The 288358-nt window shown below is 44.3% G+C and overlaps 1 long non-coding RNA gene across 2 annotated transcripts; it reads right to left on the bottom strand.

The window, feature by feature from the left end:
• Nucleotides 1-85751: 85751 nt before the first annotated feature.
• LOC138515533 (uncharacterized) lies at nucleotides 85752-223606 on the bottom strand. 2 transcript variants are annotated; one of them, XR_011282055.1, is made up of 3 exons: nucleotides 223549-223606; nucleotides 87782-87910; nucleotides 85752-86078 (listed from the first exon to the last, which is right to left on the bottom strand). It is a non-coding gene; the product is annotated as an uncharacterized lncRNA (long non-coding RNA). The 2 variants fall into 2 exon arrangements; XR_011282056.1 differs by lacking the exon at nucleotides 223549-223606 and adding an exon at nucleotides 223272-223404.
• Between the last annotated feature and the right edge of the window lie 64752 nt (nucleotides 223607-288358).

Below are 288358 nucleotides of genomic sequence, written 5' to 3'. Positions count from 1 at the left end.
CCTGACCACACCCGTGTGGTTAAGTAGTTCCAAAGATAAAGGAGTCCCATTCCGGCCTCAGAAGGCCTGGATGTTGCAGCATGGTCTGCATCAGGTAAGTTAACACTAAGCACCTTTAACACAAAGTCCCCTTTTATGAGCCTGGCGCCTATGGCGCCAGGACTGTGGCCCGATATGAGCCTGGCGCCAAAGGTGCCAGGACTGAGTCCAAAGAGCCCCTACTTGAGGCTGTTGTGACTTCCCTTGAAGACATGATGTCTGCCTCTGGGGTAGCTGGGTCTTGTCTGGCACCTTGGAGGTAGGCATCATGACAGTACCCCCTCCCAAAGCCCCTCCCAAGGTCGTCCTTTCCGGGGGTTTCGGCTTGCTTGGGAATTTTCGGTGGAATCTTTGCACTAATCACGGGGCGTGTACATGGTCACTTGGCTCCCAAGATCTTTCCTGAGGTCCGTACCCCTTCCAATCAACTAGATAGAAGAGTTTTGATTTTAACATTTTGGAATCCAATATGTCCTTAACTTCAAATTCTAATTCCCCATCGATTTGAATTGGTTCAGGTGGTTTGCTTAGCCTGGTTCCAGGCTGCACCGGTTTTAACAGTGATGCATGAAAAACGGGATGAAATCGCATGTTGGCTGGTAGATCGAGTTTAAAGGCCACCGGGTTAATTATAGCTTTGATGGGATAGGGTCCAATGTATCTGGGATTAAAAGTCTGCGGTCCTTTGAGAGGCAAATGCTTGGTTGCCAGCCACACCTGGTCTCCAATCTGGTACAAAGGTGCTTCACTCCGATATAGATCAGCATTTTCTTTGTATTTTTTCTTGGCTTGTTGCAAATGAGTTGTAGCTTCCTTGAAGGCTCGGGTTATAGTAGAATGCAAATGATCAACTGCAGGCATTTCCAGGTTTTGAGGAGGGTCTAGGTCTGAGGTTCTAGGATGATGACCATACAAGGTGTAAAAAGGGGTTTGTCCTGTTCCAGAATGTACAGAATTGTTATATGCATACTCTGCGATCCATAGAATATATTTCCAGCTGTTTTCAGATTGATGCAACATGCACCGAAGATATTGTTCAAGGGTTTGGTTAGTCCTCTCGGTTTGACCATCGGTCTGGGGGTGGTGACTAGTGGATAAGCGTACATCAATTTGTGCCAGTTGGCAACATTTCCTCCAAAAATGGGAAATAAATTGGCTTCCTCGGTCTGAGATTAATATGGATGGAAAACCATGCATACGAACTATGTTTTCCAGAAATTCCTTGGCCAAGATGGAGGCTGAAGGTACCCCTTTTAAAGAGATAAAGTGGGCCATCTTGGAGAACAGATCCACGATTACCAAGATAGTGTTATATCCATAGCAAGGAGGCAGGTCGGTAATAAAGTCCATTGACAAGGTGTGCCAAGGGGCCGGTGGAATATCCAAGGGTTGTAGGAGACCGGCTGTTCTCTTCTTTTGACCTTTATTTTGGGCGCAAACTCCGCAAGACATCACAAAAGATTTTATGTCTTTTCTCCAGGATGGCCACCAGAATTGTCGTTTGATCTTTTCCTCAGTTTTTGCGATACCAGGATGTCCTTCCATTAATGTATCATGATAGTGAGCAATGACCAATTCTTGCAGTTCTTTGTTGGGCAGAAATAACCGCCCCTGGAAATACGGTAAATCGTTATTAACGGAAAAGTGTGACCCCTTTTGAGTCCATTCTTGCAAGGCTATGGAATTTAAAAGTTGTTTAACTCGAGTTTGAACGTCCTCTGTAGTTTGTAAAGAGGTCAAGCCTAAAATTCTTTGTTCGGGTATAATTGGTACTGGTTCTAAGTTTGAATCTGTTTCATCCATTCCAATCCGGGATAAAGCGTCCGCTTTGCCATTCTTGCAACCAGGGCGGTAGGTGATTATGAAATCAAATTCTGCAAAGAATAAAGCCCATCGGAGTTGGCGGGATGATTGGGCTTTGGCCGTTTTTAGATATTGCAAATTCCTGTGATCTGTAATCACCGTAATGGTGTGTCTTGCGCCGAGGAGGTAATGACGCCAAGCCTTGAAGGCGGACTTAATAGCTAGTAATTCTTTGTCGGTGATTGAATAATTGATTTCAGGGGCCGTGAATTTCCTGGACCAAAAGGCTACAGGGTGCATCTGGTTAGTTTCTGGATCCCTTTGAGACAAGACAGCACCCATGGCCAAACTGGAAGCGTCGGTTTCAACAATGTAAGGGAGATCTGGGCGCGGATGCTTCAATACAGGGGCGGAGGTGAATTTGGTCTTTAGGTCTTGAAAGGCCTGTTCTGCCTCAGGAGTCCATTCGAAACGTTTATTCTTCTTTAAGAGGGCTGTTATGGGTTGAACCACTCGAGAAAATTCCGGGATGAATCTTCGATAGAAATTGGCAAAGCCAAGCATACTCTGAACCCCCCTTAACAGAGTTAGGAGATGGCCATTTGAGGATGACGTCCACCTTTCGTGAGTCCATTCGGACTCCTTTAGGTGTCAGGATGAATCCGAGAAACTCGACCTCTGTGGTATGAAAAACGCATTTTTCGAGTTTCGCAAACAGGTTGTGCTGGCGCAATTTCTCAAGAACTGCCCTGACATGTTTTTTGTGTTCGGATTCCGAGGAGGAGTATACCAGGATGTCATCGATATATACGATATGACACAAACATCGATAAGTTCCCGAAGAACATCATTCATAAAGAATTAAAAGGCGGCAGGTGCGTTGCATAATCCGAAGGGTATCACCTGATATTCAAAGAGCCCATATTTGGTGCGGAATGCAGTCTTCCATTCGTCGCCTTCTTTTATACATACCAGGTGATAAGCTCCTCGGAGATCTAACTTGGTGTATGTACAAGCATCTTTTACCTGGTCAAGAAGTTCAGGGATCAGAGGCAGAGGATAACGATTCTTAATCGTTATTTGATTTAGGGCGTCGTAGTCAATACATGTTCTAAGGTTGCTTTCTTTTTTTCGGCACGAAGAACAGAGCTGAGGAAACAGGAGACTTTGACGGGCCAATAAAACCGTTGGCAAGATACTGATCTAAATACTGACGCAAATGAACGTTCTCAGGTTCAGTAAGAGCATAAATCCTACTACAGGGCGGTTGAGCCTTGGGTACCAGGTCGATTTGACAATCGTATGACCGGTGGGGAGGTAACGTGTTCGCCTGTTCTTTTTGAAAAACGTCTTGGAACTCTTGGTATTCAACCGGTAGTTGTATCGTGATGGAAGTTACTGTGGCCAGACCCCTATCTGGATTTCTTGGATAACAAGTCAGTTCACAATCAGGAAAGGTTATTCTCTTTGCTCGCCAGTCAATTCGAGGATTATGTGTTTCTAACCAAGGGATTCCTAGAATTACTTGAAATTGTGCGGCCTTGATTACATCGAACACAATTGCTTCCCGATGTCCATCCTGTCCCACTAGTGTCATTTCTGTAGTGGAATGTGTTACCGGCCCTGAGGCTATTTTGGTTCCATCTACTGTAGTAATGACATCCTTGTTAACTTTCGGACGGAGAGGAAGATTAATCCCGGAGGCCAATTCACGATCTACGTAGTTTCCAATAGCTCCACTGTCGATGTATGCTTTTATAGCATGCAACCGCTGAGGCTGTTTCGGGTCCACGAGCACCATTGGCATGACAAAATGCGAGGTCAAAGAGTCTGTTTTCAAGCTCGGCAAGCGGACCTCTACGCTTGTCGGGCTTGACCATTTCTCGAATCAGGTTCTATTAAATTGTTGTCCGTGGCTCCAACCACCTTCTTAGGTGGCTTTACCGGGCAGTCTCGTAGAAAGTGACCAGAAGCCCCGCAATAGAGACATAGTTGCTTTTGCCGTCTTCTCTCTCGTTCCTTCTGCGTCAATGGTCCTTTAACACCGCCGATCTGCATAGGTTCTGAAATGTCGGTACTCTTAGGGTTAGCGTGAGTTTTGATCAGCACTCGAGTTTCGAACTTGGACCGGTCTGCTTTTCTAGTTTGCAGTCTGTGGTCAAGTTGGACCACTAAGTCTATGTATTCTGCGCAGGCTTGAGGTGGATTTACTATTTGAGCTAGAACATGCTTAAGTTCTCCGCGCAGGCCTCGATGAAATAGTGTGATCCTTTTATTTTCGTGCCACCCCGTTTCTACAACCAGCCTATTAAAGGTGGCAATATAAGATAAGGGATCTTGGTTACCTTGTCGTAAGGATAGTAGTTTGTTGTCAAGGGCCTGTCCGTGAGAGTGTTGAGCGAATAATCTTTCCATGCTCGCCTGGAAGCTTTGAAAATCCTGGAGAATTGGGTCATCCTGATTTACCAACGGAACAGACCAATCGGCAGCACAGCCACTGAGATAAGATAATACAAAGGCTACCTTGGTTTGATCATTAGGGAAGGCCCCAGGTCTGCATAGAAAGTGTAGGCGACATTAGTTCATAAAAACGGCATATTTCTTGGGGTCCCCCGCAAAATGTTCAGGCGGGGCCAAAGGCATGTTTCCAGGTAGATTGATTTGTACCGGGTTATTCGAAACCATTGACGAGGCATTACCCCCAGAACTAGGTAAAGGAGTTTGTCCTGCTTGACCCTGCAACAATCGTTTGGCCAGGTCATCAGTTCTTTCCTTGGATAAGATTAATTCTCTTTTGCGAGCATTAGTTTCCTGGCGGGTGGAGTGTACTTCTGCCCTTAATTCCCCCAAAAGCTGAGCCAGCTGGTCTGTCTTGGAAGTTTCCATAGCGCCCGGGTGGGAAATTGTAGGTAGGCTTCACGTTCTGTTACGCTCACCTGACTACCACAGAGGTGCAGGTCTGGTTTGGAGTGTTGTTGCTTCTTCTATGGTGAAGCGCAGGACCCAGAAGATGGACTGGACCGGACCTTCGAATCTGGCTTGTCTGGCTCGCAGGAATATCTTTCTGTATGTGAAAAGGGAGTATTAACAATTTGCGGGAGAAAGTATAAGCCTCACGCTCCCTTCTCACTCCTCTACGAAACCCTCCTGCGACCCCCACGTGAAGTCTCACCTTAGGGTTTGAAAGGTTGAGCTCTCCATCCTGCTTCTCATGCAGGGGCGCGTTGTATCCAGTTACTTCACTGGGATTTTGATTGTAGAGGGTTCAAGTTCTGTTTTCCCGGTATAGTACCGTAATGATTCTGTTAATGAGTATGATTCCGCAATAATAATTGTTCGTTGTCTCTTTTTCAGGTGCGGAAACTGTTCCGAGAAGAGCTGTGGAACCGAAGAATGAGACTCTGGTGAGCTTGATGAGAGTTCTCTCAATGTCCTTGTATCAATGCGCTCACTAACGCTGATGTCTTTTTCCCCATAGGGGCCGGGGTCCGGAAATGCCTGGATGCGGCAGCGACCCGAAACAAAGATCATGCCAGAAGAAATCAGGTAAGTCTTTAATGGGCGTTAGGTAATGTCTTTTCATGCGCCCACTAACGCTGATGTCTCTTTTTCCCCTTAGGGGCCGGGGTCCGTAAATGCCAGGATGCGGCACCGACCCGAAATGAAGTTGGAATAACCCAACAGGTAAGCTTTGTAATGGAAATTAAGGTTTCCTTGTTTTCTTTCCCCTCTCACCTTTATTCTTGTCTTTTTCTCCCTAGGCGCAGTGATGTGGCTGCGAGGTCAGATGTCGCTGTAGAACGTGGTGGTACCTTGTACAGGTGAGTGAGATGCGGCGCTGCAGCGATCGATGCGATGTGCTTTTAAATGGATGCCTTCCTTTTCAGGACCGTCGGCGAGATGTCTCCGGAATGCGGATTTAGCAGGTAAGGACTCTTCTTTACCCTTTTCTCTTCTCTCTTTGCAGGTGTTCCAGGATGCTGGCAGGAGTGGCAGAAGACAGAATGCAGGAGCAAACACGGTGAGCGTCCAGCTGCTAGATGCAGAACAACGCGAAGCGTGAGTTGCTGCTTGGGCGTGGCTTAAATAGCCTTCAAAGTAGTTCCAGGTATGTATCCTTCCTCTCAGGTATGTATTCCTCCCCTGACCACACCCGTGTGGTTAAGTAGTTCCAAAGATAAAGTAGTCCCATTCAGGCCTCAGAAGGCCTGGATGTTGCAACATGGTCTGCATCAGGTAAGTTAACACTAAGCACCTTTAACACAAAGTCCCCTTTTATGAGCCTGGCGCCTATAGTGCCGAGACTGTGGCCCGATATGAGCCTGGCGCCAAAGGCGCCAGGACTGAGTCCAAAGAGCCCCTACTTGAGGCTGTTGTGACTTCCCTTGAAGACATGATGTCTGCCTCTGGGGTAGCTGGGTCTTGTCTGGCACCTTGGAGGTAGGCATCATGACACAATTTTGCATTGGAGCGAGGACATTTTGTTGGCAAGGGCGTCTTGTATATTTGTGCACCAAACTTTATTTTTAGGGGCATTGTCTATTGGTTGAATAGGGGATTCCAGTTCGCGGAGGATGGCGGAGAGCTCTTTAGTATTAGAGTTGGCTTTTGCGATCCTGTCATTGAAGGTGTTCCTCTTGGTTTTGATGATTTCTTTTTTGTAAGATTTGGCAAATTCGGTTAGGTTGTTTTTGTTGTATTCAGTGGGTGAGTGGCGCCAGATGGATTGGAGCTTTCTTTTTTGTAGTCTTAGGGATTTAAGGTGGGGCGTAAACCAGGTATTTGAGTGGGCTTCCTGTTTCACTTTACGTAATTTGGCTGGAGCAACTGCATCTAATACTTTGGTCATAGCATCATTAAAAGTATTTACCAAGGTGTCCGGGTTGTTACTTTCCAATCCCGATATGGCTGGAAGGAGGAGAGAGATAACATTTTCAGCAGTCATGTTCTACTTACTTCTAGTTGGGAGTGCCGGAACCATGTTGTTGATTTTGGGGCTAAGGAGATCTAGAGTGGCAGAGAAGGTTATTAGATAGTGATCAGTCCATGCTTGTGGAAGAATGTCGGTGATGTTGATGCTGCAAGTCAGTTCCGATACCCAATCAAGGGTCCTACCTCTAATGTGAGTGGGGGAGGGGACTTTTTGATCAAGGCCATGGTCCTTGAGCAGGGCTGCAACTGACTCTGCGTGTTTATTGTCAGTTTCATTAAAGCCAAGGTTAAAGTCTCCCAGTAGTAGGGTTTGGGAGTGGTCTTTAGTGTTATTGGCTATAAGGCTAGTTAAATCATCTTCAAATGTGCCTAGTGACCCTGGTGGTCTATATATCAAGTGGATTGAGAGCGTGTGGTTGTTAGAGAGGGTCATTTTGGCTGTGAGTACTTCACAGGATGAGTAGGAGACTGATGTGGCAAGTCTGATGGGAAGGGTAGATTTGAAGATGATGGCTAGTCCTCCGCCTCTGGCATTTGGCCTGTCAGCTCTGAGAATTTGGTATTCATCGGGCACTGCTAGCATTAGTGTTGGTCCTGCCGCCTCGTGTAGCCAAGTCTCAGTTATGGCCAATAGGTCCAAATTGTCATTATTTAGGATGTCAGCAATTTCAGTGGCATGTGCCACCACTGATCTCGCATTAATGAGGGATCCTAGTAGCATTAGAGAACTATTAGGTTTGCTAGTTTGACAGGTTTTAAATGGTAGGGTACCTATAGTTGTGCTAGTTATAGTAGAAGTTTGATCGCCGGTGTAGGTGGATTGCTTGATTGGGCGGTATATGTTTATCGGTTGGGTGGTAGTACGCCTGTTAGCGTTATTCTTGTGGTTTCCTACAGGTTCATAGATACTGGGTAGTCTGGACCTGAGTCTCACGTTTTTATCCTTGGGAGGGCTAGTTTTGGGAGTAAAGGCCATTATACTGGATATGGCGGTGAACAGTAATAGGGTCAAGGTGACTTTAGTGAGGCAGGTGGGGGACATTTCTGACTGTTCCAGGAGCAAACTGAGAGCTGGAGTCTGGATAGGCGTCTAGATATTAAGTTTGGTAGCAGATATTTCAGTAACATGCTTGAGTCGTTAATGACTGGGAGGTATGGTGAACTAACCAACTAACCAACTAAACTAACATTTAATACCTTTACAATGTAGAGATGCAGTAGGGGTGTTCGAACATACTGACATCTAGATTTGATTTTAGTACAGAGTCTTAAAACACCAGTGACTGGAAAGAAAGCACAGGAGATGCCTGAGACACTGATGACAGGGAGGTACCGTAAGCTAACATTTAGTATTGTGCAGAGATGCATTGGGGATATTTAGGCAGATTGACATCTAGGTTCGATTTTAGCACAGAGACCTAAAACACAAATAGCTGGAGAGCACTGATTAGGAGTGCTGTGAGCTAACATTTAGTACATTTTAGTGCATTTAGGTTGTAGAGATGCAGTGGGGATATTCAGGCAAAATGACATCTAGGTTTGACTTTTGCACAAAAGGCCTAAAACACTAGTGACTGTAAAGCATGAGAAAGGCCTACGACACTGGTGACATTGGGGGAGAAACCATGTACAGCACAAAAACAAAATTAAATTCAGTAGTAGGAATGCAGTGACATGCAGGATCTGAGAGTGAGGTGAATTGCAATATGCGTGAGCAATGGGTCATCTAGAATCAATTTTGAGCAGTCAAGACACCTAGGTGTTAAATATGCGGCTGAGAGGTAGTAGTCAGGCAAGTTACAACAGTCTAGATGCAGTTACTAAGTATTGGACAGAAAGACATGAGTCATGCGCCTCAGTGATAGTGTTATGAAAGGCTTAGAGGTTGCCTAGCGTGGCGTGCGGCAGACAGGGGGTCTGGCAGGCAGCAGGCACAAACAGGCATGAAACTGGCTCCAGCCTTGTCTCTGTAGGCCTTAGATGAAGTGGGCCGGCTGTGTGAGTTATCTGACACAGCAGCTTATGTGCACTTGCATATATTGCATTCCAAGGTCTATATATATGCTAGGCGAGTTAGTTCAGTTTAAGCATTGCAATGCACAGCAGTGGGAATTGCAAGTCACTGTAAGGAATGCACTTTTAAGAGGTGGGATGCCAATGTGCAGTTAACGTGATCTTGCAGTTCTGTTAAGGAAGTAGCAGGCAATGTTTACAAAGAGAGAGGCGTGCAGTGATGAAGCAGCGACCAGAAAGGTAAAAGTGTTGTTGACTAGTTTGGTTGGTAGGTGGCTTACCTTGAGCAGAACGGAGGGCAGCGGTCTGGGCCCCAGGCTCCTAGGCTCCGGACAGGCTCAAGAGAGGGGGTGATCAAGGGAGTGCAGTAAGAAAGTGGGAAATGCAAGGAATGTTTTACTGTGGAACGTTTGTGACATGGCACATGTATGCAGATACTAGCAAATAAACTGTTGTGGGTAGTGTATTGCAGATGGTATAGGGATTGTTGTAATTGGTGTGCCATGTTGTATTGGGAGTGGCAAGCATGTACTGCCATGTATGGATGGCTACGGACGTTTGACATAACAATGTGGACATTGTTCGGAAGTAGGTTTAAGAATGTTTCCTTCTTTGGGTCAGTTCTTACACTGATATGTAAGTCCAGCGTACAGGGCTGGAAATATGTGTCTCCTGTGGGTGCTCACTGTCACAGCATGGTTGTGAAGGAAATTTTGCAGGTGCCATACCAGTAGAGTTGGTGTGAAGTGACAGCAAGTGAATATGGTGACCGTTATTGGCCTTGTTGCCATTCATGTACTGATATGACACAATTAATGTACAGTATGGTACACCTCTCATAATACCTTGTACGTTGATAGAGAAGTAAGGCAGTGCGACATGACACAAGTTAATAAGTATTACCCATGAAAAATATGGAGAATGTAAAGTCCAACACACATACATTTGCAGCCGGCAACATCATGAATGCTGTTAAGTGGAGCTATATACAGGATGGCAGGACATCTGACTGTTACCTTTTTTTGGCGTACTTATTCAGATGGCGAAAGGAATCCAGTGGAGCTTTAAGTGTGTGCAAATGTAATCTGTGCATCACTTCCGTTAGACATTTCTGTGTGCCGCCTATACCATTGCAGCAGGCCCTGGAGTTAGTGACTTCACTTGTGGATAGTCATTCCTCATGGCTTGCCCTCCAGGTATTTATTTTATGTGCGTGCCAAGCATAGTGCACTCTGTCATGTGAGCACCCAGGTCTGGAAAGGAACAACATAAACAAAAGCAATAGCGGACGTGCGCAGACAGAGTGTACGGTTCCGGATCATTCCATACTAATAATACAGTGAGTGGTTGGAAGTGCTTTATTTTGCCACAGAATTTAAACACAGTTGGTGGATTCACCGCTCTTTTATTTCCAAAACAAAATCCAGTGACCAATGTTGTCTGTGTAATGTTCTTCTGTTCTCGTGTAGCACAGTGGATAAAGGAGTACCTAGTGGTGCTTGGTGGCCCATGTGGGAGAATACATTTTCTTTGAAAGGTAGCAAAGGTAGCATCTGGTGCCTCTGGGGTGGCTTATAGTATAAAGGCTTGCAGGTTGGTCCATATAGCAGGAACCGCAAGTGGACATACTGGGCCATAGCGGTTGGTCCGGATAATAACGATGGAAAACACATTGTTTATGGTACTCTTCCAATGGTTGGTCCACCAGCCGTCTATTGGAATGTGGAAGTTGTGGAACAGAAAGTAGGGTGCAAGATATCTGAGTAGAAAGAGGAATAATACTAGATGTAAGTATTGGGTATTAGTTGCAGAGTACAGGACAAAACCTTGCGGGAAGAATAATGTAGTAATAGATGAATGCCTGATGAACCATGAAGTGTGTGTTAGTGCATAGTGCCATATCTGAACTCACTGCCTTGGTGCCTGGTTTGTAGGTAATACAGTGATTGTACGGGTGCACAGAAGAAAATGTGTTGGAACTTTGGGACAAGATGATGTTTTCATGGGTTGCTTTTTTACAAAAGTTGACAGGGGTAGCTAGTCTAGTTGGACCCATGGCACAATGTGTCAGTGTTTTTACAAAGAAAGTAATACAATAAGAAAGGTAATGGGGGTCACGTCAGATTGCTGGAGAATGAAGGAGCTGGTAAGAAGCGCATGAATGAAGTGTGAGCTCTACATATTTGTGTGCCGGTTGACCGCTGCGTGCACATGTGTCCATTATAACGTATGGTACACTGAGGGTGCGTAGACATAGTAATTGTGTGAAAGGGAATACAGAGGGGATAACAGGGAATGTAGCAGTGTACGAGTGCATAGAAGTTGAGGTGCTTTAGAGTATGACTTGCGTTCCATGCTCGTCGAGCCTTGTACATCTGCATTTGGAGGGGGTGGGGAAGAATGGAATCTAAAGAAAGTACAATGACAGTTGCAATTTACGGGGAATGGTGGGGACACGGCAGTGTAACTGTGTTTTTTTACTGCCGTCACAAAGGTCTGTGTAATGTACGGAGAGAAAGTGAGCGATAGAGCAAGTTCATAAATATGCATACTGAGGAGCACGTAAACGACTGTTAATCGTAATGCACATGTGCTCTAAAGGTGTACTTACATAATTTCAGCAAATTCCATGCTTCTATTGAGACAGTGTGAAATTGCAGTGTACAGCGTATGAGATTGTTGCAGATTACTTTTGGGGCACATGGACAGATGAACTGGAGTGCAAGCTATGTATCTTTTTTTGCTAGACTTTTATACAATATCTGACCTTGGAGCTAAACATTCTTCCCCCTCAAGGCTGTTTTACAATGAGTGTGTTTCCTGTTTAAGGAGAGGTATGTTAGGTTTTGATTTCCAGAGATGATGCAGGAAAAAAAGGAAGGAATTAGCCGGGAACGTGGTTCGAGTATAGCATGTATTTACGAATGTTGGTAGTGTCATTACGGTGAAGGTAGTGCAACGTACAAGTAGATATGATGGTGCTGTACAAATGGTCACGTGAATGCACAGATGGCAAAATACATAACATGTGCTTTTACAGTGGGTAAAGACAAGTTTGATGTGCACTGTGTTACGAGGCAACAGTGGGTAATGTGAGATTATGTTTGCTGTTTGAGAACATGTGGGTGGGTGGTCTATAGTATTCAGTTTGGTGTCGTACTGCATGACCTTTTTGGGACTACTGTTTAGGAAAGGAAAGCAGCTCGTGTGAACGTTTGTCTAACATTGTAAGGCAGTTATGGGCTGTAAATGGTGTTTTCTTTACACAAGAAAAAAGGCTAACAGAAGTTTAAAATGTTAAGAAGTAAGGCAGTGGTTGCAATGTGGCTGGGGAGCTATGATGTAGGCGCTGTAATGAAATATAGGTTGGCTACGTGTTTTGGAGCTGGTGTACATAACAATGAAAGTTACCTAGTGGGCTAAATGGCGGCAGTGTAAAGGATGGAGCCAAATGTTGCCAAAATTAGGTGAGTTACGTAAGATGTATTGATACATGCATGAAGTGGTATTGTTGTAATTGTGCAGATTGCAGGTTAGGTTACTGTAGTGTTGTTAATTCAGTGTGTGCGCTTACGATAGGGTTAGGTGACCAGTGTACATAGGAAACATGTTATGTATTATGTGGAAGAAATAGTAGGCAGTGTACACCGCAGTGGCTAAGGGGTAGGTGGCTGTGTTATGTGTGGGGTTAGTCGTACGTGCATAGATGTTTCTATGTATAGTTCCGTAGTACAGCAATAATAATGGGCATGGTGTATATTGTTTAGCGTATGGCTGGAGGCCCTACAATGTAGAGGGTCTAGTGAAGCATGTAGGGCGTTGCCACAAGCTTCATAGTGTAATATAAGTGTGCATTGTCAGTGGTGGTATTGCTATGTGTATAGCAGAAATAAGTGCACTCATTGCACTGTGGATATTGTACACAAGTATAACAGCAATCGTTGAAGACTTACTGTTTGAATTGAGCAAGCCCTGCACTGTGTTTTGTGTATGGAGTGTAACATGTTGTTATACTGGTTGCTACATTATCTGTGGGAAAAGAGAATACAATATGTTAGCACATGTATTTCGTTAGTTTGAAGTACACTACATAGCATACATTTCTTTATTTTGTGGACTCTCATGACTAGCACTTCGTAAGTACTATGCTTTGAATCAGTGTACTGTGCAATCGCTGCAGTTACTGTGGTTCTTTGCATAATCATTGGGTCTGTGGGAAAAATAAATTCATGCTGGATTAAAATAAAACCTCTGAAATTTAGTTGCTAATATGGTGCACAATGAATGATAGTGACATTTGGAGTGGTTACAGCACTTTTTAAGGTGTACTCTTGAAGTAGGAGGAAATGCAACGATGTGTGCACTATACATGTTGGTAGGATGGGTGGTGTTCTATAGCAGGTGGTGATTTGTAAATATTTTACTGCTTACTTTTTGTACTATTGTTTCTTTATGCGGTTGGTTTCTACTGGTGGTTTGCAAGTACTATGACATTGTTCTGTGCTAATGCAGTATTATGACTGTAGTTACGTAGCTGTGGGCGTATTGTAACTGCTTATACTTTGGAAGTGTTTGAGCTATGTTTGTAGCACAGTAGTTGTTGAAGGTTGAGTTGGGCAGTTATGATGCTGCAAATAACATCGTAATATTCAGGTTGCAGTTAGATACCAGTTGGCATATTCTAACTGTTTACAGTGTCCTGTTTGTGAAGGGTACATAGAGAAGCTTGTGAATTCTTGTGGTTATTTGTACATCTGTGTACTTTTGGAACTGGTACAGCCATATTAGGGATTTATGTGGTGCTACGTCCGTATGTGTTGGAGTTGTATGACTATTGTCGGAGAGCTGGTGACTGATTTGCATTAGTGGTGATTTTAGAGGTTACAGAGGATAGTTTTGAACCCTCACACTTAGCACATTCTCTTCCACGTGTCCAGTGGAAAATACTGATATTGTGCTTTGTGTAGACGTACTTTTTGCGTGACTGTACTCCTTGGGTTTATTGGGGATAAAATTGTCCAGCACACACTGTAGTGCATTTCGTCAATGTTTGCACTATGGTACTTTGCTTTAGGTCGATAATGTGGAAGGAAAAATATTTGTTGTCCACTTGTGAAGGTTGTTGCTGGGGAGTAAGGTATAGTAGGTTTGTACATCAATGAGTAAGGTTTTGCCTCCAAAATATTAAGTAGGCATTTCCAAGATTTGCAGGTAGTATGTGCTTTGGACTGATGGAAGTTTCATTGCATTCTCACCATGACCACTATTTTCTAATGTATGCATTATAGTGGACTCCATTGGTGGGGTCTCTGCTAGTGCAGAATTTGGACAGTAGTTACATACCTGTTGGCGTACTGTAACTGCTGAGACTTTGTAAGTGTCTGATGCTATGTTTGTAGCACAGTAGTTGTTGAAGGTTGAGTTGGGTAGTTGTAATGCTGTAAATAACATTGTCGAATTCTTGTGGTTATTTGTACATCTGTGTACATTTGGAACTGGTACTGCCAAATTACGGATTTATGTGGTGCTACGTCCATATGTGTTGGAGTTGTAGGACTATTCTCGGAGAGCTGGTGACTGATTTGCGTTAGCGGTGATTTTAGAGGTTACAGAGGATAGTTTTGAACCCTCACACTTAGCACATTCTCTTCCACGTGTCCAGTGGAAAATACTGGTACTGTGTTTTGTGAACACGTACTGTTTGTGTGACTTTACTCCTTGGAATCATTGGGGATGAAATTGTCAAACACACAATGTAGTGCATTTCGCAATGCTTCATGTATGGTACATTGCTGTAGGTCAATAGTGTGGAAGGAAACATTTTTTGTCCACTTACGAAGGTACTGGTTGGTGCTGGGGAGTAAGGTGTAGTAGGTTTGTAAATCATTGAGTACATTTTAGCTTTAAGAATATTAAGTAGGCATTTGCAAGATTTGCAGGTAGTCTGTGCTTTGGACTAATGGAAGCATCATTGCATTCCTACCATGACGATTGCTTTCGAATGTATGCAGTATAGTGGCCTCCATTGGTGGAGTCCCCTGTTTGGTAGATTATGGCTACAGTTATGAGGGTTTTTCTGCCAATTGATATCTGTCCGTGTGTGAAGACAGTAAGTTTGCAGTTGTTTTTAGTACCATCAGCATTGTATCTTAAGAGCATTAATATCAAATATTGACTATGTGAGGGTATATGTAGCATCAAACGATTATCAGAATTACATGACAAACAGAACCTGCTATGGTTTTCATGTTACACCAGTTGCTGAAATGGAATGGAGTCACAGTTGGGTATTGGTATATACACAAAGGATTCGTTAGGGACTTGCTCCTGAATGACATGGTTGCAAAGAGTGCATGTATGTCTCCACATTTAGGAAATGTGAAAGATTTCTATTGTAAGTATGTTTTTTCTTTCCATTATTAGACATTAGACATTCTTGTGGATATTCTTGTCGGTTTAAAGTGAATTTCACCATTTAGGCACTGTAGTCCAATTCTTGCCTTATTCCTGAGACACTATAAATGGTGTCACGATTGCTTACAGCATTTATGTGAAGGATGAGCATTTGCAAATACAACTGGTCTGCGCCATTTAAATAAATGTTTTCAACAAATGCTGTTATTTGGAATAGAACATTTATTGTTACATTTGCATAGCTATTAACACCGGTTGTAATGGAAAATTTGAATGGGTCAAGTCCTTCTGTGACTGAGCCCTTTGATGGAAGGGTACATGGTTTCTTAGCAGAAGATATTTTTTGTAGGTGGAGTCGGGTTTTGTTTGTCTATTTTACTCCTTTTTTTATGTGCTTTTTGTAGTTGCTTTAGTATGACTTTCTTTAAATTTCTTTGACGGTACTCTGGCCCAATCATTTAGTACTTCTGATGGAATAAGCCTTCTTTTCAAAGCTTTTGGTTTTTGAGGAATAGGGTACATTTTTAGATAGGGTGTGTACATTGCACGTAGTCTATTGTACTCTATGATGCAAGGAATGTCTGCACTGACTGCATTTGCATCAAAATTAACTAGATACAGTCCTTCCAGTGTATGTAGACGTGACAGTGCTACATAACTCATGACTTCTCTGAAGACTGTGTTGCCAATATCAATCAATGCTTGATTTAAGGTGAGAGAGACCTTGTGAATTATGAATAGTTACTGCATAAGCTAGCAACAGAGAAAACTGATCTCTGCGTACATACATGTCTTTGAAAAGAAGGTATTGTGCCGTTGTGCGTCCTATATTTTTGACTTCTGAAAGTTTGTCAAACTTGATGTTTACAAACTGAATACTGCTTTCCCATGGGTATGTCTGGAAGGCAACAACTGTACCAAGTGCTCCATTAACTAAACCTTGCTCTATGTTGTTAGGGAGATTTCTCCAGAATGGCTAATTTCCCTTACCTACTGAGTCCCTCAGCAGCTTTGCTGGATTGCTAGGATTTTGTTTTTTCACCTGGTAAGAGTGTGAGCCTTTTTTCCCACTCTTACATGTGTTTTGCTGTGTGTTTAACATGTTTGTGTTCATAGCCTGTGGAGTTTCTCCTACTCCATAGGCATCATCTTTTTACTGTGTGTGACAGAGCAACTTTAGTGCAGTGACACAGGGTTGTCTTTTTAAGACTTCCCATTTTAAACTCCATTTTCTGGGACTGACTACTGTCTCCCAGAACATGTAAAGTTGCCATTGACGTTATTAGTCTTTTTAAATGCACAGACCCAGTACAAACTATCTTACATAGAGTACTGGAAAGGGTTAATTATTATCCCTGGTTGTCTGTTTCTCATGGAACATTAATTTGTTCCCCTTTCTTTAATATTTGGCTGGTGGCAGTGGTATCTACCATATTTTTCCTACCGCGGTCTATGAAAATAGACCTGGTACGGTTTTAGGTTAAGTTAGTAGCCTCGAACTTTAATCTGCTGGACCCATTTACTTTTATTTGGTTCCGGCTGGATTTATTTGCCATTTCTTTTTGTAAAGGTTTTTCTTGTGTTTTACTCTGCGTGCTAAACCAGGTTTGGTTCCTTTGTTCACTGTCCTTTGGCGGGCTTCTGCACAGAAGCCCTCCTTAGGCGCCTCAGAGTCTGGGTAGACAGGATGTGAGGGAGGGGTTTTAGGACCCCTGCACAGGGTTCTTTTGGAAACCCAAGTTGCACTCTTGTTTGATTGGCTAGGTGACTGTCCTGCCAGGACAGCCACCCTGCTGTGTGATTGACAGTCAGGCTGTGTGAATGGGGAAAAACTGCATAAAAAGCAGGTCTCTGGGACTAGGAAGGCAGAGTCGCCACTGGATCGAGAGAACCAAAGAGAATATGAAAGAAGTGGACCACTACCACGACTGAACCTCCTGGTAAAGACCTGCTGCGGGTCCGAATCTCCAAACTTTGATGACAGAGAAGATCTGCCAGGAATCTTCTTCTCTTGAGCTCTTCTATTGAGCTGGTGGGACCAACCAGTTCGCCAAACACCAAGCAGGCCTCCCTCCCCTGGTTGAATTTGCTGTGCACAGCTGAAGTAAACCAGATAGCCAGGAGGACCGGACCATGTTTTGGTTTTAAGAAGTGCACCTGTTTTGTTGCTTTGCTCCGCTGCTGGTTTCTTCCCTGGGCAGTGCAGGACCCTCCAGTCTTCCTCTCTCATGTCAGTCGGACAGTCACTTCAGGAACTGTGAGCCTGCAGGATCTGCCAGGAACTTCTGCCTCAGCTACAACATTCTTCTTCTTCTAAGGTACTGTTCAAACCCGGATGTTCATTCCGTCCGACCGCTGTGAAAGTATTTTAAATGTTTTGCCAATCCGAGGGCTTGTCCTCCTCTACTCTTTTAAATAACTTTTCCTTCAACCAACTTCATTTTGAACCATTAACATTGGCACAGGCCTATTGATTTGAATCCTTATATTAGCAAGCCTTTTCTAGATTGCCCTGCCTACTTACTTGTTGGTGTTGCTTAATTTTGTATAACCTTGTCTTTCCCTCCCTTTTTAATTGCTGGAGTGCCATTTTACTCACACTTCATTTTGAGCTTAACTTTTCCAGAATTGATTGGGTGTTGTGTAGTATATTAAGAGTGTGATTTTTCTGCTGCTTCATTTAGTGAACTGTTTTACAAATGAATGTGTAAATAAATGTATATTCTTTTACTCTGAAACCTCGAGTCAGTGTTTGTTTGAACCATAGTAATTGCTGTCTTTTGTGTAACTTCTGATACTGCTCACTTTACTCTTGAGATAAGTCTGGCTGCTCAGCCATCGCTACCACTTTACTGTGTAGTACAGGCTTGTACCAAAGGAAAGTGGAAAGTTGTGAAGGCAGCCTCGTGAGACTAACTAAACGCAGCCTAATTACTCATATCAAGTTGTCCTTAAAAACGCATCAAAACAAAGAACTGTACTACATGGCTCTACCGCAACTTTTTAAACCATGGAGAAAAGAAGAAGATATTTTAGCCACCTACATGTGCTATGAATATGCTTTAAAAGTCACTATGAGTACTTTCCGGAGGGATTTCGCAAGTGACATATTTGTGAATGAACTGCAAAATAGTTTCATCACTCTCCTCACAAAATTTAGGAGAATTTTTAATCCACAAAAGAATGTGGATGTATGGTGCTCCTGTGGCTTGATATTATTTACTTCAAAAGAAGTGTTTTACTTCTCTGAGCTTTGCAAGGAAGCGATGATGAAAGTAGCGTGAAACATTTACTGGATCGAGAGAGCACAGCTTTCCTGGTGTTTTCATGTCTAAACCTGTTTTGTTTTTGTTTGCTATGCATAGGAAAGTGTGTAATTCTTCCCATGCATACTCAGCACAACTTAAAGTGACAAACCATGTGGATGGGCCAAGGTTGCTTAGCATGCACTGTACATCTGCGTGCCATCGGAACCAGTACTCTTTCATGCCACCCATTTTTGCCAAGACATTTGTAACACTACTTTGTAAAACTTTGTCAATTTCTTGCACCTTTTGAAGTAGTTGTGTAGCAGACATTTTCCAGTGGGGAAGAGTAGAGGAAAGACTTCTGCGTCCACACTTTTTTTTCCCAAATACTGATTGGGGCTCCTTTGTCTTGCCACATTTGGTATGTTTCTTATCCATCGTCTATGGTGTCTCTGGAGCACAGTGGGTGCATTGGACAGTGATCTAAAATACTGGAGGCTGCACTAGGATCTAGGCATTCAAATTGGCCACTTGTTGAGGAGTCCTGAAATATTTTGGTTGTTTCTCTCAGGTTTTCTTGAATGTTTATTTCCTTGTAGTATTCATTGTTTTATTTAAGGTACTGCAACACCTCTCTAACTTTGGTTAAGTCCACTAAGTCTTGCCAATTTTTTTTGTCTTTTGTAGGCACACCATTTACCAGGATAATCAAAGATTTGTGTGTTGGCCTTTGCACTCATAGAGTGTCTACATTTTCTTTCAGATCTAACAGTAAATAAACGAGTTTACCATGAATACCTTTCAGTAATTCGGTTGGAGGTAATTTTGCAGATTTTGGTTGAAGATGTATTATTGCTTGAAATGGGTATACTGTTTGTATTATAATGCTCTCATACAATTTAAGCTACTGCAATGCATTTGACAGTTAGAAATTATTACTAATTGCCTGTGAAGGCCTTTGGATATTGTCAAGTTTTGCAGTGCAGCATGTGCACAGTATGGAGGTGTTGGCAATGTCGTACTTGTTTTCTGCTAGAAGGTATAGAGCTAATTGAACCCATTGGGATTCCTCATTGCCTTTTTCTGAATTATATTGAGAGTTTTGGTGCTCTTTTTATAGAAAGTTCTACGACAACACACACATACTTGGTTTGGCATTTCAGCAGAAGTGCCTTTGAATGTTGTCTTTCTTTTGTGTATGTGTGATGTAAAAAGTTGATAGTTGTACTGTTGTCAGTATTGTTGGCTGACAGCGTTGGAGTGGGTAAGTGCTCTTCAGTTTCACAGTATTTCCATAGGATGTGCTCAATTTCATTGTGCACTTGTTTGGCTGCACCGTGTAGAGGAATATCATTTAAATGTTGGAGTGCTAAAGCTGGAGTTTTTGCATAGTACAATTTGTACACTAGATTTCTGATTGTTGAATGGTGGGTTGCTAACATTTTAACACGGTGGAAGGTGCTTTTGCAAGCTGCTCCAGAAATGTAGGCTAAGGAATGTCTGTGTATTCCAGTGTACTTGTGCACTGGACAGGAGTCCATACTTTGTAGTATTTTCCTTTTTCTTTTGTTGGTGCCTTTGACATACTGATTGAGGAATTTCTCCAAATTTTTGATTAGGCATGGGCAAACATTGACATTGATGTGCAAGTCCATTTCTAGGTGAGGGATGTTGGTTTGGTGCATTGGAGAGTGCCATCTAAGTTGATGGGTTTTTGGAAAAAAGTGTTTCCTCTTCTATTATGGTATTGGCTATCTTTTCTTACCCTCTCCCACTCTGATGTAAGGCAATTTGGTTAGTTAGTTGTTGTTTTTAGGATTCTTCATGGAAGTATGGCTCTGTGTTGGTGGTGTGACTACACTCAACGGTACAGATGTGGCCAAAGGTATTTATGGTGACGTGTTTGTTTTGTAGTAGTGCTTGCAATTTACCAATTAAACTTGTTAGTGGTTTCATTCTCTTCAAAGTTACTATAAACAATTTCCGCTTCACATTTATAGCAGTGTCTAGAAGAGATTCTAGGATGACTTTTCTGCGTAGGTTTTGAGGGTTGAGCGTGATTTCTGTCCTCTACTTGTAAGGTTCTGAAGGACTCTGGTGGAATTTCTTTTGTAAAATGTGTTTTTTTGAATGCTTGCCTATGATTACACTACCATTTGGATGTGCTCTTTTAGGAGTAGTCAGTGTTGGACTGTATTTTGTGGTTTCCTGTACATTCTCACATTTTGCCAGATCACCTACACTGTCTTTACTAGTAGATTGTTTTCCTTAATGAATGAATTAACTCTTCTCCTGCACCTTTCTGTTTACATTCACATTGTAGTGGATGGCTACTTTCTGTGTTTGTAGGTTGCGTGGCTCTCTTTCTGCATTGCTTTCTATGGAATTGCCATTTGGTAGGCCTTGTTTAGTAGCTCTTGGTGAAGAAAGGGAAGTGTGGCTGCGCAAATTTTGACAATTTGGTAGGCATTGTGTAGTAACTGTTGGCGAAGAAAGGGAAGTGTGGCAGTGCAAATTTTGACATGCATATGTGTACAATGTGTGTCAGTGGGTGAATGGGAGGGTAGGCAGTTATTTCAAGTGTGTGGCTGCGCAGTGGTGTGTAAGGTTAGGTTGGGGACACTATGTTAGTATGTGAGTAGTATTGTAATGGTGGCGACATAAGAAACACTTAGCACCTGTAGTGGTGTGATCAGCAACAATTAAGTACAAACTGCTGGATAGGCACACATGAATTATGCTACAGTAGAACATTAGTGCACTGGTTTAGTAAGACATACACGAGTATGCTGGTGTTGTACTTACTTTGTTGATTGCAGAGTGTAGTTGTCTTCTAGGCTGTATTTTGAAGTGTACACTCCAGTAGCTTCCCAGAGACAGGTGGGTACTGCTCCTGTATAAGAAGACGGTAAGAAAATATGTTGACTAGTGACATAATGCTTACATTTGTAAATTACATTCTTGAGAACTGTAGGGGGATGTCTTGACAGGAAGATGAAGTGTGTTTGTTTAAATTGAAGGTGTACAATATGAAGGGCGGTTGGGAGTATAAGCATGTTTGTTAAGGGAATAGGTGGGCTACTTGGGAGTTTAGTGTGTCACAGGTTATGAAAAACATGTGTGTATTAGTGTAGGCCTATTTACTTGACACATGCAGTACTGTGCAGTGTGGGAGGATGAGACAAAGGTGCTAAAAGATGCACAGAGTGGAAAGTACAATGTTTTTTGGCATCCATTTGCATGCAGTTCTGTGCCTATGTATGCTTAGTACCTGAGTGCAAGCATTGTTTAGGGGTTTTCATTTGATTATGTGCATTTATGTATGTTACTGTTTTGAACGTGGCGATAACTTTTTTTATTGCTTAACTGCTGTTGTTATGTGTGACGTATGGTGGAAACTGTTGTTATGCTTGAAATGTATGCACTTTGTATAGTTTGGTAGGAAAGGCTGCCTGATAGTTGTGTTTGCGATTTGTACAAATTTGCCAGGAGGTGGTGTAAAGGGGGAAACAATAGTAAAAAAAGGACAGAACAAAAGAACACAATAACCTTTTTCATCTACCAATGCGTGTTGTGACCAAATGGAACCTTTGACACCACCTACCACTGTAGGAACAATTTAATGGTATGTGATGGGAGGCACAACAGTAAAAATGTTGAGAATGTTATGGAGATTTACACCTAGGTACTCTGTTGCTATTCATCGTGCATAGTTCTCAACCTTTCATGGCCCTTGGGCTGGTGAAAACAACTGATTTCATAATTGCCGTGTTTAAGCCCATTGATTGTTATGGGCGTTTAGGGAGCTTGGTGGGTGAGACAGCTGCATAAGTGGCTGGTGACACCCGCCAAAAGCGTGTGATTCGAAAGGTATGCGGACGTATAACACCGTTGGCACTGTACTGTAGAAAAAATAGTTATACCTACTGGGTGTGCTGATGGGTTGTGATGCTGATGTTTGTGGGTGCATAATGCGTAGATTATTGACTCGTACTTTCTCAGGGAGGTGCTTTTGATTTAGAAGATATGTCACCTCTGTATGAGAAATGGCTGATATGCACTGTTCATTAAATGTGATAGAATGAAATGCACAGTTCTTGGTTGTAATTGGTGGATGTGTATGTAATACTTTAACAGTAGCCAATCAGGGAGTGCTGCTGAAACACTACTTGAAACGGAATAAGGACTGGCCCTGCTCTACTACCTAGTAGGTGAAATTGCACGTGCTAAATGCTGTTCTTCGTAATGTACATGGGACTACAGTTGAGTGATTGACTTGTATCTATGCTTTTGTGTTCCATGGTAGGATGTTCTTTTGTAGCCATGCTAACGTTAGTGCTTGTAGTGTGACGTTTGTTAGTGGCAGTGCATTTCATTTTCCACTATTGGAATTAGTAATCTTTTGCTGTATATACTATGTACACTGCAGACACACATGTAGTAATATACAGAGCACAAGCTGAGAGCAACCCATAGCAAGGAGCACAGAAGAAGGTGTTTCTTGGCACGTCCCTGTAGCAAAATTAGAAATAAAGACTTTGCATAACTTTTACGAAGAGGCCTATTTTTTTATTACACTTAAATTGTGTTTGTGTAGCCCTGTAAACAGGACAATATGCTGGCGAAAGCCATGCCTTTTGGGGAGGTAACCTGCTACATCTGGGTATTGCGAGGGTGGGTGCAATGGAAATGGGACTATGCAGGAGTTGGGATTGGTCAATATGAATTTGTGGGTGTGGTGCGTAGGAACAGATTATGGCAGAACGTTTGTTTGCCAATAGGAGTGGGCATGGCTACGGGAATGGGTGTGCCGTTAAGTAGGCGGGCTATATGGCTGTTGGGCGACTCGTGGATACATTGGGTACAACTTTACTCAGAGAGTTGTGCACTAGCAGCACACCTTGGTTTTGTTAATGTTGCTGTACACTGGTACGGAATACGTGGAATGCAGTAGGTCCATGTGGGTCCTTTTGTGCTAGTTTCGTGACACTTCCTCATCCAGACATTATTATTGCTCATTGTGGAGGGAACAGTTTAGGGAATGTTATCGGTATTTCACTGCAGTTTGCAATGAAGGAGATATTTCGGCAACTAATGGAAATGTTTCCAAATTCACACATAATCTTTTTGCCCAGAGGCAGATGTGGCTGCGTTCTTCCTTCTTTGGTCCACAAATGGAGAAAGCGAGGTGCAATGTGAACAAGGCTGTGTGCACTTTTCTGCTCAACGTTGGCATGTTCTCCTTCCATAATGAAAACATTACCTTTCGTAGTAGGAACATTTTTCGTTCAGATTGAGTTCATCTGACTGATGCTGGCAATGAGATCTTTCTGCGTAATATCCAAAATGCCGTACAGTGCTTCCTGCAAGTGTAGAATGCATTTTCCCAGTGGTAGTTCACCAATTGTAACATTTAAAATACAAATAGTACTACTACTTTTTTGTGGAAATGTGTACAATGCTTTTGGTGGCGTCCCGCCGGTAATTGTTGCCATCTCCGTATGCAGCGCTTATAGGCAGCGTCACCGCCTGCATGCTAGAATTGACGTTCTATTTTTAAACACTGCAAGGTGGCTCTCAAAAAAGCCTTTTTGTTCTCACCACTTTCTGGCTGTGCAGCTTTTTACCTGTTGTTCTAAGAGACAGCAATGGATGGGAGATTTGACAAAGCGGTCCAACCACAGGGATAAGAAATGGTATGTGGAGAGCAGAAGATGTAAGGTGCACCTTACTTGGGTAGGCGGCAGTGTTTGCCATGGTTCAGGAACACAGACTCAAAAGCACTTCACAAATAATCTCCCCTACACAGTACCGATTCGCATTATATGCACAAAACAGTGACCTTTGAAAGGTAGGGGTCTGTTTTATCGTGTATGTCCTCCAAGGTTGCTTGTGGAACGCGGTGGCCCACTGGAGTGTCCCTAGTGGTGGTAGGAGCAGATGCGGAGGATGCTGTAGTGGACAATAACCTACTGCCTGCTTGGAAGGGGACAACCCTCCAAATAGCTGCCTGGTGGCTCGCTTTAAGGTGCCGCCGCATGGAAGTGGTGCCATAGCTGTACGAGCCAGGTTTCCTGCAACTGAGTAGTACTCAGTGCACTGCACCTGGTTAGAACAAGCTTTTGGCCCATTTCCAATGGTCCTAAAGAGTTCCCACACCCAGGATTGCCGCTGGCTGTAGTCAATGGGGATTCCTTCTACTTTACTCTTGTTTCCTTTTCGATGTCTCTCCCCAATATGATGCCTGTCCATTTGCTCAGGACTTTAAGAAGGAGGTGTTGGTGGTGCTTCTGAGTCAGAGGGAGTAGCAGAAGTTCTAGTGGTCATTACTTGAAGAAGTAGTTTGCAGGCACAGAATTGGTGATAACACAATTTCTGCCCCAAGCAATGTGCACTGGTGCTCTTCTATGGAAAGCCAAACAGAGCAATTGTAGGGTGTGTCTTTTATAGGGCTAATGCGGAGCATGTGACATCACAAAGTGGCATTAATTAATTCCCTACAATATCGAAATGTAGAAGGAAGAGTGGTGGATGGCTGTAAGCGTGCACTATCACAGTAACACTCCTTACATTACAGAGAAATGTCCTCTTTCGATGTGTACGGATCTCTTCTTGTATCCGCCAAATATGGGACAACGCGCAACATCGATACATTAGCATGGTGACGTCACCATTGTTTTCCATTTGCAAGCTCTGCCGGATGTATATTGCACATTACACTTTGTGGCACGTGCATAGTTCTACTACCGATATGTTTGCCACCCCCGGCCTACTTAAACATATGGTTCACGTACATTGCACATTTCTACCTATGCTTGCTGTGAGCACTATAGAGTAGGTGGGATGTTTACGTGGAAATATACTCACAGAACGTGGGTGCACGCTTCCAGCTAGTACAACTATACCACACGTTTATTTGGTTATGTTCACCAGGGAAAGTGTTACCAGGTGTCACAGCACAATATATGTATGTGCACAGTTGTGCCACCAATAAACGGATGATACTGGTACTATTTCCAGACAGATGTGTGCATGCAAACATGCGGCCCATAGTGGCGTTCTACAGATGATTGTGTTGTGATTGCGCATAGGGCAGCCAGGTGGGGCGGTTATTTTTTCTCACTTGCATCCATCCCCAGTACGGCTGTGCCTTCTCACTTACAATGGCCTTGTTAAACAGAAAAAAGGGAAATACACAATCTGAACAAATTAACATTGCAATCTTTATTAGCGCACATTCATAGCGACTATTCAGAAAGGGGACGGAGACAAGAAACAGATACATATATTGGGGATGTTTCCATTTCAACAAGCTGCTGCTGAGTGGAAGAAGGGATTGAGCTCTCATCGAAGCATCTTTCATGACACTGATTTTTCTCAGATGGGGGGCTGGAAATTGGGGAAGGCAGACATGTCCAAGTTGGGCAGTCATATCTTATTTGGCCCCTTATATGTTCTTCTACAAACGTTCTCAAGGCAGCAAATTGGAGGAGCAACTGCTCGATTTTGGTCTCCAGGCGGTCAACTTTCATATGCTCAGTGTTCAGTTCAGTTTCGGTGTCCATATGTTCCTGTGGAAAAGTTGCTGCTTCTGGTGTACAGCTTTCGTCCCAGTATGTTCTGTTAAAAGACAACAAATGTGGTTACTTGAAATGAAGTTTTACATTGCGATTGTGTTCTTTTTGCCACCTCGTTCCCTACCTATGGGATTACTCTGCTCACCCATTTTGTCGTTCGGAAAATTTTCCTCCAGCCATTCCAGGGTGCTTGCCCTTCCAGTAACTCTTTCCCTTTTCACAGTGCGGCGTGTAACAATGGGCCTATCGTCATCACTCATTTCTTCATGCAGAAAATTCTCCTCCAGCCACTCTAGGGCGGAAGCAATTGCTGTGCACAAACCGAAAACATCATGCTTTTCTACTATTGTATACTAACACACCTGCACAATTACAATAAAAACGTTGCTCTGACGTTCTGTTCTCAGTAATTGCTGTTTGCTCCTCTGCACCTTCCTTCTTTGCTTGATTATGCAGCAGGTGTGTGGTAAGATTGATGAAGGCAAACGTCACTTATGTTGGTGCTTTCCTTTATGCTGCATACCTTATGCCTTTGTGCACTTTGATGAGAATGTACAGATTGTGTATAGGTACAGCATTTTCCCTTCTAATTGACGCGCTTGAAGTTGTTTGTATATATTTTTTGTCTTTGCTGAATGTTACAACTTTTTATGACCCACCTCCCTTTCTGGGCACTTTGGACTCAACCCATTCTCAGCAAACGGACACAGTGTTCCCAACCTTTGTGCATATTACTATACAGTCTCCGGCTTCAGTATGTTGCACAGTACATCTTTACAAACTAAGCGTATCCTGTACACATCTAATGCAATTCAGTGAAAGACACATTATTACAGGGATACTATGGTTCACTTGTGCACCTTAAACCCTATCATCTTTCCTGCAAAAACTATAACATACCAACATTATGGTTAAAGTGCCGTAGTAAAAACCTATGAAAGTCACTAACAAAAATGTTGTTAAAGGGGCGTTATGGTTAAGTTGCGCTACTAAAAACATTTCCACTTTATTGCAAAAAACTAGCCTAAAGCATCGTTATGGTTACAGTGCACTATTAAAAACCTATAAAATTCACTAACAAAAAACGTTGTTAAACGGACGTTATGGTTAAGTTGCACCCCTACAAAACCTATGACATTTAATGGGAAAATGTTGCTCCAGGGACGTTATGGTAACAGGTAAAACCTAAAAACTCCACAAATTCACAAGTTATGGTACGCTACTCAATCACAACTCGCGTTACCACTGTGCACTGCAAGCGCTAAGACCCATGACATCAAAGATGTCATCACAAATGTAGCGGCCGTGTATGGTTAAGTTGCTAAACCCATAGGAAGAGCACTTTTTGGGTGGCTTATAACTGCCCCTGGAGGAATCCTCACAAAACTTTGCAAAAAAAGTATATGGGCCGCTCTGAATTTTTGTTGCCAAGTTTGGTGAGGTTTCGTCAAGGGTGGGCAAGTTTATAGGGCGGTCCCAAAATGTTTTTTTGTCCATTGACATAATGGAAAAACGTTGCTCATGCCAACAACCCAATCCACTGGATGGATTTTCACCGAATTTGCGGCAGGAGCGGCGGCTTGGTCCCCAAAGTATGCTTTTGTACATTTGATGTAAATCCGTCCAGTAGTTTTATTTTTTAAATGACCAAAATGTAGGTAAAATAATTAGTGATATCTAGGTTCGGTCTGCGGACAGTCATCTGATTGGACTATCGGGAGACATGAAGTCCGCGAACATTGGGCGCGGCCGCTGATTGGATGGGGAAAAGCGTGAAATGTGTCTGTTTTCTTGAAACGTCCGCCATGTTGTATTCACAGACTTTGGCGGTGTCCGCGGACACCAAGGTAGAAACCTAACAAAAAACTCAACATCGCACTTGTCAACCCAACAAACAATCTCTGGAGAAGTGGGGGTGATGAGGATGGGATGGGAAATGGCCATAAGAAGCCAAAAAGCAGGTGATTCCAATCCCTGAAGTCTGCAAACACTCCAGATGTCCTTGGACAGTCCTGTGGTGTCGTGGACACTTCTGGTGTCCTAGGACATCTGCGGCTTTTTCTGCATTACAGGGTTGGTAAAAGCAGTTTTTGGATGGCTTATAACTTTGGCACCACTCAATGAAACTGCATGTAATTTTGGAATTTCATTATAGACCTAATTAATGGTTTGAATAGTTTGGTGGGATTCTTTGAAAAGAGGGTACAATTAGAGGGGGTGTCACAACATAAATTAAAGGGGAACACGGAAGGGAGAGCCCAGAATAGGAGCAGGACTATGGGCTGGTAAAGGCTACAAACAAAGAGGGGGGTCCTGCCTATACAATTGCTATTCCTTTGCACTTCATTCAAATGCAGTTATTACTTCGTGTAAGGCTGTCTACCAGCATATCATTTACTGGCATGCACTGCCTAGCTGTGTACAAAACATGCAGTGAAAAACTCAATAAAGTTGGTGCTCCGTTTATTACTGATAACTGACCCACTTTTCTTGAGACATATTCATGTTTAAAACATATGCACTATGCAACATGTGAGAAAAAGCACAACTTGAAATTCATAGAGTGCAGTACATATCATCTCCAGAATCGAGGCATTTTACAAATAATGTGTAGGGTAAAGCTAATGAACATCAGACATTTACTTCATGCTAATCCTCATAACAGTACTCGACGTAGGCATTGCCTCATGCCTTTGCAGCTTATCTCATAATTTGAGAAACATATAAATATCAATGTAGTCACAAAAGTGTTCATTACTTTCACATGTGAACATGGAGTTTCCAAACAAAACCAAGTGTATTATTTCATGCGGATTTGACATACAGAAGCTCCAAACGTAGAGAGGTGTTCTAGTGTCTCCCTCATCTTCTTGGTCCTCTTCATTGTCTTTGGAAACACTGTGCTTTTTTTGTTCTGTGGACCCTCCAGCTGGTGTTGGTGGTGGCTCTTGGGGAGGAGGGATGGCAATAGCTGATGCCATTTTTACGATAAATAGCAGTTTTGCTACTATTCTTCCAAGTTTGTGCTTTGTACTAGATTGTTAATGAGTAGATGAGTGAGAATAGGTGTAGGAGCTGTGCAAGGGTACATTTTGATCTTGAAAGTTCCCAGATCAGTAGAAAGTACAGTTCTGAACTGTCCTCGAAGCAAAGACCCAAGGGCGAAGTGCAAACGCGTTCATGGACACTTAATCATGCTGCGCACAAGTGCTTAGTAACGTGGCACTGTCCAGAAGTTCCACAATCACATCAGAGGTTCGCGGACGTTGATGGAAGCAAAAACAGTGGAAAAACTATAGAAGTGTTAAAAATGATGCTAGAAGGTGGAACGTTGTAAACTGGAAAAAAAAAACTTTGCTATATTGGGGTAAGTATGATGCACTGGTAAAAACCTATAACATTATCTGAAAAAAACTTTGTTAAGGAGATGTTATGGTCAAGTTGCACCAATAAAATCCTATACAATTCATTAAAATGTGTTGTTAAAGGGACGTTATGGTTACGTTGCACTAATAAAAACCTATGACATTCAATGAAAAAACTTTGCTAAAGGGACGTTATGGCTAAGTTGCACTAATAAAAACCTATGACATTCAATGAAAAGAACATTGGTAAAGGGACGTTATTGTTAAGTTGCACTAATAAAAACCTATGAAATTCAATAAAAAACTTTGTTTAAAGGGATGTTATGGTTACAAGTAAAACCAAATAACCTCATAAATTCACCAGTTATGGTAAGCTAAGCAACCATAACTTATGCCACCACAGTGCACTGCTGAGACTAACACCCATGACATCAAGGATGACATCACAAATGTCATTGATGACATCAGTAGTTTTTTTTTTAAACAGGCAAAATATAGGACCAAAAAATGTGTGATATCTGGGTCCACTTCACGACCAGGACTACAATTGGTTTGGAAGTCTGCGTGTTGTCCGCTGCCAACCAACGTGCCCGCTGATTGGCTGGACGGAAGTGTGATGTGCATCACATTTTCCAGAAACACCCGCCATGTTGTATCTTCGGATATCCACAGATAGTGCAGCAGCAAACAGGGCTGGGAAATATGTTTTGGGGCATTTGGTGCTGTGAAGAGGAGCTGGAAACAGTGGGGCAGTGAAAGATGGTTCATATTAAGTATTTGTTTAGGTGGAAGTAGACTATGTTATGTCCGCGGCAGTTCACGTACACCGCAGCAGTTTGTGGGTAGGTACTCAGGCAAGCAGTTTATCTGGTGACTGCAGGCAGGCTTCATTCGTGTAGGGGAGTGTAATGAAGATGATATGAGTATGTTTATTTAGGCTGTATTATGCTCTGGTGGTTGTGGCAAGCCCCTGCCATGCACCCAAAAGACTGCCCACTGATTCCAAGTACTGTAATAGTATGTGTACAGGAGTAGCCAGGGCCTCAGGCGCCTGGTTTATGTGTGCGGGTTGTGGCCACTGGGCAGATTCTTGGATGCATGGCTGTGTTATGCTCTGGTGGTTGTGGCCAGCACCTAAGAGTCTGCCCACTGCCTGCAAATACTGTAACAGTATGGCCGTATGCCATACTATTACATGGCCATAGGGTGTAGGCCGTATGCCATGCACCCAAGAGACTAGGGGCTGACCACAACCACTACAGCATAATACGGCCTTGAACCCAAGAATGTGGACACTGGCACACACATTCCACAAACGTGTATAGAAATGCAATTTGCCCATTACAAAGAAGCATGGCAGCAATAAGCATATATACTCACTGTACATATTTTTGCAACACAGTGACAGAATACCATTGAAGCGGCAATAGCGTATTTGAATATTGTGGCACTGCGGGCACATATTTTCTTTGTTGCATGTGCAAACGCAGGAGAAATCTTCATAATTAGGTCATTACACGTACTATGCTTCAAACAAGTGTACTGTAAAATGTGCTCAGTTCCTGTGTTTGTTTGCATAATCATTGGATCTGTGGGAAAAAATAAATCCATGCAGGATTAAAAAATAAAACCTTCTACATTCATTTGATGTTAAGTGTCACACTCTGTTTCACTGACGTGTGCAGTACTTATAGGAATGTTTAAGTTGCACATCTCTGTGGTCTTGCTGTTATAAGTACTGTTGCAGTAGCAGGAATTGAAATGGTGTATGTGTTTTGCTTTGTGGAAGTGGTGGTGCTATGGTTGCAGTTAGATACTAGTTGCCGTATTATAACTGTTTATCTGTTTTCTCTTTTTAACAGTATTCCTTTATTCTGTTTGTTGTTGGTGTTTTCTAAGTAGGGGGCAGTTGAATACCTGTTGGCATATTCTAACTGTTGTTAGTTTGACAGTTGGTGAGGGTATGATTTGTATCAGCTTGATTGCTGAAGTTCGATTTTAGCAGTTTGCCCACTGTAAGTAACATTGTAGTACTGTGGGTGTACTAAGGGTAGACACGCATTTCGTCGAATGATTTTACATCGTGGGACTTTTCATCGCGAACCCTTTCATCACCAAAACTTTTAAAACTTTTTTATGGGGGGGGCTTTTGGTGCGGTTTGGGTAGGATTATTTAAGTAAGGGGGGGTTTGGGGTGGCGATGAAAAGTCCCACGATGTAAAATCATTTGGCGAAATAACGTAGAACCGTACTAAGATACCAGTTGGCATATTCTGGTTGTTGATACTTAATAAGTCTTGAAGGGCTTCCTCAGAAGAACTTTTATTTTTGCTGGTGGATCTTAAATTGTGTAATAATGGGAAGCAATATTGCAGTATTATGGTTGCAGTTAGATACCAGTTGGCACATTCTAACTGTTTACAGTTGCACAGTTTTGCAGGGTATGTTTTCAAGCACCTTCCTTCTTGTTGGCGGATTTCCATTTTTCACTATTGTCAAGTGCTATTGCAGTATTATGGGTGCAGTAGTATGGGCATAGTTAGACAGCCGTTGCCTTATTTTAACAGTTGGTAGTTTTACAGGTCAGTGAGGACAGTTTGTAGACCCTCAAACTCAGTACTTTTCTTTTTAAGTTCTATGGGTGAAACAATATTAGTGTGTGTTTACCACAGTTGTTGCTTCTGTGACTATAATCATTGGGTCATTGGAGAAAAAAACTCTATAGCAGCACATCTCTTGTACTCAGGGGCCAGTTGGCGTATGCTAAGCTTTTCCAGTTTCACAGGGAAGAAGGTTATTTTACATTTGCAGTTACATACCTGTTGGTGGCTATTGCGCAGTAGGATATGATATTTTGTAGGTCAGTGAGTATGTTTCGGTTTCAGGAATATTAAGTAGGCATTTGTAAGATTTGCTGGTAATCTCTGCTTTATAGTTATGGAAGTATCATTGCATTCAAACCACCCACATTTCTTTTTAATGTATGCAGAATAGTGACCTTTAGTGGTTAAGGCACCTGTGTGGTAGATTATGCCTACTTTTGTGACGGTTTGCTTGCCAAGTCATACTTGCTCATGTGTGAAGCTGGTAAGCTTGCAGTTGTTTTTGGTACCATCTGTGTTGCATCATGAAAGCATTACTATTATGCATTAGCTATGTGAGTTTATCTGAGGTGCAACAATTGCCTGAATTGCAAAAAGTACATAATAGGCCAAGATTAGCATCTTCCACCAGCTGCTGAAATGGAATGGATTCACTGTTAGGTATAGATACATACATAAATAGCTCATTAGGGACTTGTTCCTGTGCCACATGGCTGCAGAGAGTGCATGTATGTTTCCACATGTCTGAAATCTTTATGATTTCATTTATATGTATGTTTTTGCTTTCCAGCACTTGCAGTACGTACATTAGACATTCTTGTGGATCTTCTTGTGTGTTTATAGTGAATCTCACCGTTCCAGCACAGTAGTCTAATTCCTGACTTATTGGTGAGACACTGTAAGAGTTTCAGGATTGTTTGTTGCATTTCTATGAAGGACTAACATTTGCAAACACAACTGATCTGTGCCGTTCAAGCAAATGTTTTGAACAATTGGTGGCAATTGGAATAGAACATTGATTGCTACATTTGCATAGCAATTTACAACAATTGTGTTGGAAAATTTGAATGGACCAGACAGTTCTGTGTTTGAGTCATTTGATAGAATTGCAATTGCTTTTTTTGAAGAGGCACTTCTCTTTGTTTGGGCAGTTGGATATGTACTTGCCTTTTCACTACATCCTTTCTGTGGTTGTGCTAATTGATGGAGTAGCAGCTGCTTTCAATTTTTTTTAGTGGTACTGTTCGGAGATCACTTATAAATTGTGTCAGCCTTTACTTTGTTTGAAATGAAATTGACTAGAAATAGTCCTTCAAGTATACGTAGACATGACAGTGCTACGTAACTCATGCCTTCATGCCGTCCATAAAGACTGTGCTGCCAATGTCAATCACTGCCTGATCTAGGGTTAGACCTTGTGATTTATGAATAATGACTGCATATGCAAGATACAGAGAAAACTGTTTGCTGAGTATGTACATGTCTTTAAATAGAAGGAAGCGGGCTGTTGAACATCCTATCATTCTAACTTCTAAAAGTTTGTCAAAGTGGATGTTGACAAACTGAATTGTGTTCTCACGTGGGTATGTCTGTAAGTCAACAACTGTACCAAGTGCTCCATTTACTAAACCTTGCTCCACGTCAAGACTACACTTTAGCATTACTCTACAGTTTAAACACAATGCTAACATTTTCTCCAAACCAGCTGTGTTGGAGACAGAGTTTTCTAAACTATATAGTCGTGCTGTGGCTTGTTGACACATAGGCACTATCATACCGTGCACTTCCATTTTGTCTGTGGAGTTAATGTGTACTATTGTTTGAATTTATTTGTTCAACATTGTTTCATTGAATTGTGCACAGCTTGCTAGGGTTGGCTTTAAGAACATACATTTCACATTTTTGTGTGCTAATTGTTCTATGACATCAGTAACAGATGTCTTATGCCCGTATAGCTCATGGATGATTCTGCTATTTAAGAAAGACTGTGATTCCTTAGAAAGCACACCAATCTGAATACTTTTCAAAATGTTAGCATCAGTGAGGTCTGCAGACTGACGCATGCTTTGACTTAGATCTCTGTATTGGAAATGTTGCCAGAGATTTACATTTCAAATGCTGCCAAGCGTGTTACAGCAACATTTGTGTCCTAATGTTTTAAAAATAGGTTCACCTTTCACTGGTGTTAATTGAAGAAAATCTCCAAAAAACAATAACATGTTTTCCTCCAAAGAGTTCTTGGTAGTTCATTTTAGGGACATCTTGCAATCTGAGGTGAATCAAAGCCAACATTAGGTTAGAGACCATGCTCACCTCATCTAGTAGGAGCATTTTCATTTCTTTCAGAATTCTGCGTTGCTCCATAACAGCTTCTGCTGAAAGTTTAGAGTAGTCTTATTTGTTTTGGTTTTCTACTGGAAGGAGTTTTAATTGGTGTAAAGTAACACCACTTATGTTGTAGACACCTAAACCTGTGGGGGCAGTTACAACAGCTGAAAGCTAGTTGTTTGTCAATTGTTTGCGGAACTTGCTGATGATTTTTATTAAGAATGTTTTGCCTGAACCAGCTTCACCACTTACATGCAGGAGTACAGGTTTATAGTTTTGAAAGGTACAAGTTTTAGTTACGTGGTGCACACCATGTTCAATTTCTTTAGTTACTTCCAGGAAAACGCTACGCTGTTCAACATACATTTGTGATTTCAGTAGAGCAACGTTTTCTTCAGATTCCTCATACTGACACATGGTGTTTGCTCCTTCAGTCATGGCTAATTCTGCCTCATTTTCTATGAGTGGCTCTCCAAGTGGTTCCTGGCTTCCTCAGAGGTTGGCTGCTCTCAGGAGTGTCTACATGTAGTTGTGCTTGAAGGTCTTCCTCTTGTTGACATTCATTATCCAACATGTTTTGTACTGCTTGAAATGTATATCTGTTATAGTACTTTCACTTGCATTGAAAGCATCTTCATAGTAGGCAACAGTGTCCAATAAATCTTCTTCCTGTCTCCATGCTTTAAACAGTGGCAGTAGGGATATGTAGTAAAGTTATCTATGTTGAGGAGTTTTAAATGATAGCTTCATATGATTAATCAGACTGTATTTGGTAAGTTAAACCAAGCTGCCCTCACAACATTTGACTATGTATTTACCTTTGTTCTCATCTGGATTCATATTTATGTATGAGAAATGTTGGGCTATGGGGTATAGACACATGTTTTCCAAAGCAGTACTCCTGTTTGGGTAATATGTATCCAATACATTGTTTTACGAAATGTCCTGGCTGTTGGGATTGTTTTTTGCTATGATTTCTATGTTTTGGTATGATTTGAGAACTTAGGATGCAACAGGACCAAGGCTTAGCCAGACTATGTTTTCAGATCTAAGGCTGTTCTGGTTAAACGGTCTGTGGCTTCATAGCAACCACTTTCTCTATGGGAGGGCATTTTTATGTCAAAGCTGTATCATTTCTGTGACATTGTTTTGTCAGATGATATGTCATCCCAGAGGTCTTTCAGCTCTGTTTTCACAGCTTTGGTTGAGTAGGCTGTGACATATTGTGCAACTGCAGTGGCACTGTCTGCAATGTACTGCACATCTATGTTTGCATTCCACACAAGGGCAATGATTGTATTCTAATTGTTGATGTACTTTGATGCTTTGCTTTTTTTAATGGGAGTATGTGTTCTTAGACAATTTGCCTTTCACACTATGTCTAGCAGAAGACATGAAGCTGTTTACTTGTCCTTTTACTGAAACTGGTCTAGGGAAATCAAAGCAGCATTTGGTGTATTATTTGCCTTTGTTTTTATATCTTCGTCGACAATACTTGCCACATTTATGTCTTTGAAACCACATATTTGTGAATGAACTGAAAAACAGTGGCACCAAATTTAGGAGCATCTTTAATCCTCAAAAGCATTTGGTTATGTGGTGCTTCTCTGGATTGATATTCTTTTCCCCAAAATAAGTGTTTCACTTCTCTAAGGGAAGGAATTGTTTTATTACAGATGAAGTGCAGCATGGCAATAAAACAGTGATGGAAGTACCTTGACACATTTACAGGGTCAAATGAGCACAGTGTCTTTGGTGTTTTCATGTCTATCCCTGCTTTGTTTTTGTTTGCTATGCGTAGAAAATCATGCAAGTCTTCCTATGCATACACTGCACAATTTAAAGTGACAAACCATGTGGGTGGGCCAAGGTTACATAGCATACACCATACATCTGTGTGACGTCGGAACCAGTATTCTTTCATACCACGCATGTTTGCCAAGAGATTTATAATACTTGACTGTACAACTTCATCTTTCTCTTGCACCTTTTGAAGTAGCTGCGTAGCGGACATGTTTAAAACATTGGAACCTGGTTTCAATGTGTGTACAACTCCATTACATAGAGTTGCTATTTCACTTTCAAACTGGTATTCTGATGCTGTTATCTTTCTTCATACCTTCCACCTTTTGCAGTAGGAAAGAGTAGAGGAAGGACTTGTGCTTCTACACTTTTTTCCCATATGCTGATTGGAGATCCTTGGGCTTGCCACATTTGATATGTTTCGATTGCATTGTCTATGATGTCTTTGGAGTGCAGTGGGTGAATTATATACTGGTCTAAAATATTGGATGCTGTAGTAGGATCTAGATGTTCAAATTGGCCATCCTATATTATTTCGGTGGTTTCTCTCAGGTTTTCTTCATTGTTTATTTCTTTGTAGTATTCATTGTTCTCTTATAGATATTGTAGGGCTTCTCTAACTTTGTTTAAGTCTACTAGTTGCTGCCACTTTTTTTGTCTTTTGTAGGTACACCATTCACTTGGATAATCAAACATTCATCTATTGGGTGTTGCACTCCCAGAGTGTCTACATGTTATTTAAGATCTAATGGTAGCATACTGTCACTTTGGATGAAAAAACAGTAATGACATTCTTTTTTTGAATTTACATGCAATTCTCATTTTCACTTCAGCTGCTTGGAGCACAATTCTGGTATCCCTTTGAAGATACTGTGCACTGTTGTTTCTGGACGTGTAAGTGCAGCTCTCCATGGATTGAACTCAAACATCATTGCCACATGTCTTTCTTTTCCTTTCAGAAAGGCATTGCACACATCTTTGTACTTTTTAGAGTCACAGCCACTTTCTATAGCTTAGATTTTAGGCCTGTCTTTGGTTCCACAGGCCTCAGGTCTGACACCATTTATGTGCTGGCCTTATGTTTCGGTGTGTATGCACAAATTACTCTGGCATCTTTCTTTCTGGCCTTTAGGGGCTATATTTCACCCCACAGATCCCCCCCTGACCCTACACGAGGTGTAGCTGTGCCAGCACATGTAAACTTACCTGCTCTGACTCTTATATGCTGATGTCTGTAGCCCCCTGCAACTTGAGTCAGGACCACATGTCATGATCCATGCCTTGCCCCCCTCAGGTTTAACAGCCCCTGGCAACAGTGGGGCTAAAGCCCTTCACACTGGCCCCAAGGGCCTTAAAATTCCATCAGAAACATACATGGAGTCAGTCCTGGCACCTTTGGCGCCAGGCTAATTATCTGGAATAAAGCAATACCAGTTTTGGACCTTAATCCAACATAGCACAGCTCAGTTCTTTAGAACCAAGCCATGCGGTCTAGTGTTTTGGGTGTTGCTGAGCCTAGAACTACTTGGCCTGGAACTACTTTACCTGGGCTATTTAAACCACACCCAAACAGCAGAACACGCTTTGCGTTATTCTGCACTCCTGCAGCGTAAGGCTCACCGTGTCCAGCTCCTGCTCATCTGCTTCTCCGGCAGGCCGATCCTGAAGCCCTAGGTCTGGATTCCATTAATAACAGGGAAGAACAAGAACAGCATTAGCAAGCAAGAACACTTACCTGTGAAGTAACCGGTCTTGAATCCATCCTGCGCTTCACTTACCTCGCCTATCTCCGGAGTTCACCACAACCTGCAAAGGTAAAGAAACAAGGACAGCATTAATAACAATTCTTACCTGGGCAAGCAGGGAGTCCTGGCAGCACCCTCCGCTTCTCTTACCTCACGATCTCTGGGTTTCACTGCAACCTGCAAGGGAGAAGGAACAAGGTCAGCATTAACAAAGCAATTACCTGGGCAAGCAGCGATTCGATCGCACATTACACCGGAACATCACTGCAACCTATTTTGACCTGTTTGCTGATGTATGCAGCATTTTGTAACATGAGGTATGGCTTCGCCAGCACATGTAAACTTACCTGGTCTGAATCTTATATGCAGTCTGTAGCCCCCCCACAACTTAAGGAGAGGCCATGCCAGTATATGCTACCCACCTATTTTGACCTGTTTGCTGATGTATGCAGCCTCCTGTAACATGAGGTGGGCTGCTCTAGCACATGTAAATTTACCTGCTCTGACTTTTGTATGCTGATATCTACATCCCCCCTCAGCATGAGGTGAGGCCGTAACCTACCTATTCCGACTTGTTTACTGATGTACTTAGCCCCCTGTAACATGAGCTGTGACTGCACCATTATATGTAACCCATACCTTTCTTGATCAGTATACTGATAATTCAAGCTAGCAGGCTCCTAGCACCCAAAGAAAAATGCTAGCTTTCAATCAGCGTTTCTTCTGCGATAATGGTACTGTCTCCATTTGCATACCCTCGGCCACTGCTGTGTATGGCAATTGGGTTTGTTTGCTCTTGTTTGTATGCCTCGTCATTGAAATATGGTTCTGTACTTGTGTGAAGCCACTCACCTACACAGAAGTTTGCAAAGGTATGTCTGTTGATATTGCGTATGTTGCGAAGTACTTTTTCTAGTATACTGATTCATTTTTCTAGTGGTTTCATTCTGTTTCATTTTGTTTAAAATGAATATAAACAATTTCCTTTTGAGGAGCATTGCACTGTCTATGAGAGCTTCCAGGATCAGTGTTCTGTGGTAAGTTTTAAGGTTTGAGCGTGATGTCTCCCGTTTTTATAAGGTTCCGAAGGACTCTATGGTGGAACATTTTTTGTAAAATTAATGTTATGGAATGCTTACTAGTGGCTACCTTGGTAGATGCAGTGTTTGCACTACTGGTTCTGCATTCTTCTTAATACATTTCTTTTTAGTTTTACATTTTGAATGAGGGGTCACACTTTTGTCCTGCTATCTGGTTCCATTTTGCTCAGTGACTGTATTAGCTGTTTGAACTTTTCATACAAAGTCTGCTAGAGGTGGATGGCTATGGTGCATGCTTTGAGTTCTATCTGCTCTATTTCTGTGTTGTTTTCTACAAAGTTGCTTTTTGGTAGGTATTCTCTTGTGTCTGTTGGAGAGAAAAGGAAAGTGTGGGTTTGGAAGTTGTCTAATGTATTTGTGTGCACTGTGCATGAGTGTCTGAATATGAGGGTAGGCGTATATAGACGGCTACGTGCATGTGGAAAGAGCTGTTACTTTTGGTTGGGAAGTTTGTAATGGTATGTGTGTGCGTTCCTGTGGGAAAGGTTTGCTTGAGTGTGTATGACAGTGTACTGTGCTTGAAGAAGTAATGACATTATGATGTTTTCACAAAACTATTGGGTGTTACCATACTGGTGTTCAGATGACAATACAAAAAGTCGACCTGCTAAGGTGCAATGAGTAAGAGTGAAGCAAGTGCTGTGGGGTTGGATAGAATTGTCTAGGCTACAATACAACACTACACTGTCTGTGTAACAGGCAGAACACTATTACAGTACTGCACTTACATTGTTGGATGTGAAGAGTAGGTTTCTTCTGGGTTTTATCTTCCAGCAGAGACGTCACTGGCTTTTAGGAGGCTGGTCTTCACTGCAATTGCAAAAGATGAAAGTGAGCGGGTATGTGTGTTAATGGCACATTAATAGCACTAGGAGAACACATTATATTAGAATGTAGCAGGATTTGTTGGCAGGAAGAGTTTGTGTGTGTGTCCAATTATACAGCATTGCACGAGAGTGGGGATTTGGGCGCATCAGCAATCTTTCTATAGATGCCAGTGCTGCAGTGATAACTGTGCCTTATGGGGTTGCACTTTTGCAAGCATTGGACCTGCCGTTGCACTGCTCGCTTCGGAAATCGATTAGTGCAAGTCCTAGTAGGATGAGAAAAAGGGCAGAAAGATGTACAGATTGGAAAAGGAGAATGTTACAGTGTGTGGAATTTTGTTAAGTTTCCCACACATAGATGCTTGCTACATGAGTGCATAAATGCTTTCCTGTTCTTGCATTTATTTATTAAAATTTACAGATAGCACTGTTGCCAATGTACACATGCATTTCTTTGCTTTCCTTGCAATGGTGCATTGTGGTAATTTTGGAATGTACGTACTTGCCATGCATTGCTAAAATACATGCCATTTCCCTTTTCTGTGTACATTCTGGGCATTTAACATAGGATCTGCCACTTGAATTTGCTGTGCAAATGTTCCCAATGTGGTTTTCTTTTTTTGTTTTACAACAACAGAGAGAGTGGTCATAAAATTGAAATATATGGTTTGCAGCTGTTCTTCAGGTGGGCATTAAAAGAAAAAAAAGAAAAGCACACAGCATTGTAAGTAACTGCCACTTGATGTCAGGAGATGAGACACATGAGAGTACAATTATTCAGTAGGTTAGGTAGGGTAAGTGGCAGGCAGCCTGTTCATATGCATTTGTGACAGAGTTGCAAATGTACTCTACAAAAAATATGCATACTTGTAGTTTGTGCTGATGGATGCAGAGGTGGATGAATCTGAAAGCAGAAGCCTTGGAGAATTTTGCAGTACTTTTTGATGAAGGTGCTTTTCAATTACAAGAGCTATGTCCTCTGAGTGTTCAACGATACATCTAAAGTGTTGAACTTTGATGACAGAGTTTTTTATTTTTGTTAATAAGTATTGGATAATAAAATCATCCTTTCAAATTATTTACATAACATATCATAACAGAAAAAAACAAATCCAACACTTTTTTTTAAATCACAAATGAATCCTTTGAACATTAAAACATAATCAAACAGATTTTTACAAAGCGAGCAAACAGAGTTAGATGTAGAGTTCTTGCCTGTGATTGGTGGATGGTTGTGTGACTGCTTCACAGTAGCTATGTAGCATAGAAAGCGATGATGGACATATCTTGATATATTCAAAGGATCTAGAGAGCAGAGTAATCCTGGTGTTTTTATATCTGTTTTTATATCTATGTTTGTTTTGTTTTTGTTTGCTATGTGTAGGAAATCATGTAAATCTTCCCATGCATATTCTACACAACTTAATGTCACATACCAAGTGGGTGGGGCAAGGTTGCATATCATACAGCGTACATCACTGTGTCATCGGAACCAGTGTTCTTTTGTACCACACATGTTTGCAAAAAGATTTGTAATGCTTGACTGTAAAATCTCATCTTTTTCTTGCACTTTTTGTAGTAATTCCGTAGCTGACATATTTTGAAAATGGGTACCTGATTTGTTTGTGCAACTCCATAGCTAGTTCACTTTCAAAGAGAAGGTGGAATATGTATTCTACGTTTTGTCTGGATCTGGGGTCTTTAGAATACATTTGTAAAGAGCAGTATTCTGATGATGTTATTTGTGTGGTTCTATCATTGTACCTTCCTCCTTTTCCAGTAGGAAAGAGTAGAGGAAATGCACGTGCTTCTATACTTTTTCTCCATATGTAGATTGGAGATCCTTTGGCTTGTCGCACTTGGTACGTTTCCAGTGCATCATCTATGGTGTCTTTAGAGTGTAATGGTTGATTTGTATTATGGTCTAATATATTGGATTCTGTAGCAGGATCTAGAAGTTGAAATTGACCAGTTTCTGATGACTCTTGAATTATTTCTGTGGTTTCCCACAGGTTTTCTTCAATATTAATTTCTCTGTAGTATTCATTGTTGTCCTTTAGATATTGCAGGGCTTGTCTTATTTTATGTAAGTCCACGAGTTGTTGCCACATTTTTACATTTTTGGGTCTTTTGTAGGTATGCCATTTACTAAGATCATTAAAGATTGATCTATTGGACGTTTGGACTCCTAGAGTGTGTACATTTCCTTTGAGATCTAATGGCAAATAATCTACTTTGCCACAAATGCCTTTCACTAATTGAGAGGGAGGTAATTTTTCTGTTTTCGGATGAAGGTGTATTATTGCTTGAAATGGGTGCACTGTTTGAATTATGATGCTCTCATATAAGTTGAGGTGTTGCAGGGGTTTTGTTAATGGGAATAATTCCAAGTTATTTATGATAACACGTGAAGGTGTTTGGTTGTTGTCAAGTTCTGCAGTGTAGTAACTGCAAAGTATTAAGGGGTCAGTAATCTCGTATGTGTTTTGCTAATTGGAACCATTGTCTTCTATTTTGTACATTATTTCTATAGTTTTTGTATTATTTTTATAAAATGTCCTGCAGCAAAACACACACACATGGTTTGGTACTTCAGCAGATTTACTTTTAAACTTTAATATTTCTTTTTTGTATGTGTGTAAAATAAGGTTGCCATCTGTACAGTTGTTGCTAGTCTGTTGTAAATCTATTGCATTTTGTAAGTGGCTTTCAATTCCAAAATATTTTCTCTGGACATGCTCTATTTCTTCAAGTAGTTGTTTGGCTGTACCATGTAGAAGTTTGTTGTTCAAATTAGCTAGTGTTAAAGCAGAACCTTTGGCATAGTACAATTTATGGACCAGATTTCTTATAGTTGAATGATGTGTTGCCATCATTTTGATATGATGGAAGGTGCTTTTGCAAATTAGGTCCACAAATGCAGGCTAATGAATGTCCTTGTAGTCCTGTGTATTTGCGCACTGGATAGGGGTCCATATTTTGTAGTAGTTTAATTTTGAATTTGTCTTTGCCTTTCACATACTGATTGAGGAACTGGCATAAAGATTAGAACGATTTTTTGGCACTGTTACTCATTGATGTGCACGGCCATTTGTAGGCTGGACATATTGGTTTAGTGGAATGGACAGGTGATACTAAGTTTTCTGGGGATATTTTTATGAGCAGCGTTTCTTGTTCCATAATGGTATTATTCTCTTTTTCACACCCTCATCCACTGCTATGTATGGCAATCAGGTTTGTTTGCTTTGGTTTGTATGCTTCTTCATTGAAATATGGTTCTGTGCTCGTGGTGTGACTCCATTCACCTCCACAGATGTTTGTGAAGTTATCTTTGTTGTTATTCCGTTTATTGAGAAGTCTTTTTTGTAGTTTAGTACTTAGTTTTGTTAGTGGTTTTATTCTAATTAAAACTAAAATAAATAATTTCCTTTTGAGAAGGATTTCACTGTCTATAAGAGCTTCTATGATACATTTTCTTTGGTAGGTTTTAAGGTTTGTGCATGATTTGTTTCCTGTTTTTATAAGGTTCTGAAGGACGCTGTGGCAGAACGTTTTTTGTAAAAGAATTTTTTGGTATGCTTACTTGCCGCTACATCAAGAGGTTGCATGATGTATAAGGCGGGGACTCTGCTATTGGGCTCCTGGTGCATTATTGTATTTGTGATACGGCCTGTGATGTTGATGTGAACCTGTTAATTAAGCTAATAAAGAGATGTTAAAAAAAAAAGATTTATAGGTGCAGTGTTAGCACTACTGGTAGAAGACATCTTGTTAATCACTTTCTGTTTCGTTTTACATTTTGCAAAGAAGAGGCAAAGTTTCTATACAAGAAGCTTGTTTTGTTTCGCTTAATGACTGTATTAGCTGTTTTGTTTGAACTTTTTGTACACATTCTGCTAGAGATGGATGCTTATTTTGGAGACTTTTAGTTTGATTTTGTTTACATCTGTATTGCTTTCTACGGAGTTGCTTTTTGGTAGGCATTCTTTAGGGTCTGTTGGAAAAAAGAAGAAAGTGTGGGTTGGGATTTTGTGCAGTGTATTGTTGCTTTGTGCATGTGTGTCTGAGTATGATGGTAAGGATGTATGTAGAGGTGTGTGATTGTGCAATGGGCTGCTACATCAGGTTGTGAATGCTCATCTTGTATTTGTGTGTTACTATACCGGGGTTCAGATTGAAATAGAAAGTATGGAGCTGGTGAGGGGAAGCACTAAAATTGAATCTAATGTTGCTGGGCTAATACAATTGTTGTTCTGTTTGTTCTAGAATACACAAATTCTACAGCATTTGAGTAACAGTTAGAAATCAATATATGTATTTGTGAAGGTGTGGGAAATAAATCAGAAGGATTGATGGGGTCAGCAGCTTATTACTCAGTAGGTGATTACTAAAATACTGGGTGATTCTGTGGTGCTTGGAGATGGGATAGTCTCAAATAAAGTAAGGGTTGCAAGAAAGGATCTGGTGCTTGTGTTGCAGACTGAAGGGAAGGGGGGAGATGTTGTATGTCTTGCTTTACAACACTGTACATAGTTGTAGATGGTATAATAGATATGACTACACCTGTGCATAGTTGAATGCTGTTGTGAAATCCAGAACGGAATGGGCAACCTGTAACGCTCACCTGATTCCCACGCAGGCGCTGGTCTTGGCAGGGTGGTAACTGTATCTTGAAAAGTGAAGTGCAGGACTCGATTGGCTTCCGGGGCTGGGCCTCTTCGCACTGTGTGTCTAACTCGAAGAGTAAGATGTCTGCAGGTGAAAGAATATGGGGTTAATGACCTGGGATTGTCGGGTGTCTCTCTCTCTCTCCCCCTCTCACTTTTCCGTGGAGCCCCAAGGTCAACGTGCCCACCTTAGATAGGTGAATGCTGGACTCTCCACCTGCGTCTGGTGCAGGGTGCCGTTACCAGTTCCTTCACTGGGTTGAAACGTAGGCCTCTTGACTTCAGAGGATTGCTAACCGTCGTTAACTGCACGAACGGTGAGTTTCCGGGCCCCTTTAATGTCCTTACAGTCTTTAGGTGCGTGGGCACGTTAGTATGGAATAGGGCTCTGTATAATGTTCTTTTCAAATGGTGCCTTTTGTCTTGCAGGGCTCTTGAGGCGGAAGATGGTGGTTTGAAGAGAGCCGGAGTTCGAGCCAGCGCATAGGAATGAAGCGCTTGGGAGTGCGTAAGTAAGTGCCTGTTGCCTGCTTTCGAAATGCACTCCAACTGTCTCTTTTCTTTTGCAGGTATGAGTTCGGATGCTGAAGAGACTCTGGAAAACGCCGGAGTATTTGCAGGCGCCTAATTGTGGAGGGCGCGATGGCGCGTGAGTAAATAGCCTGCTTAATGTCTCTCCTTTTCTCTTTCAGGTGCAGGAATGCAGCGTTGAAGAAAACCGGAATTCGAGGGGTGCCGGTGAGTAAATTCCCCACAGGAATAATTATGCTTTTGTCTTCACAGGCTTTTATAATGGCGGAGGAGCAGCGCGAAGAGTTGGTAACTGCCGATGGATCAGGTGAGGAAAGCCCTGCGAGTGAAGGTTGCTGTGCTAACCTGTTGTTTCTTTGTCTTTGCAGGTGCTTCTGAAGGCTGGATACAAGAAAGGTAAGCTTTTGTTCTCACAGGTTCAGGATCGGAAGAAAGAAGACTGGAACCGACACGGTGAGCGTTCTGCTGCAGATGCAGAATAACGCGAAGCACGTTGCATCAATCGGGTGTGATTTAAATAGCCTTGGAGTGATGAGGCGTCTTCCTCCACTGCCTCGCCCAGGAAAGAAAAGAGTTCCTGTTCTAGAAGAGTTCCAGTGTTGTATCCAGGGAGTGGAGCCTGCCCCACCCAGGTAAGAAACTAGTCCCGGCTCGTAGAGGATTCCCATATGGCTGGTAAGTAAGCAGCATGGTCTGCTGCAGGTAAGTCCACCCAAGCATCTTTATACATGTTATGAGCCCGGCGCTTCCAGTGCCGGGACCAGTGATTTTGATGAGCCTGGTGCCACCGGCGCCAGGACAAGGTCCAAAAGGTCCCAATGGGGACCGGCTGGTGCCTAGGATGAAGGTTAGAGGCCTGTTTCCAAGGACGTTGGGCTGGTCCTAGCCCCTTGGAAGCAGTGATCATGACACAACCAGCTGGAATGAGAGAGCTGTGTAGATTGGAAGAAGAGTTGTATAGGCAGTGGTGTTGTTTCAGCTGGGGGCCTTTCAAATGATATTGGCTATCTGTGTGCATTAATAAATATGCATGAAGTCACCCTGGCTGTGTGTAATTTTATAACACACTAGAAAGCCTTTTTCCATAATTATGCTGTTATTTCTCCCATCTTTTAACATGAAATGGCACTGTGTTACATTGCTTGTGTGTTGTGTCTGATTACTAATATAGTCATTTGTAAAGGAAGAAATGATGGATTGTATGTGAAGTGTGCAGAATGTATAGAATGGATATTGTATCTCCGTCTTCTGCACTATAATCCATTAAATACCATGATGTTTGAAATGTGGTTAAATACGTGGCAGTGGTTACAGAAATGATAGAATGAATGAAGAAAATAACCTTTTGCCCATTGCAGTTAATAATATGTGTAAATAGCAATTTGGAGAGCAGACAACTTTGCAAGTGACACTTGATCAAAGCAGAAGGGAGAAATGATAGTAAGCTTCTTTTACAGATTACACAGGGTAAGTGGCATTTACTCTGTTTATATGCATTTATACAAGAGATGTACATGTACCATACATGCCAATCATCCCGATTACGTCGGGAGACTCTGCCGTTTTTCCATGAAAAATATTATTTTCACCTTCTCCCGCTGAAAATACATCTTTGCCCAATGCATTCTTATGACACAATTTTCGGAGGAAATGTGCCTCCCATGTGGGTCGGAATGTTGGCATGTATGATGTACCGTGCAAAAAATATTCATACATCTACTTTGTGTTCATGCATATGGATGTGCATGAATCTGCAAGTAGAAATGTTGGAGAGATTACTAGTAGTTGCTGTGGTGCTTTGCAGTCACAGCGCAATTGTACTCAGAGAAATCAACAAATCAACAGTACATCTAAAGTGCTGAATTGTGATGATCGAGTTAGATGTAGAGGTCTTGCATGTGATTGGTGGATGGTTGTGTGACTGCTTAACAGTAGCCAATGAGGGAATGGTTCAGAGCGAAGTGGAAACAGTAGAAGGGCTGCCCCAGTGTTATTTACGTGCTCTGCGGACAGCGTGGCTGTTCGCAGACAAGACATGTCACATCTGGGGCTTCCGAGCATGAAATGGGAGTGTATTTTGAGGAATAGCCAATCAGGTGTTGAGGTTCTGCTTCGTATTGGGAGAGGCTGTGGGTAGTGAAGATGGCAGAGGTGGAGAAAGTCAGGGTGGTAGTGCTTGGAGATATGGTTGTGAATGGCTTGGAGCAGTATGCGAAATGTAGGAATGTGGGAATGAATTTTGATGTAAACGGAGTGAAGGTGGTGTGGAGCACTGTGCCTGGTTTGAATTTACAGGCAATGATAGACGTTTTCCAAGATATGGCTAGGGTTAACAGTCCACATGTGGTTGTTCTGCACTGTGGTGCTTTGCATTTGGGTTATGTCAGTGCCCCTTTGTTAAAAGATCTAAAGAATTTGGTTCAGGCAGTAATGAAACTACTTTCAAATGCCAAGGTATTTTTTTCTGGTTTGGTAACTAGGGCAATATGGGACAATAGTTCTATTTTTTGACCTCAGCAAAATATTGGCAGGTGTTTAATCAACCGAGGCATGGTTGCTTTTATGCTTAAAGCTGGCATGTTCATTTGCAACAATGACAACATTGGATCTGGTAATGTTGATTACTTTAAAGATGGCATGTCTTTATCTTTTGTGGGAAATGCCATGCTGTTTTGGAACATAAGGATTGCTTTGGAGAAGCTAGTGTGAAGATTTTTGTAGGAAAATAAGGAAATAAAAATACAAAATAAAAGGTGTTTCTGAAGCATCTGCAAAGAAAAACAAAAAAGGCTCTTTTCAGAGCCAACTTTAAAGGGGAAATGGGTTACACTATTTACATTTTAATTCCACACGCTCAGACTTTTCGATATGTCCGCGGACACCTGCGCTGTCCCCGAACATTTTGAACACCAAGAGAGGGCTCCAAAAATTCCCAAAAGTATGCAGATCGCCAGAGACATAGTGTGGGACATGTGCAAGGCTGAACTTTTGCAGGAAAATACCTTGGATTTTTGAAAAAAATACTTTTTAGGTGTCCAGGGGCCCGGACAGTATTTGTTACGCTTATCACTGGTGCGGTCACATGATGACATCAAGGACACTTTGGCAAATGGGACATCTGTCCATAGGACCCAAAATGCATGGGGTCATGTCTACGCATGCGTGTGGGTGTTCTACGAACAGTGTTGCAGTCCCTGAACTAATTAAAAGTGCCACACATGTGTGGTGGACAGTTGTGGACAGGCACGATGTTCGTAGGGGCAAGGGTGTGCTACGCATGCATGTAGGTGTTCTACAGACAGTGTTCATGTTCCCAAACAATACAAATGTGTGTCACAACTTTGTGCACAGGCGGACGGTCTATGCGTTCTACGGACATATTTATTCTGGTTACAGACTATGCAAACAGGGGAAATGTTCTTAGGACACTTTATTTTGCATAGCTACTAACATGCGGACGTCTTTAGTGTTTTGCGGATGCCCCCAATTTGACTACGGCCAATTGAAACAGGTATAGTATCTTGGGCCTCATTCCGAACCTGGCGTTAAGCAAGGCGCTATTAGGGCTCAATGGGAATGGGGAAGGCGCTAATAACGGCACCGTAAATTACAGTGCCGTAATTAGCTCCTAGGTCCCTTTGCGGGTTGGTTTTTTAACGCCTGCAAAAAGCAGGCGTTAAGTACCAACCCGCAAAGGGAACTCGGAATAGGGCGGTAAGGGTTTAACGGCACCGGTCTCGTTACCGGTGACCGTTAACCCTTACCGCCATGCTCGGAATGACCCCCCTTGTGTGTCCTAAGGACACCTCCATTTGGATTGCCAATAATACAAACAGGTATAGTGTCCTTAGGAGACCCCCATTTTGATTATTTGAGGACATCCTGGACAGCGGCGCTGTCCCCAGACACCCTAACTGCCTTTTTAAAAATAATAAGACACAGAGGAATATACTAACAACACACTTAATATTTTATTATTGTATAACATTCAAAAATTACGAAAGAGAGGGGGAAGCAAAAAATGAAACAAATAGGGGTTTGGATATGATGGAAGGGAGGGGAGGAAGGGATGGAAGTATCATTGTAATGTTTTTCTTGCTGGGGAGGGTTTGTGGATAGATGGATGGGACATGGAGAGGGGGAACAGGTACATGTGGGACAGTGATATTTAATTTTGTCTTTTATATGGTCCTCCACAAAGTTTTTTTATAAGAATGACATTTTTCATTAACATATCCATTTTTAGCTCCATTCGCTGCAGAGGATTTTCTAACGTCTCTCTTGGTATATTATTTTTAATGTCTGTATGGTCTCTTAGAAAACATTTTTTTTGTTGTTAAGTACACATAAAGTAATGGTTATTAATTGACTTATATAGAGAAGTGTAGTGTCTACCATTAGTATCACTGTCTTCACTCATTTGATCCTGAGGAAAATGTGCTTCCAGCCATTCCAAAGTACTGGACATTTCTGTGTAAAAAAAATAATATTAGTTTTAGTGTACCTAATACAGAAAGTTTATAAATATATACAATAAATGTAGTGTACTCACTAGTTTCTTGCTAAATTTTGTTATTGCTGCGTAGGTGTCCTGTTGATTTTTGCTGTACAATTTCTGTGAGGTAATTCTGTTGGACGCACATTTATTGTGTTTTGGTATATTCCATCATGTTGCATATGCTATGCAATTGGACTGTTAGTGTCTGACATGCACAGTTTCACTTCTTATTTAGTATTGAATGTAATTTATGTGCTGTTTTTTGAACATGTTTAGTGTTTATTTTTGGATGATATAACAATGTAAGATACCCCCTGAGTTTTTGGATAGTGTTGATGTTGTCCGAGTCCGTCCACAGATATCAGACCCACTAGCGTATGTAGGGGGTTCAGTATGTTCAATGTTATATGTATATAAACTAAGGGCATCCTAGTAAATATTTATCAAATTTACATTATCTATATATCTATATTCAGTGAAAAAACTTTGTTACAGGAATGTTATAGTTAAGTTGTGCTACTAAAAACCTATGAAATTCAGTAAAGAAACTTTGTTAAAGGGACGTTATGGTTAAGTATTTAAGTAAATACCTCCCCTCTCGAGCCCTTCACTCCTCTACCTCTAACTCCCTCAGGGTCAGTCGTTTTTCGAAGAATCGTGTTGGGGGTAGATCTCTTTCTTCGGTTGGGGACTCCCTTTGGAACAGCCTCCCTGCCACCTTGAAACTAGAGCAGAACCACCTCCGGTTCCGGAAGCACCTCAAGACCTTCCTCTTTGCTTCTGCCTTTTCCACTCTTCTCCCCTGCTGATATGTTTTCTCTCTCGACACCGTTCACCTGGCCACACTCTGTCCTTTGGGCACAGGTACCTGCTCACCCTACCACCCTCCTGCACTGCCTCCTGTCCACCCCCTGCACTGAGGTCTGTATCTGTATCCAACCCCTGCTACCCAAAGCACTTTAGCGTCCATGCCCTTTCTAGGCTCTTCCCGCCTCATTCGGCTATCCAACAGAACACATATACCACACCCACGCATTAAACCCATGCCAAGTGCCCTAAGAAATTGCAGTCTATCCACCCGCACAACCAAACCACCCTTCCACCACCAGTCACTCAGAACCACTCCTAGCACTCAAATTCTCGAGGCACAAAACATTATCACTAAAAATGCCCAGAAACAGACTAACCACAATTCCAAATTTCAAACCATCCAGCGCCACACCCCTTGTACAACCCCCCATACACCCTCACCCCAAACACCACCCTACAACACTCCACCTAGCACTAAACCACTGACAGGAGCCCTACTAAACGCTAGATCCCTAGGCGCACATGCCATTGACATCCATGACCTCATTCTAGAATACAAACTAGATTTCATCGCTATAACTGAAACCTGGCTAAATTGCTTATACCCAAGTCCAGTCCCACCTCGAAGACAACAAACTACTAGGTGATAGACAATCAGGTTTCTGCCCTGGTCACAGTACTGAATCAGCATTACTGGACCTAAAAAACCAAATGAATGCGGTCAGGGAATCAGGAAACCTATGCATTCTGATCCTGCTTGACCTTTCCGCTGCGTTTGACTTAGTAGACCATACCAAACTATGCTAAACCCTTTCAAATAACTTTCATTTCTCCAAGGAAGCAACGTCTTGGATTAAATCTTTTCTCTCAGACCACACCTCAAGAGTAGGCATAGGAGATACAGCAGCTGACCCCATTTCAGTCTCGCTAGGAGTCCCCCAAGTGTCCTGCCTCTCTCCCACGCTTTACAACACTTTCACCAAACTACTCTTCGCAGCACTAGACGCTTTGGGAGTAATTTACACGAATTTTGCATATGACACACAAAGACTTATTCACATCTCAGGCAATTTATAACAGGACACTATCTGTGTCAATGAAATTTATGCCATCATCCAAAACTGGATGGCTGCAAATAGTTTATGCCTCAATGGAGAAAAAACAGAGATCCTCATAGTAGGCTCTCCAGCCCGCCTAGATAAGCTCCACCCACTTTACACTTCCATAGTCATCGATAAGACACCTATTCCCATTTCTAACCAAGTGAAAACTCTAGGAGTATACTTGGACTCTAGCCTCACCTTGTGCAAGCACATCAGCGCACTTGACTCAACCTCAGCATACACCACCAAAGTTATCTCACAAAGCCGCCCATTCCTCACGCAACAAAACTGCATCACACTAGCAAGAACCCTCATCTTAACCAAATTAGACTACTGCAACATACTCCTCCTATGCACCCCAAAAAAAAACATTAATAAAATGCAGCTACTACAGAACAAAGCAATAAGATCAGCACTAGGCATAAGCAAAAGAGATCACATTTCACACCACAGGAGAGATGCACATTGGCTACCCATCCAAGCCAGGATACTCCACAAAACACTCATAGTCACCCACAAATGTGTCTCTGGCAAGGCCTCAACCTACCTCAACAACTGTCTCAACCGCAAAGCTATAGTCAGATGCCTTTGATCTAACGCAAACCTACAGCTACACATCCCACGCTTCAACAACGTAAGAACAGGCAGATCCAGCTTCACTGTAGCAGCCCCTTAAATTTGGAACTCTCTCCCTGCTAACATTAGTAACAAACCCTCACTGAATAAATTCAAGAAACTCCTCAAAACGTGTGTCTTTAATAGATACTGAGCACCACAATCTTCTCTGTAAAGCCACACTGCATGACTTATGTAAATGTTGTATAGTAAACGTAAACTCTGTATATAACTCATGTAACCACTGTATATGTAACAACCAAGAAGAAGTGTTCCTAGCTTTTATCATGTAACCTTTAAACCAAGCTTTCTCTGTAACTACGCCGTGATACCTTTGGGTTTGGGCGCACAACAAATGCAATAAATAAATAAATAAATACAGTCCCCCACCCACTTCGCTTCTGCACTTATCAGATACACTCTATCTGTCTAACCTAGCACATGCCACTTGCTGGCTGCACTACCACATTTATTTATTTATTTTTATTTATTTATTGTGTTCTCTCCTCTGTTCCACGCTTTCCTCGTTCCCTTCCATGCACTTGCGCGTTCTCAATGTCATTGGGCATAGTAAGATCATTGTTTTTGTTCTCCCCTGTTCCCCTCCCTTTGCCTGGTCGCGCTCTGAAACACTTGTGTACGAGCGCGATATAAATAAAATGTCATTTCATTTAATTTCATTCAGTTCAAGCCTGCGTTGCTACCCACCTGATTGGCTGGCTCTCCCACCCACCGTGTTAATGTACAATTGTATATCACAGAAAAATATAAAATGACAGAAACAATGTTCTGCCCCAAATACTTTTCCCTAGCATACAATAAGGACCATTTTCGATGGATATTTATAACAATCTATGGTTTCCACAGTCCCCTTCCCATGATCCGGATGGCATGTACACAACCATCGCACAGGGCAGCCTTTCTACTCTTTTTTATTTTATATTAGTAACACTGCCTCAATGCCTCTTTTCAAACAGTCACACATCCATCCACCAATCACTTCCAAAAACTGTACACATAACCCTATGACCATATTAAGGTTCCTCACAAGAACTGCCACTTAACAATCTTTTACAAATCTTTTGCATTTACATTTCCATTATTTGTACAAAATAAATGTACAGAATGCTCCTATACATGCACATATGCATTGAACAGTGAGAGAAATGCATAAATAGACCAGCAGTATGGATAGGCAAATAAATAAATAAATAGATAAAATAAAAATAAATAAAATAAATAAATGCTCATGAGAACCCACGAGGGAAATGTCAAGGTATGTCAAGGTGGGACACCACTGGGTAACTACTGGAGCATAGGAGTCCTAAGGCTGGGATGCATCTTAACCATAACAACCATTTAACAAAGTTGGTTTCTGTCAATTTAATAGGTTTTTATATGGGGAAATATTTCATGGTGTTACATCACCATATACAAGTTATTACTAATTCCTCTTTTTATATATATGAATGAACCATAAACCTTCTTTAAGAAATATATTTTTTGCAACACATACTTATGTCTGTCATTATCAGCAGCACATGCTGTGGATGGAAATCATTCAATTGCCTAAGGCATAATGCTCCACCATGACCCCAGCCAAACCAAACCACCCCTATTATTCACTGCACCTATCCTAGCTCAAAGTCCACTATACCCTTACAATGTAACCAATTGCCAGTGCTCATGGCTTACAACCATGACCAATCTCCAAATTTATAGGCTTTGGCAATGCCACATTCCCAATGATCAAATCAGAGTACACCTTTGCATTTGTCGAGCACCATATCAACTACCCAGACACCAAATGTATATCAGTAGTTTCTGTACTCACATTCTCATGATTTTCAAAAATAAAACACAATGGGACTCATCACGAGTCTGGCGGTAACCCTTAAATGCAGCGGTAGCGCTATTACCGCCGCATTTAAGGGTCCGCTTAATCATGGCCCTGGCGGATTTCCCCCAGCTCTGAGCTGGCGGAAATCCACTGCAATAGCGTGAAATTTCCCCATTGGGCTCAATGGGGAATGAGGAATTCCTGAATGGGCCCAATGGGGAATGGGCACTAACTGTTCCGCCAAACCTGTGCGCTGGCGCTAATAGCACCGGAGGGGGTTGGCGGAAGGGTTAATAGCGCCGGTGGTATTACCGCCGGCATTACTGCCCAACTCGTGATGAGGCCCAATATATATTTACAAAAACGTGCTTTTAGGTCCTTGCTAATGCTCATTGTGCACGTTTATTGTAGTCTAGTCCACCACTTCCGGCTAAAATTGCATGTAGAACATGTTTTCCCATTCAAACCTACCACTTTGTCCATGCTGCATGTCCCAATAATCAAATACAGAACACATTTCTCCTTATTGATGGCCAGGCCCATTGCCCAGACACCAATGTTATATCACTGTGTTGTGTACTTACATTTTACCAGAGCTCAAGTCGAGGGTACACACGGGTGCATAGAGTCCACTGAATTTTTTCAGAGGGTGGACTCAGTCCCCCCGAGCTAAAATGAGACACCTTGAATGTCCTTTCTGAATTCTTGAATTAAAGCCGACTTCAGGTTTCGAACGGCAGCAGTAGTCAGGTTTGTAGCCTGGACACTTCACCACTGCACTAAATTACCTGATGGAAAATAGCAAACAATTTAGGGCCCGATTAATAGAATTAAATTGCGTCGAAAATGGGACGCTTGTGTGTAATACACATGCAAGCGCCCATTCGGTGATTCATGGAACACAATGCGTGGGGTTAACCCGCGACTTGCGCCGAATCCCTGCGGATCCAACATGTCACTGCAACACCATGAATGCCTTGCGCTAGACTCCCAGCAAAGGCACATACCGTCTTGCGCAGTCACCTAAAAAGTGGCCGGAACACATGGAATGGGGAACAATAAGCGTAAATGTGAGCATTACGTGGGAAGTACCACAGTACAATAGGCGCAACGCTCACATGTACGCTAACAACACGTATTCATGGAATCGAACAGGGCTCACCGGCACGGAAAAAGACACGCAAATCCGAAAACACGTCCGCCACATAAAAGCAGGCATAAGCGTCACTGCGCACTAAAAGCAATGCATAAAAAAGGCACGCTAAAAACCTACGCTCGTTTCCAGCTATGATGAATTTACCATTTTTCGCAAAAGTGATCTTGGGACAGTGCAGGAGGAGGATAGTCAGGGCACAACTTTTTTTACCCAGGACCAGCCTTTTTATCGTATTAGACCTGATCATGGAGTGGGAAGATGACCTCACATCACCCACCCTGTGCTCCCAAGCACTGAGCCCCTTGGAAAAGGCACTCAATGTACTGAATTTATTTGCCACTGGGTCATTTCAGCGGACAACTGCCATAGTTGGGAGCATTTCACAGCCCACGCAGCCATGCTGCCTACACCAGGTGTAGGCAATCATGACTGCACACCCCTCAGTCCCCAGGCATATATACATGGCCAGAACACCCACAGAAAGGCAGGCCACGGTCCAGGACTTTTACAGGGTGGCATACTTCCCTAAAGTGCTTGGTGCCATCAATTGCACCCATGTGGCCCTACGTCCACCTAGGGCCACAGAGCGCATCTATCACAATCGCAAGCACTAGCATTCCATCAACATGCAGGTTGTATGTGATGCCAAGGGAATCATTACCTACGTATATGCTAACTATGCAGGGTCCACCCATGATAGTTTCATATTCAGAATGTCACCCCTACACCAGGCCCTGGAAGCTGAGAGGCATGGCACCACATGGCTCATTGGTGAGTACAAATGGCCCAGCAAATACATGCATGTCTCACACAGACAAAACCACACCACTGACAACCCATGTCACCTCCACAGGGGTCAATGCCTACCTTCTGAGCACCTACATCATGACGCCAATACGAAACCCCACCACATCACTCCCGGTAAGATACAACACAGCCCATATTGCAACTGAGGCCATAGTGGAGCACTCATTCGGATTGCTAAAGTCACGTTTCCGCTCCATTAACCACTCTCATGGTGAGATACTATATGCACCACCAGCAGTGTGCAAGATCATTGTGGCAGCATGTGTCCTGCACAACGTTGCAACATGGCGTGGCATACCGATGGACATGTAATTGAGAATGTAGTGTAATTAAGTTTCTGTAGTTCCAGAGCTGGGCATTAAGCATTGTACAATCTATACACAAGGTTTCACATTGTAGAATGGTGTATTGCTAACATGTATATGTGCTGAAAGGTGTTTTTACAAGTTGTTCCTGAAATGCTGCCTATTAAAGGTCCTTATAGGCCAGTGTGGATGCGCACTGGACAGGAGTCCATGTTTTGTAAAATTGTGATTCTACTTTTGTCTTTTATTTTCACATTTTGAGGAATTGACATGAACAATAGAATGGCTGTTGGCACACATTGCATATTGAGCTGCAAGACTATTTGTACACTTGGACTGCCTTTGTGGACATGAGGAATATTTTATTGAAAGTTTGTTGCAGAAGAATATTCAATCACGGTTTCTTTTGCCATATTGGTGTCTCCTACTTTTTCATAGCCTCTTCCGTTAGTATCTACGGCAATTGGGATTGTGTGTTGTTGTTTGCATGCTTCTTCGTTGACATGTTCTTGTAGTTTGTTAATTAATTTCATTGTATTTCTGTTTAACACAAATACAAATAGATTTCTATTTAGATTAAATGCACCGTCAATCAGTTCTTCTTGGGGAATTTTGAAGTGATCTTTTCATCCGATTGTTAAGAACTGTGCAATGGAATATTGTTTGTAAAATAGATTTTTTAAATTTTGTATTCTGACTACATTGACATTGCAGGATTAAGTTTGCGGTTTCTTTTCAGTTGTACATGTTTTACTATATATCTGGTTACTATTCATTTTTGATGCAGGAGCAATATTTCCGCTATTGGTGACTTTTGCTGTACTCTGCAAGGGCAGAGTTACTTGTTCTCTTGTTTGTACATGTTCTATACATTGTTTAATAGAGGGTGAGCATATGACCTTCCCTTGTTTCTGCTCGGTCTTTTTTATATTTCTATAAAGGTGGGTTTTAGTAGGCATTCTATTGTATCTGTTGGACAAAAGAAAGTGTGTACTTTAATGTTGTAGAAGTGTTGTATGGGTAAATATATATGTTTAATATTACTATAATTAGGTTTATAGATGTTGAGATACTGATGTGGATTTCTATAGAGTAATCGGATGATGAAGATGAATGTGCAAGCAATATTTTGGATTGGTGTTATTCTACTGTTATTGGTGTATTGATAAGGATATGGATTAACATTCAGTACTGGGACAAGGAAGAATGGTGTTGGAGTCATAGATTACAATTATGAAGCGGGATGTGGAAAAGGAACGTATTGCTAATTAGAACTGTGGACTAATATATTTGTAGAGTAAGTGCTTGGAGACCTCTGGTGTAGTCGTATGAGGAAGAGGGATGTAGGGATAATGCATAATAGTGTAATTTCAGTAATGCTATAAGGAAAGGAACATACAGCAATTAATTAATTGTTGTTAGTGAAGTCACATGAGGGACCATTTTTTAAGCGTAATAATATAGATTAATGTTGGGTACTGGGATGAGGAAGAAGGCTTTTGTGGAAAGGATGTACATTCAATGTACAGTAACATGAGGTAGCGAGATGTATAGACTATAGGAGGTGTGGTCGAAAAGATATGTAGAAGCAGAGGTTGGAGAACTGTGGTACGTTGGGTAAATGATATAGATTGTAGTTGAAAATTGGTTTGTGGAAGACATATGTATAGATGATGGAGGTTGTGTGATAAAATATGTGTGGTGTTAGGGGTTGCAGAGTGCTATAGAAGGGGCGTTGCTAGGGGGGGGCTAAGGGGGCTATAGCCCTTGATCTTTTGGTTGTAGCCCCGGATAGAATCTCAGGAGCTACAGCCAAAAGACTAGCTAGCCCCCAGTCCCAACAGTTCCTACATCAGCTTAGCCCCATGTCTTTTCCAGACCTAGCAACTCCCCTGTGCTATAGGATGAGGAAGAATCGTGTGCTGTAAAGGAAACGCTTGTGATTTCAGCAATGGAATGAGGAAGTGAGCAATATCCTAGAGTATAGTATGATTGGATGGTTTAGGAGAATACACACGAGTTGTTGTTACATACATGCCACATTGACATTTCATTTCATTTATTTAATATACTTATAGCAATAAGCTTTGTATATACAACATGACACAATACAACTAGGTAAAACAGATATAAACAGCAGTGAAAAGACATATAACAACACAACATCAAAACAACCATTCCATAAAATACACAGTGTCAAATAAAATCACTATTCATAATATGTTTAAAATCTCTTTACACTTCCAATACAATTTTACAATAAAATATAGACGGTTTGGGTCATTTCCCTCCATAAATGTAGGCCATATCAGACATAGATCAGTACAATCAACTTGATTAGGTATGCAGTGATAAAATCATGGCAAAAATGTTGCCTGGACAAAAAATCGCGGCAAAGGTTTGACCCGTTAAAGGTGTACCCCATTACACCATTTAAGGGGAGCATGGGTTGCAGGTGTGTCCCCTGCTCCCCATAAATGGTATTATGGGTCCAGGGGTTGCGTGGGTGTCCCCCGCATCCTTTACATGGATTGCGGCAGCAAAACCACAGCCTTTTTGCAGTGATATGTTGTGTCCACTGCCATTTTTGCTGCGATTTTAACACATGGAACCCTTGATTATTGTACGATTCCATGTACTTTCATCTTAAAGAAGCAAGACTGTTACATCTTATCATAATGTGTTCAAGAGTTTCTATTACATTATCACTACATAATCTACACATACGTGCAGCACGTGGAATACCTATTTTCCCACCCTTTATCTCCAATACTTCACAGATGTTACATTTCAGAAGATACTGTCCAATGACACAGCTGCTAAGAAAATACGTTATATGAGATGGTCGAATGTTAGCTAATAAAGAGGCCACTGTTGGACTTTGTGGCTAGCTGTACAGTGTGATTTTCATAACTGTAGATAATTTGCTTAATTCTCAGCCATTGTTTTATTGCCGTGATAGAGCGGGATGTAACATTGAAATTCAGACCAGTCTGCCATTTATTACAGAAATTCATTATCTTACCCATTGTCCCTATCTTGGTACAATTCTCAAGGCAAAGAAAGGCCTGAACGTAATTCACTGTCATCTTGCCATTATTAAGTTCACAGAGGTTTACCCAGCACATACATGTTTGTGAGATATATGTGGCTATTATGCCAAAAATCAAACTATATATATATAAGAATTCAATAGACAAATCTGGCGGCATTCTAAATAAGTTATGCAATATTTTCGCCTCAGATCTGTTTAATTACACATAGGCATGGCCCCAGATTTCAATCCCGTAAATCAGCACAGGCAGAATTTTCAAAGTATATAGCAACACAATAGTGTGGACACAACATCCACCATTCTTACCAATGAATGCACTAATTGTATTCACCATTTCCATACATTTGGTTTTAGTTTCCTGCCAATTTTAAGGAGTCATCAATAGAAATCCTGAGATATTTATAGGTAGTGATACACTAAAATTCGACTCCATCCAATACCCATATGGGTAAGGTCAGAATCTTACTGTTGGCTATATTATTGTTTAGCCCATTCTGAGATTCATATACACCAAGTGCCCCAATCATTGATTGTAGACCTTTAGGGGTGTGAGCCAGTGGTATAAGATCATCTGCATAGGCTAGCCAAGTTTTGAATTCGGTGCCTACTTTGACTGGGCAGTGGTTTATATCATTGAAAGCCGCATTTAAATCAGCTAGATAAAAATTAAATAGTGTGGCAGCCACAATGCAGCCCTGCTTCACACCTCTACTAGTGGGAGTGGCAGTTGACAGTTTCAAGACGAAGCCCAACCCTTGTGTCTTTATGGAACACAATAATCATTTTAGTACACTGTATCGAAAGTGTAACTAAAGTCCATAAATGCACAGTGTACCTCTGTCTCTCTTCTCCACTCTCCAAATTCAACCGCAGACACCAAGGTGAGAATGTTATGAAATGTCCAGGATTGGGGTCGAAACCCAGTCTGGTTCAGGCTCAAAATACATTTGTAATTACTCCACTATGTCAATTCAGCCAGTATCACTCTAGCAAAATCTTAGCTCGAATATCGAAAACTTCCCGAACTGGTTAATGGGTGATTTTAATGCAGACATTTATATTGGCGAAAGTGACCTTAATGTGAGGTTGGTTTCCTCCCCAGTGAGACAGATTGTACCCAAACAGCAAGCCAGGATATGGGCCACCCTCTATGGTTGTTTTCCACCGCACACACCTAATCTTTTATTTTGTTGTTTTGTCATCCTTTTTACTGGGTTTGTAATCGGATGGATCCTCTTATTGAACGGTAATTGGTTGCATGGAAAATGTTTTACTTTATGAAATGTTCTTTTAAATCCAATGATATGGCATTATGTAATACACATTTCAATTTTTTTTTCTTTTTTGGCTAATCCCCTTGTAACCCCTTGATGTTTGCTACATTGGTATGTTGTAAATTTATTTATGAATGTATTATTGGTTGTATATTTGCTATTATGTACAGCCTTTGAAAAAGAGCCTTGCTCGAAACACGTGTCAGGCTGTGGAAGGGAATTAAAAATATAACCCAACTGTTACTGTATCACTGATAATTGGCACAGTTCACTGATTACATCTAATTTACTGCTTACTGAGGGTTCTTGGTCCTGGCACCCTCACACTTTCATGTTGAACGCTGCCTTTTTTAAATTTCTAATATTGAGCAATTGCGCTGGTTGTTCACATAGGCCTTTGGACCACATTGCTCTACCGTATTTCAGAATGTAGCCAAGCGTGTCATCAAATTTGAACCATATATCCGAAATGCTAGTAGCAATCTGTTCAATCTGGTCAACTAGTTTAATATCTAGAGCGACTACAGCGTGGAAGATGCTAATCACAGCTGATCTCTTTAATGTGGGAGGTAATCTTCTTGGGAGACTGATTGGAGTTGTAGAGCTTTCATCTGTAGAACCTCTGAAAGGTTAGAGTGAGAAGTGGCTACCAGGAGCAGCTGGGACAGCGATGACCAAAGACCTAGTAGTGTAGATTGTCCCACTTTCTCAGCAGAAGGAGTAAAGCCATTAGTGGGAGCTCCTTGAGGCACTGCAGTGCTGACTTTAGTAGCGATTCCGCAGAGCAAGCATGAACCATTATTATCGACATTGGAGGAAGTCAACACTGATCCTGCAATATTGGTAGTTCTATGGACACTTTTGGCTACCACAGGAGTAACCGGAGCTGGTTCGACAAAAAGATTCATATTATGGTCACCAGTTGAGACAATAGGAAGGGAAGTAATTGCGGGCATGCTATGGGCACTAACAATGCATGCGTTTTTCTGTGTTTTTACTCTTTTAGCATACATAAAATCTTATGAAACAGCCAGCTTTCTGTTTAGCAGCTGAGTTAGTTCGCCATTTTCTCACACTTCTCAATAAGAGGTGTTAACAAACATTCCAAGGACAAGAGCATGTAATTCGAAGACATGTGTGTTGAGCTCAAGTCATTCACACCTTCTTCCTCAGTTACATCAGTAATAGCTTCAGTTGATAATCTATTACCGACACCACTATCCATGTATGACATAGGCAGATCGTTTGAACTTAAATTACCAGCCTGAGGGATATGTGCATTAAGTGATGTGGAAGCACATGTGTCAAAAAGAGAATGGGGATCGATCATTGAGATACTAAAAGAGGGTATAATGTCCATTAGAAGGGGGGCGTGGCTTGGCGCCGATGGCGAGCGGTAGCTGATCCGCCGAGCTCCGGCCGAGACGCCGTTTCCTGATCCTTTTTCTCCGGCTCGCGTGCGACCCCGACTTCTGAAAAGGAACGAGCGGTTGGGCGAAGCAGCCCTGCACCTGAATAGTTGCTGGGCCCACCAAATTGGACCCCCCTGAGACTCCGGTGGCCCTGAATCGGTTCTCCCCCCCTCCCGTTCTTACTGGATCCAAGATGGCGCCCCGCACAGCATAGCGGTGCCTGCGAGGGGTACCCCCTCCCCCAACGGATTCCAGGGCCCGGCGGGGAGAGGCAGCAGCAAAAGAGAGGCTCCGCTCTTCTAGAGACCACCTCTACGGACCACACCATCACACACGGGGGCAGACCACAGCTCACGGCCCGATATTTGGCCAGGTGAAGGGCCCCACCAGTGATCTCACAAGTGAACTAACTTTTGAGGCCTAAAACACCCGCAACCATCGCCCCAAGATGGCCGCCAAGAACAAGACCAGAGCCGCCACCATGGACTCCTTTGTTTCCACCAGGGCGAAGACCCCCACTCAATCCAAGGCCAGCTCCTCTGAAGTTGCCCAGTCGAGCGAAGAGGTGGCGGCCGATAACCACTCTCAGATACTTGATGCTATAGCCTCGCTAAAGACGCATATAGACTCCAAGATCGACGAATTCAAAGTCGATATTCAACTGATCCGCCAAGACGCTCGCAACTTAACGGAGAGGGTCGCGACCGTTGAACAGTCGGCAGAGGAAGCCTCCACGGCCATCACAGCCATAAAGTCCGAAGTTGTCCTCCTGAAGAGGAAAGTCACCTTTTTGGAGGAAAAGGCGGAGGAGGCCGAAGGTCGGGCCAGACGGAGCAACATCAGGATCCTGGGGGTCCCGGAGGGGAACGAGGGAGTAAATACCACATCCTTCGTCGAAACCCTTCTGCTACAAGAAATAGGGGCCGGCAAATTGACCCAGGGATTCTCTGTCGAAAGGGCCCACAGATCCCTTCAGAGGCGCCCTCCCCCCGGATCGCACCCCAGACCCATAATCGCTAAGATACTGAACTTTCAGGACAGAGAAACTATCTTACGGCGATCCAGGGAGGGGGGCCCCATCGAGCGAGGAGACTCCAAAATCTCCATTTATCCGGACTACACGCAGAAGGTACAAAGAGAGCGGAACTCATTTGTCCCGATAAAAGCCCGGCTCCGACAACTGAACCTAAAATATAGACTACTTTATCCATCGCGCCTAAGGGTTGTCTACAAGGAGAGAGTGGTATTTCTCGAGAACCCAGATGCGGCCAACATGTGGCTTGAGGATAATAACCTGGCGGATGGCAAGGACAACTCACAGACTGAGACCTAACCCCCCAGCGACCCCCATGTAAGAAACATCGCACGTGAGACCGGAATACAGAAGATAATCCAACTACAGTTTTTTCACTTGGAAACGGCCTCGTTCGGCTCTGCCGCCAGGCCCTTGCCCCACCCCCAGCGTAGTATTTACCCGGTCTGGGCACCCGCCTGACCCAGCTCGCGCCCGACTCCCGGATGGGCTCCGACGGCTCGAGAGCGCCTGAGCACCGCGACAATGTTGTAGTTGCTGGGCGCACCAGTTTAAGTTTTGTTGTTAGTTTTATTAGTTGTACAGTCTTCATGCCTCTTTTGCCAACGCAGACCGAGATGGGTCTGGGACATGACACCGATGAACGAGATGCAGTGGTATCCCCCCTGCAGCCCACCCGAACAAGACTAAAGTGGAGTCGGACCCCAGAGTCCCACACCAAATCTGAAACTCGAACCGGATGGCGGCACAGCTTACTGTAATGACCTGGAATGTGCGGGGCATGGGCTCATACCTCAGGCGCAATCGTATACAGTCCTACCTCAGGAGGAAGAAAATCTCCATTGCACTCCTTCAAGAGACTCACCTCACGACGGAGGCCATGTCTAAAATTGCAGACCGATGGGCTGGGACTGTTAGAGGGTCCCCCTACTCTAAATACGCCAGAGGGGTGCTAATATGGATAAGCCCGGACGTCCCCTTCCAGATGGAGGGAAGTGAACAAGATAAAGAAGGGAGATTCACAGCGATTTGGGGCACATTGGAACAAACCCCAGTCTGCTTCATCAACTCTTACTTCCCTCATCACGGGATATCGGCGTACCTCGCCACATTGATAACGAAGCTGACTCGGTACCGGGACCGCACCTTCATATGGGGAGGGGACTTCAACTGTGTTGCTGACACGAGTGCAGACAGATCGCTGCCCCCCCCACGCCCGAGCAGCCTCACATCCGGTGCCTTGAGGGAAACTCTGGAGCAACTCAACTTAGTGGACATCTGGAGGGAACACCATCCGACCGACAGGTCCTACTCCCACTACTCAGCTCCACACGGAGTTCACACAAGAATTGACTATCTGTTCATCAATAAGGAACTTACCCCACACATAGCAACCACAGAATACCTGGGGCGGACGATCTCCGACCACTCCCCACTGACCATGTTATGGCAAATGAGAGGCCCCAGACCCCCGATCCCCATGTGGAGGATGCCGACCGCGGCACTTGCGGACCTCGAGTTCAGGGAAACCCTTGCCGAAAAATTGGAAGAATACTTGGAGAACAACATCGGTTCGGTCCCCTCCTGGGGCACATTATGGGAAGCAATGAAGGTGGTGACCAGAGGCGAAATCATATCGAGAGCCGGCGGAACTCGCAGGCAGTTGCGGAGAACCCTGGAAGCACAGGAAGCTGAGATCTCCCGACTGGAGTCCACATGCGACAACTCTATGGAGACAGAGACCAAGCTGAAGGAAGCCCGCACAGAATGTCAGCAGGCATGGGAAAGACTGGAAAAATTTGATTTCGCCACGCACACCGCCAGATCTCATAAAGAATCGGACAAACCGGGAAGACTACTAGCATGGCTCTGCAAACGGGAACACCCCAAACATCTCCCAGTGGAGATACGGGACGCTAATGGGTCATCCCACTCGACTCAGCTAGGGATCAATGAAGCCTTTGCTAAATTCTACACAGAACTGTATACCCACAAGACCCAGATTCCTGCTGCAGACATCATAGACACACTCGAGGAGATAGAACTTCCCCACATTTCGCTCGAGCAGAGAGAGGAGCTGGAAACCGAGATCACTCTTGAGGACGTTCAAGGGGCAATCAGGTCCCTCTCCAACAACAAAGCCCCTGGCAGTGACGGCCTCCCACCTGAGTTCTATAAAGCGTATGAGTCCATCCTTGCCCCAATTCTCCACGAGGTCTACCAGGAGGCACACACGGATGGGATTCTCCCCAACACCATGAAGGAAACCATAATAGTCCCCATGCTCAAGCCACACAAATCGCCCACCGACTGTGAGTCCTATCGCCCTCTGGCTATGCTAAACTACGATGCCAAGATCCTCACATCCATATTGGCCCGCAAGCTAGCCAGGGTGGTGGGTTCCATCGTTCACGAAGATCAGAACGGATTCGTTCCTGGGCGCAACACCACTGCTAACCTCCGGAGGTTGCAGCATGTAATGGCCGAAACATATGACAGGGACGAGGACCTGGCGGTGTTGTCGCTCGACGCCATCAAGGCCTTCGACTCCATATACTGGGAGTGGATCAGGGAGGTCCTGAGAAGATTTGGCTTTGGAGGGGGCTTCATCAGGTGGGTTGAGGTCCTCTACAATTCCCCGACGGCGAGAGTAAGAACGGGAAGAGTGGTTTCAGCGGCTTGGGATATACAAAGGGGAACAAGGCAGGGCTGCCCGTTATCACCCATGCTGTACATACTGGGCCTGGAACCGATTGCATTATACTTCAGGCAGCAGCTTTTCGATGCTGGCATTAAGGTGGGCAATGCACACCACATAATATCCTTGTATGCAGACGACGTCCTTCTTTACCTAAGCTCCCCCGAAGTTAACGCGCCAACCGCGTTGGAGATACTGGACAACTATGCGAAGTACTCAGGGATCCGCTTTAGTAGGAATAAGTCCTCTGCCTTCCCCTTGGCGGGCTTACGCAACATTCCGGAAAACAATCTCCCAGAGATAGGAATAAGCTGGCAACTGGTCCAGTTCCGTTATTTGGGGATCAACATAAGCCACACCCCGCTACTCATGCATGAACACAACACCGAGGCCGCCATCACGAGTCTCCGAAGTTCTATAAAGTTTTGGTCCAAGCTCCCATTGGCCATGGTGGGCAGGGCAGCGATTGTCAAGATGATCGTACTCCCCCGATTCCTGTATTTCTTCGTAAACATTTGCCATTACATTAGACCGTCCTTCTTCAAGAAGCTGGAGGCCATCATCAGGGACTTCCTTTGGGGCCCACACAGGCATAAACTGTCGCTGTCCGTCCTCTCTCTCCCACACAAAGAAGGCGGAATAAAGTTGCCGGATCTCCAGTTGTACTACCTGGCTGCCCAGCTGAGTCACATAACGAGATGGCTCTCGGATGAGCCTTCAGCAGAGACCGAACTGCTGAGGCAACCCTTGGACAATGTGATCCCCAAGGAGATCCTATGGCACCCTACATGGCAACCCCCGGTCCCCTCCATGGTGATTGACCTGGGAAGAAAGATATGGGCCAGGTCCTGCTGCATCAGGCGAATACGACACCCATACTCTCCGGACAATCCCATCCTAGCAGACACCTGTCGAACGGCTGCAGACATCTCTACGGCAAGGAGGTGGGAAGAGGCCGGCATTTACACATGGAGCGACATGTATGAGGAGGGAGAATTCAGGGATTTCGAATCTCTTAAGGCTGCCGATGGAATTCCCCCGGGCCAGTTCCTCTGGTACCATCGCCTCAAACAAACTGCTAAGAAACAATGGACCGGATGGCCGGAGGAGCCCTCCCCTGACCCTCTGCTACAAGAGATGCATGACCTCTCGGACGGCTGGAGACCTGTCTCCAGGCTTTACAGCAGACTATGTGATAAAACCAACCCTAAATGCGAAGATCTGAGGACAAAATGGGAGGCGGACCTTGAGACCCCGATTTCAGATAAAGAATGGGAAAGAGCGCTGATATTTCCCAAAAAAGTATCCAGGAACACCAGGTTTGGCCAGATCCAATTGAACGTTCTCTACAGGACATACATGACCCCACATAGGGTTGCCTCCTTCAATAAGACATCCTCCCCTGCATGCCCCTGGTGCGGGAATGATAAAGCAGATGTGATTCACATGTTCTGGACCTGCACCAAGGCGATGGCACTGTGGTCCAAGGCCAAACAGACCTGCATGGACGCCGGAATGACAAGATACGAATGGACTCCTGGCGAGTGCCTCCTGGGGACCTACCCCAGACCTAGCAAATCCAAGCACGCTGTTAAATTAATGGACATATCATGTATCCTGGCTAAAAGAACAATAGCGATGGCCTGGAAGACGCCGTCGGGCCCCAGGCAAGAGAGATGGCTCAAAGAACTCGAGAGATGGACAACAGCTGAAACCAGGGCCTGGCAGGAAGGAATCACGAACAGTGGCGAAACCGAAGGTGGCACTTTGGAATCATGGAAGGCCCTCCTCAGAGACATACGCTTCAGCGCTGACTACAAACCCCCCTGAAGTCCCACACCACTGCATTGACACTGCTCGGATGCCGGCATTGGTGGAACCACCCCTGTGTTTGACCCCTCTTGCTTCCTGAAACTTTGGGTCATTGCCCCTAACCCACCCGTCCACTGTAAGTTTGCTACAACATGAAGACTGTTGTTGATTTGCTCGTTCCCCCCCCCTTGTTTCCCCCTCACCGTCTCCTCCCCAGTTCAAACCAATGTTGATTTCTTGTTGTATTGCACGTTTTCTTTTTCTTTTTTCTATCAAAACCAATAAAATACGTTTAAAAAAAAAAAAATGTCCATTAGATCACCTGTATGTTCAACGTCCAGAACCTCTGTATCAATATCAAGATCAAAATTAGAGCTGACAGAGCAGACTACACCATCCAGTGCAGTGTTTCGCACCAGTGCAGTAATTATCACATTGGGAAGCAGCAACATCATCTCACCCAACCTAGTCACATTTATCATTGGATCGACATTATTGACACTGTTGACATCATTTACATCACAACATTGCCGTTGCTGACACCATCCTGAGTATCAACATGGTGAAACGTATTTGGTATAGTAGAACTAGACCCATCATTAACAGTAGAATGTATCACCTCCACCCTTTCCACTACCACAGGCGTTGATTGAGCAGGTCCAGAAAACACACATTCAATTAGTTTTGTGCACAGACATCCTAGCAACATATTTAGCTCTGCCACAATTTCGACGCAGTAGAAACTCCGGCTCTGATTTGAGGAGGACAGATACATCTTCCTCGCTTCAAGGATTTTAACTTCAACAGAGCAGCCAAAGAAGGACTAGATACGTCCTTCTCATCTAATGTGGCCAAGCAGCCATCGTCAGGCTCTTCCCGCACTGGGCATGATTGTAACAAACACGTAGCCACCGTCAGCCAACGTGAAAACACACACTATCAAAGCAACTACGGGGAAAAGATTATGCATCAGGTATTAATTTGGGAATTACAGAGAAAGCGCTAACGCGATTGGACCAGGCATTGACTCACCTTAAACAGCGAACAAGGTCGCAATAATAAATAACAAGTATAAGAAATAACATGTAGCGCCGAGTTAAGGGGCTCTCGCAACGCTCCACTAAGCAGGCTTACCGGAAACCATCGGGAAGGTTCAACACGACACCAGACAAGACTCAGCGGAGGAAACATATCCAGGAAGAAATACCTGGAGTGCTTGGACACAGATGCAGACGCAGACGGTGACAATGTCAACAGCACCTAATTACTGGTTCCGAGTATAAGGGGGCAGGGATTCCTGGCACAACAATCTGAAAATAAACGTGAAGAACATGGTATATACGTATATGAGATAACAAATAGCAACAATACTATTATGATAAGGCAGATTGAATATGCAGCCTTAAGGGACCTTTGTGAGAAAATGGTTATTGCACAAGTGTAGTACAAATGAGATACAAGTTGTAGAGTCCTTGGCAGGTACGGCAGCCAACAACACTTCTAAAGGGCACTTCTAAATGCGTGCATGCAAATGCGTGGACACTCCTATCTAAGTACTGGTTCTGGGCAGAAGTGGACAGGGCTTCCTGACACAACAATCTTCGTGAGAAAATAGTTATTGCACAAAAGTAGTCTAAATGAGATCCAAGTTTTAGAGTCCTCAGCAGGTAACGGCAGCCAACAGCACTTGGAAAGGGCACTTCCAAATGTGCATACATATAGTTCATGTGTATAAATTGAAGATTGTTTTTTGTTTGCATGTTTCTCTGGTAATCTTCTTTCTCATGCAAAGTGGTAGGATATGGCATTGACTATGGAAGTGGTAGGATATGGCATTGACTCAGGGCAGTCAGATGGGAAGTTCAGTTGTGGCAATGCATAGAGGTGTTGCCAAAGGAGTAATGCCCTTTCTGACCATGGGGGTCATTACGAGGTTGGAGGTAGCCATGGCGCTATTAGCTGCCTCCAAACCCGGGTCTGGGTCCAGTCTGGCTGAATGGGGACTTACGGGACATTCCGACCTATGCGGACCCAGTAAATCCCCATTCAGATGACCATTCCCCATTCCCATTTGAGCCGCATAGGGCTCAATGGGAATGGGGAAGGCGCTAATAACAGGCCCGCAAATTGCGGGCCCGTTTTTAGCACCAAGGTCCCTTAATGGGACCCGCAGAGAACGGCTGGTCAGACCAGCCGTTCCTGCTGGGACCCACTAAGGGACCTCGGAATAGGGTGGTAAGGGTTTACCAGCACTGGCATCATTACCGGTGACCGAACCCTTACCGCCCAACTCGTAATGACCCCCCATGACTGAGCATGACACCATACTCAGTGCAGCACAAATGGGCACCCTGCGACTTTGGCACTCCACCAACAGTGGTAAAGGAACCACCACAGACAGTATTCTATCTGTCCACCCAACGTTCAAGGTACCTCTTCTACTGCATCATCCTCTTTCGCTTCCTCCAGTGTTCATCTGCTCCTCTGCCCCTGTTCCCTTCTTCAGGTCCTCGAGGGGGTGCTTGTGATCACTGAGTGGGAGGGATAAGCATGACTGATGCAATTTCTACCGTTTTGTTCAGCTCCCAAATTGTCAGCTCTCCCATGGTCTTTCAGATTGAGAATGAATGTAAGAAAGTGGTGGGAACTGTCTGCTGTCTTCCGCACTGTCTGGAATCTTCAGAGGCCAGAAAAGGGAATTAAAAGTTGTACAAAGTTAAGAGAACAACGATGAATGTTAGAAGCAATTGTGGAAGGGTATGTTTCAACTTGTGAGATGGTAGGGTGGGCGCCAATTGGATTTTAAAATGCCTGGAAAGCATGGACATCACCCACGGATGACGGGCGCATCATGATGTTCATGGCTGTCTGCTGCCATGTCACTGCATTTGCAAATGTTAGCGCACCCGCATGACGTCACCTAGGTGCACTGCGAAGATCATGACCACTCTGAAGTTCACAAACTGATTCATGTATTGTGTACACCATTGTTGTTCACGTACGTCCACGCAGCCTGGTGATGTCAGTCTGGCATGCTGCAACAACCACGCCAATGTTCCCATGCTCCCATGCTCCAAAGTTCCCTAACTAATTAAAAGTGCTTCATTGTCTGTTCATGAACTTTAGCGCACCGTGAATACAGTCCGCAGACTTCAAGTTGTGGTTTAAACTTTAAACAAAAACACTGTCACATATTTACATTACATTTAAATTATAATAGATTATGATGGGGGAGATTCACTCTGTGAAACAAAAATAGGGGAATTTTGTAGTTGTACATGTTCATGATTAGTTTATATATATATGTTACAGAATAGATTTTTCTACGTCAATTATATCTTCATTATGAAAAAATAAATCTAGCCATTGCAGAGAGCTTGCATTTTCTATTACAATATACAATGTTTATATTTAGTTACATTCCATTTCCAGACACGTATTACATTTACATATCGATAACAACTGTAAAAGACACTCTAGCACTATGCACTAATTCAAGGGATGAACTGGCAGTGAATTTGGTTGTGAACTATTTGACGAGCGTATGGAGGGTTAGATTCCGTTTCTCTGCTTATGACAACTAGGGGTGAACATTGAGTGTTTAATTTGTGTACAGGTCTCTTCTGCTTTTGAGAAAACGATGACCTTCACTTATCTTTATTATCAATTTTTACTGTTCTTTGTATATTTATGTTGCAGATAAGTAATGCTCAAAAACTCTTTTGTATTTTGAACACCAATATGACAAAGAGATTGATTTATCTTTGGTTTATTCACATTTGTCAAAGTTATGCTGTAGCTATGTGAACTGAAGAATGAAGCAACACTCCTTATGACTAATTATGCAATTACGTTTTACATTTTTGTATTTTATAATTCTATTCAATTGTTATGTATTATGTAATTTGTTATGATGGTGTACCAAGGATTCACTCTGCCAGCCGTTGCGACTTTAAATGTTTTTTTTCTGTTGTTGCTCTTATGATTCAAGGATCGAAATGAAGTTAAATTGGCAGACTGACTGACAATTACATATTGCCTATGTATACATTAAATGAAAGGGTGTTTAGTTACTAAAGTTTTGAAATTATATTCCTCACTGCAGCACATGTTTTGCTTCAGTGACTGTCAGGTGTTGTAGTGAATTGTTTATACAGGGTATGCAGTTTTCTTCAAAACATGGTAGAATCCATGAAATTGTGTTATAATCTTTAAAACACCGTTTTTTTTGTTTTTTTTATTGTTGCATATATAGTTTACAAGAAACCTTACACAACATAAATAACATTTCTTAACAGTTTCCATAAACAGAGAAGAAAAAAAATAATCATAAAAATTAAAAAAAGTGCACAGATTACACATTGAATACAAAGCAAATGTCATTCTAATAATTTCAAGATATTTGAACAAAAAACATTCCCTTTAGTACAAATCTATTTAGCAGAATCTAATCACATTAAAGTAACAACACCCAATTCTACATGTTTTATCCAATTCAGAATTGAGAAAAGTAAGAAAGAAATTCAGAGGTAAGACCAAAGAAATACTAGTACCCCACATACACTAACACCAGAACAAGTTCCTGGACACTTCTGAAATGTCAGCGATCTTATCATTGAAGCACTTCGCACATTTTTTGTCAAAAAAAGGGCAGACGCCAACCAAGTGCTTCAGGGTTTCTCGAGAATCAATTACTCCGGAGAACCTACATTTGCTATCAGAAGTATACATAGCAACCAAGATAGTGGGCTCTCTCGAATGCCTGATCTTCTCGTAAACAGGCAATTGGTTTAGCCTAAAGCACATGTAGTTCATGTGTTTGTTGGAACAGGGAAATGGCTGAAGATACCACGGTAAACATTCTCTTGCATGGATGAACTGGGAATATTCCTCATAGCTGGCATAGGAAGAAATGCATTCCAATCTCTCAGCCCAGTCTGTCCTAAACAAAATCTTTTTAATCTGCCCCAGTCTTAGCACCAAATCTTCATGAGAAACATTGTTGCAAGCCAATAGTGAGCTCATCCTTTCTCTGAACTATCCTATGGACAGGACAGTACTAGCTGCATTGCTAAATTTAAGTTCCCATAAAGGGAATTCTTGGGGGGACAATCATTCTTCTATAAAAGGAAAGCTGTCTCCAAACATACCTGGCCTTCAAGGACACTAGGCACAACTCTTGTCTAATGATCACATTAGCAATAGCCATTGAGAGGCCCAGTACGTCCTTCCAGAGCTTTCCTTGGAGAATGTTTAAGATGTTTCCTATATTGTGGGAACATAGGTCAAGACTGTACAGAATAATAGATTCAAATTTGGCTAGATAATAGTGCCCCAAAGGCAGCAAAGAAAATGTACAAACATTCTGCTTCAAGAACTTCATTTGAGCAGTACATTTTTTAGCTTTATCGGCCAAGATGTTTTTCCAATAGTCAATACTAACCATATTAGACAAATGATAGCCCAAGTAAATGACGGTCTTTACCTGTTCCACACTATCAGGTCCCATATTCCAGACATAGGGCTTCATCACGAGTTGGGCGGTAATGCCGGAACTATTAACGCCGGCGTTAATATAGCCCTAACGCCAAACCCCCCCGGCGCTAATAGCGCAGGATCACGGGTTTGGCGGAACGGGTATTGCCCATTCCCCACTGAGCCCATTCGGGAATTCCCCATTCCCCATTGGGCTAAATGGGGAATTTTCGCGCTCTCGCGAATGGCGGATTTCCCGCCGGCAGTAATAGCGCACATTTTCGGCGGATTTACACCCAGCTTAGAGCTGGGGAGAAATCCACCGAAGCCCTGATTTGTCGGACCCTTAAATCCGGCGGTAATAGCACTACTGCCGGATTTAAGGCTTACAGCCAAACTCTTGATGAGGCCCATAATGCCGGAACTTAGTTCTACGAATTAGAACCAAGACCTTGGACTTGGAGGTGTTTGGCAAAAAAATGTTGTCCCGGGCATATTTGAAAAAAAAATGCATCTTAGCTCTAAGACCTCGCAGAGTTCTATCAAGGAGTATGAAGTTGTCCGTAAAGGCCATCCACTCCAGCCTAACACTCCCCAACCTAAGCAGCGTGATGGATGGACCCTACCACAGTCCCTCCACATTGCACACATATAGGTTGAAGAGCGTAGGTTCCAGGGTGCACGCCTGTTTCATCCCAATGAAAGTAAGTATCTCCAGTGACAAAGCCCCATCCTCAGACAGGCAAACTCGTATGGTGGAATGCAAGTGAAGTAGGGCAATCAATCAAACCAATTTATGTGGGATGTTCAAAGAAAGCATTTTGTGCCAGAGCCTAGACCTTATAACGCCATCAAAGGCGCTAGTCATATCTAGAGAAGCTAGATAGACTTCCCCCACCTGGGAATGATGGACAAAATGTCTGAGATGTGACAAAATGGACGCATTGAGTGAGGTGCCCAGCTCTTCTCGAAACACCACCTGAAACCAACTCAGAAGATTATGTTCCCTAATATCACAGCTGAGGTACCTTAGAAGGAGGATGGAAAAGACCTTACTAGTGGCATCAAACAGTGCTATAGGTTGGTAGTTGGTCAAGTCCAATTTGTCCCCCTTTTCATAAATCGGTACAATAATGGACTGTACCCAAGAAGCAGGGACAGTATGGGACAAAAAGATGTAGTCGAACATGGGTTTTAAGAGCTCATCTCATAGGCCCGGGTCTTCTTTTAGAATGAACGGAGGTATACTGTCTGGACCGGGTGCCCTCGATGGCTTGAGCCGACCAATAGCCCACACAATTTAATCCCTTTTCCAAGTACATAAGCCCTTAACAGGAGTGCCCAGATCTAAATCATCAGAGACCCTAAAATCCTCAGGTAGAGCATATTAGTTGGTGTAGAACAACACCCAGTTAGCAGATTCTATAGGGCAATCCATACTACCCTTAGCATTCCCCAATAACATGTTAACGGACGACCAAAATTGCCCATCTTTGCCCTGACACAAGTTCTCTAGCATATTCTGATGACGTATGAGATAAGCATCCGTCTTGAGAGATTTTACATAGTTCTTATGTCTCAGAAGAAGTTTACGCTTACACACAACATCCTCAGAAACTGTCAAACCCAGTCTTCTCAGCACAGCAAGTTCCTTTCTTTTAGGAAACTTAGATTAAAGAATTCTGTCATTGCTCACATACACTCTTTTACTTATACTCGCTGAGCTGTATTGATCTCTAATTTGATCGGTTGAGGCAAGGATAGTATTATATACGGAATCCTTACATCCTTCCCTTAGCTCACAACCAGAGGCAACAGAAGCGGACTCCTTCAGGGACATAAGCAATAACTGATTGAATTTGTAAATAATTTTCCTATTCCACACTACTTTTGTTCCCTTATTGTTAGAATACAGACTCGGCAGGTCCGGTCTGATAACAGGGGTAGGCATGGGAATAAACAAGGAAAACGATAAGGGCAGGTGATCCCCCAAGTCCGAGGGAATATGGCTCAGGTGACGGCAATTATGCCTAATGCAGTTGGAGACATAGATGTAATCAATCCTGGAGGTCAGCTCCCCACTATGCCAGGTGTGTTTAGGGGCAAGTGAGGAGGGTGGATGATCCAATAAAGACATGTCTCAATCTCCCAGAAGGAAGTCCCACTGAATACCTTGTTTGATGTTAACATGTTGAGAGGTAGGGGAGGCCCCCATAGTATTCCACCATGCACCATCTGCACAGAAAGAATTGGAATCACCTCCCAAAATCACTAGGTTGCCATATCCCCTCTGAATCCAATCATACAAAATATCACCCAGCCCATCCTCAATGGTTTCAAAGGTTACTCTAATGGGATTCCAATAAAGGTTAAGTATCAAAATTGGTGGAAAGCCAGGCCCCAAATTTAACCCAATTGCCAGAAGCCATTACGTACTACATATGGTTTCCTATGTAAACCCCAAATTGGAGTCTATAGAGATTGTAAGGACCCCTGTAGGATGCCCCCCATTCCCCCTAACAGCTGGACATGAGATGGTATCGAAACCTTTCATCAATGGATTGGCCATGAGCACAGACTCTTGAAACAGATGGATTCTCGGAAATCTGTTGCCTGCAGAATTGAGCATGAATTTATACAAATTAGAGCTGCCACATGTATTCCAAGAGATAATGTCAATCTCAATTCTTTCATGCATGTTCCGGACCTTGCCTCAAGCTCTCTAAGGTCTTAAGGGCTGGCTGAATCCAGGACCAATCCTGACCATTACCCAGGAGGTTAGAGATAAGAGACAACACAGTGCCAGAATCACACAGCAGTACAAAAGGGGACCTTGCCACTACAGCTGGAGTAGATGTAATAGATTCCTTAAAAGTAAGAAATGTATGGGCTTCAACGGCATTTTGTAATTCCACAAGATCAAATCCCATTGATTTAAGATTATTCTGTTGATCCCACTCCATGTTGCAGCCATGGACGAGGAATGGAAATCACTAACCATTCTACCGTTATCAATTCTGAGCAGGGATATAGCATTTATATCATCAGTAGTTATTGTTCTCAGAAGCGGAACCTTCTTAAAAATGGCAAGTAATCCTGTCCTATTAAGTTTGGTCCCTTCTACAAATTTAGCATTAGGCACCCAGCCCATGATTTTACTACCAGAACGGGCAGCTAATCTTCAGCCGGCTCTGTGACCCCAATTTGTACCAATTTGTACCTGCTCCTAATGGAGCTGTGGGGCAGACCAGCTCTTTGGTAGAGGGGGTGGTTGTGGCTGCTCAGGAGCAATACGAGGTCAGTCTTGCTAACAGTGAAGTTTCGAGAGAGGCCATACTCCCTAGTGATGGGCCAGTCTGGGTCTAATATAGAATTGCTGGAGCTAATATAGAATTGGAAACCCTGAAAGCAAATCCAAATCGATGTTCTGAGCAAGGATATTTGTTCAGGTATTTCGGTAGGACATTAACTGGTCTTACGTTTTGATTTAGGTTAGCACATAACCTATATTGGGATTTTCCCAGCTCTGTCTCTATCCAGTCCCATTCCGATGATTTTTGTTTTGCTGTGTCTGGATTTGCTTTCAGGGTTTCCAATTCTATATTAGCTCCAGCAAGGTTCGCTTTGCAATGTCACAAACACTGTTTGTGCACACACTGTCCATTTGATTGTTCTCCTTGCATGTAAACAGGTAAAATTGGATTGGCTGTCATGTACAATACATTTTTGGAATAGAGACAAGAACTTCCATGCAACCACAGAGTAGATTGAAACTAACCCCAGCTCATGTCTTATTGTGCTGATGGGCACGCACCCCAGTAAATTTAAGATTGTTCACCAAAACATCCCTTACAGTACCGCCCATTCCCTCCAGGGGAAGCAAAGAGCGGTTTCAGCACCACACATGAGGATTGGGATGACCTCTGTCTGTAGAATTTTATGACCGGTACAAGAGAATATTTCCCATATCTTCTCTGTATTATAGCTCCTTGGGTTGCTAAATTCTTCATTTTGGATCTTAATTTTCGATGCATGGTTTGTTGCATATGCTTTGATTTATATCTACTCCATGATATCGCATATTGTGAACCTGAGCTATAGGTTTCTTTCCTAAATACCAATTGAACAATGCTTTTCTTCTTTGACCTCTTATTCGTTCTAAGACCATAATCCCAGATTTCGGGATGTTTAATTTTTGCCCATTTCTTTCGGTGTATAGATTGAGGGCAATCAGTTTTCTTTGCATGCCAATAGGTGGCTGGACTATTATGACAAGATTGTCCGCATAAAGCATCCTGCTCACACTGTTGCCATTTATTTTGGGAGGGAAGGCATAAACTTCATCTAGTGCTTCTTCCATGTCAGATATGAATAGTTTCAATAGTTTCTGCTGCTAGTGGTCAACCTTGTGTCAGTCCACAGAAGGTTGGTGGGTTTTTACTTAGTAAGCCTTTGTTGTTTAATCTGATTTTAATTGAGGTATTTGAGTACAGGGCTTTTATTGGACACAGAATGTAATTTGGACATTTCCATTTGCTAACTTTTCCCATAAAAGGTCTCAGTCTACACTATCAAAGGCCTATGCTACGTCTATGGATGCAATGTATGTTTTTGTGTTTTCTTTGAGCGATCTTACCTTAAGGCGATTCAGTATGAACATATTTAAACTGCATCCATTGCCTTTAACAAAACCTGTCTGTCTTGTGTCCAATCGACCTGAGTTCAGTACCCACTCCTTAAGTCTTAGTAGGATGAGCAAGGCAAATATTTTCCCCAATTCGTCCAGTAACGCAATTGGTCGGTAGTTCGTGGGCTCCGATCTTAGGCTTTTCTTAAAGATGGGAATCACAATTGCTGTATTCCAGGATTCTGGTGTTTTACTTTTGGAAACATCAAATTGTACCATACAATATCTGGCCATTCTTCGATGGCTTCTTTTAGCATGGAATTCGATAATCCATCTGGTCCAGATGCGCGGGAATTACTGGCTTTGTTAATTAGCATGGCCATCTCTTGCCTATCATAATCTAGTTCCCATTTACCTTGCCATGATGGGGTTTCATAGATGGCACCAGTTGTAGTTTCCACAAATAGCGTGCCAAAAAATTGTATCCAGACTTCCTCTTCTACTGCATTTTATTGCAAGGCTCTTTGATTTCCGCCTGTTTCATTTAGAACTAACCACAATGATCTAGGATCATTTTATGCTAGAAATGTTTAACATGTGTTCTGCATCATTTTGAGTGGTGATCCATTTGTGGTTCCGTAGCAGGTTTTTATGTTTCTGTTTGCATTTTTTAATCTGGCTTTTAATTAGGGTTCCTTGTTGTGTTTTTAAATTTCTTGGATCTTGGTTCAATTCTCTGCTTTTTCTGCAATTTCCTTATTGCATGCTTGTCTCGGATTAAATAGCATTTTTAAACCAGGTTTGATTGTCATTTGAAATTCACTGAATAGAGGCAGGTCGTTGGGGCCCATTAGGTTTTCTTGTGTGGCTTGTTGGTAGTACCTGGTCACCAGCTGGATCTTGTGTGCCTTCATACGGAGACTTGTTCTACCTGGTTCTACTTCAATGGGTTTTTTCCAGCTTTGTCTTTTTAACTGGGTTGGCATGCAAGCACAATTTCACCAGATCATGATCGCTAAAAGTTGTTCTGATTATTTTACGTGATTTTATCAGCTGATGCATGTTATTAGACACAGAGAAGTAGTCTAAGGTTGACTGCGTCCCTCTTCACCATGTCAGGACTGCTGGTATGTCTCCTGAGGTATGACCATTGAAGAAATGCAGATCCCATTGTTTAGTTTCTATCATCCATTTGTCCACTCTTGATAGGTTTTGCACATATTCTTATTGTACTCTTTATTTTATGGTGAGTTAACATGGTGCAAGATTGATGTTTGAGACAATTCATGTTTAGATTGCTGCACAAAACCAGCATGGCATTGTGATATTGGATTGTGCAGTTGTCTATTATCGACATAGCTTCATTAACAAAGCATTCCTCTTGCCATGCCATCGGGTTCCAATAGAGGTTAAGAATTGTAATGAACTGTGATACCTAATCTTTTGGTGTTTGTTCCTGCAGCACTGCCAGTTGCATGAAATTGTTTGGATTCCTTTTCTCAATGATCTTAAAACCTATCTTTGCTTTTATCAATATTTTAAGACCAGAGGATGGTCTACCTTGTCTGTTTTTCTTTGCAGAGTGTATCAATAGTGTGTAGAGGTGGTGATGTCATTCATGTTTCTTGGAGACATAGAATATCAATTGATTTCAAATTTACAAATTCATTATTGAAAAGATGCTTAAAGCCTTTTGTGTTCCAGCTTCTGATTATAATCGTTTCTGTGATCTTTGGTTCCGTGCGCTATTGCGTATTACTGGAGTTTAGGCATTTGGATAACCATTCCCAGTTAGTCTCAGTTAGTTGTTGCTTGTTCCTCTCAGTCTGGAGGCTTATTTCTCTTTGCTCTCATTGAAATTCTTGAAAGTAATTTGCATAGTGGTTGGGGGAGCTACACTCTGAGCTTGACATTTCATAGGGCCTGACAAAATCGGTCTATATGCCATTGAGTTGGTGGTAAATTGGACAGTCTTCTCAAGGGCTCTTGTGGGAGAACTTAGTGTTTTCTTGGTTGTTTGCAGTGTTCATTCATTGGCTCTTCGGAACATCAATCATTCAGAGCTTGGTTCTTTTATGTCAAAACCCAGTGGCCAGAGTAATTTGGCTTTTCGAAGAGCAGTGCTCTTATAATTCTTGAGTCGATACGCAGACCAGAACAATTGAACTCACCAGGAATTGGAAACTCTATTGCCGCTATGTCATGAGACTCTAGACTATGTAGTCTAGGTATAAGTTTGAACAGTCTGAAAACATTTGAGCAATTAAGCATCAGTCCATCATTTAACGGTTGGAGCCATTCCAAATAGACACATGTTTTTTTACTGCCATATGAAGTTCCAGAATCTCTTTTGTCTTGGTTATTTCTCTCTATATTTCTGTATTCGAGTAGATTTGTATTCTGAACTGTCAGATAGTTTCATGTTCTTAGGTACTTGTTTGCTTGGTGTGGTTTTTGAGGCTGTTTGTATGCTTACATTATTTTGAAATAGTGAGCAGTCCTCGTGAGGATTCATATTTGATTAGGTCTAGAAGAGGTTTGTTTTTTCCAATTTCTTGGTTACACACCACTTTTTTGCGCCTTTCTTCCAGAGTAAAACACATTATTCTCAGCTGGTTCAGTAGAAGTGTCATCTTTCAGATTTGTCACTACTGTTTGACCATTTTGACATCTATTCAAAGGTGCAGAATTTGTAGATGCTACAGGGATCATTGAGCATATCATTTTGCCATTATCAGTCCTTTTTCATAGAACAAGATTTCTTCAATTTCTACATCACTGTTGGATTGGTCAAAGATCTCAGTAATTACCAGTTTTCTGCTATACTGCTAGCGTTCTTTGAAGATGCCTAGTTTTGGCACTCCATAGTTTTACTCTTTTCTTGGGGTCTGTTCTTCAATGAGGCAGCTTTTGTTCTGGGAGGGTGGACTTTAAATGTTGAACAATGCCGCAGACTCTACCTGTTCTCGTCACTTGTTTTGCTGCTATTTTTTTTTTTGTGGGCGAGTGTTGTTTCTCGCCATTTGTTTCTTTTTCTTGCATGAGTAGAACATCTTGTTTAGTTTACTTTAGTTTATTATTTGTAACGCGCACCAAACCCTGAGGTAACTGGCAGCTTGAACTTGAGACAAAGTTACACAAGCATACATATAGTACACTGGACATCAGTGCTTATCGACCACTGGTTACAGGATGGTTGACTTGAAAAATGTATACAGATAAGTGCATAGGAATGTCCCCAGCGGTTACATTTTGGTCAATGGTGCAAGGGAAACAGTATGATTTTGTCTTAAGATAAATAGTGACATAAGTACAAAGACTACAACAGCGGAGGATCGTGGTTGAACCTAGGTCTATTAGTGTTGTTTGTCAGAGAGCCAGAACTTCACTTAAGCTCTGAAGGGCCAGAAGGAGGGTTCAGCTCTGATCGTGAGAGGGGGAGAATTCCAACATTTGGTGGCCAGTACTGCCGTATTTAGCCTCAGTGTTGTCCTCCTCAACCGTTATCTGTTCAATGCTTGGTTGAATGTTTGTTGGTGATAATCTTAGTGCTACCGGTTTGCAGTAACCACTTTGGTCAGAACATCTTTTGTTTCGCATTCACTCTCAGCATGACTTGAGTCTGAGACAGTGACTGGTTTATCTTGATCTCTGAACTGATCTTTGTGTTCCACATCAGTCACTAAGGATGTTAACCCTGTGTTGGCAAGAGAGGATGTTGCTCTTTTATCTGGCTGGTCATGAAGCATTACAGGGGATGTTATGGCTCCCATTATGTTAGATATTCCTTCAATCTCACCGGAAAAGATATTTGGATTGATTGTGGGCGTGGAAAAAAGACAAGTCGCGCCGAGACAAGGGAGGGGGAACAGAGGGAAGACAGACAACGATCATTCTAGGCCAGGTGTCATTCAGATTGTGCAAGTGCATGGCAAGGGGAAGGAGGAGAAGTGCAAGAAGGGAAGGGGGAGAGGACAGTGCAATATATGGGATAAGACAATAATAAACAGTAAGTAAAAGTATGGGCAGCAGGTGGCAAGTGAAAGGCTAAGTGCAGACGTCCGCTGTCAAGTGCTGGAAGTGGGACTGTAGGGATAAAGAAACAGTCACCAAGTGCGGGGGTTGCCAGGAAGGCAGTGTAGGGGTGCAACTGCAGGGGAGTGGTACAGGGCCTGAGATCAGAGGGTGGCCAGGTAACCAGTGTAGTTTCAGTGTCAGCCAGGAAATCAGCAAGGGAGCCGAGGAGAAAAAGCAGATGCAAAGAGAAAGGTTTTGAGGTGCTTCCGGAACTGAAGATGATACGCCTCAAGTTTCAGGGAGGTAGGGAGGCTGTTCCAGAGGGAGGCCCCAGCCGAAGAAAGAGATCTACCACCAACTCATTGCTTGGAGAAGCAACTGAATCTGAGGTAATTGGAGGCAGATGAGCGAAGAGCTCGAGAAGGAAGGTATTTAGGAAGAGAGAATTGAAGGTATTGAGGCCCCAGGCCCTAGAAGGCCTTGTGGATGATGCAGAGGGTTTTGAACTTAATCCTCGCAGCCACTGGGAGCCAATGCAGAGATTTCAGTCCTGGAGAGATACGATCCCTGGGCTTGAGGCCAAGGACAAGTCTCAAAGTCCTGTTCTGCATAAATTGCAGAGGGCGGAGAGTAGAAGCAGGCAGATTTAGAAAGAGGCTGTTGCAATAGTCCAGCCCAGAGAGAACCAGACAGTGAGCTTCTGGGGGAAGGAGAAAAAAGGAAGAATACTCTGAGGAGGTGTAGCTGGAAGTGTGATTTCTTAGAGATGTCAGAGATGTGAGGAGAGAATGAGAGTGTGGAATCGAAGATGACCCTGAGATTTTTTGCCTTTCAGGTGGGAGCAGGAAGGGGGCCAAGAGAGGCCGGCTAGAGAGCTACAAGAAAGGAGGGAGAGCGTGTGCAGATGAGGAGAATCTGATTCTTAATGGCATTAAGGCAGAGGTCATTGGCGGCACACCACTCCTGGATAGCAGACTGACAGTCAGAGATGAGGGAAGTAGAGTAGGAGGCCGAGGGTAGCCTGAAGATGATCTGTGTGTCATCTGCGTAGCACTGGAAGAAGGGGCAGAGAGCAGCTATGCAGTGGGCCAGGAGTGCCAGGTATTGGTTGAACAGCCAGGGAGAGAGGTTAGACCCCTTGGGGACAACACAGGTTTAGAAAAAGATAGCAGAGAGGAAGCACCCAAGTTGAACCTGGGAGGTTCAGTCGGAGAGGAAAGAAGTCAGCCACGCCAGACCCTGACCAGTGATACCCAGGTTATCACGGAGACGGTTGAGCAGGATGGCATGGTTGACAGTATCAAAGACTGAAAAGAGGGCAAGCAGGATGAGGACACAAGGGGTGTTAGAGTCAAGGTTGGAGAACAGGTGTTAGGCGGAAACCTGTGCAGTTCCCTCTGGGACCACTGCAAAAGATTTAGGACTACAGGTGTTTGGTAGTAAACCCACTTGGAAGCAGTCTGTACCACACAGATTCACTTGGTAGCTGTGGCTGAGCAGTCAGACTTCCCTCAAGAAGAGTTAGGCAGTATGTGGAGTATACAATACAGGGCAATCTACACAGTAGAACAAGCAAACACAGAACAAGGCTTCGGTGTAAAGATATAAAGGTATTTATTTATAACAACACATCTATAGAAAACACTCTGGCACTAATACGGCAAACAACTTCAATCACAATTACTATACGAAGAAAAAAAAGATCAATCCCCCTAACAATAGTTCGACAAGTCTAGGTTTACCGGCATCACTTATTTGCAGACAGAGGTGTATGCTTTAACCTAGATGGCACTCTAGTATTCGTTAGGACGGGAGAGAAAAATAAGGCAGGTTATGAAGTCAACTCGGTACCAATACTTTACGGACAAATGCAAGGCAAGTAAGGCAGGGTCTACTGCATATCACAAAGTTCAGAGGCCAGGCCCACTCGGAGAGATGCAAGGCGATATGTCCCAAAAAAGTGTCTCAGTGGAAATGCGCTTCGAGTCTTTATCGCAAAATTGTTATGGAAAGATTGGACCAGTTCAGAACAACACGTTAAAGAAAGCTTGGAGGCGATCCAATGGAAAGGCGAGGATTAAGACACCTCACTCTATCCGGCAGAAAGGGAAGCCAGGCGGACACGGTACCTTGTTTGTGGAGAAACAGTTCCGGCGGGGGCAGTTGTTCCTGGTGGTGGATGCACGTCGGGTCTTTGCCAAGAGTAGAGATGATCTCGTCGTCGAAGAAAAGTGAAGTCCGGTGCACCACCAGGGAAGAGACCAGCCGTGGAGTGCTCCGTCACAAGGCACCACCTTTTGGTCGTGGTACAGGGGTAGTGGCTATCCGGTTGCCAAGGTGCTCTGCACGGGCTATTCGACCACTGCATCCTGGAGCGAAGAAAAAGCAAAGGGGACTGGTTGTTCCCACCAGTCAGGGGAAGAGACTCTCCGGCAGGGAGATCCCCTCTGTGGCGACTTCTGAAGATCCAGTCCCAAAAGCCCTGCTTTTATGCAGAAAACCCCCATTCATTCAGCCTAGCTATCAATCAAAACACGCTAAGTGGTGAGCGGGGTGGCTCACCACTTGGGCCAATCACGCCAGAGTGCGGCTGGAGTTGGCAAGGCAACTCAGTCCTGGGTGCCTAAACCCCCTCCCACACCCCTGTGGTAACCCAGACAGAATGGCACTACTTTGGAGGGTCTCTGTACAGAAGCCCGCCAAAAGTGGAACAAAGGGCTCAAACTTTGGTTTAGGAGTCACAGAGACGAACACAGACACCATTTTAAAAACCAAGTTCTGGCAGAAAATACCATCCGATAGACTTATTTAAGATAAGTAAACCGGTGGTATGTTAGAGATTAACGAGGAAAAGTATCAATCTCCAACAATGGGAAGAATCCCATAGGGTTATATTCGGGTCGAACATAACAAGTAGTTTCCACTGCCACCAGCCAAAACTCAAAGAGGGGGGACGGGACAGTGCCCCCTCGAATAACAGACCCAGGAGTAATCGAATTACCCCTACTAGTACGTCCACAATAGGATGGTTTGTACTAGTTCTGTTAGTAAATTTAGGTCTAGTAAAGCCAATGGTGACATTACATGCCCGGGGAGACAGTAGTCAGTCCCCGGGTATGGAGTCTATGATGGAGGTCCGCTAGGACGCCCTAGTGCTACGGCACGGAGAGTGCGTTGTAACACACATAGTAAAACATATGAGACCCTCTGGAGTAAAAGACCCCATAGCCCATAGAACACATTGACATTCAAAGGAATTACACACATTCATGTCCAAGAGTGGGAGAAAAAGAGTCTGACTCTTGGCAGGATGGAAAAACAAACTCCAGAAATCCAGCAAAGCTGCTGGGGACTCACTAGGTTAGGAAATTCAGCCTAAACAGAGAATTCTCCCTAACAGCAGGTCTTCACGGATGTTCAGGAGAGCAGTTTTCGTGCTTCTGGCAGCTCTGAAGCCAGGCTGATGGTCATGAAGACAACCAACAGATTCAGTGTGGAGATTAAGCAGGGAGATGGCTAGTTTCTCCAGGAGCTAACCCAGGAAGGGAGTGATGGAGATGGGCCAATAGTAAGCCGGGCAGGAGGGGTCGGCAGAGGGTTTCTTAAGAAGGGGGTGCACAAGCGAGTGCTTCAGGGCAGATGGGAAGACTTCAGTGATGAAGGGGTGATTGCAGAAATCAGCCAGGGCAGGAGCCAGGGAGTCAATGTGGTCCTTTATGGTTTTGGAGGAACAGGGGTGAACCTGTTTTGACAAGACTTTCATAGATCAGACTTGGCTAGAAACCTTGTCAGCAGAGAACAGGGGAAAGGCAGAGAAGGAGGGAGGAGGCTGCAGAAAGGCCAAAGGAAGAGCAGGGAGTGGGGGTAGGGATGGGATAGGAGGAGAGAGAGGACAGGATGTCCTGAGTTCTAGAGATGAAGTGAGAAGCCAGTGCCGTACAGAGGGCCCTGGGGGGGGGGGGCAGGAGAGGTAGAGACTGTGGCAGGATTGGCCAGTTCCTTGCAGATTCTAAAGAGTTCAGCCAAGTTGTTAGAAGCTGCAGAGACACAGGTTTTGATATGCACTCTCTTCTTGGTTAGGACAAACGGTTTTGCCTATATATATATATATATATATATATATATGGGTACATTTATGCAACCATTTATCCATTGAAGAGTAGACAGAGTAGATAATCAAACTTGCAACTTACCCAAAAAACAAATTTCACCAAGGCGATAACCATGATAATAGTTTATTTGTAAGGGCAGCATTGCTTTCTGTGATAGAGTCAGGGTTCTCAGACTTTAGGGGGGCAGAGATGCCTCCCAATCTGGATCAGAGGCCTAACAGGATTTTCACCAGTGCCTTTTGTGACCCACAGGCAGACTGAGGGATTTGTGAGGGGGTAGACATTGCCTTCTTGTATATACTTGTTTATAAGTGCAAAGTCCCACGGTCAGTCTCACAATGCCTGCCGTACCCCATGCTGGCCAGGGTTCTCCATTTTAATTCTCCAAACTCTAACCTCCAGAAACAGCTGTGGTGGAAAGCAAACCACCTGACCTGTGAGAGAGAAATAAAATGGTGAACTCAGAGTCTTCAGAAACTTGCTTACCATGCACCCGCAAGAAAGATGCTTCACTACAGAAAAATAATAACTTTGAAACCAATGATTCCTGTATCAAGCAGACAGGAATCACTGGCTTCAAAGGATGGAACAGGAGCCCAGTGGGAGTAAGGATGGTGGAGTGCAGCATGAATGAGACTGAAGGGGAGATTGTTGCAGGTGAGTTATTAGCTGTGAGTAAAAGTGCTACTTGTGGGTAAGATTGCACGCATTGTTTTTGGAAGGTATGAGTGAGAGATAGAGAAAGAGTAGGAAAATAAGTGAGAGCTGGTGAGCAGAGTATATGAGATAGTGAAAGGGGTGAATATATGTGGGAGGAGAAGATGGGTGGAGAGTGGAGGAGCAGGGAGAGTTGAAAGGACAGTAGAGGGGACAGGGGAGAATAGAAGGGAGAGGAGAGAGACTAGAGGAAACAAGAGAATAGTAGGGTGGGACAACCAGAAGCAGAGAGAGTAGGCAGGAGTTGTGTGATCATCAGAACGGCAGAACAAAGGGAGCGAGAGCAGACAGTGAGAGAAAAAGGAGAGAAAATAGTAGTAGGAGTGTAAGAAAAAAAGCAACATCAGGGACTGCGATGCAAGACATAAAAGGGAATGTATTCAATGAAACTGAGCATTTAAAGGGGCACCAGATTCCATTTTGAAAACTAGAAATCCTGCACAATATTAGGATAGGTTCCAGCTAGAAGAAGCCTGGAGGGTGTGAGATAGAAATGGCTGAGGTCTTTCTGTCATCACTCCAGTCACCATACTAGGCAGTTTTTTTTACTAATCTCTAGTTACCAATTTATGGGATAGGGATGCTTAGGGTAGGGTGGGAAGAACCAGACAGCAGGAGACAGAGGGATGGCATTTACAGGGTCCTACTTATGTCACATGCAATCAAACTCCAGGGTTATTTGTGTTCTGTAAAATAAAACCCTTGAATCTATTTTTGAAGTATTGGAATTCTAAAGGCCATATGTGACATGTGCCTGATTCACCTCTTAAATGTGAAATTTGACTGATGTACCTCTTATATATGGCTAGCAGGGCAGCATGTATTTCTTGGCAGTCATCACTCTTCCCAAAGTGTGCCATGGCCAATAAATGATCCTTGCTGAATTCCTTGAACCAGAATTGGATGGAGAGGATTTGGTGCTTCATCTGAAAATGTAAACTGTTGGGAGGTAGAAAGGAATACAGAGGCTGTACAGATTCTATGAAGCCACCTTAGTTATAATGAACAGGGTCACTCTGAAAGGCTAGCCAAAACCCATTCAAGGTAGCAGAGGAGAGCAGTCAACGCTATTCTCAGGAGAGTGTGAGTAGGGTCGTGGGTCCACAATGAGTCCACGCAGTGAAGCACACAATAAGTGCAAAAATATTATATTTGTTCTAGGCCCAAATCACACACTAGAAAATGAAACAAGTAGGTGATAATATTACACAACACTCAATTATAAACATTCTAGTGTACACGGGCTAATGTGCGTAAAGGAAAACATGTTCAGAGTGTAAATATATTATGTGATGTATTTTAACATAATTTATTGTAATAGAAAAAAAAAGTTTAAAGGATCTTGCTCCTTTTACATGGAGGAGTAGTAACCTCAAGCAAAATCTCACAGAATCCGTTGAAAGTTCAACATAGTACATACGTCCAATTGTTGTATCTGCTCCACATTGTCTTGGATTCCATTTATGGGTTCTGGACTCAAATATATAATGTTGAGGGATGCCAAAGTAGTACAATTCACATGCACCATGATTCGAAGTAGACATGAGATCTTAAAATAAAGTAAATTGAAGTCAAATAAAGTTTAAAACGTACATGAGGAATATTATTGATATAACAATACATATCAATAAATATTGCAATTAATAATTACATAATACATAAATACATCCACAAAAAGTAATTTACTTTGTTAGAGAAATAGCGCTTAATCAAATGAATTTCTGTTTATATGTTTTTTATTTAAATGTATATATTTTCTTAGTGTATGCAACTTGAAGTATGCTGTTAAAGTGGTATCCCTGTCTTGGGCCTTTTATGCAGCTAATTGTATGTTATTATTTCGAAATACACTTTTTGTTTACATGGAAGATGAACTTGAAGTCTTATTGTTCTATGTGTAAGGCACCAGCTCCCTCTATTGGTGATAACATGAAATATACATTGTGTTTGCCTGGAGGAAGAACTTGAAAGCTTATTGTTGTATACATAAGGCAACAACTCCCTCTAGCAGTGATAACAGGGGGAGCGGCAGGATGGCTTTGGCCAAACATACATCTAGCCTTTTATTATTTAGTACGATATAAAGACCCCTTAGTTTCTTAGGATTGCATTCAATGACTTATTCAACAAAATGGAAGGTAAGTAATGATGCAGTAGAGTGGAAAAATATCACGAGAAATATACCCAAAATATAGAAGTGCAATCGTTGTGAAGAGTGGGGCCTTGTGCCCAAGAGTCACAGAGCTTCTTTGCAGAAGAAGGGGGTTTGGAGTAGGAAGAGTTCCTCTTTTGGTGAAATGTTCCAGAGAAGAGATTCAACAATGTTACTGGTAAGTAAAATAATGTTCATATCATTCAGGGACAGCTGCTTCTAGAACTGGTGATCAAAAAACGATGGAATTGACTAACCAATATTTATTCTAAGGTTTATTCAAAGGTAAACAGGGGGAGACAAATGCATTATGATTTCTTTTCACCCTGACTCCTATTGTCCCAATTGACTCGATGGTTTCGACTGGTGATTGCTGCAGGTAGGCTTTCCCGCTGTTGCTTCCAATGCGAAGTGCCCAGGAGCTGTGGGTGAAAGGATTCTTATGGACGGTTCCAGGAGCAGAGTGCAACCCTTGGCAATGAAGAACTGGAAAAGGCACTGATGCAAAACTATTCATTACACTTAACCAGACAGTGGAAGGTGAGTTCCAGCGACGGCCACCACACACAGACGATGGCAGGCATCCTTCCAGTCGTGGTTGACAAAGGTCTTCCAGAGCAGGATCCCTGAAGCTGGGAGGCTGAAATTTGCCAGAATGGCAACTTACACCACAAACTGGCAACTACCAACATTCCAGAAACAAACTCAGAATGGCAATGGTTCTAGCAAGGTACCCCACTGGAGAGTTGGTCAGTCCAGCGGGTGGTCCAGGGACACTTCCAAAAGTCTCTGAATGGTTGGATATTCAAGAAAGCATCAAGATTGGTTAATACCACCAGTCCAAGGGTTGAAGCACTGCTCACGGTCTTCGCAGGTCAGGTAGACCTACATGGCTTCTCTGGGACAAAAGCAGGAAGGGAAGCTGGGCCTCTTTGGGAACTGTCCACAGATCTTCAGTTGGCTGCTCTTCTACAGAGGATACTTGGCTGCAAAGTTGATCTGAAGAAATGGATGCAGGAGTCCTCTTCTTATCCAAGATTCTGCCTGAAAGCAAGTACAAGCCCACTAATGGTAAGTATCTGCACCAATTAAACAGCCAGCAGTGGTCCATTCAGAGACCACTGTGGGTTTCACTCATGCCACACACCTAGACTTTCAGGCACCATGGATGTGGAATGGGACCTGACAGTCCAACCCACTTCCTGGGCCACACACACACAAAGGCATCACTAGCCCGTGGAATCAGAAGCTTTCCTGGGGAAATGCATGACCTTACATGGGATTTCCGACCTGGCAAGTCAGGCAAGGCAAGGCAGTAAGAAGGCCAAACAACAATATGACAAAGAACAAGTAAAAGTTTTGCGGCCTGGCCATTTTAGGGAACTGGCCACATTTAATAGATATATGTGTTGAACCCAACTGTGCACACTAGAAATAACACAAACATTGTAAAAATATATCTGATGCCACTAGCTTGTCTTTAGACACATATAATAGTAACCTAACTTCCCAAATGTAAAAGGCTATGGTGATACAGAAGTATTCCCAATGTACTGGATTTTAAGATGTGTACAATGTTAAACATTTTGAATAAGTCAAAAAAGTTAAAAGGGAAACAGTTTCCCAGTACTGCTAGTCTGAAGCACTGATCATTTCTGCATAACAAATGAGCATAAGGTAGCAGAAGTGAATGTGAAGGCTTTACTCCCCCCCCCAAAAAGGTCAGAACATGTTCAACAGCCAAAGCAAAAAAAAATAAAATGCTGGTCCATAGAAAATATAGAGGGAAAATTGCCAAAGGAGAAATATTACCTAACCGAGTCAAAGATGATACGTTTTTAATATTTCAATCTGTGCTCAATTTAATCTATGTAAAAGTTTAAACAATGCTCAACTTAACTTAAAGAAGCCTTCATGAAATGAATAATGGATTTGCTCACCAAGCCCTCAACTCCAAATGTAGAGTTGCACTTAACCTATTCTCAATTTGATCTAATATGTGTAAGCCCTCAATCCAAAGCACAAATACAGCTTTAAAAAATCTGGTCATGTGTAAGAATAACATGTTCATATTCAACATGTACTCAAGTGTGCAAATTGAGTGTTTGCTGAGTATTGGTTTAGCGAAAGTGCTCCTCTCTGAGTGCTGAAGTAGTTTGACCATTTCAATGGGATCGTAGATGATGTTCAACTTGTCTTGAATAAGTGGCTGGTGAGTGTTCTTTTTTTATTCGGGAAATTAAATTTCAATTGGTACCTTGGCACTAGAGTATGTTCAGTGGTAGCCCACACAAATTAGATTTGACCCCTGATTTATTTAAATAGACTAATAAGCGAGACTGTGAAATACATATCAACCACCTCGCATCTGGCTGCCAATAAGCATTTTTCTAAGGAAATAAACGTCTGGTCTACATTTGATGGTAAAAGACAGTGGCATGCATGCACTGCCGAAAACGTCATAAAGGCACATTTGCAGAATAAGGCATGGTGCGTAAAAGTGGATGTGATTAAACCGCCATTTCATTTCAGTATAACCTTTTGCAAGAAAACGTTGCAAAAATAAATAGGTACATTTTATTATGAGTAGCAAGTGTGTTTTAAAGTTGATACATACTCATTCCTGAGAACTCGGTTTATTAAAAACTGGTTTCACAGTAGTAATTGCTTTTCAAACAAGGCATAGATTACCTGTTTATTTAAATGGCTTGTTTCCAAAACCACAGAAAAAAACGTATATGCCATTTAGTGAACACACTTTAAATTATTCTACGCTGTGATAATGAAAAATACCTTTGCCAATCTAATAAGGTAATATTCAACTGAATTACTAGCTTCATATGTGTGCTCATCTTTTTTTCCAAACACGTGGACAATCCATTAGGCAACAGGGCTTGTGCATTGTGCTCTATTACCCAGAAACATAATTGACATTTTTAAAGCATGTATTTATGAAATGTGCTTTCATAAACAGATTTTTTTTGCATTGTTTTCACACAAAAAAAAACATCCTTTGAATAGCAGATGGTCAATGCCATTTTGGTGCCTCATTACATGTAATACGTGGTTGTTAATTTAGTAGAAAAACATATGGCAATCTTACAAGACATATGTTTGTAAAACCAAGATCCAGTTCTACGTTTGAGAAAAGGTCACTCTCTAATTGCTCCAACGTTCCCTTACTCATGTGAAACTATAAATAAAGATACTCAAAATACGAGCACACAATAATAGCAAAGAATGTATGCCTTTGCCGTATTGTCTATTTTGTAATCAATACATGATCTCACCTAAAAATAATTGCCTGTCAATTGCGGCAAAAGCAAATCAGATGTATTTCAAGTCTGCACCAGATAGAGGCCCGTGTTTCGAACTATGTTAGGTTGTGCTACGCTATTGGAATTTATACCACGCTATTTATGCCATTTCAATGCTCTGTATGTGCTCCGATGTATCTGAAAAGGAGGGGGCGGGTGAGATTAGTGGGGGTGGAGGGGACCAGGCAAGACAGTTTTGCTGTTGTTTTGATGCATCCAGACAGGAAGTACCATGAGCTCTGTGGGGGTCCGTTTCTAGATATCCTGTGTCAAGCGCATAGAGGCATTTGCGTCCAAAGGGGAATGTTGTACTCCATGGTGCTAGGATGCATTGGCTTGGGGTGTGGCATGTAAGATAGCTGCAGAGGTGTAGTTTTCCAATGTTTGATGTCTGTTGTGAGGGCTCTTCTGTCGCCACGTGTGGGTATGCTTATTTGGTGTGCATATTTTGTGATGGACAGCAGAATATGAACAGGTTAATTCAGGGGTCAATCTGAGACCTGGATGGGCAGACCAACCTGAAAGTACATATTGCAGATCATAACTTGGCATACAGCATGCAGAACGGCATAGATGGCATCACAATGCATTGGAAGTCACAGAAACATCTTGAAAAGACCTAACAACCAGGTGTCCTGGCCATGCTCCCACCTGCAGACAGGTCCCATTTCACTTTCTCACTTGTTCACTGTCAGACACTATCTGCTTGTTTTTCTGTCTCTCATTCCCCATCTATCCCTGTATCTCTCTCATCCCTCTCTCTCTCTATCTCCCTCTCTCTCTCTCTCTCTCTCTCTCTGTCTCTCTGTCTCTCTCTCTGTCTCTCTCACTCTCTCTCTTTGTCCCTTCTATGTCACAAGGAACTGGGAATCAGTAGATACAGGAAGAGAGCAGTCTGGAGACTCTACTTATTTTACCAAAAGCTGGCTGCTAATGTTTACGGGGGGAGGGGGGTGAGGGTGGAGGGGCAAGACCTTTTTTCTCAGTGAAACAGCTGCTTGACATATGAATACACAATGCACCCATTTCAACTTTCTTAGTAAATAGCTGGGCCATCTGAGTGCCATCTCAAGCCTTACTATACTGGGACCAGTTAAGGCAAGCGTCACAAATTACAGTATTTTCTTATCTTTTTGAAAATGCCAAGACATCATTCTTCAAACGATGTAAAAGGTAAGGTCTAGGCATTTTGGACATCACAATGTTTTTGGAAACTAGAGAGATTCACAAAATAAATTGCAAGGAAGAAAAGGTGAGCATCAATGAAATGTCCTTAGGCAAATTGGTAGCGTCTCTGGTGATTGTTCAGAAGCTTGCCTTCCTCACACTATTGTGTATAAATCCAGTTCAATTGTTGAATTCAGAGAGCCATTTGAACATAGCATGTCTACAGTGCATCTGGTCAATGTAGGGTACCAAGTGCCCTTAAAAAGTAGCAGACCAAAATAGAATAAGGGAATGCTTTATCTGTATGTCCTAAGTTGAAGTGTTACATTGTGGGCACATCCACCCTTTGAAGAACTAACAGTATAAACCATAATCCAACTGTCAAATGCAACAGTAATCCACTCCTGTCTGGCCCATGAAGCTAATGTAACTCCTGAAGCACCACAGTTCTCCTCCCTAGGTACAACGGGGAGTCTCTATCTTGGCTGTGGAACTCACTATTAACCGGGAAAAAATGCACATCCAGGTCCTTCAAGAGGTGTGGTCGCCAGGGTCACCATAAGCAAAAAGCACAACAGGTTCCTTCTTCAGATATGGATGTCATTGCTCATCATGAGTACAGGGTGCCATTCCCAAGAGGATTCATCTTGGAATTGAGTGGTAGAATGCAGTCCCCAGGGTATCCCTACATATTATCCCCACCAAAAATATTGCCATACATATGGTCGTTTGTCTCGCCATAGGGGATATTTTTGGGGGGGATAATTTGTGGGAGCAGGGTTTGCGGGGTGTCCCCCAGCACATTTAAAAATAATGCGGGAGTTGCGGGGGTGTCCCCCGCAGGGTCCATGTCTCAATATTGCTGCAAAAATATGGCGATATGTTTGTATTGCAATATTTTTGTGGGGATATTAACACATGGAACCGTCCCCAGACCAGATACATTAATTGATAAATGAAAACTAGGACAGCTAGGGGGGGGGGATAGGGTGTTTTCGTTCCTAATGGTGTTTATCCTTCAGACTATTCTGTTCTCTGTTCCCTATGATATCAGAACCTGCTCATGTCATTATTATTCATTATTTTTCTTTTAGCAGATTATGGTAGGTGAAACCCTTTCCCATTCTGGCCGTGGACAAGAAGTGTCCTATATGTGCATCAAGAATGGCTAACTAGGTACAAGGCTGCTGAACTGAGGCCAGTGGATCATGCCAGTATAGACCGGATTGGACAATGGGCAGGTCAGTAGAACAGAAAGCTATCATGGGGTTGCATACCCTATGAACCTCTGCTGAAGTTGTGAGACCGGAGTTCTACATCAACAGCAATGCTGAACCGTAAGTGTTATTATCATACATCATTATACAACACTGATAGAGAGAAAGGACTAGTCTGTTTATGTGTGCACACTTTTTATATGTCTGGAGGTAGTAATATCATGCTGGAAAGCTTAGCCCAAACCACCTCAAACATGTGGTGGTCATAGGGTCGGCCATGTATAAAATATACTGCTCTGGAGGGTGTGGCGGGTTAATCAGGTTAGATTGGTTTAACATGTGTGATGCTGTCTGCTTGTCTTCCAATCAAATTAGATGCATCAATCTTTGTTCCTACCATCACTGAAAAGTGAGATGAGTGCCTGATTACTCAAACAGTTGGGACTGTGACGCAGACCTGTCACGCAATGTAGATGAATCACCATTCTTGCGGGTTACCTCCACTGAAATTCCCCACATGCAATATTGAAGGAGGTAAGGAGTACTAGCTAAGCTCCAGGGGGTAATCGGGAAGAGGAAGCCCGTAAGGAATGTGCTCATGTGTGCTACTCAGGAGAGGCAAGGGTTTATAAGGATGGTGAGACAAGTAAATTGGTTTGAGGTTATGCCAGTATGGGGTGGCAGTTCTGTGTTGGGTATACCCTAAAGATAGTTCTGTAGTCTTTCTGGTATATTCTGGTTTTGGTTTTAATGTATTCTGTTTCTTTTTTTTAATGTGATCTGGTTTGGGCTTGGCTGAAAGGGCCAATTGTATTTATTGATATTCTGTTGTAGATAGGGAATAAAAAGGACAAAAAACAGGGAAAAGGCATGAGGGAGAAACAGACAGCCCAATGAGAGTGAGTGTGGAGTGTTTGCCCTATAGCCCCTATAGCCCCTTACAGGACCACTAGAACGAGGAGAGTCAAAGAACATATGGCACAGGGGCAGTTGTCACAGGGCAAGTGTTCAAAGAACAATTGTTAAGAAAAGAAGGGACAGAGAAGGTGAAAGAGCAGCCAAAGCAGGTATAGACTCCTCTCACGGGCAGCTCCGTTCAATGTATGTATTCCAAATTCAAAAACGCAATGTTTCAGTTCCTCGAACTATGGCACGTACTGACACAGGTTAATAGGCATACTCAGTTTTGATTAGGAGGGACTTTTAATTTGGACAAACTATCGACATTGAGATGGGCTTTGGAGAATCAGATGTGTAACATATGTCCCAGGCAATGGGGAGCTTATACTATGTGGCTGGAGGAAGCAGCAGCTAGGCAGAACAGGTCTAAAATAAGGGGACTGAACGACACAAATTACAGATTGCAGTGTGGACCAAGCGGGTAGACGGGCTGCCTACACTTCTATGGCCCCAGATGTTAGAAAGTGAAAAATCGCACACTGGACAGGAAGACTAAGACAAAGAGACAGCAGAGGATATCATATGTTTCTTTTCAGGGGCGTAGGAGACCCATCAAATCTGGGGGGGGGGGACCTTGGGACCTTGCTTTTTTATTTATTTATTGTGTTTTAGTCAAAGAACTCGACTTTTCACAAAAATAATATAGCAGTACGGAAACAAGTGGGGCCTGGAGCTAATGTGGTAGGGCCTACATTAAGAATAGCCTGTGGAAGGAAGGGCACTTGTTCTGCCCCCAGCCAAATGCATAGGAGTGACAGAGTAGTGAGGAAGGGTTTGTCCCCTTGAGAAAAGGTTTTAAATATTGGGTTAAAATAGTGCATTTTACAGGTTTTGTAGGGTAAGACATAACAAGTATGTTAGATACCAAGCCACCAACAATGCAGAGGAGATTTTCAAACGCTTTTTCATAATGCCTTTAAACCCCTGGGGTCTGCTCGAGCCCACGTCCCCCCACTGAGGGCCTCACAACCTGCCTGTTCTCTCCCAGTCTGACTCTTACCTGTCAAATGTTTTTTTCTTCTTTTCGTTCATGCTCTCTCCACGGCCCAGACCATTCCTTGAGGATGAGAGAGCTGTCACTGGTCTTTATTCATTCAACATTCCATCAAGCCACAGGGTGGAGCTGGATGGCTCAGTACAAGGTAAAGCAAGTAAGTTCACAAAGAAAAACGCATAAACACACAAACACTGTCCCTACCCTGGCATATGTGTCATTTATTTATTCATTTCTGTTAGGGGATATGCAATGTCTAGGTGGGCCCTAATTGGGCCAGGGGCTACATACATACCCATTAACTTTTATTAAACATTTTTAATCATAGCGTTAATTTGAATTGTCCCTTTAATGATTCTGATCATATTTTTACGGTAGTTAGATATTAATGTTTCCTTACCTTCATGAGGTTGGCTTGGACTTTATAGGTCTGAACATAGAAACCTGTAGTCATTAAAAAGTATGACTAATAAATTGGTGAATGTGTTTGAGAGTCCAGAAAATATTCCCTTAACAAGTGATTAGCGAATAGAGGAATGCAGAATCCCATGCGATTAAGCAGTAGTCACTACACATCCTCATTTCCAGAATCTTATAATCCAGTGACCACCATCGCATCACCAGATCCATGTTAATGGTGTTGATGCTGTTCACTCTGCATGTGACACCTAATAAATCCCTCAAATCAAATACAAATCAAATCACCCCCACAATCAAAAGCAACTTTACGAATCATGCAAATGCAACACACGCTAACAATGCAAAATCGGAATGTTGCATCCCTCATAGTGCAGACCCAAATCCCAACGTATATACATACAGCACGTGTGTTAAATGCACGCTCAGAGAAACACGCACCCAGCATGCGAAGACAACACGCACAACTCACTAAATAAACACACAACTCACCAAATAAACAGAACACACCAGGAACATAGAGGGCATATACTTATTCCAAGATGAACTACATGCAAGCATCAATGCATCAGTCAGAACTAGGAAATACATTGGCATGTAGACGGAAATATGCTATGCACATCACTGATTAGCACAGAACATTAGCAGAACACACAGAAACACATTTAGCAAAACGTAGATACGCGAGGGACATGAAACCGTAACTTTGACCACTGCCCAAATGTGAACACAACAATGCACATTCTTACACTTATGGTAACGAGAACCACATGACCTGGTGCACTTTGTAGGGAAACACCTGCTAGAAAGGAGATTTCCACAATTTAACATAGGGGCATCTTTACAGTATCCAGGTTAGCACAAGCAGGGTGCACCTGGACAAACTATAGAAAAAGCCCTATTTTCAGTTTTCGCTTGGAGGGAGATGACATGTGAGGTGGGACACACAGTTTGTAGTGGTTGTTTGGGAACATGTATCCACCCAATGACTGCCTATGAACATGCTAATCCGTACGGCCATTGCCACAAACTGCTTGCCCCTCCCTGCCCAAAACACATCCCCCTGGGATTATTTGAGCTAGGTCTATGGAGCAGTTTCATCAAATTGCCAGTGTGATACGTAAACAGTCTGCTGATAATTAATGGCTTAATTACAGCTGTACTACTGGTGTAATAAAATATCATAACCAGCTGTTCCTTCAGCCACTTGATATAGTGCTGTTCCTTGCACTGAATCCCAGCTAAAAACAAGCATTGATAAGACCAGCAGTTTTGTCTTGGGCTTAGGTTTTAGATGGGCATGTGCCAGGCGCTGCTGTCTATGCTCACCAACCCTCGACCCATTCCTTCCCTCCAGCTACCATCCAATTTCTCATCTTCCTTTCCTCTAAAAACTGTTAGAGCGCATCATCTATTATCAAGTCTCTGACTTTCTGCATTCTCACTCCTCGCTTCCTCTCTATCGTGATTACTTGCAGGCGATTACTTTGCACTATACAGGACCCAAGGAAAGGTAGTTGCTAAGTTGCGTATATTCCCAACTGAACGCCCCCTATTTTAACAAGCAAAGAGCCTCCAGCAGTGGGCCACTACTTTTGACTTAGCTACCTTGTAAGATGTCTCGCTGTCGAAGTCTCTGCCTCTCAGGGGTTGAGTCAACACAGGAGTCCAGTCGGAGATGACGAGTCACACTCTCAGCATGCGTTGCTGCGCTGCCTGGCATCTGAAGGTGAGGGGGAGGAGGAGGCTGTGCAGCTGTGCACTGCGCACTCAGGGCTGGGCTGGTACCTTCTGTATGTTCCCCGGGCTGGCCTGGCCACACATGATGATGCTCCAATGCACAGGTACGGGGGGAGGTGGAGGGATGATGCACAAGTTCTTGTTGTTGTCTTGTTAAGGATCTTCAATACCCACGGGAGAGGGGGACGCACCGTGCACGACACAAGTTCTTGTTGTTCGACAATACCCATTACCCGCTGCTGCTCAAGCAGCTGAACTGGTGCAATCTAAGTCTTAGTCAAGTTTGCATGCAGGCATCTGATCACTCTGCACATGATGCTGCACTCCGGCATAGCTCTCAACCTTTTGCAACTGCTTGGAGGTTGAGAGCCTTTTTTGGACATAGGAGGCGGCGTCTGGCATTAGAAGAAGTGACATCACAGGAACGTGTATTGGCTTTGACCACTAATGTTCCATTGTAAGCTTTAAAAACACCTGCTAGTTGGGCAGACATTTCTATTTTTGGATGTGAAGTGTGCTATGAAATGTGCACAACCCGTAAACTGGTGATTCATAGAATTCTTCATAAAAAGTATGGTACCCTGCCTCTGATGCCACTCACTAGGCTATGTTGTTGTCCTGTTTAGAAGCTGAAGCCGCTCTGCATCTTGTTGGTTATCAGCTCTGGTGCACACTCCCTCTATGTTCTCACAGGCCTCAGCCCTGCTTCCTCCACTGGTTGGGGACTAGAATATGGTCTGTACAGTGCTATTTGCGCCCCTCAAAAAATTGATATTCTTGTTAACGTATGGCACTTATATTTTGAGACTTGCTTTGTTTCTTACTAATGTAGAATTTAGCTGGACTGACATTGTTGGTCAGTTCAAACGTATCTTGAGTTCTTAGGATCACACACAAACTCACACTTTAGTTAAGCAGTGAAGCTGGGATTTTAACCCACTCTTCCATTTAGCCACTTAACCGCATTCTGTTTGAGCTTTATGTGGTACACATATTGGCTATCTGGGTCTTCAATAATACTATCTTACAGTGATTACTTGCAAAACATACAATTCACATAGTAAAGCAACCTGGCAACATGTAAATCCTTATAGAAACATGCATTTGTTCAATTGTGAAGTGCTTCAAAGTGCTTCAAGGCGGGAAGGGAACAAGTGAATACAGTCGTCCTTCTTTGGCCTTGAAGATTCCAAGTGATCAAACAACAATAGCTAGAATACTAGGCCAGAGGCAAATCTCCTAGTGACATGCTTAATAAAGAGTGAGGAGAGAAACAGGGGGGAGAGGGAGAGGAACATACAAATCAATAAACTACAATCCTGGCCTGGCGACATTTCAGATTGCTTGGTGGTTGCTCATCCAATGCATCTATGCATGAGTATTTCAAGCTCAACCAAGCTAGGGAGGAGAGACAGTGGGAGGACCGGACAGACAGACTTGCAAGGCCTAGAACATTCAGGTCAAGGTCATGCAAGTGCGCAGAATGGGAGGTGCGAGGGAGGTGGAGGGAGACAAATGCGCCACGTTCAGCATGTGAAGCCAACAAATATTATTGCTTTATTTCCACAACCTGAATGGAAAACTACAAGCTGGGAATGCAAAAACAATGCAAGTGTTTAACACACACTAAAAGAAATTGTAGTAAGGTACCTTGTGCATAGTTTCTCACAACTTTGAAAGGTGATTTATCACTGCTACAAAGAAAGGAATTCACTGTGTAAGAGTGTGCTGAAGCAGTGGACATAGAGAATTTTTGCCACTAATAGCAATGGGGATGGAAATTGTAATGTTATGCAAGCAGCACTTGGGATCTATGGAATAATCAGGTTCTCTATGGCCAACACGGAACAGGAGGCCTGTGGCAGGTGTTGTATAGTGCGGTGTCACCAGTGGTGTACCGAGGGGTGGCAAGCGGCCCACGCACAGGCTCTTTTGAAAGCCTGTCAGCGGGTCACTTCTCCCATTCAGCACCTCAATGAGGGTGCCCAATGGGAAAGGTGTCCCGCTGGGAGGACAATGTGTGCTGAGCAATTCCTGCTCAGCACGCTCATTGTCCTGGCAGCAGGACACCTTACCCTTTCGAAAAGGAAGAGGTGTCCTGCTGCCAGGACAATGCCCCAGGGAGCTCTGGGCAGCAGAGGAGCTCTCATGTTGCTCTGTGTCAACAGATCATTTCAATGTGAGCCATTAGGCACTGATGCGAGGGAGGGGGCATACTATTAGCAGGGACTTTGGTCCCTTTAGAAATGTGCATGGGAGGGAGTGATCAGCAGTGAGAAGGAAAGGGTGCATAATGTTGCATGCTTATTTGTTTTTTTTTAACAGTGCACTTAATACCCGTGTGAAATAATGACTATGGCTTTACCCAAGGGGGGGTTTGTTTGGCACACATTACCCTGAATGATGCTATTGTGACTTTGCATGCAGGATCGGGAGAATGAAACTAAAGCCATACTCTTATTGCTCAACATATTTCTATGATGATGTAAATAATGTAAAGCTAATTATGAAAGGCATTTTTGTACAAATAATGTATTATTGACGCACATGAAAGGCAAAGGGAAACCTTAATAAATATCTATATCAACTAAACTTGGGACTTAGATGTGGTCTGTGGCTTAAATTGTCAACATCCCAGTTCCACCATTTAACTAAAGTGTGTGATCCTGGGCAGATCTGCAGCTCTGTGTTTTACTCTGACGTGTTTGACTGCAGAGCGTATGTTATCTTATTGCCCGAGAGCATGTAATATTTACTATCATTTTTGGCATGATATACTCCAACGGAGGTCACTGCCTGCAAAACAGAAGTACTGATTTTGGCAGAGGGTTATAACTTAATGGTACTGTACTCCTACTAAGATGCTCTCACGTACTAGTAAACAGATTCAACAATTATATTATTAAAAGCTGAGGAAGGCAGTCACGGGTGGGCAATAAAAAAGAAACATTACGGTAAATTACCATTGTTCAGTTACAGTAAAGCAATTACAAGTCCTGGATTCAAATAATGTCAAACACCGAATTCAGTGACAATACACAGTATGGAGCGTCGGTTGTGACTCTGGATCACCATCTCACCATTATTCCGTGCCACAGAGAAGGGATACACGATACCGGAAAGCAATGAGGAAAGGAAATAACTTCAAAATGACAAGTGTACAAAATAATAAAAGGTAGCCAGGTGGACAGTAATTCTTCTTCGGGTTACTAGGGAAGGGAAGTGTCTAATTCCCAGTCCCAGTACAGTTATGCTCAAATGCCATTCACTGAGTGAATTATTTACCTTACCCTGAAGTAATCTTCCACGTCTTGGGATGCCGGAATTCAAAGGTGGCAGTAGCAGCCTCAGGGCTGGCAGTGGTGCAGAGTCCTGCACAGCCTAGTTCGGTGGATCCGAGGCACTCAACAGTGTGGCCGAAGCATCATGCAAAATGCTTGCAGCAGGATGCAGCACTGCACACTTGCCTGGAATGGCAGAGAACTGTCACTTTCCCGCCGCGCTGGCTCATTTAGTGTGCCTGTGCCCAGAGCCAGCTCCTGTGCAGTTCTATGCAAGTCTTGTGAGGTGGGGGAGGTGGGTGAAACAAAGGAGCTGGCGGGTGGGTGGGTGTGTGGATGCTTTTGGTAGTTGACACCCGCCAAAAGCGGGTGAGTTGAGAGCTATGCTCCAGAGACACACACACATGGGGGAACTGAGGGGGATAAATGCCATTGTATCCCCCCCACTTGAAATTGTAGGGGTATGTGTTACCCTCATACCCCCCCATGTCCTAAGCCCATGTTTCTTTTATAACATATGCACGATAGCACTGGCAGGACAAACAGACGGACAGGGTGCTACCGCACAGTCACAAATCCAAGGGCAACAAGTGCACCCTGGGCCTAGTTTTCTGGGTATTCTTGGTACCACCTACATGCCTGATGTGCCTCCCCCATGTACCCGTCAGTTAGAAGGGGGTATGCAATATGGGAGAGATATTGTGATCCTCCAGGCGGCACTCAGACAGATGCCAGAAAGGTCAATAGAAGAGGTAGAAGAGCAGCCCCAGCAGCTTACTGTCAATGTTCCCTGGGACACATGTGAATTTACGAAGCATAGCTTAAGAATTTCCCAGTATCAGATATTAACCACATCAATTCATTGAGGTGATGCTCACTTTAATAAAGAGTTATAATCCAGCTTCAACCCGCTCATGAGAATAGTGATGCTGCCTGAGGTGGGGCACTGGCTTACACAGCATGATAATTGGCCAACCATAGATCCCAGAATGAGAGACACCCTCAGGGAGGCTAGATATAGTTTTATTGTGGTGATTCCGGCAATCCGACCCAGGAAGACTCACTGGGCAGAGATAGGGAATGTAAGCAGAATAAAGGGGAATAGCCAGCACAGTATTTAGACTGACTGTAAATAGTGTTTATTCAGCACTCAGAGATCATTAAACATGACGTGACCATTCACGTTGTGAATCAATTCAATGCTTTATTCCGACATCAGAATTATATTAAATTAGGCTGATGGCCTTACAACTGCAGAGCCGCAAAGAATAGGTGCAGAACACCGGTCAAAGGGTGGAATTTAGGAGTAGGATTTGGGGAAGAGGATGCATGGCACCACAAGGTGGGCAAGATGGACAACAAGGATTGAGGGACAGCAAGATCTTTAGAGACAGTTTGGGTATCAGAGTACACTGGGAGTACACAGAGATCCCTTCACTAACTAATCTAACTATTGTAAGCAGGTTGGTCATTGGAAGATTGAGTGCCCCTACACACCTCAGTGACCCAGAATATTCAAATACAGAGCCCCTTCCATGAGCACTCCTAAAGGGATGTTGATTCAGTTCCCCAATGCAAATGAGTAGGCTCCCCCAACCTATCCAAAGCATAGTGCCCCAGCCTACATTTCTGATCTGTCTTTGATTCCTTAAATTGAACCAGACCCACTCTGAGTAAAATCTGCAGATGAAGTCCTCATCACGAAGTACACTAGGAAGATATGTATGTGCAAATGAGGGAACATCTATAGACTGCTAGTGAATTCAGGTGTCTACAAACCATCTGTAAGTGTGGACAGTTTAGTTTCCCCAATGCACCATTGTCTACAGATATGCTGAGGGTGATAGGAATATCAACCGCCCTGGTATTGTACCCTTTCATGGAAACAATCACAATCATGTTTGGTCCTATTACTGATACATTTGCCTTCTTATTCAGTCCCTCAGTGTACCATCGTACCTGGTGGGCAGCTTCCGGGAGCATATGGATATTTATGCCTGAAGCCCGCGCTGGCCTCCCAGCATGGAACGCTCTGCACTAGACTAATTAGATGGTGCAGAACTAGAAGCAAGTGTCCAATGGAGGGAGGATGGCTTGGGATGCCTCTCCTGTAGTCTCCTAATATCAGTGCCTTGATGTGTGTGCACTAGGACCCTCATACCATCATTGTAGTTCATCTTCTGGGATGATACATTAGACAGAGTGAGAATCCATTTGCAAACCAGCAAGTCACTATACCCCCCCCCACCCATCAACCAATCCCTGTCCCCTAACATGTCATGTACCTGCTCTTACAGATGTTTTATTCTTCCTCTCTGTGGGGGGAGAATCGTCAGCAAGGACGCCACGCACCATCCATCAATGACCTGGAAATAGTTCAAGGGGTATTGGAGATATTGCAGAGTCAGACCGCACTATGTTGGGGAAGACTTGAGTCTCACGGGGGATAAAGGCAACACAATCCATGCAAACACGTCAAGTGGATGTGGCTGGTGAAATGGCTCAGTGTCTCTGACTAGGAGATTCCTCACTCCTACTATTAATGCTCAATGCTTTCTTTCCTTAGGTTTGAACAAAAGAGTGCCCTGGTGGAGTTCCATTGGCAATGAGTGCTCGCCAAGTTGTGTCCTGAGGCAAGTGTCAATGAGAGCGTGGGAGGGATCCAGAGAGAATCCAGACAAGGCCGCTCTGACCTAATCCCTTCTTCTTGTTAATGCAGGAGTTTCAGCAGTAGTGCAGAGCACAGAGACTAACTGGTACTTTATTTTATTCCTCCTGCCTCTTCTTGCTATCCTCTTCCTGTCCTTCTTTATTTAGACTTTCTTCTTCTTCTTCTTCTTCTTCTTCTTCTTCTTCTTCTTCTTCTTCTTCTTCTTCTTCTTCTTCTTCTTCTTCTTCTTCTTCCTGGATTTCTGCAGGATCGTCATAGTCTTCATCGACTTCTTCTTCGTCTTTTCTTTCTTCGGGGTCTTCTTCCTTCAGCTTAGGATGGGTCCAGACCAGGTTTGAAGCGATGGATGGTTCTAGACAGGCTTCATGGAACATCTGCAAGTGGTGCTGGGTGTGGGGACCTTAAATAGGCTCCCACACGCTATCATGTGAGATTTCTGAAATCTCACACGATTTCCTTCCGAGATAAAGGACGTCTCCACAGAGGCAATCAGAGTTGCCTGACCCCTGCCTGACCTCTATTGCCTGATTACAAACAACCAGATGCCCCTTTCCAGCCCCATCCCTAAATGCGCCATGCTCCCCATGCCCCCTGTCCTCCCCATGGTAGCCACAATAAGTCCCTGTTAATCTGTTGAGTAGTGGTTTACCGTGTAAGCTTTGATGCACTGTATATTGCAGCCCAGGCTGTGTGCATTTGAGCATTCCCCATAAGAATTCTGAGGAAGTTCTAGAAGCCCTTCCAATTTCCCCAGAAAATGTTTCATCAAGAGAGGGGAAGTGGACAGAAGATTTGAATGTATTGATTGATTACATACCAGCTTCTTTGTTGTCTTTGCATGATAATGAGGTGGGTTACATTTGCACTGCTGAACGTGTCAGGATCATGTTTGATCTGTTTAAAAATATTCCCCAATACTTGCTGAAACCAGAAGCAGAGCAAGCAATTTCCCTTTTCTTTGAATCACTCCTCAAGCAAGGCATAATTCTCCCTACTACTAGCCTTTGAAACTCTACTATATTACCTGTCAAAAAGCCAGGCAAGGGTACATACCGTTTTGGTAAAGACCTGCGAGCCGTTAATGTAGTGGTTGTGCCCTCCTTCCCAGTCATGCTAAAATCTGCTACCATATTGTCTTGTGTTACCTCAAATGCCACTGTATTAAATTTATGCTCAGCATTTTTCTCATTCTGTATACATGAAGGCAGTCAGTATCTTTTGCATGATGATATGATATGCTATGATATAGCATTTATAACGCGCCTATACACAGGTGTTTCAAGGCGCGACGAGGCAAGGAAGGGGGAACAGAAGGGAGGACAGACAGTGATCCTACTAGGCCAGGTTTCATTCAGATCGCGCAAGTGCATGGTAATGGGGGAAGGGGAAAGTGCACGGGGAAAGGGGTAGGGATAGTGCAGTACATATGCATGGAATAATCACAATAAGTGAAGTAATGGCCCTATGGTGGCAAGTGCAAAGGTAAGTGCAGACAACAGGTGTCAAGTGCTGGTAATGGTAATGTAGGAATCCAGAAACAGTCACCAAGTGCAGGGGCTGACAGACAGGCAGAGCACATATGTGCTACTGGCGGGGGAGGCACCTGGGTCCGAGAAACAGAGGGTGGCCAGGTAACCAGTGCCGATTCGGATGGGAGGTCAGCAGAGGAGAGGAGGAGAAAAGGCAGAAGCGAAGAGAAAGGTTTTGAGGTGCTTCCAGAACCAGAGATGGGTCTCCTCAAGTTTCAGGGATGCATGAAGGCTGTTCCAGAGAGAGGCCCCAGTTGAGGAAAGCGATCTATCACCCACTCATTGCTTGGAGAAGCGACTGACCCTGAGAGAGTTGGAGGTGGAGGAGCAAAGAGATCGAGAAGGCAGATATTTAGGAAGAGAGAGTTGAAGTTATTGAGGCCCAGGCCCCAGTAGGCCTTGTGGACAATGCAGAGGGTTTTGAACTTGATCCTCGCAGCTACTGGGATCCAGTGCAGAGACTTCAGTCCTGGAGAGATACGATCCCTGGGCTTGAGGCCGAGGGCAAATCTCGCAGTCCTGTTCTGGATGAGTTGCAGATGGCAAAGAGTAGAGGCAGGCAGATTTAGAAAGAGGCTGTTGCAGTAGTCCAGCCTAGAGAGGACCAGTGCTCTGGAGACAGTGTGCTTCTGGGGGAAGGAGAGGAAAGGAAGAATACCTCTAAGGAGGTGCAGCTGGCAGTTTGACTTCTTAGAGACGTCAGAGATGTGAGGAGAGAAGTAGGGTGTGGAGTCGAACATGACACCAAGGTTTTTAGCCTTGTAAGTAGGAACAGGAGGAGGGCCAAGAGAGGCCGGCCAGAGAGTGACAGGAAAAGAGGGAGTGGTTGTGCCGATGAGGAGAATCTCAGTATTACTGGCACAAAGGCCGAGGTCATTGGTGGCACACCACTCCTGGATAGCTGACATAGAAGAAAAGGTAGCGGAGAGGAAGGACCCAAGTTGCATGTTTACTTAGAGGAATTTAATACACCGGGACTTAACTGTCCCATGAGGATGCTAAGTCACATACCCCATTTTTCCAGCAGTTCAAAGATTTAGACACTGTCATGTTCCCTGGATATTCAATGTTAGTTCAGTACGTTGATGATGTGTTGATTACCTGACCTTTTTATAAAGCATGTCAGCTGAACATCCAAGAGTTACTAACAGCCCTAGCCAGCAACGATCATAAAACATCCAAACTGAAACTGCAATTGTGTAGACAGAGAGTACACTATTGGGAGCATGACATTACAATGGGACCCAAAACGATAGTACCCTCTCACAAAGAAGTAGTGTACAAGATCCAAAAAACCCAGGCCGTTACTCATATGATGGAATTTTTGGAGATGGTGTGATAGTGTTGGCAGGGGATTCTTGCTTATGCCAAAATTGTTAAACCCTTACAACACTAAACTAGAACCAACATTACAGAACCACTATAATGAACTACTGAATAAGAGGCATTTGTATTTATATTGTAGTGTGTTGTACAGCATCATTTTAGCATTATTATAGTCTCAATGCACTGTTAGTGGGAACACCCTCGGAGGACCTGAGTCTAAAGTGTTGGAGGTCATGGAGTATTAATAGGATGTGTGTGTGTGCATTTGACCAAAACAAGTCTTTGCAGTGCTGGCCAGGCTCTGGTACAGAACCAAATGAGGCGGTCAGGCATGTGGGTGGGTGTTGAGAGGGGTGGGGCTGTGTCAGTGCTAGAGACTTTCTATGTGTTTAGCCTGCCCAAATTTGTTGTAGGTCTGCACTGCATTCTGCTGTCAGAGTTGTTGAGGCATAGTCTGGTGTAAGTAGGTGGAGAATGTATGTGAACAGATGACTGAATTTTGTCATAGTCCTTGTTGTATACTGATGTGTGACGATAGCCATGCATGTGGTATATTATATGTAACTGGCCTCCATTGATTTCACTTTGTTGTCAGGGCACACACTCATGTACTGGGCTTCTTCTGTTAGTTCTTGCAACTGTGATAAAATGGGTACGCTATGCTCCGACTATTCGCCACGTGAGGCACACTTTTTGTGCCTCCAGATTCTACTAGGCAGGTCAGGTGACGAGTCTACCCATATATCAAATGCTTACTGGTCATTTTAAGGAGGTACCTTTACAAAGGGCTCCCCACCATATGGTTCATAATTGCGCAAATACCTGCCCCACCCATTCCTTCCAGAGCAATGCTGAGATGGTTCTTGATTGGCCCCTCTGGTATTTATTGGGGGACAACAACCTAGCCAGCTGGTCCTGGATATGGCAAAGGTGGCCCGACTTCCCATGAAGTCCCCACAGTGCATCGCAACCTGTGCAATTGCAGTGGTGGCAGTGGTGGGGGCTCTATCACACCACTGTACCTCTACCACTATTTTTGCAATTTGCCAGATTTCCATACATCACTGTTGCAGCCATTCATCAATTTTGTAACACTGTATATATGAGAGCTGCGAGTCAGCTAGTGGCACTTGAGGGGGAGCAGGGTGATGATGCATGTATGATAGTGTGAATTCTCTGGGCTGCTGCAAAAACAGCCCCCACCATTAGGAGTTTGGAGGTCGGTGACACCGCGAGCATAGCTGGTGCCCGTTTAGAGACTGTTCATATACTTGGGAATTGAAGAAGTTATTGAGGATTTTCACAATAATGTGGTAAATAGCCTGGTTGTGAGGGCTTTTTTGAAGGAGAGGTAATTTTCGGTGCAGTGGATGTGCAGAGGAATATAATGAAAAGATTGATAGAGGCACCAGCCCTTGGACTGCCCCTCCAAAAAAGGGTGTCACAAAGTACTGTCATGAGAATAACTTATTCACCTTATGTGGCTTAGCCCAAAGACATGGGTTTCATCAAAAACCGATAGCTTACTGCAAAGTACTATACCCAGTTGTTTTGCGGATGACACCTTGCCCTCGGTTCATTACAGCTGTCACACTTGCAGTACATCAGTGTGAGTACATAGTCCAGAATTACCCTTTGAAGGTTGCTGTCCCACATTCTGTAGTCTCTTTACTGTTGTAAACTAAGATTCAATATATTTCTGAATCTAAAGCTAGTAAATATGAAATATTGCCTCTAGACTCTTCCAACATTATTTTGACTAGATTCCTAGTGTTGAATACAGCGGCTCTGCTTCCCATTTCACAGGATGGTGAACTGCATGATATAGAACCCCATGATTATTTTGATGTTACTGATTTCTTGCAACCCCTTAAAGTGATTTATCAGATACCCCTATGTCTAAAGCTGATCTGACTTATTTTGTGGATGGGCCGTGTTACCAGGATCTAAAGGGGAAGTTGCTATCTGGGTATGTGGTGTGTGCTCCTGGGGAGGTGGTGAAGAGCAGCATGCTGTCTCTGGTTACCGGAACACAAATCACAGAACTGGTGGCACTCACATAGGCATGGGAGCAATCTGCTCAACAATTTGTTAATATCTATCATGATTCTAGGTATGTTTTGGGGTAGCCCACAACCTTTGATTATTGGCATCTACTCATTTCCCTCTCAAATGCAGTCAGCATGTAAAGGCACTTTTGGATGCTACTATACTCCCAGAAAAGATTGCCAAAATGAAATGTGTATCTCATCAGTCCCTTGATAATAAAATAAGTAACAATGACTTTGCAGACTCTAGAGAAAAGCTAGAGGCAGTCACTGAATGAGAAGACGAGTACACTGTTCCAGTGTATTTTAGCTCTGAATCATACCCACATAACAATTTAGAGGAATTGGCTCACATATCAGAGAATTTACCCTGCAGTGAAAAGGATAACTGGTTGAAAAAGGGGTGTAAATTATATAAAAACTCCCATTGGAGAGATGACCAAGGTTGGTTGGTTGCCCCAAAGATATTACTCTCTTACCTTAGTTAGGATATATCATGGACCGGCCCATGTGGGACACGACGGAATGATTATGACCCTGAATAAATATTGGTTTGCCTCAGAGCTCTCTGGAGTGGCACAAGAATATTGCATGTGTTTTTTGTCTTTAGGAAGAATGTCGGAAGGGGGGTCCCCATCTTCCAAGGCACACATCCAACCCCTTATGGTGCCTTTGTCAACCTACAAAGTGCATTCTTCCAGGTTGCATATTGCAATATTTGTCAATATCTTCTGTTTGTATTAGATGTATTTTGAAGATGGATAGAGACCTACCCTTGTAGGAGAGCTGAGGCTATTACTGATGTTAAGTGCCTAGTTAGGCAATTTGTAGCAGGATTTTGGATCCCTGTTAGTACCCATAGCAATCAAGGTTCAGTTCCATTTCATCAATAATGTGACATCAATAATGTGATGAAGGAGGTTTGGACAGACCTGAATGTATGTAAGTATGAAATACTTTGAGTGTATGTCTGGTAAGGAAAGGAGTTACGTTGTGGAGTGCTTTCAGTATATGTCTGGTAAAGAAGGGAGATATGTTGTGAAGTGCTTTTATATACTGAGGACTTCGGTATGCCCATGGTGACAAGTAGCAGACTCGGGCATGGGAAATACAGAACCAAAAAGGAGGTAGAACTGCTACTGCCAAGGTTTGTTACCAATTTTTGTCAATAAATGAAGCAAAACATGTAATTTGAATTGGGGAACCTGGTATGCTAGTACTAATGGATTGAATCCCTAAGTTCATAACCCATGAGATTGTCCAGAAGGGAAAAAGAAAACTCACACACATCAAAGACTGTGTATATGCATAGTTTGTATTGAGACAAAAACATCAAAAAGCAATTGTGAAAACATACATATAGCAGAATTCAATATTCTAAACACAGACAAATGGTGAATTCAAAATTTAAAATAATCTTCAGTACATAATTAGTTTGAAGTACAGAACATAACCCATGAGGGAAAGGTACATGTTTAACTTGAAGTGCAAAACATAACCCATGAATGAAACATGTGGAGATCGGAGGCGTCAGTAACTTGGCGCTCTTGTGGACCTGTAACCATCTAGGTCCTAAAGTAGCTTATATACGGAAAGCATCTAATATTGCAGGTGCCAATGTGGCAGGGGGAACGTGGCCAGGATTAGGTGTTGAATTCTAGCCAGCAAAAATGGTTGAAATTATATAGACAATATATAATAGCGGAACCCCAAAGAAATGGGTTTATACAACCCCTCTTGCACATAGTACACGTTTCGGCGGCAAAATCATCCAACTTGAGAATACATCAGAGGGATATGTATTATTGTACGAGAACCGCCTTCATCAGGGCAAGTAGGTGCCCCCACTGTCGCCTTGTAATGAATCTCACTGTGGGACAGGCTCCCTGGACAGGCCCAACCAGTCAACCTGCATAATTGTTGTGGGCAAGGAGAATGTGCAGCTGTGCCAAGACCCCAAAGTGGGCGGCATGGGAACAACGTGCTCTGGGCTTGGCTTTGGTGGGTCCCTGAATCTTGTGGTAGGTGAAAAGCTAAGAGGTCTGGGTGTGCCTCCGCTGATAGCATCACTGTAATTGGAGTAGAACTCTGGCAGCTAGAGCACTGGTGTCTGGATGCTCCTGGGGAGTAGTTCAATGGCATGTGCCGTACAGACGCTGATTCAAAATGGACTTAACGTTGCTCGTGTGTGCTCATGAGGGCACGTTTATTAGTCTGCTCTGCAGGAAGTAAATCCGGGCTCTGGTATCGAGTCCCAGTCAGACGCGCTGCTGCAGGCTGAGAGTGAAGTGCTTTTATGGCTGTATGGAATGCATGATGTCAGACAGAATGCTGTGAGGTTAGAGTGTTGATGTAGGAGGGAGGTTCCAACCGAGGCAGTTGGGGGATTTAAGCATGGGTGATGTTTGCCAGTGGGTTCCTATTAAGCAACTTGATGGGCGAGCAATAAAGGAACTTATGTAGTAACTTAGTGTATGCAGTATCCTTTATAACAGTATGCTACAATGTCCACTGCACTATCAACAAAGAAATGGAGTGATTAAGCATAAGTTATCTAATAAGTGTCAGGAACTGGGTCGAAGTGGCTGGATGACCTTCCCCTTGTATTACTTGGTATCAGACGCAACCTGTGGCGGAAGACAGGTCTTAGTCCTCATGAAGTGTTATATGGGTGCAGTCTGAGGCTCCCTTCATCCCCACCTGTTAGATGTATTTATACTAATACATGCCTTAATTATTTCTGTCAGCTCTATCCAGGCAAAGTCTGCGCTGCCTAAATAGCCAACAAAACCCTGCCACTCTCTGCAGCTGGCAGATTTTGTGATAAGAGCTCATCAGTGAAAGTTTGCATTAGCTTCACATTTGCGCAGCTTTCAAGATAATCTTGGTGGCCTGCTCAGCATTAAAAGTTAGGGAGTCCCCTGTTAGGGAGAATTCTCTGTTTAGGCTGAATTTCCTAACCTAGTGAGTCCCCCAGCAGCTTTGCTTGATTTCTGGAGTTTGTTTTTTCCATCCTGCCAAGAGTGAGACTCTTTTTCTCCCACTCTTGGACATGAATGTGGTTAATTCCTTTGAATGTCAATGTGTTCTATGGGCTGTGGGGTTTTTTATTCCATAGGGTCTCATATGTTTTACTATGTGTGTTACACCGCACCCTCTGTGCCGTAACACTGGGGCGTCCTAGAGGATCCCCACCATAAACTCCATACCCTGGGGCTGACTACTGTCTCCCAGGGCATGTAAAGTCACCATTGGCTTTACTAGACCTAAATTTACTTACAGAACTAGTACAAACCATCCTATTGTGGATGTACTAGTAGGGGTAATTCGATTACTCCTGGGTCTGTTATTCGAGGGGGCACTGTCCCATCCCCCCTCGTCGAGTTTTGGCTGGTGGCAGTGGAAACTACTCGTTATATTCGACCCCGAATATAACTCTATGGGATTCTTCCCATTGTTGGAGGTTAATACTCTTTCTCGTTAATCTCTAACGTACCACCGGTTTATTTATCTTAAATAAATCTATCGGTTGGTATTTTCTGCCAGAACTCGGTTTTTAAAATGGCGTCTGTGTTCGTCTCTGTGACTCCTAAACCAAAGGTTGAGCCCTTTGTTCCACTTTTGGCGTGCTTCTGCACAGAGGCCCTCCAAAGTGGTGCCATTCTGTCTGGGTACCACAGGGGGTGTGGGAGGGGGTTTAGGCACCTTGGACTGAGTTGCCTTGCCAACTCAAGTCACACTCTGGTGTGATTTGCCCAAGTGGTGAGCCACCCCGCTCACCACTTAGCGTGTTTTGATTGACAGCTAGGCTGAATGAATGGGGGTTTTCTGCATAAAAGCAGGGCTTTTGGGACTGGATCTTCAGAAGTCGCCACAGGACCTAAGAATCCGACGAGGGTAAAGCTGAGCCGACCTGCAACGACGACACCTCCGGTGGAGCCCTGCTGAACCGACTCACCACTTCCCAACGTCAGAGGAGATCTCCTGGCTGGAGAGTCTTCTTCCCCTGACTGGTGGGAACAACCAGTCCCCTTTGCTTTTTCTTCGCTTCCAGGGCGTAGTGGTCGAATTGCCCGTGCTGAGCATCCCAGCAACCGGATAGCCACTAACCCGTACCGCGACCAAAAGGTGGTGCCTTGTGACGGAGCACTCCGCGGCTGGTCTCTTCCCTGGTGGTGCAACGATCTTCAATTTTCCTTCGACGACGAGAGCATCTCTTCTCTTGGCAAAGCTCCGACTTGCATCCACCACCAGGAACAACTGCCCCTCCCGGAGCTGTCTCTCCACATACAAGGTACCGTGTTGCCTGGCTTCCCTTGTGTCGGTTAGCATGAGGTGTCTTAATCCTCGCCTATCCATTGGGTCGCCTCCAAGCCTTCTTAACTTTCTGTTCTGAACTGGTCCAAACTTTCTATAACAATTTGCGACAAAGACTCGAAGTGCATTTCCACTGTGATACTTTTTGGGACATATGGCCTTGCCTCTCTCCGAGTGGGCCTGGCCTCTGAACTTTGCGATCTACAGTAGTCCCTGCCTTACTTGCCTTGCATTTGTTCGTAAAAGTGTTGGTACCGAGTTGATTTCATACCCTGCCTTTTCTCTCCCGTCCTACCGAATACTAGAGTGCCAACTAGGTTAAAGCATTCACCTCTGTCTGCAAATAAGTGGTGCCGTTGAACCTAGACTTGTCGAACTATTGTTAGGGGGATTGATTTTCTTATAGTAATTGTGATTGAAGTTGTTTGCCGTATTAGTGCCTGTGTGTTTTCCATAGATGTGTTTTTATAAATAAATAACTATATATCTTTACACCGAAGCTCTGTTCCGTGTTTGCTTGTTCTACTGTGTAAATTGCCCTATTTTGTATACTCCACATACTGCCTAACTCTTCTTGAGGGAAATCTGACTGCTCAGCCACAGCTACCAAGTGAATCTGTGTGGTACAGACTGCTACCAAGTGGGTTTACTGCCAAACACCTGTAGTCCTAAGCCTTTTGCAGTGGTCCCAGAGGGAACTGCACAGGTTTCCGCCTAACACTGGTGTACAGCGGTGGGATTTGTATCGAGTATGCAGTTTAGAGTGCTTTTCAACACTTTAGGATAACTAACCAGAAAGCATAGCACTAATAGCAACTTACAAAAACATGTCTACTATGGAAGTTTACAGTCAAGAATCCTTGTCAGGTGAAAATACTGAGAGTTTACGAGCCCTCTGTAGGCTCTTTCTGTAAGGGGCAAGAAAGTGGAACTGATAGCGAGATTGCTGGCAAACCAAAGTCTGGGTACTGGTTCAGAGGAACCAACTTCTCCAGCAAATGTAGATGACAGTAATGGTGTTGATCAAAGTTCTGATGATAGTGATGAAGAGGCTGAAGAGGAAGCAGAGGCTAACGAAACTGTCTCCCCTGCTACTCTGTCCGCCTTACCAACTGTACCTACGGGGCCCATACCAGGTCCCACATGTAACCCTGCTTATTTTGAACTTGAAAAAATGAAGCTCGAATTAAAATACAAATGGTTTTTGGCCCAGTCTGAAACAAACCAAGAGCTAGAGTTCAGACGGATGAATGTCCAGGCTGAGCAGAAGCAAGCTGAGTTAAGGCTCAGAGAAATAGCACTTACTGATGAGTTAGAGATGAAAAAGTTGTCTGTAGAAAATGCTTCTCTCTCCTCTGGTTCCTCTAGAAGCTCCAGTCCCAAAAGACCCCGGATGCCGAAGGAATTAGTGGGTATGTATGAACCGAGATTGGATGTGTTGGATTGGTTAAAACTGTTTGCATATAATCATGGGCTCCATGACATCACAGGGAATGAGTTACTGCCCTGGTTGTTCTCTAGGCTTCCCCCTGTTGCGACTGATGTGGTAATGGAGTTGGGGGAGGTGGATAAGAAGGATTACGAAAGTGTGAAACTAGCTTTGATAGCTATATTCGGGAAGACCCCTTCCCAGTATCTTAAGAGGTTTAGAACCCTCAAAAAGCATGATTGTACCCCTGGGGCTACCTGGGTGAGTGAAGGGTTGAAAAACTTAGAGGGATGAATTAAGGGTTACAAAGTGAACACTTATGAGGGTATGAAGAATCTTTTTATGTTGGAGTCTATTTATGATGCCTGTTCTCCTGAGCTCAGACAGCACTTGGCTGATTCGAAGGAGTTCGATTCCAGGAAGCTAGCTAAGGCCGCTGACTTGTGGGTTGCCAACAGGGCTACTCATAAGGATTCTGGGGCAACTCAGAAAAAGGATGAGGGAAAACAGCCTAAGAAAGACTCAAAAGAGAATTCGAATAACTCAAATTCCAAAGAGGGCCCCAAACCAAACCAAAGGGTAAGCCACAAGGAAAACCGCAGCAGAATAGTGTGTCTTCTGGTGCCAAACCGGAAGGAGGCCAGAACAAGTCACCATTCCAGAAAGCATTCGGAAAATGCTTTGTTTGTGGCTCGACTGACCACGTGAAAGGAGATCCCAGATGTAAGGGTAAACCTTCAGAGGTCCAGCTTGTCTCCTTAGCCTTCGCTCCAGAGGAGGAAGTCCAAATGGCAAGTGGAAACGTTCTACTGCTCGCTGATGAACCCCTTGGAGTCTCAGCCAAGGTTTCTTTAGTATCTCTGGGGTTGTGGGAACAACAGAATTTAGATGTCTATAATTCTATCCCCGATAATACTAAAGGGTATTATAAGGACAGTGTCCAGGTGAATGGTCAGGAGACTCCTGACATTAGGGACACTGGGGCCAGCATAACTGTGGTGGATAAATCTTTTTTTCAGGCTGAGGATGTTGGTAAGGCACCCAAATGCCTCACCAAGTTAGCTGGAGGGCCTGTGCAGATGCTTCCCCAATTACCAGTTCTCATCCAGTGTAACAACATGACTGTGAAGATACCTGTCAGCATACAGAGTGAGGTACCAGGACGCGTTCTGTTGGGTAACGATTTGAAAACTCTCAGAGTTGTGTCGCATACCCCCAGACCTCCTAGTAAACGGTTACAGGAGCAAACCAGACCTGCAAGGGAGAGAACCATGCGAGGTACTCTCCAGGAGATGATGAAGAAAGATATCACTCCTGCTCCACTGGAATTGTCAGCTGCTGTCTCCAAGAAATCAGAAGCGAAAGGGAAACCTAAGACTTCTATACCGAAACCAGCAGCCAGCATTTCCGTGCAGCCAACAAGGACTTCCCCACGGTTGTCCAACGTTACACCCGTAACTCCACCTCCAGCTGAGGCTGAGAGGGAGGTACAACCCTGTGTGGTAGAATTAGACTCTGAAGAGGAGCTAATGGAAGGCCAGGAACTCATTGGAGATCTGGATCCTGTTGACCATCCTGAGCTGCAGTCTTTACTGGCAGAAGGTGGACCCAGCAGGGCAGACTTCAGTAAGGGACAGAGAGAATGTCCAACTCTGGAAGGTCTTCGCCACCGGGCAGAAGCTCAGGCTGAAGGGCAAGAGCCTGGGAAATACAGGTTGCACTGGGAAGATGGCCTCTTCTACAGTGAACCGACCGAGTCTGCACCTGGAGACTACAAACGACTTGTAGTACCCCACGAGAACAGACCACAGTTCTTGCAGTTAGCCCACGAGATTCCTTTGGCTGGTCACTTGAGTTTCAAGAAGACTAAGGAAAGGCTCTCTCTCTACTTTTATTGGCCAAAGATGGGGGCCGAAGTAGAAAAACACTGCAGGAGCTACCACACCTGCCAGACCTCTGGTAAGGTTGGCTCCAAGAATGTGGCACCTTTAGTGCCACTCCCAGTTGTGGGAGTCCCATTTGAGAGAGTAGGTATTGACATTGTTGGTCCCTTGATCCTCCAACCTCTTCAGGCAACAGGTTTATACTTGTTGTAGTAGACCATGCTACTAGGTATCCTGAGGCAATTCCTATGAGGACTGTTACAGATCTGGCTGTAGCTCAGACCCTCCTTGGTATTTTTACCAGGGTCAGGTTTCCTAAGGAAGTAATCTCTGACAGGGGGTCAAACTTTATGTCCCACTACATGAAAGCCATGTGGAAAACCTGTGGAGTTACTTACAAGTTCTCAACAGCCTACCACCCCCAAACCAATGGGCTGGTAGAACGGTTCAACCGAACCATGAAGAGCATGATAGGTGCTTTAGAGGAACCCCTTAAGCTTAAGTGGGACCTTCTACTGCCATGCCTTCTCTTTGCTTATAGAGAAGTCCCTCAGGAGGGAGTAGGTTATTCTCCCTTTGAGCTTCTCTATGGTCATCCCGTCAGAGGTCCATTGGCCATGATTAAGGAGGGGTTGGAGAGTGCTCCTTCCCCCAAGCCAGCCAGAGTGACTGACTATGTGATAGGTCTCCGGAGGAGAATGTCGCACATGATGACAGAAGCGAGCGATAACTTGAAAGCTGGACAAGCATTGGTCAAGCACTGGCATGATCAAAAGGCTAACATGGTTGAGTTCGCTCAAGACCAGCTTGTTCTCGTTATGATCCCAACAAGGCAGAGGGCCTTGCAAGACAAATGGATGGGACCCTTCAGAGTTGTGGGTAAACTCAGAGAGGTCAACTATCTGGTGGACTTGGGCAATCCCAAGGAGGCTCCGACAGTCTTCCACACCAACCGACTCAAAGCGTATTTCTCAAGACCGGATGTAGGAGTGTTGCTTCTAGCATCATCAGAGGAAGAAGAAGAGAGTGAAGCTCTTCCGGATCTCCTCAGAGACTTACCGCTAGACGAAAAAATGGAAGGAGTAAACCTCTCTTCAAATCTGACACCCGAGCAACAAGAAGAGTGCAAATCAATGTTGAATCAGTTTGCCTCTCTGTTCTCTCTTTCACCAGACTTGACCCCTTGGGGCCAGCATGACATACTCACTGGTGACTGTCTGCCAGTCAAAAGCAGAGGATACCCAATGTCAGAAAACGTACAAACCCACATCAAAGGTGAGGTCAGCAAGATGCTTGATCTCGGGGTAATAGAGCCCTCTACTAGTCCATGGTCTAGCCCAGTTGTGTTAGTACCAAAGGCCGGATCTAAAGAACTTAGATTCTGCGTGGATTATGGAGCTCTTAATGCAGTCACCAAGACTGATGCCCACCCTTTGCCAAGAACAGATGAGTTGGTGGATAAACTTGGCGCAGCCAAGTTCCTCAGCACATTTGACTTGACGTCAGGCTATTGGCAAATAGCCCTGACAGACCATGCCAAGGAGAAAACTGCATGTTCTACCCCCGTTGGCTTATACCAGTCTAAGGTAATGACTTTCGGATTGAAAAATGCACCTGCTACATTTCAACGGATGGTAAACCAGGTTCTGAATGGGATGGAGGACTTCTGCATGGCATACTTGGATGACATAGCAGTGTTCAGCAATTCCTGGGAAGAACATGTAACCCACCTGAGAGATGTTTTGCAGGCTCTTGGATGAGCCAATCTGACCATAAAGGCGAGTAAATGCCAAATTGGACAGAGTAAGGTAGTCTATCTTGGACATGAGGTAGGAGGTGGAGAAATAAGGCCTTTGCTCAGTAAGATTGAAGCTGTGCAAAATTGGACAACACCTACTACTCAGACCCAAGTGAGAGCCTTCCTAGGCCTCACTGGGTATTACAGGAATTTCATTGAGAAATATGGGACCATAGCTTCTCCTCTGAATGTCATCTCCTCTCCCAAATTTCCTAAAAAGTTTAGATGGAACGAGGAGTGCAATCAGGCTTTTGAAAACCTTAACAAGGCTCTTTGCCAAGCCCCAGTACTCAGAGCTCCCGATTACCGCCAAAGTTTCATTGTGCAGACAGATGCTTCAAATGTAGGAATATGTGCAATACTCAAGTCAACTGGATGGGAAAGGTAGGGAGCACCCTGTTTGCTTCATCAGCCGCAAGCTGAAGGATCCTGAAACAAGGTGGGCAACAATCGAAAGAGAATGCTTTGCTATCGTGTGGGCTCTGAAGAAGTTTAGGCCATACTTGTATGGTTCTACTTTTGTCATTCAGACTGACCACCAACCCTTGAGATGGTTAATGCAAATGAAAGGGGAAACCCCAAAACTACTGAGATGGTCGATCTGCCTGCAAGAGTTTGATTTCACCATTGAGCACAGGTCAGGATGTCACCACCAAAATGCTGATGGTCTCTCTAGGATGTATGTCATCGACTAGAGGTATGAGATTCATCCAGGAGTGGATTAAATCCTCCTGACCCTTAGTCTGGGGCGGGGGGCGAGTGTTAGGGAGAATTCTCTGTTTAGGCTGAATTTCCTAACCTAGTGAGTCGCCCAGCAGCTTTGCTGGATTTCTGGAGTTTGTTGTTTCCATCCTGCCAAGAGTGAGACTCTTTTTCTCCCACTCTTGGACATGAATGCAGTTAATTCCTTTGAATGTCAATGTGTTCTATGGGCTATGGGGTCTTTTACTCCATAGGGTCTCATATGTTTTACTATGTGTGTTACACCGCACCCTCCGTGCCGTAACACTGGGGCGTCCTAGAGGATCCCCACCATAGACTCCATACCCTGGGGCTGACTACTGTCTCCCAGGGCATGTAAAGTCACCATTGGCTTTACTAGACCTAAATTTACTAACAGAACTAGTACAAACCATCCTATTGTGCACGTACTCGTAGGGGTAATTCGATTACTCCTGGGTCTGTTTTTCGAGGGGGCACTGTCTCATCCCCCCTCATCGAGTTTTGGCTGGTGGCAGTGGAAACTACTCGTTATATTCGACCCTGAATATAACTCTATGGGATTCTTCCCATTGTTGGAGGTCAATACTCTTTCTCGTTAATCTCTAACATACCACCGGTTTATTTATCTTAAATAAATCTATCGGTTGGTATTTTCTGCCAGAACTCAGTTTTTAAAATGGCGTCTGTGTTCGTCTCTGTGACTCCTAAACCAAAGGTTGAGCCCTTTGCTCCACTTTTGGCGGGCTTCTGCACAGAGGCCCTCCAAAGTGGTGCCATTCTGTCTGGGTACCACAGGGGGTGTGGGAGGGGGTTTAGGCACGCTGGACTGAGTTGCCTTGCCAACTCAAGTCGCACTCTGGTGTGATTGGCCCAAGTGGTGAGCCACCCCGCTCACCACTTAGCGTGTTTTGATTGACAGCTAGGCTGAATGAATGGGGATTTTCTGCATAAAAGCAGGGCTTTTGGGACTGGATCTTCAGAAGTCGCCGCAGGACCTAAGAATCCAACGAGGGTAAAGCTGAGCCGACCTGCAACGACGACACCTCCGGTGGAGCCCTGCTGAACCGACTCACCACTTCCCAACAACAGAGGAGATCTCCCGGCTGGAGAGTCTTCTTCCCCTGACTGGTGGGAAGAACCAGTCCCCTTTGCTTTTTCTTCGCTTCCAGGGCGGGTCGAATTGCCCGTGCTGAGCATCTCGGCAACCGGATAGCCACTAACCTGTACCGCGACCAAAAGGTGGTGCCATACCCTGCTTTTTCTCTCCCGTCCTAACGAATACTAGAGTGCCATCTAGGTTAAAGCATTCACCTCTGTCTGCAAATAAGTGGTGCCATTGAACCTAGACTTGTCGAACTATTGTTACGGGGATTGATTTTCTTATAGTAATTGTGATTGAAGTTGTTTGCCGTATTAGTGCCAGTGTGTTTTCCATAGATGTGTTTTTATAAATAAATAACTATATATCTTTACACCGAAGCGCTGTTCCGTGTTTGCTTGTTCTACTGTGTAAATTGCCCTATTTTGTATACTCCACATACTGCCTAACTCTTCTTGAGGGAAGTCTGACTGCTCAGCCACAGCTACCAAGTGAATCTGTGTGGTACAGACTGCTACCAAGTGGGTTTACTGCCAAACACCTGTAGTCCTAAGCCTTTTGCAGAGGTCCCAGAGGGAACTGCACAGGTTTCCGCCTAACATCCCCCACCTGGGTCATGTGTCCCACAGTCAGACAAATGCAACACATTCATAAAACGAAAAAGGTGACTGCTTGGTTGAGGATTTTTCTTCTGTTTTGCTTGTTTGTCATCCTGTCTTGTTCTGTACCACTAGATCATTGAAGTATGTGGAGTTGCTATCTTTAAAAGTAAGCTGAGTATGCACACGGTCATGTTTCTTATCCCTGCAAAGCTCTTCCGAATTGGTTGTCCAACGAGGCTTATTTTCATGCACGAGTGGAAGAACATAAGTCCATGAACCACAATCCTGTTCGAATAGTTCCATGGGGTAATTCATTATCTTATATGAATACTGTTGGGCCCATTGAGGAATGGGTCCAGGAAATGCACTGCCTGTCAGGAACAGAAAAATTGATTTACAAATTGATTTACAAATTGAAATGTAAGTTGTCTTTATATGAGAAGATCTGGAATGTGTTTAATGATTTCTTTTAGTTTTTTTTAGTTTTTTCTTTTCCTTCTGTACTTTTCTGGCTGTTGCTATGATATTGTTTCTGTACATACTTGTAAATAAATAATAAAAAAATATATATATTGTGAACCTTCCCATGTTTATGATTTAATATCCTATTGTTATTCTGTTTTGCACTCTAGAAGAGGGAATACCAAATATTTAAGACCATCATATGGCATCAATATGATTCACCTTCAAAAGCTGTGGTGAGAGTGAGGCCTCAAAGCTATGATGAAAATGACAGTGACAGAGTTGTATTGTTTTCTGTTAACATCTTTGACTTACAGGAACCACACAGAAGTTGTAAGAGTATGTTTGACAATTGTATGCCAGTATAATACCTAGCTTGAGAATAGAACATGTACACTGATACAGTTTATTGCTTTCCAGGAATTTCAGGCTGCTGAATTCTAAAAAATACCCAGGTACACCAACAGTCATTGTCGTATGACACCATAAGTGAGACTGATATGTCAGAATTGTGGTGTTGTTTTTAATGATTCTCTTAAATGCTTCACTTGGATCTTTACCCTCCATTTATCTGCATTTCAGGTAGAAACATAGTTTCCCAACTGCATCTAAGGTGCAGCAATAAAGCTTCACCGGGGAGCTGTCCATGTGCATCACGTATATAATTCAAGGAAGAGTAGACCGAAAGCAGGCACTTTGTGGAATCGAGGGAAGCATAAAAAGGGAGCATGTGCTCGGAGGTTGCCTTTTTTCTTTTGCTCAAGGTGCTTGTTCTCCTGGGGACCGAAGCCAACCCAGGAGTGCTTAAGGTGCAGGAGGGAGAACCCTGAACTAAAGACCCGAAGGCCGGAAGATCTGCGCTGCAGGAACTCGAATTACAGCAACCTTTGACTTTTTTTAGTTTTAGCTCGGTAGGGAAATCCCACCATAGTATAAGGCAAGATAGGTGTTTCTCCATCCTCACATTTAGGTTAATAAAAGCGGTTATTTTGAATTTTGAATCTGCTGTCTGTGTCTCACTCCAAGACAGCCACACAATATGCTGCAGAGAGTTGGGGATACACAAGATCCTTGAGGTGCAGGGGGGCGTTGGCATTCTACGCAAATACTCTAAGGCTCTATTCCCTAAGAAGGAGGCAATCCAGGTTGTGTACTGCGGAGAGAAGTTAGCCACAGATAATAGGTGGCGACCAAGGATGGTGTGGTCTACCAGGTCAAACAAAGCTGATAGATCAAGGAGCATCACACGTGCAGGCTTTCTTTCGTCCCTGATCACGTTAATCTGGATCTTTATGTCAAGTAGTGCTGATTCAGTCCTGTGACCTAGGTGGAAGCCCAACTGCTGCATATCCTTGTATGGTTGGTTTCTAGGTAGCGCTGGATTTGCAGATAACCCACTCTGGCCAGGATTTTTAGCAAAAAAGGGGCAGTTGTGATTGGGTAGTAGTTAGTTGGAAGCATAGGGTCAAGAGAGTTCTTTTAATAAGAGGGAGTACCCAGGCTTCCATAAGGCTAGTGGTAAAGGAGGCATTGATAAAAGAGTCAATGAGGGTTGCCAGGATCTCAGAGCAATCTTTAATGAGGACCACAGGGCAAATGTCTATTTTACATCAAGATGGTTTCAGATCATTTAAAATCGTTTTGACTTTGTCTTCTGAGACCTTGGTGAAGTGAAACATGGGGAGATCTTGAGGACTGGAAGAAGAGGGAGAGGCGACCGCTGGGACGACTGAGTGGGTTAAAGCAGGGATTGTTTAATATCAATTTTTCTGTACAAGGTGTTAATTCTGGTGAGCATGGCATTTTGAATATTGGCACACCAAGAATCATCTTTGGAGATTGTGTTTGGGGGGTTAGTGGGAGTTTCCAGTTCCCTGCGAATGGTGAGAATCTCACAGGTATTAGATTTAGCATTGGCATTGTAGGTGGTGGATTTGTCAGGAAGGATGGCTTTTTTGTAGTGTTAGGAGGTGACAGAGAACAGTAGCTTCTTCGCTTCTGATGTTGATGCCTTCCAGTTGGCTTCTGCTAACAGTTTTTAGAGTGGAGCATTTGGAGGGCTGGGGAAAACCATGAGTTTCTGTGTGCAGATGTTTTAAATTTGTGTGGCTTTCGCGGGGCAATAGTGTCAATGTCTAAAGTCAAGGTTTTGCAGTACAGGTCCGCTGGTGTATTTGGGTCTTTGGCAAAGGGTGGCTCAGGTATGAGTGAGCTGAGCAAGAGAATGATATGCTCCTTGGTGAGGTTTCTCGTGCTACGGGCTAGAGTAGGGGGCAGTGGGATAGCGATGCATATAGAATGATCAGTAGGTGAGATGGAGAAGTGCACTATGTTGTGGTCAGACCACGGTCAAGAGTAGATTGCGACCTGGCAGTTAAGGTCTGCGATCCAGTCTAGGATGCAGCCTTTGTCGTAAGTGGGGAGCTGACACATTTTTGGAAACCTAGAGCGCTGATCGAACTTGAAAGTGATGTGGCTGTTAGATCAGCAGGGTCATTATATCTTAGATTGATGTCTCCCAGGAGAATAGTTTTAGAGCCAGGCTTAATAATGGCAACCAGGGTGTGTAAGAGGTTCTCTTCAAAGATGGAGCAGGGCCTTCGGTCAATAAATGGAGTAAAGAGTGATAATGTCTGAGTCTGAGAGGGTCAGTTTAAACTGACAGGATATCACAGTTGTCAGACAAGTTGGAGTTACTATCTCTAATAGGCATGGAGTCCTTTGTTATAAGTGCTCCTCCTTTGCCCCTCGGATTCCGTCTGTCACAATGGAAGATAGTGAACCCAGGAGGAACGGTAATAGTGAGGGCAGGCCGGACGCAGCATGTAACCATGTTTCTGTAGTTGCTAGGATGTCGAGGGTTAGAGTGGTGATCAGATCATGGATGTCGGGGGGGTGCATAGGAAGCAATGGACCTGGCATTGATGAGTGCGCATTGTAGCAGTATGGTGAGTACATGCTTGTTCAGATGGCTAGGTGGGGCCATGGGAATTTCAGCCTTGCTTTGTGACATTTGGTTACCGTACCGGTGTCTGGACTTTCATTTTGTGAGGTGGAAGCTTGGTGTCCTTCTGTAGGGTTGTGAGCTTTGTTAGATTGTTGACTCTGGACTGTGCAGCTGGAGGGAGCCAGGTCAGGCTCCACATGTAGCTGGGGGCTGTGCCCGATACCCTGATGCAGAGGGGCAATATTGTAATTGTGAGTGGCGGCCTTGTAATCAGGAGTAGAGGAGGCCCAAGCAGTGTGGCTGTGATGTGTGCTGAAATACACAGAGGGTGGTAGAAATGTGTTAGGTTTTGGTAGCAAATGAAATGTGGCTAGGTGGTGTTGGGTATTATGCACCAGAGACTTTGTGCAATAGTCACTGTGCTTGGGATGTGTGAGGCCCTGTGGTGACACATCTTTGGGGTACAGTCTGTCTGGCAGAGTGGACATGTTGCTAGGCAGACTATTAGGATTTGTAGGCATGGTGTGTACTGGTTAGGGCCTGGAGCCTCCAGGTGAGGAGAGTTATTGAGTGGAGAGGATAGAGAGGTGTGCCATTGTGCATGATGGCAGTGTGCAGCGGCACGCACTGTACTAGAGAGATCTGCTGCTCTGGCATTTCACAGGGGTTTGAATTCTGGGTGACATCATCAAAGGCCTCATGGATGAGGGGAAGGAAGAAGACAGTCAGGACAGGAGGGGCTGCAGGTAGAAGGCGCTTGCTAGACTGCACTATACAAAATGCTTGGTATTAAAGCAAATGTAGCGCAAGCTGGGCAAGTGAACGTTAGCTTGTGACAGCGGTTTGATTTGAAAGGCATCGGTTTTGCTGGGCGCATGTTTCTCTGGTGTCAGAAATGCAGGATGATCACTCGGTGGGAAATGGAGGGCGGCTGACGTGACGGCCAGATCAGGACAGGCAGGAGCCTTAGGAGAGGGCCTCTGGACCAGGCCGGCTCTGCCTTCCGTCACCGGGGATCCGGCTCCATTATTGTGGGCTACAGCCAATCGGCAGGCCCAGTGGAAGGAGGTGGCGGCTGTGCTGGAAGTCCAGTGCACAAATTGGTTGGTTCAGGGTCGGCCATATTAGCATGGCATCTCATGGCATGGAATGGCTGCAGGCATGATGTTGTGTCTCTGCAACGGGGCTCCTGTTCTGGTTATTTCTCACCTCGTTTTTTGATTTGTACCTGATGTATATACTATATTTGTTCTAAATCAGTGGTAGAAGTGTACGAAAAGAAGTAATGGAACAAAGTTCCCTGCTAGACTGCCCCTGCTTCCCACAAAAGCATTTGCCATGCCCCCTCACATGCGCCATACAAACCCCTAAAAAAATGCACCTGCTGGTTACGTGAACGTTCACTGCAGTGCACTGAATTGCAAGTTTCAAATTCTTCCTACACTTTTATTTTAAAACAAAAGCATAACTGAATGGTTTCTTTTTAAAATAAAAGAATAGGAACAGTAAAACTTAATGTAAAAAAAGTAGAGGAGCACCGCTCCCAACCGCTGCCGCCCACTTCGCCCACTGTTCTAAATAATAATTTGTTTCTGTAAGGCATAATATATTTTACTAATTATTTCTTCTTCTCAGATTTCTGTTGATACTTTAGTGTTTACGGAAGGCCCTTTTCTATTTCACTCTGATTCTTCAGTTAGGAACAGTATATTTTATGGGGTAATGAAATATGTTTTGGGAACTTGTTTTGATTACTTTGAAGTTTGCTCGTCTCACAGAGCAAATCTTATTTGCAGCTGTCTATTTAATATGTCCCATTTCGTCTTATGTTTAATTGCGAAAGCTCCATCTAAATTATCCAGAATTTTCCTTAAACTATTTATCACATTGTCATGTACTATAGCTTGAATACAATGCATTCATTTATTTATAATCGGTTTTCGAGCTATCATGAAGCATTATTTTCAATCTTTATCAGGTGATAGTGCTTAACGTTAAACCTCCTATCAGTACCCAGCGAAGTAAAATCTGATTGCACCTCGCTGGGTCCTTACCAGCGGGACAATGACTCACCTGCAACAAGTAGAATACCATCCCTTTCTTCCTCAGGCCACCATTGACAGGGAAAAGGGACTAGTTGTAGCTGTTCTAGGAAGCAGGGATTGTTTGATTTTCACCAATGTCAAAGAGGTAGAAATGAAATAGGGTGGCGGCCAGAGGGCACCCTTGCTCACGCCCATTGGTCGGGTTGATCGCAGATGAGAGGACTCCATTGTGGGTTAATCAAACTCGGATGGTGGTGTCTCTGTATAGAGCTTTGATGGGTTCCAACAGCTCTGTAGGACAGTTCTGTTGCTGGAGTTCCTTCCACAGCTTGTTTCTTTTGATGCTCTCAAACACCATTTGAAGATCAACAAAGATGGCAAGTGTGTTAGTCCGAGTTCTGAGGGATTCCTACTTCAGTATATTAAGAATCAATGAGTTGATATTGGTTACAAAATTACTAGCGAACCCGGTTTTACGGGGGTCCTGCTTTTTGTTTTTCTTGGCCCACTCATTGAATATTTTGACCAAGATGGAAGCAAAGATCTTCCCTATCGGGTCTAGCATCACCAATGAACAGAAGTTTGTAGGCTGGTTCCTTTCGCATTTCTTGAAAACAGGATTGGTAATCGCTGTTTTCCAAGTGTCGGGTATACATTTGCTTTCAGAGATGAGGGTGAAGATTTGGATACATAATTTGACCCAGGCTTCTGGCTGTCTTTTGATGATGTTGTTGCTTAAGCCATCAGTGCCAGGTGCTCTAGAGGTGTTTAGTTGCTTGATGTGTGAGATGATTTCATCATATTACCATTGTTTATACCATTCCTTTTTCTGTTGGTGTTGTTGTTGGACCTTTCTTGGTCCAAATTGGTGTTATATCGTGATCAAAAATGATCAACCCATTCGCTCTCAGAAACGTCTATGATAAGACGGTGTTGTATAGATGTGATTTTGGTTGAGCAGAGTCCAGAGATCCCTGGTATTTCGCTTGTTAATTGCTTTCATCATGGATTCTGCATCATTTTGAGCAATCATGGCTCTGGTGTTTTTGAGCCAGTTTCTATGTTTTTGTTTTAGGCTTTCGGATTTTTTGTGATCTATCCATAGGGTCTGTTTTCTTAGCTGTTCTTATGGACTTTCTTAATTGTTTCTTTGCGCAAGTGATTTCCTCATAATAGGAGGTAAGGTATCAGGAGCTACTCGTCATTGATTTTCTCTTTCATACCTTTGTTGCATGTTTTGAATGTTTCTTCCAGTCCTTCCATCTGGTGTTATGGTATATGCAGTCTGTTTAGACCGGAATTGATGGCTTATTTCAGATTTTTCATTTTATCCATGCGCTGGTGTGGGGCATTCCAAATCATTAGAAGTAGCGTGGTCGCTATGCAGATCATTCCTAACTTCTAATTCTAATATGTGGTATTGTAGGTTGGGGCAAATGTAATCGAGGTATCCGTTGGAATAGCCTCTATGCCAGGTAGATCTGGCTGGTTTGTCCCCTTTGGTGCTCCCATTCAGGAGTATGAAATTTCGTCTGCGTGTTGCAGCTGTACACAATTGTGGTTTGAGATTCAGATTGGTGTTAGATATTTTGATGCCACCCTCCTGAAAGAGGCGGAGATTTAAGTTGACACAGATGATCATTTGTAGCTGTTTATATTTCATGTAGAGATTGTCGATATTGGTCAGTATCTCGTCTAGAAAATTGTCATTCGATGGTAGAGACGGACTCCAGTAAATGTTTAAGATGGCAAGCAAACACTGTTCTTTTGTTTCTGAATATACAAGCTTCTCAGAGCAGTTCTGCTTGAGAATGGTTATTTCAAACCAGAAGTTCGGGGACAGCGCTTCAATTAGTTCGAAATAAGCTTTGACTTTCCAGAAAGTCAGGAGACCAGAACAGGGACGGCCCTTTGTTGTTCTTATGGTTGGGGTCATATGAATCAAAAATCCATCACAAAGGGGCAGTTTAGAGAGCCAAGTCTCTTGGAGACAGATTATTTCATAATTGGCAAGTTCATTGTTTCCTTTTTCAAACAAGTGCATAGAACCTCTGGTGTTCCAAAAGCATAGACGAGAGGTCTGGATATATCCTTTCTGCTGACATTATAAGTAGGTGGTTGTTTCTTTTCTTCTGGAGCTCTCTAAAGTTGCGTTCTTAAGTGGGGTCAGTGAGTGTTCTCTCTGTATTTTGCTTTTGTTGCAGTTGGCGCTCTGCATTCTTTTTTGTTCCCATACAATTTTCTGTGAGGCTTCACAGTGGTCAAAGGTTGGGTGGTGTTCCTGTCTTCTGGGGGGAAATTCCTCATTTCAATTTCTGCTAGATGGACATTTCTGAATTTCTGGAGTAGTAGAGCATTTGAAGCTGAGTATTTCCAGTTGTTTAGCTTGCTCCATAATTTTTTCTACCAAGTTGCATGAGTTGAGTTGACTTATGATAGCATCTGTTTGATCGTAATGCGGAAATTCTACCACTTTTATATCTTTTGATCGAATATTTTAGAGAGGAGGAATTACGTGAAGCAATCTCAGAAGATTTGTTCTATTGAGTATTAGACCATCGTACTGTGATTTCGGTCTGTGGATCTCAATCGTGTTCTTGATTATTTGTGCACATGGGTCAATAAAGGTTGAAGTTTCATTAAGTGATTCGGATCCTCAGGTTTATTATGTGGGACAGAGGAGTTTCCTTCCCTCTTCCGCACTTTTGAGTCTTCATTTACTTACCAGGAGTGGTCTCTGAGTGTGTTCGAGTAGATTCATAGTCTGTGATGTTTTTGCAGTCATTGTGTTCGGATGCATGTCCTGACCAATCGCCTTCTGTATCAAAGACTTCTTCGCAGGTCAGTATTCCATTATTGCTAATTCCTGTGTTGCCTTGTGTATATTCATCAGTAATGTAGAGTGATGATGTGCCACTGGTGATGTTCGACAGTTGATTAACCGTCCTTTCTGTAATAGAGCTTGTGTTATTTGCTGTTTGAGGCTCAGAAGGTGTGTCTTCATGTGTAGATAAGTTCATCAGCAGTTCCAAAATGTTTTTATCCTCTCGTTCCTGCTCTTTTGAATTTATGAATTGTTCTGTAGGTGTGTGTTGGATCGAGGATTATTCTTTTTTTTTTAGCAGTGAATTTGGTATCCTTTAATGTAGCAGTTTTAGTCATGGTTTGAGGGAGTGTCAGATTTCTTAGGAAGGCTCGAGAGCCTTTTCTAGAAGGTTTGGCAGCAGTGTTTGTTTTTGTTTGCACAGGAATGGATTTTTTTCCAATGCTATTAGACAGATCGCTGAAGGTGGATTTTCCTGTGGTAGTGTTGTGCTTATTTGATTTTTCTCGTTGTTTTGCCGCAAGTAGTCTTATCAAGGTGATGGTAATTTGCTCTTTTCCCGTGCAGTCGTGTCTCGCGATATCAAACAGGCGGTTCTGCCACGTGTTATTAGTTTCAGCTTCTGTATCTAGCCGAATTTGTATTTTATTGGCCAGAGTCTCCATGTAGATTTGTTTTGTGTGTATCATCGCGATTAAGGTGGCTTGATCGCGCATGGCCTCATTGATGGGTTGTATAATTTGATGAATGGAATTAAGGCCAAGTTAGTGGCTGTTATCATGGTACTTTGTAGTTCGGCCATTGTTGTGGGTAAAGTGTTAGTGCGTTCTTCCTTCAGGGTATCGCAATGGGATTCGCCTCTTTTTTGTCATTTGTTTCCAATGAGCTTTGCAGTTCTTGTACAGTTTATATATGTTTATGATGTTTGTTGTGTTTTCCGTGTTGTATATTTGGTGCAATGTTGTCTCGTGGGATGGAGCTGCCCAAAGCTTTATCAGGTCTGGGAGTGGCGGTCTTTCCCAATTTCCCAATTTTTTTTTATTTTTTATTGAGTTTGTGGAGTGGGAAGCTGCCACAGAATTAATTTCTGTTTTCTTGACCATTCATGATCATCTCGATCTCGGTGATGTCAAGAGAGAGTCTAGCGACACACAATGTTTTTCATGATTTGTTGGGAAAAAGCAGCTGCTATTAGTGCTTTCCAGTTGTAATTTGGCATAGTTTTGGTGCCAGATTTTTTTTTACTTGAAGCGCTCATATTTTTTGTATTGTAAGAGGTGTTGGCATGGGATCTGTGAGCTGTGTCTTTTTTGTGTTCTGACTTCGCATTTTTGTGGGTGCTCTCAATTAGCTCTTTGTGATTTCCCTTGATGTTGGGATTGTAGTGGGAACAGTGGGTCTGGTCATCGTGCTTTTTTTTGTTGCATGTCTTCCGTAGGAGGTTTGAACTGTGGAGAGCTCTTCTGCATTTTGTCGCTTTTACTATGTTTCCTTTCGTTGGCTTTTTTATTATTCTGCTTGCGGGAGGGCAAGGAATCCAGGTCTTGGTATCTTTTTGATTAGGCACATCTGGGGGAGTGTTGTGTGAAACTGAGACATCCTGCATTTGTTCCCTATTAGGGGTCATGGGGTGTTTGCCACATAGTGGGATGTTTGTTTGCATTTTCTCGGTTTCTTGAGGGGGCGTGGTTTCTGTGGCATGTTCGATGTTGTTGTTTATTTTCATGGCTGGTTGAAGATCAGCAGGAGTGTTCGATAATGAAAGTTTGTCCGTTTCATCAGTTTCACTATCATTTGGCTGTCTTGGAAGCACTCAAGATTCGCAGTTTTCACTTTCTAATGGCAGATTAGTAAAGTTTGAAATTTCTTGTTGCATAGCATTTAACGGGAGTGTGTTGCAACTCGAACAAGGGAGTTTGATAGCGGTCATGGCAATTTCGCTTTTTAATGGCTCTAGGAGCGGAAGAAGCTTTGCTCATTGTCGGGTGGAAAGGCTGGCGGAGACAACCATGTTTGCAGCTGTGTAGTTGCACAGAGGAAATAACCGAGCAGAGAGGGGAAGGAGAGCATATGAAAAGGGTAGGGGGAAAGGAGGGGTTCAGATGGTCGAGTGTTTCGACGATAGTTCGGCCTTACCATGGCAAACCAGGAGAGTTGCAGTCGCTCGGACGCCTCTCAGAGACTCTCAGAGACTCTGTTCCGGCTCCGTTCCACTCCACGGTCGTCGGGGGTATTATGGATAATGTTAAACTGGATACTGTGTCCTCCCTCGATTTCTTTTATAGGCATTGCATTTTGAGAATGTAGATGTTTTACATAATGATGGTTGGCTTTTTAAAGGTGTGTTCTTGAGAAAGGTCTTGGAGTGCAAAATGTGTTTATCTGTTTCAGGAAAGGTGCATGTTTTTGCGAAATATTGTGTTCTTTTCCTTGTTTGTGAATGCCATGTCTATATCCATCTTATAGGGCTGAGGTCTGCAACCTGCATCTTGCCAGATGTGTGGACTGCTAATCCCATGATCCTGCACCATTCACTATGTTGGCTAGCACTAATGGTATTTGGAGTGTTAGTGTCTTAGGGTGCAGCATCGAAAGTACTCTTACTGCTAAGAACTGCTATGCATGGCTGTGCAGGACCTTGCTACAGGAACCCTTTTCATTATTTGAAGAGTGGCATGATTGTGAACATCAAGGAACAGGGTGCAACAACACATTCTCAGGCCAGGGCCACATGTTTTATGACCAGCCACGTATCGATCAGTTAGGTAAAACTATAGTCCAGCTCACCCTCCAAAAAGTGAAGGTTTGAAGTCATTCCCATCAGAAGGCCTTTATATTTTGAACTGATGGAGATCCGCTAACAAGGATAAAAAATGAGTTCTCAGAACAGAAAAGCATCTTAAAAGGCACATTTTGCCAAAGGGACAGAACTAAATGGCTAATAGCCTTGGTAACATGAAACCTAATACGTTAATGTTTCATTCACCACCTTGCAAAACACCTCTTATGATAGCTACCAAATTATTTACATTTCATTTTTTTAAAATGTTCCCTACATTGCTCAACCGTGTTCTAAACTTTTTTGGTGATAATCCCTTAGCACAACGCCTTTTAAAGGCTGCAATCCATGTGGTGCATCCCCTTTCCCTATGACTTAAGAGTAGGGTTTAAAACATGAGACTCTTTTTAGTCCTAGCATAGTCATATTTTCTAACTGGCTGTAAGGCGGAGACAATCATCAGCGTCATTATTTAGCAAGTGTATGTAGTAATGTATTACAGAGCAACTGCACTCCAAGCATGCTGACTCTCCGATGTAAAATCCAGAGGTGGGGTTCAGACAGTGAGGCAAGGCTAATATGGCTATTTTATGCTTATGACCTATGAGTGTGGGATTTCCAGAAGTGGAACAGGACAGCACCAGATTCAGTCATTATGAGTGGGTTTTCCATTGGCTTGAATGCATCTAAATCTCAGACACTTCCTGGAATGAATCCTGTGAGCATGTAAATGCCTCGGTTTGGGATTGGGGACCATTATCATCATTCCAATATCTCATGAATATGGAATGTCTGGATTGGTTCATTGATGTTACCAATCTCACAATGGTAGAAGATGCCTCAAATGAAGGAGGTACACGTAGTGCTCTACTCTCTCTCAAATCACGAATGATGGTGACATTTTGTTGAATATCAAACTTAACATCCTTCAATCAGCATAATATTAGCTGGACCAGATCAACTGGTAACTGAGATGTCCTATAACTGGCAGACTGAGAGAACATCTGTTACCAAGAAACTGCACATGTACTTACCCAGTGCCACCATCCTATGGTGCCCACATATTATCCCTCATAAGTACCAATTTCATTAGATTAGCACTTCTTCCAGAAGTCAATTGGGATTCCTATGCAATAGAAATACGTCTCTTATGGTTTCCCTACACATGTGACACGTGTCTGTTCTGTCTGCAAGTGATTCCATGTGGGAGATGGGTATTAGCATAATTGACCTAAAAATCTTTGATCGATTTGTTTTTACCTTTTTCCGGTAAAATGTAATTAAATATATTTATGGGGGTGGGTAAGGGTATAGATTAGGTTGATGGGAAGTGGGGAGGGGTTAACGGGGTTATCCTCCCGCATTTTAGACTGAAAGAAAGTTCAAATAAATTCAATCAAATGTGATTAGGTCAAATGTTTTAGGTCAAATAGACCCAAAATGGAAACCGGGTGATGTTGGCCAGAACGTCCTACTTTTTTGATTTGGCATGAGCCCTCAGAACAATTTGCTTTTCAGATATAATTCAACAATGATGTTTCTGCAATGAATCCCATTTTACGACCCCATTAGGCATCCATCTGTGTGTTCAGTGCCCCCGGAATACTTTACGTCTCTCATGGAGGGATGCTCGGTAGGGGCCTTGTGTTGCCTTTGTAACTTTTTAACTTTGACCAATTATACATTTTTAAGGTTTTAAGGTTTTATGAATACTGCATGTCAAATTTTGTAAAGGTTCTTTTGAATTAAATAAAATAAATGTAATATGTTTTCATTACATATGTTGCTGCATTTCTCATTGTTTTAATGTGTTCTAACTTTCTTAGAATTTAAGAATAGATAGTTCCATGTGTTAATATCCCCACAAAAATATTGCGATACAAAAGTATTGCGGCAATATTGAGCCATGGACTTTGCGGGGGATGCACCTGCAACCCCAGCATTATTTTTAAATGTGCGGGGGACACCCCCGCAACCCCCTCTCCCACAAATTATTCCCCCTAAAAATATTGCCTATGGCAAGACAGACAACCATAAGTATGACAATATTTTTGGTGGCGATTATATGTAGGGATACCGAATTGCTACAGTTTCACTGAAAGAAAACCTCGAAGTGTTTGTGTAGGAAATCCTTTGGAAGTTCCACTGCTGCACGTACAATTCCTTTTGAGAAAGGATACAGATGTGGCGATACATGGACATGGTCATTGCCGGTGGCAGGGGTAGGCTGTACTAGATGTCCTTGAATATGAGGTTTGGATTCAAGTTTGAATCAATATTTTACGTGTTTTCCCAGGAAGAAGATTGGAAACATAGGAATGTAACAGCACGCAAATAATTTGAACCTTCAAAAGATTTGTAATGGATGTAATGATAATGCTTTGTTATGTGTAACGTTTTTTCAACGAGGCACTGCACATAGAACAATGTACATAAATATATCATACGACTGAAGTTGGTTTGTATGATTCTGTGTGGAAGCTAAGGTTTGACTCAGTTCCCAATATTTCTATATATGATCTTTTAAAACCAGAAGGGACCATTAGCGTGGGGCACCATGCTGCTTGACACACGCAGAGGTGGGAGCTTGATAAAGATGGAACTATGGGCCGATTTTTTTCAGAAAGTCAGAAACTTAAGGAAACTTTAAAAATATCTTCTAGTACTCAGAGGAACCTCAGGAATATCTGATGTTTTTTGCAGAATCATTGCCTGCATGCCCTGGGAACAGGGCATGCACTGCCTGCTACAGACAACTGTGCCATACTATAGCTTCAAGTAACTGCATATCCAGCAAAGCATAACCACCACTGTTACAGTGTTTATATGCATGTTGGTGACTTTTTCTTAACCACTAGAATCTTCAGTTCCTAACTGGAGTTTTATTCTAACTCTGGTGAACATTGACTTTTTCAATTATTCCAAAGTTTTGACAGTTCGGAATTGCTTTCTGTTAACTAATATACTATAATTAAGAGCTATTGCTGTTGTACCTGTATTTAGCATTGGGCCTACCACTTACAGTTTGAGTTTTAATAAATGGTCATTTTTAGTTAGTGTTTCCATAAAGCATGCACAGAAGACACAAATAAATAAAAATAAACCCTCAGACACACTCAACAAAATAGTTCTTAAAATATCCTTCAAGTTAATCACGGAGAAAACTTCCTAAATATATTCAATCCTCCTTTACATTTAAGTACATAATTCATGCTATGTTCACTTTTGACCAACTGAATAGACGTATTTAGCATTTCTGTAGAACAGCCTAAAAGTATGCAAATTAAGAAAACAAACTCAACATTAATTAACAGAAAATAACAGGAAATACATAGAGTTTAAGAACTCGGGCTACCCCATCATTGTTTCACTTGGGAGTGCACCAATTCAAGTACTTAATCTTAATATACAAGTGTGACATTTAATAACATGTATATAATCATAAGAACAATGCATACAAGACTTATTTACAAAAGCAAGACACTAAGGTAAAAATATATAGTTTTTCTTCAAGACACTATTTTTAAGTGATTGGAAACAGTGCATACAACACACTTTTAAACCAAATGGCAAGGGCTGTTATTGTAATCCTAATATTCGGGTTGACAAAACTGGACTTTTCCATGTGTGACGGGTTGGACCTACAAAAAGGGATCAAGAACAAACATGAACAACAACTTATTTAATCAAATGAGAGAACGTTCTGTAGGAACTCATTCCATGTTTGCATTGATCTTTTCTTATTTAGCTATGCATATATAGCGGGTTTAACCAAAATGCTGACCAATACAACATTCAACAGTAGATTGGTAATGACCAATGACAAAAATACATGGTCCAAAGAGATAGCTCACATGACAAAATGGAACAACAAAATTAACAATTGACTAAAAAGCTGTCTGTCACAAATGGGATTTGAAGTGTTTTTTTTAAATTGAACTTAGAGAAGAGGAGAAGTGGTTATCCCAAGGTAAGTAGTTCCATAATTTAGAAATTCAGGGGCAACAAATTAAAATGAGTGAAAACATGAAGATAGATAAGGCGATCAGGGGATAAAAAGAAGAATTTGAGAAGCTGAAAACAGCTCTCTAGTAGGATGATGAAGAGGAAGTAAGGAACAAAGGAAGGATCAAACATGTCAAAACTAAGCAAAGGTACTGATGCTAAAATCACTGTTTTACAGGAAGACAATGAACCTGAGCCACACATGTAGAAAAATTGGAAGAAAATAGTAAGCCAAAATAAAATCCTCAGTGCAAAGTGCAGAATGGACTGTAGATGATAGAGGTCCCGCATATAAAGTACAAAAGTAGATAGCGCTTTTAACCAAAATGCTGAACAATACAACATTCAACAGTAGATTGGTAATGACCAATGACAAAAAGACATGGTCCAAAGAGATAGCTCACATGACAAAATGAAACTAAGGAACAAAGGAAGGATCAAACGTGTCAAAACTAAGCAAAGGTACTGATGCTTTAATCACTGTTTGACAGGAAGACAATGAAGGTGAGCCACACATGTAGAAATATTGGAAGAAAATAGTAAGCCAAAATAAAATCCTCAGTGCAAAGTGCAGAATGGACTGTAGATGAAAGAGGGCCCTGCATATAAAGTACAAAAGTAATGGAGAAAGATTAGAACAATGGTTTGTAACAGAAATTTGGTGGAAGCAAAAGTGACAGGGTAATTCATAGAATTTCGCAGAAAAGTGTCGCAAGCGGTGGCGCAGAGTGTCCGCGTGCCATTGTCTGCGCCAGGCACGTGCGCTAAAACCGATTTCCGCGCACAGCGTATTCATGGATTTCAGGCTCCCAAACCAGAGTATCGCAGCGACCCTGCAGCAGCGCCAGTAACGCCCCCAAGAACGCCCTCGCGCAAAGAAAAGCCATCAAAATCGCTAAATCATCGCAAAGGGCTGCGCTAACCCTGGACCAGTCTACAGGGCTGCCAAACAAGGAACGCAAAGTGGGTAACGTGCATATCAGGGGTACGCGTGAAGTCATACACGCGATTAGCCAGGGTACGTGTATTACAGGGGTACGCGGGAAGTTCTACACGCGGTTGGCCAGGGTACGTGTATTAAAGGGGTGTGCGGGAAGTTCTACACGCGATTCGCCTGGGTACGTGTATTACAGGGGTGCGCGGTAATTCTCACATGCGATTTGGCCAGGTACGTGTATTACAGGGGTGCGCGGGAATTATCACACGCGATTTGGCCTGGTACGTGTATTACAGGGGTGCGTGGGAAATTCTACACGCGATTGGCCAGGGTACGTGTATTACAGGGGTGCGCGGGAATTCTCACATGCGATTTGGCCAGGTACGTGTATTACAGGGGTGTGCGGGAAGTTCTACACGCGATTCGGCTGGGTACGTGTATTACAGGGGTGCGCGGGAATTATCACACGCGATTTGGCCTGGTACGTGTATTACAGGGGTGCGTGGGAAGTTCTACAGGCGATTGGCCAGGGTACGTGAATTACAGGGGTGCGCGGGAAGTTCTACACGCGATTCGGCTGGGTACGTGTATTACAGGGGTGCGCGGGAATTCTCACATGCGATTTGGCCAGGTACGTGTATTACAGGGGTGCGCGGGAATTATCACACGCGATTTGGCCAGGTACGTGTATTACAGGGGTGTGCGGGAATTATCACACGCAATTAGGCTGGGTGGGTCCTCACAGGTGTTCCCTGTACACCCTCCACGGCCCCTGCAGGCAGCCCACAAAACAGGGGACTACCCTGCACACCTGCTCATGTCCCCCTGCACCCCCACCCCCCAGCAGTGCAGGGGCAGCCTCCACCAGGCCCCCACTCATGTCCCCTATCACCCCCACCCCCCAGCCACCAGGGGCACCCTCCACCAGGCCCCCACCCATGTCTCCCAACACCCCCACCCCCCAGCATCCAGGGGCACCCTCCACCAGGCCCCCACCCATGTCCCCTATCACACCCACCCCCCCGCCACCAGGGGCACCCTCCACCAGGCCCCCACCCATGTCTCCCAACACCCCCACCCCCCAGCATCCAGGGGCACCCTCCACCAGGCCCCCACCCATGTCCCCTATCACCCCCACCCCCCCGCCACCAGGGGCACCCTCCACCAGGCCCCCACCCATGTCCCCTATCACCCCCACCCCCCAGCAGTGCAGGGGCACCCTCCACCAGGCCCCCACTCATGTCTCCCACCACCCCCACCCCCCAGCCACCAGGGGCACCCTCCACCAGGCCCCCACTCATGTCTCCCACCACCCCCACCCCCCAGCCACCAGGGGCACCCTCCACCAGTCCCCCACTCATGTCCCCTATCACCCCCACCCCCCCGCCACCAGGGGCACCCTCCACCAGGCCCCCACCCACATCCCCTATCACCCCCACCCCCCAGCAGTGCAGGGGCACCCTCCACCAGGCCCCCACTCATGTCTCTCACCACCCCCACCCCCCAGCCACCAGGGGCACCCTCCACCAGGCCCCCACTCATGTCTCCCACCACCCCCACCCCCCAGCCACCAGGGGCACCCTCCACCAGGCCCCCACTCATGTCTCCCACCACCCCCACCCCCCAGCCACCAGGGGCACCCTCCACCAGTCCCCCACTCATGTCCCCTATCACCCCCACCCCCCGCCACCAGGGGCACCCTCCACCAGGCCCCCACCCATGTCCCCTATCACCCCCACCCCCCCGCCACCAGGGGCACCCTCCACCAGGCCCCCACCCATGTCCCCTATCACCCCCACCCCCCAGCAGTGCAGGGGCACCCTCCACCAGGCCCCCACCCATGTCCCCTATCACCCCCACCCCCCAGCAGTGCAGGGGCACCCTCCACCAGGCCCCCACCCATGTCCCCTATCACCCCCACCCCCCAGCAGTGCAGGGGCACCCTCCACCAGGCCCCCACTCATGTCTCCCACCACCCCCACCCCCCAGCCACCAGGGGCACCCTCCACCAGGCCCCCACTCATGTCCCCTATCACCCCCACCCCCCCGCCACCAGGGGCACCCTCCACCAGGCCCCCACCCATGTCCCCTATCACCCCCACCCCCCAGCAGTGCAGGGGCACCCTCCACCAGGCCCCCACTCATGTCTCCCACCACCCCCACCCCCCAGCCACCAGGGCCACCCTCCACCAGGCCCCCACTCATGTCCCCTATCACCTCCACCCCCCCGCCACCAGGGGCACCCTCCACCAGGCCCCCACCCATGTCCCCTATCACCCCCACCCCCCGCCACCAGGGGCACCCTCCACCAGGCCCTCACTCATGTCCCCTATCACCCCCACCCCCCCGCCACCAGGGGCACCCTCCACCAGGCCCCCACCCATGTCCCCTATCACCCCCACCCCCCAGCAGTGCAGGGGCACCCTCCACCAGGCCCCCACCCATGTCCCCTATCACCCCCACCCCCCAGCAGTGCAGGGGCACCCTCCACCAGGCCCCCACTCATGTCTCCCACCACCCCCACCCCCCAGCCACCAGGGGCACCCTCCACCAGGCCCTCACTCATGTCCCCTATCACCGCCACCCCCCCGCCACCAGGGGCACCCTCCACCAGGCCCTCACCCATGTCCCCTATCACCCCCACCCCCCAGCAGTGCAGGGGCACCCTCCACCAGGCCCCCACTCATGTCTCCCACCACCCCCACCCGCCAGCCACCAGGGCCACCCTCCACCAGGCCCCCACTCATGTCCCCTATCACCCCCACCCCCCCGCCACCAGGGGCACCCTCCACCAGGCCCCCACCCATGTCCCCTATCACCCCCACCCCCCGCCACCAGGGGCACCCTCCACCAGGCCCCCACTCATGTCCCCTATCACCCCCACCCCCCCGCCACCAGGGGCACCCTCCACCAGGCCCCCACCCATGTCCCCTATCACCCCCACCCCCCAGCAGTGCAGGGGCAGCAGGCAGTCAGGCAGCAGCAGGTGTGAGCGTGCTCGGGGCTCTGGGGGGCAGTAGTTCGGCCTTCCGGGCAGGAGCGTGGTATTCCGTGTGCGTAGGCGTGGCCAGCTTGGTACGGAGTGATTTGGCATGTGAAAATCCTGCACGTCAGCGTGAAAACCGAGGAAAGGCCCTCAGCGCGTAAGCGCGTCTGTGACGTGACCCGCACGGGTGTTTCCCACACAGCACGTGATGACAGAGCACACGTGGAAAGACTGCACGTCAGAGTGTAATCGCGTGTGATTGTTGGAAATGGCCCTACACGCAGAAGTGACAAAGCGTGTGATTGGTGGAAATGGCCCTACACGCAGAAGTGACAAAGCGTGTGATTGGTGGAAATGGCCCTACACGCAGAAGTGACAAAGCGTGTAATTGGTGGAAATGTCCCTACACGCAGAAGTGACAAAGCGTGTAATTGGTGGAAATGGCCCTAGCGCGTACACGCCGCGTAAGTGACGCTGGACGTGTGGCCCTGTATAAAAGGTATGTGTAGAACACGTTTTCCTTGTACGTGCTTTTCGTGGAGAGCGAGTGGGTGAATTCTGTACTGCTTGTCGTTTCACACGCGATTTACTTCACAGCGTTTCAAGTTCGTATTCCCTGTTACCTCTGACAGCTTTTTCTCTTTTTTCGCTTTTACTGGTTTACCTGGGCCTGTTCCCTCAAACAGTGTTCCCTTCTACTGTTGTCCTGTCTCCTCAGACAGCGTACAAATCTTCTTTTGGCGGCGGTGTTGCCAACCAAACGTGCTCCTTTTACACGCTCGTTTACCAGGCAGACGGTGAGTCACGCACGTATCTAACATCTGTGCTTGCCTTGTGTGTAGCCTACCCCTTCAGAGGTCATTCTAGGCTGCGTGTGACACGCATACGTTCATTCTTGTGTTACTGGGTGCCACAGCGTAGTGCAGGTTTTTTTTTCTGCACACGTGGTCTAGGAGGGGTTGCGTGCACGTCATCTCCCTTTTTTGGGGCTCCTGTGCGTAGCGTGACCCGTCATCTTTCCCCAGGGGTTACAATCAGCCTTGCAAGAGCACTAGGGTACAATTACCATCTGGTACCCAACCCCTTTGACCCCCAATTGCCCAGGACAATAGTTTCCAGCCACTCCCATACGCACATTTACATCAGTGCCATGGCTGGGAGGCGAGGATTCCGTAAGGGTGGCAAAGGTGGAAGAGCCACAAGTGGTGGCCGTGGTGGATCCGGTAGGGGACGTGGTCGTTACTTGCAGGGTGAGCCTGTCCCCCCATGTGTGGAGGACCAGTCAAGGGCACCCATAATCCCCCCCCCCCTCCCGTTGAGGCTGATGTGGCTGACACCATCCATGCTCAGCCCTTGTTGGACCAGCCCATTGTGGCACCAGATCTGGCTGACTCCATGGCTGACTTCCAGGTCAGCAGGCCTATGACACGTGCGCTGGTGCACGTTGATGTCACCATGCCACGTGCATCTGGGCCAGCAAGGTCATCTGCTGCACCAAGGAGGCAGGGCGGAGAGGCTGCAGGGGCAGCTGCGGCTCCATCCACCCCAGCCCTCACACACCCAGCCAGGACAGTGTCGGTCCTAGTCCATGCTGCTGACATTCCCCCTGACACCATCACACTAGAGCCAATGCCTGCACCAACTCCCATGCTGAGTGTGCAATCCCACACTCCTGATACAGAGTCCACCAGGGCTCCTGCCCCTAGTGTCCAGAGCGGCGCAGGACACTCAGGATCACCACCACCTTCCAAGCGGAAGAGGAAGAGTGCTCGTCCGGCACAGGCTGATGCCCCAGACACGGCTACAAAGTCCGGCCCATCCAGGAAGCCCAGCTTCACGGATGACGAACTGAATGCACTTGTCGAGTATGTGTCCGGACATGACAACGAGATGGTCATTGTTGCAGGATCCAAGACCACACCTGCACAACGCCAGGCACACTGGCAGACCGTTGCGGACATCGTAAGTGCCCTTGGAATCGTGAGGCGCACAGCCAATGATTGCTATAAGCGCTGGAATGACCTAAAGCGCAGGTCAAAGAGTAAGCTGGCCTCAAGTCATGCCGCAACTCTAGTGACTGGAGGTGGGTCTCCAGTAGTAGACATGGAACTCACTCCACATGAGTCAGTCGCTGGGACCTACGTCACGGAGGAACAGATCCAAGGCGTGGGAGATCTGGCTGATTACGAGGCATTGTCCGGTGAGTGCACATGCATGTGTGTGTCATCCATGTGCATGTTGTGTGTGTGAGGGCTTCTGTTTGTGTGCCAGGTGAGAGTGTGTGCGCCTGAGTCGTATGGGTCAGCCATGTGCTTCATGCAATACTTCCTGCGCAGCTGCATTTGGCCATAGCAGTATCCCTTCTGCCAACAGTAGACATCTAGCCCAACTGCACGCCAGTTGCCCTTGAAGTGTCACCTTGCCACAACATAGTTGCTTATTTTTCACTGTTCATTCAGTCAGTTTGTTTGCATTCCACCACTTTCACTAGGCATGTCGCTGTCCACTAGTCACATGTCTGACATGGCTATGGTAAAGTGGAGTGACTTTGTTACCTGGATATCATTTGTACACACATGTCCCTGTGCAATTGGACCATTTCAGACTGGCAGCTCCAGGTGAAAAATCTGACCTGTTAGAATTAGAAAAGCGATTACATGCGGGAACTGGACTGAATGAATAGGTGCTGCCCTCCTCTCCATCTTCACTCAATAGCAATGGTACATGCCATCTGTGTGATGGCATGTGTGTTTCACCTGGCAATCACAGGCAATGTGTGATGCCACTGCCAGGCAGCATGCAGAAAATGTGTTCATCTTCCATCTTGGTGTCATCAGTGTGTGCCATTTGCCTGCACTTCATACGCAGTGAGGGTGCATGCATGGGAGGGTTTTAGTCATGTGGGACATGTGTCAATCAAGTACTGGTTCTCTTGCTTCTCAGCCCTCATTGTGTGCCATGGTGCTAATGCCTGTTTCCATTTCTTTGTTTTCATGTCTTTGCAGGGGAAGACGCACCTGATACTGCTGGGGTTGTGGAGATGGTGCAGACCCAGGAGGGGTCCGAGGGCCGACCAACCACCAGTGAGGGACGTGGTGTGGTGGTGGGGGAGAACCCACAAGTGCTGCAGGTCGTGCTCTCAAGGGGTGTCTCTGGCTGCACCTCCCCCGAGCTGTACTCAGGTGTTGATTCGGATGAGACCTACGTGCCGTCGCAGGTGAGTGTTCCAGGGAGGGATTCTGTTCTGTCTCACCCACCTGCACCAGGGTCAGAACCCTCCATGGGGATGTCAGTGTTGGCAGCTACGCCTTCCGTGGTTACGGATGCAGGGTCACACTCCGCGACATCTGATCCTGTTCCTGGGCCAGCAGATCAGAGGGGGAATGCAGTCCTGCAGCCTCAGGCAGTGCCGGCACAGCAAGGCGCAGTTCGCCTTGCCCCAGACAGGTGTGGTGCCCGCCAACGTGGTGGCCGTACGCCACCCGGCAATACCGCATGGGAGCAATCCATTTACGGTATGGCAACCCAACAGGCTGCATCATCCGAGATGATGGCTCAGGCCATGGATAGGGTGGCCACTTCCATTGTCCCCCCAGAAAGGCTGATGGAGCGACTAGAGCAGGCAACCGACTCCATCTGCCAGTCACACAGGGAGGACATGTTGGGGTCCAACAGGGACAGGCGGGCGGCACTGGCGACTCTGCAGGAGGCCATCTCCATTGAGTCCCAGGGCCACAGAGAAGCCCTGAGGCAGGAGCTCCTTCACCTCAGGACGACTCTTGTTGAGCTTGAGGCTTCAACACACCAAAGGACAGAACAGCAGCTGGAGCATCTCACCCGTACGCTCTCAGCTGAGATGCAGGCAACGAGGGCGGAGGTCCGGGCATCCCGTGAGTTGTTGCATGGGGACCTCCGCACACTCATCCTCCAGAACCAGACCTACCACACCCGCATGCTTGCAGCCATGGAGGAGCAGACTAGGGCCTTGCGTGGGCTGCCTCCCATAGTGCAACCACCTCCGGATGCAGCTGCACAGGGTGATAATAGCGACAGCAGTGATACTCCCACAATAGGGTAGCCGTGTGGGCCATGAGCCCATGGAGGTGTTTTATCTTCCCAGGATCCACGCAGGTGGGTTCTGCTGTGCATCCTGTCCTCGGACCTCCTTGGTGGCCTCCCCAACCCCCCCGGGCCCATCAATGGCCATTTTTGATTGTTTCTTATTTTTATTTTTATTTTTATTTCTTTTATTCCCAATTTTTTTGGGACGATTTGTTGGCTTCCGTGGTTCCTGTGGGCATACGCTGCATTGTGGCTGGGCACATGCAGGCTTGTCATGTATTTGGTTCAGATGCTTGGGTTTGAGTCACACACACCCCTCCTGCTTCCCGTTTCCATGGGCTTGCAAAGGGTGTGCCCAAGTGACAGTGAATTACACAGTGACGTTGGACTCCCATGAGCTGTGTGGGCAGTCTGTAGTCAATACTGTGTATACATCCCTAGTGCATATTGCTGTTGTGTTGTACACTGCATGTTGCATTGATGTGTAACTCTTCTTCTGTGTCTACCTCCCAATTTGCAGGTCCCTTCCTCATGTCTACACAAGGACCTCTAGTCTGGAGATGGGGTCCATGTTGGCAGCAGTGCACCTACAACTCTACATGGCGCCAACACTGCACAGTTGGTAGTGGTGGGAGTGCAGGCATCTCCAGGTGGTGAGACTACTAATATGTAACATTTGTGATGTCATGTTAATGGTAGTACGTGCTCAAGTATGTTGTTGGTCCGGCATTGCTGTGAGCATTTCAGGTGTTGCAGGTTTCTAATAGGGACACTGTACATAGTGAGACTAGTGTCATGTTGTGGGGATTACTTTGTTTACCTGCAATTAGCATGACATGGCACGGTGTGTCGTGTGGCGGTGCTGGGGTTGGGTTGGCTGACATGGCACTGTCCTCTTGTTGCATTTTGCAAGTGGGTATTCATTTTAGCTGCTTGAATGTGTAACTTCACAAAACTGCATTGGTGGTGTCTGTGTGGGTAGGGATGCACACATTGTGACACTTCCAGGTGAACAATCTCAGGCTGATATGGTATTCACGGTTCATTCTCCAGACATTCAGGATCAGTGTCAGGTTGAGTCATCATTGATTGTCAGATGGAATGTGCCAGGGCAGTGTGCACTCCACAGGGGTGTGATTTCTATGTGAAGTAATTAGCCACTAGCTGTGTACGGGCTGCCTCCCCCCGTGCCCTTTCCCCTCCCATGCGCAGCGGCTGTGCATGTGGTTGGGGATGTGGGGCCACCACCATGTCCACGGCCAGGCCCCGGCGTGTTGCAACGTTGTGCAGGACACATGCTGCCACTATGAACCTGCACACTACTGGGGGAGCGTATAACAGCTGCCCGCCAGAACGGTCAAGGGAGCGAAAGCGTGACTTTAGCACTCCGAATGTGCGCTCCACTATGCCCCGGGTCGTAATGTGGGCTGTGTTATATCTTACCTCGGGTGGCGTGGTGGGGTTCCGAATTGGCGTCATCATGTGGGGGCTGAGAGGGTAGGCACTGTCCCCTGTGGAGGTGGTGATTGGTATCATTGGTGGGGTTGTGACCTTGCTCAGTATCCAACATGCATGAATGTGCAGTGGCATACATACTCACCAAGCAGCCATGTATCGCCATGCCGCCCAGCTTCTAGGTCCCGGCTTAGGGTGGACATTCGGTAAATGAAGCTGTCGTGGGTGGACCCGGGATAGTTGGCATATACTGAGGTGATGATTCCCTTGGCATTACATGCTACCTGCACGTTGATGGAATGCCAGTGCTTGCGGTTCCTATAGATGTGCTCAGATGCCCTGGGGGGACGTAGAGCCACATGGGTGCAGTTGATGGCACCTAGCACTTTGGGGAATCGTGCCACACCGTAAAAATCCAGGGCGGCAGCATGCCTTTCTGCAGGTGTTCTGGGCAGGTATATGTGCCTGCGGACTGATGGGCGTGCAGTGATGATTTTCAAGACCTGGTGTAGGCAGCGTGACTGGGTGGCCTGTGACACCCCACCCACTATGGCACCTGTCCGCTGAAATGATCCAGTGGCTAAGAAGTGCAGTAAATTGAGGACCTTCTCCAGGGGGCTGAGTGCTTGGGAGCACAGGGTGGGTGATGTGAGGTCATCCTCCCACTCACTCACCAGGTCCAGTATAATGTGTGGTGGAAACCTGTACCTCCCATACACCTGGTCATCAGGCATCCCGAAAAGGCTGGTTCTGGGTGTGAATATTCTGGCCCTGACTATCCTCCTCCTCCTCCTTTGGTAGCCCACTGCCACTGCTGCTAGGAACGGTATGTTCATCCTGGCGTATGAGCTTGTTATTGTTAAAGTGCGCAAATTTATGCTTTGCGCGTGTTCTAGGCGAGCGTGTGACCCGCGCACCCCTGGAATCCAGTTCCCAGTCCAATAGCGTGTGGAAATTCACACGCACCACGGGATACAGGTTCGCTGACGTACTTGCGTGTGTAAGTGCCCGCGCACCCATGAAATACACGTACATAGGCCAATCGCGTGTACGCGCACTTTTGTCCAATTACACACGATGACACTCTGACGTGCAGTATTTCCACGTGTGTTCCGTCATCACGTGCTGAGTGGGGAACACCCGTGCGGGTCACGTCACAGACGCGCTTACGCGCTGAGGGACTCTGGTCCAATAGAATCGCGTATGCGTGCTGACGCGCTTACGCGCTAAGGGCCTTTCCTCGGATTTCACGCTGACGTGCAGGATTTTCACGTGCCAAATCACTCCGTATCAAGCTGGCCACGCGAAAACACACGGAAGACCACGCTCCTGCCCAGAAGGCCGAGTTACTTCCCCCCAGTGCCCCGAGCATCCTCCCACGTGCCATCTGCTGCTGCCTGCCTGCCTGCCTGCCTGCTGCCACCGTGCCCTGCCATTTGGTGCCTGCACATCAGCCATCTGCAGGGGTCCAGTTGCTGTGTCCACCCCTGCTGGAACTGAAGACTCCCGACTGGGATTACATCACTCCACAGCCCAGCCCCAGGACCCAGTTGCCCACCCACACCTGCCTCTGGGGTTGCCATGTCGGGCACTTCCACATCTGGCACCAGTGGCAACCCTAGGCCAGAGGGGCAGAGGGGCACCAGCTTCACTGCCACCGAAGTTGGTGTCCTGGTGGAGCATGTCCTGGGGCAGTATGATGCCCTCTTTGGATCGTCCCGCGCCAGCAAGGAAGGACGGGAGAGGATCTGGGCCGACTGTGTGGTTGCCATCAATGCGGAGGGGGTGGCAACACGCAACGTCCTGAAGATCAAGAAGCGCTGGGAGGACTTGAGGTCCAGGACCCTTGTGAAGGCCCGGCGCCTCGTGGAGGGGGGCCGGGGCCGCATGAGTTCCATCCAGATGAGGGTCCTGGAACGCGTACGCCCAGCGCTCCACGCCCAGATCCTTGAGAGGGAGGCCCGTCTGGAGTTGAGCGGTAAGTGTCCAAGCATTACTGTGTGAGACAGGGCATGTTGCGGTTTGCTGGTTCTATGATACTTGCCTGTATGTGTGCCATAGGCCATGTATTCATGTATGTGTGCAGGGACATCATGGTAATGCATGTGCGACCAGTGATGTGTGACCCACATGGTTGTTGCATGTGTTCAAATGCCGCATGGGGAGCCCTATGCAGATTTTGAACATGAGAGCATGCCAGTCTCTGTACCTGGACATGGGTGGGGGTGAGGGATGGGTGCTGATGCCAGGTACATATATGGTAGCCATGTCTGTGTGCCTGACCTGCGTGTCTGTGACTTGTGCATGCCATGGATGCATGACACATGTGTGTGACAATGCACAGATTCAGTGAAGCAGCCAAATTACCCTTGTATCCGCTGTGTTTGGTGTGTTTGGGGCCAGATGGATGTGACTGAGGTGAAATGTGTGCATGTGATAGGCATGAGCCATGATGCATGTGAGTTACATATCATTGAATGTTTCAAGAGTCCATTGGACATGCATGGAAATGTCCATGGCATGCACCATGCCTGTTACTGTGTGTGTTTTGCCTGGACTGACCCATGTGTTGTGGAGGGACATGATGGAAGTCTACTTTGACAGTGGTGCTCATCTGCTATTGCTTCCTGTCTAGGGGACCATTGTACAGTGCCCTGATGCTTGTGTTCTTTGTCTCCCTCTACGCAGCGGCTAGTGAAGAAGAGGGCGGAGACGGCGCTGTGGAGCAAGGCGGCGGGGATGCCCCCACGGCTGCAGCGGAAGGGGTGGGTGAGCCCCCACAGGGGCCTGCTACGGTGGGAGACGTTGAGGAGCCATCCAGGTTGGTGGTTTGCACAGAGGAGGAGGAGGCCGCCACTGGGTCACACATGGGGCCTGGTGGGGGCATCCCTGCTGGTGCAAGTGGTGCAGTCCAGGGCCAGGGGCAGGAGGCAGCACAGGTCACCGTGGAGGGGCCTGTGCATGTCGCTGTCCCTGACCCTGTGAGTGCACCACCATGCACCAGCAGGGATGCCCCGTCCCAGGCCCGTCCGCAGGTAGAGGAGATGTCCATGTCACCTGACTCCCCTCCACCTGCGGACGTGGGAACCCCTGGCCGTGTGGAGAAGGTCCTGATTGTGGTCGCGATGCGCACGGCTGTGATTCGTGATGCCGTGCATGCTTCCCGGGAGGAGGACGCACGTCATCACGAAGTGCACCGTGCCGACGTGGCCCTATTGGGATCGGCCATGTTCGGGGGTTTCCTGCATGTGTTGTCCAATCTGGCGGCCCTCTCCTCCTCTGTGCAGGCTATACACCAGTCGTTCTCCTTGCCGTCTTCCGGCCCAGATGCCACCAGGGCCCCCTGTGGACCTGCCCCGACCAATGCAGCCAGCTCGGTGGGGATCCCATCCCTGCCACAGTTGGGAGTCGGAGGTCCAGCAGGGGTGGACAACACAGCAACTGGACCCCAGCAGATGGAAGATGTGACAGCATCATCAGGCAGGGCACGTGCACGACGGCGTCAGTGGTTTCCATCAGCCTGGATGCCGTCGTGCTGGCAGAGGCAGTGGCGTCGGAGGCAGCAGCAGGCTCGACGTGGGAGGCATCATGGCTCGGGGCCTTCAAGATCAGAGGGGCAGGCATCGGCCGGAGGGCAGGGCAACCCTGGGATTGTGGTGTCTTCCGTGTGGGAGCAGTTGGTCCAGCGGATAGGTGCGGAGCGGCAGCGGGCGGAAGAGGAGCGGCTCACCATGGTCAGGGTTGGAGTTCTCCATGCGTCGGGCGTTGAGGCGGGCTGAGTGCCTCGAGGAAGCTCGCAGGGAGTTTGAGCTGGACATGGGGTTATCCCTGCGAGACCTCGGGGCCAGGACAGAGTCCCGCCTCCAGGACATCGACATGGAGTTCGATGATGCCCTGGCCAGCAACATCACCGAGTGAGCCGCAGGACTTGCCCGCTGCCTTTGTATATAGTTATTTAGTTAGTTAGTGTTAGGTTTCCTTTATTAATTTTTGTTTTTTTGGACCGCTCGGACAATGGCCACTTTTTTGTATATAATATTTTCATTAGGTAGTAGTAGGTTTCATTTATGGTGTTGGGCTCATGGACCCTGGAATTTTCGTGTATATAGTTTGCTTTTTGAAGAAACATTTTTTTTATTAATTATTGTGTTCACCATGAGGAAATGGTTTTTCATTATTTGCTTTGGACAACATTTGTTTTTGGATTACTTTGTTTTTTTTATTTTTACATTTGTTCTCGGACATGGACCATTTATTTTGTTATCCCCATTGTTGTATGTTTGATTTTTTTACTTATTTTTCATCTTTAATACATGTTTTTTTAACTTTCACTTGTGGTATTTTCTCAATGGTTTCATACATGTCATGATATGGGTTTTGACATTCACTTGCACCCATTGTGTATGTGTGTGTGACGGACATGTGTTCATTTACAGACTTGCCATTGGGGTTGTATCATGTAATTGCATTCACTATGTGGGTGGATGCAATCCTTGCCTGGGTGTTTGTGCTGGGTATGCTGGCCATTACTGCCATGATTGAGTATCGTCAGGACCTGGGGGCAGGGGGACATGTGTGGGTGCCTGGTGGAGGATGCCCCTGCACTGCTGGGGGGTGGGGGTGATAGGGGACATGGGTGGGGGCCTGGTGGAGGGTGCCCCTGGTGGCGGGGGGGAGGGGGTGGTGGGAGACATGAGTGGGGGCCTGGTGGAGGCTGCCCCTGCACTGCTGGGGTGTGGGGGTGGTGGGTGACATGAGTGGGGGCCTGGTTGAGGCTGCCCCTGCACTGCTGGGGTGTGGGGGTGGTGGGTGACATGAGTGGGGGCCTGGTGGAGGCTGCCCCTGCACTGCTGGGGTGTGGGGGTGGTGGGTGACATGAGTGGGGGCCTGGTGGAGGGTGACCCTGGTGGCTGGGGGTGGGGGTGGTGGGAGACATGGGTGGGGGCCTGGTGGAGGGTGACCCTGGTGGCTGGGGGGTGGGGGTGGTGGGTGACATGAGTGGGGGCCTGGTGGAGGGTGACCCTGGTGGCTGGGGGGTGGGGGTGGTGGGTGACATGGGTGGGGGCCTGGTGGAGGGTGCCCCTGGTGGCTGGGGGGTGGGGGTGGTGGGTGACATGAGTGGGGGCCTGGTGGAGGGTGACCCTGGTGGCTGGGGTGTGGGGGTGGTGGGAGACATGAGTGGGGGCCTGGTGGAGGCTGCCCCTGCACTGCTGGGGTGTGGGGGTGGTGGGAGACATGAGTGGGGGCCTGGTGGAGGCTGCCCCTGCACTGCTGGGGTGTGGGGGTGGTGGGTGACATGAGTGGGGGCCTGGTGGAGGGTGACCCTGGTGGCTGGGGGGTGGGGGTGGTGGGTGACATGAGTGGGGGCCTGGTGGAGGGTGACCCTGGTGGCTGGGGGGTGGGGGTGGTGGGTGACATGGGTGGGGGCCTGGTGGAGGGTGCCCCTGGTGGCTGGGGGGGTGGGGGTGGTGGTAGACATGAGTGGGGGCCTTGTGGAGGGTGCCCCTGCACTGCTGGGGTGTGGGGGTGGTGGGAGACATGAGTGGGGGCCTGGTGGAGGGTGACCCTGGTGGCTGGGGGGTGGGGGTGGTGGGTGACATGGGTGGGGGCCTGGTGGAAGGTGCCCCTGCACTGCTGGGGGGTGGGGGTGATAGGGGACATGAGTGGGGGCCTGGTGGAGGGTGCCCCTGCACTGCTGGGGTGTGGGGGTGGTGGGAGACATGAGTGGGGGCCTGGTGGAGGGTGACCCTGGTGGCTGGGGGGTGGGGGTGGTGGGAGACATGGGTGGGGGCCTGGTGGAGGGTGCCCCTGGTGGCTGGGGGGGTGGTGGTGGTGGTAGACATGAGTGGGGGCCTGGTGGAGGGTGCCCCTGCACTGCTGGGGGGTGGGGGTGGTGGGTGACATGAGTGGGGGCCTGGTGGAGGGTGACCCTGGTGGCTGGGGGTGGTGGGTGACATGAGTGGGGGCCTGGTGGAGGGTGACCCTGGTGGCTGGGGGGTGGGGGTGGTGGGAGACATGGGTGGGGGCCTGGTGGAGGGTGACCCTGGTGGCTGGGGGGTGGGGGTGGTGGGTGACATGAGTGGGGGCCTGGTGGAGGCTGCCCCTGCACTGCTGGGGTGTGGGGGTGGTGGGGGACATGAGTGGGGGCCTTGTGGAGGGTGCCCCTGGTGGCTGGGGGGGTGGGGGTGGTGGTAGACATGAATGGGGGCCTGGTGGAGGGTGCCCCTGCACTGCTGGGGTGTGGGGGTGGTGGGAGACATGAGTGGGGGCCTGGTGGAGGGTGCCCCTGGGGGGTGGGGGTGGTGGGTGACATGAGTGGGGGCCTGGTGGAGGGTGACCCTGGTGGCTGGGGTGTGGGGGTGGTGGGAGACATGAGTGGGGGCCTGGTGGAGGCTGCCCCTGCACTGCTGGGGTGTGGGGGTGGTGGGAGACATGTGGGGGCCTGGTGGAGGCTGCCCCTGCACTGCTGGGGTGTGGGGGTGGTGGGTGACATGAGTGGGGGCCTGGTGGAGGGTGACCCTGGTGGCTGGGGGTGGTGGGTGACATGGGTGGGGGCCTGGTGGAGGGTGCCCCTGGTGGCTGGGGGGTGGGGGTGGTGGTAGACATGAGTGGAGGCCTGATGGAGGGTGCCCCTGCACTGCTGGGGTGTGGGGGTGGTGGGAGACATGACTGGGGGCCTGGTGGAGGGTGACCCTGGTGGCTGGGGCGTGGGGGTGGTGGGTGACATGGGTGGGGGCCTGGTGGAGGGTGCCCCTGCACTGCTGGGGGGTGGGGGTGATAGGGGACATGAGTGGGGGCCTGGTGGAGGGTGCCCCTGCACTGCTGGGGGGTGGGGGTGATAGGGGACATGGGTGGGGGCCTGGTGGAGGGTGCCCCTGCACTGCTGGGGGGTGGGGGTGATAGGGGACATGAGTGGGGGCCTGGTGGAGGGTGCCCCTGCACTGCTGGGGTGTGGGGGTGGTGGGAGACATGAGTGGGGGCCTGGTGGAGGGTGACCCTGGTGGCTGGGGGGTGGGGGTGGTGGGAGACATGGGTGGGGGCCTGGTGGAGGGTGCCCCTGGTGGCTGGGGGGGTGGTGGTGGTGGTAGACATGAGTGGGGGCCTGGTGGAGGGTGCCCCTGCACTGCTGGGGGGTGGGGGTGGTGGGTGACATGAGTGGGGGCCTGGTGGAGGGTGACCCTGGTGGCTGGGGGTGGTGGGTGACATGAGTGGGGGCCTGATGGAGGGTGACCCTGGTGGCTGCGGGGTGGGGGTGGTGGGTGACATGAGTGGGGGCCTGGTGGAGGGTGACCCTGGTGGCTGGGGGGTGGGGGTGGTGGGTGACATGGGTGGGGGCCTGGTGGAGGGTGCCCCTGGTGGCTGGGGGGGTGGTGGTGGTGGTAGACATGAGTGGGGGCCTGGTGGAGGGTGCCCCTGCACTGCTGGGGTGTGGGGGTGGTGGTAGACATGAGTGGGGGCCTGGTGGAGGGTGCCCCTGCACTGCTGGGGGGTGGGGGTGATAGGGGACATGAGTGGGGGCCTGGTGGAGGGTGACCCTGGTGGCTGGGGGTGGTGGGTGACATGAGTGGGGGCCTGGTGGAGGGTGACCCTGGTGGCTGGGGTGTGGGGGTGGTGGGAGACATGAGTGGGGGCCTGGTGGAGGCTGCCCCTGCACTGCTGGGGTGTGGGGGTGGTGGGAGACATGAGTGGGGGCCTGGTGGAGGCTGCCCCTGCACTGCTGGGGTGTGGGGGTGGTGGGTGACATGAGTGGGGGCCTGGTGGAGGGTGACCCTGGTGGCTGGGGGGTGGGGGTGGTGGCCTGGTGGAGGGTGACCCTGGTGGCTGGGGGGTGGGGGTGGTGGGTGACATGAGTGGGGGCCTGGTGGAGGGTGACCCTGGTGGCTGGGGGGTGGGGGTGGTGGGAGACATGAGTTGGACATGGGTGGGGGCCTGCTGGCAGGTGCCCCACAGTGCTGGGGGGTGGGGGTGGTGGGGGACATGAGTTGGACATGGGTGGGGGCCTGCTGGCAGGTGCCCCACAGTGCTGGGGGGTGGGGGTGCAAGGGGACATGAGTTGGTGTTCATTAGTTCAAGGAGACATGTGCCTTTGCTGGGGGGCATGCCCATGTTGGGTGGGCTGCCTGCGGGACATGAACAGGGATGCAGGGTAGTCCCCTGTGGTGTGGGCTGCCTGCAGGGGCCGTGGAGGGTGTACAGGGTACACCTGGGAGGACCCACACTGTCAAATCACATGTGGGACTCCCCGGCACCCTTGAAATACACGTACCGTGCAGAAATCGCGTGTAAAACTTCCCGCGCACCCCTGAAATACACGCGCACAGGCTAGTCGCGTGTGGAACTTCCCGCGCACCCCTGAAATACACGCGCCCAGGCTATTCGCGTGTAAAACTTCCCGCGCACCCCTGAAATACACGTGCACAGGCTATTCGCGTGTGGAACTTCCCGCGCACCCCTGAAATACACGCGCCCAGGCTATTCGCGTGTGGAACTTCCCGCGCACCCCTGAAATACACGCGCCCAGGCTATTCGCGTGTGGAACTTCCCGCGCACCCCTGAAATACACGCGCCCAGGCTATTCGCGTGTGGAACTTCCCGCGCACACCTGAAATACATGCGCCCAGGCTATTCGCGTGTGGAACTTCCCACGCACCCCTGAAATACACGCGCCCAGGCTATTCGCGTGTGGAACTTCTCACGCACCCCTGGAATACACGTAGCCCGCTCCCCCAGGCCTGATCGCGTGAGGAACTTCACGCGCACCCCTGAAATACACGCGCCCAGGCTATTCGCGTGTGGAACTTCCCGCGCACCCCTGAAATACACGTGCCCAGGCTATTCGCGTGTGGAACTTCCCGCGCACCCCTGAAATACACGCGCCCAGGCTATTCGCGTGTGGAACTTCCCGCGCACCCCTGAAAAACACGCGCCCAGGCTATTCGCGTGTGGAACTTCCCGCGCACCCCTCAAATACAGGCGCCCAGGCTATTCGCGTGTGGAACTTCCCGCGCACCCCTGAAATACACGCGCCCAGGCTATTCGTGTGTGGAACTTCTCACGCACCCCTGGAATACACGTAGCCCGCTCCCCCAGGCCCGATCGCGTGAGGAACTTCACGCGAACCCCTGAAATACACGTAGCACGCTCCCCCAGGCCCGATCGCGTGAGGAACTTCACGCGAACCCCTGTAATACACGTAGCCCGCTCCCCCAGGCCCGATCGCGTGTGAAACTTCACGCGAACCCCTGAAATACACGTAGCACGCTCCCCCAGGCCCGATCGCGTGAGAAACTTCACGCGAACCCCTGTGATGCACGTACCCTGCTGAAATCGCGTGTGAGACTTCCCGCGCACCCCGGTATACACGCACACGTATTTTTTGTCAGCGGGTGTCCGTGTTTGTGGGTACCCCTTTGCACGTCATTTTTCCTGGAGGGCCACAGTATGGGACATTCATCATGGCAGTATATAGGTGCTATTTGTTGGCGCACCTTTTGGCGCACATTTCTTACAGCCGCAGAGACGCTACCGCCTGCTTTCTTGTGGTGGTCGTATTTGTGCCTGTGCGCTGGTTTGAGCGTGCGCTTTTTTCCCCTATTCTATTCCATGAATACGTGTTGTAGGCGAGCGTGTGGGCGTTCCGCGCACTTGTGCCCTGTACTTCCCCCGTGACGCCCACGTTTTGGCAAGTTGTTCCCCATTCCGAGTGTTACGCCCGTGTTCCGCCTACTTTTGTTGCGTGCGCCGCGCTATGTGCGAATTTCGCTGTGGCCTGTGCGATTTTCGCTGTGACCTGGCGCACGCTGTTAGATGGCCTGTGCGCCAACGTGCGCCGCGCACTTTTTTATCGCACATCCGCTGGTTTTCTCGCGCACGGCCTTCCATGAATCGACGTGCGCTGCTTTTCGTGCGATTTTCGCACTTGCACTGCGATTTTCGCTATTCCACTGCGATTCGCATGTTTTTGCCCACTTGCGCCGCGCTAATTATTCCATGAATCGGCCTGTTAGTGTTTTGCACATTTTATTAGGTATTAAAAATATGACAGAGGCACGACTGGATTACGCCAGCGATCAGGACCTGTAATGAAAAGGAAGAGACAGAAATAAAAGCCAGATAGCGCAATTGATGACCAACAGGGAGATAGAGTGGAGGACAATAATTAAATGAGGTGAAGAGATCGAGCAAGAGGCATGGAAATATTCACATTTCTTTTTTCAGATTAAGAAAACAAAACTGGAAAACATCAATTATTTAACTGCAGGAATACAAGAAGAACAATGCTTGTCAGTAGAGTAATTAAAAGTGTGGAAAGTAAACATAATCTGTGTATCATCAGCATAACGATGAAGCTGGAAACTGTGGTCTGATATGCCTAAACTGACATGAACAATGTAAATAAAAGTGTGCCTAGAACTGAGCCCTTAAGAACACCTTAAAGAAGAAAAATAGGTTGAGAAGAAGAACCCTTCCAAGAAATACTAAAAGAACGATTAGAAAGGTAAGAAGAAAACCATTGAAAATGGTTTTTGAAAGACCCATGCAGAAGAGAGTAGAGAGCAAAGTGGGAGGATCAACCCTAACGAAGGAAGCACTGAAGTCAAGCAGAACTGATATAGAAGAAAGTTTCAAGTGTCAAGCATGAATAATTGAGTGTGAAACAGAAAGGAGAATAGTTTCAGTTCAGAAGCCCAGATGGAAGCAGAATTGATAAAAGGGAAGCATATTGTGGGTGTTAAGATAAGAATTAAGTTGGTAGTAAACTGAGCGTTAAAGCAGTTAAGAGAAATATGGAAAAAGATAAATTGTGCAAAAATTTTTTTTAATTCTATTGGCTCTAGAGACATTTTATGAACAGAGGAATAATTGTAGCTACTTTAATCAAAGAAGGTACAAAACCATATGATAAAACAAGATTGAAAAGAGTGGTTAATACAGAAATAAACTGTCATGAACCATCAAACTCGCCCCTTCTGGGCTTCCTGTTCCCTGTCACGTCGGGCCTTACACTCCGTAATACTACCAACATGGCGGCAAGCTCAGTACGCTGCTTGCCAGTCTTCACGTTCTACGCAGCGTCCTCTATCAAGAAGCCACACCCCTGCGGCCCCGCGTGTCTCAACACTGCTACTAGCTGTGATCGGACGTGTGTTCCAAACTTCTCTAGCGCTACTTGCTATTCCCTGGCTCCTGGATCCCCTTCTTTCGACTTCTTCCCTCTTTTCTACTTCCCAGAATCTCTGTGCCGCTTCCACACGCCCCCAATACTTTCATCTCCTGGAGTTTCCTGTGATCCTGGACATCGAAGCTGAATGTAATCTGGAAGCCGAGGACGGCCGAGCGGGCTTATTTAAGCCCTGAACCATACGAAAGAAGACTCCACCCAAGGAGGACATCAGGCAACATAGACAGATGAGAAGGGGGGAAACCTGTGACAGATTGAGACGCCACCTTACCGAAGTCGATACAGACATGGAGGCGGCCATCCAGGATCTTATGCGTGGCATGCAAGAACTATCAACCGAAGTACAGAACTTGAAAGCAGAGAACGCTGCGCTGAAACAATTGGTACTCTCACACGACTCTGCCTCAAAGGACAGTGTGCTATTGGGCGGCATTGTTGACAAATATGACGGCTGTGCAAAAACCCTCCGATGATTCCTGGATTCTTGTTTGGTCCACTTCACCTTTAAACCTTATTATTTTTCCACCCCCAGGGATAAAGTGGGCTTTATTATTTCTCACCTCTCCGGGAATGCCTTAGCCTGGGCCACACCATTAGTAAACACCAGAGATTCTCTTTTGGATGATTATGATGGATTCATTCAAGCACTAAAAACTATGTTTGACCGCCCAGAACAGGTCTTTAGTGGTCAAGAACGTTTACTCAATTTTCAGCAAGGCTCTCAGGACATGCTCACCTACGTAATTCGATTCAAGCAATTGGCTAAAGAAGCGGGTTGGCCTTCTGAAGCTTGCTTCACCTTCTTTCGAAGAGGGCAAAATGAAGATGTTAAGGACGAATTAGCCAGGGTAGCACGTCCTAGTTCTTGCCAGGCACTTATGGATCTTGCTCTACAAATTGATTTCCGAATCCAGGAAAGAAAGGCAGAGAAAAGGAAGACCAAGTCAACCATCCAAAAAAATCCTCTTCCAAGCCCTTCAAAATCCGAAGATTCTCCTGCTCCTACAAATGAACCCGAACCCATGCAGCTAGAGGCCTTCCGTGGACCCATATCCCCCAAGAAAGGCTGAGAAGGATCCATACTGGCTTATGCATATACTATGCCTCGGACAAGCATTTAGTCAGAGAATGTCCCTTAGCCCCTCCACTGCGTTCGGGAAACGCCAGCTCCCGATCCTAGATGGAGGTCAGTTTCGGGAGAGAGATGCAGGCTCCACATCCATACCATCCTTGAACTCTCCTGGACAAAACTCCCTGGTAGTCTTACAGGCTTTTCTATCGTCATCTGAGAAGGAATCCTACCCCATTCTGGCATTAGTGGACTGTGGGGCCATGGGAATATTCATAGATCAGTAATGGGTCCTTAAACACCATATTCCTTACGAATCCCAGAACATCCAGCAACCAGTGGAAGCAATTGATGGAAGACCTCTTTCTTCTGGACCCATAACCCTTCAGACTAAGGAAATTGAGCTTGCTATAAACCATCATCGAGAAAGGATAAAGTTTGACATCATAAAATCTGCCCATTACCCAATGGTTTTGGGAATGCCCTGGCTGCAGAAACACAACCCATACATCAATTGGACAGCTGGTTTCCTGTTCTTAGGTTCCGAGTTTTGTATGTCCCATTGTCTGCTCCAGGATCCTTCACCGACTACATCAGAAGAACATTCAACAACTCACCAAGATCCTCTTATGGTCTCCACCATCATCCAGGTTCCTAAAACCTACCAGGAATACGCTGATGTGTTCTCTTCTGCTATTGTCCAAGCCCTGCCACCCCATAGGCCTGAGGACTGTGCTATTGAGACTGAACCTTCAGCCGTGATTCCCTTTGGAAGGATGTTCACCCTGTCTGAACCAGCAGAGAAAAAGGCCCTTCTTGAATACCTAGATACTAACCTAAAAAATGGCACCATACGCCCATCCAAGTCTCCGGCTGAAGCTTCATTATTCTTTGTTCCTAAAAAAGACACCAAGGAACTCAGACCTTGTCTTGATTATCGAGGTCTTAATCAGTGTGCCCTTAAGGATCGTTATCCATTACCCTTGATCTCGGATATCCTGGAAGCCAAAAGAGGAGCCGTAATATTCACTGAATTGGATCTTAAGGGTGCTTATCACTTGATTCGTATTTGAGAAGGTGACGAAGGAAGACAGCCTTCAGAACACCCTTCGGTCATTACGAATACTTGGTCATGCCCTTTGGACTCTCTAATGCTCCGGCAATCTTCCAACGCTTCATGGACCGGGTGTTTTCAGATATGCTATTTCTTTTCATCATCGTCTACTTGGACGATATTTTGATATTCTCTAAGGATCCTCTCAAGCATGAAGAACATGTTAAATCAGTGTTACAATGGCTACGCGAACACAAGCTTTTAGCAAAACCCGAGAAGTGCCTTTTTCATGTTTCCACTGTTCACTATCTAGGATTTGTCCTTAGTCCAGATGGCACAGGCATGGATCAATCGCGCGCCCCCAACACCTTCATCTCCTAGAGTTTCCCGTGATCCTGGACATCGAAGCTGAATGTAATCTGGAAGCCGAGGACGGCCGAGCGGGCTTATTTAAGTCCCGAACCATACGAAAGAAGACTCCACCCAAGGAGGACATCAGGCAACATAGACAGGTGAGAAGGGGGGAAACCTGTGACATAAACACAGCGCAAATAGATTTAACTAAGGAAGCAGGAAGGGGTCAGAGGGAGCAGCAGTAATGTGAGAGGGGAGATAGAGGAGATACCATCCCACTCAGAAAGGGAATGAAAGGACAGAACTTCACTGGGGACCTAAGAACAAGAGGCACTGGGATCATTAATGAAATAAACAGTGGCGGTGGTATGCTTTAATGAAAGTCTGATAATTTAATCTTTTGACTGTAAAAAAATTGAAAAATCCTCAGAAGTAAGTCCAGAAGTAGCAGATGGGCCTGAAGAGGGAGGGACAAGTAATTTATTCAGGGTTGAAAAGGGAGGTTTAGGAGGATTGGACTTGCACTGAATATATGTTTGACGGTAATTGGCCTTGGCTTGTCATAAGAATGAAGAAGCACAGTTATAGTAGTCCAGATTTTAAAATGAGTGCATTATGTTGTATGTGATGCATAAGTGTCCCTATCTTGAAGTGGTCTTCATAAATGTGTATATGTTTGAATAACTGAACATGGATAGGTGAGGATTATCCCTCTGGCTCCTTTTTGCAAATATTATGGCCCACGTTCTAGGTTTGGTGGTATCCTGCTGGTAAATCCGGCGGGATGCCACCACACGGTAATACCGTTACAGGCACCCAGTCTGCCAGAATTACTGGCAGATTACAGGTGTCAGAAAGGGTATGTTAATCCACATTCCATAGGACTCCATGGGGCGACTGCCATTATCACCGGCACCGGTAAAACTGCTGCTGGTAATACTGGCTGTTTTTTGCCAGTGGTGTGCCTGAGATACCTCCAGCTCTTAGCTGGAGGTAAATCAGGCCACCCCACCAACAAACTTGTAGTATGCCGGTCCAGAAACGTGTAATGTAAATGTAATTACTGGCACATTCATTACGGACCGACATGCAGATTTTGTGAATTGTACTCTGATAGTATTCTTTTTTGATTTGCAGGTGTTTTTATGTTTGCGTGACATAATACTGTGTTTGAAGGTTGCTTATGTATATTAATTGAAGTGGCAATGATTCTTTAACTAGGTAGATGAGCTAAAGTTTGATTTGACTACAATGTAGGAATATCATTTGATTTCCCTTGAAAAAGAATATATGTGGATATCTGAAATGTGTCAGGACTAATGAAGAAGCCGGCGAATATTTCTTCTACTATGTCATGCCATTTATTGTACTTCTTAGAAAGAATTATACCATGTCCTTGAGAGGAGGTGATATTTCAAATGTGTTGTGTTTTGAATAAGTTTTCTTTGAACAAAGGGTTCTTCAAATAATTTAAGTAAACCTTTTCAACAAATCTACATAACGTAACATTTGTCATGTGTTTTACCTAAATGGAAATTGTTTCTTTACAGAATGCAAAATATCAAGAGAGAGTTGTTTCCCCTCCATAGAGTGCATTTGGTCAACACATTGAAGGTATTAGTTTGTTGGAGTGTGTCTCTCATCATTCTAAAACGTGACAGGATCCAAAACAGATCACTCCAGAACCTTAACATCCTCAGGGTTCAAAATAAGTCCCTACTGGACATCAACTTTCTGAGGAATCACAACAGTTCCCCCCTAGACCGTGGCTTTGTCAAGATTCACAATATGTCCCTTCCAGAAATTAACTTTCTCAGGATTCACAACAAGAGTAATGGGTTTTTGACCCCAACTCATTATGCCTTTTGTCAGGCAGCTGATCATTTCTTATTTCTTACCACAGGCTAGCTGTCTCTCCAGAAGACCTTAGGGTTGCTGTTGAAAATCCCCTTCAATTCCCTCCAGTCTATGGCAATATGTTCCAAATCCCCTGTCTACCTTATCCGAGGGGCTTCAGATCTAGACATTTTCCAGCCTGGCATCTCTGACTATCCTTCAAAGGGTTCCCACTTCAGGTTGTCCAGAAGTCCATCCTGGGACAGTAATCCTAGCACCCTCAATTTGTGTGAATGGAGCACAAGTAGACACATCTGCCTGCTCTGTTAATCTCTTCTTAAGGATGTTCCCAATCCTCTGTATGCACATTGGGCTGGTCTCTGGCTTCCAATCTGTCTCAGAATGTTTATCCCTCACTTCCATTGAATTCTTCCTTTTGGTTGGTTATTTGTGAGGCCTTTGATATTTTCCTCATTACCATACTATGGGTGCAGCTTTTATATTCGGTAATGTAGGAGTAGGAATAGTTGTGGGGCTCTAAATAGCTGGGGGGCTATGAGTTACAGGGGTTTATTAGTGTGGTATGCATATGCAGTGTTAATGGGATGTATACAGAAACAGGGAAACAGAAACACAGACAAGCAGTGGCAAATGCAGCAAACGCATGCACCGATTGGAAATGCACACATCCAGGAACAGAGAGCACATGTTTAAAAGTGTTTTATTTCAGGATATTTCATTTGACTGGCTTGCACTAGATATACATACTAATATAAATAAACATGCTAACCCCTTCCCAGTAACCTGTAACATTGCCTCAATATAAATGAGTGAAAATTGGTCCAGATGAAATACCTTGAAAATGATTTTGGAAAATGCTCTTCTGCAATGTGGTTTAAGTGTGCAGTTAGGGCTGTGTGGCTTCATTCAATGAGATTTTTTTGTGGCAAGCTGCGAATATGGAACATGCCCTGCTAAAAAACACCATTGTTACACCAGGATGTCTAAGGGGAAGTGATGTATCTTATTGCTTTCCAACAGTAAAACCCCGTAGGGTTCAGTGAGATGATCTGGTCGAGGGGAAGGATTCCTTTTGAGTGGCAGTGGGAGGTCATAAGAGGGACTGTGAGTGGGTGTGAGAGGCAGACATTCAGGAACCTCTTGTGAGACAGGCAAAGAGCTTTCCGAATGCTGAGCTGAGACGGGCTGAGGCAGGCTGGGATCCTATCCAGAGGGACAGTGATTTGCAGCAAGCTGGCAGGCTGACAGACTCTCGAGTTAAGGACTGCTCACTGGGTTATCTGCGTGAACCCGGATTCCTTGCCAAATTGGACCAGAAGTATCACCTTCTATTCGAGGTAATATACAGTAAACTTTGAGGTGCAAGCAGAATGTTTGGCAAGTCGTCAGACAGGGTTAGCAGATCATGTTCATGTGTACTGTTTAGCAATATTTAAAGCAAATACATTTCAAATGTTCATGATGGTTTTTGCACTGTGTTCTTGTCTCTCTCTCAAATTGTGTTTCCTGCCAATTTCCTTGTGTCCAAGGTCGAAGGGTAAGATTGTACACAGCTTGACATGTTAATGTGGGCGAACACGCTAATGTACCAGTAACTTGTATCGCATGATGTAATTGAACAGCTTTGAATTTTAATGTTTGATAAAACCCTAAAGATTTAACATCAAACAGAGTTGCATTCTCATTACATGACTGCATTTTGTAGTGCGTAGACTGAGGTCCAATAGGAGAGGTTTAGTTTACCACAGGCGGTAATTTAAATTGCCATATGTGGTAAAATCTGAAATAGATTGTTTTCTAGAAAGTGAGTCTTAGGAGCGCCTGAAGTGTGTGTGTATACAATTATTGCTGATCTATCTATTTAGCATTTTGACCATAAAGGCATATGGCAGCATTGCACATAAAATGCTGTGAGTGGAAATGATAGCCACCCCCTCCACACTCAGTGTATAAAATCCAGTATCTGGTGCAAAGAGTAACCCTGGGAATAAGTATAGGTGTTGGGCAATATTCGGTAGGACGTCTCACCACAATAGGATACCACTATTTACCACTAGCATAAATACTAGAGAAATATGCGCAACTACTCCAGAAAATATATGTTACAGTAATCATGTGACATTCTATATTGGTGTTAACGAGTTGCAGCAAGGTTTGAAAGTTAATGTGAGGTAGGTGGCACTATGGTTGATTCCTTCTCAACTTGGGATGTAGCTCTGCAGCATGCCCTGGTCTCTCCCTCCAGCGCTCAGTGATGCAATACTCTGCAGGTGTGAGCCAGAATCCTTGCAGCACCATGCAACTCCATTCTCCTCAGGTAAGCCAGGGAACATCTGTTGCTGAGGTTTGTAAGTTCTGCCATGCATTTGCTGTTCCATTCCAGGACGTACATCGTCCCTCCAAAGTGAATTATGGATCTGGGAGTACTATGGTGTTGCCTTGAACTTTGATAATGGAATATACATGCCAGAGTCATAAGAGTCCCTTTTGGCCATGCTTTAGCTAATACTATCTTTTCATAATCAATACAATGGGGGTCTCTTAAGGAGAGGGTATATTGCTTCTCTGAGGAAAAGCATACCCGCATGGTGCCTCCTCAACACCCACATGGAGGCACAAAGGTTAGAGGGCGGACCATCCCGGGTCCTGGTGACTTGCTTCCCCCACATATAAGAATGGGCAGTTTAGACATCTCATCACAAGCTTTAGATGCAAGGGTGGCACTGTCTGCAATAATCGGCATATCTAACTCCATTCAGGCAAGGTACATCTGCATCTAATGCCATCGAGTTTATCGCCTTATTATGTAGAAGCAATAGTAGTGGAACTATCAGATAACTTTGACGTACCCCTTTGCGGATGGGGAATGGTTTAGTTGTCTGACCTCCCATAGTTTGGATTGAGTTCAGTTCAGGAGCACGTATCTCAGCGTTAACCATCATTTGGCTCCGTGAACACAACATTTTCTTTTCAGATCCACAAAAGTGAGATGCAATGACTATGTTGCAGAAATATATACTTCTTTCCATTAAAAGATTAAAATCAAAAGCATGATCTATGGTCCCAATCCCGCTTGCAAGTTTATTGTGCCACCCTCTATGCACCAGTTGTCAAGCAATTTAAGAATAACCCTTCTTGTGAGGTAAGCTAAGCTAATGAGTGTTTTAGTCTATATGTAGCAGTGGCCATTCTCACATTTTGTATGCAATGGCATAATCTCCACATACATCCAAGACCCAGAAAAAGATAGATTTTCAGTTGATTATTAACCATTCTATTTAATAATGCAGCCAACATGTGTGGATCGTCCTTGAAAAGGTCATATGGCAACGATTCAGGTCCTGGTGTATTCCCAGCTCACGGGGCATCCGAATCTCGTATTCCAAACTGGGGAAGATTAATGATCATTGGGACAGTGCTCGATTAAGTATTCTCAACAGTCTATATTATTCTTTTAAATGAGCAGCATTCAGTGCTTTTACTTCTCATAACGATTTGCTAGAAGGCATGTTGATTATTGCTAACTATTGTCCTTATCAAATCGTGTCAATGCCTACCTTTCTCTTCACATTTAAGAAGGCATATGTGTGTGTACTCCTCCTTTAAGAATACGAATATTGCAACTAACTTTGCCATCCGCACATTTGAGATCTTTCAATAGAACCACTTTTTTTCTACTTCCATTCATAATAAAACCAAGCTTTGTTTTGCGCTTCTTTCTTCAAAACTAGACTTGGCGTTTAACTACCATAGGGCTATGCTCATTCTACAGGCCATTGACACACTCAGACTCATTCTCGGTCAGCAGACTTAAGAGTGGTGGAAGTAAATCCCATTACAGAAGCAGCAGCACCTTATTGCAATTAAAAGATGCCCACATTAGACGTGGTAGTTTACCTGAGGGGACCAAAGCAGATTTGATATAAGTTAGATCACCTATATTGGATACATGACTATTTGTGTACATCAATTGGGTAAGGGGGTGGTGGTCATTTGTGGGGTTACATGCAAATCTATCAGCTTGTGTGATTGCATGATATCACATAAGAAAGGAAATTAATTTCAACGGTCATGCGTGAAGAAATATCTCCTTCCATTTGCCCATTGCAAGCTCTTAGGCTAACATTATTATAGAAGATTGCAAAGTTGAGAGAATGTTTATTCTGCCACTATGGCTCTGCGGCAGACATTTCAGCGCTACCACAGATTTCATTTTCACCGCATTCTCCTTGTATTCTACTAGTCTCTTAAACTGAATGCTAAAGTTTCCTACTACAAGAACGTGGCCATTGGCCAGGTCTTCACCCATGTCATTAATCTTAATATAGAGGGACTCAAATGTGATATTTTCAGACAGGTGTGCATGCGATTATGAATATTATAAAGCCACAACATGCTTGCATTGGTATGGGCAATTATTAGAAGTTGTTAGAACGCAAAACATCTACATATATATATATATCAGTAAAAAAAAGTTGCACTACTAAAAACCTATGAAATTCAGTAAAAAAAACTTTGTTAAAGGGACGTTATGGTTAAGTTGCGCTACTAAAAACCTATGAAATTCAGTAAAAAAACTTTGTTAAAGGGACGTTAAGGTTCCAAGTAAAACCGAAAAACCCCTGAAATTCGCCAGTTATGGTAAACTAAGCAACCATAACTCGCGCCACCACTGTGCACTGCTAAGACTAAAACCCAGGACATCAAAGATGAGCAGCCTTTGCTGCTCTTGCTGAGATTACCTCATCAACCCTGATGGCATCCATGGCTGCTGTTGCTACATCTGCCTCAGCACCACCCCCAAGTCCCCCACCACCACCACCACCTCCCCAAGGGCCCGCAGAGGGGAACACGTGTGAAGATGCAGATAACGAGGATGAAGAGGATGAAAAGAATGAGGTCGAGGAACTCCCTACTACCAGCACTCACTGAGAGTCTTGGGAGTGGTGGTTGTTTACCGTTCGTGGTAACGCACCAAAAGCACGTGCGCACAAGGTCACCTGCAACCAGTGCAAAATGGTGCTGAGTCATGGGAGACGTGGTTTGTACAGCTTTGGTACGACATCCATGAAGCAACACCTAACGTCGTTCCACAGTGCGGACTTTAGCAAGGTTGTACCTTGTGATAAACTTAGTAGGTTGAGTTGCTCTCCAGCATCCTCCGTTTCCGCTCCTCTCACCACAAGAGACACTCCTGTGGGAGAGCGCATCCCTCCAGCTGCTTCACAGGCCATTCGCAATGCTGTTGACCCTTACCCTTCGAGGGTCACAATATTGTGTATGTACTGCGATGCAGTACTCTGCAGGGGGGAGAGGCTTCGAAGTGCTTTCGAGACTACGGTCACAGAGCACCAGAAGACCTGCTACCTACCTAAGTAAGGCCCACCCTACATCTTCCTCTCTCCATCTGCCCTTTCTTATCCCCGTGGTTGGTGTCCCTTCCTTACCCTCCTTTCCCCTCTTCTCCTAGTGTGTTGTGTGTAAAAAAACAAAATAAATATAAAACAACAAAAATAAAAAATAAATCTCTTTTCAGAGCCGCATTTCACAGTTTAAATATAGAAGTGGCAAATAAAGAGTGCAGGGCCCTGTGCATTTTTCGGAAGTCCGCGTACAGTCCTAGGACATATAACATTTTAGGGTGCTGGCCTAGCCAAACCAATGCATTTATCTCTGGTAGGAAATGGTGGCGCTGAAAAGAGCCTTTTGGTGGTGTTTTTGTGTGTTTGAAAAACCTGAGATCATCAACATCTACTGCAAAATAGGTTGCAATGCATTTTGCACATTTCTCAGGAGAATCTAATTGCCGGCATAAGTAAGATGGACTACATCTCACCAAAAAATGTATGTGCTATGAAACATAATATTTTCATTGTGAAAAGAGGACATGCCAACATCTCTTAGAAAGGCACAAACAGCCTTATTGACATTGCGCCTCGCTTTCTCCATTTGTGGACTAGATAAAGAAGATCAGAGCCACATTTGCCTTTGTGCAATACGAGAAAAAATTACTTGGGAATTTGGAAACATGTCCATGACCTTCTCAAGTCCTTCTTTCATTGCAAATTGGCAAGAAATTCCAGACAAATGTCCTAAACTGTTGCCTCCACAATGAATTATAATTATGTCTGGATGATGCTCAGTCTCTAAAGTAGCACAGAGAGGTACCAAGTCCAGCCACTTCATTCCACGCACTCCATGCCAGTGCACTTCCACATGAGGAAATCCATGATCTTCAGCTACTCCACAGCATTCTGCATGCACCTCTAACCAATGTATCCGTGAGTCTCCCAAAATCCAGATAATCTGTTTTCGGAAACACATAGCCATAGCTATCTGTTCTTCTCTCACGAAAAAGACGTTCTGACAAAATCTCTCCTTACACAACACACCCAGTAAACTTTACTGACCAATCCGTACCGTACCTCCGCTCATTCTCATTTGCACGCCTCTCCACCCCAAAATCCCTGTATGTAATACGCACTGTTCGCAGACTACTGCAATGTCCGCGGACATATCGAAAATCTGAGCGTGGTGAAAGTACATTTAAATAGTGTGCCCATTTCCCTTTTGAGGTATTGATACATACACAAAGCGCCTCATTGGGGATTTGTTCTTGTGTAACATTGTTGCAGAGAGTGCATGTATGTTTCCACATGTATGAAATCTGAAAGATTTCATTTATAGGTATGTTTTTGTTTTCCAGTACTTGTAGTAAATACATTACAAATTCTTGTGGATCTTCCTGTGAGATTATAGTGAATTTAACCATTCCAGCACAGTAGTCTAATTGTTGTCTTATTCCATAAACACTATACGTGTTGTCAGGATTGTTTGTTGCATTTCTATGAAGTACTTACATTTGCAAACACAATTGGTCTGTACTGTGTAAGTAAATGTTGTCAACAATTGGTTGTAATTGAAATAGAATATTCATTGCTACATTTGCGTAGCAACTTATTTGAAAGTTTAAATGGACCAGGTAGTTCTGTATCTGAGTGCTTTTTTTTTAGCTTGTCTTCCTTTTTTGAAGAAGTACCTGGTTTACTTTCCCATATAGTTTCTTTTTTGTTTATGGTACTTTATGAAGTATTAGTTTTTTTTACTCTCTTTGGAGGATTCGCAGTGACATCCTGTTGCATTTCTGTTTGATTTAGTTTTCTTTTAAAACATTTTACTTTTTGTGGAACAGGATATGTTTTTAGATGGGGGGTGTATAGTGAACAAAGTCTATTGTATTCTAAAATGCAAGAAATATCAGCGTTTACTTTACTTGCATCAAAGTTGATTAGAAATAGCCTGTCAAGTGTACGTAAGCATGATAGTGCTACGTAGCTCATGCCTTCTTTAATGACTGTGTTACCAATGCCTATCAATGCTTTGTCTAAGTTAAGACCTTGTGATTTATGAATGGTGACTGCATATGCAAGAGTTAGAGAGAATTGTTCTCTGCGTACATGCATGTCTTTGAAGAGAAGGAATAGAGTTGTTGAGTGTCCTATCCTTTTCACTTCTGAAAGTTTGACAAACTGAATGTTGTTGTCACGTGGGTTTGTTTGAAAGCCAACAACTATACCCAGTGCTTCATTAACTAGTCCTTGATCCACATCAAGGCTATGTTTAAGCATTACTCTGCAATTAAAGGATAATTTTAATATTTTTTCCAATCCAGCTGTGTTGGAGATTGACTTTGCTAAACTATTTAGTCTTGTTGTGGCTTGTTCACACATGGGTACTGTCATATCATGTATGTCTAGTTTGTCTGTGGCGCTAATTTCAATTATTGGTTGCATTTCTTTTTTTAACATTGTTTCATTGAATTTGAAACAGCTTGCAAGAGTTGGCATTAAGGCCAATCAATTGACATGTTTTTGGCCTAATTGTTCCATAACATCTGTAGCACATGCATTATCACCATAAAGTGCATGAATGTGCCGGGTTTTCAATATTGCTTGTGCTTCTTGAGATAGTATACCAACCCTAATACTTTTTAGGATGTTGGCATAAGTGAGATCTGCAGATTGCGCATAGTTCTGTTAATTCTCTGTATTGGAAATGTTGCAAAAGGTTGACATTTCCTATGCTGCCAACAGTTTTACGGCAGAGTTTGTGTCCTAAGGTTTTAAAAATAGGCTCACCTTTCACTGGTGTCAATTGAAGAAGATCTCCAAAAACAATAATGTGTTTTCCTCCAAAGAGCTTGTCGTAGTTTGTTTTGAGTACTTCTTGTAATCTGAGGTGAATCAAAGCCAACATTAGGTTGGAGAACATGCTCACTTCATCTATTAGTAGCATTTTTATTTGTTTTAATACTCTGCGTAGTTCCATTGCAGCTTCTGTAGAAAGTTTGTAATAGTCTAATTTGTTTTGGTGTGCTACTGGCAGGAGTAGTAATCGGTGTAAAGTGGCACTGCCTATGTTATAGGCAGCTAAACCTGTGGGGGAAGTGACAACAGCTGACAGTTTGTTGTTTGTCAATTGTTGAAGGAATTTGCTGATGATTTTGATTAAGAATGTTTTGCCAGAACCAGCTTCACCACTGACGTATAGTGGTATAGGTTTGTAATTTTGGCAGGTGCATTCTTTGTTTTCATGTTGTACACCATGTGCAATTTCTTTTGTTACTTCTTGAAAAATGCTATGTTGCTCATTGTTTAGTTTTGATTGTAGTATAGTTAAGTTTTCTTTATCTTCATACTGACACATGGTGTTTTCTACTTCCATCATAGTTAATTCTGCCTCATTTGTTATTAGTGGCTGTCCAAGTGGTTCTTGGCTTCCAGTTATAGAAGGTTGACTACTGTCAGAAGTGTCCTGATCTAGTTGGGCCTTGAGTTCTTCTTCATGTTGCTGTTCATTGTGCAACATTGTTTTGTAGTGTGTAAAATTTACATTGGTTATAGTGCTTTCATTTGCTTTGAAAGCCTCTTCGTAGGAGTGATAGTTATCTAGAATTTCTTCTTCTTTTCTCCATGGTTTAAAGAGTTGTAGCAGGGACATGTAATATAGTTATTTATGTTGAGGAGTCTTTAACGATAATTTGATATGATTAATTAAATTTGGTTTGGTGAGTTTTACTAAGCTGCCTTCACAATTTGACACTCTGTATCTACCTTTTTTTCATCTGGTTTTATATTATTTTTGTATGTGAAGTTTTGAGCTACGTGGTTTAGACACATGGTTTCCAAAGTGGCACTTCTGTTTGGGTAATATGTGTCTAGCAAATTATTTTTTAAAATGTCTTGGCTGTTGGGATCATGTTTGGCTATTGTTTCTATATCGTTGTATGATTTCAGAACTCTTTTTCTAGATTTAGCAGGACCAAGACTTAGCCATATTATATGTTCAGATGTTCCATACAAAGCAGTACCGGTTAAACGATCTGCTGCTTCATAGGAGCCACATTCTCTATGGGAGAGCATTTTTATGCCCAAGCTGTATAATTTCTGAGACAGTGTTTTGTCTGATGACAGGACATTCCAGAGGTCTTGGAGCTCTGTTTTTTCTGCTTTGGTTAATTATGCTGTAACATATTGTGCAACTGCAATGGAATTGTCTGCAATGTACTGCACGTCTATGTTTGCATTCCATAAATGGGCAATGATTGCATTGTAATCATTGATATATTTTTCTTCTTCTGTTCTTTTTATGTAATATGTATATAAGGTGATTTACCTTTAACACTATGTCTAACTGAAGGCATGAAGTTTTTTACTTGACCTGTTTTTGTAACTGGTCTAGGGAAACCAAAGCGGCATTTGGTGTAGTATTCCCTTTGTTTTTGTATTTGCGATGACAATATTTGCCACATTTGTGTCTTTGAAATTGTAAAATATGTGCATGAAGATCACTATTTGTTGCTTCCGATTGAATTTTACAAGTGATATATTTTTTGATAAATTGTAACACAGTGGCATCATTGTCTTGACCAAATTTAGGAGCATCTTTAATCATTAATAGTATGTGGATATGTGGTGCTCCTCTGGCTTGGTATTCTTTTCTCCAAAAGAAGTGTTGCACTTCTCTGAGGGAAGGAACAGTTTTATTACAAATAAAGTGTAGCAAAGCAATGAAGCGATGGTAAAATATCTTGAAACATTAACAGGATCTCGAGAACAAAGCTCTCCAGGTGTTAATATATCTATGTTTGTTTCGTTTTTGTTTGATATGCGTAGGAAATCATGTAAATATTCCCATGCATATTCTGCACAACTTAATGTAACAAACCAAGTGGGTGGGCCAAGGTTCCTTATCATACAACGTACATCTCCATGACATCGGAACCACAACTCTTTAGTACTGCGCATGTTTGCTAATAGATTTGTAATACTTGACTGTAAAACCTCATATTTTTGTTGCACTTTTTCTAATAATTGTGTAGCTGACATATTTTGAAAATGGGTTCCTGATTTTAATATGCGTGCAACTCCGTAACATAAAGTTGTTAGTTCACTTTCAAAGAGTAGATGGAATATGTATTCCACATTTTGTCTAAATCTGGGATCTTCAGAATACATCCGTAACGAGCGATATTCTGATGCTGTTATTTGAATAGGTCTATCATCGTACCTTCCTCCTTTGCCAATAGGAAAGAGTAGAGGAAAAGCATGTGCTTCTATACTTTTTTCCCATATGCTGATTGGTGATCCTTTTGTTTGTCGCATTTGGTACGTTTCTAGTGCATCTTCTACGGTGTCATTAGTGTGCAATGGATGAATTGTATAATGGTCTAAAGTATTGGATTCTGTAGCATGATCTAGAAGCTCAAATTGACCAGCTTCTGGTGACTCTTGAATTATTTCAGTGGTTTCCTTCATGTTTTCTTCAATATTAATTTCTTTGTACTATTCATAATTGTCTTCTAGATATTGCAAGGCTTGTCTAACTTTATGTAAATCTACCAGTTGTTACCAAATTTTTTTTGTCTTTTGTAGGTACACCATTTACTAAGATAATTAAAGATTGCTCCATTGGATGTTGCACTCCTAGAGTGTGCACATTTTGTTTTAGATCTAATGGTAAATACACTACTTTTCCAGGAATGCCTTTTTTTTAGAAAAAAAAAGTTGTTTTTTTTCCACACGACACACTAGGAGAGGAGGGAAAAGGAGGGTAAGGGGGGACACCAACCATGGGGATAAGAAAGGGCGGGTGGAGAGAGGAAGATGTAGAGTGGGTCTTACTTAGGTAGTGAGCAGATCTTCTCGTGCTCTGAGACCAGAGTCTCAAAAGCACTTCGAAGTCTCTCCCCGCTGCAGAGTACTGCGTCACAGTACATGCACACAACTGTGACCCTCGAAAGGTAAGGGTCATCAGCATTGCGAATGGCCTGTGAGGCAGCTGGAGGAATAAGCTGAACAATACTAGACAGACATAGTGTCCTGAGGACACCCCCATTTTGTTTATTTATGAACATTCCAAAACACTTGATGTGTTCCTAGAACAATTTCAACCTGCCTACGAACAGCACGGACAGGTCTAGCGTCCTCAGGACACCCCCATTTTGTTTATTTACAAACTTTTCAGGACACCGCTGTGTTAGTTTGATTACGGACATCTCGGACACCAAATGTGTTTTTAGAACAGATTGGACTTGTTTGCGAACATTACAGACAGGCATAATGTTCTTAGAACATTTCCATTTTGGTTAATTGCGGATATCCCGGACATCTCGTGTGTTCTTAGAACAGTTTCAACTTGCTTGCGAACTGTACGAACAGGTATAGTGTTCTTAGGACACCTCCATTTTTGTTTCTTCACATCAGTGATGTCATCAATGACATTTGTGATGTCATCTTTGATGTCCTGGGTGTTAGTCTTAGCAATGCACCATGGTGGCGCGAGTTATGGTTGCTTAGCTTACCATAACTGGTGAATTTCAGGGGGTTTTCGGTTTTACTTGGAACAATAACGTCCCTTTAACAAAGTTTTTTTACTGAATTTCATAGGTTTTTAGGAGCACAAGTTAACCATAATGTCCCTTTAACAAAGTTTTTTTACTGAATATATATATATATACATATATGTATATATATATATATATATATATATATGTATATATATATATATATATATATATATATTTAAGGACACAACTTAAGTTGCAGGGACATTAAGGTGAGAACTCAATGAAACAAAACACCTGAAATTCAGCTAAAGCCACCATAACTTCGCGCCCCCTGTTGGCAGCCTATGACCACAATCATGACATCCCAGATCCCATCACTGCTGATATCAGTAAATACATGTTGTATGAGAACACTGATGACATTACACATCACATCACTGATGCCATCACTGGTGATGACACTAATTACATTGAATATAACTGATTCCATCAAAAATTGAATTAGAAATAACATCATTTATAAATTAGCTAATGAAAAGTTTGATTACTTTAATAACAATTTAGGCCGTGGACTTGGCCATAACAAAGGCTGGGGTCACTGGCCAGTACCAAAGACCATATCTAGTGGTCGGTTACTGTTAAAAAATACCAATGTGCATGGTTAAAAGCCATGCCTAGTAGCCCATCACTGCTTTCAAATATACAGTGGGTAACATGGCCAAGGCTAATGGCCATAGCTAGTGCCCATTAATAAGTTAGAATATACTGTCCACATAGCTCAAAACTGTGGCCACTGGCTAGTATTGTGTTGAACACCCTGGTTAGTGTATATAATATACAGTGGGCACGGCTGAAGGCCATAGCTAATGGATAGTTATTATTGTATAGTACACAGTGGGCACAGTCGAATGCCATTGCTTATTGCATTTTATTATTGTTGTAAAATGTACAGTGGATATGGCCAAAAGAAGTCCAAACTGCTCAAGATCAAAGTTCATGGCTAGTGGCCCATTTATATGATAGAATATATAGTGGTCACAGCCAAAGATAGTGGCTGTGCAAAAGGAGGCGCAAAATTAAGGTGGCTTTGGGGAATTTAAGGGTTTTTTTGCATTAAGTTCTCATTTTAATGTCCCTGCAACTCAAGTTTTTTTCCATGAATTTCAATTATTTTGTTGCAATGTATTCAATGTATTGCTCACCTGAACATCCCTGCAACTAAAGTTTTTTCGTTGAATTTCAAAGGTTGCGTTACAATATATTGCTCACCTTAAGGTTCCTGCAATTACAGTTTTCTCCTTTTCCCTGGAACTAAAGTGTTTTCCTGGAATTTCAAGGGTTTTGCTATTCCTTAGATTTTAGAACGTTTCCAGACCACTAGCATGGTCTTCAGATTGCAGACTTTTGAGAACTCACAATGTTTTTAGGCAATGCACAGTGAGATCAAATTATTTGCCATGGAGCACACACTTTAGTTAAGCAGTGTTCGTCAAGCAGTACACAGCGTTTCAGTGCCATCATTTTGGGGCGGACCGCTTTGGCACCCACATTGCACCATAGCGCCCATTTCGGCATGCCCTTTTCTGCGCGAAAGACAATCTGACGCCGTTATTTTGGGCCAAGCGATGTTTAGACATTACAGCCACATCTAAATGCCATCATCCTAAAGAAGATCACAGGACTGCACTGTAACAAACCTTACCCCTCCCACTTGTGATGCTTTTCTTTTAATTAAATTAAATTACTCCGTAAGGTCAGGATTCTCTGATAGCAGTGTTCAGCATAAATGTGATTTGTTTTATTTCATTTTTTCTATTTTATAAAAATGCGTATGCCGCGTTTTATGAGAAATTTCAAACTAAGAATACACGGCATTCAGCACTGTGGACTGTGTGCCATCCATGCAGTAACCCAGGACTGACCCTACTTAATTTCAAAGCGATGAAGGATCCAGCCCCCTTAGGCCATGTTTCTCTAATAGGCAGCATGACTTTAGTGACCTGACCCATTCCTCACTTTGAAGCTAAGCAGGGTTCATCCCAGTTATTGCAGGGATGGGAAATTCACTGTTGCTGTAAAAATACCATTTTTTTAATATTTTATTATTGCCCAGGAGACTATAAATACCAGAATGCAATTCAGCAAAAGGCAAAATAATTGTATCTGAGTGCCAAACCTTCAAGGACTGACAGTAGCATGGTTTAAAAATGTTAATAATTCAGATGCCCATTCGGTCACCCATCGATGCAGTAACCGGGACTGACGCTGCTTAGCATTAAAGCGGGGCTGACCCTACTTAGCTTCAAAGCAAGAAAAGGGCTGGCACATTCCTCTAAGTGGTCTTATAAGTTTGGCTCATTTATCAGGCAACATGGACTGAAGAATCTAGCCCCTTCCTCATTTTGAAGCCAGCGGAGTCTTTCCTGATTACTGCGTGAGTGGGAGACCTGTATGGCCTCGGATATAGCCGTGAATATCGGCTAACAGTCAGAAACAAAAGTGCTTCGCTGCGCCCCCAGGCCATCACCAAGTGCCCCCCCCATCTGTGCCAGCTCCCCTGCCCCCAGACATCCTCCTCACGTACCCTGCCTTCTTCTTTTCACCCCAGGGCACACGCTCTTCTGTGATTCACTTTGCTTTCAGATGTCGGCTATTTGCGGCTTCAGCCGACGCTACAGAAAGCTTTGTGTTCCAAAGTCCATCTCTGGACTCCCTTCAACTCCCAAATTTCATCAGGCGCTTTCTAGCCATCACCCCACCTCTACCCTGATGGCATTTATATTTTTCACCTGCAAATAGCGTTTTATTGCATTTCATTTTCCCATAACCTTGGCTATAGCCATAAATATCTCTTGCATCAAGAGAAAAAGATGGCGGTAGTTTCATTTCTGAAAACCATGATCCTCAATACACCATGGGAGATATAACTATATATTTTGTTGAAGGGGTACCTCCTTCTCTGTCAAATTTTTTAATGACCACAGCACGGAATAACACAAAATCATGCATGGCGTGCGAGTCAACACTTTGTGCCCAAGTTGTTTTGGAACTGGTCCAAGTCCATCCAGCGGTTTGGGCTGTGCGCTTTGGAAAAAATTAAGCATTTTTGTCTGTGGGAAAATGAATGGGAAGGGCCACATTTTTAGAAAAAAAAAAGGTTTTTGACGCTTAATAACCTCTTGATATTTTAACAAATCTTTACGAAACTTGCAGTCTGGGGGGACCCACAGACTTTTAATCACATTCGGAATTTCAGCCAAATCCGTTACTAGAATCAAAAGTTATTAACAATAGAATTGTGAGGGGTTCCTATGTGTCTCCAACTTAACTTAACTATAGTGCAGCTATCGCCAACCTGTAATTCATTTTGTTAAAGGGACATTATGGTTATGTTGTACTAATAAAAACTCATGAAATTCAATGAAAAATCTTTGTTAAAGGGACGTTATGGTAACAAGTAAACCTTAAAAAAAAAGAAATACACAAGTTATGGTACGCTAAGAAACTATTACTTGCACCAACACTGTGCAGAGCTAAGACAAACGGCCAGTACATGAAAGATGACATCACAAATGTCATTGATGATATTGCTGATGACATCACATATCTGGGCCACTTGTTTTTGTTCACTGACATGTGTAGGCAAGTTTATCTGTTTACTGATAATGAGAATTTAAAAAATTGACAAGGTACTATATATAAACAGCCTTCTTATATCTTCGTAAAGTCCTTTCTATATAGTTTTGATTTGAACTCAAAATGCACATACATGGGGCAATAAGCATGCCTCAAACACACAATTCATTTGTGTACATGATAATCAACTCTAGTGTTATTGTAATTTTTTGGTGCTGGTATTTCTTTCTTCCTTACTTTTGTTTCCCTGTATGCGGCTTTCATTTGTATGCAATCTGGATTTGTATATGTCTTTTTGTACTAACACAATTGTGTCATAAGTTTGAAATTGTTAGTTATTTATTCAGTGTTTAACATTACACAACCATGTGTTGATGAATCATTTATTATTTTACTATTGTAAATTAGCAGATTAAACATATTGTACTTCTTTGGTGGATGCTGGAACCATTGCCTATGTGTATGTAGGATCAGGTTCTTGTATTAACAGCAACACTTGAATATAATGATTTAAAAAAAAAATCTGAACATTCTTTCATACATTAAGTAGTTTATGATAGATCTCCCGATGACCCCTGACATCTTGTTACCAACATTATAAACACTACGCTTTGTGGGGACTGTTCATCAAAATGATTTTAATATGTGATGTCATCAGTGATGTCATCAATGGCATTAGTGGTGTTATCTTTAATCTACTGGGTGTTTGTCTTAGCAGTGCATGGTGGTGGCACACGTTATGGTTGGTTATCTTACCATAACTGGCGAATTTTGGGGGTTTTTCCGTTTTACTTATAATCATAACGTCCCTTTAACAAAGATTTTTGATTGAATTTCATAGTTTTTATTAGTGCAACTTAACCATGACGTCTCCTTAACACCTTTTTTCAGTGAATTTCATGGGTTTTTACCAGTGGACCCTGATTTCCCACAGCTTACTATTATCATGCCTACCCCAAATTAGCAACATTTGTGTCCAATTTAGAACGTTCAAACTTAAAACTCTGCCATTCCCTACCTTCTAGCATAATTGTTAACACTTCTATAGACATTTTGCAACTTTTTTGCATTCTTTTTTGTGTTCGCCTATGTTCGCAAACGTCTGCCATCACCGCAGACTTTCTGGCAATGTCACATGACCACATGCGCACATGCTGCATGACATGTTTGCAAATGCGTCTGTACATCACAAACCGGTTGTGCTTCATGAACAGTTCAGAACTGCATTATTTTAAGCTCATCTAGGAACTTTGAACCTCAAAATGTACCTTTGCACCACTTCTACACCTATTCTTACTCATTATCCTTCAACAATCTAGCACACAGCACATACTTGGTAGAATACTAGGAAAACTGCTATTTATCTTAAAAATTGCATCAGCTATTGCCATCCCTCCTCCCCAAGAGCCAGCACCACCACAAGCTGGAGGACCTACACATCAAAAGAAGTGCAATACTTCAGAAGACAATCAGGAAGACCAGGAAGATGATATGGAAGAAGTGCCAACCTCTAGCACCAATAGATAATCTTGGGTATGGCAGTTCTTTACCACTGTTGGAAATGTACCAAAGGCTAAATATACCAAAGTGCAACGTTGTACTCAGTCGCGGACAACCTGGGCAGTACTCTTTCAGGACCACCTCGATGCAGCCCAACACCAAATCCAAACACTGCAATGCTCTCAAAAGGCTGTTTTTTTCTCCTGAAGTAGTAGGTGTTCTTCCTCTACCTTATCCTCCACAACCACTGCTGTAACCACACAACCTACTTCTGTGGGACACACAATCCCACAAGCTACCTTACAAGTGATAAAAGAGGTTGTAGATCCATATCTATCGAAAACAACAGTACTCTGTATATATATTGAAACACAGCACTCTGCAGGGGGGAGCAATTTTTAAGTGCTTTTGAAGCTGTAATCAAGGACATTAAAAACACCACCCTTGACCTTAGAATGAACATGCAACATCTTCCCCTTTACACCTGCACCTCCATATCTATGGTTGGTGCCCTTTCCATCATTTCCCACCCCACCTTACTTTCTGACTTCTCCTGCAAAGAAAAGAAAAAAAAACATTAAAAAAAGGTTCCTTTAGGAACCACCTTTCACAGTTGAAAAATACAACTAAAAGAATAAGCTCATGGACTCCATCTACTATGCAATTGCATACTATAGGAAAAAAAAGCACCGACACAAATTGCTGTCTGAAATTCTTCACTCTAGTATATAATAAACAGCATAATCAATTCCCTTAATTATTATCCATACTCTCTGCATTCCCCTGCCTAGCCCATGCCTTATTAGAAAACCCAGATTGCACATGCACACCACCACACAAAACAGCCCTTCTACTCTTTTTACTGTTATGTTTGTAAAACTCCATCATTGCCTTCTTTAAACCATTCACACATATATCAACCAATCATTTAACAAAACTCTACATGTAGCCTATCAACATATTAAACTTCCATTCAACAACTGCCACTTAACAATGTTCCACACATCTTTTGCATCTACATTTTCCATACGTATGCCAAAACATTGTACATACTGCTCCCATAAATGCACATATGCATTGTGCAGTGACAGAAATGCATTAATAAAAGGGGCAGTACAGATGGACAAGTGCACATGGGAGCCCAGGATGTAAGTGCCAAGGAATGCCAAGGTAGGAGGACACTAGCTAACAGCTGGGACACAGGAGTCCCAAGAGTGCGGTACATCTTAACCATAACATCCTTTTAACAACGTTTTTTTGTCAATTGAATACTTTTTCATAAAGGAAAATGTTTCCTAATGTTACATCACTGTATATAAGTTATTAATGATTCGTCTTTTAACATATATAAAATAATTATAAACCTCCTTTAACAAACATTTTTCGTAACGCATACTTATGTGAGTCATTATCAGCATTGCATATCCCAATAGGCAAATCATGGTAGACATGTGTACTTGCTAAAGACTAATCCCTCTGCCCACGGCAGAAAAGTTGTACCATCTTTTTTTAGTACTTACGTTTCGACAATTTAAAAATGTAAAACACAGGACAGATTTACAAAAGCATCCTTTCAAGTCCTTGCTCACGCTCCTTGCACAACTTTGCTGCAATCCCTACCAGCACTCCGGCTGCAGCTGCAAGCAGAATTTTATTTGCCATTCATTTCTAGAGCTTCGGCCATGTAGCTTGCCCAATAAGTAAATCTGTGTAGGCACCTGTCCTTGCTGATTGCCAGGCCCACTGTTCATGCACCAAACTTAAATCACTATTTTGTGTGCTTGCATTTGGACACTCACTTTTTTTTGTGCTTACATTTGGACACATTGGAAAAATAAAACGCAAAACAAATTTGCAAAACCATGCTTTCAGGTCCTTGCTGACGCTCCTTGCACAGTTTTGTTGTAATTCAGCACAACACGTCAGGCTGCAGCTGCAAGCAGAATATTTCTTTTCATTCAATATTAGGGTTTAGGCATTGCTGCATGCCCCATTAATCAAATCAGAGTACACGATTATCAAATAATTGCACTGCGGTGTAATGGGTAGATTACTCCACTTCATCTAGTACTTTACACATATTATCCTGCTGCTGGTAATGGGGTTATTTTGTAAAGGTGCCCTTCTCTCTTCAAGTGTTAGGTTTTGAATAGAACAGTGAGCCCTGTTCACCTCAGCACTGGGTTATTCAATAAGTAACTGTTGTTGTAATAAAGCAGTCTTCAAAATGATTCTTGATGCTATATTTATTGTGAGAAGTCAGCTGACACGTGATTTGACTCTCTAGCGTCTTTCTCAAGGCATGTGGATTGTGGGTCAGTCATTGCTGCAACGTTGTGGAAATGATTCCGCCATCCAATTCCAAAATCTTGTCCCACTATGGTCACAAATAATGATAGTTAATGATTTTAAGGGGTGGCCTGGTGACCACGTGGACACCTGGTTCAGCGTGCTTGGGAATTATCTGCTCATTAGCATTGTCTCAGAGTGTAGGCAGCAATCTTCAGGATGATCTCTTGATGCAGACCTATGCATCACTTCGGCTGTAGCCACGTACAGAATTTTAGCCACGGGAAGAATTTGGTTTCTCATTCAAACCTATCCCAATTTTCAAAAACTTCACCACATAGGTAGTCCCTGGTGGCCATGCCCACTTTAACCCCATTGCCAGTCCCTCATGGTCACGGCCATTAGCATGATTATTCAAGTCATGGCCTTTGGCCATGACTCAGACAATCTGGCCACTATCGTTGCCACAGGTCATGACTCAGACAATCTGGCCTCTGCCAATGGCCACGGGCTATACCTCAGTCACCAAAGGTACATAACTATGTTTTGTACCTACATTATGACACTTTTCCAAAAATAAAACACAGACATATTTCCAAAACAATGCCTTTAAAGTCCTTGCCAATGCTCCTTGCACAACTTTCCTGCAAATCCATCCATGTTTTATTTTTTAGAAAAGTGTCAAAATGTACATACATAAAATAGTCATATAACTTAGCTCCCACTTGACAAAATTAAGACTTTGCAGAAAAATTCCAGGTTTGGTCTATAATCTTTCTAAAATCTTTTATGCCCATTTTTCAAATGACAACAAAGTTATAACCCATCTAAAAATGGTGAAACGCTCCTTCTAATTTTGCCCTCTATTGACAAAATCCCACCAAACTTTGCAATTCTGGGTCTTAAATCTGTGTGCAAACTTGTGTGCAGATTCGTAAAACGGCACCACATTTATAAACCTTTCAAATATTTTAGGACCCCCTCTCTAATTTTGTTCCCTGTTGGCAAAAACAGCCCCACACTGTGTAGATCCGTCCAAGGGCACGTCTCAAATGATATCACAGAGTTTCACACAGTTTCATTGAGTGGCGTCAAAGTTATACACTATCCAAAAACTGCTTATACCAACCCCGCAATAGAAAAATAAGGTATAGATCCCCCTGAACATCTTTTTTCAACTTTTTATGGCCATATCCCATCCCATCCTCATCAACCCTCACCTCCCTGCAGATTATTACATTTGTTTGACAAGTGCAATGTTGCGTTTTTTAATATGTTTTTACTGCGATGTTCGTGGACAGCGTGCACTTTCTGTGAATCCAACATGGCAAGCGTTTCAAACAAATATGACGCACCTCACACTTTTCATCATCCATTCAGCGGGCGCATCCAATGTCCGTGGACATCATGCCACTTCCTGGACCAATCAAAGGCCTGTCCACGGACCCAATAAGTAAATGAGTGGGTGGACCAAACCCAGATATCACTAATTTCTTTTACCTACTATTTGGCCGTTTAAAAAAAGAAAAACTACTGGACACATTTACACCAAATTTACAAAAGCACGCTTTTGGGAGCAAGGTGCCACTCCTTCTACAAATTTATTGAAAATCGGTCCAGCGGTTTGGGCTGTAGGCATGAACACATTTTATTTTCCATTGCATTACCGCAGGCCTTGTAAATCGGTGAAAACAATGTTGTTGAAGGGATGTTATGGTTAAGTTGCACTAATAAAAACCCATGAAATTCAGTGAAACACTTGTGTTATAGGGACGTTATGGTTACAAGTAAAACCGAAAACTCACAGAAATTACCCAATTATGGTAAGCTAAGCAACCATAACTTGCACCACCACCGTGCACTGCTAAGACTAACACCCAGGACATCAAAGATGACATCACAAATGCCCATTGTTTCTATGAGGATTTCCACTAATTTTATAATCCCCCCCTAAAACGTCACCCCCTTCGAAGAAACCACACCAAACTTTGTTGAATCATTCCGAGGGTGCCTTTTACTTTTTCTGTAAAATTTGGATAGGATTTGTTAGAGGCTCTGGGGAGGCAAATTTATAAGGTGCCCAAAATGTTCTCTTTCTATGAGTTGAGCAACTTAACCATAACTACAGGGCCACTACTGCAGGCCCTGTAATATTGATGTTTAATTCTGTTTCAATTCAAGTGACAAGACTACCACTTAGAAGACCGTATTCACCCATCTCATACTAAGCACTGTGTGAAGCATTACCAAGTTTGTGTTCTTCATCTACAGACCACGTTATTTGAAAGTTTATAATTTGGTAGTCTGCCAAAAACTCTGATCACTCATCATATGCCTGATTTGAAGAGAGTCCCACAATATTCCACATCATATATGTTTTTGTTTATCGGACCCTGGTTCAGCAATATCTATTCTTGCCCATCTGAGAAGAAAAGGGTCAGGGTATCAATCAAGATGAATTATGTTTGCTTCGGGCTCTCTCATAGGAAGGAGGTTGTTGCACATATTCAAATTGAAAGTTTAGCATCTTGAAATACCATTGTTGTCTCAAACATAGTTGTAGACTATCTAACTTCCTAGAAATAAGTGTTTCATGTACCATTGAACTCTTTGCTGTGATTGTTTGAAATGTAATTTGTATTACACCATCTACTAAACAGGCAACCTTCGGGATCATTTTAATTCTATAGCAGCCAAAGTTATTAGGTTAATTAAAGGTATCTGCTGCAAAAATATTGCACCTTCATAAGTGAAAGCCACTTCTTGCACTTATTAATTAAGACGTCTCCCGTTTCTACTTGCCAAAAAATAACTTGAACACTCATGCATATAGGTTCTGCCACCTCCTCCCAGTGATTCAGGGTGTGGAACATTTGCTATATGTCGTCTACCCGGGGCTGAATAGGTGAGTTTATCAGAAGCAGCACTATGCACATGAGCTTAGCTTTGAGTAGAATGTGAACAGACTGTCATCAATTGACATTTGGTAATGTATATGTCCCAAATGTGGATTCTCTTGAATATTTCCATGGTATTTCCTCTAAACGTGCCCCCTAAACTGATTCAATTTATAGTTGTAGAGGAGACTTTAATATTATTCGGGATCAAGGGCTGGACAAATCCCCTGCAGTTAGAACTCCCACCAAATACACAAGAGCAATTGCACAGACCACAGAGACATATTGTGTGGAGAGAGGAACACCACAGACTCAGGAGTATTCATTCTTCTCATTTGTTATGAGGCAGCTTCGAGAATTGATATGATTTTACTATCACAACAGATATTGACCTGATCCAGTTGATCTGAAATTCTACCGCGTACATTGTGTGAGCACTCCCCCGTAGTTACCCATTTCAAGATTCTGGGGAAATACAGCATGGGGTTGGAGGTTTAAACCAAAGTCACTGTCTGATGTGGCATTTATGGACTTGTTTGGGAAGGATATTAATGAGTGCTTTGGGAGTAATGTGGGTTTGGTTTCCTCTCAGTCAGTGGTTTGGGAAACATTTACAGTATGCATGAGAGGGGTGTGCATCTCTTGGTAAGCAAGCGTCCTTTGAGCCATCATGGATAAGCTAAACAAGATTGAGGTGGAAATTAAAGAACTAGACAGGTGTTATGATTCATCCCCGGATGCAAGCACATTGGCTCAGATTAGAGTGGAAATTGATAAATTAAAGGAGTATGCTTCCAGACAGATACAATTCCTGGAGTATGCTTCCAGACAGATACAATTCCTGAACAAGGAGGTTCAGGCTAGAGATTATAGAGAAGCAAAAAGGTCAGAAGAACATTGGCTTGGTAGGAAACATGAGGCCATTGACAAGGTACTTTTACGATTTCTACTTAATCTTTTCAAATCTAAGCTCTGTAAATTAATTTAGGATACTAATGCATTTCTTGGTCGGCTTTTCTCGCTGGATGGTACCCAAAGGGAAATAAGAAGGGCCATATTTGAACATTCATGCAGGTAATCTCCAGGCTTGGTTGGGATCCCAGTAGAGTTCTATAGGCCCTTTAGGAGCTGTTCATACCCAAGCTTATGGCAATGTATTCTGGCAATGCATACTGAATCCTTAGATAGAGGGACACTTCTAGCCCCACCCAGTGAGGCTTTAATAACTGTCATCTTAAAAGAAAGAACACCACCAGACATATGTACATCATACCATTCTATATCCATAATCAATGTTGATAACAACATGCTCACCAAACCTTTAGCTACTAGACTGTCTCCAATACTTCACTCCATCTTCAGGTTGGACCAGGCTGTTTTTTTACTAGCCTGCTCTAACTCCTATAACCCCAGGAGATTATTCTGCATGATTGATCAACTAGAACCTAATTCCCCTGTTGCAGTTGTCATGCTAGACGCAGGAAAGGTGTTTGACTCCATAGAATAACCTTTTCTATTTGGTTTCCTGAGAAGGATGGAATTGGGCAAGGGCTCATATCATTTTTTTTTTTTTTGTGTTTGTTCCAAAATGGAACTTTACAAAATTGCGTTCCTTTATTTCCGCAAGTCCTCAGGGGCCTATGCCCAGGATTTTCAGTGTTTCTTGGATGATATTTACCAAGGCGATTTGCCACGTTGTTTGATCTCCTCCAATCAGTCTTAGCCACCATTGGTCCGCGTCAAAGTGTTCATTTGCGAGATGGTGGTCAAGGTATGCTGATCGTATCGCTTGGTTTTTTGGGCAGACCATTAGTACATGGCAAATTATTTCCTTTTCGGCACCACAGAATCGGCATTCGCTTGTTTCTGAGATACCTCGAATGTGGCGAATCTTGTTTGTTTCATTAAGTTCAGTCTTATCCTGAGTAGGTAGTTTCTGGAAGCCATGTTAGGGAATTTTTTGATGTACCTCTGGAGTTCATTTACTTTGAACTGGGTATGAGGAAGATGAGTTAGAAGTTTGTTTGCTGTGGCATCTGCTATGGTGATTGACCAGTCCAGATTTTGAAGTTTTTCGGTCACTCTGACCGGGTTTGAAGATAGGTCAGCTTCTGTACAAGCTACTGAATCCAGTAAAACTAGATTTTCGGTTTTCCATTTTGTCAGCATTTTCACTGTGTCCAATTTTCATCTCCTCGCCAATCATTGTGTAGATGTTTTGTTTATCTTGGGCGATGCACTTGCGATAAAGCAGGACCGAGTTGATATTTACCATGCCTGCTAAAGAGAGGAGGCTCAATTCTCGTCGAATCGCTGGCATTGAGGTTGAATTTGGCAAGCACAACACTTTTCTCCAAAAATGCCCTTCCAGCTTTGTCCAGAGTTTTTTTGGATTTTGGGGCATTGCTTCGGCTCCGTATGTAATTGATGGTACTACTTTTTTCTTATAGAATTCAATTACCGGGATTGTTGAGAGTTTTCCGAATTTGAGGTCTATGGCTTTGCCTTGTGCTGCTAGTTTTCTGATTTTTATTTTCAGGCTTTCTTGCATTGCACTTTCTGTGCGGGAACTGTCGAGGGTCACGCCCAGGTACTTGAACTCTTTTGTTCTTTCAATCTCTGTATCTTCCAGATACCATTTGAATTTGTCCGATCTTTTCGATGCCGATTCTAGAACTAGTATTTTTGTTTTTTCATTGTTGATTTGCAGATTGTTTTTCACTGTATAGTGTAACAGATTTGTCAGTTGTCTCTGTAGGCCTATTTGGGTCTGGTCGAACAGGGCAAGGTCGTCGGCGTACATAAGGTGGCAATTTGTACCTTGGCCAGTTTTGGTGGAAAGGTTTTTGTAAGATCTTCTGTTGCACCATAGTCGCCCATATATGCAAGAAATAACTCCGGAGCGAGAGGACAACCTTGTTTGAGCCCCCTACTTGTGGGTTTTTCTGCTGAAACTTGACCTTGCGGGGTTAATCGTACTCTGAGTGGTGTTTGTATGGAGGGCCTTCAATGGTAGAAGGATCTCCTTTGGACATTTCCATCCTTCAAGTTTTGACCAAAGTCGTGACCTGTCTACCAGGTCAAAGGCCTGGGAAAGGTCAACAAAGGCCACAAAAGATCTTGGTTTTCCTTCAAGGACCTTGCTTTTTATAATGCTGATGACCAGGATGTTCGCTGCTGTGCCAACATTTTTTTTGAAGCCAGTTTGGAATTGGTCGTGGCATGGTGCAAGTTTGGTCCAAGTTTGCAGCCTTTTCAGCAGTAAGGCTCCGAAGACCTTTCCAATGCAGTCTAGGAGGGCGATTGGCCGAAAATTCGTGGGGTCACACACATCCCCCTTTTTGTAGATCGGAACGATGGTTGCCTTGGTCCAGGATGGAGGAATGGATTTAGATTTTGCACATCTCATGAAGATCTTTTTTAGTTGTTTTGACAACTCAGCCGGATTTTTTTTAAGGTCCATATTGGAAATCCCATCCGGGCCAACCGCTCGTGAGTTTTTTAGTTTTTTTAGAGTCTCGAAGATTTCTTCTTGGTCATTGAAACATAACCAGCTCGAGGGGTCATTTTCTCTAGGCTCACCATCCTTCTTTGTTGCAGATTCAAAGAGCTTTGAAAAGTAGTCGATCCATTTCTGCTCCCCCATTGAATTGATGATGGAGTTTTTTTTTTGATAATGTCATGGTTTTTCTGAGGGACCACAATTCTCTTGCTTTGTTGCCGCAAATCGCCTTCAGTACTTTCTCCGAATCTTGTTGGTAGAGATTTGTGCGGTGGTTCTTGACCCAATTTCTGTAGTTTCTTGAGGCTTCTGCTAGTTTTGACGCCTGGTCGCTCGACTGTGTTTGCTTCAGTTGCCTCTTGATATTTCGAAATTCACGTCTTTTTTGGGCTAACTGGGCATCATAGGTATGTTTATGGCTGGTGTCGGTAGTTTCGCCTGACTTTTTTGTAGAGAATTGCACAAGCAGAGGCACATAGTCAGGATCTGGGTTTTCTTCCGACGTACCACCTTCGGAGTATCATTGTTTGAGCTTCCTTACTGCCGATGTTGAGAGTTTTAGCTGATTTCCCTGGTTATTTACTTCAATCCCAAGTGGTTCGTCGCTGGTTCTGCTGAAGTTGGTTGACCACGTTGTTATTAATTGGTTGTGGTCACTGTTTGTTGTCTTTTGCACCTTGAAGGTTGTTACGGTACCCAAAAAGGGACGGGAGACGTAGGTGTAGTCGATTGTTGCTCGCAAGACTCCCTGTTCCCAGGTCGGCAAATGGTCTTTCTCTGAAAAGACCGTGTCGAGGTTTAAAATATGCCGTGAGGTCAGCAGTTTGCACCAAAGTTTTCCTCTTTGAGTTGCTTTAGTCGAATCAGAGTTTTTTCCCTCTTTTAAGCCGGGGCTTTTGAGGAAGATGTTGAGGTCTCCACAGATTATGAAGGACGAGACTTGGCGATTTGACTGAATTTCGTCGATTATTTCTTCCATCATGTGGGTGAAGTTTTGTGCGTCTAAAGCTGCCAGATTCCAGTAGGTATTCAAGATCGCTATTTCTGAACTTGGCGTCCTTTCGCAGCCTTCAAGATCGATGAGTACTGCCAGTATGGATTGGTTTGACAGCAAGGTTTCTTTCATTCTTAAACCTACACCATTTGTGCATGCCATGAGTAATCCGGATGATGGACGGCCTAAAAGGCCTTTTTTTGCAGGTGCCAGGACTACGTTGTACCCGTCCAGGATCGGTTTGTCGATGAGCCATGTTTCTTGAAGACAAATTACATCGAATGATGCCAAATCGGCGTTGTTTCGAGTCCTCAAGTGGGTGTGTCCACGAGTGTTCCAGGAGCAAAATGTTAGATCTGTGGGGAATTTGTCGACTGGCAAGTTGTCGTTCTCGACGCTCTTCCAACCTTCAAGTTGCTATTTATTCAAATTTTTTGTGAGTACTTTTGGCAGCCAGGACCAGATTCCCTGCGGGTTGTCATTTAGTTGTTGGGTTACTGGTTGTTTTGTAGGGGGTAAGTTGCTTGTTTGCTGCGCCTTAGGCGTACCTTTTTTTGACGGTTCGTTATTCGCAGAATTCTGTTGGTTATTTTGAGAGTTTAGGTCCCTGTTTGTCCTGCTTCTTGGGTTCCTTTCGGTTCTTCTTCCAAGGTCCGCCTGTTCCTGGGACGGTTTCTTGGTGACCGGGTGGTCCTTTATCCTGTTACTCGCAGTGGCTTTGCTTTTTGACCTCCTTAGGTCGTTTTCCTGGGATTCGCTTTGTTCTTTACGTTTCGTCAGGTTCCCCAGCACCTTAAAGCCTAGTTTAGATAAGTCCTCTGGTTCGTTGGTTATTAGCATCTGTATTTTCTTTGAAGGGATGTGCAGGATTGTTTTTGCTCTATGGTTAGAATGATAAGGATCCACTAGTTTCAGGTCCTCTGATTTGATCTGGCGAAGTGCTGGGATGAAGCCAAAGATGTTTAGCACACCTTTTCTGTTAAGAATTATTTCGTCACGATTTTCTGACCGTTGCTCTATTTTTAGAGTCCAAATGGATATTTTGGTGGGATGGCGTTGGTCATGGTATTTTTCAGTATTTGATTTGTAGTGGGGTCTCACTGACGGCTCGTTTTCTTGAGATCGGTGATCCTTTGAGCTCTTTTTATTTAATTCACGTCGAGAATTGTCTCTGCTTGATTTTTTGTCTCTTTCTCTGTGTTTATGTCGGTTCTCCAGTTTTGGGGTTTCTTGGTGCAGAGATGGGGGCTCAGATTTTGAGGTGAATGAGACTTTTCTTTGGCTAGTTTTGTTTTGGTTTGGTCATGAATCGTGGTGAAGATTGTTTCTTCGTTCTTCCATTGTATAGAATGGAGGGCTCTTTTGCTGATACAGTGGACTACTCCTATTTTCCCTTTTCTCAACTTGGTCATTTTCAGTTTGTGAACTACTTGTCAAGTCCTTTTCCAGATGTTCGCTGATGTTCATTAGTTGGTCGTCGTCCAGGAAGTCTTCTACAGTTCTTGGCGAGCATTTAGTTTCTGAGTCATTTGTGATCTTAAAAACGAGAGGAGGGTCCTGAGGAATGGAGGGGCTACCCTTTAAGGGATGGATCTTCTTTGCCTTCTGGAGTGTGGGCCCAGGTTCCGATGTGTCAGTTTTCCCTGTCGATGTTCCATGTTGTAGGCAGAAGATAGGGTAAGCCTGATCTTTGTCATTCGGTTCGATTGGATTTCCGTTTTGACTTGGAGATGGTTCTTTTTCGGTGTGTTCGATTTGCTGTTTGCGCGGTCTGCATGATGTTTCTTCACTAATATATATGATTTCACTTTGATCGTAGTTGACCGCGCAATTTCTAGTTGTAGTACCCGAAAATACAAATTGCGAGGGTCCTTGTAGGGCATCAGTTTGTGTGTGCACACAAGAGCTCTTAGGCTTGGGTTCCATTACTGACATTTTGTTCGCTTCCGAGCTTGTATAGGTAATGCTAGAGGAGTCTTCGCTTGCTTTTATAGAGTTTTCTTTCGCGGTAATGAAGCCTTCGGTGAAGATTAGCTTTGTGTGGAGCATAGCGATTAGCGTTGTGTGATCTTTTAATGTCTCGTTTAGGGATTCGTAGAGTTTCCCGAATGGCGATAGGCCTATCGTTATGGCCGACATTATTGTCGTTAAGTCTGGGGTTTTTTTTGGTAGGCGTTTCCTTCTGCGCTCCTAATAGGCCTGATTGGTTTCTGTTGGCAGCCTCACAGTCGCAGTCTTGGGTAACCCTCGGCTCCTGGTGATGGTTCGATGTTCGGAGTTTCCGTGTGAAGTGAGTGAGAGAAGATCTTCTCGCCAAACTTTGTCCGCCATAGAGCAGCCATTCTGCTTCTCCGGATATTCTCGGGTGTTGGGATCTTGAGGGTTTGGGTTTCAGGAAGACTTCCGGGTGGTCCGGCGCGGATGTTGTTTGGCTTCCTCGCCTGCCTGTCTCCAGGCTTTCGTCCGCTTTCTTGGGTTCGAGGATGCAGGGAGGGACTGCCTCTACGTCTCCTAAGTCTTTAGTTGGTGAAGATTCGGAGGGTCGATTTGTGGTTGGAGGCCCCGATGGTAGGGGCGGTTCATCCGCCCCGTTGCTGTATTCAATTCGGCTTGTGCGGGCTCAGCTGCCAAGGTTATAGGAGAGTTGTTTTTTGTAGTGTTTAGAGCCCTGCTGGCTGTGAACATTGGGCAGTCTTTCTTGTCTTCACTGCTGGTTGCAGGTCCGTCAGGGCCTCAAGTATTTCATCATCTGTTAGTTCCGTGAGGACCTCGTGTTTTCTTTTGCCCTGTCTGGCAAACAGTTCCTTTAAGGAGTTGCATATCATAGTTTTGGGGATGGATTCCATTGGTACTTTTTGCTTCTTAGTTTGGACAAGTCTTTTTGGGTTTTTTTGTCCTGTTTTTTTGCGATTTTTTTGTGTTAGTCAGTTTCGCCCTTGTCTGAAGGCTTGATTTGGGATCATAGATGTATTCCCAGTCTTCAGCGTTCTCAGGGGAAACAGTTATTTCTCCGGCTGTCGTTTCATTTTCTTTGGGATGTTCTGCAGTTCCACTAGTCTCCTCCGGGGGAGCCAGCAGATCTGCGCTGGATTCAGACTCACTCAGGTGCGAGCCGCCCGCTGGTTCCGTGGACAGGTGGAGTAGTGAGCAGGAGGCTCCGGCGGGCTTGAGGCCGCCCGCGTGTATCAGGGCACGAGTCTCCGTGGCCAAGTCTGCTAAAGCTGCCACGCCATTTCGCCCTTGCGGGTCTTCCACCCTTGGAGTCGGGGACTGCTTCCCAGCCTGGGTCACGGCATGGGACGGCGATCCTGCTCGTCCGCTTGGAATCCTCTGTTCCAGGCAGACATCCACGGTAAGAGCCCGTTCTTGTACAGCGCAGCCGTTTGTTTTGCGGCTTTTGCCTGCCTCTCTGCCGCCGCTTCCTGACCAAGCCTGTGCTCCCGTGGAGGCAAAACCGTCATGGTCGGTCCTCCGGCCGGCCAGTCGGGGCAGCCTGTGTCACAGGGCATGGGCTGGTAGGTCGAGGCGAGTTCCTTGCGTGCGTCGTTTGCGGCGGCTTTTTCCTTGTTTTCAGAATGAAATTTTGCTATAGCTTCCGTCTCATTGGCCTTTCTTTTGCTTGAATCTTTTTGTATTTTTGAAGATTCAGACAGTGGGGAATGAGAGTTCGCCCCAGGTTGATCGCTCCTCTTTGGGGATTTCTGGCTGGTTGTTGCTGCTTTTTTGGGGTGCTGTGATCCCGTTGATGTATGATTTAGGTTGCTTCCCGTCAAGATTGTGTTCATGGGTAGCAGAGCTTGTGGTCTCAGTTCGACCGGGTGTTTGGCGGAAAACAGTAGGGTAGCGGGCAGTTGGAGTTGCTGTGAACTTCTGAGGTGCATTGTTTCTTCATCCAATGTGTCGCTGGCGATGTTGGGGCTTTGCTGGTGCCGGAGGTCAGGGGCGGTTGCCATGCCTCTGCCGGTCCTGTCAGGGACTGCAGAGACTGCAATTGACTCTGCTCAGACTCTGCGACCGCTCCACGGTGTAGCTGGGTAATTGTATCCACCCAGGTAGTAGAGAGCAAGAACAGACTCGGAGCAGGAGAATGGGTCCGACCTGCAGAGACTGCAACTGACTCTGCTCAGACTCCTATCAATAAATAGGTTTATCTAGTCCTTCACATTGGCTGGAGTGTGGAACAATTGTAGAATGTTCTCGATTTTTGAATTTGACTGAGGAACTCAACAGGGATACCGATTGTCCGCACTACTATTTGCAGCAGTGATTTAACTGTTGAATGCATTAGAGCTAAAAACGTACAGTGGGGTTTGCTATTATTTACTGCTAAACTGAACATTTTGCAAAATGCAAATGTCATGTTATTTGTGAAAAACACAGTTAGTAATCTGAGCCCGGTCATGCACAATAAAAAGGAGTTCAGTGAGTAATCAGGTTTAGATAGAAACTGTTTACATCTGAACTGGGAACTCTGCTTGGGACAGTCTATCATAATTCACATGGAAACGGAATCATATTAAATATTTAAGCATTCCCGTAGATAGAGACAAGAGTGCAATCCTTGTGTTTTATTTATTTATTTGGATTTGTAAAGTTTTATCAGGCCCATATTCTTATAGAGGTCAAGGATGTGAAGGATTGTCTAAGCAGGCTACCATTATTCATCATAGGTAGAATCTCTTTATTGAAGATGGTATTTGTACTTAAGTTCCTGCATCTGTTCATCAATATTCCTATAATTCTACCAAATGTATTATTTCATAAGATACAACATTTGACTATTCACAAGAAATTGTCACTTCTCCCCAGGGGGGCCTTTTCCATGAGGCTAGGGAGGTGCTGCCACTACCCATCTGGGAATAAGGAGGATCACCTGGGATACATCCCAATTAATGTTGCTACTCCCTGACATGCCCAGAGCCATGATATGAGCCATATATTCAATCATAGCTCATTACACAACATTACAACAACTTGATGCTTCTAGCATTGTAAAAACATATGCTTACATCTAATCTTATGTTATGTTTCTAATCCACAGTGTTTCAGACCTCTGTTTATTAGATAGTGTGGTCAAATTTTTAAACACAATTTTAATTGTCCAAATGTCCTCTATTTTGTCTATATTTGTTAGAATACATGTATTTTACCCTATTTGTGTGCACTACTGGTGTAATCTAATTATGTAACATTAAGCTTCAGAAACGTATCTACAACAGCTCCATGCGCTTTCAGGGAGGGGTAGCCTTCTGACTCAGCCTTTGTTCTTTGGATGTCCAGAGCCACTACATTGAAAGCAAACCTATCAACTTTTGCAACATAGGGACTACCGCTAAAAATACTAGGATGGGGAAGAACACAGGAGACATAAAGATCACTGATCATAAAGATCATTGACTATGATAACACTGGTATGAGGTGGCCCAAAGAAGGCATTTGGATTAAGTCAGTTACAAAGAAATATTACTTCTACAATCTGCATAAGAGGAACTGGATGCAATGTATAAAAAGGAACAAAGGCCTGTTAGATGTGTCAAGCCTGGCCACAGAGCAAAATACAGCCGTAATAAGAAGCACACTGGTGGCAGGTACATCAGTTTCCAGTCCTGTTGGGAAAAGCATCTAGAATGCGAAGTCTCCAGCACAGGAAATTCAAATGCCAACTGACAGCTGTGGAAAAGCAGAGAGTGGTAAGGGGATGCCAAAGGTCTCCACCCTTTGAGCAGGGGTGGACCGAAATCCTGAAGCCAGGAAGATGCAGAGAAGGTAAGAGGGCAGAAGAGAGAAGCTCACGGGGCAGGAGAAGTATACCCTCATCCCAGGAAATACCGGCAAAATACCAAAGCCCTTTATGAGATAAGGGGAGGTACATGAGACCCTGGTGGGACCCAGGGGTTGACACAGAGGATAAGGTAGATTTTCCACGGCCCAGTATTAACAAGGACATTAAAGGGCATAACAAAAGAAGGGTCTGAGACCCCAACAGTGAAATGGATAGCATCAGAGGAAATCTTCCTTGTCCCCACTGGTAACAAGGAAACCACTGACCACCAGAGAAGGGTCTTGGAACCCAACAGTGAGAAGGAAATCACCAGAGGAAACCTTCCCTTTTCACAGTGGTAACAAGGAAACCACTGACCACCAGACACAAGTCTGGATCCTTAGCAGTGAGAATGAACTGTGCAAAGCAATACCAGGAGAAGGGATTAATTCCTCTCATATCAGACAAAGAGCTGTGAGAAAGATACCAGGGGAAGGGAGTCATTCCCCATGGCCGTATTGTGAACTGAACAAAGCAACACCAGGTGAAGGGGGTAATTATTCGGGTACAGGTCCAGTACTTGTGCTGAAGATGCCAGGTAAAGGGAATCATTCCCCTGGCCTTGTGGTGAACTGTGCAATGCAACACCAAGAGAATGGAGGTATTCTCTTGGTACTGGGATGAAAGTTGTATTGGAGGCACCAGGGGAAGGCAGTTATTCCACGTTGTTCTATTGTGAACTGCATACGTTCACACCAGGAGAAGGACATAATTCTCCTAGATATTGCATAAAGACTGGCTGAAGCCCATAAGCCAGGGACCAGGAATCATCCCCCTTGTTTTTGCTGTTGTAAGAGAACATTTTTCAGACCGTGTTCAAGAAGCAGGAGTAGGGAGCCATTCTCCTGAAGAAGGAACTTTCTGTTAATTGTATTTCTGTTAGTTTATCCTTTTGTTATAGTGTGAGGGTTAGAGTAGGACAGTGGAACTTTGATTTGACAGACGTTCTGACAATTCCTTTAGTTTTAGTTTGAGGCAGGGAAACCCCTCTCGGAGATAGGGACAGTGAGGTTTTCTCTTTGAGAAAATAAAGGTTTATAACTAAAACCATGCCACCTTCTTCAACACCCTTAAATATGGGGTCAGTAGAGGGATCTGACGCAACTGATATAAATTGGGTAACCCTGGAATACTCTAAATTGAGCAATCAGGCCACTTTCCCAAATGTAGCTACTAGTGAATTTATTGGTTTTGACTTGCACAGCAGTCGGATAGCTCTATAAACGTAGGAGAATGCCAGTATATCCCACATGACTAATTCTGTCACCTCCTAAGGTTCCTACATCTGCCTAGTGTCCAAATCTGGTTTAGCCTGGAAATATTGCCTGGACTTAATGGCTTGAGTAATAGACCAAGACTATGGGGCCAGCCAGCCATGGCCAGCCAAATTAACTATCAAAGGCTCCATGGACTTGCCCGGTCCTTTTGTGTAAGCACTGCAGATTGGTGGCAGCAATTAACATAATTTTCACACTAATAGAGTATACTTCAACCAGGCCCACATGGGGCCTAGCTGCAGAGTGAACAAAGGGGACAGGAAACCCCAACAACCTTTGATATGCACTGTGTCAACCTGAAGCCAGCTCACTTCCTTAGCATCAATGGACAGTGAAATGTCATGTCTGGGAATGTGTGGATTACAGTAGTCATTCCCACAGGGAAGCACCATTCAGAAGGTAGGAGTATGTGGTTTGGCGGAGACCAACAGTCTGGTCTCACTACAGCTTAAAGGGAGACCTGCCGCTTTAATCAGAGACCCTTTGAGCCACACCAGAATAGAAGATGGGTGGAACTTAGTATTACATGTTTTCAACCATATACCTTTTCTGTTTCAAAACACTCTGCCTATGACCTCACACATACAGGAGATTGTTGGCAGGGACCCAGGATTGATTCATTAAGGTAGGCTTAGCATACAACAAGCACTGTGGCCCATTTGGCTTTAAAAGAGTGCTGAGGCCTCTTTTGGGCAGACCATCACTACTTCCTTGCAAGTTAGACTCCTAAATAACGCTGCTATACACTTGACCTTCCTCCCTGCATTTGAAGTTCGTGGACTCTCTCCTATACTATCACGAGCTGTGCCGAGTGTCCCCCTGCTTTATATTTACCTGCTAATTTGTGAACCTGTCTTTGCCTAGCGACGGCCTTATGCCCTCATCCTACCTATACTTCTCCCATTGCAACAGGAGAGGGCAGTAACCAGCACCCTGCAAGTATCTGGAGCCTTGATCAATGCCAGATCTTTAGTGGCTCACGCCACTGAAATAGCTGACACTCTTTCCTCTGACAACCTTGATCTCCTGGCAGTTACTGAATCATGGCTGCACGAAGAAGCAGGTCCAGCACTCTCTATAGCCATTTCAGAAAACTATCAGTTAATCAGAATGGACAGACCCAACAGCAGAGGAGGCGGACTGGCCATTATAGCAAAAACTAACCTCGCTCTAAGACTACTAACTCAACCTCCCTTCAAATCAGGCGAACTGCTTACAGCCAAATTGCCTATCTCTAACTGCCACACTTTAACAATCTACCTAATATATAGGCCACCTGGCCCTAATGGGATCTTCAAGGAGGATCTATCTAGCCTCTTAGCCAACAACACAAAACATTCCTCACAAATCCTATTACTAGGCGATTTTAACTTAGGATTCAATGATCCTGATGACAAACCAGCCCAATCCATAGCCACCATGCTAGCTGAACATGGCCTAACCCGAAAATGTCTCTCTCCAACACATGATAAAGGAAGGACCCTGGACTTGGGCGCTACCTTGAACTGTGATACTACCATCAACAAAATTACCCCTCAACAATTGACAGACCACTACCTTATAGACTTTGCATTAACTTTGAATTAACAAAGAGAACATTATGGAACCACCTCTACCCACTAGAGCCAAAGAAAATAACACTCCAGACAATCTCCTGCCACTGCTACTCCCCACTATTTATGCTCTTCCCAATAACTTGGATCCTGAGCTCCTGGTAGAAAGCTACAATAATGCCATGAAGAAAGCATTAGACACTATTGCTCCTCTAAAGCTACAAAAAAGTAAACAACAAGCACACCTAAATGCCTGGTTCACCCCCCACTTAAAAGAATTAAGAATGCAAAAAAAGGAAACTAGGATCTCAATGGCGACACACCCCATCTGAAGAAAATAAACTGAAACTTAAACATTTCGCTAGTAACTACAAAAAAGAAATCCTACTCACAAAATAACAATCTCTTTAATGTAAGAATCTGTAATGCAAGTTCCAACACTAAGGAACTATTTGCTATCCTAAAGGAGCTGGAATCCCCCATACCCTCACCGACAACATAGCCAAAGACAAAGAATGGAGCACCAGCATCCAAAATGCTCTAACAAATAAAATCAAAACACTCCAAACTAAACTAAAATCTCCTTAAAAAAAGCCTCTCTAACTCCCAACGAGACTCCACTCCTCTCCAGCCCTACGGCAACTAATTTACCAGGCCCTGACCCATTTAAATTGGCAAAAATATCTATTTTGGAAACCAAAAGGATTATCGCATCCCTCAAACCATCTAATTGTAAGGGTGACAGCTGCTCAGCCCAGCTAATTAAGGATGCAGCAAGGGACCTAGCCCCCTTCATAACCAAACTGATTAATGCATCCTTCTCTACTAACACTATCCCAAGCAACCTAAAAGAGTCATGGGTTCTACCTCTCCTCAAGAAGCAAACCCTAGACCCCGCTATTCCCACTAATTACAGGCCTATCACCACGGTACCCTTCCTCCTCATGATAATAGAGTAGCATACCTACAAATCCAGCACAATCTTGAATCTAACCGCTCCTAGGTGCCCGCCAATCAGGGTTTAGACCGCAGCACGGCACAGAGACAGTTTTAATTGATCTCAAAGTACAGATTGATGAGCTCAATGACAAGGGAAACACCGCCATGCTACTCCTCCTTGACCTGTCGGCAGCCTTTCATCTGGTGGATCACACAGTCCTGTGCAAACACCTGGCATCGGCTGCCCACTTTTCAAGCAAGGCCATAGCCTGAATCCAATCTTTTTTGGATAACAGCACAATGAGAGTCTTCTCCACACTAGCATCAGCAGACCCTATCAAGATAGTTTGTGGTGTACCCCAAGGTTTTTGTGTCTCACCAACTCTGTACAATATCTTTACAAAGCCCCTATTTGACAAATTGGATAGACTGGGTGTCACCTACACAAATTACACAGATGACACTCAGATAATCATTCCCCTTTCGGGCAATTTCAACTTTGAAACGGTCTTGGTAAACAAAATATATCTCAGTATTCAGGCATAGATGGCCAGGCACGGCCTATGCCTGAATGATGATAAAACTGAAATCCTGCTCCCCGGATCCGCTAACAACCTAAAAAAACTTAGCCCTAACTACACCACATTTAACATTGATGGCAACATAATTACAGTTGCCAAAGCAGTGAAAACACCAGGTTTCCACCTCGACTCCGCCTTAACACTGAAGAAACAAGTGAACTCCTTAGCATCATCTACTGCCTACACTTGCAAGCTCATTAGGGCATGCAGAGCCTTCCTCACCCAAGCCAGCTGCATCATCCTTGCCAACACCCTAATACTCTCCAAACTTGACTATTGCAATGCCTTGTATCTGGGAGCCAATAAATACATTATTGACAAAATTCAAACACTGCAAAATAATGCCCTTAGAACTGCCCTTAACCTACCCTCTAGAGAACACATCTCTAACAAAAGAAGAGAACACAAGTGGCTAACAATCAGCAACAGAATCTCACTTAAAACAGCATCACTTACCTTTAAATGTCTCAACAATGTAGCCTCCCCACCTACTTGGCAGCAAGAATAGTGAGAAAAACATTGACCCGCCCTACCAGAACTACTAACTCCAACTGCCTACAGATAACTAAATTCAGACTGAAAAAACCAGGCGGCAGCAGCTTCCCGGTTAAGGCTCCCAGTACTGGAATGCTCTCCCACTTGACATTAGAATAGACCAATCCTACTATAGCTTCAGACGGAATATTCTCACATGGTTACACTCTAATGACTCCCAAGATTAACCTCAAATCAACCAACACCTATAGATCTTACCCAATCTGACTGTATATATGTATATTCTTTAACTGTTTTGTCAAGACAACTACCTGTAATGTTTAATATATATCTTGTGCCTGTAATGATTCTTGCCCCTCATGTCCCCAGCCCTCCAAGATGTCAGGCTGGAGCCAGGCCAAGATCACCTACATGGCCCTCAAGGGCCTCCCCATCCCTCCAAAGGCCCACTTGGAGTCAGACTTGGTGCTTGTGGTACCAGACCCACTCATTCCCATAGGATAATATTGGGGATTGGACTTGTGCATTGATGAGGACAAGATGGATGCCCCCACATATTTCGGTTCCCAGAACTGCATGTGCAGTCTAGTCTTTTGGGTGTGGTTCAGCCCAGAGACACCTGGGATAACCAGAGACTATTTAAGCCATGCCCAGGCTGAGAAACATGCTTTGCGTTTTCTGCACCTGCAGCGTGACACTCACCGTGTTCGGATCGGTCTCCAGTAGGCCTGCATCTTTCTTCTGCGCTCAGCTCCTGCAAGAACAAGAACACCATTAGGAACAGCCTTACCTTGTGGCGCTTCTGCCCATCATTCATCGCTCCTTCTGTTCTGCGGGCATCTTCGGCGGGGGCCTTCCCATCCCGGCACACCGCTTCCTAAGGAAAAGGGAAAAGAACAAAAAAAGGCATTAGTAAGCATTCAGCAAATCTTTGCTTATTTTTAAAGACTGTATGAGCTTTAAGCACTTACCTGAATCCCAGCCGCTCTGGAGGAACTCTGTCTCCGGAACTTCTCATCCATCTGCAAGAGGGAAAAGACACTCCAGGTTAGCGTGGAAACATCTAGAGGCACTGCATACCGCGCTTACTCACCGCATTTCTTCTTCATAACCGGCATCCACGCTGAAAACGTTGCGGCACCTAAAAGACACAGAAAAATAACTCAGTTCAATACAAATACGAAAGGGTCTCATCGCGCATTGTGCTCTTAATCACCTTCAGCGCTACTCATCTCAGCAGCACGTCGCCATCCCCGGACGCCGACCAGCATCTAAGGAAGGAAAGGAACGAAGTTAAAGAACTGTTCAAAAGACTCATTATACGTACCTGTCGGACTCTTGTCAGTGAAGTAACTAGGCAGCAATGAGCCTGCATCAATCAACGCGCCCCTGCGCTGAAAGCAGGATGGAGAACACACTTTCCAAGAAAACAAGGTGAGCTGTGGATCAAAGGGAAGGGTTGGACCCCGGGGAAGAAGGAGTTCATGCACACAGAGACAATAGCGAGTTAAACTCTACCAATCCTGTGTTTCAGGCCCAGTCTCCAGTCAAGTAGACTCCAGGGAAGGGTTTGAGGTCATAAGAGGTCAGAACAGGCTGAGTGATGTCCCCGTGGATACCAGGTGAGCGTTACAGTGCCTCACTCTGTAACTAAGCTTTTAAGTATTCATGTGTTTCTGCTCTCTGTTGCTCCCAGTTACCTTTGGGTTTGGTGTGCCATACAAATGAATAAACAAACAAACTTCTATCCTGTTCTGTCTCTCCCCTTTGTGTTTTCCCCTAGTGTCCCCACCAGAACAGTGCTACCAAATCCTTGCAACTACACCTCCCATCCCCTCACTTTATTACTTGAATGTATTGCTTGCTTTAAAATCGTACTTTCTATCCAAATTGTTGCTCTTTACCTTCATGTATCTGCATATTTTGATATTGCACCCTATACTGTAGGGTGAACTAGCCCCTGGATGCCAGAAATCAAAAGGCCATAGTCATTGGTGTGCATGCCCCTAAATAAAAGGACAGCACAGAAATGAAGTCCAACATAAGGCCTATGAAATACAAGTAAAAAGAAAAGAAAGTGAGCCTAAAAACCTCAAGATGCTAAAATGTGCACAATAATTTTCATAAAGGAAAGACATGTGGAAATGTTTGACAAATCCATGGAGCTAACTAATAATATGTTCAGGAAAATGTTTGCCAGACTGTCAAAATGTGAACTTGGTTTATGCCTAGCATAAGCCCATCCCCATGGACATTGTCAAAGAAACTTGCATGCATACTTTGTAAATTGTGTGCCTTAATGTGATTGAACTAGACTCTACTAACTCTTGTTTCTCGGCCGGAGCAGATGGCTCTAATCTGTCACAATCACCTTACATGCTCCTGCGCTCCAGCTGTAACATGTCAGCCTTGGATGTGTCATATATCGCCCGGCCCCTCTTAGGGCAAGTGATGATCCACAGATTCCAGCAAATACTTCTAATACCCCTGAAACCTCTCCCTTGACTCTGAGGTAATGAATATTTCCCTTATGACCCTTGCTAAATTATTTGAGTCTATCGATGGCACACTTAAGATTTGTTAAGACTTGACCAAACGAAATTGACCACTGGTGTTGATCGATTGCGAGGTGAGTTTAATGAAAAACTCAATAATGCATTCGATCTGAAAAAAGATATAGCGCAGTCTCTGGCCCAGAAGCAATTTGCAAACGTGAAAAATATCATGATCTGTGTTGATGCTTCCACACAAACATTCAAGGATGTAGATTGCCAAATTGTGGAAATTATTTCGGACTCTCAAATTGGTCAGCAAATACCATCAATTACACAGCCATTTAAACCAAAAACATCTATTGCCTTTTTTGCAGGAATCATAACTGAAAAATTTGTAGCAACGAACTCTAATTTGTCTCCACATGCTGATCTTCAAACCAATCACGCAGATAAATCCATGAGTACTGACCAAGTTTCGAAATCCACATACTCTGTCTTTGACTTGAGAGCCGCAAATCAAGCGGCGGCCGTGAAGTCAAAGACAAAGAAGCTTCCAGCTCCAAAAAAAAAATGAAGAATGTTAAAGCTTCGAAGTTAGTGGTCTCATCGTCGACAAAACAATTCATCAACAACCTGACATGTGCCAATAGCAGATCCCTAGCAGCCTCGAGCACTATAACAAAAAAATATGTTGCTCTGGCTAACTTAAAAAAGAATAAACATCTTGAGTCCTTCCAATGCCCGAGAGTGATTATAGACCATCCTCCTTTAGATGAATTGATTAAATTAGCTGAAGGTCACCAACCTCCTAAACAAATCAATTCTAAGAGTGTACCTTTGACTATTACGCCAAACCCCCCTAGTGTTTCAGCAGATGATAACACCAGCCTTTCCAATGGCACTGCGGCATCAAGGCAGGCTCTAAGACGTGAAATTGACCTATATCTTGAGCACCGAAAATTTGATCCTCCCAGCTTTCCCATCATAGCTAATGGTCCGCCCAAATGCGCTATTGCCACTACACCTGCATCCCTGCCAGTGATGATCCTTACAGAAAGCAAGAATCTTATATCCAAGTGAGTATCCTTTGCCGAGTCAGACCAGCAGGCCGTTCAGGGTCCATCACAGGATCTTGCAAACAATGGAAACTTTTGCAAACTGATCTTGAAAAAATCAAATACTCCATTGCTCGCCTGTGGTTGCTGAACTCGAGACGGAAATTTGTGTCGCCACCAAAGAAAAATTTGGATAAATTTCAAACAAACTTACAGGTCACGTACCCGTGTATCTGCACCATCCACCCTATTGCTCCCAAGACAATCTTTATCAACCTCGAAAAATATCACTCCTAAATTGGAAACTAGGCATTCCTTGCTACTTACCTGTCGCCAGGATCTTACTTCCTCTTACATTATGAATGGACAGAGTATCCTTAAACTTTTTTATGACACTATTATGCTCAGGGAAATCGAGTCTGATGACCTAGATCAAATTGAATTTCCAAATAAGGATGATCTCAGCACAGTCCTTGTTTGGACCCAGTCTTTGATTATATGCAACATCATTTGGGCTGCACGGGAAGCTTTGTTTAATTTGTGTTTCGTGATCTCACTCAATGCTGACACAAAATGCCCATTAAAATCATGTCTTAAGTCCGCCCAAAATTCTCAATCTTATACACCAAGGTACAATGCTGGAGAGAGTTCATCTGGGCTGAAAGAATATAGCCACATTCCAAGAGTATAACTAGATCGGGATGAGGTACAAGTGTGCTTGTCTGTAATTAGTTGAAACACACAAGGATTCAGTCATCTCATTAACAACCCTGGGAGCTTCCTGTGTGATTATGATCTAATACTCCTGCAGAAAACTTGGCTTTCCATTCCTCCGAATAACTATGACACACATTTGGAACCGGCCATACGAGCCACCAAAGGAAGGCCAATGTCAGTTTTACTTATTGCTACAAACACCTTAGCAAATATACAATTATTTCCGCTGCTTGCGCCCAACTCCTTTATTCAATGCTCCTATATCATCATCAGTTCCTTCAAAATTGCCTGTTTTAATCTATACTGGAATCCTCTGGGTATTTAAACTACACAGTTTCTCAAAAATCTAACAACTGCCTTGGAAAATGTCATTTTTTTGCATGGTATCACACACATTATTGTTGCCGGGGATTTGAATCTACATCTCCTGAATGGGGATGTATCAAAAAAAAAAAAAGAACAGGTCGAACTGTTGAACAAATTTGTGAAATCATGGAACCTGGTCATGCTAAATGGCATGAGTGTGGCTGATTCCCCTCCCCTGGCGACCTGGTTCAGACGAAAGCAGTCTGCTATCATTGATTATATTTTTGTCACAAGAAGTCTTTTTGAACACACCACTAATTTTGCTGTTAAACCATCTGAACACAGTGATCATCGGCCACTGACTTTTAAGCTCATGTTGTCCCTCGCTACATGTCCGCAGAGACAGACACTAATGGGCACAGTCGAATCTAACAACTCTTTGAATCGGCTGAAATGGTCAAATCAATCATTAGTGCGTTGTCGTGACCACTTAAAAATTTGTGAGGAAGCAGGTCTTGAATCTGCTAATATAAATAACGTGGTTGCCTATCACTTAATGCAATTATATGCTACCAAGCAGAACTCTAAATTGAACATAACACAAGTGTGTGACAATGCAGTTTGCCTTAGGAAAGCACTGTTCAGAAAACAGAAAAGACAAGTCCAAAGTCTATTACCGGCACTCAAACCTACTGCTCTGAGAACCATTAAAACTGCCTATAGAAATTGGATGCAGGAATATAAGCTCACCAAAAATCAAAAAGATGGTGAATCCATGCTAAACTATATCCAAGGCAAAAACATGGCTCAAATTTGGCAACTGCTTAATTTAGTCACCAAGGTGCCACAACTCACTTCCCAAATAAATGGTGTATCGGAAAATGACTGGACACTCCATTTCTCGTCCCTATATGCTGCTCCAACTTCGCCTGAGACCCTGGACATGCTCTACACCACTTTCCATCTCGAGTTTGACGAAGATGATATTCGCTACTTCATCAACAAAGCCAGCATGTCTCGAGCCCCAGGTCCGGACAGACTCTCAAACGCTGTATAAAAAAAGAATGTTGATCTCTGTGCCTCCATCTTACACATATTATTTCGGTTAATTATTTGTTATCAAGAGCTTCCAAAATCGTGGGCTCATTCAATCATTGTCTCCATTCATAAAAAAGGAGATAGGCAAAATCTAATGAGTTACCGTCCCATCGCCCTCTTAGATGTTCCCGGAAAAATCTTTTGCAGACTCGTCCTGCATGACTTGAATTCCTGGTCACTCCTAACCCATCGAAGAGACCCATTTCAAACTGGTTTTGTTTCAGGACTTGGTACTGCAATTAACCTTACACTTCTCAATGCCATTAAGTTTTCCTACACCATGCGGAAGCAACTACTTTATGTTGCCTTTGTTGAATTCCGTATGACTTTTGATTCAGTGGAAAGGGTATTGCTCATGAGGAAACTGTTGAAATATGATTGCCCTAAAGCACTGATAAAAATTGTGAGCCTTTTACACTCAAATACATCTGTACAAATTAAGTTGAATATGGAAGGCCTTCTCTCTAAAATGATACCAACTGCAAGAGGTTTGAAGCAAGGATGCATACTTGCTTCAACCTTATTTAATCTATTTTTATTGGACATAGCTGACGCATTTGCCTCAGCTCTATCTGATTCCCCAAAGCTAGGGAACCAAGTAATAGCATGGCTTCTTTATGCGGACGATTTAGCTTTGATCTCCCAAACTCCATCTGGGTTACAAACTCTTCTTGATGCACTTCACCACTATATCTCAGCAAATAACCTAACCGTTAATCAAAATAAAACACAAATCATCATCCTTGGTAAACCTAAATCGTCCTTTCAAAATAAGTTCCAATGGTCAATATGCAGCCACAAGCTACAAGTGGTCTCAGATTACAAATATCTAGGGATGAATTTTAAAAATTTGACCCCTGAAAAACCGCTTGAACTAACAACGCAAACTAAACTAACAATGCTGATCTAACAGGCACAAATTGTTCATGCTAAATTTGGCAAATTCACTTGCACACCCATTATGTCTTTCTACCAGCAAAAAGAGATACCAGTTATCACATATGGGATGGAATCTGTGTTACCTGGAACCACCGTTTTCTGGAATCAGTTAGAAGCAACATTTTGGAAAACCATACTAAATCTCCCAAAAAGCACTCCTATTATGCTACTAAGATATGAACTTGGTCTCTTATCGATACAGGCACAAGTCAATTGGAAAATGTGCACATTACTCAGAAAATGTGTCATGGGTTTATCTAATCGAGATAGTCTAGCGATTCTGGCCGATTATTTGTTGACCTCGACTCATTCATTTCCCGCAAAATGGAGAACACATACTTTGAATTCTCTTGCAAATGCAGATATCTCGATCAATCTCCTTGTCACAAATCCCAACGGAGCCAAGACCAAACTTTTTCAATTTGACTGGTCACTGACTCAAGAAAAATTCCTTAAACTCAAAGATTTCAATAGAAATCTTTTTGGTCACAAACGATCACGCAAAATGGCTGACTATCTTATTAGCTGCCTATCACCAAATTTAAGACTGAAAATCTTAAGACTACTATCTATGGCTTGTTAGTGAAATTCTGGTAAGACGAGGTCTGGTCAAAAAAGAATTAATCTACTGTCGCTTCTGCAAAGATACACCTCTTACAGAAACTCTCTGTCATATCATTCGAAATGTAAAGCTTTCATATCACATCGCACTAAACTTGCAAAATGCTTGACTCAAAAGTATTCCGATCGATCTAATGATGAAGTATGGCCCGAAATCTTTGGGTCTGTCAAAATATCAGTCAGAATTGAAATGATTCACATTCTTGATGCTGCCTTCCCATACGATCGGAAGCCCCTTATTCCTACAAAATGAAAAAAATTAGTCAAGCTTTGATAGCATATACAATGTGTGTGTAAAAAATTTGATTCCATTTCTTATTAAATTGCATTCTGCGTCTTTCAGTTCTATTTAGAAAGTGATTGCATAATCAGCATGATGAAATAATGTATACACTGTTAAGGCTTACTGACATTTTATATATACTGAGCATATAATATTATGACTAAATGATTTACATATTATTACTAAACGATTGTTTTAATATATTTGTAAAGTTGAATTTTCAACTAAATCAAATAAAAAAAGTAGCAAGTACTTTACAAGATATCTCTTAAATCCCTCCTATCATGTCTCCTATTAAGTACCTCCTGGGAGACATAGGAACAGTCTCAATAGTCATCTGCAGATGACAGATTGTTTACTGTGGCCTGCATGGTAGCCAAAAAGTGCATCCTTATACATTGGAAATCAGAACACGCTCCAATGTGCTCTGAGTGGTTGAAAGACTTAACTTACACCAATGATAGGGAAGAGGCATATGTAGCCATGGTTAACTGCGGCAAGCAGGACTAAGGACATTTGGGAACCAGTGCAGACTTATCTGAAACAGACAATGTATTCGGAATGGGCATTTTCTACTTAGACTGCAGAAGAGGGGGGATATGTTGGGGCCTGAATGATGGTCTGAAGGGAGAGAGACATATTGTATCATTGTTGTAATCGGCCTGTTATATTGTATTATGTCACCACACATGCATGATGTGTAAAATATATTTCTGGTTGTCTGCCAAATTTCAAAATAAAGGTATTTTTTAAAAAAAATCTTTCGTCAAAGTAGTGCCTGAAGAGGCAGGAAGGTCTAAGGATGGCCATTTATTTTTCTAAAACAAGGCCTTCTATATAGGGGAGAGTTCACAGAAGAAGGGGTCGCCAGGGCTCAGATTGTCATCCCTAGAAGTCGTATGAGAATTGTTCTCCAAATGGCTCATGCCCATCTGACTTTGGGCACCTTGGAAACAGCAAAAACACAGGGGCATATTATGAACACATTTTACTGACATGGGGTTTACATTGAAGTTAGGAACCTTTTAGCCACATGTCCCTGTTAGGCAGAATTATATGCAGTACAGTTTGGAACACTACACACAATTAGGACTACAAGTGGCAGCACAAATGCACCTTTGGTACAAGCTTGTACAACACAGTAAAGTGGTAGCAATGGCTGAGCAGCCAGACTTATCTCAAGAGCAAGTGAGCAGTATCAAATATTTACACAAAGGACAGCAGTTATTATGATTCAAACAAACACTGACTCAAGGTTTCCAAGTAAATGAATATACATTTGTTTACTCTTCAGTTGTATAACATTTCACTAAAGTAAAGCAGTTCAAGAAAAATCACACTCTTAATACACCACACCACTCCCAATAGTTTCCAGACAAGTTAAGCTCACAAAATGAAGTGGGAGCAAAATGGCACTCTGTTAATTAAAAAGTGAGGAAAAGACTAATTTAGGCAGAAAGGGAGCAGTAGCAAAGGTAAGTAAGCAGGGCAATCTAGAAAGAGGAACCACAGTGATGGAATCAAGTCAAGTAGGCTTAGGGCCAAAGTCAATAGGGCAAAAGACTTTTGCTCAAGATCACACAGTTCAGGGTAGTTTGCAGTTAAGACTTTGCTAAGAGTTCAGAACTAAGTTGGTTGGCAGAAAAGTTAGCTTAAAGAGAAGAGAAGGACAAGCCCTCAGATTGACGAAAGGTTTCACACCCTTCCACCGTGGCTGGACGAAACAAACAACCGGATGTTGAACAGTACCTTAAATGGAGAAGAAGCTTTAGCTGCGGTGGACGTTCCTGGTAGTTCCAGCAGGCTCACGGTTACTGAAGCGACAGTCGGACTGACACGAAGTAGGAAGAATGGAGGGTCCTGCACTACCCAGGGAAGAAACCAGCAGCAGAGCAAAGCAACAAATAAAAGGTGCGCTCATTAAAACCCAAGCAGGGTCCCACCTTCTTGGCTATCTGGCCCACGGTTGCTCTGTACAGCGAATTCGACCAGAAGAGGGGGTCCTGGCTTGAAGTTTGGGTGAGGTAGTTGGTCCCACCAGCTCAAGGGAAGAAGATTCTTGGAAGATCCTCTCTGTCGTTGGAGTCTGAAGATTCAGACCTGCAGCAGGGCTTCACCGGGCGGTACAGTCATTATAGGGTCCTCTTCTGTCAGCTCCTCTTCGGTTCTCTTGTTCCAGTGGCGACTCTGCTCTTCCAGACCCAGAGACCTGCTTTTTATGTAGTTTTCCCCCATTCACACAGTCTAGCTGTCAATCACACAGGAGGGTGGCTGTCCTGCTGGGGACAGTCACCCAGCCAATCAAACAGGAGTGTGACTTGGGTTACCAAGGGGACCCATGGCAGGGGTCCTAAAACCCCTCCCTCACAGCCTGCCTACCCAGAGTTTCAGGCGCCTAAAGGAGGGCTTCTGTGCAGAAGCCTGCGAAAAGACAGTGACCAAAGGAACCAAACCTGGTTTGGTGCATAGAGACAAACACGAGAAAGACTTTTCCAAAAAGAGATGGTGACTAAACCCAGCTGTAACAATATTAAAAACAATTTGGTCAAGTGGGTTTAAGTTCGAGGCTACCAATTTAGCCTAAAAGAATATCATGGTTATATAAGATAAACGCGGTAGAAAAAACAGGGTAGATACCACTGCCACCAGCCAAGTCTTAATGGAAAGGGAGCAAAACAATGTTCCAAGAGAGACAGACAAATAGGGATAAGTAGTAACCCTTTCCAGTACTCCATGTAAGATTGTTTGTACTGGGTCTGTGGATATAAAAGAGACTAGTAAAGTTATTAGCAACTTTACATGTTCTGGGGGACAGTAATCAGCCCCAGAAAATGGAGTCTCGGTTGGGAAGTCTAAAAGACAAACCTGTGTCACTGCACTGAGGGTGCTGTGTAACACATAGTAAGAAGATGATGCCTGTGGAGTAGGTGAGGCTCCACAGTCCATAAATACAAACATGTTAAACACACACAGCAAAACACATGTAAGAGTGGGAAAAAAAGGCTCACACTCTTACGAGGTGAAAAAATAAATCCTAGAAATCCAGCAAAGCTGCTGGGGGACTCACTAGGTAAGGGACATTAGCCATACTTGAGAATTCTCCCTAACAGTCCCTATGCCAGGCAGCAGCTCCACACTCCCCTCCACCTGTACCTCAACAACCTCTCCCTATAGAGGTACCATTCTCTAGAATTGGCGTGGATACAGTGGTTCTGTTAGTGCCATCCATATTAAAGACTACGGCCCTCATTACAAGTCAGGCGGTGGACCCTGGTGCGTCCATGCCGGATTCCGCCATGGTGGATGGCGGAATTACCGCCCCATTCCAAGGTGAGTGGGGCGGTAATTCCCCATTCACCATTTGCCCTTCCCCATTCCCATTTTTGCCCCATAGGGCATAATGGGGATGGGGAAGGTGCTAATTACGGCACCGTAAATTACGGTGCCGTAATTAGCACCAAGGTCGCTTAGCGCCTTGGACTTTAACGCCTGCAAAAAGCAGGTGTTAAAGTGCGGTTCAGGCGTTAAGGGTTTAACGGCGCCGACGCTCTTTACGGCGCCAACGCTCTTTACGGCGCCGTTAACCCCTTAACGCCTGACTTGTAATGAGGGCCTACGTATATTATATTTGTACAAAATTATGCGACCCAGTTTCCAGAACCCTTCATGTTGAAAAATACTACCTCACTACAGATTCTTAAATGCCTAATCCCTTTTCTGTCAAGGATACGTTTCCCAAGAGAAATATTGACTGATCAAGGGAGTAACTTTATGTCAAAGTTGATTGCAGAAGTAATGTAGATGTTACAGATAAAAACCCTCCACACCTTTATGTACCTTCCTCAAACAGATGGCTTAGTAGAGCAATTTACTAAAGCCTCAACAAAGTTATTCAAACCAAATAGACATAACTGGGTCACAATGATCCCTTGGGCACTTTTTGCCTTCACAAAAGCTCCCTAAGTCTCCCTGGGATTTTTTCCTTTTGAGCTCCTTTACGGACGCGACCCCAGAGAGTTACTGTACATGCTACGGGAGACCTAGGAGGAAAGGGAAGATGATGTATTACCTGCGTCCCAAATAGCTCACATAAACATAGTGGGGGACCTAGTCCAAAAACATCTAGGACAGACCCAAGACAGGCAAAAAATCATTATGGCAAGAAGGTGGTTTCCTGGTCCTTTTTCACCAGACAGAAAGTATTAATCTTCTTACCCACCTCAAAGCACACAATGCTTTCACAATGTTATGGACCTTATGAAATCTTGGAAGGGACCAGCCCTTACGACTATAATGCCACTCAGCTAGACGGAAGACTTAAAACATTAATCTACCATACCAACCTCCTAAAGGAGTGGAAAGCGCATCCAGTAGAATATTCTTCTGTCGTAATGGCTATCTTGTTATCTGACGAAACATCTCTATGTAGTATGATCCCATCTGATTTCCCTAAGCAACAACAACAAGATATCGAGGACTTACTGTATCAGTTTCTGTAAGTCAGATGTCAAAAACTACATTTGCATACCCCCAGGCAAATTAATTAATTCAAGGCCTAATCAAATTCCGAAGGCGAGAAAGGAAATAGTCCTTCAGGAGGTGGATAAAATGTTAACCACAGACATAATTGAGCCTTCTCAGAGTCTTTGGTCATCTCTAGTAGGCATTGTGGCCAAACCTGATCAGTTGTGGAGGTTTGGTATAAACTTCTGGAAGTTGAATTCTGTGTCCCAGTTCAACACCTATCTGATGCCTTATATAACCTCATTGAACGGCTGTCTATATCTCCATGATTGATCTGAGCAAGGGCTATTGGCAGGTACCACTGAAACCTTCTGATAAATAAAAGATGGATTACTCCACTGCCAGAGGATTATTTAATGTCAAAGTACTTCCTTTCAGACTTAATGGGGCCCCAGCAACATTTTGGCGGCTAATGGCCCAGATACTGCAACCCTTTTCAAACTTCTGTGGCGTATATCTGGACAATATCGTGAGTCACAGCAAAACCCGGGAGGAGCACATGTTCCACTTTTATGAGATCATCTGCACTTTTAGATAAGTCAGCCTTACAGCTAATCTCAAAAAGTGTAATTTAGCTGAGTTGGCAGCAAAATATCTAGGCCTTTTCATGGACAATGGGCAAGACCAACCCCTATTGGAAAAACTCAGGGCTGTACAAGAAACACCTCCCCCAAAGACCAAAAGATGCCTAAGGGCATTTTTTGGGGTTGGCTGGGTATTACCAGAGGCTTATTCCCAACTATACGGTCATGACATCCTGCCTCATCGATACCTTGAAAAATGCTGAACCACAAAAACTCTTACGGCAGAAGGAAGATCAGCCAAGTTTTAATACACTGAAACACATCTTATACGATGAGCCTGCTCTAAAAGTTCAAAATGTCAAAAGGGGGTGGTGATGTCAGGGGCAGACCAAAGAAAAGACAAAACATGAAGACAAAACATACAAACAATGCTAAGGCAGGTAGGTGTGTAGGTGCTGTGCACATTATTCCATTTGGAAACAATGCTAATGCTTTAGAAACTGCCAAGAAGGGTGTGCTGCCTTACAGGAGACTGCTTTGTACTCTCTGTAGGCCAAAAGCACAGCAAGACTACATTGCCCAGCATGCTTTGTGCATGGGCAACCAATCAGGAGGCAGACCGGGTGTGGCGCATGTACGAGCTCCAGGGCACAGGGTTTGTGCTCAAGAACTCAATGGAGGAGGACATGCACAGAGCAGCTCTGGCGAAAACAACGCGCGAGGGGACCCGCCCGACCAAATCAAGGATCCAGCTCCTCGCCTACCAAAAGATAACTTCGGGAGGCGCTGCAGAGGGAGTGGGGAAGCACTGCAAAAAGACTCGGGCAGCGCTGCATAGGAAGCTGGGAAAGCGCAGAGGGCATCTCTCATTCAGCCCATACCAATCGCCCCTGCGCCTGCAAACCAAGATAAGTAGACGCATCTGAGGCGACTCATTTTTGCATTTGTTGTATTCCCGCATTGAGGAGGATAGTAGCCCTGGGTTGGAATACGTCTTGGAACATGTGTAAAAAGCATTCTCCAACATCACGGAACATAGGGCAAACTCAGAAGTTACAAGCTACGGGCGGCGAGAGCTCGTGCTAGCATTATTGGGCAGCTTTACTGTGGGGAAATTCAGTGAGGAAAGTCTTTGGGAAACCACGTGCGGTGCCGCACGTCACTGGAAGTATGTGTTTGTGAATGTACGAATGCGGGATGGAGAGAGAATGACTGTATGAACCCAATACAGGCAATAACTCTGTATTTCTTTGTAGCTTGGCCCATGCCTGGAAAACCTCCAAGACGCAGCACAAGGCTGACAGCTCCCGACTGGTGACTCTAAGGACCATGTTACCGGACTTGTACAATTTAACAGAGCTAAGTGTGCATGCATTGATGTTCAGTGTCGGTGAATCATTAGCTGACATACTGTATAATATGGTTAGTTCTATGAGATTTAACATAGTGTTTAAAGTTGATGTGGGGGTAAAGTTGTGAACAGTGTACCATCCTTGAAGCATCATGGAAGCTGCCTTGTTTAGCAGGAGATAAAGGTGTGCAGCAATCAAGCCATTCCCAATCACCCAAGCCCTGTCCATAACCTCTACCTAACCCTTTTTCCAGTTACCATAACTTCCCTTACCCATCCAACCAACGAGACCCTAACCCTCTTTCCCTGCTCTGGTTGCGAATGTCTGTGTAAACACTGACTTTCAGGCATCAAGACCATTGCGGGGGTGGTTGGTTAATTCCATTCCTGCTCCAGGGACCTTGACAGAAGTACAAGCCCACATATTATTACGGTGCCCGAGTGGGTGCAACCGACCCTCCTGTGCAACATGGAGGAGATTGCAAAAGCCCTACAGGATATGAAGAACGGACTAGCTACATCCAGGCAGGAATATGCTACCCTATCGGTGCAGACCCGCAGCTTGACAGCGCAGACAGCACCATTGCCTGGTTCAGCCCCAATCCCAGTACAAGTGCAATTGTCGCCCGAGCCAACAATTCATGGGACCCTCAAAAATTCTCCACCTTCCTCACTCAGTGTCATCTTCAATTTCTGAAAAACCCACAGCTTTTCGATCTACCCAATCAAGGACGGCCTTTGTGATATCGTACCTTACTGGTGATGCCACCACATGGGCCAATCCTCTGGTGCAGAAGGACTAGCCACTATTATATGATTGGGATGGTTTTTGAGTGAGTTTGAGAAAGTGTTCAATAGACGGGCAGCCAACTTGTTTGAGGATAGAGAGCTACTAACACTCAGGCAGGGTAGCAAAGAACTAGTGACATATGTCACACAATTCAACTGCCTGGTAGCCGAGACTGAGTGGCCAGTAGAGAAAAGAATGTCCTTATTCTATCAAGGATTGCATGACGATTTGAAAGACCTAATCACCCAAGTTGACCCACAGCCACGTGAATGCACGGACATGATAGATCTTGCCCTACGGCTGGATCACCATCAAGCAGAGAGACAGGGTGATAGGAGAAGGGGGGAAACACATCCAGTGGTCCATTTAGATCAGTCTCAGGGGCCCTGAGGGTCTGTAGAAAAGTCAGGTGGGAAGGAACCTATGCAGATAGGTTCCATCAAAGGACCTTTTTCCAAGGAAGAAAAGGAGCAGATGAGGAAAGATTTTGTTTGTTTATATTGTGTGTTATCAGGACATTTTGTTTGCGAATGCCCCACCAAACCTAAGAATCAGGGAAACGCATCAGCTCGGCGGTAGTGGGGGTCACCTGATGGAGCTTTTTAGATAGTAGGGCCCAAAATGCTGGCTATTCCAATTACGCCTCTCATGTCATGTTATTGCGTTACTTGAGTTATTTAGGGCAGAAGAAGTCTGTGACTATGCTGGTGGACTAAGGAGCAACGGGAAATTTTGTAGATGCCAAGTATGTGGCTACATTAGGCATCCCCGTTCAGCCAAGAACAAAACCAGAATCTGTCCAGGCAGTGGACGGAACACCTCTCTCTTCTGGGACTATAATTCACAGTACCCAATTAATGACCTTACAGTGTGGGGATTCTCATTGGGAAGGAATTGCCTTTGACGTAATTGCCGCCCCACAATTTGGGTTCATCCTGGGGTTACCCTGGTTGCGGAAACACAACCTAGACATTCAATGGACCTCTGGACAGGTAGAATTGAATTCCCCTACTGTCAAGCGCATTGTTAACAAAAGCCCACAGTGACCCCTCGTATTATTGGGGCCATAGAAGGTCAGCTAGCCGAGGCAAGCTCTAAAAACATACCTGAAGAGTATGCAGACTTCGCAGATGTTTTCAACAAGAAGGCAGCGGAGACTGTACTCCCATATAGATCTTTCGACTGCCGGATAGATCTCGAGCAGGGAGCCGTTCTTCCATGCAGTCGCATATATGCGCTGACTGAGGCGGAAAATGAGCACAAACTTGCAGAATGGGTTTATACGACATTCTAACTCACCAGTCTCCTCCCCCTTGTTTTTTGTTCCCAAGAAGTCTGAGGAGCTCCAGACTTGTATAGATTACCACGGGGTGAATTGGATTACCATCAAGAACCAGTATCCGCTCCCCCTCATACCAGTTCTTTTGGACCAGGTTCGGGACGCGGTTATCTACACCAAGTTGGACCTTCGAGGCGCATACCATCTGATGCGGGTGCGTGAAGGGGATGAGTGGAAAACCGCCTTCCGTACAAAATTCGGATTGTATGAGTACCAGGTTATGCCATTTGGCCACTGCAACACGCCCGCTGCCTTCCAACATTTCTTGGACAAAGTTCTTCGAGACTACTTAGACATATGTGCTGTCATCTATGTTGATGACATATTAATTTACTCTCAAAGTCCACAAGAACATGTCCAACATGTCCGCACAGTACTGAAGAAGCTGCGGGAACATCATCTGTACACTAAATTGGAGAAGTGTGAGTTCCATCGTACCACCGTAGAGTTCCTTGGGTACTTTTTAATACCTGACATGACAGAAGTACAAATTGATCTGTACAAGTTCACCATGAAACTTAAATTGAAAACATTCTTTCATAACAAACCTATCACTTACAAACCACCAGAAAATTTGCCACTGATTAGCCAGAAAAGCATCCAAGAAATCGAAAACATACATCTAATCACCAATCTGTCTGAAGAAGAACCTAAAACAGTAGGTGATATCCAAAGAGAACTTGGGATCTACCAACGGAACTTGGATATTAAAGAACATAGAAATAGGTCCAAATTCATGCCCCCAATTTGTGGAGATAATGTGATTGAAATATTCTACAAAACAATTACCAATGAAATTCACAACCATATTGATGGTTCCCACCCCAGCTTCAGTAGCAAAAACCATAATCTCACTAAATAGGAAAGATTGGCATTACAAGAACTACGGGAAGACAGTACCAATATAATGAAAGAAGCAGACAAAGGGGGCAACATTGTCATCCTTAACAAAACCAACTATATTAAAATGGCTATGGAACACCTGTCCACCCCTGGCTGCTATAAAAAAACTGATAGGTAACCCAACAGGCCAAACTTTGCGTGAACTTCAGGATTTGCTTCAATACTAGTATAGCCAAGACCTATTGTCCGATGAAGAGAAAGCTTTCCTTATGGTATCCAAACCATTAATTCCAACAATTTATTTTTTGCTGAAGGTTCACAAACCGTTTCTGGAATTACCAGCTGTTAGACCTATAATGAGTGGGCAAGGAGGGGCCACAGAAGCACTAGCTGATTACATCGACAGTAGTATCAAAACTTTAGTGCCTGCTATTCCGGCGTACTTGAAAGACACTACTCACACCTTACAGTCCTTATCGAAAATTACCTGGAAACCAACATATTACTTGGCAACCCTTGATGTCACAGCCCTGTATAAATCTATCCCCCACACTTTACTCTTGGAGACTTTGGACTTATGTTTCAGAACCTTCTCAGCATCCCATCATGCACATCTGCAGTTACTCAAAAACTTCTTGGACTTTACCTTAAGCCACAATGAGTTCATCTTTAATGGTGAATACTACTGTCAGACTAAGGGCATAGCCATGGGGGCTAAATATGCCCCGCATTAGCTAATCAGATCATCTCCTGGAAAATGTATATTGACGATGTTTTAGCAATTTGGGATGGGAGTCAGGAACACTTTGAATCTTTTCTTCTTTACCTCAATGACAATACCTTTGACATTAATTTTACATCACATTTGGATGCTAACGCAATAGTGTTCCTAGATCTAGAAATACACATTGAGCAGAACACTATCCAGACTAACACGCACAGAAAGCAAACAGCAGTGAACTCTATTCTACATGCTGCTAGCAGCCATAGATGCAGTGTTATCCAAAATATACCAAGGGGAGAATTTCTCAGATCAAAAAGAAACTGTAGCCAAGAACCATCATATAACATAGAATGTAAGTCAATTGCAAATAGATTTCAGGAAAGAGGGTACTCCAAAAAACTAATTAGGGCGTTACATCCATATTAGTGGTCGTAGACACCTTTTCGAAAATGGCACACTGTATTCCCTGTATAGGGGTACCAACAGCTGGCAAGGTTGCAGAGTTGTTTCTCCGGCATGTAGTGCGCCTTCATGGGCTCCCACATCAAATTGTTACCGATAGAGGACCGCAATTCACCTCCCGGTTTTGGCGAGAATTTGGTAATGATGGATGTGGGCTTAACATCAGGCTATCACCCAGAAACTGATGGCCAAATGGAGCAGGAGAACCAGGGCTCGAACAGTACCTGCGTTGTTTTATCACCAGCAGGGAAGCATCCTGGGTGCAACATGTGTGGTTAGCCAAACTGGCATATAATAATGCAAGCCATGCATCCACCAAGCAATCACCCTTTTATTGCCTCTACGGCCATCATCCCAGGGTACTCCCTGTTACAAATGCACCTTCCACACCCGCCCTTCCAACATTAAAAGGGCAGCGGAAGTGCATTGAGCAAGTATGGAAGGAGATGCAGGAAAATCTTGTTCGATCCAAAACCACATATAAGAACTATGCCGACAAACACCATCGAGTTAGCCCCCCATATCATGTAGGAGATCTGGTATGGTTATCCACCCGGAATATACCATTGCATGGGCCCCGAAAATTACAGCCACATTATTTGGGCCCATTTCCCATCGAACAAATTATTAACCCAGTGGCCATGCGTTTAAAACTACCACCCCAAATGAAGATCCATGCAACATTTCATACCTCGTTATTAAAGCCAGCCCCAAAGACTACTATGACACAAAAACCACCACCCATTATGGTACAATGGGAACCCGAGTATGAGGTTCGGGCTATCTTGAATTCCAAAAAGATAAGAATGAACAGGTATTTTACTTGGTAGATTGGGTTGGGTATGGACCTGAGGATCGCTCCTGGTAGTCTCCACTCATGTGCATGGCCCAAGATTGTTGCACACCTGTCATCAGAATTACCCAGACAAACCCCGGCCACCGCTGGCCTTCTGTGGGGGGGTGATGTCAGGGGCAGACCAAAGAAAAGACAAAACATTCAGACAAAACATACAAACAATGCTAAGGCAGGTAGGTGTGTAGGTGCTGTGCACCATATTCCATTTGGAAACAATGCTAACTCTTTAAAAACTCCCAAGAAAGGTGTGCTGCCTTACAGGAGACTGCTTTGTACTCTCTGTAGGTGAAAAGCACAGCAAGTCTACATTGCCCAGCATACTTTGGGCATGGGCAACCAATCAGGAAGCAGACCGGGTGTGGTGTGAGTCACCGCGCATGCGCAAGCTCCAGGGCACGGGGCTTGTGCTCAAGAACTCAACGGAGCAGGACGTGCACAGAGCAGCTCCGGCGAAAACTATGCGTGAGGGGCCCCGTCCCACCAGATCAAGGATCCGGCCCCTTGCCTACGAAAAGATAACTTGGGGAGGCGATGCAGAGGGAGCGGGGAAGCGCTGCAAAAAGACTCGTGGAGCGCTGCAGAGGGAGCTGGGGAAGCGCCGGGGGAATCTCTCATTCAGCCCATACCAATCACCCCTGCGCCTGCAAACCAAGATAAGTAGCCACATCTGAGGCGACTCATTTTTGCATTTGTTGTATTCCTGCGTTGAGGAGGATACTAGCCCTGGGTTGGAATATTTCTTGGAACATGTGTAAAAAAGCATTCTGTGTGTCAACGGAGGAACGTGTCTCCGATATCATGGAGCTGAGGGAAAACTCAGAATCTACAATTATTGGGCAGCTTTACTTTGGGGAAATTCAGTGAGGACAGTCTTTCAGAAACCACGTGCGGGGCTGCACGTCACTGGAAGTGTGTGTGTGTGTGTGTGTAAATGTACGAATGCGGGATTGAGAGAGAATGACTGTATGAACCCAATACAGGTAATAACTCTGTATTCTTTCTTTGTAGCTTGGACCCTGTCTGTAAAACCTCCAAGACGCAGCACAAGACTGACAGCTCCCGACTGGTGACACTAAGGACCATGATTCTGGACTTGGACAACTAAACAGAGAAAAGTGTGCATGCATCGATGTTCAGAGTTAGTGAATCATTAACTGACATTCTATATATATGCTTAGTTCTATGTGATTTAACATAGTGGTTAAAGTTGCTTTGGGGGTAAATTTGTGAACAGTGTACCAACCTTGAAGCATCATGGAAGATGCCTTGTTTAGCAGGAGTTAAAGGTGTGCAGCAATCAAGCCATTCCCAATCTCCACCAGCCCTGTACATAAACTCTACTAACCGTTTTTCCGGTTACCCTAATTTCCCTTACCCATCCAACCAACCCATCCAACCAATGAGACCCTAACACTCTTTCCCTGCTCCGGTCGCAAATGTCTGTGTAAGCACTGACTTGCAGGCATCAAGACCATTGCGGGGGTGGTTGGTTAATTCCACTCCTGCGCCAGGGACCTGCGTGACCTTGACATCCCCCAAAGACCAAACGAAGCCTAATTTTTTGGGGTTGGCTGGGTATTACCATAGGTTTATTCCCAACTATACGGTCATGACATCCCGCCTCATTGATACATTGAAAAATGCTGAACCACAAAAACTCTAACGGCAGAAGGAAGATCAGGCAAGTTTTAATACACTGAAACACTTCTTATGCGATGAACCTGCTCTAAAAGTTCAAAATGTCAACAAATAATCCTCCAGACAGACACTTCTCAGGTATGGCTAGGGGGCATTTTATCCCAGGAGTATGACAGCAGAGAGCATCCAGTTATATACATCAGCTGGAAACTCTTCCCAAGAAAAAATTATTATGTCACCATCGAACTAGAGGCTCTAGCAATACATTGGGTGGTGGGTTATTTAAACTACTATTTGACAGGAAGAACATTAACCCTAATAACGGACTCCTCACCATTCACCTGGCACAGTCTGAGGAAAGAGACAAACCCAAGTACATTGGACGGGTTCCTTGAGCTCCAGCCTTTATGTTTTTACATGGAACACAGAAAGGGCAAAGAAATGTCGATTTCCTTTCCTGATTTCCCTTAGAGGAAGATGGGGAAGCCAGTAGCATTAGGGGAAGGGTATGTGACGATTCACAAGGTTTGTCATTTCACCCCAGGGAGGGAGTCCTTTTCCATGTGGCTACGGAGGTGTGGCCTCTACACAATAGGACTCATATGGGTGGTTTAATGCTGGAGGACCTCATGGGGAGGGGCTCCGACTCTGGGGATAAGGACGATCACCTGGTGTACAGACTAATGAATGTTGCTACTCCTGGATATTCCTTAGCCTCCCTAACGCCCAGAGCCACTACATTGAAAGCAAATCTATGTATTTTTGTAACATAGGGCCAGTCAAAAGTACTATGATGAAGAAGAACACAGGAGACATAAATAGCATTGAATATGATGACACTGGTATGAGGTGGCACCAAGTAGGCATGAGGATTAAGGCAGTAAAAAAGGACTGTTAGATGTGTCAAGCCCAGCAGCGGAGCTGAACGCCGTCATAAGGAGAAGCACAGTGGTGGCAGGTACAGCAGTATCCAGTCCTGTTTGGGAAAGCAGCCATCATCTGAAGTCTCCAGAGCAGGAGATTAAAACATCGACCAACAACTGTGGAAAAACAGAACGCAGCAAGAGGACGTCAAAGAAGTTCTCCAGCCACCGAGTGGAGGCAGACCGAATCCCAAAGCCAGTAAGATGCCACAAAGCTACAAGTGCAGAGGAGAGAAGCCCACAGATCTGGAGAAGTGTTCACTGTTCCCAGGAAGTCCTGTCAACATAGCAAACCCCTGCAAGAGGCAAGGGGAGGTACATGAGAACCGGAGGGGACCCAGGGGTTGACACAGAGGCTAAGGTGGCTTTCCTCTAGCCCAGTATTAGCAAGGACGTTAATGGGCATAATGAAAGAAGGGTCTGAGACCCTAACAATGAGAAGGATATCATCAAAGGGAATCTTCCTCGGAAGAGTGGTAAGGAGCAAACAACAGGCCACCATAGAAGGGTATGGTATTCCAACAGTGAGAAGGAAGGCATCAGAGGAACTCTTCCTCTGCACAGTGGTAAGAAGTAAACCCCTAACCACCAGAGACAACTCTTGTTTAGTTGTAAATATTGACAGCACCATCAAAACAAGGAGTTCTGGGAGCGCCAGCTTTGTATTAACGTTATTTGGAAGCACAGGTCCATTATTTGTCATATTGGTATGCGGAGGCACCAATCTGCCCAGATGTAACTATGGATAGGACAATTGCTCCTCCCTCCCTGCTATATTCTTTAATTATTTCTGAGATGCCCAAGAGTAACCCTGAGATCAATATGGTAGTGTGCATGCACACAGCATGGTCACAAATCACATTGAGAATGGGCTATGACAAATTGTATTAACAGCTATTAGCCATTAGTCTGGGTATTCCCCTGACCATGGAGAGACACTTCTTTGACATAATTGACAGGCTAAAACTGAACTTTTTTCGGAGACTTATTACCTGAAGCATGATTTTTCACAATGCAACAATTTCAGACTATGGGTTGGCAATCTCCTACCGATATATTAATGAATTGGAGGTTGCACAACAGACTGAGTAGGAAGTTTGTCTCTTTCCCTTGAGTATCAAAAGTATGTCCTCCTTTAACAGATATGATTGAATGAAAGGGGTGGGATGGTTCAACTCCACATAATATCAAATCATTGGAGGTGGCTTAGAGGAGCTGTTTGAGACAGAGCAAGATCGATGGGTGACCGAGTTGAAGACCCTGATACTGACTCGCAATGGAAGTACATCAGGGGTTTCACCAAATGGGTTTCACTGAATTACAGACATTGGTACATTTTAAATTCATACATCAAACATATGTAATTCCTAGATGCATTCATAGAATTTATCCAGAAAGATCTGACTGCCGGGTAAGCTGTAAATCCTCAGATGCCGGGCTTCTCCATTTAGGATGGGAATGTTCTGCTACTGCAAACTTTTGGGGCGAGATGTTTTCGATTTGCCTCATAAGTGATCAGTATGAATGTTGAGACTCTCCTTTGATGGGACTTCTGGGATAGAGGAGAATTGTCCCCAGTGGGGTTAGAAAATGTTGGGAACTTTTGATAACATGACATGAAAGATGTGTTGTAAATTGTGTATGGAGGGCCCCACACAAATGGGTATGGCATGGCTTAAAGATATTGAGATTTGTTTTGAACAGGAAGTTGAATACTGTGCTTCTTTACTGCCCACAGGTAAACAAAGACATTTGGGGACATAAAAAAGAGTTCTTCTACAAGGTGACACGTCACTGCAGGATTCTGCATGACTTGTTACATTCTATTGGAACTCCAGTTTGTTACTCTATCTCAATAATCGAGGATGAGTGGGAGTTATAGTCTTATTAGTCATTTTTCATAATATGAGGCATTAGCTATCTTATGATAAAACACAGTAATGATTGTATTGTTTTAGGTTAGTTTCCTTTTGGTCCTTCATTTTCTTTTACCTAACCCATGGCAAGTAACACCTTTGCATTATGTTCTTTGTTTTAATGATTTAGTATCTTATTTGTTTGTATTTATATCTTAAAAATAAAACAAATAAAAAACAAATGTCTATCAAAACATTTTTACTTCTGGTGATACCACCTCGTGGTAATAGCTAACACCACAAAAAGCAATTGGAAGTAGTTTGACCAGTGCAACTGAAGCCCATGCCTTGCCCTCTGCTAATCAAAATTGTCATTCTACATCCAACAGAGATGAAAAACAAATTAGCCACTGTTGAACAAGCCTTATGAAAGTCATTATTTGGGACATCCCAACAGTTACAGCTGGACCAACAAGTGATAAGTAAGCCACCGGGAGTGTTTTATCACTAGGCTTTTCTCTGCTCGAATCCCTAATCAATAATTACATTGTTGTAAAGGTCCAGCTCCAGAGCAAAACCAAAATTGTGCTTCACTGTACAGTAACCCCCAGGATGCACTCTAATAGGGTTCCTCCGAACCCACAGCTAATAATAATGTATATGTTGGGGACTAAGTGTGATTGCTGAATCCCCCATTCATTCAACTTCATCGAATCATGTATATACAAAAATTCCTATAATCGCAAAAGTATGCAAAAGCAAAATATCTTATTTGATCAACACAAAACAATTTGTTAATTTGTATTTTCAATGAGTTAACACAAGTTTAACATAACGGTGAACAACATAACATTGAAAACCTTTTCTTCAGGAATGCTTTCAAAATTCTGTTTAAAGCTAACACATAAATCTGTTAATGTCACTGTTAATGTCACGTCGTTCTTCTGTGAATATAATGATGAGTTCAAATGCAAGATCCAAAAATACTGACTCATTGCTTATTGCTCATATTCTGAGTTGCAACTTATACACATTGTAACATAAGTCTTCAATCCCACACAATGAAATTCCATCCATAGGCACCAGGAATTATCATGTGTGGGAAATAAATGTCAAATTGCTTCCTTTTGTACAAACTTCACCAATGCGGGTAACCTATGAAGGCACAGACAAACACACGTCAGGATACTCAGAAGCATGTAGAACAACCACCAATTAATAATCCACCACCACCATATACCCATCTTCACATTCAGAGAGAAAGAACAAAATCTCACAAAAGGATCCTGATAAAAAAATAACAGCCAGAATACCATGTGACCCATACGTCCACTAGGTAGCCCCAACATCCTGCATCTCTTGTTCAAACTACATGTAGATAACTGTCATGCAAATTTACACGCTAACCTCCCAACCCATTTAGTGGACCAGATGCCAATTTCTAGCATTACTCCGTGAACCAGATGCCAGTGTTTCGATTGAAAGTGAATAGAATCCCTAAAGAGACCCGAAAACACCAATGTGTTACATCACATTGTATACTCACCCCTAACCGGGGATTATAAACATCAAAAAACTCAATGAGGAGGCTGGGTGGATTCCAGAGCATCAAGCTCCTCCAAAGAATTCCAAAGGGACTCGGCGAGTTGCCGTACACCTGCAGCTATTCAAAAATAGACTACAAATGACAAGCAAAACAATAGTGAAGCCTGGGCACATACTAGACCAATATCTGTAATATGTTAGTCAAAAAAGATTATGTGCTCACAAAATGTCCGTAATGCTCTGCTCTCAGGCACCTCCATTAGTTCTAAAATGCTTACCTGAAAAGCCTCTAATCTCCGTGGACTAGAAGCAAAGCGTCCCAGCACCGTCCTTCCGTACTGCTACTCTGCCAGTGGATACGTGCGCATGCGCATCCTGGTAGATAACGTTGTGTACGTCATCACACACAGGTGAGGGAATGCGCGCGTATTAACCGCCATTTTAAGACAGTAATGGAGTGTACAGACCCCATATACTCGATTACCCAAACTCAGTTGTCACTAAAACGTATATGCTAATCCTAGCAGCCAAAATAAAAGTATTTCAAACGAGCAACTGAAAGCCTGCATGACAAGTTTAAACTCCCTTTTAACTCCTCCTCCATCATCCAAAGTCCGATTCCTGCAGATCACAGTAGTTAGCGCCCGACATCAAGGACGGAAAATCTCCCAGACCTAGTTATAACCAACTAGACAGAGGAATATAACACGACGTGTAAAACTCAACCCCTTGTATACAGCCAGTGATGTAACTTAATGTGCCCATGGCACTCCCTCTGGGTCTATCACATGTGGTAAGTCCGGGCATGTGTCCCAATAGGCAAAACATAGGGGGAAGGAGGCAAACAGAGTATGCCCCAGCCCCCATGCCTGGCCACACAAAAACCGTCAGGGTGGTACTAAATAGTAAAACTGAAATCAACATTAGATCTAGAGATATCTGGGGGTGAGAATGTCTGTACCCACATAGGTAACCACTGCACAATAATTCAACATGCAAAAATCATTTGAAAGTTCCTAAAACGTTAAACCATTTTCAAACATGTGAGATTTCAAAATGAAACTTGAAAAGAGCTTGAAAAAACTTAACAACCAGTTCCTAATAGACAGGAGAATCCCATCAGTAACACAAAATCGTTCTTTTAAAACACAATTTCCTGACTTAATGACATATCAACACATTATTTTACTGTCACAAGTGAAAAAAACAGGTCCGGCTCCAACCATGTCAAGGGTGGGCTGAGGGGGGGGGTTGCTCGTACCAGTTGTGCAAGTGAGTTGGTGACGTCAAGAGCAATCTGGGGGGGTGACATTTTGGGTGGAGACGCCTTGAGCGTGGCACTGCTTGCATAAAGCGACACCAGAAGCAAGTGTTGCACGAGAAGTCCTAGGGTGGAACGCAATGAGGGGTGGATGCTTTGGGCATATATGAGGTAGTTGTATAGAGGGGGTACCGGGTGGGGTTCAAGATTGTGTAGAGGAGTATATGACATGGGGGCTTTTGAGCAATAGCTGAACAATAGAGAAGCCATTTTGTTTGTAGGCCCACTTTAGGGAAGCATTTGTTGCACAAAGTTCATAAGAAAGGAGCTGCGGGGTGCTGTGTGACCAGCAGTATGTAGTTATTGAACATTCAGCAGAAACAGTGTGCTGAAAAGCTGCACGGCTGAAGTTTCCCAGAAGAATGCAGCAACAGCAAAGTCACTCTAAAAGATAATTTAGAGGCCAATGAACTAGGCACCTGGGTGCATGAGAATTGGATGGGAAATAGAAATGTAATACTGTTAATTAAACTCCAGCCACAGTGTGGTATAGCTTTTTCAGATTACACTTGGCAGCAAAGTGTGAGACAGGAGCTGGGGGCTAGAGCGTTGGGGTTGGGTTATGGGGCACGGAACAAGAAGCCAATCACGAGGGACAGGTTTTGGTGTCCCTACGGTGCAACATTGTACAGTGTCCTGCACGGGGGCAAACAATTGGTACAACAATTGGTACAACCCAGTGTGAATGTCTCACCCCTTTCCATGTCAAGCTATTTTGTACTTTATGCATTGCCAAATAATGGCAAACAAGTGTTTTCACTGATCAGCACAATCACCTAATTATGGGGCGGTGTTGGAAGGTTTGTGACATCACAAGGGGTGTTAATGTAACATTGTCCAAAAAACGTATCACCCAATGAGGATTATTCAACATATATTTGGATATAGGAGACTGACGTAGTCCCACCAATCAGCTGCCTGTCTTAAAAATGTAACTGAAATGTTCTCTGGTAATTTGGCAAATTATGTATAAAATGTTCAGCTGCAGTGGGCGGCATTGACAGCTCACTTCATTCAGCTCAGTTCCACTGGGGTGTCTGCACCATGCTTCCCAGCTGTTTGGGTCCAATACATTTGTCTTACTTCTTGCTTGGTGTGCGCTCTGTTCCTTTTAGGTTACTTTTAATCCCTGGAGTTACTTTTTTATGGAGGTCCTCTATTACAACATCATATATGCAATTTCTGATAAATTGGTTAGAATATTTTGTTGACCTCTTCTCTTAAATATCTTATTTATTTACACTTCATAATAAGAACATGGCATGGAACAATACACTCATAGGGGGTCATTACGACCCTGGCGCTAAGTGGTTAACGGCGCCGTAAAAGGCTGCAGCGCCGTTAACCACTTAGCGCCTTACTACGAGGTCCCTTTGCGGGACCCGACCTGAACGGCTGGTCTGGACCAGCTGTTAAAGTAGGGACCCGCATAGGGACCTCGCAGGCAATTACGGTACCGCAATTTGCGGTACCGTAATTGCCGCCTTCCCCATTCCCATAGAGCCCTATGGGGCAAAAATGGGAATGGGGAAGGGCCATGGGGAAATGGGGAAATACTGCCCCGCCAACCTTGGAATGGGGCGGTATTTCCCCATTTCACCATTGCGGACTTGTTACAACACCGGCACCAACCATGGTGCTAATAGCGCCATGGTTTAGTGCCGGTGTTGTAATGAGGGCCATAGAGAGTTTGATATGATTCTGTGTGGCGCATTCATTTGTACTGATTATCATGCTGCAATTAGTGATGTCTCCAGTGAGGTTGTCAGTGATGTCATTTGTGTTGTCATCATTGTCAACATATGCTGCACAGCAGTAGGCACAGAGTTGAGGTGGACTTGCTCAAAATGAGATTGCTGAATTTCAGGGGTTTTGTTAAATCTGATCATCTTAACCAATGTTTTTTCACTTAATTTCAAAGGTTTTGTTGCTATGTATTTTTCAAGTTAAATATGTTCAACTTAACTCTCTCTTAACTATAGGTTTTTCATAGAATTTCAAGGTTTTTTTTATACTATAGTTTCCTTGGGGTCAACTAACCATGCTCTTTGGCCTTTGCCCTTGGCAGCTGTACATGTTGCACCAATAGGTTTCCTTTGGGCCCACTAGCCCTGACCTTTGGCCATGGCAATTGTCCACATCCTTCGGCCATGGTCAATGTACATGTTGCACCAATAAGTTTCTTTGGGGCTGACCAGCCATGAACATTGGCTTTGGACATTGAACATGTTGCACCAGTAGGTTTCTTTGGGGCACACTGACTATAGCCTTTGGCTGATGCCACTGTACATGTTGCAATAATATGTTTCTTTGGGGCCCGCTAGCCATGGCGTTTGTCTATGACCAGTGTCACAAAAGCCCATTGCTCCCTGCCTAGTAGATGTGACCACTGCAGGTGTAAAATCTCTTTTTCTTTCACTCTTCCGATTCCAACATGATTCCCCCATTTTTAACCCAAAAATGACAATGGAATAACCATGCCTGTAGGATTCCCTGAGTATTTCCCTGATAATGCTTGAAAATCAAAAACGCTTCTCTGTACTTTCAGGCACTCACCAGGTGCCCCCTCCTCTTTTCATACCCCCACCCCCACTCCTGTCAGTTGCTTTTTCCCTCTCTGGCCATCTCTCATTACCCCATATTACTCTTTGGTTTATGTGACGCAGTTTCATTGCAGAGTGTGTCTTGCTTTATTCCCGCTGCATTCTCCTGAGCTTCCCATGGTATTTCTTTGATAAACTGAAATCTGATAAGCAAAAAAGGTTTGAACTGTAACTCATTCTCCAGACCACCCCTACACCACACTTCACTTGGTGTCCTCGTCGCCCCTCCCCACCTCTAGCCTGTGTGAGTGCATCCTTTTGCTCCTCCAAATAGCTTCTTGAGCACTTTTTGATTTCACCTTCCCTAGGTATTATCGTGGTCATTGCTTGCATCAAGAAAAAAACAATGGTGGTTTTTCATTTCTGAAAAGCCTCTCTGCTGCAAAGCACCATGAGAGTTAAGAATAAAGGACACCCGCTTCTCTGTCCTATATTTTAAAAACGACTTGGCGGGTTAACCCCAAACCAGTCTAGAAAATAAAGACAATACTTTCTGACCAAGTTGTTTCTTATTTGGACTAAATCCGTCTAGCGCTTTTTACGCTACTGCTTCCCAAAAATTTCACTTTTTCTCTATGTGAAAATGAATGAGAGTAGGCTGAAAAACGTTTTTTGTTCTCTTAATAACTTTTTAATTTCTTCACAAATCTTTCCCAAAATGCCCAGTTTGAGGAGCCCATAACAACCTTTTTTGTGGAAAATGTGTACACTGTATATGTTCCCTGGATATGTTTATTACTTTATATGTCCCTCCATATGTTTCTTATTACTCATTCTTATGTTTCTTATTACTTTATTACTGTATATGTACCTTAATAGGTTTCTTTTACACCGCATTCTCCATCTATTCAGATACCTAGGTGCTTGCACTTCTGCTGTGCCTCCAATTTAGGCATACACATTCTGTCCTGGTGAAGTTTAGCCATGCTTCACACTCAGATAGAAGATTTGTGAACACTAGCATTGCATCAAATCTAGAAAACTGTAACACTAGTCTGCGTCCCACCTCCACTCATCTGGGTGGTGACGAAGATACTCCACCAGTGACATTGCAAGCTGCCCAGACAGTGTCCAGTGTCCACACCTGCCAGACGGGGACCAGACGGCCATCAACCAGCATCAAGGGATAAGGTAGGCACAGCTTTCAGGTACTAAACCCAGGTTAACACGCAACTCACCATAAACAAACAAAACTTACAATAATTGCACCAATCACACATGCCCATGACATCTTCTGGGAAGACCAGTGGGAATCCAAGCGCACTGAAATGCCCTTCATATTTTGAAGCCTAGGCCTTTCCCCCGCTGTCTAGTAATCTCAAACGTATCTGTGTTTATATCTGCCATTTTGTGAAATCCAGGCCTTTCCACCAATATCTAGGAATTTCAAACGTAGGTGCGTTCATATCAGCCATTCTGTGAAACCCAGGTCTTTCTCCCACTATCTCGGAATCTCAAACGTAGGTGTGTTCATATCTGCCACTCTGTGAATCCCAGACTTTTCTACCACTATCTAGGGATCTCAAATTCAGCTGTGTTTACATCTGCCATTTTGTTAAACCCAGGCCTTTCTCACGCTGTCGAGGAATCTCATATTCAACTGCATTTATATCTGTCATTGTGTGGGTCCCAGGCCTTCACCAACCATCCAGGAACATCCGGCTACCCGCTGAAAGCAACTAACCATAGCTTGATCACTAACCAATTAACTAAGAACCAAGGTCTGGTCGTTCACCTCCCACAACTGACTGATAACCCAACTGCCTACCGTCTCTCCAATGCTTAATATCCCAACACCACCGCACCTAGACCCTCTACCCACAGGAAAGAAAGATACGAAACCCAAATCCACTATTTAGGCAGCCACCCAGGAAATCCCCAGCAAACTACCTGTACCCTAGAACAACCCAAGCCCAGAATCCCACAAATATCTCAATATCACTCATACGCAGACACCCCAACCAATCTACAACAGCAATCCACTATATCACAACTACCCCACAACTTGCCCCAGGTTATAAGTATGTACAAAAGAAGTGAGGCCACATAGTGCACCGCGCAATCACAAGGCAAAAGGACAAGATTCAACACCATCCAAACCATAGAGATCCCACAAGTGGGCTACAGCCCCTGTAACCCAAACTAAAAAAGAAAAGCAAAAAAAGAATCCATGCCTGCGACCACCTAGGGCCACAAGATACCCCAACACAGAACAGGACACCGCCAAAGAAACACAGAACAAGGAACAATCCCAATAACAGATGCACCCTCTTCCAATATAAACTGCCACAAATAAATAACACACCCCTACAAACATCACAACCAACAGAAGAAACATCATGAGAAGAGTAAATCCCTATATCTAACACCGTACATCGCAACTGCCTCCACACCGCAACACCCTAATGCTACCAGCAGTTCTAGGCAGACAGAAAATCTATTGGAACCTCACAGGATAAGAAGAGAAGATCTGAGAAGAGGAAGGAACAAAATCAATGCCCTCACTCCCTATATCACAAACATACATGGGCAGCATCAACAACTACATCAAAATATAAAAGATGAAGAAGTAGACAATTTCTGAAATACAGCTATCTTTCTAACAGAACGATTCACTGACGAAGCAGAGCCCACAGAGCTCCATTCAATGTGTGTAAGCAAAACAGAAGCAACTCAACAGAACTACTGCAACACACAACAAAACACTGTCGAAAAGATCCATTGTAACCTAATCGACCCACGATCAGTGTCCTAACATGCCACAGAGATTTTTGACATTAAAAACAAAAGAGGAGGAGGACTGGCAATAGCTTACAAGGAACACCTGGCAATTATAATGGATGACGCACTAAGCATCAAACTATAAATTCTTAATCGTTCACCTAACAGCAAATCCCAAAACAAACCTCAAGTTTGTTCTAGTAAACAGACCACCTATTTATGATGCAACCTTTGTGGAGTCCTTCACAGAAGCCATTACCAACCTAGCAACCGATCAGGAACACCTGATAATCCTGGAAGACTTCAACATCTAGTTTGAAGAAGAAATCGCTAACCCACAAAAATCACTAGCCAAACAACTGAAGACAAAAGAAACTACATTATCTAGTCAAAGGAGCAGCTCACACGGCGGGTCATACACTAGACGTAATCTTTACCAACAAAAACCTTATCACCACGGTACCATAAAATACAGATCCTCTGGAGTGACCACCTCATAATCCCTTTCGTAATCACGCTACCCAGGACAACAGACAAACAACCGGACAAACTGACCACCATCATGAAAAGAAACTGGAGGAACATCAAAGCTAGCAACCAAATAGAACAACTGGAAATCAACAACCAACTGACAATGGTCCTGGACAAAGCTGACCTCGACAAAAAAACAGAACTACTGCACAAGTGGATCAACGAAACAATCAGCGACATCTCCAAGGAAAAACCTTTCACCCCATCACGCAAAAGAGCAACAGCAAAATGGTTTAACCCGCTTCTTAGTGACATGAAAAAACAAAACAAGACACTTGAACTAGAGTGGAGGAAAAAATATGACCAGGCAAAGAAATTACAATTCCAATGACAAATCCGCTCATACAAAATAAAAATTGTACAACAAACGAATCTCCAAAGCTGCCAACACCCAAAAATAACCGTTTAATGTCATAAAAGAAATGAGAAACCCCTGGCTGTAACAACACACCCATGCCCTCACTGAATCTATTAAACAGCCTCGCAGTCACTTCAAGAACAAAATCAGCACCATCCACCAAATCATACAAAGCAGACCAATCTACCACAACACACAACCGACCTTGCCAGATGAGGATCGTCAAAACAAACTACTAAACCTTCCCCAAATATCAGCAGAGACATTTGTCAAGCTGGTACAAAACAGCAACAAAGCCTGCTCCCCCATGGATCTCTGCCCCCCCCTCCAGACATACACAAATCAATCCTCATGCAAGGAGCACCCATGGAACACAACAGAAAACTTTTCAGCCAATCATTGTTAACAGGAAAATCACAGCGATCATTCAAATCAGCATACATCAAGCTCTCTTCAAAGACACAGCAGGCCGCGTGGAAGACCTCGACAACTACAGACCCATCTCAAACATCTCCTATCCAGCAAAATTGGTTGAAACCTACATATATAGAACAATACAACATTACATAGAAGAACAACTTCTGCTGGACCAGGCACAAGTAGGTTTCAGACCGATGAGAGGAACAGAAACAGCACTGCTCTCAATCTGGGACGACCTGGAGGCTAATGCAGACTCAGAGACAAATGCAGCGCTAATACTTCTGGGTCTCTCAGTAGCATTTGACACAGTCAACCATTACATTGTCATCAGGAGATTGGAAGAAATAGGAATCACAGACCGAGCTTTTACACTGGATTAAATCTTTCCTAACAGATAGAACAGAAACCATCTGGATCAAACCCTTCAAATCTATCCCAGGGGAATACACCTGTGGAGTACCACAAGAATCCTCCTTATCTCTGCTGCTCTTCAACATATACCTGGCTCCACTAATCAAGCTAATTAAAAGACATGGGGCCTCATTACGACCCAGGCGGTAATGGGTTAGCGGCGCCGTAAAAGGTGTCGGCGCCGTTAAACCCTTACCGCCTAATTACGAGGTCCCTTTGCGGGTCCCGACCTTAACGGCTGGTTTTACCAGCCGTTAAGGAAGGAACCTGCAAAGGGACTTTCGAGGTAATTACTGTACTGCAATTTGTGGTACCGTAATTACCGCCTTCCCCATTCCCATTGAGCCCTATGGGGGCAAAAATGGGAATGGGGAAGGGCCAATGGTAAATGGGTAATTACCACCCCGCCAACCTTGGAATGGGGTGGTAATTCCGCCATTCACGATGGCGGAGTTGGTAAAATACCGGTGTCAACCATGGCGCTAATAGCGCCATGGTTAACGCCAGGGTCGTAATGAGGCCCATGGCCTCACATGCTACAACTACGCTGATGACACACAGATCATCTACAAAGTACAAAACACACACGAAGAATACACAAACCTGCAAGAATGCCTACGATACCTGTACCTTTAATATTAAAATTAACATTAACATTAACATTAACTGACTAATGGCTTCTATACATGTCTTTTGGGCCCACTGGCCTGGGCCGAGGCCTTCATCAGTGAGCACAGCCTTTGGCTGTGCCCACTGTATATTTTAAAACACTACCAGGCCACTAGCCATGGTCTTTGGCTGTGTACACTCTACATGTTCTCCCAATATTTTTCTTTTGGACCCACTAGGTGCGAATGGCCAAAGGTAAAAAAAAGGAACGGCCAAAGGCACTATACATGCTGTGGCCACAATACACTATTCACATCATTCTTAATCTTTTCTTCTTTTTTCGCAAATTGTTCCCAAAACTTCCAGTTTGGAGGTTTCTTGGCAAACCCTTGGTTTAGGAAATGTCATACAAATCCATCCAGCAAGTCAAAAGGTATTAGCATCTGATGTGGCAGGATTATAATGCAATGCTATGTTATTCAATGCAATTTTATGTTATGTTATGTTATGTTATGTTATGTTATGTTATGTTATGTTATGTTATGCAATGCTATGCTATGTAATGCTATGCTATGGTATGCTACATTAGGCTCTCCCATACAGTTAGGCCTCAGACCCTCCATGTCACCTCCCTTAGCCTCCCTCTGCACGCAGCACCCCGGACATGCCCCAAACCCCTTTTGTGGCAGAAGACACGTCAGACCTTCTCTGCTGCTTATTCTCTACAAGTATAGCATTAGCGCGATATTTGGGAGATAAAAGTAGGGTTTCCTACAAATGCCACGTAGCCATAATACAACATGATGTCCCTGCAAGGCTGCGTCACAAGTTCGCAAGTGAGATGTCAGCCGTTCTTGCCAAATGTCTGCAATTTCGTGTGAAGTAACAACCCCCATTTTGAAAGTGGTATAATATATTAGTATTTGCCTATGATATGCTATATAACCGGCACTCTAGGGGTGGGTCCTAGAGAGCTCTGTGTGCAGGCTGCCAGGACACATGTACTTCTGTATTTTCCTGCTTCTCTGCTGATAATATCTCTGTATGATGTACATTTGCTATCTACTACAAGAAGCTTGGTTTACCATCAGTCTGTGTCTCATCCCCTTATTTACAGCAAATGGGAAGGGGCCCGATCTTGGCTACCACACCTCTTTCATCCTCTCTGCTCCACCAATACCGATATAAAGGCTTTAAGGCACAGGGGGTACTGCATTCTCTTTTGAATATTTTAAAAGCGACTGAATGCATTTACCCCAAAGCAGTCAAAGAAATTAGGTCAATGCTCTGTGCCCACATTGTTTCTTATTTGGTCCAAATCTGCCGAGCGGTTTTCATGCTATGGCTGTTAGAAAACTGGACTTATTCTCTATGGAAAAAGGAATGCGAGTAGGCTGACAACAGCATTTTGATATTTTCTTTATAACTTTTTTAATTTTCTAACAAATGGTTTCCAAAATTACCAGTTTGATAAACTGTTTGTTTTGAAAATGTTATCCAAATCAATCCGGCAAGTCAAATGTTATTTGAAGTAGAGGTTTGGGAAAAAAATGGCTGCTTTTTTATTTCTGAAAATCCTTTCAGCCTCTCAGCTGCAAAGCACCATGGGAGATAGCACTTTAATTTTGGAAGAAAGCGGCATATTAAATAAATTACTGAACGCAATAACCCCAGATCCCCTCCAGAAATCGAGTCAATGCTTCCCGCCCCACTTATTTCATACCTGGTCGAATTCCGTCGAGCGGTTTTCATTGTGAGCTCGAGACAAAAAATGTATGTGTTAATCTATGGGAAAATGAATGGGGACTAGGCTGGAACTGTGCTTTTTAGTTTTCTTAATAACTTCTTTATTTTTTAACAGATCTTTCCCAAAATGTCCAGTCTGGGTGGCTGTGGAGGCCTGTAAGTACAATTTTATTAGCAAAATTTCAGCCAAATTCTTTGTGCGAGTAAAAGGTTATTAGCAATTCATTTTGCCGTTTTCCTATGCTACTTGATACTCAACTTAACGATAGTGCGGCAACTGCCACACTATAATAAATATCTGTTTGTCTTTCCCTCTCTCTCGCTCCCCTTTTCAATCATGCTCTCTCTCTCTCTAGCTCTCTCTGTGTTCCTCTCTCTTTGTGTTTGTCTTTCTTTTCTTTTCTCAATACATCACTCTTGCTTACAGCCTCTTTGACTGTCTCTCAATCTCTCTATCTAGCTCAGTCACTCGGTCTCCCCGCCCCTCCCCACCTCACTTTCTGTCGCGGGATGTTCCTTTCTCTCGCTGACAGTCTACAGTCTTTCTATATATTGCTCTTGCTTACTGTCTTTATGGGAGTCAATATGAGGTTGGAGGTAAAGGAAAAATGATGCCGGTACCGGCATCGCATACCGCTCTGGGCTATTCTGACCTAAGAACCCAGTATTAGAGGTACCGCTAATAACGGTGCCTCTAATAGTGGCAAGGGTGCGGGCACGTGGGCCTTCAGGCCGGCAATACCGGGATGCCACTAACAGGAGGACATCACAAGTCAGGCGTACATGCAAATAACGGTATCATGAAGGCGCTAATAGGGGATACCGGCATGCCGGCAATACCAGCATCGCAAAGCACGCGTAAACTGCTATGTGCAGTGTTCCCAATTGCCACAGGTGCACACAATCAGCAAAGGTGGAGGCAATGGAGTCTGGCCCAGCACAAAAGGAGCACACCCACACACCACACCCCTTCCCACACTAAAATGATTCCGCTAGTAATAGCAATACTGGGGATGGAGGACATGCTTGCATTGCTACACCAACAACAACAACAGCAACAGCAGGCACCACAGTGGAGATGCAGGAGGAGAAGGAGAGTGAGACAGGCCCAGCATGTCCCACCAGTGCAGCCAGTGGTACCACGGAGGCAGCCCCCAATCCCTCACATCAGAGCCAGTCCATTCAACCTAACCCCTGAGCAGATCCACACCCTGTACCGTCTGGACTGGGACACCATCACCACCATCGTGGACATGATACACGATGACATTGTCAGCCTCATTGAAATACGCACCGCCACCCCCCCCCTCTACTGAAGGTAGTGTTGGTGCTCCACTTCCTTGCCACAGGCACATACCTGCACACAGTGGGGCACATGCATGGTATATCACAACCCTTATTTTCTCGCATGCTGAACCAAGTGCTGGATGCCATCCTGAAGCACACAAGGGCCCACATATCCCTACCACGGACTCCCCAGGAGATTTTTCACACACAAGTTGGCTTCCATGCACTGGCAGGCATGCCAAATTGTATAGATGCCCTCGACTCCACCCATGTGGAGTTGGTAGCCCCGCATGCCATGGAGGTGGGGTACCGCAACTGCAAGCAATACCACTCCATCAATGTGCAGATGGTATGTGACGCCAGCAAGATCATCACACATTGTTGTGCCTGATATCCTGGATCAACACATGACTCAATGGTCCTGCGGAACTCTACGCTACCAGGCTACATGGAGCGACATGCAGTACGACGTGCCTGGCTGCATGGTAAGTTGCATGACAGGCACATAGAAGTGAAATGGGGGGATAGATGCACACACCACCATGGGGTCATTGTTGATGTGACAGCACGATGTGCACATCACAAAACACTGTTCCCCAAAGCATCCATAACTGAACATGATGGCAAAATCCCAAGCAATGAAGTAAGCTGGACACCTATCACAAAATGCCAAACTTACAAAACACCCCACATCCCACAACACATCCACTACCCATCATCGTTCCTCATCCTCTGTACCACAATCCTGGAACATGCTGTGAATATTCACTATGTAAATGACTGCAGAAAATCACTACACAGGACAAGCATCCATGGGAGTGCACTGAACAATATCACCAAGGGAATCCACTGCTTGTCACAGGGCCGCCACCATCACAGAAGTGCAGCATGTCACCATCGTAATAATCAGCACTGAATGCCTATTATCGCAGATCCTACTGCCAATGCTGCCAGTTAGAAAATCAGACAGAACACTACACATCACAAATTTGACACAAACACTGCGGTATGCGTCCACAATGCATGAGCAACATCAAGGAAGTGTACTCCATGTATCAACTTGGAGATGCAACCCACACCACAAGTCCATGGCACAGAACACTTTGAGGGCATGAAAATTGTGTGCATACAACCAGGGACATGTGACCAACGATAATCTGCAGGCATGTGTGACTACTACAGCTGTCCATCATGAATCGACTGACATATACCTCGTATTGCTTCTCATGCAGGTGATAGTGGCTATCCCTTGAAGCTGTGGCTCCTCACCCCTGTCCGAAACCCACAGAACAGGAACGAGGAGGACTACAATCGTTTCCATACCCGTACCCGTGTGGTCATCGAGCAGACCTTTGGCCTGTTGAAGGCACGGTTTCGCTGCCTTAGCCGGTCGGGTGGGGCACTCCTCTACAGGCATGAGAAAGTAGCCAAGATCATCATGTTATGTGTCATGCTGCACAACATGTGTATCCGACGGAACGTGCCCCTGCCCCCTGACATTGAACTGCAACTACCTAGTGATGATGAAGAGGATGAAGAAGATATAGCTGCACATCATCGTGGTGCTGATGTACAGGAGGGACATGCTGCGCGTCAGTCATTGATTGCACAATATTTCTAACACATGGGTGCAGAGGTTGACATGAAAGTTGGACAGAGGGCACTGGGTGTGGGAGTACATGTACACTATGCAGTGTATATGAATAAATGACACATATGCAATGAGGAATGTCCACTCAAGATATTTTTTTCACACAACGGATGTATTTAACTGTCCAATAAAGATTAAAGTACTCAAACCCTCCACCACACACAACCTCTCCCCGTTCCCCTGACCCCACAACTCCCCCACACACCCTCACCCCTTTCCCGCTACCCCCACAACTCCCCCACATACCCCCACCCCACTCCCCCCCCTACAACTCCCCCATATACCCTCACCCCCCTTCACCTCCGCCCACAACTCCCCCACACATGGTGTCCAAGCAATTGTCTATTGCCTTCATCAGGCTGCCCCGTCTACATCCTGCCACTCCCTGCACCAGGTGGCGGCATGTCCGAGCGGCGCAGGGTGTGTTACCGACCTGCGTAGGGGGCTGGTTTGCGTGGAGGTTGAGGAAGATGGGGTGGCCGCCTGCTCCATTCTGGGGGCTTGATGCTCAGCCTCCATTGAATCAGCAATGCAGGTGAGGACCTGCCTCAGGGCAGACACCTCCTCACACAATCTATTTGTGCTTTCCACGATGATCTCCCTCAGGGAGGCGGTGTTGTCGCGCCCCTCCTGCCTTGCATGTATTACATGGGCAACTGCATCTGGGTCCTCTATGGGACTCATGCTCCCTTGTATGAACTCCCCCCCAGACTGCTCCGGGGTGGTGTTGTGGTATGAGTCGACCGGTGTGAGCTGGGGGGATGGGGCTGGACTTGTAGCAGGTAGGTCGGAGGAGTCATCCTCGACAGGCATACACACCTGTACCTCCACATCGTCATCTTTGAGGGGTGCTGTAGCTGCCGCCTCCCCAACAGAGCTGTTCTCTGCAGATTGTGGCCCTTGAACTGTCTCCTCTGCAGGTGCCACAGGTGTTGTGGATACTGTGGTGATGGGCCTTGGTGGCACCATTGCCGTGGCATGCAGGGCTGGTTTGGACTTTGGAAGTGGAAGGCCTGTTGCCTAAATCCCAGGGCTTCTTCCGGGGTGTACTCGCCTGTGGCGGTGAGTCCCGGGTCTCGCTGTCAGGATCTGAGCCTGTGGGGGATAAAGAGAGGGACGGCAGGAGTGATGGTTTGACAAGCATCATGCAAACATTTGTATTATTGCTCACCTACACATTAGAGGGGAATAGGCAGTCGAGTTTTGATGATCAGGTTGCTTGCTATATGGGTGGATCATGCAGGCATCCATTAGGGTCACTCATGTTGGGGCGGGCATATGCTATGTGACATGCATTTCTGTTGTGGCCTGCGTGCAGTGTGACTTATGCCATTTTCATATTTGTGTGGTGTGTGTCAGGCAAATCTTTCATAACCGGGACTAATGTCCGGCAGAGGGACTCCCAGGACCCCCCTTGTTTTTTGCATATTTAAGTAACTTTGGGTCTCACCCTAAATTACTAGAGGAATCCAGACGTGGACCCCTTGCTCACTATTCTTAGAGAGGCACAGCTCCACCCTACTGATGAGGTCCAACCAGACTGAAACACGTGTCTGGGGTTGCTGTTGGTACTCTTGTTCAGAGAAGAATTGCTTAGCATTTCGGTGCTGGACTGGCCTTGGGCAGGACAAAGACTGATATGTTTTAGATAGTTCTCCTCTGTGAAAGATAGTGAGCTAAAGACTCTGGGTAAGTCTCTCGTAACCGGGACTAATGTCCAGCAGAGGGACTCCCAGGAACCCCCCTTGTTTTTTTCAGGTATGGCATTGCCATGCTGCAGGCATGTGCATGTGTCTGTGCTGCAGACGACAACTAGGCTGGGAATGTGTATGTATTGGGCCATGCCTTGCCTTTTTAGACAGACAAATTGGTGGACTGTCATCAGACTTTACATTACAGTGTTTTCTAGGGCAACTCACCTCCTTCCGCCGATGACATGGCACCACACTCCATATCACCCATGCCTTCGATGGCCTCTATGCCAATCGTGCTGGCACAGATCTTCTCCCACCGGCTCAACTTTATTCGTGAGCTTGCTCCTCCATCGGTAGCCATGGCCTGGCTCCTGTTTGCGCACAGGATGTTCGTGACTTGCAGGCGCAGGTCATCCCATCTCATACGGACGTCCTTTGTGGTGCGGTGTGTGTTGTCTACCATGCTGACCCTTTGGGCGACTAGTTCCCAAATTTCCTTTTTCCTGAGGACTGCCTTCCTCTTGAGGCTGCTTGCAAATACCACATCGGCATTGTAAGCCAGGGTCTCAGCCAGCATGGTGAGCTCATCCTCATTAAAGCGCTCCTTGCGCTGGCGGGAGGCGCCTTTTTTAACTCCCTTGGGCATTATATAGTTGTTGGAGGTGGATCTATGTACTCAGCAATATGCTCCAGGTCCTGGGTGCTGAGTATGGCAATGGATTGTGTTTTTAAAGATGGCCACTGTGCTCTTTCCCGTTCCTGTGCGATGATGCTACTTCCGGTTCCGCTTATTTACGGTGACCGCTAATAACGGTGAACGCTGATAGCGGTCACCGCCAATGCCATTTCAATTGATGCGGGTAGTGCTGTCTGCGCTTTCCATGATGCCGCTAAGTGCCATTTTTGGGAGTTTTACGGCATGCCGATAATGTCGTTACCAGCATGGTGCAAAGCTTGTGCATGCGTACTCGTAATGACACTCTATTAGCGGGCTCTTTACTGCACGGACCTGGTATTTGCTCCATGCCGGTAAGGACAGTTACTTACCTCCAAACTCGTAATGAGGCCCTATGACTCTATTTCTTCAACCTTTCTCTTGTTCTCGATCTCTGTCCCTCTCAGTGTCTCCCCCTCTCTGGATCTATGTCACTCTTGCTTCCTGTCTCTACGACTGAAAATCTATTCGGCCTGTTTTAAGTCAGTGATAAATGTTATTTCAGATCAAACTGATATGTGCATCTCACAATATAGGCTTGATTGCTAGCTAAAGGGCAGGGAAGAACTTACATTTCCAGTTATTGTTTTTCACCAATACATAGTGTGGATTTTGACTTTAAAAAAATAGAAAATCCTACTTTGTATGTTGTTCCGGATAAGGGTGGTTGGCAAAAGTTACTCATGAGAAACAAAAGTGTACTCACCAGTGTCATAGTTGTCATTGTCAACACATTTAGCTTGACATTCTTTAATGTGGATGCATTGTGGTGAAAAGTGAGGCCCTCATTACATGAATCTAATATTTTACTACTTATAATACATGTTTCAAGAGCCTAAAGTTACAGACCAACTTCTCTTGTCCTGTCAGCATATCTTCTGAATGAGCAATGTGTAAGTATACGTTCATGAAATGTAGACAATACAGTGCAAATTATGTCTTTATCGAAATCATCAGCTTTTATGTTATGTTATGTGTTATTGTACCACACACTGTTGCCACTTGTGTTCTCTTGTTACTCTGGTGTATCTGCAATGTAAGGAGGGTTTCAGAGGTTGTTAGGGGGATTGAGAGGGAGAAGAGCAAGAGTGCTTTGATGTGCTGTTGACAGCTTCAGTTCAGTAAAAACAGTCAATGAGATGTGGTGCATTTTTGTTTGGTAGCTGTCATGTGTTGTTGTGATATGACGGTGCATCAGTGCTTTGTGCGTGTTTGTAATTGGTTTTATGTTGGGTGTTGTGAAGTATGTGCAGTTTGTGGTGCAGTAAAGGTAGGGTTATGTTTAGTTTAGATTTTGAGGGTGAGTATGCAGAATATAGAGTTTTTAGTACTGTTAGTTAAGTGCAACACAATTCTTACCCCCGAAATCCATCCAAGCGCGACACATTTGCTACCCCCAATATCCATCTAAGTGCTACATATTTCCTACCCCCAAAATCCATGTAAGTGTAACACGTTTACTACCCCCAGAATCTGTCTACATCTATCCTACCACCAACATCCATATAAGTGTGACACATGTACTACCCCCAAAAGTCCATCTAAGTGACACTAACTTCCAATTGTTATATCTGGCTACATAGGGGGTGAAGTTGGTAATCTACATAGTGTTGTACTATGATGGTGATAATGTAGAAGTGTGAGACATGGCTAATCTACCCAATTCTTTCTAAATGTGGCGCATGGCTAATCTTCACAATACTCTCTAGTTGTGATGCATGGCTAATCTTCACAATTGTTTCTTGGTGTGACGCATTGTTAATCTTCACAATTTGTTCTAAATATGTGCATGGCTAATCTTCACAATTCTTTTTAAGGGTGATGCATGTCTAATCTTCTATTAAAACACATTTCCTGCCCCCAATATACATCAAACAATGCAAAAAGAGAGTCCACAACTTGAGACACTCCGGTCCCCTGTACACCAATTAAACTATAAATCCAGGCAACATTTTAGGAATCAAAACTTTTTACTAGCAATTCAATCCACATAGTGTAATACAAATCAATCATATACAAAATATCACATTAGTCTGGGTGACATGTATAAATTCAGTTCATCAAATGAAAACTTCTCCCAATAAATGGGGGAAAAAGAATATCTCACAGAAAGACTTGTGGTTCACGCTACACTTTTTGCGGCAAAATCCCCCTTCTTCAGGAGCAGACAACTGTAAAAATGACAGATAAATAAACTCTGTAAGCAGTATATCTCATATTAATTTCAATAGCAATTTCCATGCACATTTAAGTTACTCATGCCTGATTGTGTCTACATCGTATTCTTTCACAATTTCCAAAAAGAGGTTTAGGAGTATATTGGAAAGCTGTTCACCCAATCCATCCATGCTATAGATTGTGGATACCTAGAAAGGAGGTATGTTATAAAAGGGTCAGAGTCACTGTGGTAAATTGGATCTAATACAGTGCTAATAGGGATGTCATGAGAATAATGAGGGAGAAGCAACACTCAGTGTAATTCTTCACGTGGGACACCAGGTCAGGTGCCTGACCTCAAGTTTGTAGTGGCTGTGTTTAATCTCCTAACAATGAGAAGAGTGAATTATGAACTGCCATCTTCATATTGATACGGCAATGAAAATATGACCGTGTTCAATAAGGCTCCCTACCTGTGTAACACAGCACGCTGATACTTCAATAAATCGAAGTGCAAAGCATTGCACATATATGGTCAACCATCTGAATACTTCTGGGCATCTCCCTGGTAAATAATGGATACACAGTGCGATCATCAGAAATCTGTCAAAAAAGACAGACTAGACTTAACCCAACAGATAAACTGTTATAAATATTAGCTGAAATTAATATGAATGGCGTGTCCCTACCTGAAAGTCCAGGTGGGGACTGAGCACTGAGATTGTATATATATTGTCTTTGAATAGAGAAGACAATTTTAGTAGAATTAACAAAGGCGGATAACATGCAAAGAGTGCAAATGCACTTGTTAATAAACATATATCTACACGGGAGTATAGCGTGAATTACCCGTCCCACTGGGTAAAAAGTGCATAATGTTAGACACTCACAAAGTCACAGTACGTTCCCAATTCCAAAACATAAGTAAACAGAGCTTCAAAGAACCTCACAGCACTTGCATCTTCCTTCTGAACCCGGAACTCCAGTGATCAGATGACAGGTCATGTGGAGGTCCCGATGTAACTTTTTCATAAGTCCTCAGGTCCATGACGGCGGATGTTGTGCCTACACGTACAGGTATCCGGCCAAGAACGCTGTAATATCAGCAAGTGATGCGCATCCCAAAAGGTATTAGTATTCCCTTCTGTATATAAATGGATCTGTGCAACTACTATGTAGACTTACTTGCTATCCATCAAAATGGATGGATATACACATACACGTAACAATCCTCATCTTACCCATGAAGCGTCTCTAAAAAGCGTTAGCGTTAACTCAGGATCATATATAGAAATCCTAACCTTGTCTCCAGGTATATCTCTGTACTTCCAATGTATAATGCTAACCATCTCTGCAGATCCAATTACAATTATACATATTGAGTCCGCTGGACCCCACTTTGTATCAGAGGCATCCTCTAAAAGGGAGTGATCAATAGCTGGACTATTCTAAAAATCATGTAACGTGTTAAGGATAGTGGGGTTTTAACCCTATCAAAACATGCTGCCCCAATTCTAGTAGAAGCTATATTTAAGGTAAAGGGAAAGGTTGAAGCCAAACCTACATGTTAACCAATAGTTATTAAATTTCAGCATCTAAACCGTAATCAAGCAAGCGGTGGATGTATAGGGCAGCAATCCACCATATCTTTAGGATTCAGATGAAACATTTGAGTGAAAACTCTTCATTCATTCCTTTAAGCTCCACTGTGTCTTGTACATGAATCCAAAACATCTCTCTCTGTCTCGTGGTGTCTAGTGTTGAAGTCACACCCTCTTAGTGATCGCCTCACAACCTCAAGGATGTTGAATCTTTTTTGGGCAATAAAGTGTCTCTGTATAAAAAAATGTCTTGCAACAAGTGATTTGACATTCTGACAGCGAATGTTCGATTTATGTTCCTTCCATCTCTCACACACTGATCTGGATGTCTGTCCGACATACAGTAGCCCACATGGACATTTAATACTGTACACCACTCCTGTGGATCTCCCTGTCGCAAAATCCTTAATCTGAATTGTTCTGCCTGTATGTGGATGTTTAAAATGGTCACCTTTGAGTATATTGTTACATTGACTACATGATAGGCAAGGAAACTTCCCCTTTTTTTTGTTGATACAAATGTAGTCTGACCATCTTTACATATCTTTTCTGCTTTGACTAATTTGTCACAAAGATTCATACCACGTCTGTACACCAGCATGGGTGGTTCTGGGAAAAGCTTCACCAGCATAGGGTCATGGCGTAAAATTGTATTATTCTTTGGGATAATTTTCTTAATATGGTAACTTTGCCTTGAATATTTCGAGATATAGAGAAGGGATCTTGCTTCTTTCTTCGGTTTTGGGGACAATATCTGATCTTTTTCTATTTTTCCTGCTCTAACAGTGGCTTCCTGAATTACCTCCTCTGGGTAACCTCTATTCACAAATTCTGCAGACAATTCAGTACATTCTTTGGTAAAAGATGGAGCATCAGAAACAATTATTTTCAACCATAATATTTGGCTATACGGGACTGTTAGGCAGAGCTTGTGTGCAGTAACCTTTGGGACCACTACACAGAACTAAGACTACAGGTGTAAGCAAAACCAACCTTTGGTATAAGTCTGTACTACACAGTTTTGTGGTAGCACTGCTGAGCAATCAGGCTTATCGGAAGAGGGAATGTGAGCTGTAAGGATGTTACACAGAGGTCTAGAATTACAAGTATTCAAATAGGCACTTATACTAAAGGTTTCTTTGTAAAACACTTATTAATTTATTACACAGTCAGTTAGAAAGCATTCACTAGAAGGAGGCAATCTATAACACACTAAAATATACTTCAGTACTTCACAATATCAGGTTCTGAGGCATTTAAACGACTTTGAAGGAGGAGCAAATTGGCATTCAGAACATTTGAAGTCAAGCAAAAAGGCATAAGTTAATAAAACGGATATTACAGTTACTCGTAAACAGTGCAAATAGCTTGAGTTCACCAGAGGAGCTAATTCAATGCAATAGGTTAGGACAAAGTCAATGGCCTAAAGTCTTGTATAGGATAAAGCAGTTCTGCAGTTTAAACGGAAAAGTCTTTGCCGAAGTTCTCAGAATTAGTTCGTAAAAGAAAGATCCATTTGTCGGGCCACAAGCTGATTAGGCCTGCAAGTTGCCAAAGTTTCAAGCACTTCTGCAATGAGAGGTACATTTTCTTGGTTGGGTTTTCACAGTACCTTACAATGAAGAAAAATATGCATCTGAAGACGTCGGTTTCTGGCAGATCCTGCAGATCTCGCTGTTCCTGAGCTTTAGTCGTGGGGACAAGAGGGAGGATGTCGGGGGACACCTGCACTGGACGGGGACTGGTCAAAAAGCTGGCAAAAGCAAATCTTTGATTCCTGTAGCTGTCATCAAGCACACAAACTGGTGTCCTTCTCCATGGCTATTGAGTTTCCTGCAGCACTCTGAGGAAATTACAACCAGCTCCGAGAATCATATCCAGGTGGCTTATGATTTGATTGGCCCCACCAACTCAAAGGGAGAAGTTGTCCTTGAAAGGCTGTTCTGTCGAGATGAACTTGGCGATTTGGACCTGCAGCAGGGCTTCAACGGGCAAACCAACAGTCCAGGAGATGCATCAGTCGTCCTCTTCCAGCTCCTCTTCAGTTCTTTGGTTCCAGTGGTTGACTGTGCCTTCCAAGCCAAGAGACTCGCCTTTTAAACAGTTTTCTACCATTCATTCTAGCCTAGCTGCCACTCACCCAGCAGGGAGGCTGTCCTTGCTGGACAGTCAGCCAGCCAATCACGCCAGAGTACATTTGGGTCTCCTAGGAGAATAAACACAGGGAGTTTCGGGCACCTCCTTTACTTCTTGCCCAACCCAGACACTCGGGCACCAGAGGCAGTCTTCGGTCCTGATGCCGCCAAAGGTGAAGGAACAAAGGGACCAAACCTGGTTTGGCGCACAGAGAGAAACTCTAGGACAACCTTTCCAAAAAGAAATGGCAAAAAAAGAAGACCGGGACGTGTTTAAACAAAGGGGGCTCAGACACCATCTTGAAAAACATGGCTACCGGTATTCGCGGTCGGGAAAAATCATGGTAGCTCGTTGTAAAACCACTGCCACCAGCCATTTTGAGAGGAAAGGGTAGCATTTGACTGCTATATGAGCTTCTAGACATAGAGGATACTAGGTAATCCCTCCAGCACTCTATGGTAAAATAGTGTGTACTGGGTCTAGCAATGTGGAAAGACTAGTAAAGTCAATTTCACTTTACTTTCTCTGGGAAACAGTAGTTTATCCCAGAGAAAGGTATTTCAACCTTGGGACAATCTAAAAGGCTTCATTGCCTCACTGCATTGATGGTGCTGTGTGACATACATTAAACAAAAAGATGATGCCTATGGAGTTGTCTGAAACTCCATAACCAAAAGAAAAAACACAGAAAACAAACAGAATTAAAAAGTAAAAAGTCCCAAAGTACAGCAAAAGAGCTGGTGGTCTCTAAGGTAGAGAGGGATTAGCACATTTTGAGAATTCTCCCTAACAGGGAGACTTTTAATCATTGTTTTCGGGTGGAAACTTGCAAAGTTTAAAAGATTGTTAACATCTGTAGGTTTATGATATAGTGTAGTGGAGATTTTGGTATCCACAATATCCAGCTGTACGTCTAAAAAGTGTAACATGGGCTCTCCAATTTCAATCGTAAATTTGATGCGTGAGTGTATGCCATTCAAGTACTCAAAGAACTGTTGTAATTCTATTTTTCTACCACACCATATCACAAAAATATCATCGATATATCGTTTCAGATCAGTATCTTCAACACCCATTTCTCATTATCTAGAACATGCATTTTTTCAAACAGATACATATAAATGTTTGCATAGGCAGGGGCCATCGCTGACCCCATAGAAGTGCCTGATACTTGTGCATAAAATGTTCCTTTGTTCCTAAAGAAGTTATTATACAAAATGAGTGTGATACATTCGATGATAAACACTTTTTCACATTTCACATTGTCTGCTTGTAATAGGAGCCATTCAAGTGCATCTATTCCCTCATTGTGAGGTATATAAACTGGCCACATTGAATGAAAACAGTATAAAATCTGATGCTAAGCAAGTAATCTCTTTCAAACAATTAAAAATAATCAGTGGTATCTCTAATATACATTGGGATCTCTTGTACAAGTGGCTGCAGGATTCTGTCTACATGAGTTGCCAGAGAATCTAGGATACTCTCAGTGCATGCCACGATTAGTTTTAATGGTGGTTTCAATTTGTTTTTGTGAATTTTAGGTAGCCTGTAAAACACCGGGAGAATCGAAATGTACTAATCAGAAATAGAAAAAGAGAGGTTTGTTGCTCCCGGCTATCTTGCTTGTAGTTTGTGAAATAAATATTTTTGACACTTTGGTTAATACGAATTAATTCGTTTATTGTTGGTATTTTTCTCTATGATTTTTCCATAAGTACATGTGTTTATGAAAAACACTATTTCGAACTTGACGAGCAAGTTTTGGTCAGCCGACACGTGTTTCGACCTTACGGTCGTTCTCAAGGCTGAACAATATTCAATTAGTGACAAGGTAGTGACATATTACATTATTTTCAGCAGTGGTGTTATGGTGATGTGCAAACATTGTGACAGGTAGTGACATGATATTAAAAAACATTGATGTGTCGGTATAAAGAAAGTTTAAAAATTGGAAGAAAAGGAGGGAGGAAGAGAAGAAAGAGGTAAGTAGCTGGTTGAAATTGTGCTAATGGTAAAATAGATTGAGGTAAATGCCTCTTACCCAATTAGGTTTGCTGTGTGCCCTCAGTGGGGTTCTGTAATATAAACTGTCCTTTGCGGCAGTCCTGGCTCCTGTTGGGCCCTGGGGGAGATAGAAATTGGGGAGGAGGGTTGGTGGGAACTTGCAATATGATCCTCCCAGGGGTACGTTAATAGTCCCACTTGCCTAGTTTAGGGATTGTTGGCTGTGCTCATTGCACATGAGCACTGTGGAAAACATCAAAGGCTTTTCTTGAATAGCCTTTGTGTGTTCCCACCCATTGTGCGTGTTGGTGGTGGTAATAGCAGTGTCATCTAAGTACATAACTGTCAATTGATTGTCCCCAGGCAGTATTGGCTGGGGTTGTTAAAATAGATGGTCCTGGATGTACATCAGGGGCTCTTTTGAGAAGTGCTCCTGTGTGTACCCAGCCATATAGAGCATTGGATTACATATCCTAGTCATTCGAGGGTGAGATAAGGATAATCATTTGAAAAAGCGCTGATTACTAAGCATGGGTTGCCGAAGGATCGCTATCCCTGGGATGGGCTGGGAGGCTTACCTGTTGCTCTGTCTGGCGTCCCAGGCGGTGCTCTGCTGCTTCTGCACACCGCGCCGGGTGCCGCCATTAAGAGCTGTTCGTTTACTGTTGACTCAAGTTATTCTCGGGATGCGCATGCGCGAAGGTGTAGCGTTTTAGCACTAGTCCCGGCGCATGCGCGTCGTGATGTGCGACTTGCGCATGTGCCGCGGATCAGCGAAAGACACTCACCGGTTATGGCTAATGAATTTGGCAATAGGAAAGGGGGCGGTTGGGCCTTAGCCATTAGGCTGCGTGGCAGAAAGGGATCTAAGGGGGAACTGAGTTGATGATGTGGTTTGTGTGTTGCAGTAATCTGTGGGGGTTATGGGAGTATGATGGTAAACCCATATCTGGGGTAATTAACCAAGGTGAAGTGAGTCAGTTGGACATAGGTGCATGTAAGTGGCATCACTTGCATCATGCCCACAGTTGGGCGCCGCCATTAAGAGCTGTTCGTTTACTGTTGACTCACGTTATTCTCGGGATGCGCATGCGCGAAGGTGTAGCGTCTTAGCACTAGTCCCGGCGCATGCGCGTCGTGATGTGCGACTTGCGCATGTGCCATTATGCCAACCATTTATTTTCTGCCAAAAGTTCACAAAGCTTTTAACGCCATTCCGGAGGGCAGACCAATCCTGAGTGGAATAGGAGGACTAACAGAGACATTAGCCAGATACATCAATAATGTTATACAGCCACTGGTCACAAAAATACCTAGCTACCTAAGAGACACTATACATACCTTAGAGATCCTTGCCAAAATCAAATGGGAACCGCATTTCCTAATGGCTACGCTTGATGTCAAAGCACTGTACACATCAATTGACCATGAATTGGCCATAACCAGCATGGGGTTTCTTCTTAAACATGAGTCAGCCTCACACCTAGACCAGGTGGAAATGACTAAAGCCTTCCTTAACTTCTCTCTCAAGAACAATATATTCATATTCAATGGAGAATATTTCAAGCAGACCAAAGGGATCGCAATGGGAGCCAGCTATGCTCCTGCGCTAGCAAACTGCTTTATGCACTCCTATGAGCTCAAACACGCAATGAAAGAAGACAAATACACCAGGCTCATTGTCAATTGGGCCAGATTCATAGATGACATCATCTTAATTTGGAAGGGAACTAAAGATGAACTTAACGAATACATGGGCTATTTCAACACCAATGACTTTGGTATAGAACTAACTAGCCATATCAGCAATTTTCAAATTGACTTCCTCGACCTCAAGATTGAAATAAAAGAAAACAAAATCATTACCAGAACTTACCGCAAACCAACGGAAGTTAATTCCACCCTCCATGCACAAAGTTGCCACAGAAAAAGTGTCATCCGCAACATTCCGAAAGGAGAATACATTCGGGCAAGAAGGAATTGCAACACAGATAAATCGTTCATAGAAGAATGCAACCTGCTGGATCAAAGATTCAGTAGTCGGGGCTATTCCCATGTGAACCTGGCAAAAGCAAGAAAAGAAGCCTGCCAACTTGGAAGATCAACATTGCTCTCACCCAAACCCAGAAGACATGATGACAATCCAACAATCAGATTCGTAACGATGTGGGATGTATTTACCCATGCATCCTAGCCCTACCTCAAAACTGTGCAGTACTGACATGGAAAACATCATGATGGCCAGAGCTTCCCAGAAAATGCACAGGGAAATGCAGGAAGAATAGGCTGCCACCCATTTTTGCCGATGTTATGGGCACAGAAGGACACTGCCTAAAACCACCATTGGACTACCCGCACAGTAGTCTGAAACCATTGGGAATGGCAATGCTGATTGCCAAAAGCAAACCCATAACTGTTGGGAATTCATTTTCTTAAATCCCAAAAATGGGTGCAGTACCAGTACTCACCACTATCCAAAAGCCGGCAGTTTAAAACCACCCTGTGTTTCTCTGAAGGCAAGCCAAAGTGCCTATTTCAAACACTGCAATATGTGCAAAATATTCACTGAACACCAGCAGACATTTGGTAGAATGGAGTTTTGTGTGCCTACAAAATCTGGGAAATGAAGAGCCCAGAAAAATGCTTATAACAAGACTGGCTGCGCTGTGGATTTCAGCAGTTTAAGTTGCATTGGACTGAAAGACACTACAAATCTAAATGTTCAAATTGACTGAGTGACCTACTTTTGAGTGTCACATAGGTTGCAATTGTTTAAATGTCATAGTTTTGCACTTAGAATCAGCATTCTAGCTGCATGTGTAAAATTGCAAGTTAATTTAAAAAGCAACAAATAACATGACAGTAGCTGAAAGTCTGGCTTAAGGAACTTGATTCTGCCTGGCAGCTACCCCCATCAGCAGTGAAACTTGAGTCACAACTGTGTTCCCAGGCCAACCTTCCTTTTGCTGCCCACACTAAGGATATGCCATCTATCTGATAATTGAATTATCTGTGCTCTGTAGGAGAGTGAACAAAGCCCTCTTCACTCAGGCAAAGGTTTTTATTACGCAGTCGTAAAATGTAGCTTCCTCTTGGCAGGAGCTGGGAGGGGCACTGCCTGTGAGAGCAAGCTGGCTTGGCAGAACTGGAAAGACCAGTATTTCTACCTTGTGCTGAGAGGAAACCACACCCCTTTGTAGCCAGAATATTGTTTAGAAAAAGATGAATAACTCATAGAGCGGACATGTGAAAATTTTATAAATGACACCATAATTCTTGTGATTTTTCTGCCCACATTTTAAGAGGTTTTTCGACCCGGTGGCATGTTCAGGGGGGTTTTAGCGGAAAAGTGGATATAATTCTAAATGTATGCATGTTAAAAATCTGAAACTTCATCAGTTAATGTCCCTACTCCCTGCGCACATGTATGTAAAGTTGGGTTAATGTCAGAAATTGAAAAATCAGTTAAAAAGTGAAATATGTGCCATTTCTGAATGCAAGCTCCCAGGAAGAGCAGAGTTTGAACAGGGGATACCTCCTGTAATGCATGATGGGTGCATATGATTTTAAAACAATATGTACCTCTGCAAATATGTATTTGTTTCAAATCTAGATTTGTGTGTAAGTTGACAGGAGGAGTGGACTTTCTGCAGGCTGTAAAATGACATCACGCTGACTCACAGTTCATTCCCCAATCAAATGATAAATGGAAGTTTGACCAATTAGAAGCTGAGAGAGAGGTAGGGTCAGTGATGCTAGAACACACCCACATTCTAAACACATAAAAGCAGACAGACAGGACAGATAGAGACCTTCAAATTCCATCTGCAGCGGGACGCTCTGCCGGAAAAATCCATACTTACCTCCATACAACATCCAGAGATCCAGACTTCAAATTCATCAATCTATCCAGAACTAAGAGACCAGACCAGAGAGAAAGCAGTGCTGTACTAAGAGACCAGACCAGAGAGACCCAGACCAGCAGAGAGAGTGACCAGAGCCCAGTCTAAAACCCTGACCAGATCCGTGATGAGGCCCATTTAATTCAAGAATATAGTGTGAGTACCCAGCAGAACTGTGTAGAACCAATCTCTTAGTTTAAATTCATCTAATTCAATCTATTTAACCTAAGTAGAACTGCCTCCTAGCTGTCACCTGTCATTTCTAGTTGCAAGCTGCACTTGTCATTTTGAGCTTTTGAAATTTGCAAACCCAAAAACGACCTTTATTAAATCGCTCATATCTCCGCGACCGTTTGGGCTAGAGACTTGCAGTAACTTTCCTCTGATAGCTTAGAATCGTAGCTTTGAATCGCACCAAGAACCGCATTCCTACCCCTTATAGTTTTACCGCAATCGCGGAACACGCATCCGCGAATTTTACCGCGATTTGCAATTTCTTCACATGTAAAAACTGCTGCTGTTTGCTTTCCATTTGTCAGAAATTCGTTTAACCTGCTAACTATCCCTGCATCATTGCTAGTGTGAGCCTGGACTAATATTAACTAGATACCACTCACCCTGAACCTCTGTAAGGGAATTAAAAGCGTTTAGCATATTTTTTTAATTCATTGCCAGCACATATCAAAGCAATTTGGGCCTGTGATTTCAAAACTCCTATCTGTTTTCTGTTGTCTAAGCTTGCTGGATTGAACTGATTACATTGATTGCATTTCTGAGAACTGTGTGCTTTCCTCCCATTTCCTTGCATTGCATAAAGAGGGGGGGAGTGAATAGCCAGAGAAAAGTGATTACATTGTTTGGTTGAAATCATATTGAGTATTTTCTGTACTGCATTCATTGAATATTGCATCCACCTGAGCTTACATAAAGCATCCTCTACCACATTATACTTTTGTTCCTATTTACCAGTGTGCTATCTTGTCCATTTCCTGTTAACTCATTAGTGATTATAAAGAAGTGTGCTAGTGCCAGATTCTCCATTGTTAATCTTTATCATATCAGATTAAGGGTGATATTCAAGTATTAATTTATTATAAAGTGTGATATATCTATTTTAAATTATCAAATAAACCTTTTAAACTTGCAAAACAGAACTACTTCTTGGCTCAGTGGGGTCAGGGGGATTCCAAGAGAGGGGTGTTATATAGGGGTAGTCATCCAGAACGCATGAACTGGACCTAAAGATATATCAATAAGGGTTTTCATTCAGTATTATAGACTAGGCGTTGACTTAGCTGTAGTGTTGAATTGAATCCTCTTACAAATTGGGGGCTCGAGCCGAGACGTTGGGTTAGATTTACCACTTGTGCAGCTTAATACAGTGTGCTAACTGACGGGATACATACATCCGGTCGGATCACCACGCTGCATTACGCTGTGAAGCATTCCTCAAAAGGGACACTCCAAGAAAAGTTCTGTTCTGCAAAAATAAAATACAAACTTCTGTAAGTCAGGACAGAGACCAATCTCTAGAATGACGACCTTAGTAGACATGAAAATAGCCAGAGAGCACCTCTTGCATAAGCTATTTGTGAGAGGTGAATGGACCGAACAGGGCCAGGATGTGTGGTTGCAGGCCATCACACAACAGGTCACTGAAACAGGGTCAGATATATATAGAGATCAGGGTCCCTTACATGTGGCCCTGAGTGAACTATATATGGCTCCTAAGGCCAAAGATGAACACAATAAGATTGCCAGGATAGCAGCATACCTGTACCTATATATGGGAGACATGCAGGATAGATGTGCTGAAAGCCAAAATCTGGCAAATAGGCAACAGATGGTGTTAGAGAAGGTCCAATCTGACCTGGTCTCTTCTGAGCAGAGGCTGCAGAGGAGCCAGGAGTCAGAAAATGACAGCAGACTGTACATCAGTAAAATAAAGGAGGATATGGATGTGCTGCAAAAGGAAAAGGTAGAACAGGATACCAGATTTCTGGCCTTGCAGAAGGAATACCAAGAAGGTTTGGACTCCCTACTGCAAAGCCAGAAAAAGCTGGAGCAACAACTGGACTTCAACAGGGTATGTGCTGAGCAGGTAGTCACCCTGCAAGGCCACCTAGATAGAGTGAAGGCAGAGAGCAACAAACTAATTCTGAAAGACCTGGATACCCAGGCAGAGTTTGATCAGGAGCGCCAGAATGCTGGTGCCTTCCAAAGGCAAAGGTACGACCTGGCGGCACAGATGCAGGCTCTTAGTCAGGAAAGGGATACCTTAGGCCAGGAAGTCTGCCATTTAAAAAGAAAAATGGAAGAAAATCACCTGGCCCTCCAGGGGCTGGGTGACCTCCAAAAAGAAAATCAGAACTTGTTAGAGCACACCAGGAGGGTGGAAGAGGCTTTAGCAAGAAAGGAGCAGGCCAATAGGGACACAGCTCAGGAGGTAACCCTCCTGCAGCAAAGACTGGCCCAGTTCTCCAGGACCAACCAGGAAGCACAGAGGGAAAATGAGGCCCTCTGTCAGCACAATGAGAGGCTCCAGCAACAGGTAGCGATGCAGGAGAAACTGATAGAGTCGAGTAAGGCCTTAACAGAGGAACTGAAAGCACAAATGCAGGCTCTTGCATTGCAACAGGGAGCAGGGGCGGATAGAGATGAGGTCCGCTGGGAAAGAGAGATTCCTGACCATAACCGCAGGAGCCCTAACACCAGGGGCCTTCATCTCCCCCAGTCCCTGGACTCTACCACCCCCATGTCCCCTGGCGCACATGAGCACAGGGCCGCAGGGATGGCAGATCACTATCCAGCTAAGAGTATGGGGCTCATAGGCCAGTACCACTCAGGAATGGAGGGGTGGGCATCCGGGTATGGGCACCCAAGTACAGTACAGTTCAATGGGGAACCCCAGGAGAGAAGGCCCATTAAGGGCATCCTGAAAACCTCTGCCAAGTTAGGTCAGTGGAGGGGGTACCCATCAAATCCTGGCAGCAAGGAGGAATCTGAAGACTCCTCTGAACTGCGCAGGACACAGGAGACCAGGTCCCCACATTCTGCCAGCCATTCCCAGGCTCGCAGAATCCGGGAAAACCTGGAAGAACAGATGGGAACCTCTGGGAGCAGTGCCTCTGAGTCCGAGGAAGAATGGACAAGGGTTACCCGAACCAAAAAGGCCAATAAGGCAAAAAGGGCCTTGCTTAAGGACCCCTTAAAGCAGATTAAGGCGATCAGGAGCGTCATCACGCCTTACCATAAGAACGCTAAGTATTCTGTTTGGGAGCACTTAGAGTTGTTTGAACAAATGATGGAGACTTTCCATTTGAAGGACAGCCAAAGCTGTATTCAATATGTAAAGTGGACATTCTCCCCGGAATACTCCAGTTTCTTTGCGGGGCTGGAGGACCAAAATCATTTAAGATGGTCCACATATAAGGCGGCCATCCTGAAACATTTTTCTGTTCACAGAAATCCTCAAGAGGCTCGCAAGGCGGCCTACAATTTGCAATGTGGGGAGGATCAGGCCCCACGAGAATTTGTGCAGGAGTTAAAGCGTGCTTTTGCGCAAACCACCAGAAGGGTGCGCACAGATAGTAGAGAGTTTGTCAATACGTTTTTCCATGCCTTGCCCAAATATATAATGACCCAGCTCGTGAGAGATTTTCATGAGAAAAGATCTTTAGACTGGGTCATTAAACAGGCTACCCGGATCTATGAGGTGCAGAAGCCCATAGAAAATAAAAGCAATGCCCAGAAAAACCCCAAAGCCAACAGCACCCCTGCTGCTGTCAAGGTGGCAGAGGTAAAGGTCACCCCCGTTTTGGATCTGGAGATGGGGGGGCCTAAAAACCTACCTGCACCTAATAATGCTAGGCCCAGAAGGTCCTCGGGCCAGTCACAGACAGGGAGCCAGGGAGGCAGCCCCACAAATGGGGTCCCTCGCTCTCCTGACTATGTAAGTCCTCGCTACAAAGGTAACAGACCCATCCTGGGTTATGTGTGGACTCCTCCAGCCCAAGGGGGGGGATCCAGCCAAGCACCTAACCCAGGGAACTTCCCTCCAAACTTCCCACCGGAGGGCAGAAATTTACCAAACCCTGGGCAGAACTTTTTCCCCAGATATCCACCCGACTTTCAGCCCCAAAACCATCCATCCTTCTTTCCCCAATTCCCTGAGCCCAGACCACTGAATCCGGGAGAGGGGAGGCCAAGGGTGGAGGGGTACCCAAACCTTCCCAACCCGGGGTATTACCAGAGGAGGGACAGCTACCCTTCCCGGGATCAGCCCAGGGGAGAAAACAGGGCCCCGTATCAGCCTGAGCGGGTTTCCCAGTTAGAGCGCCAGGTTCAAAACATGGCGCGGGATCTGGGTCACATACTGAGGGCTCAGCAGAACCCTCAGATGGGCGTGCCGGCGCAGAACGCACCCAACTCTGGACCTGGTGCTCCAGAACAATGACGGGGGCAGCACCCCGATAACTCACCGGTTCCCAGGGAGGAGGCACAAAGGGAAGGGGGGTGTAAAGCCTTGGAGGAAGCTTCCTTCCTCACTTGTAAACCGCCCCTGGAAACCCAGGAACCGGAAACAAAATCTCTTGCCCCTGAAAGTCTGCCTCCTAAGGAGCAGAGGGGGGGTAGGAGAAACAAAAGACCCAAACAGACTCAGTTTGAGGAGGAGGTACAGCTCTTCCAATTTGAGGGAGAGGGATCCTCAGAGGATCCTGGGAAAAGGATCTTCTCCTTCAGAGAGGGGGGAACTCCTCCCAAAGAAAAATGGGTCCCTAGGGATGCAAATCCAGACTGGGGAGATGTGGAGACTGAGCTACCGCCGCCCACCATCTCATCCCAGAACCAACAGCCAGAAAATCCCCCGGTCCAAACCCATCCTGGGGACTGCCTCCAAAAAGGGGGGGGCGGCCCAGAACCGGAACCAGGGGAACCCACAATGGCTCTGATCTCCAGTTGCAAAATTTTTCTTTCAGATTCCCAAGGCTCTCCACAAGATTCTGCCCAAATCCCTTCGCTAGCGATGTCCAAAACCAGAAAGTTAGCCCACCAGTTGTCCAAAAATGTACATTACCTGTGCCCCCTTGAGGAGAAGGAGGGAAGATATTATGCCCCGGTACAAGTACAGGGGCAGGGTACAATCTCGGCACTGGTGGACACTGGATCTCAAGCTACCCTTCTGTCCAGAAGGGCCTTTGACGAACTGAATGCAGGAAGGGGAGAGAATTACCAAATTCCCCTCACCTCTCTTCCTGGACAACTGCAGAACTTTGACGGGAAGGAAATTCCCGTTGAGGGGACTGCAGACTTGGACATTAAGATCGGGCGACATAAGTTGAAACACCCGGTCATAGTTGTGACCCCGGAGGGCACCCCTTGTTTACTAGGGAATGACCTCCTGAGAAGGTTGTCACCCCTAATAGATTGTGTAAACAAGGTCCTCTGGACCCAGACTAGCCGACCAATAAAATTAAAACAGAGTGTCAACCATGTTAGTTTAAACGGCACATGCCACATGGTTGAACAAAAATCTGACCAAGTAGAATTTCACTTCCAGAATAACCAAATTCCAGACGTGACAGTAATAGCAGTAGGACAACAGACTGGTGATGGGGGGTCCTCTCTATTTCTGAAAATCAACCTTCCTTCCAGTCTAAAGTGGTATTCCACGCTGGAAGGAAACACTCTGAAATTCTATACCAATCCACAATCTGAAACTCACACTCCTATAGTCCAGAAAGATGTGAAATCAGCTCAGAGCCTGGCTGATATTCAGCAAATTGAAGAGCAGTTGTTCATCCCTGTTCAGTTAAATGATGGGAAGGACTCTGTTCTCGCTCGAGTGTGTGTGAACAACGGTAAGAGCTTCATCAGCGAAGCCATGTTCCGCCAACTCCCAAAAGATCCAGCCATTCCCACCTTCAAACTGATAGACAAATGGGAAATGGACCTGGAAGCACCTAATTCCAAACATCTCCTGCCAAGCAGGTGTATGCTCAAAATCTCCATTGGCAACAAGAGCATAGTCCATAATTGTTGGGTCGTGCGAGACGTCACTGCCGCCTTTTACTTAGGCAGTGACATTCTCAATCGCTTTGCCATTAGTTTGGACCTAATAAACTTCAAAGCTTGGTCCCGATTAGCGGATAATCCCATGGGCTTTGATGATCCAGAAAAGGCATTTAGGTCAGCTCAATTGCTACCTTATGCAGTTGAAATTCAGATCAAAGAGGAAGTCACCATCCCCGAAAGGACTCGACAATTCTCCCTGGAAGTGAAAGTTAAAAGAGGACAACATTTGAAAAACCCTGATGCTTACATACATCTAAATGCTTCTCTCCAACAGCAAGGGTTGGGGGTAAACCCAACTCCATTAGTCAACATAGAACATGACACCATTCCAATAGAGGTGGATAACAGCGACTTAAAGAGTATTACTCTAGCCGCAGGCACCATTATTGGAATGGCGGTTGATGACCGACATTTTTCCATCGACTTAGTAAATGAACTGTTAGGACCAATCCCCAAGGACTGTTTTGACAGTGACAGTGATGACAATACAACACCAGACAGGATCTTTACCCGGCATGGGGGGAACTTCCTGGTGTACACTTCCTGCCCCTATGGTAAGGAAGATGTGACTTGTGACTTCAGGAGGGATGAGGTGATTTTCCAGGTCCATGAGGGCTGCCTTTCCCACCTGAAGCCTCCGGTCCAAATCAGCACTCTGACCAGGGACTTCTCCACCCAGCTGGAGGAGGCCGCTGAAATAGCCAAACCAGAAGTCTTTCCAGGCTTCAGGCAGATGGTGGAAGAGAGAGTCAACCTAGCTGATGCCTGTGTGACTCTGGAACAAAAGCAAAAGTTGAAACAAGTTTTCTTGGATTTCCAAGATCTCTTTGCGGTAGACTCATATGACTGTGGTCGCACTGACATCCACACAACAACAATCCCCACGGACCCTGGCATGACTCCTGTGTTTGTGAAGCAATATCGCTTGCCTCTCGCATCAATGGAGTCCCTTACTGAAATAATTAAGAACCTTGAGTCCCGGGGAATAATCCGTCCAGTCCACAGCACCTTCAATAATCCGGTGCTGGGGATATTGAAGCCAAACGGCCAGTGGAGACTCTGCGCCGACCTTAGGGAGCTCAACAAACGGGTCCATACTTCCCGATGGCCTCTGCCCTACATTGACCAAGGGCTGGCCCAGATTCAGGGGTCACAGGTATTCACTGCAATAGACCTGACCAATGGATACTGGACCGTGCCTGTCAGCAGGGAGGACCAATACAAACTGGCTTTTACCTTTGGGGGCCAGCAGTACACATGGACCCGGACTCCTTTCGGATACCTCAACTCCGGCAATGAATTCAACATTTTCCTACATAAGGCCATGCCCGACCTGGGTGCGAGGGGTAACCTGGCTTATGTAGATGATGTCCTCATCAAAAGCTCATCTGTGGAGGAACACATAGCGGAGATCCGTTATGTTCTGACACAGTTGAGGGCCGCCGGAGCAAAACTTTCCTTTCAGAAAGCACAGTGGTGTAGAACCCGTGTTAATTTCTTGGGGCATGAGATTATTCCTCAGGGCCTCTGTCCCCAGGAAAAGAAAGTGGAAGCACTTCAGAAACTGAAAGACCCCACAACTCTGCGGGAACTAAGGAGCCTCCTTGGACTGACTAATTACAGCAGAACGTTCATTGAGGGCTACGCAGAGATCACCAGACCCCTGATTCATCTCCTGAAGGGGGGGTCAAGTGGGAATGGGGTCCAGAACAAGCCGAGGCGGTAAAACAACTCAAAAGAAGCCTCTCACGAGCGCCTTGCCTAGCTTAACCTGTCAGAAACAAGGAGTTCTTCCTGGAGACGGGGTTCTCTGATACGTGCTTGACGGCAGTATTATACCAAAAGCATGACAAGGTCAATAAAGTAATCTCCTATGCGAGCAAAACTTTATCCTCTGTGGAGGAAAAATTCAACGATTGTGAGAAGGCACTCCTGGCAACGGTGTGGGCATTGAAGAATTACCGCCCGTTTATCCAGGGGGAACACATCATAGTGGAGACTCCACACCAGCCTCTGCAATATCTCCAAAGTGACAGAATCCGGGCCGGAAATGTGAGTAATTCCCGAATTACTTCCTGGATTCTGTCAATGCAAGGCTTTCCTGTGGAGGTCAGATATGGCCAAAACAAGAAGAGTCCCCTCGCGCAAGGTCTGGCTGACTTGCATGATTGTGCCAGAGAAAACTGTCTCGAGGACGAAAGTCTAAAAATAAAGGACAACATGGAGGCATACCTTAATTCCCCCCACAAAGTCTTTGAAGAAGACAAGTGTGAGGGAATGCCCACTGTGTATGTGGATGGATGCTCTTACCATGTTGACAACAACGGGGAGAAAGAACTGGTGGCCGGAGTAGGGAATGCATGGGTGAATGAGTCCCCAGAACCCTCCGCTGGATACAAAATTGGTCCCCGAAGTAGTCAGGTGGCAGAACTGATGGCTGTGCATCAGGCCATCCTCACTGCTGTCCAGCATCAACTCCACGAACTGGTCATAATCACAGATTCGGATTATGTACGGAACGGGTTCGTGGAGCACCTGGTTAATTGGAAAACCAGAGGCATGTTATGTGCTAACAACAAACCCTTGAAACATGGGAAGTTGATCCAAAACATTGATGATCTGGTCACATCGAATGAGATGACCATCTACTGGAAAAAGATCAAGGGTCATTCCAAAGTAGAGGGACCAGACAAAACTGGAAATGACTTAGCTGATCAGCTGGCCAAAACCGGGGCCATCCAAGGGGATCTAATTGAGATTGAGTCCCTGTTGGGGGAAATCCAGGTCACTGCCATCACTAGGTCCCAGACAAATGCTCACAACGACCTTTCAATTGCACAATGGAGTAAGGAGACCCCTGATGCTGATTTGATTACTGCTCAGAAGGGGGATCCAATAATTGGTAAATTTTACCGGCACCTTGAGGACCCTGAGAACTTTCCCCTGACGGATACCGATTACATTGGGAAAGAGGACCTAAGAGTGTTGATGAAATGTCCAAAAATGTTCCGGATCCAAGACGGTTTGTTGGTAAGGAAATCCAAAGCTGGCCACGATCAGTGGGTGGTTCCTACCTCATTCCGAAGCCTGATGTTAAGTCACGCTCATGATGCGGCCACTGCCGGTCATAGGGGGTTTCACACAACCTTGGAAATCTTAAGAGAGGTTGCATACTGGCCACACATGGGGCAGGACCTCGACCAATACTTGAAGGGGTGTCTTGTGTGTGCACAGTTTCAGCCATCATCCCTCACGCACCGCGCGCCTCTCCAAAAGAGGGGGATGACACTGCCATGGTCAGATTTACAAATCGACTTTGTAGGCCCTGTGATTCGCTCGGCTAGGGGGAATAAGTACATGTTGACTGTGACATGCTTGTTTACCAAGTGGGTGGAATGTCTCCCAGCCCCAAATTGCAAGGCAGAAACTGCAGCTGCCTTGATGATTAACCACATCTTTTCCCGTTTTGGTCTACCTCAAAGGATTGAGTCAGACAGTGGTAGCCACTTCACCAGTGAAGTAATGACAAAGATGTGGGAGATACTGGGGGTCAAGAGAAAGCTGCATATTGCTTATAGACCAGCTTCTTCTGGGGCAGTAGAGAGATATAACCGGACAATTGTGAGCATATTAAAGAAGTTTGTGGCAGATTCTGGGCCAAGTTGGGATATCCGATTACCTCTGGTCCTAATGGCTATCAGATCTACCCCTTCATCTGCAACCAAAATGTCACCATTTGAGTTGATGACTGGGCGCAAGATGGTGCTTCCTCAGCATTTGCTCTATAGGACCCAAGAGCAGACACTGATAAATGCCTCCACTACTCATGAGTATGTAGAGAATTTAAGGAAACACCTTCAACATGCTTTTGCTTATGCTCAGCGGAATCTAGAAAGATCAGCTGATAGCATGAAGACCCATTATGACCTGAAAACTTCCAGGAAGGAATATCAGGTGGGAGACCGGGTCTATCTATACAACTTCCAAAGGAACCAGGCCAAGCAGCGCAAATTTTTGCCTACATGGAAAGGACCCTTTGAGATCGTCGATAAGATCTCCCCTGTGGCCTACAAGATCCGCATCCCCAAAGGCGGTTCGGCAGAGGGGGAAGACAAGTGGGTCCACATAAACCAGTTGAAATGTTGCCATCCCAGGCACACTCTGCAACAACTGGAGGAATCCTCTGGAATCCTAGCGGGTACTGTCTCAGACTAATTCAGTTCCAATCATAAAACTTACCACATCTAGTCTCTAAAATATTGTGATTTGCATGAAACTGTCTCTTAGTTATACTGTTTTTTTTTATCAAAGTAAGAATGTAATGTTTCGTCATGATGAAATGCATATGCTGCCCCACTATCTCAACGGTGGTGGAAAAACGTCTATGAATAGGTATTGCCGCTCTTCCTTTGTCGTCCTAGGAGAAAGAAAACCTTGAGACGGGCCAAGGAGGACGATCCGGAGACCGGGAGCTGAGACGCAACGGGCTCGGGGTACCGCCCAATCTTCCCATCAGGACCGGCGAGGAGAACCGATCGATCAGTACCGGATGGAGAAGAAGATGCTGAACTGTGCCAGCTATTGGAAGAAGATGAGGAAACATCCCAGATCTTGCGAGTCCCATCAGTGAAACAGAATGGCCATCGCAAGAGGGGGGCTTGTGGGATGTATTTACCCATGCATCCTAGCCCTACCTCAAAACTGTGCAGTACTGACATGGAAAACATCATGATGGCCAGAGCTTCCCAGAAAATGCACAGGGAAATGCAGGAAGAATAGGCTGCCACCCATTTTTGCCGATGTTATGGGCACAGAAGGACACTGCCTAAAACCACCATTGGACTACCCGCACAGTAGTCTGAAACCATTGGGAATGGCAATGCTGATTGCCAAAAGCAAACCCATAACTGTTGGGAATTCATTTTCTTAAATCCCAAAAATGGGTGCAGTACCAGTACTCACCACTATCCAAAAGCCGGCAGTTTAAAACCACCCTGTGTTTCTCTGAAGGCAAGCCAAAGTGCCTATTTCAAACACTGCAATATGTGCAAAATATTCACTGAACACCAGCAGACATTTGGTAGAATGGAGTTTTGTGTGCCTACAAAATCTGGGAAATGAAGAGCCCAGAAAAATGCTTATAACAAGACTGGCTGCGCTGTGGATTTCAGCAGTTTAAGTTGCATTGGACTGAAAGACACTACAAATCTAAATGTTCAAATTGACTGAGTGACCTACTTTTGAGTGTCACATAGGTTGCAATTGTTTAAATGTCATAGTTTTGCACTTAGAATCAGCATTCTAGCTGCATGTGTAAAATTGCAAGTTAATTTAAAAAGCAACAAATAACATGACAGTAGCTGAAAGTCTGGCTTAAGGAACTTGATTCTGCCTGGCAGCTACCCCCATCAGCAGTGAAACTTGAGTCACAACTGTGTTCCCAGGCCAACCTTCCTTTTGCTGCCCACACTAAGGATATGCCATCTATCTGATAATTGAATTATCTGTGCTCTGTAGGAGAGTGAACAAAGCCCTCTTCACTCAGGCAAAGGTTTTTATTACGCAGTCGTAAAATGTAGCTTCCTCTTGGCAGGAGCTGGGAGGGGCACTGCCTGTGAGAGCAAGCTGGCTTGGCAGAACTGGAAAGACCAGTATTTCTACCTTGTGCTGAGAGGAAACCACACCCCTTTGTAGCCAGAATATTGTTTAGAAAAAGATGAATAACTCATAGAGCGGACATGTGAAAATTTTATAAATGACACCATAATTCTTGTGATTTTTCTGCCCACATTTTAAGAGGTTTTTCGACCCGGTGGCATGTTCAGGGGGGTTTTAGCGGAAAAGTGGATATAATTCTAAATGTATGCATGTTAAAAATCTGAAACTTCATCAGTTAATGTCCCTACTCCCTGCGCACATGTATGTAAAGTTGGGTCAATGTCAGAAATTGAAAAATCAGTTAAAAAGTGAAATATGTGCCATTTCTGAATGCAAGCTCCCAGGAAGAGCAGAGTTTGAACAGGGGATACCTCCTGTAATGCATGATGGGTGCATATGATTTTAAAACAATATGTACCTCTGCAAATATGTATTTGTTTCAAATCTAGATTTGTGTGTAAGTTGACAGGAGGAGTGGACTTTCTGCAGGCTGTAAAATGACATCACGCTGACTCACAGTTCATTCCCCAATCAAATGATAAATGGAAGTTTGACCAATTAGAAGCTGAGAGAGAGGTAGGGTCAGTGATGCTAGAACACACCCACATTCTAAACACATAAAAGCAGACAGACAGGACAGATAGAGACCTTCAAATTCCATCTGCAGCGGGACGCTCTGCCGGAAAAATCCATACTTACCTCCATACAACATCCAGAGATCCAGACTTCAAATTCATCAATCTATCCAGAACTAAGAGACCAGACCAGAGAGAAAGCAGTGCTGTACTAAGAGACCAGACCAGAGAGACCCAGACCAGCAGAGAGAGTGACCAGAGCCCAGTCTAAAACCCTGACCAGATCCGTGATGAGGCCCATTTAATTCAAGAATATAGTGTGAGTACCCAGCAGAACTGTGTAGAACCAATCTCTTAGTTTAAATTCATCTAATTCAATCTATTTAACCTAAGTAGAACTGCCTCCTAGCTGTCACCTGTCATTTCTAGTTGCAAGCTACACTTGTCATTTTGAGCTTTTGAAATTTGCAAACCCAAAAACGACCTTTATTAAATCGCTCATATCTCCGCGACCGTTTGGGCTAGAGACTTGCAGTAACTTTCCTCTGATAGCTTAGAATCGTAGCTTTGAATCGCACCAAGAACCGCATTCCTACCCCTTATAGTTTTACCGCAATCGCGGAACACGCATCCGCGAATTTTACCACGATTTGCAATTTCTTCACATGTAAAAACTGCTGCTGTTTGCTTTCCATTTGTCAGAAATTCGTTTAACCTGCTAACTATCCCTGCATCATTGCTAGTGTGAGCCTGGACTAATATTAACTAGATACCACTCACCCTGAACCTCTGTAAGGGAATTAAAAGCGTTTAGCATATTTTTTTAATTCATTGCCAGCACATATCAAAGCAATTTGGGCCTGTGATTTCAAAACTCCTATCTGTTTTCTGTTGTCTAAGCTTGCTGGATTGAACTGATTACATTGATTGCATTTCTGAGAACTGTGTGCTTTCCTCCCATTTCCTTGCATTGCATAAAGAGGGGGGGAGTGAATAGCCAGAGAAAAGTGATTACATTGTTTGGTTGAAATCATATTGAGTATTTTCTGTACTGCATTCATTGAATATTGCATCCACCTGAGCTTACATAAAGCATCCTCTACCACATTATACTTTTGTTCCTATTTACCAGTGTGCTATCTTGTCCATTTCCTGTTAACTCATTAGTGATTATAAAGAAGTGTGCTAGTGCCAGATTCTCCATTGTTAATCTTTATCATATCAGATTAAGGGTGATATTCAAGTATTAATTTATTATAAAGTGTGATATATCTATTTTAAATTATCAAATAAACCTTTTAAACTTGCAAAACAGAACTACTTCTTGGCTCAGTGGGGTCAGGGGGATTCCAAGAGAGGGGTGTTATATAGGGGTAGTCATCCAGAACGCATGAACTGGACCTAAAGATATATCAATAAGGGTTTTCATTCAGTATTATAGACTAGGCGTTGACTTAGCTGTAGTGTTGAATTGAATCCTCTTACAACGAGATACAACAAAGACAGTTATGCACTTCAAAAAATCTTGAGAAAACACTGGGGACTACTCCTCATGGACGAACATATCAAGCCACAACTAGAAACATATCCCAGCATGTCATACAGCAGAGCACCAACCCTAAGGACCTTACTGAGCCCCTCCTTCCTTGTAGACAAACATATCATGGCACAGGACTGGCTCAGTAAAAAGACACCAATTGGTTTCACGAAATGCGGGACATGCTCAATGTGCAAGCATGCAACACAGACCAAATGTGCCAAATTCTCAGGCTGCCCAATCTTCAACATCACTGAGCACATTAACTGTAGAAGCAAATTTGTAATATATGCAATTATCTGTGTCTGCAATAAAATATACATAGGCAGCACCATTCGTGAGATACGCTTCAGGATCAGAGAGCACATGAATAGCATACATTCGCAAGACCCCAAACTGCCATTGGCAAACCACTGGCAGAGGAACCACCAAATGGAAAACAAGAGTGACATAAGGTTCATCGGACTAAAGACGGTCCGGCTGGGCCCAAGAGGAGGAGACAGAATTCGAAAACTGAGACAAGAGGAAGCACGTTTAATTTGTCATTTCAGATGTGTGAAAAATGGCCTTAATAAAGACCATGATTTAAATGTCTTCCTGTAAACCTTTTCTCTTTTCTTTTTTCTACTTTTTCTCCTATTCCCCAAACCCCCACAGGGATTTGTGACCTCAGGTTTGGATATAACACGGCCCAACGAGAGACCATGCCATATATACGTCTTATTCCAAAATTGACCCAACTGTGGGCATGATGCAAGTGATGCCACTTACATGCACCTATGTCCAACTGACTCACTTCACCTTGGTTAATTACCCCAGATATGGGTTTACCATCATACTCCCATAACCACCACAGATTACTGCAACACACAAACCACATCATCAACTCAGTTCCCCCTTAGATCCCTTTCTGCCACGCAGCCTAATGGCTAAGGCCCAACCGCCCCCTTTCCTATTGCCAAATTCATTAGCCATAACCGGTGAGTGTCTTTCGCTGATCCGCGGCACATGCGCAAGTCGCACATCACGACGCGCATGCGCCGGGACTAGTGCTAAAACGCTACACCTTCGCGCATGCGCATCCCGAGAATAACTTGAGTCAACAGTAAACGAACAGCTCTTAATGGCGGCACCCGGCGCGGTGTGCAGAAGCAGCAGAGCACCGCCTGGGACGCCAGACAGAGCAACAGGTAAGCCTCCCAGCCCATCCCAGGGATAGCGATCCTTCGGCAACCCATGACAGTGCTTAGTAATCAGCGCTTTTTCAAATGATTATCCTTATCTCACCCTCGAATGACTAGGATATGTAATCCAATGCTCTATATGGCTGGGTACACACAGGAGCACTTCTCAAAAGAGCCCCTGATGTACATCCAGGACCATCTATTTTAACAACCCCAGCCAATACTGCCTGGGGACAATCAATTGACAGTTATGTACTTAGATGACACTGCTATTACCACCACCAACACGCACAATGGGTGGGAACACACAAAGGCTATTCAAGAAAAGCCTTTGATGTTTTCCACAGTGCTCATGTGCAATGAGCACAGCCAACAATCCCTAAACTAGGCAAGTGGGACTATTAACGTACCCCTGGGAGGATCATATTGCAAGTTCCCACCAACCCTCCTCCCCAATTTCTATCTCCCCCAGGGCCCAACAGGAGCCAGGACTGCCGCAAAGGACAGTTTATATTACAGAACCCCACTGAGGGCACACAGCAAACCTAATTGGGTAAGAGGCATTTACCTCAATCTATTTTACCATTAGCACAATTTCAACCAGCTACTTACCTCTTTCTTCTCTTCCTCCCTCCTTTTCTTCCAATTTTTAAACTTTCTTTATACCGACACATCAATGTTTTTTAATATCATGTCACTACCTGTCACAATGTTTGCACATCACCATAACACCACTGCTGAAAATAATGTAATATGTCACTACCTTGTCACTAATTGAATATTGTTCAGCCTTGAGAACGACCGTAAGGTCGAAACACGTGTCGGCTGACCAAAACTTGCTCGTCAAGTTCGAAATAGTGTTTTTCATAAACACATGTACTTATGGAAAAATCATAGAGAAAAATACCAACAATAAACGAATTAATTCGTATTAACCAAAGTGTCAAAAATATTTATTTCACAAACTACAAGCAAGATAGCCGGGAGCAACAAACCTCTCTTTTTCTATTTCTGATTAGTACATTTCGATTCTCCCGGTGTTTTACAGGCTACCTAAAATTCACAAAAACAAATTGAAACCACCATTAAAACTAATCGTGGCATGCACTGAGAGTATCCTAGATTCTCTGGCAACTCATGTAGACAGAATCCTGCAGCCACTTGTACAAGAGATCCCAATGTATATTAGAGATACTACTGATTATTTTTAATTGTTTGAAAGAGATTACTTGCTTAGCATCAGATTTTATACTGTTTTCATTCAATGTGGCCAGTTTATATACCTCACAATGAGGGAATAGATGCACTTGAATGGCTCCCATTACAAGCAGACAATGTGAAATGTGAAAAAGTGTTTATCATCGAATGTATCACACTCATTTTGTATAATAACTTCTTTAGGAACAAAGGAACATTTTATGCACAAGTATCAGGCACTTCTATGGGGTCAGCGATGGCCCCTGCCTATGCAAACATTTATATGTATCTGTTTGAAAAAATGCATGTTCTAGATAATGAGAAATGGGTGTTGAAGATACTGATCTGAAACGATATATCGATGATATTTTTGTGATATGGTGTGGTAGAAAAATAGAATTACAACAGTTCTTTGAGTACTTGAATGGCGTACACTCACGCATCAAATTTACGATTGAAATTGGAGAGCCCATGTTACACTTTTTAGACGTACAGCTGGATATTGTGGATACCAAAATCTCCACTACACTATATCATAAACCTACAGATGTTAACAATCTTTTAAACTTTGCAAGTTTCCACCCGAAAACAATGATTAAAAGTCTCCCTGTTAGGGAGAATTCTCAAAATGTGCTAATCCCTCTCTACCTTAGAGACCACCAGCTCTTTTGCTGTACTTTGGGACTTTTTACTTTTTAATTCTGTTTGTTTTCTGTGTTTTTTTTTTTGGTTATGGAGTTTCAGACAACTCCATAGGCATCATCTTTTTGTTTAATGTATGTCACACAGCACCATCAATGCAGTGAGGCAATGAAGCCTTTTAGATTGTCCCAAGGTTGAAATACCTTTCTCTGGGATAAACTACTGTTTCCCAGAGAAAGTAAAGTGAAATTGACTTTACTAGTCTTTCCACATTGCTAGACCCAGTACACACTATTTTACCATAGAGTGCTGGAGGGATTACCTAGTATCCTCTATGTCTAGAAGCTCATATAGCAGTCAAATGCTACCCTTTCCTCTCGAAATGGCTGGTGGCAGTGGTTTTACAACGAGCTACCATGATTTTTCCCGACCGCGAATACCGGTAGCCATGTTTTTCAAGATGGTGTCTGAGCCCCCTTTGTTTAAACACGTCCCGGTCTTCTTTTTTTGCCATTTCTTTTTGGAAAGGTTGTCCTAGAGTTTCTCTCTGTGCGCCAAACCAGGTTTGGTCCCTTTGTTCCTTCACCTTTGGCGGCATCAGGACCGAAGACTGCCTCTGGTGCCCGAGTGTCTGGGTTGGGCAAGAAGTAAAGGAGGTGCCCGAAACTCCCTGTGTTTATTCTCCTAGGAGACCCAAATGTACTCTGGCGTGATTGGCTGGCTGACTGTCCAGCAAGGACAGCCTCCCTGCTGGGTGAGTGGCAGCTAGGCTAGAATGAATGGTAGAAAACTGTTTAAAAGGCGAGTCTCTTGGCTTGGAAGGCACAGTCAACCACTGGAACCAAAGAACTGAAGAGGAGCTGGAAGAGGACGACTGATGCATCTCCTGGACTGTTGGTTTGCCCGTTGAAGCCCTGCTGCAGGTCCAAATCGCCAAGTTCATCTCGACAGAACAGCCTTTCAAGGACAACTTCTCCCTTTGAGTTGGTGGGGCCAATCAAATCATAAGCCACCTGGATATGATTCTCGGAGCTGGTTGTAATTTCCTCAGAGTGCTGCAGGAAACTCAATAGCCATGGAGAAGGACACCAGTTTGTGTGCTTGATGACAGCTACAGGAATCAAAGATTTGCTTTTGCCAGCTTTTTGACCAGTCCCCGTCCAGTGCAGGTGTCCCCCGACATCCTCCCTCTTGTCCCCACGACTAAAGCTCAGGAACAGCGAGATCTGCAGGATCTGCCAGAAACCGACGTCTTCAGATGCATATTTTTCTTCATTGTAAGGTACTGTGAAAACCCAACCAAGAAAATGTACCTCTCATTGCAGAAGTGCTTGAAACTTTGGCAACTTGCAGGCCTAATCAGCTTGTGGCCCGACAAATGGATCTTTCTTTTACGAACTAATTCTGAGAACTTCGGCAAAGACTTTTCCGTTTAAACTGCAGAACTGCTTTATCCTATACAAGACTTTAGGCCATTGACTTTGTCCTAACCTATTGCATTGAATTAGCTCCTCTGGTGAACTCAAGCTATTTGCACTGTTTACGAGTAACTGTAATATCCGTTTTATTAACTTATGCCTTTTTGCTTGACTTCAAATGTTCTGAATGCCAATTTGCTCCTCCTTCAAAGTCGTTTAAATGCCTCAGAACCTGATATTGTGAAGTACTGAAGTATATTTTAGTGTGTTATAGATTGCCTCCTTCTAGTGAATGCTTTCTAACTGACTGTGTAATAAATTAATAAGTGTTTTACAAAGAAACCTTTAGTATAAGTGCCTATTTGAATACTTGTAATTCTAGACCTCTGTGTAACATCCTTACAGCTCACATTCCCTCTTCCGATAAGCCTGATTGCTCAGCAGTGCTACCACAAAACTGTGTAGTACAGACTTATACCAAAGGTTGGTTTTGCTTACACCTGTAGTCTTAGTTCTGTGTAGTGGTCCCAAAGGTTACTGCACACAAGCTCTGCCTAACACTCCCGTATAGCCAAATATTATGGTTGAAAATAATTGTTTCTGATGCTCCATCTTTTACCAAAGAATGTACTGAATTGTCTGCAAAATTTGTGAATAGAGGTTACCCAGAGGAGGTAATTCAGGAAGCCACTGTTAGAGCAGGAAAAATAGAAAAAGATCAGATATTGTCCCCAAAACCAAAGAAAGAAGCAAGATCCCTTCTCTATATCTCGAAATATTCAAGGCAAAGTTACCATATTAAGAAAATTATCCCAAAGAATAATACAATTTTACGCCATGACCCTATGCTGGTGAAGCTTTTCCCAGAACCACCCATGCTGGTGTACAGACGTGGTATGAATCTTTGTGACAAATTAGTCAAAGCAGAAAAGATATGTAAAGATGGTCAGACTACATTTGTATCAACAAAAAAAAGGGGAAGTTTCCTTGCCTATCATGTAGTCAATGTAACAATATACTCAAAGGTGACCATTTTAAACATCCACATACAGGCAGAACAATTCAGATTAAGGATTTTGCGACAGGTAGATCCACAGGAGTGGTGTACAGTATTAAATGTCCATGTGGGCTACTGTATGTCGGACAGACATCCAGATCAGTGTGTGAGAGATGGAAGGAACATAAATCGAACATTCGCTGTCAGAATGTCAAATCACTTGTTGCAAGACATTTTTTTATACAGAGACACTTTATTGCCCAAAAAAGATTCAACATCCTTGAGGTTGTGAGGTGATCACTAAGAGGGTGTGACTTCAACACTAGACACCACGTGACAGAGAGAGATGTTTTGGATTCATGTACAAGACACAGTGGAGCTTAAAGGAATGAATGAAGAGTTTTCACTCAAATGTTTCATCTGAATCCTAAAGATATGGTGGATTGCTGCCCTATACATCCACCGCTTGCTTGATTACGGCTTAGATGCTGAAATTTAATAACTATTGGTTAACATGTAGGTTTGGCTTCAACCTTTCCCTTTACCTTAAATATAGCTTCTACTAGAATTGGGGCAGCATGTTTTGATAGGGTTAAAACCCCACTATCCTTAACACGTTACATGATTTTTAGAATAGTCCAGCTATTGATCACTCGCTTTTAGAGGATGCCTCTGATACAAAGTGGGGTCCAGCGGACTCAATATGTATAATTGTAATTGGATCTGCAGAGATGGTTAGCATTATACATTGGAAGTACAGAGATATACCTGGAGACAAGGTTAGGATTTCTATATATGATCCTGAGTTAACGCTAACGCTTTTTAGAGACGCTTCATGGGTAAGATGAGGATTGTTACGTGTATGTGTATATCCATCCATTTTGATGGATAGCAAGTAAGTCTACATAGTAGTTGCACAGATCCATTTATATACAGAAGGGAATACTAATACCTTTTGGGATGCGCATCACTTGCTGATATTACAGCGTTCTTGGCCGGATACCTGTACGTGTAGGCACAACATCCGCCGTCATGGACCTGAGGACTTATGAAAAAGTTACATCGGGACCTCCACATGACCTGTCATCTGATCACTGGAGTTCCGGGTTCAGAAGGAAGATGCAAGTGCTGTGAGGTTCTTTGAAGCTCTGTTTACTTATGTTTTGGAATTGGGAACGTACTGTGACTTTGTGAGTGTCTAACATTATGCACTTTTTACCCAGTGGGACGGGTAATTCACGCTATACTCCCGTGTAGATATATGTTTATTAACAAGTGCATTTGCACTCTTTGCATGTTATCCGCCTTTGTTAATTCTACTAAAATTGTCTTCTCGATTCAAAGACAATATATATACAATCTCAGTGCTCAGTCCCCACCTGGACTTTCAGGTAGGGACACGCCATTCATATTAATTTCAGCTAATATTTATAACAGTTTATCTGTTGGGTTAAGTCTAGTCTGTCTTTTTTGACAGATTTCTGATGATCGCACTGTGTATCCATTATTTACCAGGGAGATGCCCAGAAGTATTCAGATGGTTGACCATATATGTGCAATGCTTTGCACTTCGATTTATTGAAGTATCAGCGTGCTGTGTTACACAGGTAGGGAGCCTAATTGAACACGGTCATATTTTCATTGCCGTATCAATATGAAGATGGCAGTTCATAACTCACTCTTCTCATTGTTAGGAGATTAAACACAGCCACTACAAACTTGAGGTCAGGCACCTGAGCTGGTGTCCCGCAGTATAATTACACAGAGTGTTGCTTCTCCCTCATTATTCTCATGACATCCCTATTAGCACTGTATTAGATCCCAATGACCACGGTGACTCTGACCCTTTTATAACATACCTCCTTTCTAGGTATCCACAATCTATAGCATGGATGGATTGGGTGAACAGCTTTCCAATATACTCCTAAACCTCTTTTTGGAAATTGTGAAAGAATACGATGTAGACACAATCAGGCATGAGTAACTTAAATGTGCATGGAAATTGCTATTGAAATTAATATGAGATATACTGCTTACAGAGTTTATTTATCTGTCATTTTTACAGTTGTCTGCTCCTGAAGAAGGGGGATTTTGCCGCAAAAAGTGTAGCGTGAACCACAAGTCTTTCTGTGAGATATTCTTTTTCCCCCATTTATTGGGAGAAGTTTTCATTTGATGAACTGAATTTATACATGTCACCCAGACTAATGTGATATTTTGTATATGATTGATTTGTACTACATACACTATGTGGATTGAATTGCTAGTAAAAAGTTGCATTTGATTCTTAAAAAGTTTCCTGGATTTCTATCTTGAATAGTGTGCAGGTGGACGGGAGAGTCTCAAGTTGTGGAAACTCTTTTTGCATTGTTTGATGTTCGGACCCCGTGCCAAGGTCTGTTTTCCTCCCCTGCAACGTAATCTAATAGAATATGTTGATAACAGTTGGGTATCATTTTTATTTACGCATAGGTTTTATTGATATATGCTTAATTCATGCTTAATTCATGCTAAGCCCACAGCAACAATTTCATGTATGCAGTGTAGCTCATGCAGATTTTCACTAACATAGCTGACGAATACAGGCTCTTTATTAGCGCTCTATAGCATTGCATCAATAACTTACTTCCATTCGGTTTGCACCGATCCCTGCTGTGCGCTTTCTTGCAGCCTGCCTTTATTGTGTTCCATGTTTGCAAAGCCCGAAGGAGTATCGTCATGAATGGGGGCTGACATGTGTTATTGTGCCATAAATCTTTCTTCACTTTCTGTCTCCAGATGCAGAATTAGATTTGTAAGGCAGGTATTTCCTCGGTAATGCTTACATCGCAGGCGAAATTAACATCGCCGCTTATTGAAATCCTCGCATGATCTCATTTCCAGCATGTGTTCAGTGTCACTGGTGCACGGGCCTTCTGCTATTCCAGTATAAACTAGAAAAGAAAGGGGAACGGGCGCACCAGATAAACCACAGGGCAGTTGCTCTTATTGAAAACATCATCGCTCCCATTTTATCGGAATACAGTCTTTCCAGTGTGCAAGCTGGGGTTAAGTGGGGGCGCCTCGGAATTGCAACGGGCGCGAGGATATTGGAAAGTAATTGCAGAAAAGATGTTCTCACTTCTGAGAAGAACTAGAACCGCACAGCGAGTGTGCAGGCAGTGGGGTTTGAAAAGGGTAGCACAGGAACAGAATGGTTGGACAAAGCATTATATTATCTGAAGGGTTAGGCGATGTTTTAATAAGCTACCAGGAAGTACATTCAGGCCAATTAATGAAAAAAACAACGAGATAAAAAAACAACAAAAAAACCATCATGCTCAACAACCGGAAACCTTCAGAAATAATGTACTCAATTCGTAGGAAACACGATGTCTTTATCACAGAAGTGCCGCGTGCTCAAATCAGCCGTTATTATCTATCCCCCTGAAACGAGATAAATGGTCATCGGATCAGGTGGAATGCTGCTTCTGTAAACAACATCACTTCAGTATCTCTCATAAGGAGGCTGTATAACTTTAAATAACACTTTAAAATGTATTCATAAAACAGGGATAGTAGCACGTATTCTGTATTCTAAATATATAGGTTGCAATCCTGAGGCGCTACTTATGCCCTGGGATTGAGTCAGGGGCGTTGCTAGGTGGGGGCTAAGGGGGCTATAGCCCCTGATCTTTTGGTTGTAGCCCCGGATAGAATCTCAGGAGCTACAGCCAAAAGACTAGCTAGCCCCCAGTCCCAACAGTTCTGACATCAGCGTAGCCCCGGGTCTTTTCCAGACCTAGCAACTCTCCTGGATTGAGTCACACAAAATAAAGCAATTCTGTGTGGGGCATATAGTATGCAGATCGGAGCTGCCGCGGTGAACACAATGCACATGTCACACACACTATTGACAAAGGTACATGCGGATCATTGCAGAGCAAGGTGTTGTATTGAACACTGTACAGCACAGCAATCATAAATAACTAACCAAAAGTACAGGGACGTCACTTCACCAAAATGCTAGGGGTAGGGGAAGTGACATCACACGACCCTTGACCTATGATGCCATTTGGCGTGAACAACAAAGCCTGCCACTCCAGAAACAAAGAGCCACATGTCGCTGACCAGAACCTGCGAGAACCATTTAAAAAAAAAAAGAAAAAAAAAAAGTTGTGTTTTTTTTAGGGGTAGCAAGGGAGATAACAGTGGTAGCACAGGAAACCCCTGGTGACCCCCAAATGACATCCATGCAAAAGTACCTTGAACTCAAGTTATCCATTGGCTCCCAGCATTCTCGTGGGTGGGACGTCCAAGCAAAATATGTCACCCGATGAAAGCAGGGCCATCTCAGTACTTTTGGGGCCTGGGGCAGTGACAAAATTGGGGCCCACCTCCACCGAACCAAAATAATTAAGGGATTCAGAGTATCTGCCTGCACCGCTTGTCAGGATCACAACCCATAGCTTGATATGCTGCCTCACAGTGATCAAAATAAGCATGGGTTCTCCCTTTCAGTCCCCTTCCCCCTTTTGTTTGTGCTGTAACCAGAATATCAAGCTTTGGCAATGCCAATAGTTTTGCCGTTTACGATTGTTATTTGCATTTTGCATTTATAGGCACCAGTTTGCAAGGGGGATAGTGTCACATATTAAAGGAGGATGGGATAAGGGGTGCATGTGTGAAATGGAATGAAAAGGGGAGTAGCGCAATGGAGGAAACCTTTGGTAGAGGGTTGGGATGATGAGCAAGAGGAAATTTGAGCGAGAAAGGGTGAGAGAATAAGAGAAAAAGTGAGTGCGAGAGGAAGGATGAAAGAAAAAGTAAGCACTGAGAGCAAAGGTGAGAGTTGTAGAACACAGAATATGGGCATATCTTCAAGGGTGCCAGAGAGAGCGACAGCGAGTGTGATGAGAGAGCGAGAGAGCGACCATGCATATAGGGAGAGAGAGAGAAAGCACATGAAAAAATAAGGCCCAGCTGGTGCTCCAGCCATTTCATCGCCAAGAGTCAGCAAGTTGCCATACCAACGCCATACACTGCTCCTGAACTCCCCTTTCTCCTTTCCCTTTTACGATATTTGGTGTTTTATGCTGTTATATGTTATATTTCTGATTCTGCACTTTCTTTTGGTTTCTTTGAGATTCATCGGATACAAATGGACTGGCCTAAAGACTTGCCTAAGAGACTGACCTAACATCTGAACATCCGTGCAAAGTGATGTCGCTGAGCAATGCACAGCTGATCTGTGGAATGTTGTGAGACCTCAGAGACAGGCATGAACAGCCCCCCCTGAGAAGTACATGGTAATGACGCTGCTGGCTCAAGTCCGAAGGCTGCCAAGGCTGCCTTGCAGAAACAGCCTGCTGTTATGAAATGTACTTCATTCCCCCTCTTCGGCGAAATGGCTTGTTTTTTTTATGATACGTGCTGTTAATGGGTGGAGAATAGTTGTAGCTATTCCATTGTACATAAGGATAAGCCAGGGCTGGGAGGAGCAGAACACAATGCAGCCCTCCTATGCCCTGGTGTGTGTTTGCATGACAGTGCTTTTCCCCCCACTTCTGGTCTTTGGTGTATTATTTGTGTCCAAGTGCTGAGTGTCTGCTGTGATTGAGGTGGCGTGGGGGAGCTGGATGAGCACTGGTATCGGGGGGAGCAGGACAAGCCTGTAACAGATGGTGCTGATCCCTGGGAGCTCCCCTTCCTGATTGGCATGACTGGGATTTACAACAATACAACAGGTAAGTAAAAAAAGTAACTCTAGGAATAAAACAGAGGTAGTGCCTCAGAGTTCTGTAGTGATTATTTAATGTGTTATAGTTTTGAATTAAAACTTTACACATATACAATAGATACTACCCAAAACAGCAATACACAGAAGTAAAACCAGAAATTACATGCACTTATACATACACTTAATGACGTTGATAGTTAAATACTTAGAAAGCTGTGGTATCAAACGATCAATCAGCAATTAATCACACTCAGTGTCAAATTCATAGTTGCCACCATACATATATAATAGATATGATGTATCAATAGTGTGTTAAAATACATAAAAGCAGGTTACCAAGTTTAAACAATTTACACAGTACAACAATAAATGAAAAACCGAGAAGGAACTCATCACCTTATAGGCTTCATTTTACCAGGGTGCAGATATGTTAAAGTGCATTTCCTTCTTCATGTACAATAGTTAAATGTATTTCCACCACCTTCCATATTCTATACAAGGCAATATGCAAACCCCTACTATAGGTATTTAAGCATTTCTTCCAGAATTACAGATTGATTAATTGATTGATTGATATTTTATTTCTATCGCGCTCATACACACGTGTTTCAGAGCGCGACAAGGCAAGGGAAAGGGAACAGGGGAGAACAAAAACAACGATCTTACTAGGGCCAGTGACATTGAGAATGTGCAAGTGCAGGGTAGAGGGAGAAGGGGGAGAAGTGCATGGAAGGGGGAACAAAAGGAGAGTGCGGAGCGAGAAGGAAAAAACAAAAATAATAATAAAATAATAAATAAAAAGGCAACAAACAATGGGAGTGCAGCCAGCAAGTGGCAAGTGCTGGGTTTATGACAGCAGACCGTGTAAGTCTGAAAGTGCAGGAAGAAAAGGGCAGGGCTGTATGGGTACAGATACAGACCCCAGTGCAGGGGGTGGCCCGGAGGCATTGCGTGAGGGTGGCAAGATGAGCAGGTACCTGGGCCCAGAGGACAGAGGGCGGCCAGGTGCATGGGGCCGAGGGAGAGTAGAATCAACAGGGGAGAGGGGGGGAGAAGGCAGAAGCAAAGAGGAAAGTTTTGAGGTGCTTCCAGACCCGGAGACGGTTCTCCTCAGGTTTTAGAGTGGCAGGGAGGCTGTTCCAGAGGGAGGCCCCAGTCAAAGACAGAGATCTACCCCCAGCTCGTTTCTTTGAGAAACGACTGACCCTGAGGGAGTTAGAGGTAGAGGAGCGGAGTGCTCAAGATGGGAGGTATTTGCGGAGGGATAGCTGAAGGTATGTTGGACCCAGGCCTCAGAAAGCCTTGTGGACAATGCAGAGGGTTTTGAATTTAATCCTTGCATCCACTGGGAGCCAATGGAGAGATTTCAGAGCTGGACAGATACGATCCCAGGGCTTGAGGCCAAAGACTAGTTTGCAGTCCTGTTCTGGATAAGTTGTAAAGGGCGGAGAGTAGAGGCAGGTAGATTAAGAAAGAGGCTGTTGCAATAGTCCAACTTAGAGAGAAACAGAGCTTGGGAGACAGTGAGCTTCTAGGGAAATGAGAGGAAAGGAAGAATACCTCTGAGGAGGTGCAGTAGGAGGTTTGACTTTTTTGATACATCAGCGATGTGGGCAGAGAAGGAGAGTGTGGAATCAAAGGTGACACCAAGGTTCTTGGCCTCGCAGTTGGGGATAGGAGGAGAGCCAAGGGAGGCCGGCCATAGAGTGAGGGGAAAGGAAGGTGATAGTGTGCCAATGAGGAGGATCTCTGTCTTGCTGGCATTAAGACAAAGATTGTTGGCGGCACACCAATCTTGGATGGCAGTTGGGCAATCAGTGATGAGAGAGGTGGAGGAGGTGGCCGAGGGCAGCCTGAAAATGAGTTGAGTGTCGTCTGCGTAACACTGGAAGTTTGAGCAGAAAAAGGCAATACAGAGGGCGAGAGTTGCCAGGTATTGGTTGAAAAGCCAGGGCGAGAGGTTAGACCCCTGGGGAACACCACAGGTGGAGAGGAAGACAGATGATAGGAAGAACCCAAGTTGGACCTGGGAGGGTCAATCAGAGAGGAAAGAGGTCAGCCAGGCCCGAGCCTGATCGGTGATGTCCAAGTTATCCCAGAGACGGTTGAGCAGGATGGCATGGTTGACCGTGTCGAAGGCAGAGGAGAGATCAAGTAGGATGATAACAGAGGGAATGCTAGAGTCAAGGCTGGAAAGCAGATCTTCACGGATGTTCAGGAGAGCAGTTTCCGTGCTTCTGCCAGATCTGAAGCCAGACAGATCCTTAATGGTGTCAAGTTAGTATACATATTTATTTAAGTATTTTATGTATACTGGACCCAATCTTACAGATTCTGTCAAAACATATTTAGCTGACTCAATGTGTGCCTTATGAAGGCACACACAACATAAATGCTCCTGTTCTGGCTGAGCAAGTAAAGGGCCCAAAACACTCAACACCGGAAGCCTATTAATACGTGATAGAAGAATGAATCTCCTCAATTGAATTGAAGGAGACAAGGCTAAATAGGCTTGCATCTTCTTGAAGTTAATTAACATGTCAGGCACAAAGGCATAGCTTTTTAGCGAGCTCAAATGTACACACTTTTCATTCCAGTCCCACAAGTATAGGCGTCTTTCGAAGCGACGCCAGTGATTGAACTAGTCTTCTCCCCATCTGGGCATCCAAGCTATAGCTTTAAATAAAGAGTTCATACTCTTATTGAAGCTGGATTGCATTTCCAATTTCAGCTCTAAATTTCCTAGATTTTGTAGGAGAGGATTAGATGGTCGATTCATAATTTTTATGTACATGATAGATCTCTTCTTCAAGACCAAAGATTTGAGTGAATCAATACCCAACATGAGCCTCAGTATAGCCATGGGAACACACTTAGGCAAACCCAGAAATGTCCTCCAAAATCTACCCTCAATCTACTGGAGCCACTTTAAATCAATATCCACCAGACTCTCCAGGACGTAAATGACAGCCGGAACAAGACACTGTAAATACAATTGTCTTATTCCATCCAGCCAGCGAATATCATGCCCTTCTTCTAGCAAACTGTGCAATAAGTGCAGTCAATTGTGCTGCCTTCCTAGTGAAAACTTCAATGCATATTTTAAAGCCCGGTCCAGCCTCAAATTCGATCCCCAGATATTTGTACTGCAAAGTATAGGCAATCTCAGTGTCCTAATCCAGCATCCTGGGTCTGGCTATTCATTTAGCAGCAAATAACATAAGCTGGGTTTTTTCACTGTTAATAACAAGCCCGTTCTTATCCGCATAGGCCCAGAGAGAGTTGGCTATGCGTTGGATGCCACTGAAAGTATGATCCAAGAGCACCAGATCATCTGCATAAGCCAGGATCGTACAATACATGTCATCTATTTTCGCGGAGCAGCCTTTTGTCTGGGACAAAAACAGGGAAGGTCTGAGACATAGAGATTGTATAGTAGTGGACCTGTGACACAACCCGGCTTAACCCCACAGTTTTGAATAATGGGCCTTGTTATAGCTCCACCACTATCCAGTCTCAGATACTCTGTGTTGTTACTATGTAGTAACTGTAGATAATAGAGTATCCCCGATGGGGAGTCTAATAAATCAAATTCACGCCAGGGCAAATCCCTCCTGACTGTATCGAAAGCTGCTTTAAAGTCAATAGAAATAGCATATAAAGGTGAATTATTTAGGCCTTGAGATTGCTTAACCAAGGAATCCATGAGGTGCAAATTATGCACAGTTGAATAGTTAGGGTGGAATCCACACTAGTATCATTCCAAAATACTACCATGTTATACCCACTTTTGTAATTCCTTGACAAGGAATGAAGCAAAATCTTCCCGGTAGAGTCCAACATAGATAGTAGTCGGTAGTTACCAGGGTCTAGGGGAGAGCCTTTTTTTAGTACTGGAACTAGAATTGCAGTTTGCCATGAGAAAGGAATTGTGCCTTCAGAGAGGACTATATCAAATAATATGTTAAGTAGGGAAGAGCAAAAATGGGCATTATGGCACAGGGCCACATTGGCCAAGCCATTAGTTCCAGGAACCTGAGAAGATTTTAAATTCTTCATTTCTCAGTGATCTTAAATGCCAAACCAGACGGTTTGAACTCTATCTGAGAAGGCAATGGCCCTTGGGTGAAGGAATTACGCTGAGCCAGGAACACCACCCACTCATGCTCATTAATGGGGTTAATCATGGATTGTTTAGTACATCCCTTTGCTTCACCCAAGATGGCCCGCATGCTGCTGGACTCACTCTTACACAAAATAGTTGCCATTTGTTTCCAGGCCGCATCGTTATTAGACCAGCAACATCTTTTCAGCCAATTACGATAGGTGTTTTTTAATTGTCTTCTATCATATAAATAAGCCCTCTTAGTGGGTGCCGCTACCTTGCCCTGCGCAAATCCCCCCAGAGCTTGCGTTTAGCATCCTGGAATGTTTTATCATAGACCCTATAAGGTTTTCGATCTCTAGATGTAAGGGGTGCATGCAATGAGGCGTGCAGTCCAGAGAAGGCCAAGATCCAACTTTCGATATCATCTGAAGACATTTCCTGGAATGCCCAAATGTTTGATGATTTCATAGAAACTGTAGATCGCTTAGCTTTCTCTATATAATTCTCTGACCACTTGATCTTATTGGCTGTGTGGTTAGTTGCCAATTCACCTAAGGGTTTTACTTCTAGCTGCGCAGAGTCTACCCTAATATTGAGAATAAGTACCTCGTGGTCAATCCATGAGTTCGAACTAACACATAGGTCCACGATTGCAGAGCTAATTCACTATTTACAAAAGCATAATCCAGTGTGGCACCTGCTCTACCCTTCCTCCAGGTAAACCTGCCCGGGGTATCACTTTTAGGGCGACCATTAATAATTTCAAGTTTCCACCTGTAGAGGAACCTCAACCAGCCTGCACCTTCATTATCCACTTGACTTTGATTCATAATACTTTTAGTCAGTAACTTACCCTCCACCAATGTCCCGAAGGCATCGGCACATTGACAGTTGAAATACCCAGCTATTAAAATACATATTCATGCTCACTTTCTCAATTCACAAAAGTTTCATGTATATCTTCTTGCAGCTGATCTCTATACACCGCCCCACGGGGGTTATAGACATTAATGAGCAGCAATTTATTATGATTATCATCAAGGGGCATAGTCACTTCCACAGCTAATAAGTGTTCAGAGGCGGATATTATCTGTGAATTCAAGTTATGACTCACCCCCGTAAAAAGGCCACCAAAGAGTCTCCCCTTCGCAACCTTCTTGGCAAATGACTGATGGATGGTATAGCCATCCATCACAATTGCTACAGTTAACCAAGTTTCCTGTAATAGGAAGAATGTATGCTGTGAAATATAAGGAAAATACCCTGTAGATGACAAGAAGTGAACAAAACCCCAAGTGTTCCAAGACATAAGAGTCCAAACACATTGTGTCTGCATACCCAGCGGTAGTGATTCTGCTGGCCATTTCACCATTGTCTGGATATCCGCAAGTTGAACCGTATCCTTCTTCAGTAAATGGGCAACTGATCCAGGCTCACCAATATTTCCCTTTGAGGTTACAGGTAGTAATGGGTCTATCAAATTCGCATCAGAATCCAGTTCGACCCTCCCAGACAAAAGTTGTGAGCAAAAATTGCAGAAGAGTTGTGCCGTAGAATTGTGTTTACAATGAATTGTAGTGACGTTTGGGTTGATTCCTTTGAGTTGTTCAAAAAATTCGAAATCATCGGACACCAGCACTTGGAATTGGATGTAAACGTGCATGGAAAGCAGTCCTTGATAGCCACTTATCTCTGCTTTTCTGATTTATGCTCTTGATGATACAAATTTTATTTTCAGAACTATTGTCCACATCAGAATTCTTATTTGGTTGCATTTCATTAGAGTTATGCTCAATCGAGCCAGATATTTGATGGGCGGCATTAGGGTTGGAAAAGTTGTCCATATCCTTAGAAGAGGGCTGTGCTGTCAATGAGGCAATGCTAGTATCATGGTCTTCTATGGAAGCAGTGATAGTATCCCCAATCTTATCAGCTATAACCCAGCTAGTTAGGCTATCCATACCTTTCCCTTGGCGTTTTTTTACTTTGCATCTCCTTTTTACAAGCTTTTTTAGATTTTATTGCTGGGATGTTTGTTAAAGGTAGGGAAGCAGCCACTTCACAAGTGGTATTGCGACCCGCCGCTGTTCTTACTAAGCAGCGTTGTTTCCTAGAAATGAATATGGTTGTAGTATCCAAAATGTCATCATTTGCAATAGTGGAAGGAGATATACTTTGTTCAATCTGTACAGCTGTACCTCAGCTTCCGGCAGCGGATTGATTGAATTAGGAGCCTGCTGGAGATTTTCATGTATGTGGCCGCACAGTTGCAACAGTATTTTCATTGCAAACAGTATATATAAAAGGCTGCAGTTCTACAAACAGTGCTTGATTATTTACAAATGTATCCTGCATGATAGAATCCTCAACTTAAACAGCCCCATCAGAGTTAATAATTAAATTTGGTAAAGCTGAAATGCGTGGGGAAGTCATTGCTTGCATCAGATTCCCTACCAGTCTCATAACCTGGGCACTTGCAGTCCTTGCCTTATCTCCAGGTTGAGGGAGGTTCTCAGTAGCAGCAACCATACTTGGTTTGATGGAAAGACATAGGTCGAGTAAAGAATTATTATCTATGTCTTCAAAATCCGTGGAATCTTGTAGCGTATGCTCCTCCTGTGTAGGACAATCCATGATTTCTGATGCCACCATTGCTTTAATGGTTGATTGCTCCCCCTGGAAAAAAGCCAGAAATAGATCCTCTCTTGGAGTTACTTGGAGCTTTGTTACCCTTTTTTCCTTTCCCAGCCCTGTTATTAGTTGGCTGCATAAGAAAGGTAAGTCTGGTCTCCCCTCCCTTTCTTAGGTTGTTGTTTAAATTGGAATGGCATTTTAAGTTTTACTGAAATATTTGCCGATCCAGATGCGTAATAAAAAAAGAGTTTAAAATTAGTGTTATCGGGCTATGGAGTATAATATTATCAATCACCATACTCCCAAAACACTGGGATTCCTTCAAAGGTGGTGATAGGCTGTGCAAAACAACACTCCAGGTGCAACCTAAGCCCTGTATCCCTATGAAAACAAGTGCAGGTGGCAACAAATTCAACCTAACTTGGGTTTGGCCAAGATTAGTTACACAATTGGTTGTGGTTACAAGTGAAAAGCGCATACGTCCTGCGCCGTACCTGAATTACTGGGAAAGTCGCTTGTAATTGTCACAGCCGAGGCTCATTATTTCTGACACTGTGGGCACAGCGGGAACAAAAGAACACACATGTGCTCCGCTTGTCAGGGGCTTTTTAAACCCAGCCTCCAGAATTGGCAAAATGAAAGGCAGAATTCCTCGCACCTTGCAGTTCCAATGAAAAAAGAGTAGTCCCAGTAACAGTGGAACACGAGAACACATGGCATACAGCGTGCACTTTGCGTGGCAGGGGCTTTTTAAACCAAGCCTCCAGAATTGGCAAAATGAAAGGCAGACTTTCTCGCAGCTTCCAGCTCCAATGAAAACATAATAGTCCCAGTAACAGTGCAACACGAGAACACACAACACACAACACATGCTCCACATGTCAGGTGCATTTTAATCCCAGCAACCAGAGTGGGCAAAATGAAAGGCAGACTTCCTTGCAGCTTGCAGCTGCAACGAAAACACAGTAGTCCCAGTAATAGTTAATAAGTGGGCACCTGGCTAGGCCCTGATTTACCAAGGCGGGTACATACTTGTAAACGAACACATTAATCAGGGTTGCGAGATAGCGCACACTTTTGCATTTGAACACCTACAAAAGACGCTGCCGCGATTGACGGAGCAGAACGAAGGCTAGGACCAAGCTTTTGTCCTGCTCCGTCACTCGCGGCAGTGTCCCGATCCAAGCAGCAGTATTCGACAACAATCAGGATTATGAGTCACAGAATTTGTGGAGTCATTTCCCACTGGCCCTTGGAGACTAACCAACAAGGTCCCACATGCACGAAGCAGCAACCAAGCGTGTTTCTCCATGGCCCTATAAGGCAGTTCAGGACTTCCCACCAAGATCCTGGTGCGATACTTCTCCTACTATCATCTGTAGGAGCAAAGCTCACGTGCCCCTTCCCCAAGGTTTTTTTCCACTTGCGAGACCCACAGGACCCTTCTTGTTTTTACCTACACTACCATCCCGATGAACGCTTACCACATGCAAGCCCCATCTAACAGCTCTTCTTCTTTGGCCGAAACACAACTATGTCGACAACCTTTTCACCTCTTCAGTGTCCATCATTAACACTGTTATTTGTTCACTACAAATATGTATCTGTGCTCACATGTTATTTGCTAAATTGAATTTCTGTCGATCAAAAAAGAAAAACATGTTATATGTTCCATTATTTATCCAGTCAAAGTGACTGGATTGTATTGATTCATATGTTGTTCGGAATTGTGAATTGACAAGTGTCAATGGGGTTTGTTCTCCACTCTGATAAACCAATATTGATAAAAAAAAATCATTAGGTTGAGACTGATTTCTCTCTTTTTCAACCCCCACAAAATCTATGAATTTCTTTATGCTTTTGTAGGTGTTCAAATATGAAAGTGGGCACAATCTTTCACCCTGATTAATGTGTTAGTTTACACGTCCCAGTAACAGTGCAACACGAGAACACACGGCACACACAATGCTGTAGTCATACAGTACAGTATGGCAAGGGCAAATACAGTAAAGGACTGGGAGGAGGGAGAACACACAGAGGAACAGGATTGTCAGGTGCTAGCACCAGTGCCTGTGGTGGTTGGGGTGGATTATGCAGAATGCTGTGTGGGTGGCTCTGTGAATTGCAGAGAAAGGGGAGAATGAGGGGGGAGACATGGGCTGGCTAGGTACCGGGGGATGCAACTGTGTGCAACAGAGGGGAGGGAGGACATTTTTGGAAAAAAGGGGTGCAATGACGGATTTGGTAAATAGTGTCCTGCAGGGAGAGGGAGGAAAGTTACCGGTAGTACCAATTATTGTGTTGACGGCAGCTACTAAGTGTATCAACAACATTCTGACACACACATCCGTGTACATGACATCATGGGGGGACACATGCCCGGACAAAGGGGCAAGAAATAAACTGGATTTCAGAAAGACGGACATTGACAGGCCTACATATAAAGACGGTGGTCAGTGTCACCATGACTTGATATTTCTTGGGGGGGAAAGCGCATACTATGGTGAATTACAATCAGTGGGGTTGGCTCTAGGAAGAAAGAGGATAATTCCATCTCAACAAGAGTGGCTCATGACACCTGACAATGACCTACAGCCACAGTTAATGGAAACCAAAGAAGATAAAGAGTGGCATGGGGCAGAGGGCCCAGAGCTTAAAGTTGTGAAGATCATCCTACGGAAGTGCAGTGAGCGGTTCCTGGCCATTTGGAAAGAAGAGGATGAACATTTGACGCAACATCTCAATGCAGAGAAAAAGCAAGACAATGCATTTCAGTGCCCGACAGACAGGGATGGCCTTGTGGCCCACAGCAAAAGAAGGCTGGCAGGAGCACATGGACCTTTGTGTGGCTCATTGGAAGGAAAAATGGAACAAGGAGCCAAAGAAGGAGCAGTTCAAACAGTTGGATGTGAAAGGCACACAGTGGGAATACTGGCTGTTGTTCGTTCTCCATGGTCTACTGAGGGAGCAGTCAGTGACCAGGTATTCACCATGCAAGATGCTATTTGGGAAAAATATGACAAGCACTGACAAATTGCTTCTGACACTGACTGCAGATGCACCCAGGTACTGGGAGGTACTGGAGGCTTACCATATACTGGAAAATAAGAGAAACATTGACTTTGACTTAGACAGTGCAAACAAACATGACAGACACCTGAAAGGGGTGGTGCTGAATATTAGAGTGACATGGATGCTCAGAGCTAGAAAGGGAGGGAGATGTAGTTATGACTGTTTTTGTTGTTTTAGATGCACCAAGGATTATGGCTGATGCTAATAGGTGGGGGTGTTTATGCAATACAGTACAGTGAACAAATGACTTTAGATGAGTTAAGACATACATACGTTGTCTTAGTTTGATAATGTTTTTTATTTTGTTGCTTCCTTATTGAGTTTGCATATATCAGAATAGTGTTTTACAGTGTGATTTATGCAGAAGAAGTGCAAGGCTTCGATTAGCGATTCATAGATAAAATGAGACGAGAGGAAAAAAAGCAGGCACATGTTACATTTCTGATTCTGCACTTTCTTTTGGTTTCTTTGAGATTCATCTGATACTAATGAACTGGCCTAAAGACTTGCCTAAGAGAATGACCTAATATCTGAACATCCGCGTCAAGTGATGTCGCTGAGCACAGCACAGCTGATCTGTGGAACGCTGTGAAGCCTCAGAGACGGACAAGAACAGCCCCTCCTGAGAAGTACACAGTGATGCGCTGCTGGCTCAAGTCACAAGGCTGATAAGGCTGCCTTGCAGAAACAGCCTGCCACTACGAAATGTACTCGCGGAAGTACTTGTGTAAGTACTGCTTTTCCGCGTTGCTCTCTGCTTGTGGACCTGTGTTCCCGTGTTGGATTCTGTTTCGAGGACTACTGAAGCTGTCAATCTCTTTAACTAAGCCGGATTGGCCTGTGCTTTTGTCCCGCCCAGCAGCCCATCCTGCCCATCAGACTTGCAAACCGAGTACTTCCTATAAATCGAGAGCACACGCGAACAGCGCGCGCGCACTCGCGGAAGTACTCGTGTAAGTACCGCTTTTCCACCTTGCTCTCTACTTGTGGACCTGTGTTCCCGTGTTGGATTCTGTTTCGAGGAGTACTGAAGCTGTCAATCTCTTTAACTAAGGTGATTAAGGTGCCTGGTGGGCGTTGACCCATTACAGAGACTATTTCTCACTGAAGGACTTTGTGGCTGTGACTGTGATTACAGCGTTGTTTTTTTTCCACATTCCAGGCGGTTTGGCCTGTGCTTTTGTACCGGCCACCCGCCCATCCCGCCCATCAGACTTGCAAACCGAGTACTTCCTATAAATCGAGAGCGCACGCGCACAGCGCGCAGGCACTCGCGGAAGTACTTGTGTAAGTACCGCTTTTCCGGATAATATATTAATATACTGATTGCGGGTCTGATCTTTTGATTTAAAACTGCTATTTTAACATCATTGGGCTGTGGTGTATTTGAAACTGTGTGAACATTATTGCTTGTTTGTTAGCTTATGGCCGATATGTTTGCTCCTCATTCACTAAAAACTGGTATGCCTGCACAAATGGAGCATTTCCTCTCATCAAGAAGTAAAGTCAAACAGCTACACATTGCACTTCTGGTCCTATTCACAGTCCAAACGCATTAATTGTCCACAATGATGTGCAGGTGGTTTCCAAACGTTAGCTTTTGGAATCCACAAAAAAGAATGCTATATATAATAAAGCAAATATTCCCTCTGAACTATCACCAATCCCCTATGCGCATTACGATTCCAATTCGACTGGCATATCAATTTATGCCAGCCAATGTGAATCCCAAATATCTATTTTCGAGGAAAGTATGAATGCTTCAATTGTGATAGATGAATCTAATACACCTTTGTCTAATGCTCACTCTAATATTCCATCCTTTGGTCTACCCACTCCTCGCCCAGCTGCCTGTTTTCGTAGCAATGAACCTCCACAAAATATGATTGAACTTACCTTGTCTGCAATGAATACAACAATATTGAGTATGTATGAACTATTTGAAAGTTTAGATGTCAAAATTGAGAAAAGATCTTTTCAATTAGATGCTCTCTCTAACTGGTTAAATACCAATGGTAAAGCTATAATGGGAGAGCATAGATATACACAACGCAGCAAAACAGTAGAGATGCCTCAGTAACATTGAATGAGTCCTCTTCTTCACAGAGACAGTCATTTTTCACCAATGAAAGCACCTGTGGGTTCTCTAAAGACACAAATTCTACCTAAAATTGTTGATGTGATTCGACCGATTGAAACATCTACTATTTCTAATGTAAATGTCGTCTGTCCACCTAGCAAGTCCACTGTATGATGGAGTAGTGACCAGGGTGAAAAACCACCCCCGCCTGAAATTATAACCATATCGCCAGAGAAGAAAAAACTTGTCCGTCCAAAGCTGAAAGGGCCCTGCCACACATTTAAAAAATCAAAATAAATGTTAGGCGGAAGGCCCCCTAAAA

Source organism: Ambystoma mexicanum, chromosome 6q, assembly GCF_040938575.1.
Source record: "Ambystoma mexicanum isolate Mex_15411 chromosome 6q, UKY_AmexF1_1, whole genome shotgun sequence".
In the NCBI taxonomy this organism is placed as follows: Eukaryota; Metazoa; Chordata; class Amphibia; order Caudata; family Ambystomatidae; genus Ambystoma; species Ambystoma mexicanum.
This window is presented reverse-complemented; position numbering and strand designations above follow the sequence as displayed.